At 41.4% G+C, this 246,372-nt stretch overlaps 2 protein-coding genes and 1 pseudogene across 5 annotated transcripts; 1 reads left to right on the top strand and 2 right to left on the bottom strand.

Annotated features, from left to right (window-relative positions):
• Window positions 1-20,993: 20,993 nt before the first annotated feature.
• On the top strand, window positions 20,994-161,600 carry Mast2 (microtubule associated serine/threonine kinase 2). 4 transcript variants are annotated; one of them, XM_032899649.1, is made up of 30 exons: window positions 20,994-21,424; window positions 45,280-45,427; window positions 53,847-53,989; window positions 76,361-76,392; window positions 116,657-116,748; window positions 130,627-130,702; window positions 134,217-134,237; window positions 137,121-137,199; window positions 140,068-140,222; window positions 141,718-141,793; window positions 144,568-144,777; window positions 146,946-147,047; window positions 150,132-150,264; window positions 150,988-151,049; window positions 151,489-151,574; window positions 152,006-152,214; window positions 153,025-153,163; window positions 154,168-154,300; window positions 155,274-155,439; window positions 155,892-155,993; window positions 156,230-156,352; window positions 156,485-156,594; window positions 156,901-157,055; window positions 157,312-157,583; window positions 157,680-157,874; window positions 158,434-158,660; window positions 158,784-158,906; window positions 159,335-159,471; window positions 159,556-159,749; window positions 160,040-161,600. In XM_032899649.1, the coding sequence occupies exons 1-30, from the start codon at window positions 21,245-21,247 to the stop codon at window positions 161,545-161,547; spliced, it is 5,388 nt and encodes a 1,795-aa protein (XP_032755540.1). In that variant the 5' UTR covers window positions 20,994-21,244; the 3' UTR covers window positions 161,548-161,600. The 4 variants fall into 4 exon arrangements, with proteins under 4 accessions (XP_032755540.1, XP_032755537.1, XP_032755548.1 ...); XM_032899646.1 differs by having other exon boundaries at window positions 20,995-21,424; window positions 160,037-161,600; XM_032899657.1 differs by lacking the exon at window positions 134,217-134,237 and having other exon boundaries at window positions 20,995-21,424.
• Window positions 121,641-124,948, bottom strand: LOC116885351 (annotated as a pseudogene).
• Window positions 161,601-168,244: 6,644 nt separating the features above from the next.
• Window positions 168,245-237,717, bottom strand: Pik3r3 (phosphoinositide-3-kinase regulatory subunit 3). Its single transcript, XM_032899661.1, has 10 exons — window positions 236,926-237,717; window positions 206,377-206,485; window positions 203,199-203,297; window positions 190,962-191,142; window positions 189,373-189,498; window positions 179,144-179,286; window positions 178,337-178,513; window positions 175,281-175,355; window positions 174,757-174,927; window positions 168,245-168,608 (listed from the first exon to the last, which is right to left on the bottom strand). The coding sequence occupies exons 1-10, from the start codon at window positions 237,029-237,031 to the stop codon at window positions 168,410-168,412; spliced, it is 1,386 nt and encodes a 461-aa protein (XP_032755552.1). The 5' UTR covers window positions 237,032-237,717; the 3' UTR covers window positions 168,245-168,409.
• Between the last annotated feature and the right edge of the window lie 8,655 nt (window positions 237,718-246,372).

Genomic DNA, 246,372 nt, shown 5'->3' with positions numbered 1-246,372 from the left:
AGACTGTGGCTCCATAGGCCAAGGCCTTCTCCATGGCTCCCCACGTTGGAGCCAGATGAGAAGAGGCGGTCCATGGTTTTAAGGCATTTATTGTCATGGCGGTAAGTGGATGGGTAAAACCACACCCCACTTCTCTAGGTGAGTCTGAGATTAAATACCTTTTGCCGGGAAGAGTGTCTGGGAAGGAGATACCTAAGCCTCTAGGCCTTTAGGCACCTCATTATAATGGAGATCTGTCTTAAGTCTACATGATAGTAGGTCTCACCTCTACCTGTGAAGGGGCTTGGGCGTTGCCCCTACATGACTAATGGTCACAAATCTGTGGATGGCTGCAGCCCAGAGACAGGGGCCTGGTGCCCGGGAGTCAGGAGACGCCTACAATCCCTTCAGGGTCACTGGGTTTCTAGCCTTAGCTCAACCAGGAACTAGGCTACCTTTCACAGTCCCAGGCATAAATTTTTCTTAACCTACTTTATTTAATGAGGGTTCAACCTTTCCTCCAGCCCACCACCCACCAGAGGTAGTGGAAAAGAAAGGTTATTAAGATATGAGGGAAGCAGACCTGTTTAGAAATAGTTCTTTGGGGCTATTCCAATCTTCACTGTTCTCAGTCCAGTTCTCTAGCAAACACCAAACATTAATCAGCAGCCACAGTTCAGTTCACTGGGCAGACACCACACAGGAATCATCAAGGGCAGTTCTTTTTTTTTTTTTTTTAAGATTTATTTATGTATTAGATATAAGTACACTGTAACTGTCTTCAGACACACCAGAAGAGGGCATCAGATCTCATTACAGATGGTTGTGAGCCACCCTGTGGTTGCTGGGATTTGAACTCAGGACCTCTGGAAGAGAAATCAGTGTTCTTAAGCACTGAGCTGTCTCTGCAGCCCAGGGCAGTTCAATCCAGATGAAACTGGGAAGCCTACCACCAGCTCCAGTCTACCTTGGAAGCAGCAAGAAGCTTCCCCAGAATTTCTTTGTCAAGTTTCTATCAAGTCACCACCAGCTAAGCTCAGCAAAGCAATATAGGGTGAACCAGTACATGCGTGGCATCAACAAAGAATAGTGAGGCAGAGCAAATCAATGCTCAAGCTCCCCTTATCTGTGGGTTCATAGTTACATCCCTTCTAAATATCATTCCTCCTTTCATGTGCCCGTTATCTCTTTTCTTTTTTTTTTTTTTTTTTTTTTCCCCCGGAGCTGAAGACCGAACCCAGGGCCTTGCGCTTGCTAGGCAAGTGCTCTACCACTGAGCTAAATCCCCAACCCCTAGAATACTTTTTGGTTGGTTTTCTCTGTGTAGTTTTGGCTGGCCTGGAACTTGCTTTGTAGACCAGGCTGGCTTCGAACTCACAAGAGATCCACCTGCCTCTGCCCCTTGAGTGCTGAGATTAAAGGCCTATGCCACCACCACCACCACCACCATCACCACGTGCCCGTTATCTCAAAACACCCTTTCACCTGTGTCTGCTTCAGCAAAACAGTCTTTCACCTGTGTGCCCAGCAAAACGTCATTTGCCATCTCTGACTTTCCAAAGAAACCAGAAGTTTCCACTTCAGGTTCCCAGCACACAACCACTTATAAGTCCAGCTCCTGAGGATACAACACCCTTTTCATGCTTTTCCACACACTGTACTGATATGAATAATCCCCTCACCATACATATACACATAATTAACAACACGTATAAAAAGATCATAGGAGGGCTGGAGAGATGGCTCAGCGGTTAAGAGCACCCGACTGCTCTTCCAGAGGTCCTGAGTTCAATTCCCAGCAACCACATGGTGACTCACAACCATCTGTAAAGAGATCTGATGCTGATGCCCTCTTCTGGTGTTATCTGAAGACAGCTACAGTGTACTGTATATAATAAATGAATACATCTTTTAAAAAAAGATCATAGGATTTCATGTCGCCACACCTCATTTTCTTGTGCTTCTGTTGTGCCTAAGTCGCTTTGTATTTGTGGAAACATGTGGGGCTCTGCTGGGTTTTCACTCTAATCACCCTTGTGGTGGTGGTGGCGGCAGTGTCGTTGGTGGTGGGGTGGTGGTTGGTGGTGGTGGTGGCAGTGTCGTTGGTGGTGGGGTGGTGGTTGGTGGTGGTGGTGGCTGTTTTCTCCTCTTCTTCTTCATCATCATCTCTTTTTCCTCTTCCTCCTTTTCGGCTTGTCCTCTCCTCCTCTCCGTGTGTGTGTGTGTGTGTGTGTGTGTGTGTGTGTGTGTGTGTGTGTGTGTGTGTGTGTTGTAACCTAGAATTTTGTGCCTATAGGAGGGCACTCTACAACTATGCTATATCCTAAGTCCTGGTCCCTGGTTGCTGCTAGTTCTCCTCCTCCTCTTTCCTCCTCTTCCTCTTCCTCCTCCTCCTCCTTGGTTTTTCAAGACAGAGTTTCTTTGTGTAATTCTTTTTTTTTTTTTTTGGTTCTTTTTTTTCGGAGCTGGGGACCGGCCCCAGGGCCTTGCGCTTCCTAGGCCAGCGCCCTACCCCTGAGCTAAATCCCCAGCCCCCCTTTGTGTAATTCTTGACTGTGCTAGAACTCACTTTGTAGACCAGGATAGCCTCAAACTCAGAAATTTGCCTGACTCTGCCCCATGAGTGCTGGCATGACCATGACCCAGTAAATTTAAATTTTTATTATCTTATGTGTATGGATGTTTGCTTACATGTATACCTGCATACCATGTACAGGTTCATGCCTTCGTGGTTACTGCATCCCCTAGGACTGGTTACAGACAGTTGAAAAATCACCATGCAGTTGCAAGGAATCGCACCTGTGTCCTCTGCAAGAGCAGCCAGTCCTCTTGGCCAATGAGCCCTCTCTCCAGCCCTACTCTGGCTTCTCTAGGTCACTTCTCTCAGGGCATTCATACTGTACCCAGAGATCTAGATCTTTCTATTGCTCTTATAACTTGCTAGGGTCATGTGAAACTCTGGGACTTTCTGTAATCATTTGACTTTTCCATGCTACTCCAGGGAACAGCAGAATCTTGTTACTTCCTCCCTGGCTATCCTGGGACTAGGGTGTGCAGAGGCCACAGACTTGTTTACCCAAGAACACCACCAAAACATCTATTGGGCTCGCTGCCTTTTGTATCCTCTATCTAAAAGGATGCCAAGGTTCACATTGTGATTGGACTCTCTCCAGAACCGAGAGCTCTGCCATAGCCACACCCCATCAATCAAGCCTGGACTCACTCCCTCCTCCTTGCTTCCCCTCTACCCTTTTTACTTCCTATACACCAAGCTAGTCTTAGGCACAGCAAGCTTGGTTTTTTTCTGTTATATTCACTTCCAGCCCAAAGTTCGATCTTTGAAAGGCCGGGATACATATTTTTGGATATAGCATGTCATTTGTATCCAGAGTTGGTATGTGAAGCCATGTGTTCATGGAACTATAGGGGGGAAAAGGGGGTGGGGGGAGGAGAGGCCGAAGTGCAAAGGAATAATTTAATTCACTTATTCTTCTCAAAATTCGGATTTTATGAGGAATCTAAGAATCTTCTGGAAGAAATTTGCTATTCTCATAACTAGGAAGTGAGAACAGGTAGGTCTCTCTCTGGGATGAGGGAATTAGTACTCCATTCTGATGGAGAGTCCTAGTGGCACTTCTGCCTTCTCTGTCTGAGCTGAGTGAACCAGGACAGACAGCATACATATAGCAAGATTCCTCACATAGCTGAAACTTTCTGCTTACAAATCTTTGCTTTCCCAGCAAAGATTCCTGGGCAAACTTCCAGGAAGAAAGAGAACTGTGTGTGTGAACTGAGGACCCTACTTAAGGACAACTAAATTCTTGGACTCAATTGAAAGAGAATCTTGTTTTTCTAGGGGACCCCATGTGTTTCCACAGAGGGAGCAATGAAAAGACCAACGCAGGGAAGGAAACAAAAGAAACAGACCTTTCCAGCTCTGGAGACACATATTTAAATTTCAGTTTCAGCTGCCACCAACTAGTTACATAAATACAGGAAAACATTTAACCTTTTATGCATCATTTTATCTATCTGTAGATAGAGCATTGTCCCCAAGGAGCCTACACAAGGTTCATAAGGGATAATAGGGCTGCCAGATGGTTCAGTGGGTAAAGGTACCTATCACCAAGCCCGATGACCTGAGTTCAATCCCTGAAACCCATACAATGGGAAGAGAGAACTTATTCCTGGAAACTGTCCTCTGATCTCCACATGCACACTGTGACACATATGTGACCCCCGTCATAAGTAAATACATGTAAAAAAAATTAGAAAGGAAAATGTGATAACGTAGTTAAAGGACCTCAAGCTGTTTGTCCCTGTGTAAATACATAGCATTGTTACTGGGAGTGTGATTGTTTCCTGTATGGCCAAATAGGCTAATGGATTTCCTGTATGTGGAGCGTGCATCTGCAGGCTCAGGCTAGTGGATTTCCTGTATGTGGAGAGTGCCTCTGCTCATAGAGTGAGAGGCTCTAGCTGCTGAGGGGGTCCCTGTCCAGCCACGCTCAGTTTCCTCCTTCATGAAAATGGTTTATTTTGTGATTTGGCATTGCTTCACCTTGAGCTGGCATTGGACAGATTCCATCCAGGAAGTGCTGCCTGCCTGATTGGAGTCTCCTGAGATAAGGCGTTGGAAAATATTATCTGGATCCTGTACATCACAGATAAGGGCTTCGGCGCTCTTGGCCTTTAGCTCCAGTTTTTCTGGTGCCTCATTCTGTCCTGTCCTCACCTATCACTGTTTTCTCTGCTAAACTTTATAAATGTGCTCTTTCGGTCTGGCCCGGGGCTTGGGATTCTTCTTATGCCAGCCATCACCAATTTAACTTAGACATTTCCCTCGTCTCTATTTAGCTGGCCACAAATGGAAGGCCTATTGGGTAATTTGCCTCCGCCGTAACTTCTCCCCAATCTAAAACCATAGGAAAGCTTCAAAGGAGATTGGTAGACTACGGAGGAAAATGAAGGTAATATCATACATACATATGAACTGATACTCATGCCCTCAGACATTCACAGTACTCACACATATCACACACGTGTATCAGAGATATATCCTGACATGTACACTGACATAATCACAAAAACTGATATACACTCCTGTAGTCACAGGTACACACACCTTTGGTCTGAAGGTCTCACCCAGGGAGAAGGCAAAGTGAGGACTGTCTCTGATTCATTTTTATTCTACGAAGTCTGAGATAGACCAGAGAGAATTTTATACAGGAACATTTCATAATTTAAGGGATACAACTCTGCCTTTGTTGCCCCCTTGAATGGTCTGAGATCACAAAAGTGATCACAATGTTGGAGTAGGTGTGGCCTTGTTGGAGTAGGTGTGGCCTTGTTGGAGTAGGTGTGGCCTTGTTGGAGTAGGTGTGGCTTCGTTGGTGGAAATGTATCACTGGGGGTGGGCTTTGGACTTTCAAAAGATGAATAACTCATACCGATGAATGCAAACTATCTAAAAAAAAAATTAAAGTTGGTCAATATGCCAGGTTCGATGGTTCATGCCTTTGTTTCCAGCACTCAGAAGACAGAGGCAAGTAAATCTCTGAGTTCAAGGCCATCCTGGTCTATATAGTTATTTTCTGGAAAAAAAAAGTTGCCCAATAATTTGAATTTCTAATTGTCAATGCTGAGAATATTCCTTTGCATGAATATGTAGTACAGGGTGATAGAAGTATGTTTAGTGTTATTTCAGAAAGTGTTGGAAATTCTGTCTTAATCCTAGGCCAAAATTCAAGTACGCCTTTTTTACATGTATTCATGTTTATGGACGACCATGCATGTCATGGTGTATTTGTGGACATCAGAGAACGGCCTGTGGTAGTTAGTTGGTGCTTCTCCTTCCACAGTGTGGGTCCAAGGGAGAGAACCCAAGTGATCAAACTTGGTGGTAAGCCATCTTGCTGGCCCTCAAACAGTCATTTGTAAAATCAAACATTCTAACACAAACCAATTCAAGGCTAAATACTAGTTTGATACTTATATGCTAAGGATTGATGGTATTGGATTATTGAATAATCTTTTCTATTCTTAAATTTTTTTTAATACACTTAGTTTTGTATGTGGTGGTCAGAGGGCAACTTGCTGGGGTTGCTTCTCTTCTACCGTGTGGGAGTCAGGGATTAGACTAAGGTTGTCAGTGCGGGTGGCTGGTGCCTTAACCCACTGAGCCATCTAAAAACCCACCTAAAAACCCAGGCTTTTTTTGTATATTTGCTTTTCTCCCTCCCTCCCTCCCTCTCTCTTGTCCCTTTCCTCTCCCCTTTGCCCTTCTCTCCTCCCCGCCCCTCACCGTGCTTGTGCATGTGCGTGCGTGCGTGCGTGATTTTTCTCTCTTCCCACTACCATCTGGAGTCTGCTGGGCTTGCTAAGCTAGTGTCCTAATACGGAGACAAATTCCTAACCCTTTGTTTTTGTCTACTCTTGTAAGGTTTAGATGTGTTGAAGGCTTTAGTTCTGAAGACTGGCTGGTCTTAACTAGTTCCATCTGTAAATTGTACTACAGAGAAATCCAGGCCATGCTTGCTAATTCACCCTGAGTTCTAGGAACGTCCAGAGAATGCTGAACCTCTGTTTCAAGTACCTCAGACCTCTTAACTCCCACCACACTTGTATTATTCATACAGCACCACAGTAGCTAGGGAGTAGATTACTCTAGCCAGGAGAAATCAATTTTACAACTTTGTCTGGAAACAGAACAGAGATAAAGAAGCCCAGGGGACCTATTTGGTTTTACTAAGTAGCCATACTTGTCAGAGGCACCCCTGAGCAACTGGCCTGGGGCCTAACTTGTTATTCCTGCTGTTGCTAAGTTATAGAGATAAACTGTCAGCTCTGCAGACAGCTGCTGGAGTCAGAACCATCTAGCGTCAGGCTAAAGTGGAGGCTAAATACATAGGTGCACATGTGTTAAATTCGATATAAAGAACACTTTTAGAAAAATCTTCTCTTCCAAGCCCCTGGTTGTTAGGTAGGTTTATGTATTTGTTTGACTGAGAAAAGTATTCTATATTTTTCATGTGACTGAATTTAAAAAGGATTACATCAGGGCAGTAGAATGTCATGTCACCTAGTATAAAAATCAGCAGTCTTGGGGCTGGAGAGATGGCTCAGTGGTTAGGAGCACTGACTGCTCTTCCCTAGGTCCTGAGTTCAAATCCCAGCAACCACATGGTGGCTCACAACCATCTGCAATGATATCCGATGCCCTCTTCTGGTGTGTCTGAAGAAGGCGACAGTGTACTCACATACATAAAATAAATAAATCTTAAAAAAAAAAAAATCAGCAGTCTCCAGAGAAACAGAGGATAAAACACTTACCAACCAAGCCTGATCACTTGAAGGCTACCCCTAGAATCCATTGTAGGAGAGAACTGACTTCTGAAAGTTATACTTTGACATCCACAAGTGCATTTATTTGCAAGATATATAGGACCACATAATATTATATATCATTTGTGTGTATACATACATATGTGTGTGTAATATTTATTTGTTTGTTTGTTTGTGTTGAGACAGGGTCTTACTATATGGCTCTGGCTGCTTGGAACACATTTAAACCATGTGTTTCTATGTGTTCCTCAAACTCAGAAATCCACTTGCCTCTGTTTGCTGAGTGCTGAGTGCTGAGTTTTAATTCATTGGCCACCCAATTGGCAATAAGTTTGTTTTTAAAAGTAAATGGGGAGCTAGAGTAATGACTCAGGAGTTAAGAGCACTTGCTGCTCCTGCAGAAGACCCAGCTTTAGTTCCCAGCCCCACCATGTCTCAAATATGCTGTGACATGTGGCCACCCTACCCAGCGTAGATTCTCTCTCATACACAGTAAATGTTTTTTTTTTTTTTAGTGAGTGGGGAAAATGGCAGAGGAGAAATCTGTGTGAAGGACCCCATAATCTTTTGTGTGTGTGAAGTGAAAAGGAAGTGGGTCACATAAATGGAGTGTGACTGTGTTGTCTCCAAATAGTCCCAGTCGCTTGAGACCGATGACTCTGCCTGGGCTTGACATTTCCTGTCTGTCCTAACATCAGTTTTGAAGATCTAGTAAGAGAAACAGATCCACCTAGATTTGCTGGCTGTCCTTTCTCCTGGTCTCTTCTATTTCTTTTTGTTTTGAGATGGGGGTGGTGGTGGTGTGTTTCTCTATGTTACATGAGCTAGCCTAAAAATTGGTCTTGAAGGATTTTCCTGCCTCAGTCTCAAGTGATTGAGATCACAAGGATATACCATCAAATCTAGAAACATTATTGTTGCTGTTATTAGCTTGCACATCTGTACATACCCATGCATGCTAGACAAATGCTTTCCCCTTAGCCTGAGAGTAGCAACTTCTTCTTCTTCTCCTTCTCCTTCTTCTTCTTCCTCTTCCTCTTCCTCTTCTTCTCCTCCTCCTCTTCCTCCTCCTCTCCATCCTCTTCCTCGCCCCCTCTCCCTCCTTCTCTCCCTCCTCCTCTCCCTCTTCTTCTCCCTCCTTCTTCTCTCCCTCACCCTCTCTTTCTCCTTCCCCTCTTTCTCCTCTCTCTCCCCTCCTCTTCCTCTTCTTTTCTTAACATTATTTTTCAGAAGAAGGCCAGTCCTGTGCTGTAAGTACATATGTGGAACTCAGAATCCTTGCAGGATTCAGTTCTGTTCTTCAACCATTATGGGCTCTGGAGATCAAACCCAGGTTGTCAGACTTGGTGCCTTTTTCTTTTGAGCCATTTCACTGGTAAGAAAAGTGTGTTTTTCCACTGTTGTTTCCAAGAGAATGTAAGACTGGGGATCTTAACTGTTCTCTTTCCCACGGGCAGAGGAAAACAAACGAAGAAACAAACAAAACAAACAAAAAGCTCGAGTGGAAGATTAAGGAACAACATAAATGCCCAGTACTTTTTTGGTGCCTAGAAAATGTTAGCTTTCCCTTAACTTGTTCCTCAGTTTTGTGGATGACAAATAGTCTTTCTCAGGATCCTCTGTCTACCAGGAGGGATCTGCCAGGTCATCTGAGGGGGCCTGAACGGTGCTGGCTATAAAAGCCTTGTACTGTTCTGCACTGAACACAGGAGATGAGCAGGACAGCCGCAGTCTCTGTCCTCAGGGAATTGACACTTAGCTGCAGTGGGGCGGGCTTTGAACATAAGCACAAGGGCAGCACAACATATCAAATGCAGTGATGAAATTCTACACTACAGCCTGTGGACTGGGTGGGTGGGATTTCAGGGAGAGAGTCACGGCAGGAGAACGAGAATGAATGTTTGGTCTGAGTTCACACTTAGAGATGAGTTCTCCAGGCAACTGGTGATTCTAGGAATCGAGATAAGAACAGCTTCTGGACAGTATTGAATCAGAAAAAAAAAAAAAAAAAAAAAAAAAAGAACAGCTTCTGGGGGTTGGGGATTTAGCTCAGTGGTAGAGCACTTGCCTAGCAAGCGCAAGGCCCTGGGTTCGGTCCTCGGTCCCCAGCTCCGAAAAAAAGAAAAGAAAAAAAAAAAAAACAGCTTCTGTACTGCAGGATAGAACTGCTACATTCTAGACTCCTCCTAATGGCAAATAGAGTAAGGAGATCAGGACATACACAGCCATGTCTCCTGGGAACATTAAAAAGGCTGGAAGTGAAGGTGGCAGGATGGGGTGTGGAACCCGGAGAGCAGATTGGGCACCCTGGGAGAAGTACTAACTAACTATGAACAGCAGCTCCTCTGACAGTGTCCAGTTGTTTGTCCTATCAGAAAGCCAAATTCCTCAGCTGTAATGTCTATTCTTGGTTGTTACCTTGACTATATCTGGAATGAACTACAATCCAGATCTTGAGGCTGGTGGGCACAAGTTTCTGATCTAGACCTCGGCATGGAGATCTTGAGGCATAGTGGTTATGAAAAGTTTAGGCCCAGGCAAGGTCGTTTTTTAATCCTAGGCGATTAAGGCAAGATCTCTGAGTTCAAGGTCTGCCTGCAACAAAGCAAGTCCCAGATCCAGGAATGGTGGTACACACCTTTAATCTGGGACACACCTTCTGCTGGAGGCCTACATAGGGACATTGGAAGAAAGAAGATTCACTCTTCTTCACCTGCTTGCATTTATTTTCCTGCATATCTGTTGGAAGCTACTTCTACAGAAGACCAGCTGAAACAACTAGCCTTGTGGCACTGAGCAATTACTAGACTCTTGGACTTTCCACAGCTGACCATTGCTGGGGGAGTTGGACTACAGACTGTAAGTCATCCCAATAAGTTCCCTCAGTAGAGAGAGACATTCCATAAGTTCTGTGACCCTAGAGAACCCTGAGAAATACATTGCCAGCAAAATTGGAAGAATAATTCCTCTCTGTTCATTGGAAGTGCCAGGACACAAACTTCTGTGAAAGCACCTGATATTACTACTGGTTTTAAAAGTGAAAATTAGGGGCTGGAGAGATGGCTCAGTGGTTAAGAGCACTTGTTGATTTTGCAAAGGACCCAGGTTCCATTATGAGTACCTACATGGTGACTCATATCCATCCATAACTATAGTTCCAGGGGATGCAACAGATACATGCAGGCCAAATATTTATACATCTAAAGTAACTCCCCCCCTTTTTGAGATAATATATCTCTATGTAACTCTTGCTATCCTGGAACTAGCTATGTAGACTAGGCTGGCCTCAAACTCATAGAAATCCTCTTGCCTCTTCCTCCCATGTGCTGGAAATCAAGACATGCACCAAAAGCCTGGCTAAGATAAATCTTTTTTAAAAGTGCCAAATTAAAGGGTTGGGGATTTAGCTCAGTGGTAGAGTGCTTGCCTAGCAAGCGCAAGGCCCTGGGTTCGGTCCCCAGCTCCCGAAAAAAAAAAAAAAAGTGCCAAATTAAAACAATGAGTAGAGCTTTTTTTTTTTCTTTTCAAATTATTGAAATGTCAGATCACCTATTCTCTCAGAGTTGGAAGATATCACGCAAACAGGTCAAGTAGTACAGATGTGAGAGAGTAGGTTGATAAATGATCAAGTCATGTGACTTGATGATTCTACTTACCTGTCCACTGTAAGGAAGGAAGTGGTTATGTGGAGTTCACAGTGGGGATCTAGGGGTGGGGTATCCTGCCAGCATGCAATGTTTCAGCCTACTCTGAAAGCAAGGGACCAACCTATTTTCTCCATCACCTATATTCTAGCCACAGGAGAACTGTGTGAAGTTTGCTGTAAGGGTGAGTGAGGCAGAGCTGTGGAGAGAGAGAAAACAGAGGCAAAAGCTCCCTTGGACATTCCACTGTGCTTTGTGATCTCCACATCTCTGTATCTACACTCTGTGAAAGAACATTCTAGCATCTTTATAACACTTTCTAGTTTTTCCAGCCCTTTTACTCTATAGCCCAGGGTGACTTTGGATCCATGGGATTCTCATGCCAGTTTCCTCTTTTCCTTCATCCACTCTTTGTTTTTTGTTTTTGACTTTATATGGAGTATAATGTAATTATAATCAAAGCTAACATAATCGAAGATATTTATGAACATTACATGTTGCTATCTAGTTCATTGGATAATTTTAATGGTTATGTAACTTGGCATAAGAAGGCATTATACTTTGTTAAGCCAGTACTATTAGCATGTATATGTTTTTATACATACCCTTGTTACTGTTTTTAAGAGTTTTTTTTTTTAAACTTTTATCTACTTTGTGTATGTGTGTGTGACACAGCGTGGGATCAGAAGACAATTTAGAGGAGTTAATTGGTCCTCTCCTTCCATTAGGTAAGGCCTAGGGGTCAAACTCCTGGGTATCCAGTCATCATGGTGACAAACACCTTTCTTTCTTGCTGGCTTTTCTTTTTTCTTTTTTTGTATTTTAGTATTTTAAGTAAGTCTGTAAAAAATATCTTTGCATAAAGCTTTCTTCCATATTTTAGATTATTTGCTTAGAATCCTCTATTTAGCAGTTGAGTCATTAGTGTGGAACATTTCTATGGTCCATAGATAGTTCTAGCCACAATACTTAAAGGCCGAACCTGCTTCCTCTGTCACCTATCTGAACGTCTAGCACATCACTGTCAGCAGCCGGTACATCCTCTCGTCTAACTAGCACATGTAGCCTTTTAACCTAGGCTTAAACAAAAACAAAAACAAAAAAACCAGTTAATTCCCTTGTTCCCATTCGTTTTTCTTTGGTCACTAGAAGGCTACTAGTAAATTAGAACATTTTAGCTCTTTATTAATTCATATAATTCATCCCTTGTGAATTACCCATTCTGGGGTTGGGGATTTAGCTCAGTGGGGTTAGGGATTTAGCTTAGTGGTAGAGCGCTTGCCTAGGAAGCGCAAGGCCCTGGGTTCGGTCCCCAGCTCCGAAAAAAAAGAAAAGAAAAAAAAAATTACCCATTCCCTGACCCATGCTCCTTCATTCATTGAAGCTATGTGGTTCTAGTATATTTTAAGAATATTTTTTAAAAAATTGACATTTATTCATTTATGTGTGAGTTGGAGGAATGTGGGCACTGTGTGCAAGCCAGAGAACAATCTGTGGGAGTTCTCGCCTTTTACCATGTACAGTGGTTCTCAACCAAATGCCCCTTTCACAGGGGTCACATATCCTATATAGCAGATATTTACATTATGATTCATAACAGTAGCAAAATTAGCAGGTTATGAAGAGGCAACAAAGATAATTTTCTGGTTGGGGAATATGGCAACATTAAGTTCTGGATTAAGGAGTTGGAGATTGAGACCAGGTTAAGAACTTCTGATTATGTGGGTTCCAGATAACGGAAGTCAGGGCACTTTCTTTCTTTCTTTCTTTCTTTCTTTTTTTTAATTTAAGACAGAGTTTCTTTGTGTAGCCCTGGCTGTCTTGGAGCTTGCTCTATAGACCAGAGTGGGCTCGAAATCACAAAATTGACTTCTGCCTTCCAAGTGCTGGGATTAAAGGGGTGTGCCACCACCACCTGATGACAAATTTTAAAGTATAATAAAATGATAAAAGTTGAGTATGTTCTTTAAAACGTAACACAAGCTACTGGTGAAAAGAATGAAATTCCTTTTTTTTGGTGGGGGTGGACATCTCATTTAATTGGGACATAATGTTAACGCTCTCTATCATCAAGCTGATTGTCATTGTCATCTGTAAAAGCGCGTTACAGACCAAATTTGATCCTAGGATGGTTTGCAAAAACAAGGTCCAATGCCTACTATATTCTGAAGTCTGTTATTCAGAGAGTTTCTCAGCTTACGAGTTACTTTTTCTTTATCCATATTCCTCATTCTTTCCTTTAGCTTTACCTAAACAAAACCACTTAACCGTTCACTTAACCACTTAACTGTTCACTTAACCACTTAACCACTTAACTGTTCACTTTAAGCAGGTTCTTGTTGTTTTTATGCCTCTAAACATTGAAATAGGTTGAGGCTAAGGGCATATCTGTGAGGTTATTGTGAACGCAAAGCTATAATTAATCTGTTCTTCCTTTGAGCTCTCACAAAACAGGTGATGCCTATTTCTGGTCACTTGCACATATTTGGTTTCTTACACTAGACTTTGGAATCCTTGAATGTAAGTGCTTGATCTCTTTCATTTTTCCACCTCTCCTGGAATACAACACGAACAACACTCAAGAACTGAAAGATAGAATTCATGATAGACATTTCTATTAGGGAAGGTAGCTTAGAGAGGCATTGTGGAAAAACTACTACCTAATTCCTGGAGGCTGGCTCTAGAAACTCTTCATCCTATCGTTCTTCTTTTACTAGGATGTGTGATGGAGTGACATTAACTTTTATAATCTATGTGTACTACTTAGTTTAATTATGCCTGTCAAGTTCTAGTCAGAAAGACAGAGGCCATGCCATTAAACATGATAATTTAAACAGCAGGAATTTTACACAAAAAAAAACCTCTCTACAATTAAAACAGCTATAGGGAAACAACCTTTTATCTTTCACGAGTTTGTCACAAGTTAGATTTATTTTATTATTAATTTTTGATACAAGTACAATGGAATTTTTTAAAAAGAAATGGTAAAAACATGTGATCAGGTTAATATATTAAATAAAGCCTGTTGACATACATTCTTTAAAAACCAAGTGCTGTTGAGTAGCACTTAACCTGTTGGGAACATTTTTTGAGCAAATCTTTATCCAGTTGTTACTTTATATGTAGATGGTTCTAGAATACTGACTACTCATCCCATTACTCCCATGTTCTTATTATGCAGGGCTAAAAAGCACAACTGGATGCCCTTGAGAAAGGGCTATTTTCAGAGTGCCTGGATGGACAGCAAAGAAATCAAACCAACCACTTAAATAAAAATTTATTGACAATAAATAATTTTATACATTAAAAAAGAACCCTTAACACACAAAAAAACCCCAAAAAACAAAAAAACAAAAACAAGTGCTGGGGCCTGGGGATATAATTCAGTGATATAGCACTTGCCTGCCATGCATGAGGGTCTGGTTTCAATTCTTAATGTAATAAGTAAGCAAGCAAACAAACCCTACCCCGTTTCTGAATCTCGACATCAGGCCTTGGTTTGGCGGACTGTGATGGTGCATGCCTCTAATCTCAGCACTTGAGAGCTGAGGCAGGGGGATTTAGAGTTCAAGGTTTATGTCTGGATTATGTATAAAGAGTCTGTCTCAAAACCAAAACAAAAGGTTAATGAGGATACTAATGGTAAGGGGACTAGAGGATTAGACTAGGAAGGTAGTAGTTTAGGCAAAGTTACGGTGAACTGAGATGTTTCTAGATAGAGTCAACAGGATTTGATAGTTGACTGAATGTAGGGAACAGGTAGTCTTTAGTATCAAGAATGTTAAATAGAGTTTTTACCAAGGCAGCTGGAAGGTGCAAGTGCCACTAAATGTCTGTGAGATAAATAGGGAAGTGTATCAGGAAGGCAGGAACAGGTTGGTTCCAGGTTTGATCCAGGAAACGAGTTAATCAATCGTTGGATATCCTTTATGACAGAATACCAGGAAAGTACTAAAGATGATTTAGGCTTGTCAAAAATGAAATGGCACAGGCGCCAATCTAAAGGTACTACCATTGGTCAAAAATAACAAATAAAAAGATAATGACTATAGTACTATAGTACAAAACAAGCCTTACTGGTCTCTCATGAAGATAGTAGAACATTCACTATTGTGAAAATTGTTAAACAAAGAAAGAAGTAGGCATATATATTATTGGCTTTTCCATACAAATAATAGGTTTAGATTCCATAATGAAATGATGTAGCTAGTCAATGACTGTCACTGTCTGCTGAAACCATTAGATGAATGGTTGATGTCTACAATAAATGGATGGAGCTAACAGCATAAGAACCTCTTATTTTTTAATCATCACTAACAGTGGAATCTCTTGTTGCCGTGTGCTTCTTACTGTAGTGCAACCAGAAGAACACAGCACCATGCATGTAAAGGAAAACACACGTAGTCTGGCCTAGCGATGCGTTTCTGCAGTCCCAGTATCCGGGACTGAATTAGATAATTGAGTCTTGTGATGACTGTTCTTGCTTTTCAACTTTCTGGTTTTACAAAAACCATTGCTCTTAGATATGCCTTGTTCACAGTTTTGTTGCAAATGATCATATTTCCCACAACTAAAGCACCAGGCATTTTGAAATCCGAGACCTTTAGCAGTGTGATGGCTATTCTTGGTTGTTAACTTGACTACATCTGGAATGAACTACAATCCAGAAATAGAGGGCACACCTGTGACCCAGATCTTGAGGCTGGAAGACATGTACCTTTAGTTCAGATCTCGAGGTACACTTTTGATCTGGGCCATACCTGCTGGAGACTACATAAGAACAATGGAAGAAGGAAGGGTTAGTTCTTCGTCGCCTGCTTGCATTCACTTTGTCAGCACATCTTTTGGAGTCTAACTCTTCAGGATTCCAGCTTATACAGAAGACTAGCTGAACCACCCAGCCTCATGGGACTGAGCAACTCCTAGGTTCTTGGACTTCTCATTTACAACTGGCCATTGTTGGCTTAGACTGCAGCCTGTAAGTCATTCCAATAAATTCCCTTTATATATGCAGATTCATTTTGTAAGTTCTGTCACTCTAGAGAACCATGACTAACACATTCGGCTTGGTTACAGTCTCTTTGTAATGATCGTATTTCCTGCAATTGGAGCACCAAACATTTTGATATCCGAGACCTATGGCTCTAGATTGACCTATATTATGTTAGTTGGTACATGTTAATACAAATATTGGTCATATCCCTTATCCACTTGTCCATAGGTGCTGCTTGTCCTTTTAATGGTCTAACTTTTTTCATTTGGTATTCACATTTTCAAACACCAAGGTTTCAATCAACACCTGCCTTTCTTGGCTTTGTTCACTTCTAAGACTAATCTATGTAAAACAAAACAAAATAAAACAAAACAAAAAACAGTGAAGGCTGTGGGATGTGGGATGTCACAGGTGAGGCAGGTACAGGATAGAACGAGGCCTGTCATTGGACGAGAAGGAAGGATGGGCGGGAGAAAAGTTTGAAGGAAGAGGAGGAGACAGGAACGGAAGAGGGGAAGAGACTGAGAGTAGCCACGAGAGAACATGGAAACTGACTTTAGGATTCCATGCTGTACCATTACAGGTTGTTATGAATGTTCTTAAAGGATGGATGTGTACCAGACTTTTTATGTTTAGGTGGGCAATTATATCTTATCAATCACATCGAAGGTTATTGTGTTGTGTGTTCTTTCATGTGGCGATTTAAGTTTAAGAGAGTGTGCGGCGGCTAGTCTGGGCTGCCATGGAGTTGGGATGTATGTTTCTGGCATGGAAACCTGCCTTGGGAACTAGATAGGTAGAGAGATTGCTGCCAGGCTCAGAGAGAGGCCTTCGGCAGTGTGATATGGGATGGAGCAGAGCGGGTGAGAGGCTTTGCTGACTGAGACTTAAGATATCTAGCAAATATCTTGGGGGCACTGTGGTGCCGGATCTAGTGGGGGATAAAATACAGCATTTATTTTTTATATTTTTACAACAGAAGGCTTCTCCAGAACCTTGTATAATCTTTGTAAATAAGGTAGGCTTTTTCAGGGGTCCTCAATTTTGTCCCAAGCTTTTAAAGCCACTAAGTGACTTTGTCCTATAGTGAGATAATCAAGTTGAATCTGTTCTCATACATCAGAGTGCTGTCCTTTGCCTAGCAACTGGTCTTTTACTATATTCCCTTCCCTTACTGTATGTTTTTCACTGTTCAGTATTTGAGGCTTCTCTCCACCATGTTAATCATTGCAGCTGTCACTAACCCCTCCCAGTCTTGGGGAATAATTCTGTAGCCCAGTTATTTAGAATTTGTTTCCCATATGGCGAATGCATCCCATATAAAATCATGACCTCTTTAAAAAGCCTTAGTTCTGTCATTTGTATAGGATGTCAGCATATACTGAATGACTACTGGGAAAGCTGATGGGAAACCCTTGTTACTCCAGGCTGCTCTTCCTCCAACTCTGGCAGCATGGTTGTTTCAAGTTTTACCCTCTCTCAAAATGGGCTATGATCAGATTGTCCTCCTGCTTTTTCAGCTTTTCTCTGACGTGATGGCCCTGTGGCTCAGTTTTGATTCCTCTTTCCTTCTGCAGGAAACTCCAGCTCTCTTACTCAGTCACCAGGACTGAGCCTTCTTGTTCTCCCTGGTGCTCCTCACTTCCCAAGAGCTTCCACCTCCACCCACAACCTCTCTCATTGAACAGTCAACTCAGCAGTCCTTCAGCAGCAAGAGAGAAGATTGGCTCTTTTCTGTCTCCCATTTCTGCAATTTTATTTCCCAGGGACCTCCCTTTCCACCTGTGATTTTTCCAACTGCTCAGCCATTCTTCTAACCTTTTTTTTGAAATAGAATATGTAAAGAAGAAAAAGAGAAAACAGAAAATCTCTGCTGGAACCAAAGTGGGGGCTATCTCAGCAATAGTAGCTGTAATAAAGGTTTTGCTGGTATCTTGAAAAGAAATATTCACTACTTTGTTCCTGACATTTTCTCTATGGCCTTGAAATCATATTTCATTTTTATCCTTAACTTTTGAACCCCACATTGGTGCCACTTGTAGCCAGAATTTGCTATTTTGTGGGTTCTTTTTTTCCATCCTTTATTCCCAGTTTCACTTCTCTCATTAGATAGGAGAAAAAAAGGAATGGGAGGGAGAGTGTGGGGGGGAGGGAGGGAAAAAGAGAGAGAGAGATCCTTGAATTTAATTTCTTTCCTCTTTCAACATGACTACTAAGAATTTGCAACTAATCCCCTTGAATGACCACCAGCCACCAACTCCTGCCTCTCAGGGACCTAACATTTATATACACTCTGAAAGTTTCCCAGAATTATAAATGTCACACAGTAGCAGAAATTCTGCAGCTGATAAACTACACCTCCTCTAGAGCTCAAGGCAAATCGCAGTCAGCTGCTGCAGACAGTCTGAAGCAGCCTCGTATCCCTATACCTGAGATTAAAGCGAAAACTTATTATATTTCTGTGTGTTTTTTTTTTTTTAAAGAAACCAAATTTCCAGAATTGCCACTATCGGTCTATTTCCAAACTAAATCTCAATATTGAGCATAATTAACCTTTTCCTGGATGCAAACTGTGCAAATGCTTCAAGGACTGTTTCAGTCTGTTTTATTGGCTATTGTGCTGGAGGCTGGCCTGGGTTCCTGCAGGTTGCCATGCTATTTCCTGACACATAGTACTCTCCATTGCCAATGTAAAAAGTGAGTTTTGTAGCTAAGCTCCATAGCACAAGCTTGTAAAGGAAGGATTTGGGAGGAAGAGAAAGGAGGATGGAGGTTCCAGGCCAGCTGAGTTACAAACCCTACGCTGCCATAAAGGTCATTTCCATTTTTAAGGAACATTGTGAGTTTGAGAGTGAGTCTAACACCAAGATACCATCTTATATGATGTAACATAATCATGACAGTGATTGTACTACGGTTAACTCATGGGGAAGGGGTGACTGAGAATTACCTTAGAGTCTGTGTACAACACCAGATTGTCCTAATAGTCGACAATGAGGAAGTAGGATGAGAGTGTTCTCCAACCCGAGTCAGTGGATTATCTTTGTGGAGATGAGTATGCCTAAGCCTGGAGAAATGTATTAGAAAGGACCACAGAATCAGATTGGTTGATGGAGATTGATGTTGGAGAAACAGCCTTATGAAACTTCAGCGGCAATCTTAGGATACTATTGTTTTCTCTTACCTATGCTGGGTTTCACTCCTTTGCCGGGATAGAATAGTAATTCATTTTTGTTTCATTTTGTTTTGAGCAGGTCTGGTATTTCTCTTGAGTTCTCCTGACACACTTTGTTTATGTAGTTTTGGGATCAAACTCAGGATTTTATGTATGCTGGGCAAACACTTTACCAACTAAGCTACATTCTAAGCCCCCAAACAAAACCTTTTTTTTTTTTTTTTTTTAATAAAGGGATTGAATTTGAGACTTTGTGCACGACAGCCAAGCACTTGATCTTGATATAGAAATATTGAACTATGTCTCTATCTCCTCTCTAGCCATTCTGGATTCAGCATGTGTTTCCGTTCTTCACAAGCAAGAATGTGCTGCTCCTATCATGTAGCAGGGATAACTATAAATAGTGGCACGGGCTAATAGAAAAAGGAGGCAGGCAGAGACTGGATTTTGGATGGTGGCCTTGCCTTCTTAGAAAGTGTACACTTCATCCAGAGCTTTAATTTACTATTCTAAGCAAGACAGTATTACAAAGATTCTTGAGAGTCTTTGGGAAGATGGTTCCTAAGAGAATAAGACTTGATGCAGTGAAACTAGTTGGGAGACTTTTCCAGTTAAACAGGTGAGGGAAGGTGAAACTGGATATGAGTTAGTACCAATGGGATGAAAAGAGAAGGCTGATCGGAGAGATATCGAGTTTACAGAGCAACAGGCCTTCTTCATTATTAGGTATGAGAGATGAGAAGAAGGAAGGAGCCTGGGATGGCATTCTGTTTCTACCAAGGCAACTGCACGGATGGGGAGGACCTGGGACAGGGGACACAGAACAAAGCCGCATGGGTTGTCCAACACACTGCTTATGTGTGTGGGTTTTGGTATCTCACAGATCTTCGTTTGAGTCCTCTTTGCACTATAACTCACCCTGTTCCCTCCACTGTACAATGAAAATCGTAATGACCTCTTCGTGTGTATGTGAATTGAATGCAGTGTCTGAAATGTAGTAGGCTCCATTGTATTAGCCATTATTACTACTCAGGATTCAGGGAGGAGGCAAAAGACAAATGAATCAAACAGGCAGGAAAGGTTTCTGGGAATGAACTCTGGTTAGGTCAAAGAGGAAAAACAGTGTTGTGGCAGACTAGCTGAAGCCAGAAGGAGGCCAGGCATGGCTGAGCTGTCTGCCACGTGTTGTTAAAGCAGATGAGTCACTGGAAGGGGCAGGTCAGGCTGCCCAGGCCGCAGCAGGCTTGACTGTGCCTATATGATGACTTCATTGTCAGTGGGAAGCCCAGACCTTCCGAAGCCGTTTTAGTTTCCGCACCCCGACAGAATACATCACTTCTTTTACAGGACTTTACACACTGTCACACTGTCTGGAAGTGTCAAAGGCAATGTAAAGAAGACAGACGAGAATGGGAATCCTCAACTAATGGGACTATTGCGATGCCACTGACTGGGCTCGTTTCCTTACACCTCAGTCTCATTTCTAACTTGAGGATGAGCTAACTTGTCTCTGAGGCGTAGGAGAGCACTAGGTGAATGTCTGTTGGTAAATAGTGTGTTGATGTCGTTCCTCCCGTTGGAAGACATTTCCGTCTGGACTTGTACCAAAGGGATGAATGGAAGAATCAAAGGGCGTCCCGCAGGCGACGCGGGCGCGCCGGGAGCCCCGCCCCCTTCCGCTTCAGAGCGCGCGGCGCGGCCGCGGGCCGGTCTTCGCGACCGTTCGCCAGCGCGTGCGCGCGGCTGTGGGCGGCAGGCGGGCTCGTCGTGCACGCGCGTGAGGGGCGGGCCGGGCGGCGGGCGGCAGGCGGCTGGCGGGCCGGCGGCTGGCGGCGGAGCCCGCGGCGGCGGCGGGTGGCCGGCCGAGCGTGTGCCGGGCGGCGGAGGGCGCGGTGGCTGCTATGCTGCCTCCGTGAGGCTCGCCGGGACGGTCTCGGCGCCTCAGCCCACAGGAAGTGCGGGGACACCGCGGGCCGGGTGCGGGTGGCTTCCAGTGCCCGCCGGGCCATGTTGGCCGCGGACCGGGCTTGCCGCGGCAGCGCTGCGGCCCGGGGCCGAGCCAGGCCGGCGCAGTCGCGGTGTTAACGCCCGCGGGGCCCAGACGCGGAGATGAAGCGGAGCCGCTGCCGCGAGCGGCCGCAGCCGCCACCCGCCCGCCGGGAGGATGCGGCTCCGCGGGCGGCCGAGTTGCCCCAGCCGCAGTCTTTGCCCCCGCGCCGGCGAGCGCCGCCCGGGAGGCAGCTACTGGAGGAGCGGAGCGGGCCTATGGGGCACGACAGCAGGGAGCAGGTAAGGTGGGTTGGGTCCGCCAGTGAGGGTGGTCGCAGTGGGGGAAGGGTTCTCGCCGGAGCATCGGGCTGCAGTGGTGAGGGTGGGGATTGAGTCGGTTAGGAGGAGTGGGAGGTCTGAAGAGGCTGAGGGCTGAGGGAAGGGGAGTGGAAAAATGAAGGTGGGGGGCCTGGGATTGCAGTGGACGTGGTGGGAGGAATGAATAAAATGGTCTTGGGGGGTAGCCTGGGGCTCTGGATGGAGAGAATGGATGCTGGAATGTGGCAGGGTGAATGAGCAGCAAAGAATAGGTTTACAAAATTGAGTTATCTAGAGGAGTGAATAGTTTAAGGGAGAAATGCCAGTTTGATAGTGTTGACTGTTCTTAGAGTTTATCCCCACTGTTATAAAAACGGGACATTTGCAAGCATTCTGATTTGGCGGTCATTATACTTTTATAGGCAGTATTCAGAATCGTTAACGTTTTCCTCAGTAGCTATCTACCCCTTTAAAACCATTATGAAAAATACCTGCATGTGTACAATCTCAAGGCCGGTGCTGTGGACAGAGAATCCGTAGATGAAGGCTCTGCCTTCTAGTTTACCCTTAATGGGAAAAGAGAGAAAATGTAAAAGTACGCGTGGGATTCCCGAATGCACAGAATGTGTGATTTATTAGACAATAGTAGGTGTATTTATGAGTAGGGAATAAAGGTCGGCAATATCAGGTAAACTTTCCACTCACAGCTGTAGGAAGTTCAGTGAAACGAGACTGACAAGGACATTGTAAGATCCTTGATCTTGTTGGATTTTTAGAAAGAATGTTCTGTAGTTATGAACCCCAGGGACAGCATTGCTTTTGTACAGCTCTGCTTCAGACCCCAGTTTAGACCCCACCTTTGAGTCTTTGACGTTCCAGGTCCCCTATCTCTTGCTCATTACATAAAATAAAGGTCCTTAGGCATCATTACTTTGAATTACACTGTTAGCCTATGGTTTTAAAAAAATTCCTCCCGGCCTTTGTTTTCCCACTTTGTATTCTCGGAGCCCTGGGTCTTCTGTAATCCCCTACTAGTTCCTGTTCAAAACTTGTGAAATATATTTCCTCTTCTGACTTAGTTTACCTGGTGCAGTGGACCTTATTGCCTGCTTCAGTAAAGTGCTCAAGGCTATTTGATTCCCCCTTATTTTCTTTTTAAATAAAATTTAATGATTTAGTTTTTATGTGCACTGGTGTTTTTCCTTCAAGTATCTCTGTGAGGGTGTCAGATTACCTGGTAATGAGAGACAGTTGGAGCCCTCAGGAGGGTGCTGGGAATTGAACCTGGGTCCTCTGGAAGAGCAACCAGAAGCTGAACCTTTTCTCCAGCCTCAATTCCCCTCTTTTAAAAAGGATCTTTTTATTTATTTATTTATTTGTTTGTTTGTTTATTTATTTATTTATTTATTTTTTGCACATACGAGTGTTTGCCTGCATGTATGTTAGTACATCACATAGTTTGGAAACCAGAAGAGGGAGTCAGATCTCTTGGAACTAGAGCTGCAGATAGTTGTGAGCTGATGGTGGCTGCTGGGAACTAAACCCAGATCCTTTGTAAAAGCAGCAAGTACTCTTAATTGTTGAGTCATTTCTCCAGCCAACCCTCTCTCTCTTTTTTTTTTTAAAGATAATTTCTATTCACACAAACTTAGCAGTTACAGAGAAAGAACCGTTTATCCTGTTCTTTGAGGCTACATCATTGTTACACACATCCTTTTTTTGGCTGTTAAAAATCTTACTTATATTGTTCTTTGTCTTGTAGCTTAAATAAAATGAAAAGTATAATTTTCTTGAAATGTGTAATTTCCTGTCTCCTAATATGCCTTATCTTGCCTAAACCAACAATCTTCTTGAATTTGTATCCTGTGTCAGTTTATATATATATATATATATATATATATATATATATATATATATATATATATATATATTTAGGGTTTGTCTTGTATACTTAATGCTTTCTCCAAACTGTCTTCAAGGTCACGAGTAACTTTTTTGGTTTGCTTTTTAAATTGAGATTTGGCTTAGTTTAGTGCATAAATCTAAGGTTCATTTAGCATGAATTTTTACAGACTCATATAACCATATGGCCATTATTCAGGTCAAGGTGGAGAACATTTCCAGTTCCAAAAATGTTGGCTTACTTTCTCCTACTTACTGCCCTTCACCAAAGTTAACCACTATCCATCCCCACCCCTAATACCACAGATTAATTTTTAGCTAGAACTCATATAAATAATATCATGAAGTTTGTACTATTTGTTACTGAATTATTTCATTGAAATAATTTCTGTGCATTCTTCTGTGTTCCTTATAGAAATACTTTGCTTTTTCATTGTTGTATAATTTTTCACAGTATAACCATATTAAACCATATTTTGCAACTTAAAATAAGGTGTGTCTACCTGTGAATACATTGTGAAAGAGTTACAAAAAGAATTCTGTGATGGTTCAGTGAACTTTTTTTTTGTCTTTTTTTTTTGGTTCTTTTTTTTTTTTCCGGAGCTGGGGACCGAACCCAGGGCCTTGTGCTTCCTAGGCAAGCGCTCTACCACTGAGCTAAATCCCAACCCTGAACTTTTTTTTATAATTAAATTGGATAGTTTTCCTTTATCTTCTCAAGCTATGTGAACTCTTTGCCATTGTTGACCATGTCTTCTCTTCTTCCCCCCTCCCCCGCCCCCAATATTCATCTCTCTGATGTTTCCTGGACTGTTGACCTGTGGTTTTTTCATCCCTGTTCTTAAAACATTCTTTGACGACAATGTAGATAATGTGCTTGGTCCTAATGTTGGCTCTTTATTGTACTCCATTCTTTAGCAAGATCATGCATGGCAGGTGCTGGATGTAGAGTAAAGGTTTTCATTCATACGTTGCATTGTAGAAACCTCCTGGTAGAGTCATTTGAGTCTTTAGCCTGATTTTCTTTTTAGATCTATGTTGCTAGCTTTGTGCTTAATGTTTCAAAACAAAACTCAGTGTTATAGAGGGGGGAGAAAGGGAAAAGTGTGTGTGTGTGTGTGTGTGTGTGTGTGTGTGTGTGTGTGTGTGTGTGTGTGTTTATGTAGAATCAGAGGACATATTTGGATATGATTCCTCAGACACCATCCACCTTTTTCATTCATATATGTGTGAATGCCTGGCTGTTCTGGACTAGTTCTGTAGGCCAGGCTGGCCTTGGACTCAAAGAAATCCACTTGTCTCTGCCTCTTGAGTGCTGGGATTAAAGGCATGCACCACCACTGCTCCAGCTTATTTTACTTTTAAAAATTATGTGTATGTGTGTGTTGTGTATGGGTATGAGTGTAGGATTTCAGGTGTCCTTCAAGGTCAGAGAAGGTGTTGGATACCTCAGAACTGAAGTTACAGGCAGTTGTGAACCACACAGTGAGTGCTATGAATTCAGCCGAGGCCATCAGATAGAGCAGCAAGCATTTTTAACAGCGGAATCAATTTCCAGCTTCCATTTGTGTTTTGAGACAGGGTTTCTCACTGCACTAGAGCTCTAGACAGTGCTGGTTAGTGTGCCCTGGAGAGCTGTCTGCTTTTGCTTTTTTAAAGACAAAATGGAAACAAAAAACAAAACAAGGCCTCACTGTATGGTCCTTGGCTGCCCTAGAACTGACTAGAAGATCAGATTGGATTCAAACATATAGAGATCTGCCAGCCTTTGCCTCCTTAGTGTTGGCATTAGAGGTATATGCCATTGTGCTGGGTTTTTTTTTAAAGCTTAAGAAAATACTATTTGTTTATTTATTGTATATGTGTATATGTGTGATGAAACATTTAAAATCTTCTAAGCTGGGTTGGGGATTTAGCTCAGTGGTAGAGCACTTGCCTAGCAAGCGCAAGGCCCTGGGTTCGGACCCCAGCTCCGAAAAAAAGAAAAGAAAAAAAAAATCTTCTAAGCCAGGTGTAATGGTACACAGCTGCAGTACTAGTAGGACTGGAAGCTGATACAGGAGGCTCATGAGTTCTAGGCCAGCCTGTGGCCTAGATCCTTTTTCAAATGACAAAACCCTCTTTTAGCTTTAGATGCCTGTTGTGTTTATTATCCCTGTTAGTCACCCCCTTATGCAGTATAACACCAGAACTTACAAATTTCTGTCTTCAGAGACATTATTAGCTTATTATCCACAGAATAAAGCCTGAAGATCGTGACATTCAATGTGTATTTGAATTATTCATGTAAAGAATAGATGCTCCTCTGGGTTTATTAGTGTCTGTGCTTTTGTACCCCTTTTGTGCTGAGATTAGCTTGTTTCTTAGTAGTAAATTCTTAGACGTTCACACTGCAGAATAAACTACTTGAAATGTAGTCATTTGTTTGAATGGGGGTTGGGGATTTGGCTCAGGGGTAGAGCGCTTGCCTAGCAAGTGCAAGGCCCTGGGTTCGGTCCTCAGCTCCAAAAAAACAAAAAAACAAAACAACAACAACAAAAACAACCCAACAAATGCTCAGTGGAGATCCTAACTGGCTGTCAGCGTCTTAGCAGTGACCAGACTTCTCAGACACTTTCTTCTTCACTGTCTTGTCTTTAAGCTTTTGAAGTTTTTTGTTTTGTTTTCGTTTGGTTTGGTGTTTTGAACTAGGTTTCTCTGAGTAGCCTTTCATGCCCTGCAATTCACTCTGTAGACTAGGCTGGCCTCAAACTTAGAGCTCTGCGGATCTCTGCCTCCTGAGTGCTGGGGTTAAAGGTGTGCCCACCACTCCCCAACTTGTAATGTAGTCTTATCCACTCCTAGGTGTATAGTAGATGCTTAATAAAGAAAAAACCCAAGTTCTACTCTTTTCTGTTAATTCGTGTTATTTAATTTCTCTTAATTTATCTCTCTTGAGATCAGCTTTTAATTTGTCTTAGTCACTGGCACAAAAGTCATGATAAAACATTTTGCCTTTGTAGTGTTAGATTTTATTTAAACCTACTGTATTTAGGGTTATTAAACATTTTAGCCTTCCTTCTAAGAGCCCACTGGCCAGAGGTAGGGGAGAAAGAAGGTTAATAGGAAAAGGGTGTTGTGGACCTGTTTAAAAGTAGTTCTTTTGGGGAGGTTTTTCTATTTGTTGTCAGAATATCAGCAGTCCAGTTTAGTAGCAGACACCAAACATGAATCAGTAGCTGTAGCACGAGTCAGCAAAAACAGCAAGGCTCTGCTGAATCTTTCTGAGTCATTGGAAGTGATCAGAGTCAGCCCAAATACCTGGAGAAGTTCTTTGGTGCATTTCTCTCTAAGTTGAAGACCAGCAAAGACCAGTGAAGAGACGAACTATTGCAAGACATAGTAATGCAAGAGCATCCTCTCACTATTTGTGGGGCTCTACTTATATTCTTTCTAACCATCTTGCACCCTCCCAAATGTCTGTTTTCAGCAAAACATCACATACCCTCTCTCACAAGACAGCTTCCAGAAAAACATCATGTGACACAAACTGAGTTGTTAAAGAAACCAGAAATTTCCATTTTATGACTTCTATTAGATCCTACACCACAGTCCTTTACACTACTACCACCTCTCAAACCAGAGCTGTTTATTGGAAAATGATGGCTTGTCTAATGATATAAAACAATAAAAATGTATTTACAAATGAATCAACTTCATTTTACATATACTTAGTACAATCTTTGCTTTCCTTTTGCTGATCTTACTCATCTAAGGCCAACCTTGGAGTTATGTTGGAGGCATTACAACACTTTATAAAGTATTCTAGAAAGTGGGCTAGATAGATGGTGATCTTGTAGAGGACCCTGTTTCAATTCCTAGCACCCACAGGATAGTTTACAACTATTCCAGTTCCAGGAAATGTGATGCCCTCTTCTGGCTTCCATAGCCATTTGCTCACACCTGGTGTACATACTTACATGCAAGCAGAGCGTTCACATATATAACCTAAAGATAAATCTAAAAGAATAATGAGGGAAAAAAGCTCTAGAGAGCCATGATGATCAAAATGTCACGATATTGCCATAGAAAGAGACATGCAAGCCAGTAAACTGAAATGGAGAACCTAGAGCTTGAATCCAGGCACCTACAGGTAACTTATTTTTGAAGAAGGTGCTAACTTTGTACATTGAAGAAAGGACAATCTCTTTAATAAGTGGTGCTGAAAAGTCTGGATATGCGCATGCAGAAGGAAACTAGCGCCATACACAAAAATCAACTCAGAATAAATTCAAGAGTTAAATACAAAACCTGGAACTACTAGAAAAATGTTTGAGGGAGATCCTTCAGGACATTGAACCAGGCAAGGATTTTTGTATAAGATCAGAAGTTCTGGAAACAAAAGCAAAATTTGAGAAATGGTTTACATCAAATTGAAAAGCTCTGCAAAGTTAGGGAAATAGTGAAGAGAACTTATGAAATGGGAAAAGACTTTTGCCAATTATCTGATTTACAGAATAATATCAAGAATATGTAAGGAACTATGTGTATAAAACAAAACAGAAAAAGAACTTCTATAAGCCCATCAATCCTATTGTTTGGGATTATATACCCAAAGGAAATTAAATCTATATGTTTTAGAGAAAGCAGCAACCCTAGGTTTATAATGGCTGTACTTAGAATAGCCAAGACAGGCAAATCAACTGTTAACAGTTAAAATGTGATATATGTTCACATATACACAATTAAGCTATGAAAAGATAGAAGCTTATAATTTGTAATGGATAAATCCAGAGGACATGTGGCACAGAAAGTACTGTGCGATCTCACATGTCAGTCTTATGGAAATGGAAACTAGTGACTATTAAAGTCTGATGAAGATAGGGAGAGATTGGTCTGTAGGTCCAAAGTTGCAGTTTTATATTACATAGATAAAAATACAAAGTTTATGTTTCACTATAATTGTTTGGGGTGATCGCTCTGTTAATTGCCTTAATTTGATTATTACACACAATAGACATGTATTGAAACAGTGTATTGTATCTCATAAATTTGCATAATTAAATAAAAATTTTACCAGGTATGATGACACAAATCAGTCTTCGTTACTTTGTGGGGTCTTTTCCCCACCCTTTCCTCCCCAACTCCCATTTCACTCCCTATCACTAGATAAAGAATGATAGAAGGGGGAGGGAGGGAGGGAGAGAAGAAGGGAGAGAGAGAGAGTGAGAGAGAGAGAGACAGAGACAGACAGAACAACTAAACCCCTGAATGAACAACCACCACCACTGCCTTGGAGCTCTAGAATTTATGTACCCTTTGAAAAGTTCCCAGAACTCCAAATGTCACACAATAATTTGCAGCTGGCAAAACCACACTTCTGCTAGAGCATAAGGTAAATGGTCAGCTGCTTTGGACAGTCTGAAGCAACCCCACATCCCTACACCTGGGATTAAAATGAAAGTATGTCCTTATAACATTTCTGTGATTTTTAAAGAAACCAAAATTCCAGAATTCTCATTACTCAGAGCTATGTAGTGAGACCTATCTTTTTTTTTTTTTTAAAGGTTAAATTTGTTCTTGCAATTGCTTCATATTTGGCACCACCCATTTTTATTTTTCACTAACTTAACAGACATGGTATTTCTTAAATGGTCTTGACTAATTTGTCACATTCTGTTACATCCTTTCCCCCTTTTAAATACTGTTGGACTATGAGAAAGTCAGATGATAGTCTGTCTTCATTAAATCTCCTCTCACTTCACTTTGTGATCAGCTGGACTTGACAAGTTGATCATTGTTTCCTGTTGACTTCTGTTATCAGGGTCTGGTGATTTGCATCCTGTCTCATCAGAAGTGCTTTTGGGTGCTCAGTATGATTCTTTTATTTGTACTGTGAGATGTCATCAGGTTCTACTGGTTTGACAATCTCCACATTTATTTCTCTGTTCTTGACCATTCTCTTGATCTAAGATTTGTTTCTAGTTTAGTCTGCATTTCCACTTGAATAGCCTATAGATCTTTTAAGCCTAACATGTCCCCAAACTAAACTGCTGTTTTAGAGAGTTTTTTCTTTTAGATTTATTTATTTTTAAAGCTTTTTATTTATGTGAGTACTGTTGCTGTCTTCAGACACATCAGAAGAGGGTATCAAATCCCATGCTAGACAGACAGTCATGAGCCACCATGTGGTTGCTGGGATTTGAACTCAGGACCTCTGGAAGAGCAGCCAGTGCTCTTTTTTTTTTTTTTTTTTTTTTGAGCGGGGGGCCGAACCCCGGGCCTTGCGGTTGCTAGGCAAGCGCTCTACCACTGAGCTAAATCCCCAACCCGCAGCCAGTGCTCTTAACCACTGAGCCTTCTCTCCAGCCCAGATCTATTTATTTTTAATGCGTATGGGTATTTTGCCTGCATATATGTCTGTGTGTCATATGCATGCCTGGTTCCCACAGAGGCCAGAAGAGGGTATTAGATCTCCTGGAACTGGAGGTGTAGACATTTGTGTGCTTCAATAATGGGTGCTGGGAATTGAGCCCTGATCCTCTGCAAGAGCAACCAGTGAGTGCTCTTTAATCACTGAGCCATGGTTTTAGTTTGCCCCAACTAAACTCTCTCTCTTTTTTTTTTTTTTTCCTTTTTTTCTTTTTTTCGGAGCTGGGGACCGAACCCAGGGCCTTGTGCTTGCTAGGCAAGCGCTCTACCACTGAGCCAAATCCCCAACCCTGGCAATTCTTAAAAAGGAAAATATTTAATGGGGCTGGCTTATAAGTGCAGAGGTTATTAGTCCATTATTGTTATGATGGGCAGCATGGAAGCATGCAAGCAGACATGGTGCTGTCAAGGAGCTGAGAGTTCTCCATGGGATGTGCAGGCAGCATGAAGGGTGAGGGATACTGGGCCTGGCTTGGGCACCTGAAACCCCAAAAAGCCTGCCACAGTGACATACTTCCTCTAACAAGGCCACACTTCTCAGTAGTGCTAGTCGCTGTGATCCTAAGGAGGCCATTTTTTTCATTCAAAGGTACACTCTGTGTACCTCTGCTCACAAGTGGAGGTCACAGGACAAGTTGAGGGAATTGATTCTCTCATGCTATGTGGATTCTAAAGATGGAACTCAATTATCATCAGGTTGTGTGACAAGTTCTTTACCCACCTTTACTGAGCCGCCCGCAAGCCCTATGATTCTGCTCTTAACCTTTCATTTTACTGTCAGTCCCTCGTGTCTGTTGGGTATACGTTCAGATTGAGGAAACTGCTCTACACGTTCCCACCATTTCTCTGTACTGTAAGACAGGGTGGTGGTGGGCCCTATGTCTTCAATCCCAGGACTTGAGAGGGAGAGGAAGGTAGATCTTTGTGAGTTTGAGGCCAGCCAAGAGAAATCCTGCCAGGGCTGGCGGGGCTGGAGTGGGGTGGGTGGGTAGGAGGACTACAGAGTCTTTATAGTCTTACCCTATTAAATCTTTCTTGTAAGTTCCTATGCATCTCCTAACTGATCTTCTTGTTCTATTCTTATGGTCTCTTCTGTGATATTTTGCATGTAGAAAATCATTCTGTAGAACCTTAAGTATGAGCTTGTCTCTTTACTAAAAACACCTTTACAGTTGTTTCCATCATAATTTAGATCAAAGTTCAAAGTTCTGATGACTTTGTCCTATAACACTTTATGTTATCTGGCTCTTGGCTTCATTTCCTCATCTTGTTTACTAGCTCTAGTCACTATGGCTGCCGTGGTGGTTCCCAAGTGCAGTAAGCATTTCTGTCTACTTGAGAACATTTTAAAAATTACTATTGCTTTAGGAATTTTTTCACTTATGGTTTCTGTACCTGGAATTCCCTTTTTTTAGATGGGTGTGTACAGATGGTTTTCTTACTTTGTTCATGTCTGTTGAGATAATACTTCTTTTTTTTTCTTTTCTTTTCTTTTTCTTTTTTTTTTTCCGGAGCTGGGGACCAAACCCAAGGCCTTGCACTTGCTAGGCAAGCGCTCTACCACTGAGCTAAATCCCCAACCCCTCCCATAATATTTCTTAAAGAAATCTTTCTTGACTATCCATTCCAAAAGAACTCTCCAGTTCACTCTCTTTTCTCTTTGTATTCTTATCTTCTATTGGTAGTTTGGTCACAGCTTCTGGTATTTAAAATAAGAGTCTTGCTGAGCTGTTGGGACTACTCAGTGGGTGTAGGTAGGCAGTTGTGTAAACCCGGTGACCAGAGTTAGATACCTAGAGCCAATGTAAAAAGTGTATCTGCAATTCTAGCATTTCGGGGAGCAAGATGGGTGGTGGAAATAGAATCAACCAGAAGCTCATGGACTATCTAGCTTGAAGGGTGAAGCACAGCGGAAACAGCAGAAGAGACCCTCCCTTAAAAATAAAAGATGGTGGTAGAGTGCTTGCACAAGGCCCTGGGTTCGGTTCAGCTGGGGGCGGGGGGGGAGAGGGAGGATGGAAGGAGAGAACCAATTCTTGAAAGTTTTCTCTGACTTTCACCGGTTTTCTTTATTAAGAACCTGTCTTAGAATGGGATGTATCTCCATTGATTTGAAAATGTAGTTGAGATCAAAGCTTTAGAGGCCCTTCCTTCCTTCTAAATTCTGAGGTATATAGTGTCTCTGCCTGTATCCCACCAAAGCAGAGCTACTTTTTAGTATCGTTAGTCTTTCTGTTAGGTATTTAGGAATGATTTATGAAGCAGAACATTTATCTATAGTTGGTAATAGTTTTTAAAGTTATTTCAAAGGGATGTTATTAATATGATTTTTGTTCAGGTAACCCTGGGATATTTAGTTTCTGCCTTTTTTTTTTTTTTGGTTCTTTTTTTTTTTTTTTTTTCGGAGCTGGGGGATCGAACCCAGGGCCTATGCGCTTCCTAGGCAAGCTGCTCTACCACTGAGCTAAATCCCCAACCCCTAGTTTCTGCCTTTGACTGGTAAAAGAAAGACATTGTTATTCTAGCTCAGACTTTGGTCTTTGTATTAGTTAGGGAAGCTGACTGGTTGCTGTAATAGATACATCTAGAATGACCTAGCCTGATAGACACTTTTTCATTCTCTAGGTTCTAGTAAGCTCATCTGAGGATGATGACAAAGTGGATGATGGGCCAGCATAATCACTCTTACTTTTAATTTACTTCCAGAATCAGTTCCAGGCCTACAGTTAACTGCTAGAAGGCTTAGGACATTATGTAGATGCTTAGGAAGGGGATCATGTTTTCTCAGCTTGTACCTCCAACCTCAGGGTCGTTGGTAGAATTTTTACTTTTCTTTTCTTTCTTTCAGAGCCCACAGAATTTTGAGTTGCCACCATTTTGGATTTAAGGAAATCTGAAAAAACTTGTTTCTCTTTGCTTACCCTATACCCATGAGGCATTGATTGTAATCTAGTGTTGGATTGTGATAGTAACTGTGCAGATAAATTAGCTTATGGGATGGGATGCAGCTTAGTGTACAGGGGGGCTTGCCTAGCATATCTTGAAGCCCTGGGCTTAATCACAGCACTGTAAAGCAGATGTGATGGTGTATTATACTCATGAGACAGACACAGCATCAGAAGTTCAGTCTTCCTTCACTGTATAGAGAGATTGAGGCCAGCCTAGGAAAACCTGAGACCTTGTCTCCAAAAAAACAAAAACAAAAACAAAAACAAAAAAACCCCTAAATGATCCAGTAAGCTACATAGTGCCCCTAAAATTGGAATTTCATGTAATTTGTAATATTTTTTCATATTGATAATATTTCATGAAGTATTTGCTTTCCTACTTTTAAAACATAAAAAAATAGGGCTACAGAGATTGAGTTAGCTGTTACGAGCACTGACTGCTCCTCCAGAGGTCCTAAGTTCAATTCCCACACATGGTGGCTCACAACCATCTGTAATGAGATTTGATGCCCTCTTCTCATGTATCTGAAGACAGCTACAGTGTACTCATAAAAATAAAATAGATAAATCTTAAAAAAACTTTTTTTTTCTTTTTTCTTTTTTTGGAGCTGGGGACGGAACCCAGGGCCTTGCGCTTGCTAGTCAAGCGCTCTACCACTGAGCTAAATCCCCAACCCCAAAAAAACTTTAAAAATACTTCTAGCTGCCTATCTGGGTAGGATTTGGTTTGCCAGTCTTGATCTATGTTATTATATTCAAATCAGTTTGTTTAATCTGTAGTAGTATTTTGATTTATTCATTCTACCTTTTTCCATTTTTTTCGAGACCGTCTATATACACCTGGTATAATCTAACCTAGAATTCTCTGTATAGATAAAGCCTGCCTTGTAACATACAGAGATCTGTCTGTCAAGTGCTGGGTATATTGTGAATAAATATCAATTTATTCCTTAGGTTATTTCCATCCTCTTTATTGTAGTGCTGCAATAAATAATCTTAAGCCTTTTTTATCTTTTTTGCACATGTTCAAGAGTTTCTCTTCTTGGATGTTATTTTCAAAGTGTTTTTGATGTGACTATACCAAATATGCATATGTTCATATTTATGTGTATTTATTTTGAGACAGTCCTGGCTGGCCAGGATGGAATATGTAGGCCAGGTTGGCCTTGAGCTCACAGAGATCCACCTTTCTCTCTGGTCCCTGAGTAATGTGCCAGAGGTGTGAAATACTATGCCTGGTTTCCAATTTGTATGTCAATAATGATTCTTTATGTCCTTGTCAACTCTTGTCAGGTTATTATTACTTTTTATTTATTTACTACTGGATTTAAACACCTTTGTGTTTTTTATTTTATTTTCTTTATAATGTATGTATGTCTGTGTAGGGGTGTGTGTGTGTGAGCACAAGCACCCATGAAGAGGCATTGGATCCCCCTGGAGCTGAAGTACAGGCTGTTATAGCCCATATAGCATGGGTGCTGGGAGTGGAACTTGTGTCCTTTGCAAGAGTAGTAGAGGTTCTTAACCTGCTTCATCCCAGTGTTTTAAAAACATTTTTTTCTGTTTTTTGTTTGTTTGTTTTTTTTCTAATTGCTTGCTTGCAATTCTTCATATCATTTAGATATATTATGGAGAAAAAGCAGGCTTTGAATTCTTGAATTCTTTGTAGTATAATAGGCTTGAATTTGAAATAAAAATGACTGTCTTGGGGCTGAAGAAATGGTTAAGAATTGGAGAGATGGCACTGTGGTTAAGAACACTAGCTCCTCTTTCCCAAGAACTGGGTTCAATTCCCAGTACCCACCTGGTGGATTATAACTACCTCTAACTTTTATTCCAGGGGATACAATGCTTTTCTTTGATATCTGGGGACACTAGGCATGCATGCATGTGGTACACATGGCAAAACACTCAAGCATATAAAATAACAACAAATCGTAAAAGAGTGAATTAGAAAATGATGGTCACCCTGAGCTGCTCCAAGGAGCCTGAGAGGCTCACAGAGGATTTGATGGGGAACTGCAGCAGTAGAGGACGAGGCTGCAGAGTGTGCAGTATCTCCAGAACAAGTGAAACAAGGTCTTATGGGGAGATGCTTTTAAAAGTGCCTCCCACCCCTCATATGTGGACAGAGGGATATATACTGCACGTGGTTGATCAGGTTCTGTACCTGAACTTGCTGCCCAATCACACAACTTCCTTGGCTCTAAGTAGCAAGGTATTTAAGACAAAGACTGAGTGGTTCATTTTCTGGATCAAGCCTCCTCAGAAGATCTCCAGCTGATGTCTTTGTCCCATGCTGCTGCCTGAGACCGTGCTGATGTCTATGACAGGGCTATCGCAGAGACTATGATGTCGATGTCTGTTTTGAGTGCTGCCACCCGAGGTCATGTAGAGGTCAATGATTCTGTGCTGCTGCCTAAGGTCACGTTGATGTCCGTGGTCCTTGCTGCTACCCGAAATCATGTGGGAAGCTCATGATCTGTGCTGCCGCAGGCTGTATGGCAAGGAGGCTTCTTTTGCAGTTTATGGACAGCTGCAGGCTCATAACTGAAAGAGAGACATTGAAGGCTGCTGTGACAACCCTCCTTGTCCCCTTAAGGAAACAGTCCAGACAGGAAGCTATCGAAGAGAGTCCATAAAAGTTGTGATAAAGATGCTGAAGTGTAGCTCTCCACAGTTGTGGCTTCTAGTGAGGCTGGGGGTGAGGGTGAGAAAGGATCCATTTATCTTTAAGGGGCTGGCCATTGGGAGTGTGACCATGCTCCAGTGAGAGTCAGGGCAACACAAATTGGACTTGGTCTTGTTTTTTTGTGTCAGGGAGGCCTCAAGGGTATGTGGGGGATTGGCCTTGGAGGATTGTAAAGCAAGTGTGATCAGGGTGCATTGTATGAAATTCCTAAATAGTTTATAAAAATATTATGTGGTGATAAAAAGAGTGAGTTCACCCACAAAACTTAAAATGTAAAAAAAAATTAAAAAGTTTTCCATTATATAGGAAAGAAAAATCTCATAAGGCTTTGTCTGTTTTATTAATTCTTTCATATTACTTAATTTCTTAGATTGTATTTTTCTCTGTAAGTTTTTCTTGAGCTTTCTTATCCTATAGTTCTGATTTGTGTTCTATATCATAAATATATTTAAATTTTTCATTTGGGGTATATTTGTTGTGTTGTGTTTGTATGGTTTATGTACTGGTTAGTGTATTAATATGTACTGGTAGGTGTATTGTGAGGTCAGAGATAGATGTTTGCTGCCTCTTCTCAGTGTTGGCCTTTATTTTTTGAGACACTCATTGAACCCTAAGCTTGATTTGACCAAGTAGTAGATGGCCAGTGAACCTCCTGCCTCTGTCCCTGTCCATTCCTACCTAACTAATGTTGGGGTGGCAGTCTTGGAGCCTGGCTTTTTATTTGTTTGGTTTTTCAAGACAGTGTTTGTTTCTCTGTGTTGTCTTGGCTGTCCTGGAGCTTGCTTCATAGACCAGGCTGGCCTCTAACTCAGAAATTGACCTGCTTCTGCCTCCTGAGTGCTGGGACTACAGGCGTTCTACATATACCTGCCTGAAGTCTGGCTTTTTATATAGGTTTTGGGAATTGGAACTCTTAACATTATGCTTGTGTAGCAGCACTTTGCCAATTAAGCCAGCTTTCCAGGCCATTTTAAAATAACGTTTAAAACCATAGATTGCAGAAGAAATGGCTGATGTATTTATCTATCTACAGAATCTTTTTTTTCTGATTTTGTTGCGTTTTTTTTCTTGGTTTCCCTTTCGTGCAGAGAAATTCCCTTAGTCATTCTACTAGACTAGGTATGCTATCAACAGATTCTGTTAGTTACCTTTTTAAAGGATATTTTTATATCCGTTGCTTCAGGGCTGACTTGTTTCTCTTCAACATTTTGTAAGTGTACTACTTTTTCTGGACTTCTTTTTTTTTTTTTTTTTTTTTTTCTTTTTTTTTGGAGCTGGGGACCGAACCCAGGACCTTGCGCTTGCTAGGCAAGCGCTCTACCACTGAGCTAAATCCCCCACCCCCTGGACTAGTTTTTAATGAGAAAATTTTCTTTCAGATAATTTCCCCCTACAGTGAGTTTCTCCCAACTGCTTCATACTTTTCTCTTTGTTTATGCTTTTTCAGAATTTGTATTTTTTATGTATTTCTTTGAGTCTATCTGGTTGAAGTTTCCTTACCTCCTTGGACTGTAGGTTTATAGGTCTTTGGTACATTTGGAAAAAGTAACTGCTTTCTCTAGTGCCATGTCCGCTCGTCTTGTTCTTTATGAAATGGGTACTGTGGACTTTACATCTTTTTGTTATAATAATTCTACAGGTTCTTGAATCTCTTTTATAGTTTTCAATCTTATTTCTCTTGATTGATTATATTGAATGTTTTCTATTCTGTGTTCTAATTCAGTTTCTTTCCTTTTTTTCAGTTCTAAAAATCTCTATCCCTCATCTTCCATGGTCTCATTATGTTGCTTTGTCTGTCTCGGAAGTCACTATGTCAGAGGTTCTCAACCTGTGGTTGAATGACCCATTCACAGATTGCCTAAGACCAACAGAAAACACAGATATTTATACTACATTCTGCAACAGCAAAAGTACACTTACAAAGTAGCAACTGAAATAATTTTATGGTTGATGGTGACCACAACATGAAGAGCTAGCTAGCTGTGTTAGGAAGGTTGAGAATCTCTGCATGTATGTAGACCAGGCTGGCCTCAAATTCATTGCCTCTGCCTCCTGCCTGCCAGGATTAAAGGCATGTGCTGCTATAGCTGGTTCCTTTTGGCTTTTAAAAGATATTTCTATTTTTCTTTGCTGAGGGCTTAACATTTTTGTTTTAAGAATATTTGTAATTGTACATAAAAGTATTTTATCAAGTGTATTTAAAAGTTGCTTGTTTGTTTTGAGACAGAATCTCACAATCTGGCAGGCTTGGAACACACTGTGTAGACTAACTAGCCTAGCCTGAAACTCTCAGGGACCTGTCTGCTTCTGCTTCCTGAGTACTGGGACTCAAGGTCCATCACATTATGCCCTACCTTAAGACATTTTTTTCCCTCTGACTTTTTCTTTTGTGGTCTGATGATTAAAAAATATAATTTTGAGGTTTTATTTGTTTTTATTTTATGTGTAGGGGTGATTTACCTGCTTGTATGCATTTGCACCATGTCCATACAATGCCTACAGAAGGGCATTGGATCTTTCTGGAGCAGTTGTGATTCGCCATGTGGATGATAGATTTGAACCCAGGTCCTCTGGAAGATCAGCTAGAACTCTTAACCACTGAGCCATCATTCTTTTGCCCCTCCTTGCTGTTTTTGGGACGGATAGACTGGACTTTGTAGCTGAAGATAATTTTGAACTTCTAATTCTCCTACTTTTACTTCCCTAATACTAAAAGTATGTGCTACCACTACTCCCTGTTTTTGAATTGTTGGGGATAGAATGCAGGGGTTTGTGCACGCTAGACAAGCATTTTATCAATTGAGCTAGATCCTTAGTACCCTGTTAGTTGATTGATCGATTGATTGAGAACTATTTGATTATTTTCTCATTTGCTTTTTATGTCATTTTTTTTTAGTTATTGTTTTTCTGGTCACTGTGGAGAATACACACACACACACACACACAACACACACACGACCTAAATTTATTTGTTTTTATTTTTTACTGTGCTAGGGATCAAACCATGATCTTAGATATGCTAGGTAAATAAATACTCTACCACTGACCTACATCCTCCAACCCTTAAATTTCTTACTAAGTTGAATTGTATCAATTTAACTTTAATTGGATGCAAAACGTTTCTTTCTTTCCTCCTCTTCCTCCTCCTTCCCTCTTCTTCCTCCTTTTCTTCTTTTTTTTCCCTCCACCCCCCCATGTAAGATTCCTCTGTGTAACAGCTCTGGCAGTCCAGGAAGCTTGCTGTGCACCAGGTTGGCCTCAAACTGAGAGACCCACCTTCCTCTGATTCCTGACTGCTAAGATTAAAGGTGGGCACCACCCCTGTGCAGCTACCTTTCCTTCCTTCCTTCCTTCCTTTCCTTCCTTTCCTTCCTTCCTTCCTTCCTTCCTTCCTTCCTTCCTTCCTTCCTTCCTTCCTTCTTTCTTGAGATGGGGTTTCTGTGTGTAATAGCTTTGGCTGTCTTGGTGCTCTGGCCTCCTGGTGTTTAAGGTACATCCCACCGCGCCTGGCTCCAAAGCTTTTATTTGTATATAACTCCTTTACCCATGTATGTCATTCTTTTTTTTTTTTTTTTCCAAATTACATTTTTATACATTGTTTATCCAGTAATATAAAATTTTAATCTTTGAGATGCTGTTGTCCTTTAAATCATGTAGGTTAAAAACAGTTGTCTGGGGCTGGAGAGATGGCTCAGTGGTTAAGAGCACCCGACTACTCTTCCAGAGGTCCTGAGTTCAATTCCCAGCAACCACATGGTGGCTCACGACCATCTGTAATGAGATCTGATGCCCTCTTCTGGTGTGTCTGAAGACAGCTACAGTGTACTTATATATAATAAATAAATAAACCTTAAAAAAAAAAACAAAAAAAACCCCAGTTGTCTGGTGCAGTAAGTTTCAGCTGGGGCTGAGGCAGGAAGATAGTAAGTTTGAGATTAGTGTGGGCAATATAAGAAACCTTGTCTCATAAAGTAAAACAAAGTGGAGGGAGGGAGGGGGAGGGGGAGGGAGAGAGAGAGAGGTGAGGGAGGGTAGGTAGATATAGGTGTGATTATAAACCAGAAATACAGATATGGGCTTTCATATTTGCCCATGCAAGTTGTCTTTACTGAGTTTTTTGTTTATTTGCTTTTAAAGGAGAGCTTAGTTTTTGTTTACTGTCTTTATTTTAACATGAGGATCTGGATGTGGTGGCAGCAGATGATTGTACATAGTATGAAGGCAGAGGCAGGGGGATCTCTGGGTTCAAGGCCAGCCTGGTCTACAGAACAAATTCCAGGATAGTTAAGGAGAAAAGAAATCTAATTTTAGCAGGAATAATTTTTATCTTGCATTTCTGACAGGGTGGGTGCAGTGGTGGCTCCTTCAGCTTTTGTTCACATGAGAGTGTCTTCGTTTCCCTTATTTTTAAGGATAGGGTTTTTATGTATATAAGTCTTCATGCACACCAGAAAAGGGAATCAGATCTCATTACAGATGGTTGCTGGGAATTGAACTTAGGACTTGGGGAAGAGCAGTCAGTGCTTTTAACTCCATCTCTCCAGCCCTTCAAGGATAGCTTTGATAGACTTATTTGATAGACTTACAAAATATTTTAAAGTTACATTTATTGATGTATTTGTGAGTATGTGTGCCATGGCATTGTGTGTGAGTGCCAGAAGGTCAGAAAACAGTGTGAGGGAATTGAATGAAATGCATTGGAAATACTTCGTCCACATCATGTCTTTTGTAAACCTGTAAGCATGCTGAGTAAGCAGTAATAAATTCATTTAAAAATGATCATTTTTAATGCTTTTTTTTTTTTTTTAAAGATTTATTCATTTATTATATATAAGTACACTGTTACTGTCTTCAGACATACCAGAAGAGGGCATCGGATCCCATTACAGATGGTTGTGAGCCACCATGTGGTTGCTGGGATTTGAACTCAGGACCTCTGGAAGAGCAGTCGGTGCTCTTAACCACTGAGCCATCTCTCCAGCCCAAAAATGACCATTTTAAAATCCCTTTTAGTACTGGAATTGGCTAAGATAAGGACTTTGAAAAATGTTTTTTCTTTTTGTTTGTTTGCTTTTTGAGATAGGGCTTCTCTGTATAGCACTGTCTGTTCTGGAACGCAGAGATCTGCCTGCTTCTGTCTCCCTCCCCGGTGCTGGGATTAATGGTGTGTGACACCACCGCTCAGTGCAAAGCTTTGTCTTTCTAGAGAGGCAGTAGCCGTTAAAATCCTAAAATGTGTGTATCCCCCCTCCCTCGGCTGTGTTTTATTTTATGAAACAAGGTTATACACACACACACACACACACACACACACACACACACACCTCTCTTAAATTAATAAGGCATATCTAGAATGAGAATTCTAATATACAACAAGATTTTTAAATTATGTTTAATTTTATATATGTGCATATGTGTATATACGTGTGAAAGCCAGCGGCATTGGATCTCTCTGGAGCTAGTTACAGGCAATTGCGAATTATCTGATGGTGGTGCTGTGAACAAAGTTTAGGTCCCCTGCAAAAACTGTATAACTAACTTCTGAGTCATCTCTTTAGCTTTGTCCTAGAACTTGTGCTGTAGACCAGGCTTGCCTTAAACTCAGATTCATCTGCCTGAGAGAGAGAGAGGGCAGTGCTGGGATCATTATGTCTTGCTTCAGCTCTGTTAAGTTTTAAAACAGTGTAAAAGTATAATGACCATAGACTGCCTTACTTAGTTATTTTCAGGAAATAGATAGTAGTAGATATAGTAGATAGTAGTAGAAATAGATGGTAGTAGATTAAATTTTGCCCTCATTGTTTTTAATCAATTAACTTTTATTTAAGGGTCAGTCATGGTCGGGGCAAACCTTTAATCTCAGCACTGGTAGGCAGAAACAGGCAGATCTCTGAATTCAAGGCTAGCCTGGACTACAGATGATGGAGTTCCAGGACAGCCAGTGCTATACAGAGAAACCCTGTCTTAATAAAATACAAAATAAATAAATGGGTATTTTGCCTGCCTGCATGTCTGTGCACCATGTGTGTGCCTGGTGCTCACAGAGGCCAGAAGAGGGCATCTGATGTCCCGGAACTGGAGTTACTGATGGTTGTAAATCACCATGTGAGTTCCTGGAATTTAACCCAGGTTCTCTGGAAGAACAGCCAGTGTTTTTACCTGCTGACTTATCTAGACAAGCAGTCTACTATTGACTTATCTTTCTAGCCTCTGCCCATGCTAATTTAGACTCACAAAGATACATTTAAAAAAAAAAGCCAAAACTTCAAATACATGAAAACAATGACATGAAATACGTGACAGGATTACATTAAATCAGTATTCAGTAAAAACAAAGAAAGTTTTATTTCCTTCTGAGATGTGAGGAAGGGCCAGTAAAAGTGAGAGACAAGCTGTACGTAGCATGTTATACTGGCTTCAGTCTGTCCCAGTTATAGAACTACTTAGAAAAAGATGCTTTTACACATGGACATTTTTTTATTGGTTATTTTTTATTGGTTATTTTATTTATTTACATTTCATAAGTAATCCCCCTTCCAGATTTCCTCTCTGGAAACTCTCTATCCCACACTTCTCATAGAAGCGGCTTCTATGAGGGTGCTCACCTATCCACCCCTCCTGCCTCACACCCCTCGCATTCCACTACACTGGGGCATCAAGCCTTCATAGGACCGAGTGCCTCCCTTCATATTGATGCCAGATAAGTCCCTTCAGCTCCTTCAGTCTTTTGCCTAACTCCTCCATTGGCGTCCCCATGCTCAGTTTGATGGTTGGGTACAAGCATCTCCATGTGTATCCAAGGCTCTGGAAGAGTTCTTCAGGAGACTTCCTATCAGGCTCCTGTCAGCCAGCACTTCTTAGTATCAGCAGTGGTGACTGTGTTTGGCATCTGCATGTGGGATGGATGCCCAGGTCAGGCAGTCTCTGAATGGTCTTTCCTTCAGTCTCTGCTCCATTTTTTGTCCTTGTATTTCATTTTAATAGAGAGGAGGGATTCTGAAATTTTTAAAAAAATTTTTATTAGATATATTTCTTTACTAATTGCGAAATTTTTTTTCTTTTCATTGGTCCACACATGGACATTTTTAATATTCCTTCTCTCCCTCTGGCCTTAACAGTCTTTGATACTCAGTTTTGTTCTGTATTAGATACTAAGATTTTATCTTTAGTTATGGCACAATCTTCACCTTCTTCCTCCTCCTCTTCTTCCTCCTCTTCCTCCTCCTTCTCTTTTTCCTCCTCCTTTTGTTTTGTCTGAAGACCAAGAAGGACTTGAGCTCAGAGACCTGCTTGCCTCTGCTCTCTGAATGTTGGGAATAAAGCTGTGTGCCACCATAGGTTTTTTTTTTTTTTTTAAATATCCTAACCTAGATTGATTGTAAATACACTTGGGGCTGGAGAGATGGAAAAGGGGCTGGAAAGATGACTCAATAGTTAAGGACACTGACCGCTCTTCCAGAGGACCTATGTTCAGTTCCCAGCAGCTCACAACTGTTTGTAACTCCAATTCCAGGGAATCCAGCACTCTTACACATGCATGCATGCATGCATGCATGCATACATACATACATACATACATACATCATACCTATATACATACAGGAAAACACCAATACGTAGAATATAAAAATAAAAAAAAAAAACAAACCAAACAAACCTCTTATATTATATATTTTTAAATTAATTTATTACACGGTATTATTTAGTACATGGTCGCTGTCTTCATGCATACCAAAAGAGGGCATTAGATTTCATTACAGATGGTTGTGAGCCACCATGTGGTTGCTGGGAATTGAATTCAGGACCTCTGGAAGAGCAGTTGGTGCTTTTAACCACTGAGCCATCTCTCCAATTACCAATTTCACAATTGTTTTAAAGATGCTTTAGATTAAAGCAGATTGCCTATGCATGATAGCAAGACAGCAGCAGGAATAAAAACCTCACAAAACCCAATTCAGGAAGGTTTCCCACTGAGGGAAATCTACAGCCAGATTATCTTTGGGTAGATTTATTTCTAATTTTACAAGTTTTTTTTTTATTATTTTTTTTTAATCTTTTTTTCCAGAGCTGAGGACCTAACCCAGGGCCTTGCGCTTGCTAGGCAAGAGCTCTACCACTGAGCTAAACCCCCAACCAATTTTACAAGTTATTAATTGAATTAATACAATTATGTGTAAAATTAGCTGGAGTACCAACTGCCAAATATTTTTAATAATTTCCTCTTCCTCTGTTTTATACTTAGAAAAATTGTTAGATTTTTTTTTAATACTGACTCAAGATCTCTGTGTTGGAAGTTATTTATGTACTGCGTTTTTGAATAGCTCTCATTTCTTGACCCTGGGGTTGCTTTCTACTACTGAATCTTGGGCTTGCCCTGCACACTTCTAGTAATATGAGGAGGCTCAAGACACCCTTTATGTGCATCTTTCTGGATGAGCCAAAGAGGTTCCTTCCATTCCTTGAACAGTGGGGTATGTTTTGTTGATTTTTGGGGTGAGGCAGTTATACCTTATGAAGGTGCTCCCCTACTTTCACACTGTTGTGATGAAGAGGGAAATGTCTCCTCAGCATCTTTATGATCAAGCACTCAAAATTTAAACTAAGGAACATTGTAGCAAGCAGAAGTCACAGGCAAAGCACAAAATTAGATGCTGGAGCAGAGCAGAAGACAAAGACAGCCAATGAACAAACCAACAGTTCTGAAAGAAAACAGAAATAAACCAAATGCTGGGAAAACAAGACAACTGGAGTGGTTTATTTTAAAGCCAGCTGCCATGCTTGGGCTGACTCAGAGACTAAAGGTATTTGTCGCCAAGCCTGATGGCCGGGTTTTGCTTCCTGGGGCTCACATGGTAGAAGACTGCCTCTTCCACGTTTTCCTGTGACTTCATGTTCATCGGTGTGAGTGGGAGGGCCTCCATGTGAGTACTGGGAACTGAATGGCAGTCCTCTGCAAGAGCACAGCTCTTCCTCAAACAAAATACCTCAAAACAGTCAGTTTACGTATGTTTTGTATTTTTTAACAGTTCTTGAGGCCGAGATATCTGAGCTCAGAGTGTTGGCAGATTTGGAGTCTTCTGAGGACACTTCTTGCTGTGTTCTCATGTGATAGAAGTGATGATGAGAGAAAGAGGGAAGGAGGGAGGGAGAGAGAGAGAGAAAGAGAGAGAGAGAGAGAATTGCACTCATTATGAGTAAGTGTATTATATTGAAATGTACTAAGTCGTGGGCCAATCCTTTCAGTTTTCCTTTGGCGTTTGTTTCATGGTGACAGTTCATGTCCTTCAGTAGTATACTAAGCAGTATTTAGGAAACATGTTTCTGATCCAGGTTTATCACTCTTGGGTGTTTACTCAAAAGACTTGAAGTTCAACTATCAGAAGTATTTGTACAGCAGTGTTTTCTTGCAGTGCTTTTTGGGTCAGTAAGATGGGTCTGCAAGTAAAGGACTTGCTGTCAATCCACGGAATGGGAAGAGAATGGATTCCTGAGTTGTGTTCTGACCCCTACACTTGTACTGTGCATTTGCTTACCCCCTCCAATGAATGAATGTTTTAAAAAGATTGGTACTTTAAACATTTATGTTTATTTTATGTTATGGGTATTTTGTTTGCATGTATGTCAAGTGCATGCAGTTCCTGTGGAAACCAGAAGAGGGCATTGGATCCTCTGGGACTGCAGCTGTTGTTATGAGCTGCCATTTGAATGCTGGGAATTGAACCCTGGTTTTCTGGAATTGCAGCTAATGTTCTTAACTGCTGAGTCATCTCTGTATCTAGCTCTAATGATACTTTTTAATTGCAATGACTATCGTATGGATGTTTAATATAAAGTTTGTTAGAAAAGTTACTAAAGATTCATGTTTCACCTCTTTTTCATTGAAGGATATGGTTTCTGGACTTAGTCCCCTGCTCTTCAGAAAGCTTAGTAATCCTGACATATTTTCACCTACTGGAAAAGCTAAACTCCAGCGACAACTTAGTCAGGATGACTGTAAGTTACGGAGAGGAAGCCTGGCCAGTTCTCTGTCAGGTAAATATCGGACTTGTTTTTTTTTTTTAAATGGAATGTGGGAAATGGACACAATGTGCTTAGCATGCATACAACCTGGGTTCAACCTCCAGAACCAAAGTGGGGGGATGGGGATAATTGTGGGGCTGTGTCGTTAATATATAGAGATATATCAATTAACTTGTCATCTTGATAGCCTCCTCTTTGATATGTTCCCACAGAATACTATAGGAAAACCTGTTTTCTTTCCACTACTTCATAGATTTCTCTGAATGCTTGCCGTCTGAGCAGCATAGATAGCTGCTAGCGGACTAGTACTCCTGGCTACTCCAGGACTAATTCTATCCTTTTACAGCTTTGTAGATTTCACATCCTTTTCTTATCACCCCACCTTCCCACTCCCCACCTCCACCCCTACCTCCCCACTCCCCACCTCCACCCCTACCTCCCCACTCCCCACCTCCACCCCTACTCTCACCCTCTTTTCATGACGAAAAAACCCAGGATCTTGTATATGCTAGCCATGTGCTCTGCTACTGTGCAGAATCCCATGACTCTTCCTGACTCCTGTGAAGAAGAGACAGTTGTAAAATCTAATATACAAAGTTAGAAAAGAAGTCTTAGTCCAGGTCGAAAACAGTTAAGCTAGAGTAATTTTAATCCATTAATAGACTGGAGTGTGGCCATAGAGAAGAGAGCAGAGAAAAGAACTCCTGCTGTGCTGCTTCCCCAGTAGTGCCCAGTTCTCATTTCTTTTCTTTCAGTTCCTTTTTGGTCATATTCTTCTTGGCTTTGTCTTTATCTGGTGTGCTGTCATTTTCATTTTGCTATTTCTGCTCTTATTATTTTTTTTTTTATAGAATTCTGTTCATCTTTTAGGAACAGGATCATCTGTTGATTATCCATGATAAATTGAACTTTACAAAAAGTCCTGATTTGTGTAAATGTATGGGTGTGGGTGTATACCATGGTGTGTGTGCATGTGGGGACCAGAGGACAACTTTTAGGAGTTGCTTCTCTCTATCATGCTGATCTGGGGGGATCATTGAAATTATCAGGCTTGGCTACAAGTACCTTTACCCATGAGCCATTGCAGTAGTCCTGTAAATAGAGTTTTGAATTAAGGATTAAAAGGAAAAAGCTAGCAGTGTGGTGGGGAGGCAGAGGCAAGCAGATCTTTGAGTTCGAGGCTAGTCTTGTCTGCAGAGCAAGTTCCAACACAGCCAGAGCCACACAGAGAAATTCTGTCTCAAAAAACCAAAAATATACAAAGAAAGAAACAAAGAAATATAAAACGAAAAACAAAAGGAAATAAATCTGGTGTTGGGTAGACAGTGTAGCAGTTAAGAGCACTTGTTCTTGCCTCTATTTGATTGCTAGCAAGCTGCCTCATGACCATCTGTATCTCCAGTTTGAGGGGAACCTGACTCTTCTGACTTTTGCAGGCACCAGGCATGCATACACACACACATTTAGGCTAAACATACATATAAATTTTAAAATATTAAAAAAAAAACTGTAGGTGCTGGAATGATAATTTAGTTGGTTAGGCCATGTGTGGTAGAATCGCTTAGAATCCCAGTGCTGTGGAAGTTTCTGGAATTTACTGAACTGTCAGGCACACAGCCCAGCCTACTTGGTGAATTCCAGGTCACTGAGAAACCTTGTCTTTGTCACTCACAGAAACAAGTGGATGGTACCTGAGAAAGGACATCCAGTGTTGTCCTCTGGTTTCCACATGTGTGTACCTTCATACACACATGCATTTGTGCACACATAGAGTTTTTAGATCAGGCTGGCCTCAAACTCACAGATCCTCCCCTTCTGGATGCTAAGTTTAAAGGTATGTGTGAGCTACCGTGCCTTGGCTTTTAATTTTATTTTTACAGTTAGGTGGTTAAATTTCCCACCCCAAGGGAATCAAATTCTGGTCCTTTGGAAGGGCAGCAAGTAGTCTTAGCCACTGAGCAATCTCTCCAGCCTCTTTTATTTTGCTTTTATTTTTTTGCGTCAGGGTCTCTATGCAGTCCTGGCCAGCCTGGAACCAGCTATGTAGACCAGGCAGCAGACTCACCTTCTTTGATCCTCAAGTGCTAGGATTAAAGGTGTTCACCACCACACTGAGCGTTTTTTCCTCTTTAGATTAAAATTTTTATTTTATATGTATGGATGTTTCCCTTGTTTGGATTGGGGGTTGGGTCCCCGAGAACTGAACTTAGTTGTGAGCAGGCACCCTGAACTGTTGAGCCATCTCTTTAACTTTTTCCGTTAGTTACCTACCAACATAAGCCCCTGTGCGATGCTTTGCGATGCTAAATCTGTCCTATTCTGTGTGGAAGTTTTAGTGTTCTAAATCGTGGAAATTAAATGTTTGACTATCTGTATTTCCACTTGACTTCAGCCTTTTATCTTTTTTAAAAACAAATTACTTAATTTTTTTTTTTTTTTTTTAATGTTTGAGTGTTTTGACTGTGTGTATGTCTGTCCACCAGAATTGAATCTGGATTTCAGACATTAGTGACCATGTGAGTTCTGGGACTCAAACCATGTTCTGAACCATTTCCCCATTGCCCCAGCTTTGTATCTTGCTTCATGCCTTAGGTGTTTTAATTTCTTTCTTTCTTTTTTTTTTTTTTTTTCTTTTTGTTCTTTTTTGAGAGTGGTTCTTACTGAGTATCCCTGGCTAGCTTGGAACTTGCTCTGTAGGCCAAGATTATCACTTCAGCGGTCATGGAGATAGATCTGTCTGCATCTGCCTTCCAAGTGTTGAATAAGATTCGTGTCCCCATGCCCAGCAGCTGTTTTCATTAGTCAGTACTGCACCTATCTTAGATTTTTTCTGGGAAAACTGATTTTTGCTTAACTTGATTTCAGGTAGATTTCTTTATTCTTGTATAGCTTGTACCTTTCTTTTCCTGGTTTTGTTAGTTATGTTCTACCTGTCTGCTTTCAATATTTTTCCCTCCCTATCTCTCTATCTCTCTCTCCCTCTCTATCTCTCTCTATCTCTTTCTCTCTCTCTCTCTCTCTCTCTCTCTCTCTCTCTCTCTCTATTCTGTTGTTTAGTTTTATATTTACTTTTTCTTTTTCAATATAATTTAAAACAAATTATGTGCATTGTTGTTTTGCCTGCATGTATGTCTGTGTGAGGGGGTCTGTACAGCCCTGGGACTGTAGTTATAGACAGCTGTGAGCTGCCATGTGGGTGCTGGAAATTGAACCTTGGTCAGTGCTCTTTTTTTTTTTTTTTGATCCAATTGGTAAGATATAATTGCCCACTTAAACATACAAAGCCTGGTACTATCCATCCCTTGAGAACATTAATAAATGTTCTCTGTAAATACACAGAGCAGACTCTTAACATCACCTGCCATCTTGTCCTGCCATGGCTTCTCCCCTCTCTCTCCCTCCTCTTCCTTTCTCCTCGCCTCCTCCTCTTCCTTCAAACTTCTTTCCTGCCCATCCTTCCTTCTCCTCCAATGACAGACCTCCTTCTATCTTGTACCTGCCCCTCACCTGTACTTTACAAATTCAATGGGGAGAAGTTTCTGGTGAAGTCACCTGATTCCTGAGTGTGTGACTAGGCAGCTGTCCTTGGGGCAGTGGAATTAGCATCAAAATACAGATAACTCCAGGGCAAACCACAACATTTCCCTCTTTTTGTCCAGTTAAAAAGCCTTTTCACTTATATATAAATTGAGTACAATTATTACCATTCTATAATTTACAAAGCATATGATATTCTCAATACTCAGTCCATCACTATATCAGTTAAACAGAACATTTAGTTATCCATTCCAGCTTAAGAAAGGCTTAAAATCTATATTATATCTTGGCTAGCTTGTATAACTATCTGATAACTATCCAATAAAATATGTATATTCAAAGTTAAAGAGCCAGATAAGCTATGAGACTATAATCAGTCTTCAACCCCGTCAGAAATCTGAGAATGACCAAATATCTATACACAAAGGAAGCCTAACACGGCTTCCAGAACTGAGAGGTTGTAGAGACAAATCTCCACTATCACAGTCCCCAGTTAACAATATGTGAGTGCAAATCTTCAGCCTTCTGGCCCAAAATCAACTGACAGACTCTTGAAATGCAGATTTTGAAAGGCTGATCACCCTGTCTTGGCAGAGTTTATCAGTCAACTATTCTGCATAGTTTGTCCTTTTCTAACAGTATTAGTCTGCAGATGAAACAGGCAGTTTTGTCCAGTGGCTGCCTAGCCACAAAGTATTGCCTCACCTGGAGGTAGAGATGTTCACATTCTTCATTAAACCCGCCAAAGGGTAACTGTTAGGAGCAGATATGTCTCAACAAAAGATAAATAACTTTAAATCTCAAATTTTGTGGATTTCTGACATTTTTGAAAACCGTCTACCTATAAAGACAATCTGTACTGTTGTCTTTATATCTTAATATCTTGAAAGCACTCACAAACTCAGAGCCATGACTTTGCTATTTGGCCCTTAACTCACATGTGTAATCAACTCAGAAGTTTGTAATGACATCAATAGAAGGACTGGCTCTAAACCTTGTACTTTTAATCCCTTTTAACAAATAAATTCTATATCAAAACAAAGATATGATTTTAGCTTAGTTAACAAATAAGATTACGACTGTATAACTCAATCTACCTAATTCCTCCCCGGTAAATTACAACCAATTTTAAATTCCTCATAAAAACAACTTTAGAATAACCACTTTCAGCCCCCCAAAGTCCAGGGAATTGGGGCGACTACTCCTCTATAACTTCTTCAAGCTGTACATGGGTGTTGAGATATCCTTAGGGGTAGGGGGTAGGAAGAATGAAGCAAATGCTGGAGCTGATGTGTCCTGACTGGACCCAGCTGAAAGTCTTTGAGACCAGGATTCCAAGTAGGCACACTCAGTAAAATACAACTCTCAAGACAAAAGTTTAGAATCGAGATATCTTTTTGTTTGATTCTCCTGAATAAAATTTTCAGGCAGTCTACTTCTATCAAATCTGATCAGTATGACTCTGTGAGGTTTCCAGAGCCTAATTACACTTTTTAAAAACACAAAGACAAAATCTTTCTCCCAAAATACTATGTTCCTTAGTCTAAAACCAGAAAAGCTTGTATCTTGCACTCTCTCCCAGAGTAATAATATAACCATAAAACTCATAGTCACACCCATCATAAAGACTAAACAATTTTTTAAAAGGAAGTAAGCTAAACAATGAGCCTGATAGGCTTTTGTACTCTATGATATCAGGAAATTAACCCAAAATTCCCATGGAGCCCACGTTAAGAGAATTCAAGCTTCCTGTTGTGGTAAATATCAAAAGTAACCACAAACCCTCGCTAGCTGGCATCAACGAGCCATATGGCCTTTAGCGGGGTAATTCATAAAACAAACCAAATACTTTCTATCAATTCCAATATCAATAAGCAACACATCAAACCAGGACTTTAGCCCAAAATATCTCAATCTGTCAAACTCTCTACCCGGAGCCACAGATTTTTATTTAATCTTAATAACTTCTATAATATATGTCTTCATTCACTCTCCCTGGTGTTACAGGCATTTATCACAACTCTCTACTTGGAGTTAGTGACCAATTTTTCCCTATCTAAGTTCCGAACCATAGATGAAAATCCCCAAATGATTCCACCAAGTGATTCGGGTAATCTCTGTACTCTCCTTAAAACAAACTTAAACACCTTCTATCAATTCTAAAACCAACAAACAACTTAAAACTCAGGACTTTAGCCCAAAATATATCCATCTGTTAAGCTCTCTACCCGGAGCCACAGATTTTTCTTTAACCTTAATAACTTCTACAATATATGCCTGTATTCACTCTCCCTGGTGTTACAGACATTCATCACAACTCTCTACTTGGAGTTAGTGACTAATTTTTCCCTATCTAAGTTCTGAACTGTGGATGAAAATCCCCACCTGATTCAGGTAATCTCTTTACTCTCTTCTTTCTTTCTTCCTTCCTTCCTTCCTTCCTTCCTTTCTTTCTTTCTTTCTTCCTTCCTTCCTTCCTTCCTTCCTTCCTTCCTTCCTTCCTTCCTTCCTTCCTTCCTTCCTTATTTATTTATTTATTTTTGGAGCTGGGGACTGAATGCAGGGCCTTGTGCTTGCTAGGCAAGCGCTCTACCACTGAGCTAAATCCCCAGCCCCTAAAAAGCAGCTTTTAATCTCTAACTCTCTGATCTGCCATTACTTCTCACACAGCAGGGGACCTACAGCCTGCCAGCCCAGTTGGCTTCCCCATTTCTTTGTTTGAATTCCTGCACTTAAGATATCACATGACTTAACATGGTGCTGGCCTCCTCTTACTTAGAAAATAAAAACTTTCTCTCAACTCTCAGGATTACTAGTGGATTCTTGCCCATCACCTTGGCTCGCCATCTGTTGTTGTAAAAATATAAAAATAAAAAGTATTGTTGGTCTTTTACCCTGCTGGGTCTATACCACAGTGCCCCAAGATATCTGCTAGATATCATGGCGGAAACACATCCCAGCCGCACACTTTCCTACACTCAAACCATCACATAAAAGAACACACAACACAATAATCTTGGATCCAATTGGTAAGATATAATTGCCCACATACAAAGCCCAGTACTATCCATCCCTTGAGAACATTAATAACAACCTGTAAATACACAGAGCAGAATCTTAACATCACCTGCCATCTTGTCCTGCCGCGGCTTCTCCCCCCTCTCTCTGGTCAGCGTTCTTAACTACTGAGCCATCTCTCAAGTCCTCAGAGTCATTCTTATTAAATTGTGTTGTTGTTTTGTTTGTGATGCTACAAGCAGCACAACTTGGTTGTAGGCCTTGGCGTGTAGCTTCTGCTGTCCTCAGAATCGGTGTGAAGCCTAAGCTCGGACAGCTCTGCCTTCTCATTCTGAGTGTTGGGATTACATGTTGCTATCATGCCAAGCAGATTGTAGCCATTCTCAATCTTTATTTTCTCCTCAATTTTAATTTTCTTTGTTTGGTTTTATGAGGTTGTTGTCCAAATGAATTGGATCTTATTTTGTTTGCAACAATAACAAGAAAACTCTAACTAACGAAGGTTTTGTCATGTACAGGAAGAGTTTTCAAGTGAACCAAGTCATCAAGATAACACCAATGGGAGTATAGGGCACAACAGTGAAGTTGAGTAAGGGAAGAATGTGAAAAGAGTAGGAGATGAAGGGGTTGGGGATTTAGCTCAGTGGTAGAGCGCTTGCCTAGCGAGCCCAAGGCCCTGGGTTCGGTCCCCAGCTCTGAAAAAAAAAAAAAAAAAAGAAAAAAAAAAAGAAAGAAAGAGTAGGAGATGAAGCTAGAAAGATACTCTGAATTTTGGTATATTTTTTAAAGAATTATTTGTTTTATTTGTATGACTACACTGTAGCTGTCTTCAGACACCAGAAGAGGGCATCAGATCCCATTACAGAATGGTACCTCTAGAGGAATGGTCAGTGCTCTTAACCACTGAGCCATCTCTTCGGCCCAGAATTCTCTTTAGAATGATAAAAGGTTTGACTTAATTCCTTATAAACATTAGGAACGCCCTTAGATGTCTCTCAAAGGAAATAGATGTCCCAGTCACATTCATTTTGGTTAGTAGTAGTATGAAGGATGTGAAAAAATGGGGGAAATGGGACTGGTACGTCCCTTGCAAAAACCACTGCAATTCTAGGCACTTAGTGTTCACAGGCCACTTTCATATATTTCCCCTTCCCACCCCGAGGGAGATAGGGTCTTACTGTATTATCCTGACTGCCTTGGTACATGCTGTGTGGCCCAAGCTGGCCTTGGGCTCTTGTTTGTACCCCTTTGTCTAGCTTGACTTTCACTTATATTTCTGTGCAATAAAAGTGAACCTGGACTGAACACATTGAATGTGGTGAACAGTACAGCTTCAGTGTTGGTCTGTGAAACCACAAGACTCACACTTGTTTCCAATAATATTTCTCCACTTAGGTAGGCCTTAGAAAACTTTTAAAAAATTTTATTTTATGTATCTGAGCACACTGTAGCTGTCTTCAGACACCAGGAGAGGGCATCAGACCCCATTACAGATGGCTGTGAGCCACCGTGTGGTTGCTGGGATTTGAACTTAGGACCTCTGGAAGAGCAGTCAGTGCTCTTAACTGCTGAGCCATCCCTCCAGCCCCTAGAAAACTCTTAAGACTGCAGTTTACGTGTTATGGTGAGAGATGAGCGCGGCTGTGAATGTTACTGAGACTGAATATCCTCAACTCTCCCTAGCGTCCCACATGCAAGTCTCATCATCACGACATTTAATTTGGCCCTGTCACACACATTCTTAGTGGGTGGATGTGACATGCTCTTGCTTTGTGTCAGAATTATTTTGCCACCTGAGAGCATTGCGTTTGTATTTTTCTTTTCATCCACTTGTCAACATATAAGCACATGAGTGTTTTCTGCCTTTTGTTTGAAGGTAAGCAGCTGCTCCCTTTGTCCAGCAGTGTACACAGCAGTGTGGGACAGGTAACTTGGCAATCTACAGGAGAAGCATCAAACTTGGTTCGAATGAGAAACCAATCTCTTGGACAGTCTGCACCTTCCCTTACTGCTGGCTTGGTAAGTGTAAAGAATTGGGGTTGCCATAGAAAACTTTGATCCTTATTTATCATTGATGTTTGTTCTATAATCATTTTTAAAATTTTAGTAATTCTTAATGTGAACAAGATTGAAATTTTAATTGCATAGGTTCTAATCTCTTTATAACATTTTATAACTTGTATAACTGATTAATGATTATCAAGAGAATAACTGATTATGGTTTTTTTTTTTTTTTTTTTTTTTTGTTTTTTGTTCTTTTTTTCGGAGCTGGGGACCGAACCCAGGGCCTTGCGCTTCCTAGGCAAGCGCTCTACCACTGAGCTAAATCCCCAACCCCTGTTTTTGTTTTTTGTTTTTGAAGACAGGGTTTCTGTGTGTATCCCTGGCTGTCTTAGAACTCACTTCGTAGACCAGGCTGACCTCTGCCTCCTAGAGCCAGTATAAAGTTGTATTGCTTCTGTGTACTGCTCTGGCAAATACTGGACATCTGAATATGTAGTAAAGGAAAGAATGGGCTCTGACCTTTCTAAATTATACTTATTTCTGTGTGTGGGACTGGGGTACCAGTGGAAGTCAGAGAGGGTGTCAGATGCCATGAATCTGGAGTTAGAGGTGGTGGTGAGCTGCTGCAGTGGGTGCCAAGAACTGAATTCAGGTTCCCTGGGAAACAGTAACTGATCTTAACCACTGAGTCCTTTCCCCATCCTGCCTGCTCTTTATCTAGTCTTTGTATGATATGCAGGCCTTGATAAAGGTTAAGAATTTTACACTCTGCCCTATTACCTCCCATGGCTTTGCCTGGACCAGAGATAAGCATTGATACCCCACTAATCTCATAGTATTCTGTCTGTCCTTTAGGACAACGCATAGTCGTAATTTTGAAGATAGAATAACAGAAAACTTGCTCCTTCTAAATGTAATTCTATTTATCTATATCTTGGGATTAAGCCTTTTGGGTTGAGAAGCATTGAGTAGAAAGCTCGCTACATTGCTCGCGCCTGGGAAGTGTGGGCAGATGACAGAAGAGTTCCTGTATCAGGTAGAAAGACAACCTCTGTACCAAAGGATTTCCTGGTACCACTTGAGTTTTTCCTGGTATCGCTATGAATTCAGAACTCATAGAATTGGAGTGATGGCTATGTTTCTGAATTATGGTTTTTAAAAGTAGAACACATTTATACATCATTTACACTATACTGCTCATCCATCTAAAGTATATTTCATGACACGCTTGGCTATCACTGTATCCAGGGTTAGGACATTGTTATTGCTTTAGAAAGAACCACCTGCAGCCTCCTTATGTCACCTCTGCACATGCTGATTCCCTAGTTCTGGGCAGCCACAGATGTATTTTCTACAAACACAGGTTTGCCTATTCTGTGATTCAGTTTATGGTTTTGATTCTTCTCATATAAATTTAATCACATCATATGTGGTCTTTAGGATTGGCTTCAAATGTTTTTTAAGGTTCATTCAAGTTGGATGTGTCAGTATTTAATTTTTGCTTCTAAGTAATATTCTTTTTTTTTTTTGGTTCTTTTTTTCGGAGCTGGGGACCGAACCCAGGGCCTTGCGCTTCCTAGGCAAGCGCTCTACCACTGAGCTAAATTCCCAACCCCAGTAATATTCTTTTATATAGACATATATTTTCATATTTATTATTTGCTAGGTACTTGTTCTGCTTCCACCTTTTGACAATTATGAGTAATGTTTCTATGAAATAGATATATAGAGTTCTATGAGAACATGTTTATTTGTCTTGCATATGTGTATGTGTGTGTTTACACATGTATAAATATGGAATTACCCTTAATATGGTAACTACCTTTAATTATTTGAAGAATTTTGGTTTCTTTATATGTTTTGTCATTTTTAGCTATCATTTTGACTTTAGTCATCCAGATAAGAGTAAAGTAGTATGTTGTTACTTTGCTCATCTCCGTAATAACTAACAATGTTGATCATCTTTTCATGTGCTTATTGGACAATTTATATCTTCTTTGAAGAAATGTCTGCACTTTTTGTTCATTTTAAAACTGAGTACTCTTTATTTATTTTATATTGACTTGATTCTTGTTATAGGTGGCTTTCAAAATTCATGAATTCTGTATCCTGCCAATTGAATTTAGGAGGAAAAATATTTTAGAATATTCCAGTATAACAGGATGAGTTTCTTGGCACAGAAACCTTTTATTAATTATGAAAGCTTGGCTTTATCATAGGCTTGTTCCCAACTAGCTCTTATACTTAAATTGACCGATTTATACTAATCTATGTCCAAATATCCATTCTCCTCAATACCTTCGTCTCTGCATGTCTAGCTGGTGAGTTCCTCAGCCTCTGACTGTTTCCCAGAGTTCCTATCTCTGCTGGAAGTCCTGCCTAGTCTCTCCTTTGCTACGGGCCACCAGCCTTTTATGAAACCAATCAGAAGGTGAGGGAAGTGTATTTTATAAAATAAGATGCAGGTGCTGAGCAATTAGAATAACAAAAACAAAACAAAACAAAACAAAAAAACCAAACCAAAGTCTGGCCAGTAATCAGGTACAAAAATGAGCATTTGAATAATATAGGGACCATCTTTACACAGGGCACCACACAGGATCACCCCAGACTTTCAGGGTTTTACGTTTTAAGTTGTTAAACTTGAATTTCCTGCATACTAAGCACTACCCTAAACTCTATAAAGTCACTTGGATAAAGTGATTATTAGTTCTGGGTACACCTTGTTCTTATCTATTTGTATTATTGGCTTTGATTTTGTCTCTGCTTAACAGTGTAGACCTTTTTTTTTTTGTTTTGCTTTCATTCTACAAACAATACAATAATAAACGGTTATATAGCATTGATATTATTGTAGATATAAGTGTTTGAGAGCTTATTTGAAGTATATGGTGGGATGTGGTTGGGTATATGTATATGGTATCTAAAAGTTTTTTTTTTCTTTTAGTTTTTTTGGGCCCAGGTTTCTCTATGTAGCCCTGGCTGTCCTGGAACTCACTTTGTAGATGAGGCTGGCCTCCAACTTAGACAACCACCTGTCTCTGCCTCCCAGTGCTGGGACCTAGGATTAAAGGTTGCACCACCATGCCAGGCTTTCTTTAGGTATTTTTATTTTATGTGTATAACGGTTTGCCTTTATCTATGTCTATGTCTATGTATATATATTCATATATATACACATACCAATATATGAATGATACCAGATGTGTGCCTGGTACTTGGAGAGGTCAGAATAGAATTTTTGATGTCTTGGAACTGGTGTTAGAGATGGTTCTGAACCACTATGTGAGTGCTGGGAATTGAACCCAGGTCCTCTGCAAACGCAACAAGTGCTGAGCCATCCCTTCAGCCCAGAATGTGGCATGTTACAGAAAGAAACTTAAGAAGCCTCTGATTGGTCCCTGGGAGATTTTGTAATCAGTCCAGGCAGATGCCTCAAGGGAAAAGTGAATTTTCTCTGGTTCTCTCCTTAGTTGTTTACTTCTCCAGTGCTTCAAGTTTTCCAGTTGGACATTTATGTTTGGTAGTACGTTTGCTGGTTTGTATTAGGCTTCTTTCTGCTTTCCTATTGCATATTGAAATTTATTTCAATATTCCTCCTGCTCTGGCTGTTATATCTGAAAAAAAATCTAAGTGGGAATTTGTTAGAGTCATTATATATAGAACCCAGCTTCTAGATACCATTTAGGTTATAACTCTATATAGAGTAAACATCCAATTTCAAAGTAATACAATGTAACATTTATAGAATTATATGTTGATTATGAATTTAAAAGTGACTAGAAGGTGGCTAGGGATCTAACTTGGTTAGTGGAGTCCTAGGGATCTAACTTGGTTAGTGGAGTCCTAGGGATCTAACTTGGTTAGTGGAGTCCTGGGGATCTAACTTGGTTAGTGGAGTCCTAGGGATCTAACTTGGTTAGTGGAGTCCTGGGGATCTAATTTGGTTAGTGGAGTCCTAGGGATTTAACTTGGTTAGTGGAGTCTTGGGATCTAACTTGGTTAGTGGAGTCCTGGGGATCTAACTTGGTTAGTGGAGTCCTGATCTTGTGGTAAATATTATTTGGGAGGTTTCTACTTCACCTTAGATCATTTAGTTTCCAAATAAAAGACACAAAACCTTTAGATTTCTAATAAGCTTTAGAAGCATCGGAGCTGGGCAGAACCGGCGCCCTCTCTGCTATTTCATTTACTTCCCTGTCAGTAACCCCGAGATATCACTTGTCTTGTTCTGCCTGGGCTGCTCCTATTCCAACAGCCTGGCTCTCATGGTCATGTGCTCAAGATTCACTTACCCAAGGGCTCCTTCCTTCCTTTGACTCCCCCTCCCCCCTTCCCTGCCTCTGCCCCTGCCTCTGCCTCAGACCACAAGCCCCGGACCCCCACCTATCTCTTTTCTTCCCAGCTACGGGCTGTAGGCATCTTTATTCAGCCAACAGTTCTAAATTAAGGAGCAAGGTTTGCATAACAAAAGCTTGCATCTGTGAAAATTCACTTTCTTGAGGCAAGTAGACCTTGGCGTATAGAATTTAGCATTACAATATATAGCAATAGACCAAACCTCAACATAATCTAGCGTGCACAAAGCCCTGTGTGGTCTCCTACATCACCATGATGTACTAGAACAGGTTTGTATTCCTGCACTCAGGAGATGAAGGCAGAACCAGAACTTCTGGGTCATCCTCAGCCTTATTGTTTGAGGCCAGGCTGGGATACATAAAACTTTGTTTCAAAACAAAATTACTAGACTTAAAAAGTACCTAAAAGCAATTAAGAGTTGTTCTGGCTGTAATTATCTGGACAGTAACTTGTCAAAGGTTAGACTTATTTAGAGTCTAGAAAACAAGTAAGCAGAAGCCTTTAATGAAACAATATTTTAACTTTTAGGCTATCTATAATACAGTGGTTCTCAAGCTTTGGGTCTTAACCCCTTTGTGCGGGTCACATATAAGATATTCTGCTTTTTAGATATAAATATTTACATTATATTTATAACAATAGCAGGATCACAGTTACATATGAAGTAACAATAATTTTATGGTTGGAGGTTACTATAACATACGGAACTGTATTAAAGGGTTGAAGCATTAGGAGAGTTTAGAACCACCGACACAATGCGTTTGTGAAAGCATGCTTGGACTTATCTCTCATCTACTATTTTAAGCATATACTGGAAGGGACTTGTTGAGGGTGTGTGTGCATCCGTGCATGTGTGTGAAATTTAGACCCTGTTTGGAAAAAACCAAACCAAACCAAAAAACATAGTGTTAGAATGTAGTATTAAAGATGCCCAGTAGGCAGGTCAGTTACTCTCTGGGAATCCAGTTCAGCCAGGGCTACAGAGTAGAATTATAATATGAAGACTTCTAGATGAGAAGTTAGAAGACAGAGGTCTGTCTGAAACTGCTTCTTTGAATTGGAGTGAAGACTAAACTTATTTGAGCCTTTAATTTCTTTTTTTTTTTTTTTTCTTTTTTTCGGAGCTGGGGACCGAACCCAGGGCCTTGCGGTTGCTAGGCAAGCGCTCTACCACTGAGCCAAATCCCCAACCCCGAGCCTTTAATTTCTTAACTGTAAAATAAGGCTAATTTTTTTTCTGTTTCTTCAAATACTGTATGAAAGCTAGTCCTCAGGACTGAGGTTACCGCTTTAGTTCCAGTCTGATTCCTCCAAGTTCTGCGGCCACAGTTAGTAGTGGTGTCTTCAGCAGTAGAATCTTACCTGCAAGTTCTGGGAAGCAGCCAAGGGCAAAGGCAGTAGCCTGTATTACTTTGTGGTCTCTTAGACTTTTATGACCAACAATTCTAAGGGAAGTTTTTCATGCCTGGCACTGGGTATTTTTTTAGTTTATGGCTTTGGGGTGAGGTGGGGAATATTATTATTACTCTGTCTGGTGTAAGCCCATTTAAACACATTCTCTCTCAATTCCACCCCTTTTTGTGTGAGGATACACACACACACAAACACACAGAAACACACACACACACACACACACACACACACACACACACACACACACACACACACACACACACACACACCCTTCATCTGAAGGCTGTTAGCAGATAGCTAGGATGAGGGTCTTATAGCTGACACCCACAGTGACACACCTACTCCAAAAGGGCCACCTCCTAATAGTGCCACTCCCTGGGCTAAGCATATGCAAACCATCACAGCTACCTCTGCCACAGGACTGTTCTTTGTTGAGTTGCTTTGTGTCTCTATTAAAAAATGGATTCTCAGCCTATTTTTATATAACATTATTCTGTTTCTATTGATGATAGTATGAAATTATATATTGGAGCACTTAAGTCTGGATATTATATAGTATACGAGATCTCACTTTGTTCTTTTGAAAGTTGGTTTGGTTGTTCTGTTTCCTTTGTTTTCATGTGATTTTTACTTTTTTTGTTTTTTTTCCCACTAGAGTCTCATTTAGCTCAGGCTAGTGCCAAATTTGCTATGTAGCTGAGGATGACCCTGAACTCAGTAATACTACCTCCTCCTAAATACTTGTATTACATACAGATGTGTACCAGCATGTCTATTTTCACATTAATTTTCTAGTTAATTTGCTAATTTCTACCAGAATGAACCAAGTGAAGTCTGTGAGTTACCCCTGTATTAGTGTGACAGTAAATACCATTCATGACAAAACACGAATGGAGGAGAAGTTTATTTTGGCTCATGGATTCAGAGGAATTTGAGTCTGTCTTGGTGATTCTGAAGGCATGGCTGTAAGTGGTTCTGTCCTTGGTGGCAGAAGCTTGAGTTTGCCCCTTGTTTACGAAGTAGTGGACAGGGAGGCCAACTCCTCAGGCGGAGCCAGTGGTTGATAGAACCTTAAAAAGCTGCCCCAGTCACCTACTTCTGCCATTCCATCCTGGTAAGTAAAATAAGCCTGTGAGGGGGCATTTTAGATCAAAACCCAAACAGGATCGCTGGGATTTGGTAGGGATTCCATTAAATCAACAAATCAATTAGGAGAAAAAGCACATTTTAGTATTGTTGAGTGTTATGATCCATGGTCTATAGCTGATATATGAATTATATATTTCTTACCAGATTCCTGTTTCATAAAAAACATAAGAATATGATTGATTTTTCCATCTGTGGTTGCTTGTAACTTTTGCTGATATTTTCAACAATTTACTCATTGTGTGTGACTACATATACATACATGGTGCACACTAGTGCGTGCGTGTGTGTGTGTGTGTGTGTATGTGTGTGTGTGTGTGTGTGTGTGTGTAGGTCGGAGGACTACTCTGTGGCATCGGTTCTCTCCTTTCATCTTTATATGGATTCTAGGGATAAAAGTCAGGTAGGTAGCCAGGCTTGCACAGTTAATACCTTAGCCTACTGAGCAATTCCGCTGGCTGAACAGTGTTTTAATGACAGACATTTTTTTTTTTATATCACACTTTTTAAAAAAAAGATTTACTTATTTATTTATATTTCATCACACTTTTATTTTTTAATTTTTTCATTTGACTTTTCTTAATTTTCAGCCTCACTAAAAATGAACTACTTCAGCCAAGGACCTGAGATTGTTCTTAGTAACAGAATTAATGGATTTCCTTTCAAGAGGCTCAAAACTCAATAGTCTTTTAATGTTTTGATATCTTGGGAATAAAGTGCATTTCTAGGAAGACAATAAAACAAAAATTTAGTAATTTAGATTTCTTTACTTATTATTTTATTTTAGGTTTATTTATTTAATGTATTTGAGTACATTGTACATTGTAGCTGTCTTCAGATGTACCAGAAGAGGGCATCAGGTCCCATTACAGATGGTTGTGAGCCACCATGTGGTTGCTGGGAATTGAACTCAGGACCTCTGGAAGAGCAGTCAGTGCTCTTAACCACTGAGCTATCTCTCCAGCCCAACTTTTTATTTTAAATAATTACAGTTTCACAGGAAGTTGCAAAAATAGAATATTGAGAGACTGGAGAGCTGGCTCAGTAGTTAGAGCACTGGCTGCAGCAAAGGACCTGAACTCAGAACTCAGTTTTTTAAAAAAACCTATATAGATTTATAGTTTACATCTAAACCTTTGATCCAATTTGAAATAATTTGCATACAGTTCAAGAGATAGTCATTAGTCTATTTTTAGCCTATAGATGTGTACTTGTGGCATAATTTATCGAGAAGTTGATATTGTAGTGAATACCATTTGTATGTTTGTAAAAAGTCGGTTTTTTGTGGTGACCTATTTCTGGATTCTCTCTGTTCTGTTGTCGTAATGGACTGTCCTGCCATTACCATACTTACTGCATTCATTACTGATGTCAAATAGTAAATATTAATACTAGGTTGAGTAGTTCTTTATTTCTTTTCTTCTATTTCAAAAGTTTTTAGTATTCTAGTTCCTTTCCCATAGAAGTTTTAGGATGAGTATTTTTATATATAGAAAAGTTTTTAATGTAAATATATTGAAATTTGTCGAGCAGATACAAAAATGCCTATAAACTGTCTTTTTCATATCACCACAACATAGAACAGCTTTGGTACTTGATTTCAGGATTTTTTTTTCTACATACCAAGACACTCTCTAGCAGAAACTAGCTGAGTGAACTATAGTTCAGCTTCACCTCAAATGAAATATCACCTGAAGTTAGTCTTTGATCCCACAGGCTAACTCTTTATCTAATACTTCCCATTTTTCAAAAGCAAGTTTCAAGCCCCAGGTAAGCCTAGCTTTAATGGCTGAGATGAGAGCTCCCAGGTTATTTTATGTGTGCGTCTGAGTCACTGGCTGTGGTTCTCCTGATCCCCTCTTTAGATTTGGTAATCTGCTAGCCTGACTCAGAGAACTCAGGGAAATATGTTAGCTCATCTATTATAAAAGAGTAGAGGTGGATAGAGATGCACAGACAAATACAGAGCGTGAGGGATGTGGGGATATGTCAGAAGTGCCTTTACAATTTGCAATTTAAAGGCAGAGGGCACAGTGGTTATCTTTGCTAACTTCAGTTTGCCCCATTAATCTGTTCTCTTTGAATTATTTCTCGTCTACAGCTTCCTGTAGGCAGTCATCTCATGCTTAGAATAGAAATGATTGTTTGTCAGGTAGTGGAGCAGAACACTGTAAAAGCAGATATGCCCCAGAACCATGGTCTTACTCAGATCACTATGCATATGCATACTTTCTGGTTCACTGCTGCTGTCCTTTCCTGTAAAATCCTAAAGCCACTATCCTAATGGGCAAGATGCTATAGATGGCTGCCTTTCAGTCTAGCCAAACCCAAAATAGAATCCTTTTCTGTCACGACTCTCAGAGCCAAGCCTCTTTAACAGAAACAACATAGAGTTCTCTCTCATGCCTTTTCGGGACACATCAACCTTCATTCACTGCCATATGTTTACCCCTAAAAGCTCTCTGAATCCTTAGTTCAAGGATTTATATGAAAACATTTGTAAATGCATGATTGATTAGCAATACAGTTGTAGCCTGGGAAGTGGGGTGCAACGTTCTCAGTTTCTGGTCTTTGCATAGTCTTCATGGCACTTAATTTTCATTCAGAGTCTCAGTAGGAGTCTCATTAGAACAAAAGCAATCTACCACTTAGGAAACGTCCAATGGAGTACAACCCCCCCCCTTTTTTTTAAATCAAGAATTGAGATTAAAAACTAAAGTAGATAGGGCCAGAGAAATGGCTCAACAATTAAGGCTGCTCTTTCTGGGAGCCAGGCTTTATTCCCATCACCCTTATAGAGGAGGCTCACAATTATCTGTAACTCCAGCCAGGGGACCTGACGCCCTTTTCCGGTCTCTTTGGCCAGCAGACATTATTTGCAGTAAAACATTCATAGACATTTCTTACTCTGATTCATAAAATGATAGAGAGTTCGGTGCAAATTGCATTTTACCTGCAAGGGCAGTGCACATTTTTATTTGTTTAGATCTTTGACTCTATGTAATCCTGACCTGGAACTCACTGTGTAGACCAGGCTGGCCTCCAATTCACAGAACTCTTCTTGTCTCTGCTTTCTAAGTGTCCTGAGATTAAAGGTGTGTGCCACCAAGCCCAGCAGATAACCAGTTTTTAAAGTGTCCATGTGCGTGCGTGTGCGCGTGTGTGTGTATTTTGTTTGCATGTATATCTGTGTATCACTTCTATGCCTGGTACTTACTGAAGACAAAGAGGGCATTCGATCCCCTGGAACAGAAGTTGTGAGCTGCCAAATGGATGTTGGAAATCAAACCCAGCTGAGCCATTCTCCATCTCTACAATGATCATTTTTTTCTTCTGAGACTGAGTGTCTTGAGAGAATTAGGACCTGGTACATAGAAAGGTTCTAATAAATACCGAATAGTTAAATGACTAAATGGTTCTTCTTGTAGGGAGTCTTGGGAAACATTTCCTGACGAGGGGCTGTAACCCATGATGAATACGTGAAACACTGTGCTTGCATGTGCAGTGCACAAACATTTTATTTATATTTTACTTACATTTTGTGGGGTTTGTGGTTTTGTTGTTCTTCTTTCTCTGGATTTATGCTTGATGGAAAAATTCTTGGCCCATGTGACTTAGTTTCTTTTGCTTCTGGATTTGTGAAATAACATCTCACTGTGTAGCCGAAAAATAGCCTTGACTTTCTGGCCTTTTTGTCTCCATTTCCTGAGCTTTGTAGGATTACAAATGTCTATCATCATGCCTAGTTTTCCTCATTTAATTGTCTAAAATATGGTACTTCCCAGGCTTGCCAGCACCTCTGTACATACTTTTACTTTCCCCCTGACCTTTGATCTTCACTTCCCTGAAAGTGTAAAGTTCATACTTGATTAACTCATTATACATTGTAATAAATCTTTACCCTCATATTTTGGTCATTATATCTTGTAAATTTTTCTGGCAACACTTTTACCTTTGTCTTACCAAGTTCTGTGAAAACCAGAGGAATAGATTGGTGGTCCTATCCTTTTTTTTTTTTTTTTTTTGAGATTAAAGTATAATTATGTCATTTAACCTTTCCCTTCTTTCCTCCAATCCTTCCCATGTTCTTACTCCGCTCTCTCAAGTTTATGACCTCTGTTTCTTTGTTAACCCTTCCCCCCTCTCTTTGTATCCCTAAATATATAAACACAACTCGCTCAGTCTGAGTAATGTTGCTCATGTGATTTAGGGCTGACACTTGGTGTTGGGTAGCCCATTGGGACCACTTCTTCACTTCCACTCTCAGTATTCCTTAGCTGCCTGTAATTCTTCATCTCTATGGGTGGGACCTAGTGAGATTCCTCCTTATACATTAGTGTGTCTATTGGTGTCATTCTTGTTTAGGCAGCATTCTAGATAATACTTCATGGGTTTAGCTCTTTTAACATATATCTAGGAGACAAAAATCTCACAGCAAACTTTTCTGTGACTCTTAGCATCTTTTTACCTGCTCTTTAGCAATGGTTCCTGATCCTTAAATGTAGGAGTTACACTGCAGCTCTATTAGTTGGGGCCAAAAAATAGCCTGGGCACCACATAGTCACTTGTACTCTGCCCTTTGATCAGATTTGATTTTCTCTTATGGGCTCCCTCTGCTCTAAGGAGATCCTGTTTTGATGAAGGGTGTGTTTTATAAACTCTTAGGTTTCAGTGGCTTTTTGTTGTTGTTTCCTTTTTCTTTTGTTTGTTTTCTTTGAAGTTACACCTGCTGGTAACTTCAAAGTTACCAGCTCTCATGCCCTCATGGATTGCCAGCCTGTTTGGTTCACAAGGGCAGAGAAGTTGAAGGGGTTTTGGAAGCCCTGTGATACATATGGTGGAGGACCACACCTGATCTGTTTGTCAGTAGGTAGATCAACTCAGGGTGATTGAAGGCTTATAAAATTTCGGGGGACTAAGGATAGGGACATCCAGGATGGGCAAAGGTCACTGGCTGGGGTCTTAAGGTACGTGGAATGCCTCATTAGCATGGGGAAGCATTTGAGGAATCTCAGGTGCTGCCTGAAGAGGTTTTGTCAGGAGAAAGGAAATTTATCCTATAAACTAATTGTGACTAAGTGACATTCTTTAGAGAAAGGTGTATGTGTGGGCTTAGAACTCCCTGACAAGATCGGAGAAGGAGAAACTGGTAATGAAGGATGTCTTCCATTATACACTGAGCCCCAGAAGGGCTTTGGTCAATGATAGACTTTGACCTTAATTAGCAGAGTTGTCCCCACACCTGTTCTTTTCCTATGTAGCCCAGGCTGGCCCTAAACTTTTCATCTTCCTTTCTCTATCTGGGTTTTAGATAGGTGCTACTACATCAAACCTGAGTCATCTTATTTATATTTTCACTTTACAGTTTTCTTAGTTCTCTAATATTCTTCCTGTCAAATAATTTTATTTCGTAGGAGAAATTATGATTTGGAATCTTAGGCTTCTTCTCCTGTGAGGTTAAACTTGTATTTAAGTATTTTTCTCTTGTCTCTGTTCATGCTTTGGATCTAATTTTTTCTACTGTACCCAGAATCGTTTGTCTGTGAAGGTAGGAAAGAGTTCAGTTTGAGAGGCTAGAGAGATGGCTTAGCACCTGTCTCTTTTTCTAGAGGGCCAGGGCTCTGTTACAGAATCGACGTGGTGGCTCATAGCTGTCTGTAGCTCCAGATTTAGCTCGTCAGACATTGACTTTCAGCCTTCGCTAGCAAATGTACATGAAGGCAAAGTACTCATGCATGTACAACAATAAACAAGGTGGTTCAATCTGCAGACCACTGATTCTGGACTTTGGCTCCTAACACCAACCTACCCTTAAACTACCATCGAAAAGACACTGGTGGCTTTGAAAACTAAAGTCAAGGGATCACCTTTGGCAACGGGATTCTATGCAGCTCGCTTTTACTGTCGCTTTTACGAGTGTGTTTCTCTTTCATAGCATTCAGTCTTGGGCTTTTTCCTACTTCTTTGATAACTCATCTTCCATTTCCTGTGATATAGTCAGTAATTACAAATGTTATTTCAATACTAATTATTTATTAGAAGGTTGCAAAGTTTAAAAAACCTTTAACAAAATGTTATATTGTAAACAATTCAGATTGTAAGAGGAAATTTTGGGCAGAGTGTACACGCTGTCCTGTCAGATACTCAAAATTTTAAGAAGTACCAGTGAGAAGGCTCAGTGAGTAGAGGTTCTTCCTGTTAAGCTTACAGTCGTCTGAGTTTAATGTCTACAACCGATGTGGTAGAAGGAGGTAACCTGTCCAGCAGCTCTGTGTGTATGGTATATGGTGTATGGTCTATGTGTATTCTATGTGGTAGAAGGAGGTAACCTGTCCAGGCAGCTCTGTGTGTACCCCTCCCTCATATAAAATAACCAAATATTAAAATATTAGGAGCTGGAGAGATGGCTCATTGGTTAAAAGTGCTTAACTGCTCTTAATGAAGATTTGGATCCTTGGATCCCATTACCTTTGCGACAGCTTACAAACGCCTTTGACTGTAATTATAGGGCATTTGGCAACTCTGGCCCCTGAGGACACCTGCATAAACATGGCACATATAAACTCATACAGGCACACACATAAATAAAAGATAAATCTCAAAAAAGTACTTTCCTTAAAAAAGCATTGATATTTATTATTTCAAGGGCCCTTTTAGAACAACTTTATAAAGTAAGTTATATTCCTGCTTAATTAGAAGGTATATGAGGGAGGATAGGTTTAGAAACAACATTCTTCCTGATTAGAAGACTGAACTACAGTAAGGGATGGAGATAAAGTCTACTCTTGTATTATGGGGGCTCTGAACCTAGGAAAAAAGATGACTTGGGGGGGTTTTAGGTAGTACTGAAACGAGGTTTCTTTTGTTTTTTAAAACAAAACTAAAACAGGTTCTTACTGTGTAGCCCTGATTTGCTTGTAACTCTGTAGACCCTGCTGTTCTCAAACTCAAAAGGTTCTACCTGCCTTCACCTTCTGAGAGCTGGGATTAAAGATGTATGCCACCACTTCAGTTAGAAGATTTTAAATTTTGCACACTCTTTTAGGTATAAAGTCCTGTTATAAACACTGGTATTTCTGTAACATTAATCATTCAGTAACCGGATGATACTTTCCTTGGAAGACTTTTTGTAGTTTTCTCAGTGTAATGAACTAACTCTTCTTCTTCTTTTTTTTTTTTTTTTTTTTTTGGTTCTTTTTTTTTCCGGAGCTGGAGACCGAACCCAGGGCCTTGTGCTTCCTAGGCAAGCGCTCTACCACTGAGCTAAATCTCCAACCCCGAAATAACTCTTCTTAATCCTGTAGCACTTTGTTTTATACCTGATGTATACAGAACTTGTGTTAGTTCATTAGTTCTCTTCGGCTTACACTATGGATTTGAGCATTTCTCAAAAGCTTGTTAGTAATTGGTTGTTACAGTCTTTTCCATCCCTGTCTCAGGATTTAGCATAATAAATGATTCCTTAATAAAATCAAGAGGAGGGTTGGGGATTTAGCTCAGTGGTAGAGCGCTTGCCTAGGAAGCGCAAGGCCCTGGGTTCGGTCCCCAGCTCCGAAAAAAAGAACAAAAACAAAAAAACAAAAAAAAAAAATCAAGAGGAGTTTTGAATCTTTGACCTGAACAACTTATTAAATTGTACTTTAAAATATTTCTATAAATTGGGTTTGAATGAATTAGATATTATTTCTCCTTGACTTCTGCTCATATATGTATGTTCTAGTTAGTAAAGTTAGCTTCATAAATTCTGTGCCTTTAAAGTCTGTGACTCTGAGACAGTAATATACCATGTAGCATACCTTGTGCAATCGGCTGTCCGTTCAGGTCTTACTTGCTTTCTCCATAGGACATACTCCATCTAGTTGTTTAAAAGCAGCAGATGGAAGAGTGGGATCAGATTTATTAGCTTTCACAATGAATGACTACAGTGGTTGTGTTAAAGCACTTAAAATTTTTGATGAATGAAAGAGAGCTGCATCTTGCTTTCTGTACTATTTTTAGCAGTGAGGCTAACTCTTGTTCCTCTTGTAGTCTGTTATAAGAGGATCAGAAAAAGATCTTTTAAATAGAACTTCCTTTAAGCCCCAGACTTGGTTGCAGCTGACAGAGCTATAGAAGGGCAGCTTTTCCTCCTCATGGGATGCATACTGAATCTGCCCTATAGCTATTGGTATGTTTACTCCTTAGGAGATATAAAAGGTGATTCGGGTGTTTTGTATATACCCTTTTCTGTCACAATAGGAAATTTGGGTTAATTTGTGGAAATCTTTGTGGGGTTAATAATTTTTGCAGTACGTCCTATAGTTTGAAGAACAATGGTTGTAAATTAGAAGATAATCTTAATAATGTAGTCCTACTTTCACTAATTTCCATGTGATTTATTAGAACAATTACCAACTTGTTTCAATTTTCTATTTTTTCCTGTGATTTTAACAATTTCTACAATGCTAGAAAATTTAAACACCTATGAATGACAGAATCCTGTCATAAGAGATAACCTTTCTAGTCTTGAAATCTAAAATATGTGTTTTGTTCCATGAATTAAGGAGTAGAAATCTTTAAACTTGGCTGAAGTCCTACTTCAAGTATGGCAGGCAGTGACCAAAGAAACAATCCTGAGCTTATTCTAGCTTGGGGAAGCTACGCTTTTGCTTGCAGAGTCCTTATAGACATCTGGTGGAATAGGGAGCGTTTCCTGTGGCAGCACTGTCAGCGATGAATAGATGAATGAATTCATCCATGCTCAGAACTCACAGCACGTGTACTTTTATCCTCCCAAGGACATAAAAGAGCCGAGAGACCAACCTTAGCAATGGTCTAGGCTTCTGGGTGGAGGGTGGCGGGAGAGGCTTTGGGACCGTCCGAGGAGGGACGATCTGCATATCTAGCGATACAGAAACAAAAGAGCCTGTGACAGTATCGAAAGAATCTGACATTTGCTTTGTCTGTACAAAGGATGAAAGGAATTTTGCCGACTTAGCCAAAACAATAACTGGTTTTGTATCAGTTTGAGCCTGAAAACAGGCAGCAGAATAATATGTTGGGTTTTTTGTTGTTGTTGTTTTTATATTTTTGAAGCATATTTACCTAAGAAATGGATGTGGAATGGTTTTCTTTTTGGAAAGGAAAACGTGACACCGATTTTATGAGCTTAGTAGCTGTAGGTGGAGACTCTTGTTTTGTTTGCCAAACCTTTTTAATAAGCAGTGAAGTCTGGATAGCAAAGACTGCAATCGCTTTTCCTAGGACCTTTGTTCTTTCCTTGGTACTTAAGATAATTCCAGACAAAGGAAGCTATATATGGAAAAGAAAAGCAAATTTCAAGTATTTTCTCTGTTTCTGTTTTGATTCTAGTGAGAGCTTTCTATATTTTAGTATTAGGCAATAATCGTGTCCTGGGTTAGCTGTCTGCTGGGGTCCGGGGCACAGCCTGCTGTTCTGAATGGACTGGTTACCTCTTTATTCAGCAGTAAGTAGGTGCTAGTAGTTGGTGTGTGGGGAGTGGCGTTTTTTGTCTGGTATTTGCTATGGATGATTCCAGTATTCTGAGGAGGAGAGGTTTACAGGTGAGTAAAACAAAGCCTCTTTGAATACTATCAGCACCTTTTGAAGATGTATCAGATTGTCACAATTTCATTCAATGCATGGGGGAGGGGGTGTCACTAAGTTCTTTATTCTTCATGTATACTTATGACTAGAGAATTTTATTAAGGTCTTGCTACTTTTTTCTTTTAATTCCTTTTGTTTTATCTTGAAATGGGGTCTTGGAATGTTTGTTACTCAGGTTGATCTTCAACTCCTGGGCTCAAGGGAGCTTCCTTTCTCAAGCCTCCTGAGTAGCTAGGAGGACAGGGAGTGTTACCACACCTTTCTTAGCTAGGATTCCACTTTTGATAGAAAGGTGCTGCTTGAATTTACTTACTTTGAATTAAATGAGCAGATCAATTAAATCAAACCTATGTAGGATAGAAACCTAATTTTGAACATTAAATATGCAAACATTCTCTTTCTGACCATTATGCTTGTCTTTTTTCCACAATAAAGTCGTGCGTGTGTGTGTGTGTGTGTGTGTGTGTGTGTGTGTGTGTGTGGTGTATGTGTTTGCGTGTGTGTGTGTGTGTGTGTGACATTTGATTCTGTATAAACTATTAAGTTTTCTAAACCTTTGCTTTGCAATATATGCCATCCATTTATGTCTGTCTATCTCTGTCCATCCATCCTCCATCTTTCTCAGTTCTTAAATTTTAGTACATAAAGGAGCAAATAAGGTATTTAAGAATGAGAGGAAATACAGAGAGTGACAGACAACTTGAACTGAATTTTAATGAATACCTTTGGCATTAAAATAATTCATCAAATTTCTTCTCAAATTTGGTGATGTTTATCATACGCCGTAAATCAGATCATCTTGCTCTATTTTATTCCTAAACAACAAACGGGGTAGCTCATCACTGAATGTTTCTGAGAACTGATACAATGAAAGTTCCAGTATAAATTCTAGCTAATCGACCAACTTATGAGGGTCTATCTATGCGAAATAGATGACTTGTTTGACTTTTGTAAACATATTCCCCACCCCCCAAAAAGTACTCTGGTTCTCCAATTCCCATGAATTAATTTTATTTTTACTTCTTTTGTGTTCAGAAAGAATATGTGTAAGGTAGGATTTGATAAACTTAAAGCAGGGTGAAACATGGTATTTGTAGCTTTGACTATATTTCTTTGTGTGTGTGTGTGTGTGTGTGTGTGTTTGTGTGTGTGTATGTGTGTTGTGTGTTTGTGTGTTTGTGTGTTTGTGTATGAGTGAATGGTGGGGCCTGACATCAGAGATCCCTTGGAACTAAGAGTTATAGGCATTTGTCATCCACCAGATGGTGCCAGGATCCAAACTCCAGTCCTCTAACTGGAGCAGTAACTGAGCCATGTTTCCAACCTCATGATTGTGCCTCTTATTACTATTTTCACATTGCAAACATTCAAATACTCACTGAGGAATTCTTACTGAGTTCTTCAGCATTTGTCTAGTGTGGCTTGGAGTTTAGAAGCTATCACAAGCCCCATTGGGTTATATTGTCTCCTTCTACTGCAGTCGGTTTAGTGATTTGTCAGTTGCTATTTCAGGGAAATTCTGAAATACAGTTAGAGTATTTGGGATGCTTCTTAAGTAGTGGTGTATGTAAAAGCATAGCTGCTAATTAAGGACTATAATTCCTCTGCTGACTGTTTCAGGATCTGCTACTTTGTTTATTGATGCCCTTTCTTTTGAATCTATTTTTGCTTAGTGAGAGTACCAAACTGTCAGATTACAGAGCTGGAGGGTGGTTTTGTTTTCTTTTGTTATAAATAGCTGTATGCTTTGGTTTTTTATTTTCTACCGTAAGGTTTATTTTCTAGAACACAGCACATACACATTCTGAAATAGAAGCCACCTGTGCAAAGCAGTAGTTTAGATTATTCACTTGTCAAAGCCAGTGCGGTGTTGGCACCTGCCTTTGATCCAAGCAGAAACAGTAGGCGGGTCTCTAAGTTAGTTTGAGGCTAGCCTGGCCTATAGAGCGAGTTCCAGGTCAGCCAAGGCTACCCAGGAAAACCCTGTCTTGAAAAAAAATAAATCAAACCACCCCCCTCCCAAAGAACTTTGAAAGCAATTTTTAGGTTTGTATGCACAAACATACAGAAGTTGATTGTGTACAGTAGACTACTAAATGCTTTCCAGAAAATCAACCGCCACACATGCTGCTTTCATCGTACCCACTTGCCTTACCAGGTTTCTTGGAGGAAGCAACATAGTAAATAGTTGCCCAAGATAGGGGACCTTGTCTAATTAGTTTGCCATTCAATGTACAATCACGAGAACTGGCCAAGTAAAAAGCTACATGCATGAATAAACAAACGAAGTAAATAATATCTGCTCTTACTATTATTACTAAGTTTTTTTTTCTTTTCTTTTTTTTGGAGCTGGGGACCGAACCCAGGGCCTTGCGCTTGCTAGACAAGCGCTCTACCGCTGAGCTAAATCCCCAACCCCAAGTTTTTTGTTTTTTTTTTTTTAAAAAGTGCTAGATGGCTGGGGGCTGGGAGTGGTGGTACAGGCCTTTAATCCCAGCACTTGGAAGACAGAGGCAGGCAGATTTGAGTAGCTTTGAGTCCAGCTTCTTTTTAGAGTGAGTTCCAGGACACCCAGGGCTCTACAGAGTTTTGGGGTCTGGGGGTGGGGATTCTAGACAATTTAATAAGTGAAAAAGCAATGCATAAATATTGAGTAAGAAGAAAAAATACTGATAGTTAGCATTGAGGTGTCCTTGCTGGAAATGTCAGAGGAGTTTAAATAAATTTTGGTCTTGGCTAACTATAGAGCTCAGTTGGCAGAGTTCCTTCCAGGCATGCATGTGGCTTAGGTCTGATTCCTGGTACGTATAAGCTGGGCATGATTTCTTGTAAACAGGAGGTGATGTCCAATGTCCAGGGTATCTAAGCTATACAGTGTGTTTGAGATCAGTCTGGGATGAGTGAGTTTTTTTCTCAGAAAGAAGATGGAGAACTTAGAATAGGCATGGTGGCACATGTCTATAATGCCTGCACTGGGGCGTTGGAGGCAGGAAGATCAAAAGTTTATGGACAGCCTCAGCTATAGAGTGAATTGGAGTCAGGCCTGAACTACAGGAGACTGTTTTCATAACAAACAGCTGAGGGAGATTACCAGACATAAGATGAACATATAATATTCTAATATACTAGCAGTAGCCAATTAGAAAATATTGGAAAAGTCACCATTATTAACACAGACTTCTCCAAATAGGGAAATAACCTTTACAAAAAAAATCTATGGGGTTGGGGATTTAGCTCAGCGGTAGAGCGCTTGCCTAACAAACGCAAGGCCCTGGTTCGGTCCCCAGCTCCGAAAAAAAAATCTATTATAAGGCAACTATGAAATGCTTTGAGATACATATAAGGAAAAAAGTATTGTATAGAATGGTTAAGAGCAGTACTGTAAAGATGCCAATGTGGAGTTGACGAGAATGGCCTGATGTCATGGAGTCACATACACCTTTGGTTCTTGCAGTAGGAATTTCTGTGAGTTTGAGGTCAGTCAGGGCTATATAATTGAGGTTTGTCTCAAAACAAACAAACAAATCAACTAAATAACTAAACGGTCCCAATGTCTGGCATACAATTATAATAACTTTAAAGAAGACTGTTTTAAAAAGCCAACAAAAGCCAAGCACAGCAGTGCATGCCTTTATTCCTAGCACTTTGGAGGTTGAGGCAGGCACATCTCTCTGAGTTGGACACCAGCCTCTACATAGAACTAGTGCCAAGATAGCCAGAGCTGTCCTGATACCCTATATCAACAAAACTAAACCAATCAACCAAACAAACAAACCCCCTGAAACTAAGTATAGAGTCTAGAGAGATGACTCCTCAATTGGCAGTATATGGCTCTCGTAGAGGACCCCAGCTCAGCTTTTAACACCCCTATGAGATGGTTCATAACTGCCTTTAACTCTAGCTTCAGAGCCTTTGGCCTTCTTGGACTTTGGCACTCATTGTCACACACTAAACACAGATACACATAATTAAAAATAATAAGAAGGGGCTGGAGTGATGGCTCAGTGGTTAAGAGCACTGACTGCTCTTTCAGAGGTCCTGAGTTCAATTCCCAGCAACCACATGGTGGCTCACAACCATCTGTAATGAGATCCGATGCCCTCTTCTGGTGTGTCTGAGGACAACTACAGTGTACTCCTTCCCTGCCCACCCCCCAAATTTTAAAAATGTTTTGAAAATTAAACAATAACAAATCAACCAACCAACCAAACAAACAAAAACCAACCAAGTCAAGTTTGAGTGAAGGTGGCCTTTACCAGATCAGCTGCTTTGAAAATAAAAGAACTAAACTACTATAATTTTGGTACACCATAGTGCTAATGAATACTAAAATAAGAGTACACTGGTTTATTTAATGGTTTATGTGAAAGAAGGCACAAGCTGGAAAAAGCTTATTATTGTGTGTTGGGCTCATTCTCAGTCTGGAATTTGTTCCTGGAAAAAGAAGGGATGAAACAGCCATCCCCTGCACACTCACGTCTCTTACCAGTGAAAAGGTGCCTGGAGATTGTATCTGAGCGTCTTTCCCAGAGAAGCCCCCATCATGATAAGAATTGACTGTTTTTTCATGGAAAGAAATTCAGATTTAGATCTTATGGTAAAACTTGACTTTCATCCTTTTTTTTTCCTTTTTTCTTTTTTTGACTTTTCACTGTGTAGCTCTGCCTGTCCTGGAAACTCACTCTGTAGCCTAGGCTGACCTCGAACTCACACAGACCTGTCTCTGCCTCCTGAGTGCTGGGATTGAAGGTGTCCACCACCACTGCCATGATGAGAATTTATTTTCAATAAAAGAGAAAAATATTAAAAAAAATAGAATGCTTGATATTTCTGTGCCTCTCGGTTTGGTTTTTAAGGACTGAAAACTGAACTGCCCTTCATATGATAACAATAACTTATTAAGGTCATAATATCTAAAGAAAAATCCCAAGTAAATATTAGCAGCAATAGTGCCTTCTAGTATTCCTTAAGTGTTAACTAAATACTTCTGAACAATGGTACTTTAAAGACTCTTGATTTCTGAGTAACATGGGCAGAAAATGGGGAGAGAGGTGACACAAGTTAGTTTTTACCTGAGAATGATATATCCTGATTATAATTTCCCTTCTGTTGACTTCTCTGTCCCTCCTCATTTCCCCTCCTCTTCAGGTTCACCCCCTTTCTGTCTCTCATAGAAAGGAACAGGCTTCTAAGAGATAACAACCAAACATGGCAAAATAAAATTATAATGTGAAGGAAAACCATCATATTGAAGTTGAACACACAAAAATCAAAGAAAATTAGTAATAGTAATTACGACAAAATTAAGAATTGTGATGTTTTTAATAATGTAATGCATATGAAATGATTAATTAAAATGAAGAAAGCTAGGGTATTTTATCTAATAAAATTAGATTTTAAAAGTTGAATGAGTGCTTTCAAAGCAACATATTTAAGTCAGCAATTCATTTGAAATAGAGAATCTTGGAAATCCTTAAGTTCCTGTTTCTGTTTTATGTTGTCATTTCATTGCTATATGCATCTTAGCAAAACAGTAAATTCTCTTCTGAATTGAAAACATGACTGGATATTGGTGTAATGGAAGAATATTTATGAAATACTATGAACAGGTAAATGGTGAGAACATTGTACATCTCTGGCTGAAGTAACTGTATAGATCAGGCCGGCTTGGTATTCAAAGGTGTGCATGTCTCTGTCTCTTCAGTACTGTGGTTGAAGGCTTGCACCACCATGCCTGCCTTTCATACAGTTTTAGAGGCAAAAGAAGAGACTACGACATAGAAACATTTACGTGTGTTAATTTCTTACAGGATTCAAATGGACCCTTATTTATTTAACTTATTTATGTGTTTTGTTTTTCAGAAGGAATTGAGCCTTCCGAGGAGAGGCAGCTTGTAAGTAGATCGTCCTTACCATTATGATTTTATCTGATGATCTCTTGATTGGGAACTGTCTTAATATTGTTAATACTCATTATAGAAATCTCATTCAAGGGTCTTCTGGGTGATGGAAAGATAGATTGGAAGCAGAGGACCTATGTTCAATTCTCAGCACCTACATGGTGACTCCCTGTTCCAAAGGATCTGATGCCCTCTTCTGACCTCCACGGGCAACAGGCACGCTTGTGATACATAGACATACACTGACATAACATTCATATTCATTAAAAAACTGTTTCCTGTTTATGTTTCTCATTAGGTCAGAGACTTCTTCAGTAAGCTCATTGCCCCAGGTCCCCTTCTCTCATTAAGCTAAGTATGTTGGGGTATTAAATCTAAAGTTCTTTGTATCTGTATCCCACAGCATGGCTATGATGAAGAGAATGATTCTTCTGACAAGTTGGAGCAGGGGCAGCCACGTTTAGGAAGTAGACTGAAGCAGGTCCCCATTCTCTCTATTTTATTCTGGATTGAGGGTTAGTGGAGATTAGAAAGTAATTTTTGTCCTTGGACTTTAATTTTAAGAAGTTAAGACAGCTTAAAAAATATCTTCTTTGGCTGTCTTTGTCCTAAGAATTCTTGGGGATTCATTGCTGATTTAACCAAGCAGACTCTGGAATGTATGTTTAAAAGCATATTGTTGTGTTAGAGAAGTAACTCAGTGGTAGCACAATATGTGCTTATCTTGGACATACAAAGTTCCATCTCTGTCAGTACAGAGGAAGAAAAGATAGAGTGTAAATTTACTGAATTAAAGTTTACATTCTAAGGCCCATCAATTTTTTTTTTTTTCTTTTTCTTTTTTTTCGGAGCTGAGGACCAAACCCAGGGCCTTGCGCTTGCTAGGCAAGCGCTCTACCACTGAGCTAAATCCCCAACCCCATCAATTGTTATTTGATTCACCTTTACCAAACTTACACTCATACCAACATCTTGGTTAACTAAGGGTCAAAATTTGGAAAACACAAGGCTGAGGATACCTCTGTGGACAGTGTGCTTGCTACACAAGCATGAAAACCTGAGTCAGATCCCTGTAAACCTACCTAGAGCTGAGCTCGGCCCCTTGTGTATGCAACCCGGCTTTCATGGGAGATGGGAGATGAAGGCAAGAGAATCCCTAGGACCAGGGACTGGTGAGCCGAGCATGTACAGTGGTGAACAGTGAAGAGGCTCTGTCCACATATGTGTTGTGACATAGGTCTTCACAGTTATACAAACATGCATGCCCATACAAACACACCTGTGAGAACACACACATGCACATATAAACAATTTTGGGAACTGTTATAGAAACAGAACTGTGATTAAACAATGTTTTTGAAACTTTTTTATGAAATCCTGAACTATTGTCTGTGAAGTAGAAACACTGTTGTTGTTTGTTCTTAAGTGTACTAAAGAGATTTACTTAGTGTACACTTGGATGGGTATACTTATGCCATGACGTGCAGATCAGAGGACAGCTGGCAGGAGCCCATTCTCTCCATCTTGTAGGTTTTGAGACTTGAACTCAGGTTCTCAGGGTTGATTGCAGGTGCCTTCACCTGTTGAACTATTTGCTAGTCCTTAAATGTCTATAAACATGAAGTATATCATATATATTTCTCACCCCCCCTCCGTCTCACCCCCGCCTTTCAAATGAATTGGTTTAATTCAAGGTGATACAGAAGTCAGAATACAACAAAGATGAATCGGTAGGGTCTGACAGGATTCTATATTGGACTTGCTTTGAAATCTCAACTGAGGTAGGAGTTGCTGAATGAGAACTATAGACAATAGCTACCTTTTGATTTTTTTTAAACAAGTGTTTATTAAAGTGTTCAACACACTCCTTACCAATACTTCATTCTACCTGAGTTGGTAAAAGGTCTTAAAATAGAGGACCCAGGTGTTTAAATAGGAATGGAAAAGGGTCACTGTCACTAGGAACAATTTTTTTTTTTTGCAAGATTTCTTTTTTTTTTTTTTTTTTTTTTTTTTTTTATTATTAACTTGAATATTTCTTATATACATTTCGAGTGTTATTCCCTTTCCCGGTTTCCGGGCAAACATCCCCCTCCCCCCTCCCCTTCCTTATGTGTGTTCCCCTCCCCACCCTCCCCCTATTGCCGCCCTCCCCCCAACTGTCTAGTTCACTGGGGGTTCAGTCTTAGCAGGACCCAGGGCTTCCTCTTCCACTGGTGCTCTTACTAGGATATTCATTGCTACCTATGAGGTCAGAGTCCAGGGTCAGTCCATGTATAGTCTTTAGGTAGTGGCTTAGTCCCTGGAAGCTCTGGTTGCTTGGCATTGTTGTACATATGGGGTCTCGAGCCCCTTCAAGCTCTTCCAGTTCTTTCTCTGATTCCTTCAACGGGGGTCCTATTCTCAGTTCAGTGGTTTGCTGCTGACATTCGCCACTGTATTTGCTGTATTCTGGCTGTGTCTCTCAGGAGCGATCTACACTTCTGCACTTCTTTGCTTCAGCCATCTTGTCTAATTGGGTGGCTGTATATATATGGGCCACATGTGGGGCAGGCTCTGAATGGGTGTCCCTTCAGTCTCTGTTTTAATCTTTGCCTCTCTCTTCCTGCCAAGGGTATTCTTGTTCCCCTTTAAAGAAGGAGTGAAGCATTCACATTTTGATCATCCGTCTTGAGTTTCATTTGTTCTAGGCATCTAGGGTAATTCAGGCATTTGGGCTAATAGCCACTTATCAGTGAGTGCATACCATGTATGTCTTTCTGTGATTGGGTTAGCTCACTCAGGATGATATTTTCCAGTTCCAACCATTTGCCTACGAATTTCGTAAAGTCGTTGTTTTTTATAGCTGAGTAATATTCCATTGTGTAGATGTACCACATTTTCTGTATCCATTCCTCTGTTGAAGGGCATCTGGGTTCTTTCCAGCTTCTGGCTATTATAAATAAGGCCATGCGATGAACATAGTGGAGCACGTGTCTTTTTATATGTTGGGGCATCTTTTGGGTATATGCCCAAGAGAGGTATAGCTGGATCCTCAGGCAGTTCAATGTCCAATTTTCTGAGGAACCTCCAGACTGATTTCCAGAATGGTTGTACCAGTCTGCAACCCCACCAACAATGGAGGAGTGTTCCTCTTTCTCCACATCCTCGCCAGCATTTGCTGTCACCTGAGTTTTTGATCTTAGCCATTCTCACTGGTGTGAGGTGAAATCTCAGGGTTGTTTTGATTTGCATTTCCCTGATGACTAAAGATGTTGAACATTTCTTTAGGTGTTTCTCAGCCATTCGGCATTCCTCAGCTGTGAATTCTTTGTTTAGCTCTGAACCCCATTTTTTAATAGGGTTATTTGTCTCCCAGCGGTCTAACTTTTTGAGTTCTTTGTATATTTTGGATATAAGGCCTCTATCTGTTGTAGGATTGGTAAAGATCTTTTCCCAATCTGTTGGTTGCCGTTTTGTCCTGACCACAGTGTCCTTTGCCTTACAGAAGCTTTGTAGTTTTTTGAGATCCCATTTGTCGATTCTTGATCTTAGAGCATAAGCCATTGGTGTTTTGTTCAGGAAATTTTTTCCAGTGCCCATGTGTTCCAGATACTTCCCTAGTTTTTCTTCTATTAGTTTGAGTGTGTCTGGTTTGATGTGGAGGTCCTTGATCCACTTGGACTTAAGCTTTGTACTGGGTGATAATCATGGCTTGATCTGCATTCTTCTACATGTTGACCTCCAGTTGAACCAGCACCATTTGCTGAAAAATGCTATCTTTTTTTCCATTGGATGGATTTGGCTCCTTTGTCAAAAATCAAGTGACCATAGGTGTGTGGGTTCATTTCTGGGTCTTCAATTCTGTTCCATTGGTCTATCTGTCTGTCTCTGTACCAATACCATGCAGTTTTTATCACTATTGCTCTGTAATACTTTTGCAAGATTTCTTAATTCTACTTGTGGCTTGGCGGTCTTCCCCATGACTTTAGCTTCTCAGATTCCCTCTGCTCCTTCTCTGTCTACCTGAAAGCCTTCTCTTCCTAGCCCGCCTTCCCGGGCTGTTCCATGGATGACGTGAACATGCTTGCATGTCCCCGATTACCCAACTGTCCCCATTCACTTGTCTCCTAGTCCCCAAAGTGGTTCATACATGTTTTTTAATGTATGAAACAGGTAAGTCTGTTACTATTGTTTGAACAGTTTGCTTTATATTAAGACTCCAGTGATTAAATTGTTCCCTGAATATTTTTATTTTTATTTTTTTTACTATTTTTATAAAGATCATTATAGTTTCATATAAAGGAACTCTGGCTGAGTCACAACTGGAATTCAGTCTTGACTCTATCACAGAATAGACTTTAACACTTAGACAAATCACTTCATTTTAAATTCAGTCTTAGTTCCCTAATCTTTGAAATAAAGATCATGACACCTGTTTTTCCTTTCTGTTAAAACTATTAGATGGCTCACTTAATAGTAAGTAATGTTGCTTCAGTAATTTTGGTTTGCTCTAAGATGTATTATATTTTTAAAAGACTATTTTGTGTTTGTGTTTTCCCTGCATGTTTGTACACATACCGCATTATGAGCAGCCCATGGAGGCCAGAAGAGGGTGTCAGATCCCCCTGAAAACTGAAAGTGGGTCCTCTGAAAGAACAGCCAGTGCTTTTAACCATTGATCATCTCTCTTGCCCCTCTGATTCAGTTTTACAGTAGGTTTCATTTCTAGTTTCAAAGTGTCCCAAATCATCTGAAAGCTGGTCAGGCAAGGGTCCCCAGTGGAGTGCTGTCCTCAGTGAGTGCATGTTAATGGGTTTGGCGGCTTTTTCAGCTTTGTACTTAGCATGCATTTGTAATTGGTCATTTTCTACTGTCTTCCACCCCATCCTACTCCCTTATTTTTTTTCTATTTGGAGACTGTCTGGGATTTTCTATTTAACATTAAAGGAAACTGAGCTTGCAAGATGGCTCAGTAGGTAAAGGCTCTTATCTCCAAGCTTGGTGACCCAAACATGATCCCTAGGACATATGTAGTGGAAGAATTACACTCCCTAATAGCTGTCTTATGACCTCCACAGGCATGAAAAGGCATGTATGCACCCATGTACACATAAAGAAAAATTTAAAAAGAAATGAAATAAAATTAAAACCCAAGGCAGAGGGGTTGGGGATTTGGCTCAGTGGTAGAGCGCTTGCCTAGCAAGCGCAAGGCCCTGGGTTCGGTCCCCAGCTCCGGAAAAAAACAAAACAAAACAAACAAACAAAAAAAAACCCCAAGGCAGGTAGCTTCTAATATATGCTTGCAGTGACTCAAGTTTTAGGGAAGGAAGGAACAGAGAGATATGATTTTAATTTGGTACCGGAAGAATATTTTGGTCATACAAATTCTGAAGTAACCATAGAACCAACCAAAGTTAGTTCTACCTGATCATGAAAATGCCTCTGTTCTAGCATTCAGGAAACTAAAGCAAGAGGATTATGGTTTTGAAGTTAATTTTGCTTATGGGGAGAAAATCTATCTTTATAACAAAAAATATTTTAAACATTAGTTAAGAAAGTTAAGCCTACTCCAGTCCTTAAAATTTTATGCTAATAATTATCACAAATAGTATTTTTGTCTCTTTTTCTTTCTCTTTCTGGTTTGTTTTGTTTGAGGCAGAGTTTCTCTGTGTAACCCTGGCTTTCCTGGAACTTGCTTTGCAGACCAGACTGGCTTTGAACTCAGAGATTCATCTGCCTCTGCCTCCCGAGTGCCAGATTAAAGGTGTGCACCATCATGCCTGGCTTTTTTTTTTTTTTTTTAATATAGTAACTGACATTGAAACAACTGATTATTCAGCAAATGTTCACTGATACTATGCTCTATGCTGGAAACAAACTGAAATTATCAGGTCAGAACTTTGAATTGGATACATTTTTTTGAAGGGCTTACAAGGTTTACTAAGTCAGACGTTCTTCATTTCCTCACTATAAACAATATATCATGTGTTTATCAACATGGACACATGTATGGGTGAGTATTTTTGTATATGTGCAGATTTGTATGAACAGTTTATGTGTGCAAGTTTTGTATGCATTTGGAGGCCAGCAGTCAACTTTGGGTGTCATACAGACTTTTAGGATTCTCTGAAGAACTAGGATTACCAATTAGACAAGACTGTTTGCCAATGAACCCCTTGAAATCTGCCCTTTCCCCTTGCTGTGTCAATATTTGCTGAATATCACACCTTGGAAACCACATTTCATAATTGGTATTGTAGGGGATAAACCATATTTAGGCTGTAGCAGACATAATAATCTAGGCTTTGGCAATTAACAAGTTCTCTGTTGCTTTAGATAGGAACTGTAATTTCTGCACTTTAATTGCCTTATACTGAAGTGAACGGCTAACTGATCTCTGTTCCCAGTCATCTCCTCAGACATTTGAAGCTTCATGGAACCTTTTTATGTAGAACTAGATAAAGCCTTTTAGGCAGTGTATTGTCAGAGCAAAAGTGCTGCTTAGCGTTTTCAGTAAAAAGACAGAAAAGTAAGAACCTTAAGACATATACTCTGATTCAGTTGAATTAGTACTCACGAATTTATGACAAGTTTATAGAGACACTGATGTTAATGAAATGAGTGATTTACAAATTGCTCATTGTTCTGTATCCTTATAGCCTCATAAGGACAGGTTTGAAAGGATTTTATTATCGTCCTCAAGATTTGTCAGAAGTGGTATACTTGTGTCCTTGACTCTTCCTTATGTGGGCACTGCTGTCCCACTGTGTGAGGGAGCTGTCAGGCACTGCTGTCCCACTGTATGAGGGAGCTGTCAGTCACTGCCGTCCCACTGTGTGAGGGAGCTGTCAGGCACTGCCGTCCCACTGTGTGAGGGAGCTGTCAGTCACTGCTGTCCCACTGTGTGAGGGAGCTGTCAGGCACTGCTGTCCCACTGTGTGAGGGAGCTGTCAGGCACTGCTGTCCCACTGTGTGAGGGAGCTGTCAGGCACTGCTGTCCCACTGTGTGAGGGAGCTGTCAGGCACTGCTGTCCCACTGTGTGAGGGAGCTGTCAGTCACTGCTGTCCCACTGTGTGAGGGAGCTGTCAGTCTGGATTCAGGCCCTCACCTTGCAGAGTAGTCACTTTACTTGCTGAGCCGTCTCTTCAGTCCCTCCTTCTCCCATGTATCCCTGGGTAGTTTTATATTTTTCCACATCTCAGCTTAAATATTTTATTGTATTATGAAAAGCTTTCTGACCGCATCACACTTAGACCATAGACAATTTAGACTAAGTTGGACTTCCTAGTATATATCTTTAATGGGTCCTTTTTTGTTCTTGTTTAAACAGGTTTTTCTGTGTAGCCCTGGAACTTGCTTTGTAGACCAAGCTGATCTCTGTCTCTGTCTCTCTCTCTCTCTGTCTCTGTCTCTGTCTCTGTCTCTGTCTCTCTCTCTCTCTCTCCCTCCCTCCCTCCCTCCCTCCCTCCCCTCCCCTCCTCCCTCCCTCCCTCCCTCCCTCCCTCCTTTATGGCAAGCTCTTCCTAGCTGGTCTGGAACTCACTATATAGACCAAGCTGACCTCATATTTCTTAAGCCACATGCCAGAAGAAAATTATACTGCATTAGTCTGTGTGGCTAATAGTAACAAAATCTTATAATCTAGATGGCTTAAGCAATAATGTTAGATCATATTTTTGGAGGCTAGCAGTATAAGATTAAAGTGCCATCAGGGAGGGCTTCTAGAGCTCTTTCTGACACCGTAGGCTCACTTAGCCTTTTTAAAGTATAGCTGCTTGGGAGGGGGAGTGGGAGATCTTTTTCCTTTGTGTGATTAGATTTTAAGTAAAGGAGCTGGAGAAATAATTCAGCAATTAAAAGCACTGACAGTTTCTAGCACTCTGAGGACAGCTCCTAACCACCTATAACTCCAGGTTCAAAGGACCCAACATTTTTGGGACTCTATTGGCTCTATCTATGGAACACCAAACATGCATACTACACACATACATACATGCAGACACCTTTTTCCATATTAGCAGGCCATTTTTATTTCCCATTTACCTTTATATGAATATGATTTTTAATAAAATTGGATATTGTATTTACATTTCAGATGTAATCCCCTTTCCTTGTTTCCTCTCTACAAACCTCCTATACTGTTCCCCCTTACCTTGCTTCTATAAGGGTGCTCCCCCACCTACCTACCCACTCCCTCCTTACTGCCCTAGCATTCCTCTACATTGGGGCATCAAGTCTACACAGGCCTCCCCTCCCATTAAAGCCAGATAAGGCCTCTTCAGCTCTTTCAGTCCTTCCCCTAACTCCTCTATTGGGGTCCCTGTGATCAGTCCATGGTTGGCTTTGAGTATCTGCATCTGTATTTGTCAGGATTTGGCAGAGCCTCTCAGAAGACAGCTGTATCAGGCTTCTGTCAGCAAGCATTTCTTGGCATCAGCAATAATGTCTGAGTTTGCTGACATGCAGACACTTTCATATAAAGATAAATAAATCTTTTTTTCCTTAAGTAAAAAAATTTGGGCTAGAGAGATGGCTCAGTGGCTAAGAGCACTGACTGCTCTTCCAGAGGTCCTGAGTTCAATTCCCAGCAACCACATGGTGGCTCACAACCATCTGTAATGGGTTCTGATGCCATCTTCTGGTGAAGACAGGCACAGTGTACTCATAAAATAAACAAATCTTTAAAAAAAAAATGTGTTTAAGACAAATATTGTGTAAGGGAGTTTCTTGCTTGCATGTGTTATCTGTGCCGCACATGTGTCCCCGAGGCCAGTGTTAGAACCTGGGATTGGAGTTATAGATAGCTGTATGCTGCCATGTGAATGTTGAAACTTGAACTGGGTCTTCTGATAGAGTAATTATTTGAGTATTTTTAATACATTGAAAACGGATTTTTTTCATACAATATATTTTGATCATGGCTTCTTCTTCCCCAACTCTTCCCAGATCATACCCACCCACCCATACCCATAACTTTTCTTTCTCTTACTAGAAAACAAAAAGTAAAATAAAAATAGCCCAAAACAGGACAAAACAAACAAACAAAAAGTCCCAAAGGAAAAACACAAGAAACAATCACACCACACAGAAATTTCATTAAAAACACAAAATCAGAAACCATAATTGTCTTACTTAGGGTTTCTATTACTGTGAAGACCAAGACCATGGCATCTCTTAAAAAGGAAAACATTTAATTGAGGCTGGATCTGTTTTACAGAGGGATTACAATTTAGAGATTACACAAGTTTCAGAAGAAACCTGATCTTTGGACTTTTCAACAGTGTTGGGACTGTTAGAGATGGTGCATTTCTGCATTATAATATGGCCAGGGAGTGGGCTGTGGTGGTTTGAATAGGGATTTCCCCATAAGCTAATAGATTTGAATGGTTGGTCATCAAGAAGTGGCACAATTAGGGGTTGTGACCTGTTGGAGGAAGTGAGTCACTGGGCTTTGAGTTTTCAGAAGCTCAAGCTAGACCCAGTGGCTCACTGTCTCCTCCTCCAACCTGTGCATACAGATAGAGAACTCATGGCTCCTTCTCCAACACCACATCTACTCCAACAGTATGTCTGCCTGAATGCCACCATCTCCCCACCATGATAATGATGGACTAAATCTCTGAAGCTGTAAAGCTTTCCCAATTAGATGTTCTCTTTTATAAGAGTAGCTGTGGTAATGATATCTCCTCACAGCAACCAAAACCCTAACCAGGACAGATTTGTCCCGCGGTCTGTTAGCTGCTCTCCTTGGTAGATACCCCACAGCTGTGGCTTCTCATACACCTTTAGGTTTCCAAGGCAATCCAGGCAGGCTTCACTTTTACAGCTTCACACAGTGGCCTCTATGTTTCTGCTGCCACACACCTCATCTCAGTGGCTTTCCTTAGTCACGGAGGGAGGTTTTATAACCCCCTTCTTATATCTTTGCCTCTAAATGCAGAGCCACACAAACTGCCAAGTTCCTTTGCTTCCTGGGCTGGAACATGGCCCCCTCATTTCAATACATTTTTACCATCTTTATGTTTTCGATGGTTTCCTTCACTGCCTGAGCATGTGATGGCAAAAGAAAAAGAAAAACAAAAAACAAAACAAAACAAAAACCCTCAAGCTATACTACAGAGCAATAGTGATAAAAACCACATGGTATTAGTACAGAGAAGACGGAATTGAAGACCCTGAAATAAGCCCACACATTTAATCTTCAACAGAGAAGCCACAAACATCCAATAGAAAAAAGAAAGCATCTTCAATAAATGGTGCTGGTCCAACTGCCCGTCTGTACGTAGAAAAATGAAAATAGTCCATTTAATCACCTTGCACAAAGCTCAAGTTCAAGTGGATTAAGGACCTCAACATAAAACCAGATACACTGAATCTAATAGAAGAGAGAGTGGGATAGAGTCTTGAACTCATTGGTACAAGGGAAATTTCCTAAGAGAACTCTAATAGCCCAGGCTCTAAGGTCAACAATCGATAAATGGGGCCTTATGAAACTGAAAAGCTTCTGTAAGGCAAACGTCACAGTCAAAAGGACAAAACAGCAATCTACAGAGTGGGGAAAAAACCTTCACTAACCCCACATCCAGTAGAGGGCTAATATACAAAATATATAGAGAACTCAAGGAGCTGGCCTTCAAAAGACCAAATAACCCAATTTAAAAATGAGGTACAGAGCTGAGCAAAGAGTCCTCAACTGAGGCCGAGAAGCACCTAAAGAAATGTTCAACATCCTTAGTCATCAGGAAAATGCAAATCAAAACGACCCTGAGAATTCTACTTACACTAATCAGAATTGCTAAGATAAAAAACTCAGGCGACAGTAGATACTGGCAAAGATGTGGAGAGAGAGGAGCACTCCTCCATTGCTGGTGGACTACAAGCTGGTGCAAGCACTCTGGAAATCAGTCTGGCATTTCCTCAGAAAACTGGAGATAGCTCTAGCTAAAGACCCAGCTATGCCACTCCTGGGCATAACCCACAAGAAGCCCCGCCAGATAACAAGGACACATGCTCCACTGTGTTCATAGCAGCCTTATTTATAATAACCAGAAGCTGGAAACAACCCCGTTGTCCCTCAACAGAGGAGTGGATACAGAAAATGTGGTACATTTACACAATGGAATTTACTCAGCTATTAAAAATGATAATTTCACAAATTTTGCCAGCACATGGATGGAACAAGTGAGGTAACCCAGGCCCAAAAGGACATACCTGGAAAAGTAGGGCCAAAAAAAAAAAAAAAAAAAAATAGAGCAGAGACTGAGGTAAAGGCCACCCAGAGACCACCCTACCTTGGGATCTATCTCATCCAAAGACTTCAAACCCTGACATTATTTCTAATGCCAAGAACTGCTTGCAGACAGGTGCAGTAGGTCTGATCTCTGAGAGGCTCGGCCAGCACCTACTACTACAGGTGTATATACTCACAGTCACCATTGCACTGAGCCCGGGGACCGCAGTGGAAGACATAGGGAAGTACCAAAGGAGCCGAAGAGGGTGGCAACCCACAGGACAAATAGTCTCAACTCTCCAGACGCCCCAGAGCTCCCAGGGACTAAACCACCCACTAAAGTGTATACATGGGTGGGTCAATGGCTCCAGCTACATATGTAGCAAAGGATTGCCTTATCTGGCCTCAGTAGGAAGGGAGGCACTTGGTCCTGTGGAGGCTTGTTGCCTGATCAAAGTGGGAGGATGCTAGAGGGGTGAGGTGGGAGTGGGTGGTTGGGTGGGTATGTGAGTACCCTCTTAGAGGCATGGGATGGGAGGGATGGGAGGGCAGGTTTGTGGAGGGGAGACTGGGAAGGGGGACAAAATTTGAAATGTAAAATAAAATAATCAAAAAAAGAAAAAACAGCAAAGTCCAAACAAACAATGAAAGACAAAATCTTTCAAAAATACCACTAAATACATTTTGTTTTGGCCATCAACTGCTAAGGATGAGGCCTGTTCTTAAGTGTGATTGGTAGATCTTAAGTATGTTTAGTCCCTGGGAGCTCTGGGGCGTCTGGAGAGTTGAGACTATTCTTCCTATGGGGTTGCCACCCTCTTCAGCTCCTTTGGTACTTCCCTTTGCCTTCCACTGGGGTCCCTGGGCTCAGTCCAGTTGTTGGCTGAGAGTGTTGGAGGAAACAAATTTCTTCGTGAGAGGTTATCAGTCAGCCTTGGCTTCATGGTTAGGGATAGGGACTAGGGTCCATTTACCCTATCAGGGACCCCATCTTAGCCAGTATCTCCAGCTCCCATATAAATCTCTAAAAACAAAGAAGTTTTAAATTAATCTAATGGACTCTAAAGTACGATGGTCTATGTCTATACCATGAGAAATATCTCAATTCTTTAAAGATCCAGCTATTTCCCCTTTCCCATAGGAAAATACAACTTTGTAAAAATCTTATAACACAGTAACAAACATAAATAAAATATATGTAGAAGTACTGTTTTAAAAAGACATGTTATTTATTTTAACCTGCTAGTAAGGGAGACAGATGTAACACTTGAAAGAACTTAAGTATGATTTATATTGATTAAAGAAAGGTTAAAATAAGTATACAAGTGTTTACAAAATTCGCTTTTTCTATAATTTATATAATTACAGAATTTATTTGAATGTACAAAGACAAAATGCTTTGTATTGCCACCAGTTATAAGTAGCTTATGAGTTATAAAAAATAGCGCAAATGCAACAAAAGACTAGAATCAAATAAGGGAATGTTTTCTCAACAATATATAGCCTTCCTTTGGTGGAAATACCTAGTAATCTAATTTGATCCATTTCCTTTCCTCCCCTCCCTTCTTATGCTGTTTATTTCCTCCTTTTACAAAATCTAAAGTTTTGATTCTTAAACACACACACACACACACACACCCACACACACACACACACACACACACACACACACACTCCACACCCCACTAACATGAGTCTTGGTAAATTGTTGTAGGTTAGCAAGGGCATTAATTTACTATAGACTTTATTTTAACTCAGAACAAATCTAAGATTGTTTAACTGAAGTGCTTAGTGATTAAGAGCAGTTGCTGCTCTGGCAGAAGACTTGAGTTTCCAGCACCCACATCAGGTGGCTCACTGCCACCTGCAGCTAAACTTCAGAGGGTGAGACACCCTTCTAGCCTCAAGGGCCATGTCCATGCACCTGGTGCATAGATAGACAGGCACACATAAAATAAATAAAATTTTTATTTAAAAAAATTCATGAATATCTGAAAGCGTCTGCGTTTTATAATTTGAGGCCAGGAAACCACATCTAAGAAATTCTCCATCAGATTGGTGAATTGATTTTTTTCAGGGTGTCAGATATCTTACAAGCTCTGGCCATTCCAGGAAGAGAGCTTTCTTAGTTTATGTAAGATTTGACCCTATATGTCAAGTACTAGGTCGGTTTTACTGGGAGGATTTTATTTGAACTGGCCATACAAAATTGTTTGTAGTTCCTTAAAAGTGTCTTGTTAAACTAGAATGAATGAATACGATTCTCAAATGTTACATTTGAGGCAAGTCCTTGGTTGCATAAGTGTTTTTTTTACAGTTATATTCTAGAGTTCACACACACACACACACACACACACACACACACACACACACACGGGGGGGGGAACTGACTGACTTTTATTACGTCTTTTCGGATAACTACATTGCTTTGAAAAGTGAGGAGACTTAGTAAGCCTTTCTCAATTCTGGTTGGAGGTGGGCCAAAGAGAATGAGAAGTGATTTGTCAGTGTTTCATTACACAAGAGTTGAGCCTACCAATTTAAGTGTTATAAATAGCCTAAGGAGGAAGATAATGGGCTTATTTTGCATATTAGAGATTAACTAGTAGAAGACTATCAAGTAACTATAGTCATTTCTTTTCAGTATTCAGTCCTGTATATTAATTTTCATTTTAGTAGTTCAGATGTTAGCAGTTTTCTTCTCTACTAAAAAGAGTTTTGGAAATTCTGACTCAGTCCACTGGAATGATCTGGAAGTTGTCCAATTGTCGTAGTGATACCACCGGAAGCCTGTGCCCGAGAGTGTATTCTTTGACCTGTTAATAGTTCTAAATACTTGCCGACGTCTTTGCCTTGTAGCTCTGAGACAAGCTTTCTTTGCTAAAAACATAGACTCTGGCTACTAATTGATTGCATAGCTTTCAAACAAGCGTCAGTGTGAAAGAGGTTCTTTATAGCTAACAGAGATGTGAAATCATTATGGTTATTTTACTGATAATTTTTAAAAGTGAAAGTTCTGATTAAAAGCCACTAAGAGGATACAATCATCAGGTGAATTAAGTTGTTTAATACCATATAAGGACAAAGCAGCTGGATGATGGTGGCACATGCACTAAATTCAGCACTAAGAAGGCAGAGGCAGGTGGACCTTTGAGTTCAAGGTCATCCTGACCTATAAAGTTCCAGGACAGACAGGATGGCACAAAGAAACATAAAGCCAACTCCAGACTTACAGAGTAGTTCTTTCAGAAGATGGTGAGTGATTATAAAACATAATGACTATAATTATAGAGGAAGCAAGCCTAATGTGTGACATGATATATGTACTAACCGGAAGTAGGAAGAATCATGAGAAAAGAGTCAGGGTGGAGTCTGGAGAGATGTCTCAGTGGTTCAGTGCACTGACTCCTTTCAGAGGACCGGGGTTTGACCCCTGTTCACTACATCAGTCAGTTATTCTCAACCTTAGTAATGCTGCAGCCCTTTAATAATAGAGTTCGTCACATTGCAGTGATCCCCAACCATAAAATTATTTTCGTTGCTACTTTATAACTGTAATTTTGCTATTGTTAAGAATTGTAAATATCTGATAAACAGGATATCCAAGATGTGATCTTAACGAGCTTGAGACCCACAGTTTGAGAACCTCAGCCCTTCTTGATGAATAACAACCATTTGAAACTCCTGTTTCAAGATACCTGATATTTCCGCTTGGTCTCCAGGAGCACTGTATGCATGAGGTGCACAGACACACATGCAGGCAAAATACCTATATGCATGAAATAAAAAATCTTTAAAGAAGTGTTTGGAGAGTCTTATATAAATATTAGACGTCGGTATTTCTATAAGACATTGATAACAAATTTTGATGCAGTGTCATTCATTACTGAGTATTGTAAACAACTGAGGTCATTATTGAAGATACTGTTCTGCTGTTTCCCAGTAAATAATGATTAAGCACTTTCAGGATATTGGATGCCACTCATAACTATATTAATAGATAGATAGATAGATAGATAGATAGATAGATAGATAGATAGATAGATAGATAGATAGATAGTTTTGTATGGCTGTTGACTTCATCATAGGCTGCCTGAACTGGTTTAATGAAGTAAGTTAAGTTTCTATGTTGGAAAAATTCTAGGTATGACAGTTAATGTAGACTGTAAAACTGACAGAATGTAGAATTTCCTAGGAGATAAGAAGCTTCTGGGCACTCCTGTGAGGGAATTTCTGGAATCCATTAGTCTAGGGAAACCCACTGTAAGTGTGGGTGACACCATTTCCTGGGCTGAGTTAAAATGGGAGGAAGTAGGCGGAGCATTAGGATTCCTCTTTCTCTGATTGTGGATGCAACATGACACATACTTCTCACTTCTGCTTTCCTAACTTCTCCGCCTTGCTGGACTGTACTCTTTCCTTCCTTAGTTTGCTCTTGTCTGGTGTTTGGTTATAACGATGAGCAACAGTAACTCATGCATAGACCAGGTAAAAAGGAGCTTAAGAGTGGCATCTTCTGGGCTATATAAAGAAATATATATATATATATATATATATATATATATATATATATATATATATATATATAGCCGGCAAATAGCTAGGATTGTCTTTTTTAAACCACAAAGAAATGAATTCAGTGACCTGAATTTAGAAGTGGATTTTTTTTCTGAATCAAGAGTGCTTGAGAAAAAAAAAAATAGCCAAGATAGCATGCTGAATTCAGGTTTTCGAAATACTACATGTAGAAAACCTAGTTAGGCTGCATTGGAATTTCTGATACAAAAACTGTGAGCTAATAAATATGTGCTGCTTTAAGTGGCCAAGTTAGTTGTTGTTTTTTTTTTATGCAGTAGAAAAAAGGCATTGATTTTTATTCTTCCTTTCTTTATTCATATCTGTTTTTTTTTTTAAGTCCATCTTTGAACTCTGTGTAATAGAGGGTGGCTTAAACTTCTGATCATTTTGCCATCACCTTCTGAGTAGTTTTTGGCTTATAGGTGTGTGCTGATAAACCTGGCCAGCTTCAGCTTTTCTACTCCAATTGTCATTATTCTCGGTTCTCTTTCTGGAGTTTCCAGTTTTATAGTATTAATGGCATTCTGACAGTTTCCCCTCTGTAGCCTTTAAGGAGAAAAGAAAGATATAGCCATCTTCCTGGTTTCTCAACCGTAAGTTCTTGGGTGGAATTTTAGCATTCCATTTTGCCAGTATAGATGGCCAGGTCTTGTAACTGAGTCAACTCTGTTTCTTTAAGGAGCTTAGTTTTTGTTTGTAATGTTTACTGATCTCTAATGTGAGTGATGTACTCCATAGGCTCTTTCTCCCTTGTTCTGAGTAATAACATAGTCCACGAATGTTTCTGTGGATGAATAGGAAGAGTTGGATGTTTCATTTTCCATACTACAATGTACTAAGCCCTGCTATTAATTCAGTAACGTGTTCGTCCTTCCCAGTGTTGGCAAAGGCACAGGGATATTGTATAGATTCCAGTGCTAGTAAACTTAGGGAAAGTACTCTGTCTGGAGATGTATAAACGCTGGAGGTAAAAGTACTATTCTTTTTTATGTTAGATAAAGGATATAAAATATTTTCTAAAGATCAAATATTTTCCATCTTCCGTATTATTGAAGAAATCCTCATGCTGTGTCAATTTTCCTGTGGTTGGTATTATAAAGCAATCTAGAGGAAAATCAGTTTGCCATTGTCAGACACTTTTACTGAAAAGTATAGCTCAGAAGTTTCTAACATCGAGTCTAGAGACAAAGTGCTTTGGTTCAGTATTTTGGCTGAGGACAGTGATACTTTGAATATGAATTTTAATAAAATTCATATATAGGGTAATTAATATGAGGAGAGGTTGATTTTTCAGCTTACCAATGTGGCTTATTGTTTTATTTTGTTTGGTTTTATATGGTTATTATTTGAAATAATGGGAATAATAATAGCCTATATTATATAGGGATCCTATGACTATAGGTATTGTGTGGGCAGTACTTAGGTTTTAACCTACTTAGTGCTTAATAAAATTCAATTTTTTTGTCCTTACTATACTTTATTAACCTTGGTTTCGATATTAAAGGACTGGAAAATATTGGGAAGAAACTTAAAGCCCTGTCATTTTAAGCTGGATCTAGGAGGGGTAGTCTGAGACTGCAGCTTTGGTGACACTGGGACCGACGTGGGCCAGGGCTTGCTGAGGTCTCTGAGAGCATTCAGTTCCCTTTAAGACCTGGAGAGAAAAGACTTGAAACAGGGAACAGTGAAGGCCAAGGAATTGAGAGTGATGTTGGTATTTGAAGGACTCTAGCTTTAGCTCACTTCCTGTTGCATAGTAAATCCTTCCGTATAGCAGGTAACAATCGCTTCAGTTTGAATTTCATCGACAGGTAGTTCCTTTCTGAAACATGCAGCAAGGGATGGGACGTCTTACTCCTGAGCTGCTGTGCAGCGTTGGTTGCTTGGCTTTCTACATGGCAGGCTGTTTCCTCAGATGATTGCCTGTTACTCAGATGCATCTCCTTTTTAAAATAGAAAGAGAGATAATAGTGGCCGCCATTTCCACAGTGCGTTTCCTGAACTGTGCACTTTTCTGTTTTGCGTATTAATCATCTATATTGAGTGCCTTTATTCTCTTCATTTTACAGATGGGAAACTAAAGCATACTTAATTAGCTTACATTAAAATCATGTATGTCTTACATGTGAGTGCCTTCTGTAATAGTTATTGCATCAAATTACATTAGTTTCTGGCTTGCAATCATTTATATTATGTTGAGAGGTTTTATGCATCTCAGGGTGGTCTCAATTTGCTAGGTAGGTAAAGATGACCTTGAGTCTGATCTTTTTGCCTCTACCTCCCAGGTCCAGATATTACTGTGCCTTGGTATTCTGGACTTATTTTCTTAGGTTTTCTCACCACAGGTTATTGGAGTGATAAGAGGTTAATAGAGAATGAATAAAATTGATGCCAAAAATTTAAGGAATATAGATTAAATTGGTCAGTTTTAGAACTTGAATAATGACTGTGTTTGGAGTCTTAAATAAAAATAATGTCCTGTTATCTTCTACCAGGCCTGGGTTTGAGAATGAATAATGTTGCAGAAATACCTACTTATTCTTAGCTCATTAATTTACCAATTTGGGATCTGTAAGAGGCTCTCATCCAATCCCCTGCCTGCTGAACAGCTGTTTATATCCTGGCCCACAGCTCCTGGGCTAATAGTATTTCTGACACAGTGTGAGTTTTCAAGTTGGTATGTATAGTTTCTGCCAGAGCCTTTGCTGCTGCCAAGTCTGAGGGCGGCAGGGTACAGCTGATTTGTGGGGGAGGGTGCTTGTGACTAGAGGGAGCAAGGTGCACTCTGGGTTTCTGATTGGCTGCAGGCTGAGTGTGAATGATGTCAGGCAGATCAGAGGACAGCTCATTCAGTTAGCATCTGGAACTTTTTGCTCTCTTGGGCTTTTAGCTTTTGTGAGGGAATTCTGACTGCTGTGATAGTCTCACTTTTTTTTTTTTTTTTTTTTTGAGAAAAACATCTTAATGTTACTCATGAGTTTTGGGAACCTTTCTAAGTTTTCACTGGCTGAAATGCCCCTTATGTGAAAGAAGTATCTGCTGAGATTCCACTGTGAGAGGACAGATCTTGAGTAGTCAGGAGAATGATGAAACGGAGGAGAGAGAGACTGGGAGCACCGAGCCTACGGATTCAGTAAGGAGGCTGGGGTCTCTGACTGGAAACTGGCAGGTGTCAGAAAAGAACTAATGCCAAGTAACTCCTTCATTTGCTCGGATGAAAACTCTGCTTTGGAAATGTCTGTTAGGAAGAGGACAAAGCTAACTTTATTGATTCAAGGTCAAAGAGTGGTCTGTGGTAGGGACCTGTGGTGTTTCCAATTCTGGAAACTGAGAAGTAATTTTAAGGGTTCTCTGGGGGCTTGTAGAAGCTTGGTTAACAATAAACATAGTTTTCCCCTTGCCTCGAAAGCAAGTTTTTAAAGTTATTGTCAGAGATGCAAACAAAAAAACCTCAAGAATATGAGGAAAAGAAAAATAAAAAGTGTTCCTCCTTTGACTCTTGTTGTGGAGGATACATTTCTGCCCTTGGCCTGTCAGCTCCTAACCTCAGGTCTCCCTTGCAGATCCAAGTGGGTTCCTTTGCCTTTAATTCTGCTTCTCCTTTGGCTAAAACAAACTATTAGGTGAAGATTTCAAAGCTGGGAAATGGGAAAGAGGGTTCTATTTTCAGGGTGGTTTCCCAGGATCTACACAGATTTATTTAGTAAAGAAGTGTTAAGTAAATCACGAACAGTGGGAGAATCCTAGTGTCCGTGTCTCCTTAGTGTGCCTTAAGCTGTGCCTTAAATATCAGATCTGAGGGAGGGAACACTCGTTCTCATGGTGGCTGTCTGTAGGTGGAGACCTTTAGCATGCTCATTGACTGCATATTATTCATCTGGAGTATAATTGACATATTGGGAAACTTAAAAAATGAAAAAAAAACTGAGACTAAAGTAAAAAGATTACAAAAGGAAACAGTCAACTGAAGTCGTATTTAAAGTAAATATGATCTAGCCGAGCATGAATTTTTAAATGGGAGTTGGTAGACATACAAAAATATAAATGGCCAACAAGTACTGTCCTTAAATATCGGTGTACTATATTGTGAGTCTTGTGTTTGTTTTAGAGATGAATTTGAAAAATAACCCTGATGGAGGAGCTAATAAATGGTTTATTAATTTTTTTAAGACAGAATTTTTTTGTGCGTAGCCTTGGCTATCCTGGAACTCATTCTGTAGGCCAGGCTGGCCTCGAACTTAGAGAGTTCATTTGTTGGGATTAAATTAGGCATGCCTGCCCTGCCACCTTCCTTTCTCTCTCTCTTTTTAAATCACACAGTCCCTTTTAGACCACAACTTACTGAATGAGTAAGTGTAGAGTAGTAATTAGGAGTAGCATGAAAATGAGATTAGTTGTCTTTTTCTTAAAGATTTTTATAGTCTTGATAACATAGTCATTCAAATGACCAAACCTCACATTTCGTGATAAGATTTAAGACTGCCAAGCATGCTGATGGTTGTTTATAATACTAGCTTTGTGGGAGGCTGAGGTAAGAACATAGTAAGTTAGATGGCTTGAGTAACTTAGTGAGATGCTGTCTCAGGAGGAAACATTTTAAAAATTAAGCATTATTTTACAGGATAACAAAAACAGAGTAGCTTACTATAGATTCCAATGAATTCTAACTTATATATGCAAGGAAAAATGTGTTGCATTTGAGAAAATTTAGGTATACCTATAATTTACTTTTCTCTTTTGAGATAGAGCTTTGCTATGTAGACCAAGCTGGCTTTTAACTCATGATTTTTCTGTACCAGCCTCAGAAGTAATGAGATTATAGACATGAACCATTTTGAGTCCCTCTTTGTCTTCCACTTTGTTATCCTACTGTATCTCCAAACTGTTTAGTTTATCCACCCAAGAAATCTATTGAATTCAGCTGGAGAGATAATGATAAGGAAAGTGAAGATTTCCTGTATGCGTGTACATACCTACGTACATATATTTATATATATATATATATGTTGCATAATATAATATATTTAGATAGACTGTCATTGTACCTAAACAATAATAGTACAGAAAAGTGACATCTTGAAATAGGTTAGCTGCTTATATAGTACTTTTTAAACTTTAGAGTTAAAATACTATTCTTAGATAATGATATGTGTAAAGCCATGCTAATTATATAGCAAATTATAATATGATTTTAATATTTAAAAAATAAAATATTTTACAAATATTTTAAGTTCTTTTCATCACCTTTTCTGTTTATGACACTGACAGCAAATTTGAAATCAGTATCACCTGTTTCAGACTTATTATCATAATAGCCCTCAAAGCACCTAAGATACAAAATAGCTAGATTACTTTTAGGGGAAAAGGGAATGAGAAACTAAAGTCATTGTAGATGCTACAATTTGCAAACTTTTGAGGGCAATTTACCTTTTATTTATATACATATTTCTTTAGGAAGAAATATGTTTTTGTCATTAAATATAAGATATTTCCTGTTCCTTGCTGATGAGTAAATATTAGCAGAGAATACAGTGGTTTGTCTAAACCCAGTTCTAAATACTTTAAATAGACAAAGCTGACATATATATATTGTCTATGCTGTTTGCCCACAGTAGTACTGATGTAGAATATTTGAAAATGAATTTTGAGCACTTTTCTTAAGCCTCTTACTTAAACTAATTCACTTTGACTATGAAGAAATTAACACTGACCCTGTTTTTTACCATGATGCCTTGTCAGAATCTCTACTCTTTGCCGAGGAGCCGACCTAAATCAGCATATGTTCTCGCCCTCATCGGCTCCAGCCCTCTCCCTGGCTAAAGTCCCATTTAGTGCTGACTGTGTGCTGTCTACTTCTCCTCTTGTCTTTTTCTTGAACCCTCAAGCCCACAGCAGTCCCTGCAGTCCTTGTTCCAGCCGCACACTACAGTGGAGGTAAGGAAGCCTGCAATAAATCGATTTGTTATTGGCAATTGCTTCTAGTCTCATAGATAATAGTCTGTACATTGCTCCTTAGTAATGGGAAAAATTGATAAGAGGCTGTGAAAGTGTCTCACAGATCTCTGTTATATTCAAATTTTCTGACAAAAGTAGGTAGTGTATTGGTACTAAGTTTTGTGGGCATCCTAACCCTGTAAGTGTGACAACCTCATAACACATCCATACTTTATGTAGCAGAAATATCTAAGTATTAGGTCTAGAGAGTTGGCTCAGCAGTTAAGAACACTTGTTCTTTTGGGTGATCTGGCTTTGATTCTCAGCACCCACATAGTGGTTCGCAACTATCTGTAACCTCACTTCCAGGGGATCAAGCAGGCATGTAGGCGAAAGATTCATATAGATAAGTAAATCAATCTCTCTCTCTGTCTCTCTGTCTGTCTCTGTCTCTGTCTCTGTCTCTGTCTCTCTCTCTCACACACACACACACACACACACACACACACACACACACACACACACACGTCTAAAAGCAGGCCTTTCAACTTGCCCCCAGAAGAAAACAAACAAAAACCCTCAACCACAACAAAAAACACCTCATCCTGGAAGCTGCAGTGATGTCACAGTGTGTCATACAGTTTACCCTTTTGCCCAAACAGCTTTACTTGTAAATGTTCGTTGCGATGTCATTGATCTGGCTTGAGATGTTGGCTTCTTCCACACCATCAATACTGGACTCTCACTGGGATTCCAGGAGATTCTGCATCTTTGGGTCTGTAGGACTGGCTTCTTCACATGCTTCAGCAGTTCATAGATGGGGTAAATGTTGGGGTGAGCCAGCTCAAAGTCCTGGATCTGGTCTCTAAGCCACTGGGGCTAGCTCTCCCAAGTGCTGAGTGGGGTGGTGTGCTGTCCTGGTTCATAACATCTGGGCCAACTCTCCCACATTGCCCAGGAGAGGGCCAGGGGGGCTACCTCAGCTCAGCCTTCAAACATTAACAAGGCCCCGTGTAGTATCTGAAACCACAGATACCCTCATGGCCTTTGGTGGTAACATGGGCCATGACATCTACACAGGCCTGTCATGCCTCTAGGCCTTGGAGGCATTTTGTGCCTGGACATTGCCATGGCCTCAGATAGCACTGTAAGCTTCTCCTATCAGGCTTTTCCTGATTGACGTCACATCTCCAGTTCTGCCTCTCTTTATAGTATACAAACTATTCTGCTTCTCTTTCTTCTACCTTCTACCACATCCTTCTTCCACATGCATATGATAAGTAGGGCAGGCAGGTCTCTTGCTTGGGTCTTGCAGGCAGGTCTATTGTTGTTGTTTGTATTTGTGTAGTATACCTATGTATTTTTAAGGATCAATACACATGTGTGCAAATATATATGAATGAATCTGCATTTGCATGTGAAGGCCAGAGGTAGGTATTGGGTGTTTCCTTCAGTCATTCTCTATGCCTTAAGACATAAGCTTAAGCTCAAGCTCACAGATGCAGCTAAATGGTTGACCAAGGGATATCCTGTAGTTACCCTGTATCATGGAGATCCTGCAGCTTTGGTTCTGCAGGACCGGCCCCTTCACATCCTGCAGTTCCAGGGATCTTCTGCCTCCACTTTTACAGCATTGGGATTACAGGTACATGTAGCCACGCCTGGCCTTTTTTGTATTGGTTGCTTGGAATCTGAACTCTGGTCCTCGTGCTCACATAGTAAGCACTTTACCCATTGAGCCCCAGCATGTTATTGGAAATATAGAATTGATGGGATTTGTTAAATGGAGTCAATATGGGGCTTGAGAAAAAGGTAAGTTAGGAATAGCTAAAGAATTCAAATTCACTAGCCAGAAAATTGGAGTTAAGTAACAGATTGGACTATTGCAGGATAACTAATTGCATATAGAGAGAAGCACAATCTGGGGTACAGGTAATATTAGAAATTGAGAGCATATTAGTGATTTATGAAATTGTGAGTTTCTGTTGCTAGAAAACAAAAAAATGTCAAAGAACTGATTTGGCAAGCTGACTCTTACAGGGTAGTGAGATAAGAAGAACTAGCAGAATAAAGACAGGGAGTCACTTCTCAGAAAGAAGAACCATGAAGGTATCTTGGAAGCCAAATGGGGTAAAAGCTTGTAAAGAGAAGATCAAAATGTCTGTGCCAAACTTTCTATTAGAAAAACAGAAAACGGAGAAGTCAAAAGGTTAAGTAATTTTTACCTACAGGGTATTCAGATTTAAATGACATAATTTAATTTTGGAGATCAGAATGTGCAGGTCACTTGGGATAGTGTTAGATACTAGACAGTGTCAAGGGCCTGACCCTACCATCAGGTCAGCACAGCAAAGGTTTGGACAGCACATGCAGCCAAGTGTGGGTGTAGTCTTGGCACATGGCTTGGACTAGAAGCGCTCCTTAATTCTGTAGTTTTAGAACACACAGCCTTGAGTAACATCTTACACTGAGGCATACAAATATAAAATTTGCTGTGTATTCTGATAAGCTTGCTTGCATGTTTGTTCACTATATGAGAAGATGGTTTTGTTTGTTTGCAGATCATTTTTTTCTTTATGCAGTCTTGAGATTCTAGGATATACTTATTAAACCATTGGATACTTTTGTGGATTACCTCTAATCTTTGGTGTGACCAGAACAGATTTTGGAACTCATTTCCCTTTTTTGGGGTAATATTTTTTTGACTATTTGGCCTTATTTCTGTGCATTATGGGTTTTGAAATCAAGCTGGTGGGAAGTAGAGTGTTTTGGCCCTGGTGAGGTGGAGTAGCCACCTGCTTCATTTCTTGGGCGGCTTTCTTAGTCTCAGCTAAAATCCCAGGAGCTACCTGACTGTGCTCTGCAGCTTTCCATAGTTCTTTCTGTAGTTCTCTTCCTTCTGGAACTCTGTCTTGAAATTTTTTAGCCAGCTTAGCCTCTCCAAATTCTGTCTCTTCAATACAGAGAAACTTTTGGGCTCAACAGATTCTTTTGTGTTTTATCAAGCAGAACATGATGATGCATGCCTATAATTTCTAATATGTGGACAGTTGGAGTTCAAGGCCAGCCTTAAGTAAATTCCAAGTTTAAAGTCAGTCCAGGCTATGCGATATATGAGTCCTTGTTACAAAAACAAATTTAAAAAGCAAGAAAAGGTTGAGAAATGATATTCCTAAAGAACATGAGTAGGCAGTATTTACTAAGATTTATTGTGTACTAAACCTTTTTTAGTGGTTTGTATGTATTGATTTAATTAATCCTTACTAGGGCAGATAACAGAAGTTGATATTAACAAAGCAGTAGTTATGTCTTTGCTTAGTCACCAGCCCAGCTAGTAATCTAAATAGAAGTTTGGTAATAGCAATTTTGTGGAACATAGTTTGTAGCTACTCTCTTTGGTTTGCAGCAAGAAATCTTCATGAGAGTGATGTTGGTATTTGAAGGACTCTAGCTTTAGCTCACTTCCTGTTGCATAGTAAATCCTTCCGTATAGAAGGTAACACAATCGCTTCAGTTTGAATTTCATGAACAGGTAGTTCCTTTCTTGGTGCCATTTCAGTCCACTGCTCTCTCCTGTGTCACAGGTGAAAGAGACTTCCTGTAGATTTCAATGGCAAAAGGATAGGTGCTCTTGTGGCCCTCTTCCAGTGAAACAATTTTTTTTTTTTTTTGGTTCTTTTTTTCGGAGCTGGGGATCGAACCCAGGGCCTTGCGCTTCCTAGGTAAGCGCTCTACCGCTGAGCTAAATCCCCAGCCCCCCAGTGAAACAATTTTTGAAGTCTTTGTTTTGATAATATCAAGATTATTTTCTGAAGTTATTCTTCAAAGAATTGGGGTATTACCTTGATACCCAAACTGAGTAAGAATACAAAGAAAAAGAGCACAGACAAATTTCTTTAATGAACATAGATGCGAAAAATTGCAATAAAAAATTTTGTTTATTTTTTGTTTTTGAGACAGATTTTCACTAGATAGCCTTGTCTGACCTGATACCAGGTCTCAACCTTATAGAGATTTGCCTGCCTCAACCTCCTAAATATTGGATTGAAGATGTGTACCACTATTTTCAGCTCACAATAATTTTTTTGCAAATTAAATGCAAGATGAGGCACCATGACCCAACTACTTTGATCTCGGGAATTCAAGCTTGACTCAACATAGAAATTAACAAATGGAACGCATATGTCAGATCAAGGACTGAGAACACATGGCCATCTCAATAGAGGCAGAAAAAGGCCTTTAACGAAGTTTGATATTCCTTCATGATAAAATCCCTTAAGAGACTTTAAATACACAGAACATAATGTCAACATTCTAAGGCCACATGACGTACCAGTTGTTAGCATTATATTAAATTAGGAAAAACTGAAAGTGTTAACCTCTAATGAGTACAGCACAAGCATGTCTACGTTCTCTGATGTTAATGTACCATTTGAAGTTTTAGCTAGAGACAAGAGAACGGGATGATGGGATATATATAAAGAAGCACAGTTATCCTGGGTTACAGACATGATCCTGTTTTTCTTCACCATTCATTTGGGGGTGCCTGTGTGTGTGTGTGTGTGTGTGTGTGTGTGTGTGTGTGTGTGTGTGTGTGTGATTTGTGCCGTTGCACATACATATTTAAAACAAAACAAAATAAGGAACATGTAATGCAGACTATGTGAATAAGAAAATAATATAAAAAATATACAAGAGGAACTAGAGAGATGGATCACAGTTAAGAGAACTGGCTTCTCTTTCAGAGGACCTGGGTTCAGTTCCCACCACCCATGTGACAGCTAACAACCATTTATAAAACTACTTTTAGGGGATCCAGTGCCCTTTCCTGGCCTCATTGGGAACCAGGTATGAATATGGTATACACTCATACATATAAATATAAGGTTTTAGTTAAAAAAAAAAAAACTTATACAAGGAGTTCAAACTATCCCATAACCATAAAGCAACCTTGATTGTTGTTGTTGTTGTTAAGTTGGTAAAGGAAGTCTGGGTATGTGGCCCAGTGATAAACTACTTGCTTAGCGTGTGGGAAGTCCTAGGATCACTCTCCAACATAAATGTATTGGTGAACCTAATTACATAAGCTGAACAACATACTTGAGTAGATTTTTTTTTAACAGACATGGTCAATAGCTGTATTAAAAATGTTTTTTAAATGTTTAGAATCTCTATTAGAGAAATTCAAATAAAAACCACAATGAGCTCTTCTCTCACACTTGTTACATAGACTATGATCAAAAGTATGGAATTGTGTACAGATATGAAGACTAAGTGGTATCCACATTGCTAGCCACCTGCACCAGTCAGCTTAGTACCTAGGAGGAGTTCAGGATCTAATGTCTGCACTTTTAGCTTTGTGAGAAGTCTTATTAAAGACACTGGCTAGAAATGTCACGAAGAGGCTTACTGCATGAACTTGTGTGTGCATCTTCTGGGAATCCCACTGTTCTTGAAGTGTGATATAGAGGCAATTTTCTTGAACTATGGCAGAATTGTAGTTACTGTGTTCATAAGGCCTTTGCCTTCTTTAATGAGATAAATACCTCGGCTGATGGCCCAGGAAATAATGATAGAATGATTGCTAGGCAGGGTTAAATGATTATGTTTACTGAGGAACCGAAACTGGGAAGTGCTGTCCAGGAGAGATACATGGTTCTCCATTTGACTTGACTCTGAATGGATTGTTAGGACGACAGGCTGTTCTGCTACCCAGCTCAGGTGTCTCCTTCCGTTTGCTCAGAGAGTGGTGCCCTCTAGACACCAGTGTACACCGAGAAACCATGTGAAGGGCCAAGATAGCTTAATTTTTAAGTAGGGATCTTCCAAGTCTACAGGGTTTAAAGTAGATGACCTGTAACCATTAGGAAGCTGACTCATAAAACTAAAAGAGGGGAAAAAACCCTGGAAAACACTTGAAAAGAACTTACAAAGTAGATAGAATGATAGCTCTGGGCTTAAGGACATTTGCTACTCTTGGAGAGGACCTGAATGGTGGCTCACAACTATCAGTAATTCCAGTCCCGGGTACTTGCTTTTTGACCTCCACAAGATCCAGGCACATAGATGGTACACATTTACATATAGGAAAATACTTGCGTGCACAAAGTCTAAATAAAATAAAGTGCTTTTCAAAAGAACAAACAAGCCACAGTGTGAAGAGGGGTAGAGGAGCAGGGCAGCAGCTTCCTGGAGCAAGGTGTTGTTGTGATGGAGTCTGAGGCACATGCAGGTGACTGCTGAGGAGGTGATGGTGACAGTGTTCGTCTATGATGGCCAGCTAGACATAACCAAGAACACATAGAAGAGGCATAGGGAATGGAGGGCAACTCTTAAGCACAGAGAGAGTTTGGAAATAGTGCCCCATTATTGTGGAGGCATTCCCTCCTCTCCCATAGTATCTTTAGCCCAGCTATCCATTCTCCTTTTCCCTTGTCCTTCTTGTTTCTTGAGTTCTATTGTGCTGAGCTTGTCTCCTTGTTTATTCTTTTAAAAACTTCCCGTAAGTAGTTAAGTCTTACTCTGTAGTTTTGCATTTATTTATTTATTTATTTACTTATTTATTTATTTATTTATTTTATTTATTTATATTTTTTTTGGTCCTTTTTTTCGGAGCTGGGGACCGAACCCAGGGCCTTGTGCTTCCTAGGCAAGCGCTCTACCACTGAGCTAAATCCCCAGCCCCTTTGCATTTATTTTTTGATGGCTTGTTATTACTTAACAATACAAAGATTTTTTACCTATTATAAAGCAATTTTATTTATTTAATTTACAATGCAGCCATTGTTCCCATCTCCAGTCCCCCCTTCCCACAGTTCCTCATCCTATCCTCTCTCACCCCTGTCCCTGAGAGGATGCTCCCCCACCACCAGACCTCCTCCCTCCCTGAGGCCTCCAGTTTCTCAAGGATTCAGCACACCTTCTCCTACTGAGGCCAGACCAGCTACTGTGTGCTGTCTGGTTGGTGGCTCAGTGTCTGGGTGCTCCCAGGGATCCCGGTTAGTTGAGACTGGTCTCAACTATGGGCTGGTCTTCCTATGAGGTTGCCCTCCTCTTCTGCTTCCTCTGTCCTTCCCCTAATTCAATCACAGAAGTCCCTGACTTCAGTCCAATGGTTGGGTGTAAGTATCTGCATCTGTCTCAGTCAGCTGCTGGTTGGGCCTCTCAGAGGACAGCCATGCTAGGCTCCTGTCTGTAAGCACATCAGTAAGTGTCAGACCTTGGTGTCTCTCCATGAGGTGGATCCCAGTTTGGGTGGGTCACTGGACCACCTTTCCTTCATTCTCTTCTCCATTTAAGATAGGAACACTTCTGGGTCAGAAATTTTGACTTTGGGTTGGTACATCTAAGGTCATTTAATTACCTACAAGATAATCTCTTGTCATGCAGAAAAAAGTTTTTTCCAATCATTTCAGTAGTTGCTTCCTTGGCTGCTAAGGCAGTCGCATTTAATTGTAGCTTAAAAGAGCAGCTCTGAGTTAGAGGCTTGTTAAATTCTATACTTTATGGGCCTGGTCAACACAACACAATTGTTGCAATGAATTTTTGTGAATAAGTTGATATTGCAATGCACCTTCTAGAAAGATAACTAATGTAATAGTATTAATCTTTGTTTTCTAAAATTGATATATTTTCATGAACCCACTTTCTTATTATTTTTTAACTCTTTATTAAATCAGGACTTTAAGGGAAAACCCAAAGAAAGATGAAAAGCAGTGTAGAGCAAAGAGAACTCTTCATATAAACCTGTTGGTGGGAATGTTTAGTTGGATCAGTTGTTTTGGAAAACATTAGTTTGGGGCTAGAGAGATGGCTGAGCGGTTAGAGCACTGACTATTTATTCTTCCAGAGGACCTGAGTTTGGTTCCAAGTAGTCACATGTTGGTTAATAACTGTCTGTTTTAAAGAAAATCAACAGCATTTTTTTTTAGAGGAAAATGTTTGGTCCCTTAAGAAACTAATTAAAACAAACAAAACAAACCTATGAAAACTAAACATAGAGGCAAAGCTGTCATTTGGTACTAGCTAGTTGTCTGAGTTACCTTTTTTCTGCTGTGACAGAGAGTCATGACCAATGCAACTTGTAAAAGAAAGCATTTGGGGAGGTGGCTTATAGTTCCAGGTTTCTCCGAGTCCATGACCATTAAGGTAGGGAGCATGGCAGCAGGTAGGACAGCACATCCCCAAGCAGGATACAGAGAGAGCGAGCTAACTGGGATGGCCTGAGCATTTTGAAACCTCAAAGCCCACCCTCAGTGATACACTTATTCCCAAAAGGCACATCACCTAGTCTTTCCCAAACAGTTCCACTTACAGGGACCAAGCATTCAGATGTAAGAACCTTGATAGGCCAGTCTCATTTAAAACATCTTGCTAGCCCTGGACTGGGCTGCATAAAACAGGTATGGGGCAGGTCTGAAACTTACACAAGATATAGGCAAGAAGATCAGAAAGGAGTTTAAGGTCATCCTCTATTAGATAGCCAGTTTGATGTCAGGGCTACATGAGACCTTACCCCTCCTCCAATAAACAGTGGCATTATGAGGCTGGAGGCTTAACCCAGTTTGGTGATAGAACAGCTGCCCAGCATGTATATAGGATTTATTTTATTACACTGTTTTATGCTTATATCAAAGTATCACATTGTACCCTAGACTGTGTGTACTGTGTTAAAAACCTGGTCCAGGGGGTTGGGGATTTGGCTCAGTGGTAGAGCGCTTGCCCTGGATTCGGTCCCCCGCTCCGGAAAAAAAAAAAAAAAAAAAAAAAAAAAAAACCTGGTCCAGGAGCATGTGTTAGAGTTTATCATCTCTGTATTCCCTTACCTGGAGCAGTTTTGCTTTCTTGGTGTTGATGTCCTTGACACTCTAGAAAACCAACACCAGGCCAGACGGTGGTGCATGCTTTTGATTCCAGCATTTGGCAGTAGAGGCATGCAGGTATTTGTTACTCAGACCAACCTGGTCTACAGAATGAGTTCCCCCTCAGCCAAGGCTACACACAGACACCCAGTATCAAAAAAATCGAAAAGGGGAAGGAGGAGAGAAAAGAAAAGAAAATCCCAAACAGTTATTTGAAAGAACAATCTGGTAGCTCACACTTCATTTTTATGGCATTACTATGAAGCTAGCCTTGATTTGAATAAGGTGAAGGCTGTTTGTTTTCAGTGTAGTTATGTTTAAAAAGACTTTACAACATTTTTTTTAAAATTGCAGTTTATTTGTGTTGACCACTCATGCCACAACATATATGTGGAGGTCAGAGGTCAACTTGGAGAGGTTGGTTCTCGATTTCTTCGCCTTGCTGGTTCTAGAGATAAAATTCAGATCATTAGTCTGGGCAGCAAACCCCTTTGTCCACAGAACTATCTTACCAGTGGTTTTAAATCTTTTCCTGGTTGACAAATATCTTGTGAGAATGTTTGTGCAAATCCCTATTCCTAATTAAATTTAAAAATTTTAAAATATCTTCATCAGGATTTGACACATTGTGTCACTCTGCAGACTGGCCTGCCGAGCATGTTTGAGGTTCTGGGTTTGAGACCCAGAATCAATGAAAGATAGATGATAGACAGACAGACAGTCAGTCAGACAGACAAACAGACAGTTAGATAGACATAGATAGTTATGTAGAATAAGAACTTTGCCCACTGATTTTTAGTATTCATTGATAATTGATGGCTTTAAATGTATTGATACACTACTTGGGTTGCTAAATATTTTTCCACTTTAGAAAAACTTTCCTTTTGTTAATTTTTTCACTTTCTGTATCACAGAAACATAATAGATTGCTACTTTACTTACTGTGGTATAATTTGTTCTTTTTTTTTTTTTTTTTTTTTTTTTTTTTTTTTTTCCGGAGCTGGGGACCGAACCCAGGGCCTTTCCCTTCCTAGGCAAGCCCCCTACCACTGAGCTAAATCCCCAACCCATAATTTGTTCTTTAAAATACTTTTACATTTTATTTTACATCTATGGATTTTTTTGTCTGTATACCACATGAGTGCTGTAACCAGAGGCCAGAAGAAAGTGTTAAATCCCCAGGAACTAGCTTTACAGACAGTTGTTAACCACCATGTAGGGGCTGGAAATATAACCTGAGTCCTGTTAGCTGCTAAACCATCTCTCAGCCCCATAACCTTTTATATCCTTATCTGTGCTGGTGCTGAGTTATACTATTTGGTCCAGACACTTTCTTCATGTTGGCTTTTATGTTTTGTTTTGTTTTGTTTTTTTTGATATATGATATATGTGTCCTTCTTGTGAAAACTTTCTTTTTGGTCTCATAAAGTAGTTTGCGTGGCTTATCTTTTGACTTCCTGTCACTAGCCCTTGCTTTAGGCATTCTGTAGAATGCTTAGTTCCTATGAGTGGGGAATGTTACTTGTAATATGTGCAATCTTAAAACTCTTGGCTTACTTGATACCACTGCTTTTAATTCTAGTTCATTCCAATTTTTTTTATTAGTGATTTCTGTTTTTGCGATTCCTTTTTTTTTTCTTTTGCTAATGAGAACTCTGCACCAATTGTCCTCAATATTGTTACTTAAATTTTTTTCAGTTTACAACTAATCTTTTGTACCCACCTGACCATGTGTGGCTACAAAAACTTTCCTTATCTTGTTGGTTGCCCAGCACCTCATGACACACCAACACTGTTTCCTCTAAGTAGATAACATCTCAACCTCTCTGTCAACTCATTCCAAGTACGACCTTCCCTCATCCACACAGAGATCACAGTGTCTAATAGTCCTAAGCTGCATTATTAAGGAAGGGAAGAGAGAGAATTCGGAAGTGCACTGAATGTATCACAAGTAAGTGAGAATGTGGCTTATTGGTAGAAAGCTTGGGAAAATAAGGCTTTTAAGATGTAATGCATGTTATAAAGCAGAGCAATTATAAGTAACCATTTAGAAAAATACACACAATCAAAATGTAAGACATTTTTTTTTCTTGGGAAGTTCACTTTTACCCATTTGTATTTAATCTTTTATTAGATCTAGCCCTGGGCAACAGCTGGCCTGATTTTATTTTATTTTGTTTTATTTTATTTTAAGACTGGATCACACTATGTAGTCTTGGCTGGCCTAGAGCTAGCTCACCCTGTAGACAAAGCTGGGCTTGAACCCATAGAGATCTTTCTGCCTCTGGAATGCTGGATTGGAAGATCTGTACCACCACACTCAACTTGAACATTTCACATACATGTAATTGTTATAGTGCTTTGATTCAGGCTTCTTTCATTTGATGTAATGATTCCACAGTTTTATCATATTGAACATTATTCCCTTTTTGGGTAGATAGTATTGTGTTCAGTCATTAGTTGGTAGACATTTGGATTTTCAATTAGGAATATTACACATGATTACATATGTTGTCTCTGTGACTATCTGTATATACCCTTTTCTGTCTTCTCTTTGTCTAGTCTTTATAGACTAGATCCTATCCTTCTATCCTGTCATCATGTGTATTAGGAAGGGGCACTCAAGAGTGTGAGGACGCCAGCTGGGCAGATCCCCTAGAGCTGAAGACACTGACATTGGTGCTGGAAACCAAACTGTTGTCCTCTTCAAGAGCAGCAAGTACTCCAATTGTTGAACCATTTTTTCCAGCCCCTTTCAGAAAGTGGATAAAGAGGCTGGTTTGTTAAGACAGGAATGCTTCCTAATAGGTAGCTCAATTCAAGGAGAGCTGCTACTAGCTTTGGAGAAAAGGAATTTGGGGCTTCCTTCTAGATTCTCTGATTGGTAGCCTGGAGAATGGAGAGGACTCTGGCTACCTGTTGCTATGGAAATACTTTCATTTGTTTTAAGATTAGAAAAATTGGCCATGCTGGAGGCACGATTTCTGAGTAACAGGGATATCTCTTGGGGGTTATTGTAGATGAAAAGAAATAGACATTATTCCTATCAAATTTGTTAGTATAATATGTCTGAAGAAGATAAGTGCTTCTGGGAAGTAAAGATAAAGGAGAACAGGTCCTGGTGTCATATACAGAAATGGGGAAGTAGCATTTGAATAGTTTTAAAGGAGTAAGGAGTTCTTACTATATAATGTTGAAAAAGGACATCCTAAATAAAGGGAAGATTTAGTACATTGTACCTACTAGCTACTTAGAATCAGTAGCCTTTGGAAGATTTTGAATGGCGGAAGGTATTTAACTTAAAGAGGTCACTAGCAGGCTGCATGTGTTAGGAATAGAGAGGAAATGAGAAAAGAGGATAAATACGAGAGGGAGGAAGAAAGAATATTGAAATGATCTGTGTAAGAGAAACAGATGCACTGGTAGTGATTATTACTATATATGTTTAATAATACCTCCATTTATTGGCAAGAAGTGTTTTTTTTTTTTTTTTTAACCCATGTTCCTATCTTGGTCTTAACAATTACATCATCTTATTACTGCACTGTCTGAAACTGCTCCAGGTTCTCTATCTTGTTTACACTGACTGGAACAAAAGAGGTCTTTTCCCGACCATAAAGCTAAGTGCTCAAATAGGAAGTAGGCCACTGGGATTGGAAGTTCAGAGGTGCTTAAAGATCCACAGTAGAGTGTGCTGTCCAAACTGTGTATTGCTTCATAATTTGGTGATGTTTCAGAGACTGTATGGGGTGCCTGAGACCCTGTTCCACTGTCCACTGAAGTAGTCATGGTGAGATGCATGTAAGCTGAAACGCTGGGCTTCACTCCTACTGACCAGATTTATGTAGTTAGCAGCAGAGCATCAGTTCAAAGAACTTTGAGGCTACTCGCCGTTATCTGGGTTAGTATACCCGCCTCTTGAGACACCACGTACTTTCTTCTCATTGAGATGAAAGGAAAAAGTCTTGATCCTCTCCTGATCATGGGGAAATGGCTAGAGCCTGTTGAAGGGGAAAAGCTAGCCTTGTTTTGGATCTCAGCTGATCATGGCATCTGTACCAGAGCATCTGACCTTTCTTCTCCCTCGGGTAGCTGTCACAGATTAGCCAAGTGAGATTATGTGTACCTTTGTTACGAGACATGTGGCCTAGAAATATGATCTTTAGTGTTCTATATTTTATTTTAAAGTTTAAAGAAACAAATATAGTTCAACTCAATTATTGATTCCTTAAGTTTCATAGGATTTTAACTTCAATAAAATAGTAAGTTTAGATATAATTTTATTTACATGTAACACAGGTAAACATTTATTGTCTTTATTTTAATCCTTATAGCAAATCATACAATATGCAGTGAGCAAAGCTAACATGAAGTCACTGTCCTTGACGCTCAGTCTAATGAGAAAACAGACAGCAAGATGGATACGTAAAACATTTACTATTTTCTGAATGCCCTTGCATATTTGTGCCACAGCACACATGTGGAGGTCAAAGGACAACTTGTAAGAGTCAGTTCTTCCCTTTCACTATGAAACTCAGGTCATCCTGTCAGTCATAGCGGCAGGCACTGTCACCCTCTGAGTCACCTTGACAGCTCCCCTCTTCCTCTTCTTCCTCTTCCTCTACCACCTTTTCTTTTTGTAATATTTTGCATTAATTTATAGTACATCAAAATCATACTTTGTCATAGTTTACTCTCTCATACATGTCATATTTAATGTCAGGGTTTTGAAACAGCATAAATATTTCTTCTCTCCAGCTTCAATGCTATAAATCCCATGATAATAATAATTCCTTTTAGAAATAATCTTTTTTTAATTGGATGTTTTAAATTTATATTTCAAATGTTATCCCCTTTCCTGGTTTCCCGTCCACAAAACTCCCTACCCTCTCCCTCTCCCCCTGCTTCTATGAGGCTGTTCCCCCACATACCCACCCATTCCCACCTCCCCTCCCTGACATTCCCCTACACTAGGGGGTCCAGCCTTGGCAGGACCAAGGGCTTCTCCCATTGATGCCATCCTCTGCTACATACACAGCTGGAACTATTGGTCTGTCCATGTATACACTTTGGATGGTGGTTTAGTCCCTGGGAGCTCTGGTTCTGGTTCGTTGGTATTGTTGTTCTTATGGGGTTTCCAACCCCTTCAGCTGCTTCAGTCCTTTCTCTAGCTCCTCCAATGGGGACTCAGTTCAATGCTTGGCAGCAAGCATCCGTCTCTTTATTTGTCATCCTCTGGCAGAGCCTCTTAGGAGATGGCTATATCAGGCTCCTGTCAGCATGCACTTCTTGGCATCAGCAATATTGGCTGGGTTTGGTGGTTGTATATGGGCTGGATCCCCAAGTGGGGCAGGCTCTGGATGGCCTTTCCTTCATTCTCTGCTCCAAACTTTGTCTCTGTATTTCCTCCTATGAATATTTTTGTTCCCCCTTCTAACAAGGACTGAAGCATCCCCACTTTGGTCTTTCTTCATCTTGAGCTTCATGTGGTCTGTGGACTGTATCTTGGATAATCTGAGCTTTTGGGCTAATATCCACTTATCAGTGAGTGCATACCATGTGTGGTGTAAGAGAGAGAGAGAGAGAGAGAGAGAGAGAGAGAGAGAGAGAGAGAGAGAGAGAGAGAGATTGAGATTGGGTTACCTCACTCAGGATGATTTTTTTTTTTTCTTTTTTTTCGGGAGCTGGGGCCCGAACCCCGGGCTTTGCGCTCGCTAGGCAAGCGCTCTTCCGCTGAGCTAAATCCCCAACCCCAGGATGATGTTTTCTAGTCCCATCTATTTACCTGTGAATTTCATGAAGTTTTTAATAGCCAAGTAGTACTCCATTGTGTAAATGTACCACATTTGGTACATGTATCCTTTTTTCTATTGAGGGACATCTGGGTTCTTTCCAGCTTCTGGCTATTATAAATAAGGCTGCTATGAACATAGTGGAGCATGTGTCTTTGTTATATATTGGTACTTTTGGATATATGCCCAGGAGTGATATGTTGCTCTATAATTATAAATAGTAATGTCTTTTATCTCGCACTAGATCTGGCACTGTAGAGCCCCACGATATCTGGTAGATATTTTCATCTCAGTTAGCAAAGCATCTCACCAGCTTTGCTCCAACCCATATCACACTGCCAATGGCTTCTCTCTGAGCCTGGCAACAATCTTTCTACCCATCTAATTCCCAAGGCAGGTTGCACCATGCCAGACATACACATCCCAATTCCTAGTGTCTCCAGCCACCACATACTCTCTTAAATTCAATTAAATCACCACATGAAAGAACACCCAACACAACAACCTCTGATCCAATTGATAAGATATAATTGCCCACCTAGACACACAAAGCCCTGTACACATCCATCCCTTAAGAATATTCATAACAACCTGTAAATGTGCAGAGAGGAATCTTAATATCCGCCTCCATGTTCACTCGGCTGCTTCTCTTCTTCGCTTCCTCCTCCTTTCTAAAACTTTTCTCCCACCCATCCTTCCTTCTCGTCCAATGACAAGCATTGTTCTATCTTGTACCTGCCTTCACCTGCATAATGCTATCATCCTGCAGTGGTATAGCTGGGTCCTCAGGTAGTACTATGTCCAATTTTGTGAGGAACCTCCAGACTGAAATCCAGAGTGGTTGTACCAGCTTGCAATCCCACCAACAATGGAGAAGTGTTTCTCTTTTTCCAAATCCTCACCAGCATCTGCTATCACCTGATTTTTTTATCTTAGCCATTCTGACTGGTGTGAGGTGGAATCTCAGGGTTGTTTTAATTTGTATTTCCCTGATGACTAAGGATGTTGAACATTTCTTTACTGGTACTTCATTTCATTCTGGTACTTCCCAGCCATTTGATTCTCCTCAGTTGAGAATTCTTTGTTTAGCTCTGTCCCCCATTTTTTAATAGGGTTATTTGATTCTCTGGAGTCTTCTTGATTTCTTTGTATATTTTGGATATTAGCCCTCTATTGGATGTATGATTGGTAAAAATCTTTTCCCAATCTGTTGGTTACCATTTTGTCCTAATGACAGTGTCCTTTGCCTTACAGAAGCTTTGCAATTTTATGAGGTTCCATTTGTCAATTCTTGATCTTAGAGCTTAAATGTTCTATTCAGGAAATTTTCTCCAGTGCCCATGTGTTCAAGGCTCTTTCCTACTTTTTCTTCTATTAGTTTGAGTTTATCTGGTTTTATGTGGAGATCCTTGATCCACTTGGACTTGAGCTTTGTACAGGGTGATAAGCATGGATCGATCTGCATTCTTCTACATGCTGACTGCCAGTTGAACCAGCACCATTTGTTGAAAATGCTATCTTTCTTCCACTGGATGGATTTAGCTCCTTTGTCAAAGATCAAGTGACCATAGGTTTGTAGATTCATTTCTGGGTCTTCAGTTCTATTCCATTGATCTACCTATCTCCATACCAATACCATACAGTTTTTATCACTATTGCTTTATAATACTGCTTGAGGTTAGGGTTGGTGATTCCCCTAGAAGTTCTTTTATTGTTGAGAATAGAATAATTCCTTTAAAAAATGTCCTTTTAAAATATTCTAATAGTAACATGAGATTTGTATTTATAATCATGTGCATTTCTAGTGGTGTCTTTGTGTAGTCATCCGGATTTTCATCTGTTTGGTCTAAGGGTCTTCATTTATATAATTCTGTATTTGGTTTATTTTTGAGAACGATTGCCCACACACAGATTTGCTTATGTGTCTGTAATACCACAAGTGCACAGGTTCCTTCTCAGGCCTGACGAAGGCATTGGATTCCACTTGAAGCTGGGGTTACAGGCAGTCATGAGTCACCTGATGTGGGTGCTGAGAACTGAACTCAGCACCTGCGGAAGGATAATGAAGTGCTTTTAACCACTTTCCCATCTCACCAGCCCAAGGAAGAGGCTTGTAATGCAGCTCAGGTTGCCTATAACTTGTGATCCTCCTACTTCTGCCTGGTAGAAATTTTAGGTATTAAAGCAAAAGATCAGTCCACAAAAGCAAAAACAAAAAATAGGAGTCCACAAACCGAAGAGCTTCTGCACTGCAAAGCCGGTATTCAGGCATGCTGAGCTTTTCCACTAAGTCCACCATTTGTCCAATGAAAGTTAGGATTGGCATTAAGTTGGTTTAAAGGCGATTGACTGTTTGAGCATAATATGTGAATTAGAGTTTGGTTTTTCTTTAAGAGACATCTAGCAGTATTGAAGCATAACACATATCTTCTTTTTCATACCTTTCCCATTCTCTGGGATCTTGTGTCTGTCATTGAGAACCCTGTTCTTCTCTCAGGACTCAAACCTTCCCTGGGTACAGCTGCTTCCACTCCCAACACAGACTCTTTCCTTTTTCTTTTTCTCCTCTTCACCACTTCTTCCCAATTTTTTGTGGTTTTTTTCTCTCTTTCTCCATAGCTCTGTTCATTCCAGTCATAGACGTTTTATTCCTTACTATGTTCCTGGCACCTGTTATAGGGCCTTAGCATGTCAGAGTTAGTCCATGCAGTGAACATAGATTACTTTCAACAGCACACTTTCCTAATGTCTTCTTTTATTAATTAGACAAACTCATTTGATCAGTAATGCCAACATCCTGCTCAGAAAAGTTGCAGGCTTCAAACCTCACGAAGTCCAGCCCTTCTCTTGCTTCTCTATACTCATCAGCTTCTTCAGTCTCTCACTTTCTAGTATCTGCTGAGGTCTCCATGTGCAGTCTCTAACCTTTACTGGCACTTTGGGATCATCACCCTGGACTCTTGTACAATCCCTACCTACTTGTAAATGACATAAATTTCACCATCTTCAGTTTTTATTTTATTTTTCAGTCTTTTTATCTTATTGTTTTGCTTCTTTTAATCTACTACTTTCTTGTTGACCAAGCTGGTCTTGATTGTGCTCTACCTTCTGTGGTGGCAGAATATGGTGAGCTGGCTTGCCAGCAGGCTCGGCAGACTTCTTAATACCTTTTTGCTTTGTTTTTCTTCAGAGTGTTTTAAATAAAAAATGAACTGGCTTTAAAATACTTTTGTAAATGTTTTTAAATAAGAAATATGCCCTAAAATGCCTTTTCATCATGATTTAGTTTTCCTGATCATAGGAAAAATAAGTCCATTGTTAACCTGTAAGGAAATTCAGTTTTATTGAAACAACTCCAAAATAAAGATGTTAGATAATTTATCAATTAGTTATTTGTAAAAATATCTTGACAAACTGTAAATTAGCTTCATTTTTTAAGACAAAACATTGAATTTGTGAGATAAATGTGGGATCATTTTATGCATTTGCTTGTTTATTCATGCTCATAGTCAAACTCAGGGCCTTGTATGTGCTTGATGAATGCCCCGTACCAGCCTAAATAAAACAATACTTTTACACATGCTAAGTTTCCACATTAAGTTTACAATTTAGAACAAGATTGTTGGTCTAGATAGGTTCTTCATTTTCTTCAGGAAGCACACTTAGCTCTGGAAAAATGCAAGTCAAGACAAAAGTCAAGGCACTGGCAAAAGTTACTCCAAGGTAAAATGAGCTGAGTTACGAAGTCTTCAGTGGTTCACACCGTAATTGGGGAACAGTGAGTTTAAAGTACTACATTGTTCAGCCAAGGAATCGTGCTACTCAGGTTCCTCTTCAGCCAACCTGGATGCCTGTAAGTGACATTTTGTCTTTATTGCAGCTGTCGGACGAGTAACCGCAAGAGCTTGATTGTAACCTCTAGCACATCACCCACACTACCAAGGCCACACTCGCCACTCCATGGCCACACGGGTAAGTGCTGCGGATTTTGAAAAGTTTAATAAAACATTTCCACAGACACCAGGTTCTCTCCTACTTCTTACATTTTGAGTTTAATGTTGTCTGACTAATGCCTGTTATTAAAATGGCGAACATTACCTTGGTTACCTTGGCCACATGGAACCAAGGAATGCCACAAAGTCACACCGTGCAACAGATCTATTGCAAGAGATTCATTGGGGAAGTGGGTGAAGGTGAAAGGCCATCTTGGATTGGGGACATGAGAGAGGGATAGAGACAGACAGACTGGGAAGAAAGAAGACAGAAAAGGGGGTAGAGGGAGAGAATGAGAGCTCATGCAGTGATGTCCAGAGGGGCCTTTAAACGAGCGCTTGTGCTGCTAGCAGCTGAGCTGAAAGGCAGGCTGGAGGAATTCCAAGTTTACAACACAAAGAATTCATAGGCTCTTCCTGCGCGAGTATGTGTACATCCTTACGTATGTTACTTCTAGTTTTGTACATATTGTGAAGCCACTTGTGTCTCCAGAGCGATGGCCCCTGTTCTAATGTTTTCTATCACATATGGCTTGAGTTATCTTGGGTCATATGATAACCATCCACTAAAATTTTGTCCTACTGTGGTCTGACGGGTCCTTGAGATACAACACACATGTCTATTCACTCCACACAGGGATCCTATGATAGACCAAAGTACACATACCACCAAAGTCCAACTTGGGGATGAGCCAATGAGTTGTATTGGAGTTGCTTATAGAAACAGAAATGGCTCAAAGACAGGTGCATCTCCAAAGCCCACCCCAGCTCAAGTGACAGCTCACAAAAGCTATAAACTCAGCACACATGGGACAGCCTGCAAGTAGCTCAACAGGTTGGAGAGTGTCCCTTCCAAGTAACCTAGTTAGTTTAAACCTCCTTTATACAGTGTCATTGGTTTTTTGTTACTTTTAGGCAGCTGGTCAGATCTCAGAGTTGTCTTTATAGCATGACTAGTTTGAGAGTCTTTTTTATAGCTTTGTTTGATGAGGGGCTTTCAGTTTTTAGTGTTTACTCTGGCAGGCAAGGCCCTAGTTAATCTGGTCAGTTTTAGGGACTTCCTGAAGGTATTTTGAATTGTCCTGCTTAAGGAGCTTCCTTTCAGAATGGAATGTTTTTATCTTGGAGGAAACTGTTACACAAACACCTGCCATAAGGTCTCACAGAGGATTTTCCTACATTGTAAGACTTCCATTAATTTTTCCACTTGAGAAAACAAAATATAAGGGATATTTGCTTCATATTGACATTGATTTTTACCTATTATTTCTGTAGTCGGTCTCAGCTCTATATAGAACTTTATAGGTAGTGTAAGAGCTGATTTATTTGCTTCTGATTAAGGGAGATACATATTTGTAATGGAGTTTGCACTAACTCAGGCCTACACTACTTATTAGGAGAGGGACAGAGACCTTATTTAACTTAGCCAGGTGTTTTGTTCTAGACTTGTATCATGAGAGTCAGACTCACCTTTGCTGCAGGAATTGTTGTAGTATCCTGTTTAGAGCAGAACCTCTTAACATAGGGTTAATGATAATGGGCAGGTTGGAACAATAGGAAATTGTTCAAAGATTGCTTCCTAGATGTCTTAATTGCTGGGTACTATTAGCCTAAGCCTGACTTTTGTCTGTCTTTAATTAGTAAAAGGGGACATTAATTATTGAAACAAGTGGATATCATAGGCTTAAGATTGGTCTAGTCTTGTAGGCTTCTCTTTTTCTGACGGTTTACCGAGTCTTTTAGTAAATATCAATACTCTAAGAGGGATGCTAATTAAATTTCATCTTTGGAAAAGGGGATCATCTGAAAAACTTACTTTCGAAGACACTACCAACTGTAAAAGGAATTAAAAATATATTTGGCCTTTAAATAAAGCAAAGCTCTCTCTTTTTTCCTTACATAATTCCCTGGGGCTTTTTTGGTATGTTTGCTTGTGTGCATGCATGCGTGTGTATTTAATGGGTTCTGGCTTCCCTTGAATTGCATTTCCACCCTAGAACTTTGTAAAGTTTCAGCATATGTCTGACCTAGATTTTCATTATATGGAAATAAATTTAACTCCTCTAGTTCCCATACAGAGCTGTAATGTAAGTACTTGGCTATAGTAATAACCAGTAAGTTATTTTCTGCTGGTGAAATGGGTCAATTCAAGCCAAATTACAGTCTATAAAGATAGGTTTATTGGGAAGCAAGTTCACTGGTCCCAAGGACCATGAGGCTGGGGGAAGTTGTTGCTGGGAGGAAGACAGAGGAGAGAGGCAAATGTCTGGATTATATAGGAAAGTGCATCTCAAGGATGGGAATCCCAGACCCTGGGCTCGAAAGTACAGGGCAGAGGACAGAATATGCCCTGTAATGGGTAGGGACTAAGATGCTGGGATAACCTGGAGGCCAGATCCACCTTGTATGTAAAATGTGCACCTCAGCAGTTTGTCCTGGGTCTGAATCTCAACAATTCCTACTGGCTACTCCTCTCTGAGACGATTATCCCTAGATTTCTGACAGTTTAGGAATAAGGCTTCCTTACTCGAGTGATTCTGATACATGATCTTTTCTGCATGCCTGGGTCTTTGAAATTTAACTCTATGAGTTAGTATTTATAACATGCCTAGTAATTCATAAATTTTTCATACTCATCTTTCAGCAAACCATGGCAGAAAATTCAGAGAGAATAGGCTTGAAGCATATGCTTTGGTCGATTGTAGACTGTACTTAACCAGCTGTTCAGAAGCAGCACTGGTTGTTCCATACAGACCACACTTGGTATCTATTAAGTTGTCAAATACTACACATCTGAAATTTCTAAGTCCTATTTGCTTTGCTAGTAAGACTTGAATCTCTTGAATAAAAAAGATCTGTTAATTTGAAAGTAACTAAATAAATTATGTACAGTTCAATTTAGTATTAAGTGTCTTTTTCATATTTAAGTTATTTATCTAAGTATGGGCATGGGCATGCAGGTGCACATGGGGGCCAGAGCTGTTGGGTTCCCGCTGTAGTTGGGTTTGCAGGTGCTCTCACCCTCTACCCCAGAGTCTTCTGAAGTGAACTTAGGTTGTGGAAGAACAATACATGCTCTTAACTGCTCAGCCATGTCTCCAGCCTGGGGTGTTATATATTTTATAAACAGGTACAGCTTAGTAAGACTAGTTCAGTAGGTACTTAGTTCTGTTTTATTTGGGGTTATTTATTTGATATCGTGGGGGCGGGGAAGGAGGAGAGCAGGTTAGGGATTTCATCCCAGGGGTCTCTGTAAACTAGTGTTTGGTTTTGTTTGTTTGTTTGGTTTTTTTTTTTTTAAGTAATCCTTATTTTTACATTAGTTTTAGGCTAATAGCAAAACTCTACAAGATATATACTCTGTCCCTGTACGTGTAAAGGTTCTCTATTGTCAGAATGGAACATTTGTTGCCCTTGGTAAACCTACACTGATAGGTCATTATTACCCAAACAGCAGTTTTTTATTTGAATTTACTATGGATGATACATACTAGACACGGCTATGACGACACCTGCTGCCATTGTGGTTCCATACAGAGCATTTCTATTGCGGCACCTGTTCTGTTGATTGTCTTCAAATGTTGAGCTGGCTACATTCCTGAGACAAGCCCCACTTGGCCATGGCATGTAGTTCTTTTTAAGTAAGCATTGCTAAATTCAACTTGCTAATAATGCATTGATAATCTTTGTATCTATTTATGGAAGGTAATAGTCTGTGGTTTTGTTTTTACGTTTGTCTGATTTGGGTAAGGTAAATGGTAGCTTGAGAATGAGCTGGGATTACTCCTTTCCCTTCTTTCCTTTGGAAGAACTTGTGTAGAATGAGGATCATTTTTTTTTTTTTTTTGAAATGTGCACTTGAAACTGGTGCTTTCTGCCTTGGAAGATTATTAATTATTGATTCAAGATCTGTGATAGATTGAGACCTGTCCATATTAACCTATTTTTAAATGAATAGTTTTATCAAATTATATCTTTTATAAAATTAATCCATTCTAATTGCATTATGAAATTTGTGGGTATAGAATTATTCATAGTATTTCTTTTTTTTTTTTTTTTCTTTTTTTCGGAGCTGGGGACCGAACCCAGGGCCTTGCGCTTGGTAGGCAAGCGCTCTACCCCTGAGCTAAATCCCCAACCCTCATAGTATTTCTTAACTAATGCTTTTAGTTCCTGAGACCCTTATGATACCCAGCACTTAATTTCTGATATTAGTAATCTGTGTGTTGTTGACCCCTACTTTGACAAGAGGGTGATTGTTTTGTCTTTTCAAATAACCAGCTTTAGATCATATTGATTTTTCTCAATTTTCTTATTTCTAATTTTATTATATATCTACATTTTGTTTTCTTTTGCCTGAATAGTTAATAATTTAATTTGCTTTTTTCCTAGTTTGGAATGAGTTTAGATTATCTGTCCTGGTGTATGCATTAATGCTCTCAGCTACTGACTGCTCTGCACTCACACATTTTGATAAATTGTGCTTTTGTCTTTATTTTGTTCAAAATATTTTCAAATGTTTTTGAGTATATAATATATTTGGAGATTTTTTCCATCTATCTTTCTTTTATTGATTTCTTTTTTTTTTTTTTTTTCCTTTTCTTTTTTTCGGAGCTGGGGACCGAACCCAGGGCCTTGTGCTTGCTAGGCAAGCGCTCTACCACTGAGCTAAATCCCCAACCCCTCTTTTATTGATTTCTAACTTCATTTTGCTCTAAGCAGATATGGAATGATTTTTGTTCTTTAACCTTGGTAAGATATATATTCTGGTCAAGACTGTAGTCTGTTTTGATGAATTTTTCATATGATATGGTATGGAGATGTAATAGTTGTATGTCTGTTATATTCATATGATTACTATGATAAGCTTAACTACTCCTCTTTTCTGTCTTCTGGATCTTCCATTCCTCTTTAAAGGACATTAAAAATTGTAACTAATATGTCATCTTCCCTCACCCCTGATGGTGTTCATTTTTGCCTTATACATTTTGATGCTTAGTGATTTGGCAAGTTCACTTTAAGACGGTGCACTGAAGCTGGAGAGGTGGCTGGGGTTAGAGCACTTGCTGTTCTAGCTGAGAATCCATACTTGGTTCCTAGCTATCTCTGGTTCTCGGAGATCTAGCATCCTCTTCTGGCTTCATTAAGTACCAGGCATTTATGTAGAACACATACATGCTTGCAGGCAAGCAGGTAAAAACACTCGTACACAAAATAATAAATTTTTATTAAATAATAATTGCCTGCAATGTGTTGTTTTTTTCAACAAGCAATGGGAATAGAACCACATGCTAAGCCAAATGCTTTTTTTAATGTAGAATTCGGTTTCTTACCTATATAAGTTTTCTTTATGAACTGCTTTTTAACTATTTCTTTGAAGATAGATTTGCTGGTATTAAATTGCTAATATTTTTGAAAAGGTATCTTTCTACTTTTGAGGACTATTTTCATAGGTATAGAATTCTAAGATTATGCTTTTTCTCTCTTACCTCCCTCCCCTTATACTATTTCACCCTACTGTCACTTTTGTCTGTGAGGGTGTAATCTTGTCTGTGTTCTTTTGTGGGGAAGGCATGACTTCCCGCCTTCTTCCAAGACTTCAAAAAAAAAAAAAAACTCTTTATGATTTTCTATAATGTGTACACAATATACCTAAATAGAGTTTGGAGGAGCGGGGGTTATCCTGCATGTGTTTTCTGACCTTTCTTGCTCTATAGCTTTTATAAGACATTGGGGTTTTTAAGCATCTTTTCTATTTATTATTTTATGTTTGTTAGTGGTTTGACAGCATCTGTGTTTGTGTGGTGGTATTCGGACCCCCTCACCCAGTTGTGAGCTGCCATGTGGGTGCTGAGCTTGAACTTGGGTCCTCTGCAAGAACAGTCAGTGCTTCTAACCCCTGAGCTATGTCTGCAGCCCGCAGGGTTTTCATTCCTTACTGTTCCAAATGTTCTTCTGTTCCTGCTCTGTTCCTTCTCTTACTGGACTGCAGGTCTGCTACAGCTTTTGCTGGTTGTCCCAGCTCCGGAGTGCTTTCCTCCTTTCGCCTCTCCTCCTCCCCATTTCTCCTTTGCTCTTCAGTTTTTGAAATGTGTTGACATCTCCTCAAGTTAGTGATGCTTCCCTGAGATGTTCTGTCTGTCAATATGGTATTCTTGACTTTCAGTGCAGTGTTTTTGGTCTTTAGCTTTCCCTTTGCTTCTTTAACACACATCTGCTATGTAATTGCCTGTATGCGCTTGAGTGAACATTTGGATATTTGTCTCCTCTTCCATCCAAGCACCGAGAGTATTTATCTTAGGGATATTTTCCCTTCCTCTTTTGCCTTTTAATATGCCTTATCGTTTGTTTTGTTTTGTTCTGAGACAAGGACTTAGCTATGCTACCCTGGAATGCCTGGAACTCCCTACATGGGCCAGCCTGGCCCGAGGTCTGCCTGCTTCTGCTGGAACTAAAGGTTGCACCACCACACCTAGTTCATATAATTATTTCTTTGTTGATAGATGGCTATAATGTACTACATAAATTAACCACAGTAAATTCGGGAGACGTATTCTCTGGTTGTATAATTGAGTCTACGTCTTTAGATGGTCTATGCTGCTGGGCTATAAATTAGTGTATCTTAGTTTAATTCTCCCGGCTTATGTGGGCAGGAGATTGTAAGAAGCAGGAGTTAAGTACTTCTTTTCCAATAGATGAAGTACATTGTAGTAGTTTCTTCAGAAGGTGGGCCTAGTTAAGAACAGAATGCCCTGACTTTTTCATAATGGTCCTTCTTCCTCTGCTTCTTCTGAAATCAAATGAAGTTTTTCACTGTGAGAATCTGGTCACTGTCCTGTGGATAAAATTTACCGGGCTGGAGATGGCTCAGCGGTTAAGAGCACCCGACTGCTCTTCCAGATGTCATGAGTTCAATTCCCAGCAACCACATGGTGGCTCACAACCACGTGTAAAGAGATCCAGTGCCCTCTTCTGGTGTATCTGAAGACAACTACAGTGTACTTATATATAATAAATGAATAAATCTTTAAAAAAACATGTACCGATACTTAGAGAGACGGTTAAAGAGATGATTCAGTGGTCCAGAGCGCTGGCTGCTCTGGCAGAGGACCTAGGTTTGGTTCTCAGCACCCACATAGCAGCTCACAGTAACCAGTTTCAGGAGATCCTATGTCCTCTTCTGACTTCCTCAGTCACCAGGAACACACATGGTACATAGACATTTATGCACCCAAAACATACATGCATATTGAATAAAAAAAATACATTATCCAGTAATTCTTAACTCTTAGCCTAGCCTATACTGACCCTTGGACAAGTCATCCATTGCAGTCAGGCCTTCTTACTCTTCCTACTTCTTCTACTGGTTCCCATGGAGGTTTTTGTTTATGAAAGTCCAGTCTGTAAATTCAGATTTTCTGCATCTACGTCTTTATCGTCACTTTGGGAAGTAGTGTTTGTCCTGTAACTTCAACTTATCTGGCAACCTGAGATTGTCTTATTTTGTAAAACCAGGCAGCACTTAACTTTCTGTATTCTCTTCAGTTCTACTCCTTTGTTACGGTTGTTTTGAAATACTCATAATTTTGAGCTGGAAAGTTTTGTGCCATTCAGATTTTTTTCTTCTTTCTTTTCATTCATTCATTTATTCATTCATTTATTTATTTATTTACTTATTTATTTATTTTTTGCAGTCCGGGTCCTTTATTTCCTTTTGTCCATTAGGCTGTGGAATGGGCTCCAGCAGCTCAGGCCCCTTCCCGTTAGTCCTCACAAAGTGGGCTTCTCTGGGTGGCGCAGGCTGGTGCTTCAGCTGAACCCAGGTGCCCTTCTCTTTGGCTTCCTTTTTCTTCTGATCGTTCTCCTTCACCCGCTTCAGGAAGCTGTCTCTGCTCTTTGAGTGCTTGATGTGCTCAATCTGCACATTGGTCCTCTTGGCCAGGATCTTGCCCTTAACTTGCTTGTTTACAATGATGCCCGTGGCATGCTGGGTGACGCTGCAGACTCTTCCGGTTTTGCTGTGGTGACACTTACGGGGCATTCCTTTTTGAACAGTGCCCATTCCCTTGATGTCTACAACATCATCCTTTTTGTAGATTCCCATGTGTGTGGCCATGTTTCCTAAAAGGTCTAGAGAACATATACCGAATACCTTTCCTCTTTTCTTTTGTGTTCGTCATTTTGGTGAGTTACTGGAAGATGGCTGCCTCAGCCGAAAGCCAGATTTTTTTTTTCCTACTTCTAACTTTGCAGTGAGTTACCCTTCTCTTGTCTCTAAGATTTGTTTTAACCTTTGTCTCCATAGTTTCCGTTTTCTCCTTTGTGCTTTGTAGACACTACCTCTAATCATGCTACTTCTGTCTTCCTTAAACTCCACCTCTGATCCCAGCATCTCCTCATAGTGAGATGTTGTCTGTGCATTTATGTGAGCAATCGAGTATGTTTGTCTTGATTGCATGGAATAAGTGTGGAAGACATAAACATTGCCGATAAGAAGATTAAAAACCTGCGTGTGTAGATGAGCTCTGGGAGTAATGAGCAGAAACTGAAAGGCTAAGGTACATGACTACTAAGCTGAGGAACATTCTAGTTCTTAGATTAGAGGAGGGAGAGCACAAAAGGTAGAAGAGGAAGAATTCTGAGAAACACGAGTGTCTTGGAGCCAACAGCAATAAGAACAAGTTCAAATGAAGCTATGAGTGACATCACTGCAATTTGGATGTAGCAGTGTGGTGTCAGTGTTGATGTTTGGTAGCTGTTTGTTATGGAATATTAGTAGCCACAGCCTGATTGGACAGTCAAAAAGAAAGAAAAAGAAAACAGTAATAAGTGTAGAAGTATTACTATAAAAAGTAAGAAGCAATACAACTCAGAGGTATAAATCCCTGGCCTGGGGTGAACAAGACCCTCGGTTAGTTCCCATGCACAAGAGGAGAAAAAGTTAGAAATGAAATGTATTATGTGCTAATGGAAGTCATTCCATGTAGTAAAAACAATTGGCCATTCGTGAAAAGGGTAATGTCTACCACAGTCTGCGTGTGGCTGAGATGAAATGAGATCCAGTGCCTAAGCAGAAGGTTGGCCTTAACCAGGAACTCGTACAGTTACGTGTAGGGAGGGTGGCAATATAGCACAGCTATGTGAAGGTACAGTATGGAGAGCTTATAAGGGTGTTTTCTGATTACTTCTGCTCGATCTGTAAAGTGAGGTAATTCTCTGAGAACCTGAGGACAGAGAGTAAACTATAAAATAGTGTTAAACCAGTGTGAGAGTAAACACAATGAAACTGTGGTCTGGTTTTTATGCAGAGTCAATGGGATCAGTGGATCACAGGGTACTACTCCGCCTCGTTGTGTGGCATTCTCTAGAAATTTCTCAAGGCTGAGATGTTGAAAGATTATGAAGACAGTGAGATCACTTTTGTCAAAAGTCATGATAAAGAGAATGTTGGGAATTCAGGAATAACAATTTTTACACTGAAGGGTATGGAAAGGTGGGTATAGTATGTTTTGATAACTTTAGAAAGGAGTAGGTTCTGATGACATGATTTCAGACCTGAGTATTTTTATATCAAAGGAGAGAGAATGCCTGAAAGAGAAGATGGAAAGCTAGCAAGGGGTGCAGATCCCCACCCCCCTTGTCAGAAGGAGTATATGGGGGGAGAATAGCAGAGGAAGCTGCCACAAGTGACAGCCATGGTCCAACTTGAAATCATAAGGACTGCATTAAACCCATGCTCATTTAATATGCTATCAGAAAGTAAGTTTATGCCTTCTACAATATTTGGATAATAAGCAAGGTGTTTTCAGAGATAAGTTCAAGCAGAGGCTACATGTCTATAAGTGTGGAATAGAATGTTACAGTTAGGAAATAAAAATGCAAGCCTTCACTGGTGTATGTTTCCAGATTACAAATTGAATTGCTAATTTGGTTAAGAGGGTAGACTAAGCTGTGGGACGGCTCTACGTTTTATAAAGAGTTAAGATATTAATATCTCGTGTCATTCTTTTACCTCAGATCTGTGGACTGTAGATGTTCTTATGAGGTTGTAAGTCTCCTAGGCTTGTATTGCCAGTTTTACACTCATACCTGTGTTCATTTTCCTGGAAGAAGGGTTTAAGAAATTTTCCAAAGTTGTTTCTTAATCTACAAAGTAGGTGTTCTTTAAGTGTTTTCAATCACAAAGTTGAAAGTTTACAAATATAGAAAAAAAAGGTTTAATAGGAATGCCAGCAAAAGTCTAGAAAATCTAGAACTACGTCATCTTAAAAGTGAGCACTTAGCACCTTAGCACAGAGATAACGGAAACACTGTCAGGGGCTTGGCGAGACGGTTCTACTAACTAAGAGCCACTGCGGTCCATCCACAGACAGCGCTGGAGCTCAGCTCCCACCACTCAGTCACAAAGGCGTTCTTCTCAGTTGCAAAGGATCTAGTGCCCCCTTGTGGCCTCTGTAGAGGTACACACATATGCACATAAACTATTTTGTAAAAAAAAGAAAAAAATTGTCACGTCTTTAAAGCTTTCTACCTTTCTGCCACAGCTGGCAGTTGGAAGGTCAATTAAAAGACCATTGCCGTTATCCAGGTATAAGAGGTTATTAAAAGTGGAGAAATACGTGAACACAAGAAAAACAGGAGTGGCTAAAGCAACCAGAGTGCAGTGCCTCATTTCCTGCTTGTGCAGTAAGTGGGTAAGGACGCCATTAATTGAGACAAGGACTACTAATAAGAACAATAGATTTCGGACTCCTCTTTCAGAGTCCACATGGACACTTAGAACAAAAGTCACTTGTAAAGCAATAAACACAAAGATCGTTTTCATTAAGCAGCATTGGGACAGTTGGATATCCGCATCAATAAACATTAAAACTCAGAACTGGGGAGATGGTTCAGTGATAAGCCACTTGCCAGGCAAGCTTCCAGGTCTCCAGAACCCACATGAGCCCAGCAGGCATTGCCGCCTCCCTGTAGTCCCTGCACGCCCAGCCTCCTGAGAACCTGGCTAGCATAGCTGAAATACTGAGTGCCAGGCTCAGCAAGAGATCCTACTTGAGTAAGTGAACAAACTGGAAAGCAATTAAGGAAGACATGCACATCCACGTTGAGCCTACGTATACGATCAAGAGCCCAGAGGAGGACCAAGAGAGTGTGTGGCCAAAATGGCTATATTATGTAGGAACCAGAAGCTCCGCCCCTGTGCTGAAGAAGTTTAGGGTAGGACCCAGGGTGAGAGGTACTGGAGGAAGTCACAGGCACTGAGTGAGACTTGTCCCACCTTTCTTTGGGACCTGAATATAAAAAAGATTAATAATTTGACTACTTGAAAATTAAGAGTTTTTAGTTATAAAAAGGTACTCCAAAGACAGTCAAAAGGCAATGAAATAGAAGGTAATTGTGACGAATGTGACAAAGGGCTCTAGATTCAGAACACTTAAGGAACACTTGTAAATAATAATATGATTGAAAAATAGCTAAAGGCATGTGTAAAAAGATACAGTTTCATTAGTAATTGCAAAATTAAAGTCACAAAAATATTCTTTTCTTTGACTACTAATGATGACTTGCTGAGTGGTCCTGTGGGAGGAGAGGACAGTGGCCCTGATGGTGAGAGTATAAATTGGTAGAACCGTTTTGCAAAAGGATTGGCATTTGTTTTGCATAAAGCTGCAAAATGGACTAACTAAAATACAAAAGGCTGTTCCTGCAATTCCACTTTTATGACCTGTTAGGATAGGCATTCTGTAGGGACAGAAAGCCTAAGGTTGCCAGAGGAGAAGAGGGGATTAAAGAATGTCTACCATAAGCAGGCAGATTGTACTTTTTTTTTTAAAAGATTTTTCTATTTATTTTCTATGAGCACACTGTAGCTGTCACAGAAGAGGGCATCAGATCTCATTACAGATGGTTGTGAGCCACCATGTGGTTGCTGGGATTTGAACTCAGGACCTCTGGAAGAGCAGTCAATTCTCTTCACCACTGAGCCATCTCTCCAGCCCAGCTGGTAAAAGAGTGACGTTTATAATAAGATGATTAGAATGCACTTTTTTTTTTTTTTTTTGAGGCAGGGTTGCTCTTTTGTTCTCCTGACTTGCTGGAACTTACTCTGTAGATGAATGTTTAGTAAAGCTAATGTGAGGAATTATTTAAAATCAGGATAATGTTGACTTTTAGTGAGGAGAGAAAGGGAATTTATTGGGAATGAATACGTAGATGGCTGTTGTTACTCTTGCTACTTCCTACATGGGTGCTTGCTACATAATTGTGTTCTTTTATAACTGAACTGTAAGGGAAGGAGCTGATTCAAGTTCAACTGAGTGCTTCTGTTTCGTATATGATAGTCATTTGACTATAACTTCTTACAGTGAATTGTCTTTGAACCCCCCCCTCTCTTTTTTTTTTTTTCGAGCTGGGGACCGAACCCAGGGCCTTGCGCTTACTAGGCAAGCACTCTACCACTGAGCTAATCCCCAGCCCCTGAACCCTCTTTCCATCCACTAAATTGCTTGGTAAAGTCCAAAAAGCCTGTTCTGTGTGGTGCTACATTTTCTTTTTTTCTTTAAAACATTAGTGTTTTGACATGTTAATCTTCCCCAAATAAGTTTAGATTATTGATGTATTTATTCTGTTGTAAACTTCAAAATATTGACCACCTTTGCATTGACCATTGAAAGGAACTGCCCTCATTTGATTCCTGTTCTGTGACAGACCCCATCAGTGCTGTTTTGTTTCTGTTTACACTTTTGGTTATTTGCAACTTCCTTGCCTTCTAACACTATGAAATGCTCCCTGCTCATCTGTATTTCTAATATCAGTCTTAGAGTCAGTCGTTTCTTCAAGAAGCTTTTAGGGTGTATTTGAGGGGAGGGTAGTGTTAGGAACCAAGGCCTGAGTAACAGCTTCGCTGTTGGAGGGCCGTCTTTCTTTGTTCCTCAGTCTTACGGCTGCCATTTCTAAAGCTTCTAATGTCAGCAGTCCCTCCCCCACTCCTTCAGTGGCATGGCTTCATGTGTGTGTGATGTGCTTGCATTCTCTTGTCAGGCCGCATTATTTCTCAGGATCCTCTGACATGGGCACATTATCTGTTTGAAATTTGCATATCTCACCTGACTAGGTAACAACCCATAGTCCCAGCTACTTGGAAGGCTATGACAGGAGGAGCTCCAGGGTTGTAGGCCACCTCAGACATGTTCGTAAGACACACACTTCATTTCAAAAATCAAAGCATTAGGTTATGAGTGAATCCCGGTGTGAGGCAAGAGTAAGATTTCAAAAACAGCCTGGGCTTCTGTCTTAAAATACCAGTGACTAGCATACATGAAAACTAATTGAGAAAATGGTAGTTGAGGAGGTTGACCCTGCTTTATAGACCTCAGAGTTTGTTAGATAAGCATCTTATGGTGTGCTTCTATCCTGAATCTCTCTGCCGAAGAACATTACCCTTAAAGTATGAACATTTCTGTTTAGCCCCTTGGATGCAGTGTGTGAAGACACTTGTACAAGTAACTTTTAGACTAGGCATTCTATTGTCTTTGGGAAAAATCTTTAAGTCTTTGAAATACTGTAATTCGTTATGTTCTTGAGGGGGCAGGAAGCATGTGAATCACTGCTATATCTAGAATGGGTGTCCACGAGGTATAGGTTGTCTCGGGTACCTTGAGAGCAAAAGAGAAAATTTTTGGGTTTGTCGAGCTTTTATAAAGACTCATAAACTGAGGGCTGGCCTGAGAAAATAATCAGATATACTAGATTAATGAGGAGAAAGGTTTCTTACCAGAAAGCCACAAGTTAACCCCACCCTCACCCCTCATTCCCAAAGCAAACCTCAAAGAGGGTTCTTTTCCTTTTTCCATCACAGGTAACAGTCCCTTGGACAGCCCCCGGAATTTCTCTCCAAATGCTCCTGCTCACTTTTCCTTTGTTCCTGCCCGTAGGTAAGTTGCTCGAGAACCTCTTTTGTGCTGTTTTGTCTTGTCTTGATTTGTTTCTCTGTGTAGCCCTGGATGTCCTGGAACTCACTCTGTAGACAGGGCTGGTATTGAACTCAGTGGACAGAGTGCTGAGGTTAAAGGCGTGCAGCACTGCAGCCTAGCTGATCTGTGTGCTTGGTAGATGTCTGAGTTCTCCTTTCAAGTCATGTGGATTGGGTTGCCTTGGACTACCAGTTGTTAAAATGCATTCCTTTCTGTCCTCTCCAGATTATACCTCTTGTTCAAGTTTTCCTTTGTAAGTGACTGTGCATATACAGGTGAACAGAAAGATAGAAGTAGATTCATTCTTTTAAAAATCTAATCCTAAACACAAGACATTGGTGCCCTAAGAATATATTCCACAGCACTGTGCGGTAACTGAGAATTATCCTCGGGTCATAGAAGGGACAGTGTTCCAGGAAGGATCCAGAGTAACACTCTTACCTTGTATCCCAAGTACTTCCAAGAAGCTGAAAGGGTCTGACATAACTTTCTTCTCAGCTTTTGTTGGAGTTTTTTTATGCTTGTTGTTTTTTCTTTTGTTTGTTTTTAAACAGGGTCTCATGTAGCCCTGGCTATGTAGGCTATACAGGCTGCCCTACGTTAGTGTCTTTTTAATGTGTTTCTTGCAGTTTTCTGCTTCACCCAGTTAGCTCCCAAATTGAGACTGGACTGTACTATTTACAAGCTTTAAAGACACAACAACTGAGCAGTATTGCTCTACATTAATCCTCTAATCTGGCAGCCGCCCAGTCAGAATCCCAAAGATACTTCATTTTTTCTCTGGGCTCCAGGCCTTTTCTCATGGTATCTCCAAGGACTCTCTTCCTGCTGCAATTGCTACTTCTCTCTTCTTCCTTCCCTCCCCTGGTGGAGAGGAAGTCCAGCCTTATTCTCTCTGTTGCTTAGTCATTGACTGATCATCTCTTTATTGACCAATCAGGGAATTAAGTAGCAATGTTCACACAACATTGAGACAGCCCTATTCAGAGATTCCTCCTTGGCTCCACCTCCCAAATGCTAGGAATACAAATTTCAGCTTTCAGCTGGGCATCCCAGGTATGGGTACAGAAAGACTATAGGATCTTCGCTTATAGTTAACTGAGCTTGGAAGGATTTGTTAAGTCCCATTTCTCTTGAGTCTGAACGTGATAATGTTGTTTTTGTTCTCTCCTAGCAGACCTGACAATTCCACCCATGCCAGAGCATATTAGGCCTCTGAAAAGTCCATTCTGACAGTGTCTTCAAACCTTTTGCTAAGGCTCCCTACACATAGTGGCTTCTTTTTACAACTCCAGAACTCTCTCTTAGCCAAACTCCAGAACTCTCTCTTAGCCAAACTCCAAACTCTATCTTAGCCAAAGTTAAAGCTTGTGGAGCTTTTGTTTTAATTTAGGGGGTTATTTGCTTGTTGTTTAGTTTTGAGGTAGAATTGTCTTTAGTTCTAAATGGGAAAGTCCATTTAAAATAAATAGTAATAAGGTTCCAGCTTTGTAACTGTCAATGGCTAGAGGATATAATATATCTTGGAGTAAGAACAGTTCTGATATTAAGACTACTTTCTTTGCTAAGTGATGGTGGTGTGCATGCCTTTAATCAATCCCAGCACTCAGGAGGCAGAGGCAGGTGGATCTCTTCAGTTTGAGGCCAGCCTGGTCTACAGAGCCAGCTCCAAGACCACCAGAGCTACACAGAGAAGGCCTGTCTAGGGGGTGAAAAGTGAAGGTGTTGGTTGGGAGGACTACTTTTTCACAAGTAGCAGAGGGCTAGATCTGTAGCTCCGTCGGTAGAGGACTTGTCTAACATGCACAAAATACCAGCTAAATGAGGTGTAATGACTCACACCTGTGATCCCAGTACTCGGGGGGGGGGAGCAAGAGGAGAAGAAGTTGAAGATCATCCTCTGCTACTTACTGAATTTGAAGGCAACCTGTGCTAGCTACATGGGATTCTGTCTTAAAACAATTAAGATAAAATAATAATAAAAAAACAAAGCAGAAATGAAAGAGATTGTTGAAACAAGTGCTTACTATTTCCATTTCAATTGAGAAAAGACGCATCCCATTCTTCCCTAGAGTTCTGTATGACTGAGAAGGAAAGGTGAGGAAGGGTTGATGGCTGACATTGGTGCTTCTCCTCACTTAGTAGTTGCCTTACTCTGAAGAAATCTCATATGGGTTTGTTCTGTGAACTCACATAAACTCATATAGCTTCCATCTGGTTAATCAAGTGTTTTGGTAGGATCATATTGTAAGTTTGTGTTGACTTGATAATTGTGGCCTGTGTGTGAACTTAATATAAAGTAAGATTGAGCTGGAACAATAAGATCTATTATCAGCTCCACAGAGGTGGCGTTGGGTCATTTCTTCATTTAATAAATATTTACTGAGAAATTTTGAGTCAGGCTCTTTGAGTGCTAAGTTATTCCATGGTAACACAGTGGAAATACACTGAACGTTCAGTCTTACTAAAGTCTTCTGCCCTTGTCCTGGAATAAGGAAATTGTCCTCCAGACTTTAACTCTGTGGACACATCCTATCTCATATTAAATGTTAAGACCTTTTCTAACCACACAGTCTGAACATTCTTCATCAAGTCATCCCATTCCATCTGCCGTTACTTTCCAGGGTGTGATGGTTTGCTTTCGTGTTTTCTGTCTTGCCTGAACTAGAATCAAATCATGCTTTAATTAGAGATAGCTTAAATGTGTTGAGAGCAGCAGCCTGGTAAATAATAAGCCCCCAGTGCTTATTAGTCCAATGAGTGGTTCGAGTAAGACAGTAAACGAAGACCAAAGGAATCCATTGTTATAAACTGGAGGCTGGAAGTTTAGCTCAGTGAAGGACCTGGTTGCATCCTCAACTCCGAAAAAGAGGGCCAGGAAGACAAAGTTATAAACTATTAAATATGTTAAAGGGAAGGAGCATGATATTGTATGGAAGAAAAGAATAGAAACAGGCTTCCCACTGGGTAGATGCCTTTGAAGACTGAGGCGTAGCTATTGCATTGAACCCGTGGGTGAAAACATAGATATTTTAAGCAGAGAATGACAGGCATTATTCTAATGGAATGGCAGGCATTGCTGATGCCCTTGTAATTGCTTCATTTATACTTGTAATAGGGATAGCCAAAGGGCTTTGAAGCTTGGTATTGACCAATGTGACCCAAACATGTCTGAACTATGGACTGACATTGAGTTGTAGTTGTGGAATGTGAGCCCTAGGCCATCCTTCTGCAGAACATACAGGGAAAATGGCCGGGTGTGGAGTAAGGAGCCCTTCAGGATGAGATTTGTGTCGTATCACAGAAAAGACATAACTGAATGGTGAGGTAGACCACCTGTCATATAATTCTGCCTCAAACTGCCACATATTCTTGAACTAAAGGTTTGTCTCTGCCAAGCTACGCACAATACTGGGGGTGGAATTGCTCACATTGGTTCACTTTGGTTCTCATGATATGTATCTTTTCACTACAGCCATGGCCACAGAGCAGACAGGTAATAACGGGTGTGATGGGGAGATGGGCTGGGCTACTGCTTTGCATGGTTCGTCAGTTTAGCATGTGATCTTTGTGTTTGGTGGAAGAACTGGTTGTTTTGACTTCTTTTCTGGATGTGGTTTTGAGAATTGAGCCTTTCTGATAAAGAGGGCACATGGGATCTCAATACGCCCCGTTAGAGCATATGGGATCTCAATACGCCCTGTTAGAACGGAGACTCAGGGCTCATATGTTGGAGGCAGTATTTGCTGAGTAATTTCCAAGCTTTCAAGCCTAGGGACTTTAGTCTCTGCTTTTCAGTATATACCAAGAAGTAGCTATCATACGAGTGGTTTCTTTTTTCATCTATATCAGTGGTTCTCAACTCTAATGCTGTGACCCTTTAATATACTTCCTCAGATTGTGGTAACCTCAAGCTATAAAATTATTATCATTGCTTCTTTATAACTGTAATTTTGCTGCTTTTATGAATACTGAAGTAAATATCACTGGTTTCCAGTGGGCTTAAATGAGCCTCCTGTGAAAACGTCATTCAACCCAGAAAAGGGTCATAGCCCCACAGGTTGAGGATCACTGATCTAAAGATTGAAAATTACCCGTGAAAATACAGATTTGACAAGGTCATAGGAAATCCATCCCTGAGTTATACTTGACTAATCTTTGCCCAGCTTTTTTCCTGGACTTGAGTGGCTTTCTTGTAGATCACCCAGGACCAATCAAAGAGGTAAGGAAGAACATTATATTTTAGCACCCTTCTGGACACTGTTTTGCCTCAGAGACTGAGTTTCAGCAAAGCTCAACTGTCCATGAGCTGGCTGGCTGAGTAGCATGAAGTTGCATGTGGCATGGAACCTCCTGCTCTTTCCTTTACGAATCATGGTAGGAAAATGAAATAATATTGGTGAGAATGGGGAAGATGACTTGAAAATGAAGAGTCCCGCCAAGATTTCTTGTTGTTTTCTCTTTTTTATAATCTATCCCCTGCTATTAGTAAGACCTTGAATGAATAGGCAAATCTATGCAAGTATAATTGGAACTTAACTTATAAAAATCCTCCACCATTCATATTTTGAGATTCTCAAGTCAGGACTAAAGATCTGGCCTAGTGATCAGTAGCACTGGCTGCCCTTCTGGAAAAACAGATTCAATTCCCAGTACCTATATGGCTTCTCTCCGTATCAGTGACTCCAGTCCCAGGAAAGCTGAGGTCCTCTTCTGACCTTCATGGGCACTGCCCTCATAGGGCACACAGACATGTGCAGGCAAAACACCCATACACATAAAAGTAAATTAAAAATCTAAAAAGTATTTCCATGAATAGTAGCAAATATGTTTTGATTCAAATTCCAATCAAAAAGGATATGCCACCAAGCTCCAAAGAAAGAATTCTTTAGGGCCAGCAGAATGGCTCGGAAAGTTATGGCACTTGCTGCCAAACCTGACAGCATGAGTTCAGTCTCCAGAACCCATGTGGCAGGAGGAGAGAACCAACTCCCATAAGACATTTTTTGATTTCCATATGTACATCCTTATAAAGGCTCTTCCCCAGGCCAGTGGACTGACAAAGGAGACACTGAGTCTGAAGTGAACATCAGTCGATAATCAATAGTAACAGGCTCCTTGGGATTTATTAGGACACATAAGTTGGCTTCAAGAATATTTGCCAGTGAACAGCAGTAACCTTGTGAAAGACTAGTGAACTAACTTGCCTGTTTATGACTTTGGAGAAGGCTTTCTGCTGTTTGCAAATATATTCTCCTAAAGCACAACAGAGAACCACAGTTCTTTGCTTTTCTGACCTAGAGAAAGTTTAAGCAGGTTTTTGAGCTGAAGCTTTTAGAACACGGACTTGTAATTATTTGTCTGGATGATGGGATGTGGCATAAAGTATTCTTTTTTATGTTGTTTACATTTATCTATCGGTGTATGTGTGTGTACACACACACATGTTACAACATAAATGGAGGTCAGAGAACAGTCCAGAAGCCCATTCTCACAAAGCAGTCCCCACACAGTTAGCTGTCTCCTATCATATGAGTCCCTGGAATCAAACTCAGGTCATCAAGCTTGGTGACAATTACCTTTACCTGATGAGTCCTCTCATGAACCATGGAACATATGTTCCTTTAAAAAATTTTGTTGTTGAAACAGGGCTTACTTTATAGGCCAGGTTGGCATGGAATTTGCTTTGTAGATGAGGCTGTCTTCTGACTCACAGAAATCTTCCTAGCTCTGCCTCCAAAGTGCTAGCATTAAAGGTGTGTACCACCATGCCCAGTTTTTGAAATAAAAAAGAATTTTTATGGGCTGTCAAGATGGTTCAGCATAGGTGCTTATTGCACACCCACCTGATGCCCTAAGTTTGATCTGAGTCCTACAGGATAGGGAAGAAAAAACCTATTCGTGCACATTCTCGTGTGTGTGTGTGTCTGTGTGTGTGTGTGTGTGTGTGTGTGTGTGTGTGTGTGTGTGTGTGTGTGTGTGTGTGTGTGTGCGTTGCAGCTGTGATGGTCAGAGGGCAACTTTAATAGGATCTTCTTCCAGTGTTTGGGTACTTGGTTCAAACTTGGATTTTAGACTTTGTGGCAAGTACTTCTACCCACTGAGTCATCTGACTTATCCATAACCATTACTCTTATTCAAGAGCATAGACTCTGCGGTGTTGGTAGCTATGTCTGAAATAAAAATCACACAGGAGGCCCCACACAGTAGATAGGTGTGAGAACTCATGCTAGATAGACAATGTCTTGTGTTGTGAGACAGTGAATCAACTGTCTACAAATAATAGTGGACATAAGCAGGCAGGCCCTGAAGCTCAGAGTGTGACCCTATAGGAATTTCATAATATTCTCTCTCTCTCTCTCTCTCTTTTTTAATGTAGGACTGATGGACGGCGCTGGTCTTTGGCCTCATTGCCTTCTTCAGGCTATGGAACCAACACTCCTAGCTCTACAGTCTCTGTAAGTAGCCAGAGTTGTAACCATAAGTGGTGCTTTGAATAGGGAGTGGCACTAGTAGGAGGTGTGGCCTTGTTGAAGTACCTGTGACCTTGCTGGAAGAAGTGTCACTAGGGGGTAGGCTTTGTGGTCTCAGTAGCTCAAGCTGGGTCTAGTGGCTCAGTCTTCCTTCTGTTGCCTGAGGATCAAGTTCTTACCATGTGTAACTGCCATGCTTCCTGCCAGGATGACAATGGACTTAACCTTTGAACTGTAAGCCAGAGCCAGTTAAATGTTTTCCTTTATCAGAGTTGTCCTGGTCATGGTGTCTCCTCACAGCGCTAGAAACCCCAACTAAGACACCATATTTTCCTCACTTCGGAAGTATTTTCTTACAGATAATTGTTCTCTATCCTGTCCTGCATTTTCTTCCAAACTCAATGAGTTTTCTTGAGGTTAAGAGAGGTGTTTTTGTTTTTTTGGTTTTTGTTTGTTTGTTTGTTTGTTTGTTTGGGTGGGGAGGGGAAGAGGCTTGGTAACTTTAAATTTTTTTTTTCTTTCTTTCTTTTTTTTTTTTTTTTTTTTTGGGCTAAGGACCGAACCAGGGGCCTTTTGCTGGCTTGGTAATTTTAAAACCCAAAATTTAAAGGCCTTCAGAAGGATTAGCTGGTTCTCCCCTTAGTTCCTCCCTGTGAATTGGAAAAGGGCTTTCTCTGCCAGTGAGATCCGGTGGGAGCTCCTAGCATGGCTCCTGCCTCCTCCAACTTTATTTCTAGGACTGCAATAAAGACTTTATCACTGTTCCCATGTTCCGAAGGCTGGGTAGCCTTCCTCACTGTTAAAAATCTGCCAAAAAGGAAGAGTAGTTATTTGCTGCTTGTTATGTCAACAAAAGGGTGGGCCTTTCTCTAAAATTGTGTGTTAGGGAGAGTTTCAGTTTTTGGACAGTAGATCCATCTGATAAGCTTATTGTGAGTTTGTATAATTAATTCTGAAAGGCATCATCCAATGGGAGCAGCTATTCATCAAAGCTGGGATGATAAAGCTGACAGACATTTTTGGCAAAGGACGGAGTAACATGTTTGTAAAGCATAAACTTGATGAGCCATCCCTGTTTCTTCTGTCACTCTTCAGGTCTTCTCTTCTCTATAGTCATGAATCACAAGCAAGAAAAAGTACTCTAGTTCCTCCATTGGCCTATAAGTCACTATTAGTCTAGAGGTCTTATTGGTCTTTGGAGTTAAGCTTAAGGTGTTTCCCTAATAAACATACCCTTTCCCATAATCCTTTACTCACACAAGTGTTAATCTCTAATGGAGAGTCATATTTATGTGTCTTTCTGTGTCTATGTATATAACATATAAGTATTACTGTACAGTTAATCTTAATAGACTCATCCTACATACTCTCCCCACCCACACTTTGAGACAGCTCACCATGTATTATTCTAGGCTGGCCTGAAAAGTTTTTAGCCTCCTAAGTACTACAATTACCAACATACCACTACACCCAGCTACTAAAATACTGTAAAATATCAGTTTTGCATGGTGTAACTTACATTGCCCACTAGTTTCATATTAGCTTCAGTTGAGTGAATATTCTATTTGCAACTTAGATACAAATAAATAAGAAGCCTATGAAAACCACACCAGCTGTTTTCAACTCCATTCATTAGGGGCTGGAGAAATGGCCAGGCATTAAGAGCACTCACTACTCTTGCAGAGGATCTGAATTCAGTTTTCAGAGCCCACATGGCAGTGCACAACTGCCTGGAATTCCAATTTCCAGGGGATCCAACACCCTCTTCTGACCTCTATTAACTCATGAACACATGTGGTGCGTGTACACACACACACACACACACACACACACACACACACACACACACACACACACTAATTTTTTTAAGCTCCGTGCATTATAACATTCTATAAGACAAGCTTGTACTATTGGGCTAGACAGGGCTTCATTTCTCCCTGGAGGATCCTCCAACAGTGGTTTCCTCTGTTGGTACTTAGCTCTAGTGCTAAATAGATTTTAGTGAAAGTTGGGCCAGTGGTGTCAGACTTTCCTGCTCTCTGGGGCAATCTTGCCAACTAAAGAACTTTGGAGTCCTGGGATTTTGTGGTTTGCCACAGAGTGACTACATCTGTGAGATTTTCACTATAGTACCAGCTTGCTCTCTCATATTGTCTGCTGTAAGTGGTAGTTCCTTGTCAGAAATTCTTGAGCCCTGTTGAGAAGTTCAGATTGCTTTTTGAATCAGGCCTGACCTTTACATCCAGATCTCAAATCAGTTGCCTTTCCTCCTGGACCTTCTTGTGTTATCCATGGCATCCCACCATAGTCTTCCTGACCACAGCAAGACAGTCTCTTCTCTGCAAAACAAACTGAAAGAAAACATTGCTGTGCTATCTCCAGTGTAGTGCTCTCAGGGTTATAAAACTAAAAACAAGGGGATGCACCTGATCATACCTGGAATATTTATGAAACCAGAAAACATGGCTGATTGCTATTCTAAGTAGCTAGAAACTTTATCAAGAGAAAGCAAAGAGTTTGTGTAGAAGAATCTGCTTTTTACTCATCCAGCTTGTTATATGGTTGCTGAGATTTGAACTCTGAACATTATGATGCTGTCACATCTGGTTTTTATGTGACACTAGCTGTCTTGAGACACACCAGAAGAAGGCATCAGATCCCATTACAGATGGCTGTGAACCACCATGTGGTTGCTGGGAATTGAACTCAGGACCTCTGGAAGAGCAGTCAGTGCTCTTAACCGCTGAGCCATCTCTCCAGTCCCTGTAACAAGCACTCCTAACCACCAAACTGTTTCTCCATGTGTTTCTTTGCATGTATCTTTATTGCTGGTGGGTTTTGTTTATTTTCTAGTCATCGTGTTCCTCACAAGAAAAGCTTCATCAGTTACCTTTCCAGCCGACAGCTGATGAACTACACTTTCTGACGAAGCATTTTAGCACAGAGAATGTACCAGATGAGGAGGGACGTCAGTCCCCAGCCATGCGGCCCCGTTCCCGCAGCCTCAGGTAAGGAATACTCCTACCTACTGTCCTAGAACCTGTGGGCCCTAGCTTATTTGCATGGCTCAGGGCTCAGTACATACATACGTCCTGCAAAGAGCCAAGGTGCCAAATGCTTTAGGTTGTACAGTCAACTCATTTCTGTCACAACTGTGTCACTTTACTGTTTCAGTACAGTTGACTTCCTTGGGAAACCTCCTTACAATCTTTCTTCTCACAAACAATCCACAAACCATAATTTGCTGACTCCTGGTCAAAAGAGAAAAAAAAAAAAAAACCCAAAGCTTGAGCACAATAACACTCAACTGTTTTGGCTTCAAGTGCAAAGTAGCTGGCTCTTTTTTCCCTCCAGACCCCACTCAGTAAAAGAGAATCATGGTATTCTCAGTTCTGAAAACGTGTGGCTTTAATGACTAAGCCAGCTTTCCTGCCAGGAAGAACCCCTCCTGGTAATGTTGGCACTGGAGTATCATTGCCCAGGTCTCAAAGACAGGATTCAGACTCACAGATGGCTGGAACTGTAACTGGGGTTTCAAAGTGAAGGATCAAGAATGCAGTGGGAGGGGTTGGGGATTTAGCTCAGTGGTAGAGCGCTTGCCCTAGGTTCGGTCCTCAGCTCGGGCGGGGGAGGGGGGGTGTGCAGTGGGAGTACGGATCCCAGGCAGTTTCTTGATTTCATAAAGGAACACTTAACCGTGGTGGTCTCACAGTTCTTGTGGACCATGGGTACCTTTTAAGCCAGTTGGAATTGTGAGGATTGTAGTGACATTGAGGGAAGTCCCTAAACAAAGACCAAAGTGCAGTGCTAAGCCTAACCTCGGTGACAGATGAGGTCTTGTGTCAGGTACTAAACTGGGCATTTAGCTGTTTGACTCAAGATTTCAAATGTTTAAGGAGATATGATCACGGTGTTCTAGATGAAAAGATACAGTTTACTATGAAAAATAATAAAAAAGACTGAAAAATAACTATTCAGTCTTCAGTTAAAACCTAGATTTAGAACTCATTATGGCTTTTGTATCCTCTAGGTGACAGTCAAGGTAGCCAATTGACTGACTTGTTGTAGAAATGAAAATAGGTATACACAGTCTTTCTTTGGTTCCTTGTTTGATTTGATTCCTAGGACACGTTGGGGTAGACTGTCTTTCACTAACCAGAGCTATCAGGGCAAGGAATCATTTCCTGGGAGAAGTTATCCTAGGGAAGCCAGCAGTACGTTGACTGGCAAGTAGAATCCCCTCTTCTCAGCCAGGGCAGAAAGCTGTGGGAGGCTACACTTTTTGCAGGAAGGTAGCTTAGTTTAACATTGCACCATTGTAAAACTGTAAACAAATATGCTTGGACCTCTAAGATTAAAGAAAGCCTGGAACCTGACTCCCATGAACATAGGAATGTGTGAGATACTGAAGACAGTTGGGCTCAGGAGCTCTTAAGGATGGCCATATTTCTCCTTGAATTTTCCATGGCACTAAAATAACATGATTATTTCTTTCTTATTCAGTCCTGGACGGTCCCCAGTTTCCTTTGACAGTGAAATAATAATGATGAATCATGTGTACAAAGAAAGATTCCCCAAGGTAAGGATTTGTTTTAAAGGAGAAAATAATATCCCATAGCCAGGCCAGTCTGAAGACTCCAGAGTGAGGGGGTCAAGTGCAGAGGTAACCAGAAAGATCACCAGTTTTAAAAGCATCTAGGGATCTAGGGGGGGCAGGATGACAGCAGCACAGGTCTGTGCGTGCAGAGCTTCTGTTCTCCACCCAAGATCAAGAGGTGCGTGGAAGACAATATATCACATCCTGAAGAAGAAGACAGGAGCTGGAGGGCTGGATTCTTACTGTACACATTGCTTTCGCATTCGAGGTTGTCTCCAGCCTTTCACTCTTCCCTTTGACTGGATTTGTGCTCTGGTCACACCTTCTTCAGTACAGGTTTCTTAAGAAGCTCCCAGAGCATGCACAGCCTGAGGGACGCTCAGCTGGTAGAAGCCACCAAGAGAACAAGTCCAGAGGCAGGAGTCCTAGAGCCACTTGCTAACATTTGTGTTTTCCTTTGCAAACTGAGAAGGGAGATCGGTGCTATCCCAAGATAGCTGGGAAATAGCATTCACACTTCTGCTATGAACCTCTTTGTCTCTGACGTCAGCACATCATTTTGCCTGTCTCCCCCTGCCCTTGACCTCTCCTCCTTTATTTTTTGAAATTTGCTCGTTTGTGTTTCTTGTTGTTGAGGTTTTTGTTTGTCTGTTTTGTCTTTTGAGTCAGTCTCGATCCTGTCCCAGTCTTGTGAATGCTGAGATTATACACCCACAGCCAGAGGCGTGAATTTGCAGTTCTTACCAAGAGCAGTCCGCTGTGCCCTCATGCTTGCTCTTCTGAGGATAGGTTGTTCCTACAGAAAGCAGTCAGTCTCTAGAGTAACAGAACTGACAGGATGAGTTCTCTCTGTAGCAATGGTATTTGTTAGAATGACTTACAAGGCTGTGGTCCTGTTAATCCAATAATGGCTGCCTAGGATCAGCACGTCCAGAATGCGAGTAGTTGTTCAGTCTGTGAAGCTGGATGTTTCACCTAGTCTTCAGTATACACCCGAATCCCAAAGGAAGAGGATCTAGTGCCAGTGAAGGAATAGATTTGCTATCAAGGACAAGAACAAAGGAGATGGCTTTTATTTAGTATTCCAGCAGAAGGTATGGCCCAGATTAGAGGTAGGTCTTCACACCTCAAAAGATCTGGATTAAAGATGTCTTCCTACCTCAGAGGTCTAGTTTAGAAGTAGGTCTTCCCACTGCAAATGATTTAATTAAGCAAAAATTCCTCACAGGTGTGCCCAGCCATTTTGGGGATTTTAATTCATTGTAGATGTTGTCAAGATGACAACCGAAATAACCATGACAAGTCCTGAGAGACAACTGTACACTCTTCTTGCAGACACATGACAGCTAAGGAAAATGACAAATGCTTGTGCTTTTCTTTCTTGGCATATACCAGTGACATATGCCTTGTAACAAGGACCTAGAATGCCTGCATCCATCTCTGCCCCCCTTCTCAGCTGTACGATTCTGGACAAAGTATTTGACTTCCTGGAGCTTCATTTGCCTCATAGACAACTCATAATAAGAGTCCTATTAGAGTCTGTCTCATCCGAGGATCAGTGAACACTGGTTTTTTAAAAGTGCTCTGGACATGAGAAGCACAAGTAACTATTAGCTATTAATTTGTTTAATCTTTTTCTCTGTTGCACATTGTAGCCTTGAAGTAGACACAAGAATAAGAGCAAAGAAAGGGCAGGAAAACAGCTAGGAAGTCATGTTTTACTTTATAATGAAGTTCCATGGTGTGCAGTGTTGAGAAATATATCTTGCTTGGCTCATTCTCTATGTGCAGAGATGTGTATTAACATCTAGCACTGTGTTGGTATTTATAGATATTTCTGTGTCCTTCATCCTTAGATAGCTTTAGAGAATGTGTTAAGATGTTTTTTCACCTGCTGCTGTCCTTTTTTTTTAAATCCCTCTGTACACATTTAAACATACTTTTATGTCAACATATTAGGATACAGAAGTTGCCACCTAGTGACAGAAGAAGTCAAAGTCTGAGAGAGGCAGTTGTTAACTTGTTCACTCGTGTATGTTTGTCCATTTTCACATGGTTGTGCAATTAGAGGCCAAGAGAACCCTGAACCAGATCTCCATTCTGCTCTTCTGGGAATCTGGGCGGGGTCATGTTGCAATCCAAAGCCCTCCATTCCAACTTAGCTTCCAAAACCAGGCAAGTTCACACCTTTGATAAATGTTCTCTGAGTACCTCTTATATTCAGTGTGAACTTACATTAAATATGAGAACCCTGTGGTAATGAAACCTTCTGACTTGCCAGAATTTCTTGCACATAGAATGGTTCAGAAACCAATGTCATCTATGCACTGGCTTGTCCAGTCAGGAGACCAAGTTAGACCCCAGAGGAAAGAGAACCTTTGTTTCCAGGAAGCAAGAGACTTGCCTGGGCATTCATGACACTTAGGTGAGAGGAAGAGCAACAGGAGCTTGTAAGGAAGGCCACCCCTAGAGAATGTGTAACAAAAACATGGAATATCCAGTCAGAGACCAGCCAGCCTTGTATGCCTCCAGAACCAAAATCTTACTGCATGGGATATGGCAGCAAAAAGGTGACAGAAGGCCTTGAATCTGGTCCTGGGGCTGTCTGACCTTCCTGATGAGATCCCTTCTGCCTTCAGTCATTAGATTTCCCAGTGCAAGATGAGGAAGTTAGGCACACAGAGAGCTCATCCTTTGGAATTTGCTGCAGCTAAGCTGGGACTGAAAGGGAGTTAATAACTTTTCTTTACTCCCAGGCCACTGCACAAATGGAAGAGCGACTAGCTGAATTCATTTCCTGTAACACTCCAGATAGTGTGCTGCCCTTGGCAGATGGAGCACTAAGTTTTATTCATCATCAAGTGATTGAGATGGCCCGAGACTGCCTGGATAAATCTCGGAGTGGCCTCATTACATCGCACTATTTCTATGAACTTCAAGAGAATTTGGAAAAGCTTCTACAAGATGTAAGTGTTTTTGATGAGGAGACTAATGAAACTTCCACAAGGTAATCTCAGGAATTAGCAGTGAACTCACTCTTCCCAGCTGCTGGCCACGACCAGATCTCCTTGCCTGTGTAGGAGTTTCCGTATTTGATACTGATGAGCTGATATCCTTCCCATGGCCTCTCCATCACTGAGAAGCATGCTTGGTTTCAGAACAACTCAGTTTTGTGAATGGTTTTCTAAAGCCAAAGCTGAATTACTCTGTCTGAAACTCCAGCAGGGGTAGTGTTTAAGTCCAGCATTGGTACTATGAATGAATATTTGACTTTTTACCAAAAGCCAAAAGTCGGGCAGAGGTTCACCTGACATGATGACCCATACCTTGAATCCTAGTTCCTGGGCAGGTGAGACAGATCCCAGTGAACTAAACTAGTCTGTTCTATATAGCGAGCACCAAGCCATTTGTAGTGAGACCCTATTTCAAGACAATATAATAATAATAATAATAATAATAATAATAATAATAATAATAATAATAATAATAATAATACAAAATACAGTAGTGGGCATATGAACTATCTTTACTGAAAGTCATTTATTTAAACACAGCTTCCTAACTGTCCCCTACCCAGATGAAGCAGGGCTAGACTTACCCTATGAGTATGTCCGTTAACTGATATCTCATTAACACAGTGATACACTTGAAAATGTGATTCTCTTCAGTATGAAAAGTCTGGGAGGAAATGATGGCTCAGCTGCTTTTCCAGAGGACCCAGGTTCAACCCCTAGCACCCACATGGTGGCTAAATAATGATGTATACTGATCTCTGAGAAGGCTGGAGAGATTATTTGCTGATTAAGAGCATGTACTGCTTTTGCAGAGGACTTGTTTGGTTCCCAGTAACCACAACTGCCTATGACTCCATCTCCAGCTTGTCTGACACCCTCTTCTGAACTCTGCAGGCACCTACGTTCATGTCCACACACACACAGGCCAGTACACAGAAATAAAGAGAAAGAAAAAAACCAAGTCTCTGAGAAATAAAAGACAGAGTAATCTAGAGATAGCAAATACCCAAGCATTCACTGAATTCTGAAGCACCGCCTTCCTCAGCCTCGCTTTCACTTTGCTGTCTGTCAGGTCAGGTGAGCAGATGCTTCTCATTCAGCTGACACCATTGGCACATCTGAGAAAAGAGCACCTGCTGCTGCTTAGCATAAAGTGGTCAAGCACCCCGTCTTCTCCAGACCCTCTCAGGAGTAGCAGTAATGGGACCGAGGGTTCAGAGCTAATGTTCAAACAAGGGCTTTGGTGTGAGTCTAGAATTTCGAGATAGATGATTCAAACTGACCATGATTATTGCTTTCAAATAATAAAAGAGTGGCAGCTCAGTCTCTGTACCCGTGAAGATACAACTCAGTAAGCAGCAGCTACAGTGAGAAAGGTTTTTACAGATACATGGTAATTCTATCTGTACAAATTCTTCCTGTGATTTCAAAATGGATACTTAATCATAAATGCTCTATAAGGGCAACTACAGAATGTCAAACTCATGAAAAGCAGCTCTTCATGACGTTCTGGAGTTGGCAAGATGAACCCATCAGGTAAAGGTACTTGCAACCAAGCCTGATGACGTATGTTTGATCCCCTCACCTACAATAAAGAGAGAACCTTCACATGCATACCATTAATATTAGGGGGTAGTGGAGATTTCTAACCAAGAAATAAAACATGACTGGATATGGTGTCACATACCTAATAGTCCCAGAACTCAGGAGACTGAGGCCTGCTAAGCTACAGAGTAAAACTCTTAAAAGAAGAGAAAATATCAAGGGGCTAAGGAGATGAGCCAGTCAATAAAGTGACTGCCACATATGCATGAGGACCTGAGTTTGGATCCCCAGTTCCTATGTAATAAACCAGATGTGGCAACATGTTTCTATAACCCTTTAGGGTAAGGAGGGGACCCCTGGAGGTCACTGGCTAGTCTCTCTAGCCAATCTGTGAATGACAGATGTAGTGAGTGAAGCTGTCATTCTCCGGAATGGGCACCGGAGAGCTGTTCCTGGGCTCTTGACTCTTTAACATAGACTTCCAAGTTCCTTTCTATAGTCAGCTCTCTACAGTATGGTCCTGTTTAACCAACCGCTTAGGATAGTTCTTTAAGCAACTTTTCTCTTCTGTGTAGGCTCATGAACGCTCAGAAAGCTCAGATGTAGCCTTTGTGATTCAGCTGGTGAAAAAGCTGATGATCATCATTGCCCGCCCAGCTCGTCTCCTGGAATGCCTGGTGAGTCAACATGGACGGTTGGGTGTGCAGGTGGGAGTTAGGGGGTGTAGAGGAAGTAGTTTGCCATAAACTGGCAGTACAATTAACATTTCTATTGATAAGTTGTTTATTTGAGTATGATTTGCAAGCCCTTGGGGTACTAGTCGTAATAAATATTAGTCTAGCCTAGCCCAATGCTAAATCAGCCCCCGTCAGGAGAACCCTGAAGGTTAAAGAACGTAAGAGAAGCCTGGGCCAATTGAGTTTGTATGAGTTCTTCCTCTAGTCTTTCAGTTATACATCATGTCCTATCTCATGTTGGACACTCAGGACCCTAATCTTAAAGCTTGCTGTGCCATAACCAAATACAGGGCATTCAGATGTGTGAATGGGGATTATATTATGATAAGGGTCACACAGCTGTTTAGTACAGGGTGTAGTGGGAACCTGGTGAAGGGAACTTTTCCATTCTTGCAATGAACATAAGTGAAAGGTCCTTGGGAAACATGGAGTTTATTCAGTGACTTGGAGGTTAAGTGCAAATTGGCCAGTGGAGGGCCATGAACACAGTAGTGTATTGGAAAAAGTAATGAGTAAAGCTGCACGGAGAACATTAGGCCATTTGGAGCTGCCAAGAAAAGGCTAGAACATTAGCACTGTCAGATGTATTTTGTTATTTGAAACAAGATCTTAGGTAACACCAGTGGACATCAGACTCCATATGTAGCTGAGACTGGCTTTGAACTCCTGATCTGCCTTTCTCTAGCTTCCAAGTACTAGGATTATAAGCATGTTTCCACGTACGGCTTCTTGTTTTTTCTTTTTTTTTTTTTTTCAGAGCTGGGGACTGAACCCAGGGCCTTGCGCTTGCTAGGCAAGTGCTCTACCACTGAGCTAAATTCCCAACCCCCCACGTACGGCTTCTTAATTAATTGACATAAATTCACCGTCCATTGAGTTTTAATAAATATTAAAATCCAGCTGTATAATCACTGCCATGGTTAATGTTTCTCTCAGAAAGGTCTTTGTGTCCCTTTGGTACAGTCCTCTCCTCTTCTTTCCCAGACATCACTTCCCTGCTTTTGCTATTGCTGCGTTTCCCTTTCTACTGATGCAGTATTCTGCCTTCTTTCAGTTTTGGGTTTAGATTTATACATCAGTGCATTTATTTCTTAGTAAATACACCATCAGACTTATGCTTGCCTAGCAAGTACGAGGCCCTAAAGTAATTTAATTCCTACCACTGCAAAAAGAAAGGAGGGAAGGGGAAGAGAAGGAAGAAAGGAAGCAGGAAGAGAAGGAGGAAGAGAAGACAGCGAGGAGAAGGAAGAGGAAAAGGAAGGAAGGAAGAAAGGAAGGAAGGAAGGAAGGAAGGAAGGAAGGAAGGAAACTCCTTTGGTTCTTTGGGTGTTGAACTGACAAGAGTGCAGGATGAACCAGGGGAATCAGTCAGCACAGGGATATTAAAGCATTTCTAAGAAGGGCAGGCAGTGCCAGGCTGTAGTAGGAACAAAGACAGGTTAGAGAAGTGTTTATGAGGTGAGTGTTCTAGTAGCTGGAGACTGAGGAGGAAGAGGAAGTGTGATGGACTCTGGGTCTTAAGTTTATCCTGGTTGTTAATAGTGCAGTCCTCAGATACAGAGACCAGAGAGAATGGAGATGGATATAAAGCAAAGGCTGCAGATCTAATCCTCCTTTGTCAAGAGTATGACGTCTGATCAGGCAAGGTGGTACGTACCTTTAATCTCAGCACTCAGGTGTAACCATGGGTTTTTCTGTACCTGCCACAGTCCCCAAGTAATGATGGGAGACCGCTTGTTATAGGCTTTGGTCTTAGAGCGAGGCATTATTTCCCACCAGCTCAGAACTCAGTTATCAGCCATATGCCTTGTTAGTTACCTTCCTTCCTTCCCTGCCTGTTTCTTCCTCCTTGTCCAACTGCACCTTTCTTTCCCAGAGTTCCTCTTTCAGTCTGAAGTCCCACCTTACAATTCTGCCTTTTGCTATAGGCCACAGGCTTTTTACTTTAACCAATCAGAAGCTGCCTTAGGCAGGCAAGTAAGGATAGAGACACATCTTCATACAGTATAGAAAAACATCACTCCAACACTCAGGAGGCAGAGGCAAGGGCAAGAGAATACCTTAGAGTTCAAGACAGGCCTGGGCTGGAGAGACGGCTCAGTGGTTAAGAGCACTAATGCTCTTCCAGAGGTTCTGAGTTCAATTCCCAGCAACCACATGGTGGCTCACAACCATCTGTAATGGGATCTGATACCCTCTTCTGGTCTGAAGACAGCAACAGTGTACTTATATATAATAAATAAATAAATCTTAAAAAAAAAAAAAAAAAGACAGGCCTGGACTACATAGTGGATTCCAGGACATCCAGGGCTATGTAGAAAGACCCTATCTTTAAAGAAGAGAAAAGAAAAGAAAAGAAAAAGAATATGAAGTCTATAATAAGGTACAGAATTGTAGCCAGGAGGTTTGCATGCTGGAGTTCTTCTTCTTCCTACCTTGTGGTCCTGAGGCTCAGCATATCCCTGCACACTGTCATTTCCTCTCTGCAGTCAGAGAATCGATAGTGTAGCCCAGAGTGTGAGAAAGGGCAGGCACCCAGCAGTGAGTACCTGTTGTCATGGGTAAACCACGCTTTATCAACACTGGCACTCTAGGCCTTGCACATACAAAGTGTTCAGTAATATCTGAAGGCGTGCGCTCTGCTGAGGCGGGCCAAAGCGCTTGTGAACTGTGATTGCGTATGCACCAGCAGTGCTCAAGACTGATCACCTGAGCGTGCCTGCCGGTGCCACCTGCTAAAAGAGTCTGCAGTGGAAACAGGTGAATAGGCTAAAGCGCCTGAAGTCAAAAACTCTTCTGCTTATTACCAGGAGGTCTGTGCTATGTGTAGGAAGTCGTCTGGAGGCGAGCTACAGACCAGCTCTGTTCCGTGCTCTGTACATCCTGTTCTAGGTGTTTAGGGACCAGGGTATGTCATCACAACGAAGTTTGGTTTCTTTCCCTCTGGTATGTGCTTGAATGTCAAGAAAGGCAACAGCACTTGCTTATATCTCTCCCCACTGACCACTCTTTTCTCTGGCACAGGAGTTTGACCCTGAAGAATTTTACCACCTCTTAGAAGCAGCTGAGGGTCATGCCAAAGAGGGACATGGAATTAAATGTGACATTCCCCGCTACATCGTTAGCCAGCTGGGCCTCACACGGGATCCCCTAGAGGGTGAGTGAACATGCTGTCTAGTGGCTTTAAGGAAGGACATGACCTAACCTCAGAGGTCTCAAGACCACAGCCAGCACCCTGTGGTCTCCACTGTTCCATAGCCTCTCCTTTTGAATCAGTGTTCTTCACATTCATCTGCTCCTTACTAGCCAGGCTGCCTGGTCCCAGGTAGATTGGACTTAGAGCCTCAGATCAAACCAGGTCAGTAAGGAAAATGATCCCTCTTCTACACACTTCCCTCTCCTATTAGCCCCCTTACAAGTCTTCCTGTTTGGGGCTTGTCCAGTTCTACTGTAGGGTTTAGCTTTATACTTCTGGAGTTCATGTTAGCCCCCACATGAATGGTGGGCTTACTTGTCTTGCTCTGTAGTTGTTCTCCTCCTGTCTGTTTGCTTCCCTGACCCAGTAAGTAGCATAGTCTTGGTCTGAAGGATGAGTACTGGAAGCCCCCAGAGCCCTGTTATCCAGGAAATACTGCAAGTCTGAGAGAAGCTTTTCTAGACTATGCTAGGCCTTCAACTTGTACTGAACTTGCAGACATATTAAAGTCCAAGCACGTGGTTCGTTTCCGTGTGTGAGACCTGTGCCTTGCTAAGGACAGAGCCACAGGACTGGGTTTACTTGCAGGCTGACACGGGAAGTACCTGCTATATGATATGAGAATATGGCCAAAATGCCAACCACTGCTGTGAGGTTTTCTTTGATATCCTTGCATGTTTCTAGAAATGGTCCAGTTGAGCAGCTATGACAGCCCTGATACTCCGGAGACAGACGATTCAGTTGAGGTAAAGATCCTGAGTTCCTGCCTCAGTCTTGGAGATTGAGCTCTGGGAAGCCTTTAAGTTTGCTTTGAAAGAACATTTGGGGGCTAGAGAGAGAGCTTGGTGGTCAAGAGTATTGCTGTTCTTCCAGAGGACCTGGGTTCCATTTCTAGCACCCACACCAGTGACTCAAAACTACCTGTAGCTCTAGTTCCAAGACATCCAGCGCCCTCCTCTCAGCTCCATGGGCACCAGTCACACATGCATACATGTGGTCACACATACATACATGTGGGCAAATACTCATACACATTAAATAGCAGTAAATGTCTTGGAAGGGGAGATCTAAAGGCAGTAAGAAGTGTGGCTCCTGGGAAAGCATGGGCAGACCTGGTGCTGTGGCCGCACAACTTCCCCAAGCTCTGAAAACCTACCTACTTCCTTCCTTCCCTTTGTCTTCCAGGGGCGTGGGGCATCTCAGCCATCTAAAAAGACCCCCTCTGAAGAGGACTTTGAGACCATTAAGCTCATCAGCAATGGCGCCTATGGGTAAAGGCATGGGGTCAGATTGGGGCCAGGAATAGAGCTGACTCAGCCCTTGGTCTCTTCCTTCTGAGAGTGTATGATTCCCAGTCCCCTGGGCAAAAGATACCCTAAGGTGGACCTGCTCCCTTCTTGAATTTCTCCTGGAGTGTCAAGAGGTCAGTTTCCTCTGGCATCTAAACATTGATTCTTTGCCCAGGCAAGATTCCCACCTGTCTTGGTAGCGCTCCCTGAGTTCTGGAAATACTGAGCTGGGTCCTCACAACCTGGTCTGCCAGGAAATTAAAAGAGTTAATTGGCACAGTAGCAGGCACATCCCAAGATCTTCACTGTTCTGTGTACATACATGGGATGAAGAGGCAGCTTGGGGTTATGGAATGTACAATTGAGGTGCTGAGAGCCCTTGGGGGCTGGGCTGGGCTGGCTGTCTTTCCCAGGGCCGTCTTTCTGGTGCGGCACAAGTCCACTCGGCAGCGCTTTGCTATGAAGAAGATTAATAAGCAAAACCTAATCCTACGGAACCAGATCCAGCAGGCATTTGTGGAACGCGACATTCTGACCTTTGCTGAAAACCCCTTTGTGGTCAGCATGTTCTGCTCCTTTGAGACCAAGCGTCACTTATGCATGGTGATGGAATATGTTGAAGGTACTGGGGCAAAGGTTGCTGAGGGGAAGGAAGTCACAGTGCAGTCTGAGATGTAAGCCTGAAAAGGGACCAGTGTCTTTGTACTGAAGTTTCAGGCTGCAGCTTCCAAGACCATTTGGAGACTGATACGGCAACCCAGCATCTATAATATTCCCAGGGTCTGAGGTTCCCTCAGACGGGAGCAAAGCTTTTAGTTTAGTAACCACAAAGGGCCAGTGTGGGGCTCTGAGAAGATTGCATCTGGCTGATGACTTGTGAAGGGGCCACCCCTAAACCAGACAAATACTCTAGGACTAGACTAGAAGAGCAGCAAGGGAAGAGCTCTGCAGGGTGTAGCCACTGTGCAGTGCCCCCCCACCCCCCACACACACTCTATGTACAGCTCCAAACATATTTTCCCTAAGACTTAAAGTTGAGCCTCAATGAAGCTGTGCTTTCCCTTTATTGGGCATTCATTACTGGAAAAAAGGAAGTGGAATAAACAAGTATTTTAGCATATGGAATCTTTGAATACAGTATTCCCATCCCAAAAACTTAGTCTTATCCTAGCAAGTCATGATGAATGTATAAAGGCCTGCATTCCTTCCTTCAGTCTCCTAAATGAGAGTCTTGAAAGCCACTGGCTAATTGATTTCCTGCTTCCTATTATCTGTCTCCCACCCATGGCTAGTTCGGAAGGGCTGCAATCCCGGGCTCAGTACCAAGCTGTTCTGTGAGGCTATTACCTTGGGTTCTATAAAGCCTAAGAACTGGCTAGAGCAGGGCTGGATCATGATAACTTTTTCTCATGGTAGCCTGGGCTCTTTATAGGGGGAGACTGTGCCACTCTGCTCAAGAACATCGGGGCCCTACCTGTGGACATGGTTCGTCTGTACTTCGCGGAAACGGTGCTGGCCTTGGAATACTTACACAACTACGGCATCGTGCACCGTGACCTCAAGCCTGACAAGTATGCCCACGGTCTCTCCCTGTTGTTAGGACTTCCTCCTTAAGTCTTTTGATAAGTGGGAGAAATACTTGTTTAGATCAGTGGATCGTCTTAGAATGGCTACTAGGAAACAAAAGAAACCAAGCAGAACGAAAAAAATCAGCACATCTAATAGTGACTACAGAAAATTAGCTTTGAAATGCAAACCTATGTTCAGATGGCCATTTACGCTTGTTAATTCTGAGTCAGTCTTTTAATTAAAGTTTTGAGCCTCAAATTCCTCCCTTCTGAAATGAAAACAGTGCATTTGCTCTGCTGAGCATTCTAGAAATAACCCCTCCCTTCCTTCCTGGGTGCTGTTAATCAAGAGCAAGGGCTTGTGCATGCTAGGAAGTGCTCTACCTCTGAACTGCATCCTCAGTCCCAGAAGGGTTTGGAGATAATCACAGGACTTAGTAGATCACAGCACTTGTTTCTTGCTCAGATGATGAACCAGGTAGGAAACCTGACTTTGGGATAGTTTGAGTTCATGGCCAGGGCAGCTGGACAGACAGAGCCCATTAAGGAAATCAGGACCAGAGATAGAAATTTGGGAATCACTAGAATAGAGGCCAGGCAGGTGAAGCCCTTAGCATCGAATAGAATGGCCCAGGCAGATAAAGAATCTCTGATTTCTAGTTTCTCCCTCCAAAGATATCCAAGGGCATGGAAAAGGATGTTACCAATTTCCCTTCTCTTTGAGATGGATATTTTTAAGTCCCTCCCTCAGCTTAGAGGAGGGATTGTTAGTGACCATGGCAGCTGCTCTAGGATGATTGATCTCTACCCTGGAGCAGTCTCCTGCTCTTCAGGTATGGACTGAAGGTGGACATCAAAGAGATGGAGTTGCAAGGGGGGCTGAAGTGTACTCACCGAGCCAGGGCTGCTACTGTAGAGCTGCACTCCCCATGCAGAAACTAATACTAAACAGTACTAAAGGACAACTGAGGGAGTACTCCATGATTTCATTTCTGTGGTCTCAACAGCCTTCTGATTACATCCATGGGGCACATCAAACTCACTGACTTTGGACTTTCTAAAATTGGCCTCATGAGTTTGACAACCAACTTGTATGAGGGCCATATTGAAAAGGATGCCCGGGAGTTCCTAGACAAGCAGGTAAGTAAGCCTGGGGAAAACCTTGGGGGTTGATTGCAGGCCTCAGAATAAGGCCTTGAAGTTACTTGCTTAATCTGCGCCTGAGTATTAGCATGGCAACTCCATGCTTTGTTTTTAGCTCCAGGGAAGCACTGAAACAGGTAGCACGTGTGGAGAGCAGATGATCCCTGAGACAGAGGGGATAAAAGGTTCCCTGGGGCTGGATGAAGTAGTCATTGGACTGCTGATCCCTGGGGTTGGATGAAGGAGGCATTGGACTGCTGATCCCTGGGGCTGGATGAAGTAGGCATTGGACTGCTGATCCCTGGGGCTGGATGAAGTAGGCATTGGACTGCTGATCCCTGGGGTTGGATGAAGGAGGCATTGGACTGCTGATCCCTGGGGCTGGATGAAGTAGGCATTGGACTGCTGATCCCTGGGGCTGGATGAAGTAGGCATTGGACTGCTGATCCCTGGGGTTGGATGAAGGAGGCATTGGACTGCTGATCCCTGGGGCTAGATGAAGGAGGCATTGGACTGCTGATAGTTTCATGTGAAAGCAGCCTGAGGTACAGCTCTCCTGTGCCCTTCCCTATTGGAGCACAGCTCCACATTTACATTGGATGCTTTGCCATTTTCTGGAGAGCAGCCCCCTGATGCTCTCTGACTTGATATTTCAGGTTGGGATGTCCATAGGTGACTAGTAAGTTCACCTCTGGGAGGAGGAGCCAGTTCTAAAACCAGATCCAGAAGAGAGTGAGAGCAGTGGGTTTGGCCTAGAATTCGACATTTTAGTTAGTTAGGAAATACAGAGACCCTCCTCACCAAGAGCTTTAACTCTAGTTCCCTGGGGTTGATGTTGTTGTTACTCATTAGTAAGGTAAGCTGCCTCTTCATTCAGAGACTTCTCTACTCCAGCAGTAGGAACATCCCCTACTGCCGTGCCAGCAAGTCGCCTCAGGATTCTGAGGCAGCCTGGCTTCTCTGTACTCAGGTATGCGGGACCCCGGAATACATAGCACCTGAGGTGATCCTGCGTCAGGGATATGGGAAGCCAGTGGACTGGTGGGCCATGGGCATAATCCTGTATGAGTTCCTGGTGGGTTGCGTCCCTTTCTTTGGAGACACTCCGGAGGAGCTCTTTGGGCAAGTGATCAGCGGTAGGTACTTCCCTCTACATCACTGTGGAGTCGGGCTGTCCGCTAGAGCTCTCTTTTCTAATGAGTGGATGTTTCTGGTAGGCTTGCTTCTTTGGATGCATGTGTGTGTTTCTGCACACATACATGTGCACATGTCATGTCCTAGAGCTTTCTGTGTCGCTCTTGTGTCGATGTGAGACATAAGTGAATGAGTTCTGTGTTTAGAGTAAAGTGGCAGGTGAGAGCTTCAGGAGCAGGAAGTCCCTGTTCCCAGTGCCCACACTGGATCAAGAAGCAGGCAGTAGAGGGACTATGACTCTCCCCTGGGAGTGGGGGAACCTATGGGACTTCAGGAACTGGGGTCCCAGACAAAGACTCTGAGGAGCTCCCAGCCAGGCTCTCCCTACCTATACTAACATCTTTTGCATCTCCACGTTCTACAAGTTTTTTCTTTCTCACCCATGATACTTCAGATGAGATTGTGTGGCCTGAGGGTGATGATGCGCTTCCCCCAGATGCCCAAGACCTCACTTCCAAACTGCTTCACCAGAACCCACTAGAAAGACTGGGCACAAGTAAGTTGGGCCTTTCTCCTGTCCTCACCTCAGGGGGGTAGAGAAGCTACATCTGTGAACCCTAAAGCACAATGGCAACCACTCTTGATCCAGAAACTCCCCTGTCCCTTTAGGCAAAGAAGGAAGAGTACTTGAACTGAGACTTCCCCAGCCTGCCTTCTTGTAACCAGCTTCTCACATGACTGATGTCCCACAGTCCATGCAGCTAATCTTGTCCCCCGTCCACTGTTCTGCAGGTAGTGCCTATGAAGTGAAGCAGCACCCGTTCTTCATGGGTCTGGACTGGACAGGACTTCTTCGCCAGAAGGCTGAATTCATACCTCAGCTGGAGTCAGAGGATGACACCAGCTACTTTGATAGTAAGACCACTGGTGGGATACAGGGGAGTGTGAACTGTGAATGTCCAGAACTGCTATGGGGTCCTGCTGCTGCCACCAGAATGGCACCAACAATGGCACTGAAGCGAACTGAACTAACTGTATTTGGTCCAGCCCGTTCAGAGCGATACCACCATGTGGACTCCGAGGATGAGGAGGAAGTGAGTGAGGATGGCTGCCTTGAGATCCGCCAGTTTTCTTCCTGCTCTCCAAGGTTCAGCAAGGTGTGACTGAGGAGGCCCAGGCTGATGGGAGTTGAGAGAAGAGACCCTGAAGGGACATGCCTAGGACAGGCTCAAGAAGTTTTGATAGGACCTCTTCCAGACAGGAGATCAAAGGGCTAGGGTTACATATAGCAGGAGCTTCTAGAATCACCCATCCCTGCCAGGGATGGCTCAGCAGAGCAGCTTCTGGAGCTATGAGCTTGAATGGAGTGGGGCCAGAGGAGGGGTTCCCTCAAAGCCTTGACGTCAGAACCCAAGAAGACCCTTTGCTCTCGGGGCCATGTCATGTGACTCCTGTGTCCATAGGTTTACAGTAGCATGGAGAGGCTTTCCCTGCTTGAGGGACGTCGGACACCACCCCCAACCAAGCGCAGCCTGAGTGAGGAGAAGGAAGATCACTCAGATGGCTTGGCAGGACTGAAGGGCCGAGACCGCAGCTGGGTGATTGGGTCCCCTGAGATGTAAGCACCCGGGGCTCACCAGGCTCAGTTGTCACATCATGGGGTGAATCCAGATGCTGGAGGAGGAGGGTGTTGCTAGTTAAATAACATTTGCCAGGGAAGTCTGGTAAAATGTCTGAAAAGGTCTGTGACTAAGTGTGCCTCTAAGGTAACCTCAGCAGAGGCAGCAAAGGGAGACCACCTGGGCCACCTCACCCCACCTGGGCCACCTCACCCCACCTGGGCCACCTCACCCCCCCTGGGCCCTCTGTTTCAGATTGCGGAAGCGGTTATCTGTGTCTGAGTCATCCCACACAGAGAGTGATTCCAGCCCTCCAATGACAGTGCGGCACCGCTCAGGCCTCCCAGATGTGCCTCGTTGTCCTGAGGAGACCAGTAGCACCCCTCGGAAGCAACAACAGGAAGGTATTTGGGTCCTCACGCCCCCATCTGGAGAGGGGTCATCTAGGCCTGTTCCTGAACGAGCACTGGAGAGGCAGCTGAAGCTGGACGAGGAGCCTCCTGGCCAAAGCAGTCGGTCTTGTCCAGGTGTGGCCCCGAGGACAGTGGGAGGCCTGGGCTGGAGTACACTACAGGGAGAGGATGAGCTGAATCACAGGTCTCTTTGTTGACTTGGACCCACAGCCATGGAGACACGAGGCCGTGGGACCCCACAATTAGCTGAGGAAGCTACAGCCAAAGCCATCAGTGACCTAGCTGTGCGTAGGGCCCGGCACCGGCTGCTCTCTGGGGACTCCATAGAGAAGCGCACCACTCGCCCTGTCAACAAAGTGATCAAGTCAGCCTCAGCCACAGCCCTGTCCCTCCTCATTCCTTCAGGTAAGGCCAACAGGGAACTAAGATAAAATCCGTAGGAAGGACATGGTCTGCCGGTGCATGTGTGTAAAGCAGGTAAGTATTTGAGAGACACCTCCTTCCCATGCAGATAGAGGTCCCTGAAGATGGGTGTTGCTATCTACAGTGTACATGTAAGGGGATCAGAGGGCAGGGCTGTAGATGCAGAAGTGCAGGCTTTGGAGCAAAGAGCTAGTAATGTTCAAGTCAACAATGCTGAAAGGTTCTTCACCGTGACCACATTGTCCTGAGACTGTACATGGATGTGTTCATGTACAATCATGTAGAAGAATCGTAACTGGCTGTATATATATAATAAGTGCACAGGACGACTGATGCATGAATGCTCATGGCGTTCAGAGTCTGTTACACATGTGAGTGCTGTTCCACCCAGCTCTTCCCATCCCCTGCATTCCAACCTAGAGCCCCTCAGCCCTAGCTCCGTCCATGACGGGGAGCTGGTTGGGATCAACAGCTTGGGCCAGCCGGGACCATGGCCGTGTCAAGACCTCTGATCACTGAATCTTGGTTTCTGCTTCTCCAGAGCACCATGCCTGTTCACCATTGGCCAGCCCCATGTCCCCACACTCTCAGTCATCCAACCCATCATCCAGGGACTCTTCTCCAAGCAGGGACTTCTTGCCTGCCCTCGGCAGCCTGAGGCCTCCCATCATCATCCACCGAGCTGGCAAGAAGTATGGCTTCACCCTGCGGGCCATTCGTGTCTACATGGGTGACTCAGATGTCTACACTGTACACCATATGGTGTGGGTATGTCTGGCCAGGAAGGGCTGTTGTCCTCTAGCTTTATATACATACATACATACATACATACATACATATATATATATATATATATATATATTTTTTTTTTTTTTTCTCTTCCTGAGGCAGCATGTGGAGGACGGTGGTCCAGCCAGTGAAGCAGGGCTTCGTCAGGGTGACCTCATCACCCACGTCAATGGTGAGCCCGTGCACGGGCTGGTCCATACGGAAGTGGTGGAGCTGGTTCTGAAGGTTAGTGTGGGAATAGTGTCTGTGGTGTCTGACTGGGCTCGCCATGAGGGGAGTGGGAGGTTGGGCACACGTACATGTTGCATTAAGGGTAGATATAAGGACATGCAGAATTTGAATGTGCAAACAGGAGATTTTTCTCCATGTGCTAATTAACCTTTGCTGGCCAAACCTCAAACCCTTCTAAACTGCAAGTAAGACTGATGTCAGGACAGGAGAGGTACTGCTGTCTTCCCATTCCTGACTACTCTGGAGTGCCCCTTGGAACCATTTTCTGTCCTGTGAGGGAAATAGCGCTTGTTTACATGTTGGTGTGGAAGAACAAAGACTGACCTGTGGTTCAGGAAGAATAAGGTTAAATGGAGAAAAGGAGAAAACAGCCACCGGCCCAGCCAAAGTTGCCTACCTTTTTTTTCTGCTTGGCGCCCTAGAGTGGAAACAAGGTATCAATTTCAACAACTCCCTTGGAGAACACATCCATCAAAGTGGGGCCAGCCAGGAAGGGCAGCTCTAAAGCCAAGATGGCCCGAAGGAGCAAAAGGAGCCGGGGCAAGGAGGGGCAAGAAAGGTGAGACAGACTTGGTCCAGAGGTCTACCCCAGGATGCCCACGTTTGATCCGGCCTAGAGTATGATGTCCCCTTATCTCTACAGCCGAAAAAGAAGCTCCCTATTCCGGAAAATCACAAAGCAGGCCTCCTTGCTACACACCAGCCGCAGCCTTTCTTCCCTTAACCGCTCTTTGTCATCGGGGGAGAGTGGGCCCTGCTCTCCCACACACAGTCACAGCCTCTCTCCCCGATCTCCTCCTCAGGGCTACCGGGTAGCCCCAGATACTGTGCACTCAGGTACAGGGGTTCCCCTGCAGATCAGAAACCATCCCTTGGGCAATTGGGGTGAACGTTAGCCATCTGCTTCCCATGCGCCCAACTCTAAATCCAGGTGTCTTGGGAGGAGTTGGTGGGTGAGGCGGTGAGGGGTTGAGTAAATGGACTGTAGTCCACCAGTTAGTGTAATGTGAACAACAGTCCTGGGCATTCTAAAGCGAAGTTCTGCCTTGCCACCCGTCACTTCTAACAGCTAACACTGATGTGTTGTTTTCTGTTTGTCCGTCCACCCATGCAACTGTCCAAAGTAGGAGGGAATTCATCACAGAGCAGCTCTCCCAGCTCCAGTGTGCCCAGCTCTCCTGCTGGCTCCGGACATACACGGCCCAGCTCCCTTCATGGATTGGCACCCAAGCTCCAACGCCAGTACCGCTCGCCAAGGCGCAAGTCAGCAGGCAGCATCCCACTGTCACCATTGGCCCATACCCCTTCTCCACCAGCAGCAGCAGCTTCCCCTCAGCGTTCCCCATCACCCTTGTCTGGCCATGGGTCTCAGTCCTTTCCTACCAAGCTTCACTTGTCTCCTCCACTAGGTAGGCAGCTCTCACGGCCCAAGAGTGCAGAGCCACCCCGCTCTCCGCTACTTAAGAGGGTGCAGTCTGCTGAGAAGCTTGCGGCTGCACTAGCAGCTGCTGAGAAGAAGTTAGCGCCTTCCCGAAAGCATAGTCTTGACCTGCCCCACGGAGAGCTGAAGAAGGAACTGACACCCAGGGAAGCCAACCCTCTGGAGGTAGTTGGAACCAGAAGTGTGCTATCTGGGAAAGGACCACTTCCAGGAAAGGGGGTGCTGCAGCCTGCTCCTTCACGGGCCCTTGGGACCCTACGGCAGGACCGAGCTGAACGCCGAGAGTCATTGCAAAAACAAGAAGCTATCAGGGAAGTAGACTCCTCAGAAGATGACACTGATGAGGAGCCCGAGAACAGCCAGGCCACCCAGGAGCCAAGATTGTCCCCCCACCCAGAAGCAAGCCAGAATCTACTCCCTAAAGGTTCAGGAGAGGGTAGGGAAGAGGACACTTTCTTGCATAGGGATCTAAAGAACCGGGGTCCTGTACTCTCGAGCCTGTTGACAGGGAATAGAATAGAAGTTCCTGGGCTCTCCCAGAGGAAGCTTTGGAGGCCACAAGCCTTTGAGGAAGCTACCAACTCCTTACAGGCCCCTAGCCTGAGCAGGTCTGGACCCACAAGCCCCATCCACTCTGAAGGCTGCTGGGAGGCACGGCAGCTCCACACACAGGCACTAGCTGCACTTCATCCCAGCTCTTCAGAACTCACCCCTACCAGTTGTTCTGCTGCCACCTCCACCCCTGGAAAGCCAGGGACATGGTCCTGGAAATTCCTTATTGAGGGTCCAGACCGAGCATCCACAAACAAGAAGATAACAAGGACAGGTGAACCAGCTAACTCCCAAGATTTGGAAACCACAGTTCCAACTCAGGTTCCTAAGAACCTGTCTCCTGAGGAAGAGAAGCCACAGACACCAAGTGTCCCTGGGCTGACCCATCCGCTTCTTGAGGTCCCCAGCCAGAACTGGTTATGGGAGTCTGAATGTGAGCAAATGGAGAAAGAGGACCCATCCCTGAGCATCACCGAAGTGCCCGGTTCCTCAGGCAACAGGAGGCAGGACATTCCATGCAGAGCCCACCACCTGAGCCCAGAAACCCGGCCCAGTCTGCTCTGGAGAAGCCAAGAACTTGGGAGCCAGCAAGAGCATCAGGACTTAGCACTGACATCAGATGAGCTTTTAAAGCAAACATAGCAGTTGTTTGCTCTCCTTGCACTCACCTGTGTAATACACCCTCCTGGAAACCACTTGGCCTTTGTTTGCTTCTTTCCATTGGTCATATAGACAAGTCTCTCGGTCTGGGGCCTTCTGCTACAGGATTGTAATGACTGTGTTTCCACTCTTGGGAAAGGAGCCTAACCCAGCTGGATTTACTCAGATAGTGAAGTCTCTGAACTCAGGCATAAATGGGTGCTGGACAGTAAGCTTTCTGGGTATAAGCGTAGGGAGTAGCTCAGGAAAGAATGGCCATAAACCTTCTATGTTCAGAGGAGCTAGGTCTGGCAGTTTGAGGGCAGAGTGTGGCTTACCATCCTTCTGCATAGCTCTAAGAGTACAAAAAGGAGCAAGCAGGGGCCAGCCCAGAGACTATATGTAATGGAGCACGAAGTGAGGGCTTGTGGCCATTAATATTCCTGCTTGGTAGATTAAGGACATGAGCTTTCCTGCCCAAGCCAATGCAGTTTGGACAGAGCTGGGATTAGAACTTGGACCTCTGACTCTAGAAATTTTAGTTACCTAACTTTGTGTCTTAGCCAGTAAAACATACAAGGAAGTGACGAGTTCAACTTCAGGTGTATTTAGGAGATATATATGGGGTATCCAGAAGGTAATAAAATATATGGAAATGAGAGCTATGTTTTATCAACAATGACACCCCTGAGCACAACATTAAAGGCAAGGGGTTGGGAGGTATAGCACAGTGGTAGAATTATCTAGCATGCAAAAAGGTCCACACAGTAATACCCACTCTAGAGCACAAGATCCAAGAGAGGAATGTTAGAGTGCTAAGAGGGCCAGATGAAAGGAAAATGGAATTGCCTACTTATTTAGTGACAGACTGTTCCTGGGATGTTATAGGTTGAGATTTCTTCTGCTGAATATTACAATGAGCGACCCTGAGTGATTAGAACTATATGTGTTGGTAGTGTTTGAGAGGAAAACTTACAGGGGACCCACGGGTAGGTAAGAGGAGGTAACATCATGGCAGGAACCTGGAAGATTCTGTGTAGTAAAGTAAGGCCAGACTTGTAAATTCCTGAACTGATAGTTATGCTACCTGCCCCATAATCTAATGCCTGCCTCTGAGAAAGATACAGGGAGACCTAGAAACAAAAGCCACTACTTCTGGGCTTCTGCAGCTTTGTCATTCTGTGTGGGGAAGGCAGTAACCTGCAAAAATTAGATTGACAGTAACAAGTTCCTGTGCAACATGAACTGGAGCTTTGCTGCATAAAAGCTATGGCTAACAGCTAGGGCTGTGTATGGTGTACTTCCGTTTTGGAACATTGGGTGCTATGATCAGAGTTAGCATCACAGGACAGGGAACCAGGCATTTCAAAGCTAGACTTGCTGGATCCAAGAGCTCTGCTCCATCTGGAACACCTGCCTTATTCATTTCTGATAGTTCTGTAACTTCTTGTTTTGTATTTGCTGCACTAGGTCCTGAAAACAGACCATAGGTTATTGCCCGGAATATCACAGGATGACTAAGGGGGCAATGATTTTCTCACGTCGGGATCTGGTCAGAAGCACCATAGCCTAGGTGAAGGGGGCAGATGGGAGGAAGGAAGCACTTGCAGTTCACTGGAAACAGTTCTAGGAGGTTGGAAGTGGGTACAACCTCTAAACATCTCATGATGGAACTACAGAAATACTTAGGCATCAACCCAAGTTCAGTAGTGCCCAACACTGATGGGTCTGAGCAGATTCTCAAAGGCGGCTTTGAGCAAGTGGTACCAGGTTTTGCTTTAGATTGTCTCTTCTTTGTAGTACAGACAGGCTTTAGTAGTAGTTCACATAAGCCTGTGAATAGTGCACCAACCTGTCAACAATGAGAGACTATCAGAAGATAGACGGAAATTAAACCTGCATAAGATAAAGACCACACAGGGACCATACAGAATGAAGTGAGAAAGGAAAAAAGGAAAAATGAAGTAGGGAGTGAGATCCTCGATCAGAAAGAAGCTAGACCTGCCAGGGGTGGCCCACACTTGATCCTGGCACTTGGGTAGAGGAAGGAGAACTGCCAACCTGTTTACATAGTGAGCTCTGGGGCTGCCAGAGCTGCCAGGGCTGCACCAACTCTGTCTTAAAAGAAAACATTTGACCAGGGCAACTTCAAGTGTTTAATTGGGTTTATGGTTTCAGAAGGTTAAAGTCCATGGTGGTGGAGCAGTAAGAGTTAAGAGCTCACATGTTGGTCCTCAAGCAGGAGTCGGAAGGAATATCAGATATGGCAGGGCCATGGAGCCTCAAAGCCCACCTCTATTGACAACACATCTCCAACAAGGCCACACACACACACACACACACACACACACACACACCACTGTACTTACCAAACAGTCCCAACAACTGGGGCCATTCTCATTCAGAGCACCACACTCTGCCTCCTGAATATGAGAGATCTTACAATAGAGATCTGCGCAAAAGAAATGGATTGCCCTACTCACAGGTGAATTTGGTGATAGAGGCAAAATTTAGGTAAAGAGGCCCAAGGTGAGAAGACTAGAAAAGTCAGAAATGAAACCTGTCAGAAGAAAACTAGGTGGTGTGTGGAGAAGAGTGGTTGGTTTAATGAGGGAACAGAAGCAATGACTGCTTAGCATTTCAGAGGGTACAGTTTCAAGCAATAGCGGGAAATTTCAGGTGAGGAAATTGACATCGATGTGGCCCCTGCTGTGGAAAAAAGGGATAAGGGGTGGATACAGATGGAGTTTAAGAGTGAAATGAGGATGCCTGAATTTGCAAGAAGTACGTATATGGGTGTTCTGCTTGCGTGTATATCTGCATCACATGCATGCAGTGCCACAGACAAAGGCCAGAGAGTGGGTCAGAGCCTCTGGAATTGGGATTATAGATGTGACCTGCCATGAGGGTGTGAACTGAACTTGGGTTCTCTAGAAAAGCAGCTATCTCTGTTAGAACTGTACAATAAAATGTGGATGATCAAACTGAGTGGAAAAAAGATTCCAGAGAGGAAATAGAATCCAAAATATATAAGGGATGTGGTATGTGTGTTGGTTGGGGTACCTATTGTGATTTAACAGAAAAGAGGTGGGTTATATGGCTCTAGGCAGGTTTGAGGGTCTGGCGATAGGACGCTCAGGGAGCCAGTTGATAGTCCACTTTTTCTCTAGCCCAAAATGCCTGTGAGATGCTGTCCGAGTAGAGATTTCCAAAGAGATGAATTTGTCTGTCTTGGGATTAAACCTCACCCACAATTCACGTTTTGTACTTATGACACAGCAGGGAATAAAGGTGTAACACAAGGTAAATACACAGGTATTCCTTGACCGTGCATGTGGGTAAAGTGCCCTGAAGAGGGACAAGAGGATAAACTATAAAACTAAGTCCATTTCTCCTAGTCCCAGAGGAGAAAGAGAAAATGATTATTTCTGAGCATGAGAACCAATAAAATGCATTTACGCAAATAGGAGTTAAAGGGAGGAAATGGCTTTTATTTAATTGGGGGCGGGGTAGATAGGTTTGTTGATATCCTCTGACAGGAGGGAGAATCTCTCCAGTATGGCCCCCAAGACTGCAGAACATCTTACCTTCCTCCCGAACCTGCCTTAAGCCCACTGCCCTCTGCCAAGAAAACAAAGAGCTTCACTGCATTGTCTTTATTGCATCTGGAGCAAGTTGGCCAGACCATTCCACATTTGGAGAAGGTTTAAAAAAAAAGCCCAACAATGTTCTCATCTTACCTTCCCTCCCACCCCTTCCCCACAACTGCACAGCAATGTCTGAACACATTTGGTGACAAGAACAATTTGCAAAAGTGGTCTAGAAATTACATTATGAATTGTTCCAACACAAGACACAGTTGGCTTCCTTCTGAGTCAGTTATTTTTACATAAACTACATGGATTTTTTTTTTTATTACATCAAAGACAACAGAATAGATTCTTCACAAGAAACAACAAGAGTACCAAGGTTACATGCGAGGATTTGTAAGGAAACAAGGTGGTTGTCACAAATGGCTAGAGCTAAGTCAAGAGTGAGCAGTTGGCAGCAAAGGACCAAGAATGGACCCCCGGTCTATGATGCCATGGAAACCTCACAAAGATCTACCTGGCAGTAGAGATCATCCTAGAAATCAGAGCCTGCTCAGATACATTTCTGTTTAAGTTGAAGAGAATGGGTGGAGCTGGTACCTTGCAGAGAAGGCACACAAGGGAGACACCACAGTGGCTTAAGGAGTCTCAAGTAAATTGGAGATTGTATGTCTTAGGAGTGGAGCTATAGGATGTCTTCTATTCCTGGAGCAGTAATGAGAACGTAAATACCTACCTATGCTTGAACTGTGTTGGGTGCAAACAGCCTTGTTTTGTTTTTATTTTTTTTTAAAAAAAAAAAATGTATCTCACCAACCCCAAGCTGCTTCCCTGCTGGGAGCTGGCTGGTGTGCCCTACGGTTTACTCTGTCTCTACCCTCTGCTTTAGTCAGTGAGACTACAGCTAGGATGCCAAAGGAGACAGTCCCAGGGCCTGGATCATGGGACAAAACTTTGAGCTAGCTTTGGGAAGAAGACCAAGATGTGCTTCCGAGCCATGATGGCTCCCTCAGACACCAAGGCCACTGTTAGGAAACTGGTCTTTATGCCACTTCCACAGCTCAGGGTCAGATAAATCATGAAGCAACTTGTCAGAAAAGGATAGTTTCCAATTAATTAAATGATCCCTAGTCTCAGATCTCAAAAAGCGTTCAAAGGAAAGGAATGTAGGACTGAAAAACAGCCGTTCTCCACAGTCCAGTCTGGGTATGGAGCTAAGATGCTTTCTCCTGAACGTCTTCCATGTCTGCCTGCAAAGTGAGGACATTGTTCAACACTAAAGCTGTATATTCTTCCATTTTGACTTACTTGGAAGAGATTAAAAAAAAAAAAAAAAACAGCATCAGGACATACTAAAATTTTAGTGCTGGACCAGAGGGATTCCTCCCACCTAATTTTGAGCATATAACCGCTTCAGCAAGTCCAACGTCAGTACAGCGCCACATAGGTATACCAATCAACAAGTAGCCTGGCATTACTTGGTAAACTGAGCAAGGTTTCAAGCTGGCTATTTTGAAAAAGACTGGGCCTTAAACAGCAGCTGAGGGTGGTCAATTTCCTCTCATTTCATACTGAAGCATGAACAAGAAAAGCAATAGCATACCCTACCCTCACCTGTGACAACCATTACCCAAAGCTTTTGACCTATCTCTATACTGTTGTTCATTCTAGACACTGTCACCAAAGGAAGTGCTCAGGGAAAGTCATATTCGTCTTTATTTTGGCCCCCAAACTCCAACTTCCCTGATTGTAAGCCTTATGAGCCAAGACCCAGTACAGGCTGCATATCTAGAGTGCCTGACTGCACATCTCTGGGCTCAAGCAACTGAGTCATACTAAGCCTGTTACGGCTCCAGGATTGACTCTGGAGCAGCTGGACTCTTAAATGACTGTGAAGCCAGAAACAGATGCCTGCCCTCTCCTCTAACTTCACTTAGCTGGAAGGCTTAAACCACATGGAGCAGACTCATGGCCTAAAATCCCAGCCATGGAAGCGTGAGGGCAGGCTGGGCAGGCTATACATATTGCCTTAACCGCAGGCTCACAAAAAGGGCAAATAGGAAAGCTTGTGGATTATTTTCCCAGAGAGTCTGAACTCCATGCTAAGCGATCCCTTCTTCTGGCAAAAGCTTCACCCACAGTATGGAATAACATGTAATGTGACGGGCCCATGTGATTTACTGAGGTCTCTGACCACAAACGTGAGTCCTCCTTTAGCTAACTATGGCTCCCTAAACCCTATCCAGAGAAGGAAGGGAGATGAAGGCAAATTAACCCTTGAATAGTTTGGCAAGGCTTTAAACTTGAGGACGCACACAACAATGCTGTTCTCGATCATTATTTGGTATATCAAGCCATCTAAAAGTACTGGATTGCACCTTTTCTTGACTCATAAAACAACTTACGAGGGTTTCAAACATCTTTAGTCTAAAGAAACACCACACGAGCACCAACTTTTCATGACTCAAGCTTACTATCTCCACGAAATATTCTATTCCTCATCTGAGAGAGGAGGCCAGGGCAGAGGGAAACACACTGACCAATTGTAGTGTTTGTTCAAACTCACATTTCTAGTTTCTTTCAAGTTTTGGTACAGTGTCCATTCAGCTACTACTGTCCTCCCATAGCCTTGGTCTGCAGTGCTGCCTTGTTGGCTTATAAACACAGTGCTTTAGAGGGAGGAGCTGGTTAAGATGCTGAAGCCTAAATTACGTTGGTGAAATTGAAGTAACATCAACTGAAGGGGTCTTTTGCCTCCTTGGTTTAGATTCTGTAAATGTAATCCCACACCTCCCTATTTTCCTTTGGTTGTTTTCCCCCCCAAACCAAATCCCATTTTACCACAGAGCCAAATCGGCTCCTTATTCGGGGGAAGGGGAGAGACTGTGGAAGCAAAACAACTGCCAGCAGAGCTACAATCTGCTGCGTTCTCCAAGTTGAGGACAAGGAGACACGGACTCTTCAGAGGCTTCCACATAAACCCCACGCCGACCCACAAGTCTAACTTCTTTCAAAGGTGCCTGACAACAAAACTGAACCCCATGAAACCAATATCTGCTTCCAGCTTAGTCCATCAGTGCAGCAGCACAGCTGAGTCCAGAGACCCTGGGCCCCCTCATTTCTCTCCAAATCCAAGCTACTGCTTGGCCTCTCCACTTCACATTCACAGAATCACTTGTGCAAAACAAGCAGTCTACGTCGAAAGAGTGCCCTCATCGTAGTCTAATAAAAACCATAGGAAAAAACTGCTGGAGAGCATGTCTCTTCCACTCTGCTTATCTGCAGAGAGAGGGCATCTGTGCGTGGACAGGGTAGGCGAGCGTGACGTTGAGGGAGTCGTTGTGCTGAACCAGGGATGTCTGCTGGTAGTGGAGCACCAGCTCCTTCAGCGAGCCGTACAGGTTGTAGGGTTCTGCAAAGCCATATCCTCGAGCAGTGCTGTAGATGACACAGTGCTTCACCTCCCCGTCTGCACTGAAAGACAGCACAGGGAAATGCTTATGGCTGGAAGTAAACAGGAAGTCCAGAACAAATGTTACACAAAGGACCCCATGAAGAAACATCCATTAATCAAACACAACTGTGCCTCTCAAAGGCTTGACCTCAAATACTTACAACCACAACCACCACTCCACATGCAAGTCTGCTGTCAACTGCTCCTTCTGTTGGTTGCTGTAGCTTATACAGGTGGTAGCACTGTAATTTACTTTCTTCAGATTGTTTGCGTTATTTTGGGTCCCTTGCATTTCATAGGAATTTTAGAAAATTTTTTTTCTTTCTGCAAATATTCAGCAAGGGCTGTTGATTTCGTTAGGATTGTGATAACTATGTAGATCAACTTTATGAAAATATTCGGTAGAAAGAAAATCAAGTTCATTACATTTCAAGGAGCTGAGGAGGTGTGACAGTGACAGGAAAACTGCCTCTACATGAGCAGTTCTCAACCTGTGGGCCACAACCCCTTTGGGAGTCAAATGACCCTTTTACAGGGGTGTCACTTAAGACCACTGGAAAATACATACATATATATATATATATATATATATATAATTTATATATATATATAAAATTACTGTTATAAAGTAGCAATGAAAATAATTTTATGTTTGGAGGTCACTACAACGCGAACTGTAGTAAAGGTCAAAGCACTCGGAGAGAGCACAACCACTGCTCCAGATATAAAATGTGGCTATCTTCACTGACTAAACTCTTAGCTACTTTTATTCGCATTTCTCAGATAATCACTGTAGAACTCCTGTTTGTTTAGTTCCTAGGCAATTCCTAGTTGTAAATGGCCATGTCAGCTCCCTTTTGGGTTACTCATCGCTAGACACAGGAACACTGCTGTGTAAATGGGGCACGGCAGCCCCCAACAGTAGGGAAGAAGAAGCCTGAGTGTCAGCAACACAGCACATCTGAGGCCTACCTGGGTACATGAACCCTGTCCAAAAATACATACATAATGAGTAATTATATCTATGGAGATGTGTGTATCTATGTGTGTATATATATACACATTCATATTTACATGTGCACATATGTATAATACACACACACGCACACATGCACACAAACATACAGAGAAAGAGAGTGACGTAATCTGCAACCTCTGTAAACCCATTTTAACTCTTCCTTTCCAATCACGATGTCTTTTTATTTTTAAAACAAAGTGTCAACAGTAGGCAGGCCTGATACTCCCTACATAGACCAGGCTGGCCTGAACCTCAGAGATCCACTGCCTCTACTGCTGAGCGCTAGGAGGGATTAGAGGCGAGCACCCCACTCCTAGCCTAATCACGATGCCTTTCAGAGTGGACGTACTGCTCTTAGAGGAAGACATTCAAATTTCTATAAGTATGAAACCTTTTATCCAGTAATAGAAATTCTTCCATATTCCTAGTTTATCTTATTCTTTAAGAAATGAAAGCGCTGGATTTGCAAATACTTTCTGTGACTATATTGAGAATATCACGCATTCTTTGGCTCCTCTCCTAGTGTTATCACATTAATTGACTCTTCTCTGTTAAAGCGCCCTTGCTTTTCTGAAATGACGCCTATTTAGTCATGATGCATAATGCTTTTTCTGAGGTCACCTTCTTGGCGTTTTGTTGAATTTTTGTTTTCCTTTTATTGAAAATAGAATTTTCTCACATAATATATGCTACTTACAGTTTCCCCTCCCTCTACTCCTTCCAGTTCCTTCCCATCTCCCCTCCATGTGGGTCCAATCCCTTTCTGTCTCTCATAATAAATGGGATTCTAAGGGATAATAATAAAACAAAACTAACACATTGGAATTGGAAAAAACAAACAGAAGGAAAAGAGCCCAAGAGATGGCACAAGAAAAAGAGATCTAGTTGTTCACACGCTCAGAAGTCCCCTGCTGCCTCAGTTCCTCTGAGCTTTGATCAGGTTGACGCAGTGGGCTCTGTTTTCTAGAGTCCTCGTCCCCTCAGGCTCTTACACTCTCTGCCTCCTCTCTCCCGCATCCTGGGGGAGATCTGAGGGAGGCCTCAGTGTTCCAGGGCCTCTCATTCTCTGAATCTGAATGGCGTCTGGATGTGGGTCTTTGTATTTGTTCCCATCTACTACAGAAGAAAGGTGTTTGTTGTTATTTTGTTTGGTTTTGGTTGGTTAGTTTTGGTTTTGGTTTGGTTTAGTTTAGTTTAGTTTTTCCAGTCAAGGTTTTTCTTTGTAGCCTTGGATGTCCTGGAACTCACTTTATAGACCAGGCTAGCCTTAAACTCTGCTCGTCTCTGCTTCCGAATGCTGGGATTAAAGGCATGCACAGTATTAAAAACTAAAGCCAGGAAGATTCTTTATAATGGCTAAGCAAGGCACTTATGTGTAGGGCAGATTGTCTTTTTATTGCGCTCTCTCTCTCTCTCTCTCTCTCTCTCTCTCTCTCTCTCTCTCTCTCTCTCTCTGAACAGTAGTAGTTGGTTTTTACCCTAGATCCTCTGGTTCTTGGTTACCCAAGCAGTGCAGTATTGGGTACGGATTCCATCTCATGGAGTGGCCTTCAGCCAAGTCACACACTGGTTGATCAGTTCTGTACACTTTGTGCCACCACTGTCAATCCCACGCTGTGACTGGGTTGGCGTTTACATTTCATTTAGGAGCACACAGAGGAAATGACTTGTGTGGGCGTTGTCTTCAGCCATAGCGCCTTGCTGTCAGTTGCTGGATTGCGCCTACAGTCTTGGCAACAGCCTGAGGTGTTTGGAGGTCCCCAGGGAGTCCCTTTGGTCAATAACTCAATTAGCATGAGCCAATATTGTGACTGGAAGCTCCATTTGGTAACAAGAGATGGCCAGTTGGGCTCTGTCTCCCCAATTATTTGGCAATTTCCATTACATCTCCTCTTACATATGTATGCACTTTAGGACACTTCTACTGTGTTAGGGTTCCATATGACCCCTCAAATGACCATTAATTTAAGTTGTCTCTCTCCGTATTTCCTCCCTTGTCCCCTTCTCTCCTCGTGGTCCTCCTGTTCCCTCCTGTTCCAGCCCCACCATCCATCCATAACTATTGTATTCCCTTTCCTAATGAGATCTCTCTGTGCCACTGCGCCCCCCCCCCATCCCTTACTCTACCCTACCCTCTGTGCTCCTATGGAATGCAGCTTGGCTATCACTGACCTAACAGCCAATGTCCACACACAAGTGAAAACATGCCATATTGTTCTTTCCAAGTCTGAGTTAGCTCATTCTGTATGATTTTTTAAAATTCCATTTACCTGCAACTTTTATTGTTTCATTTCCTTATCGGCTAAGAAATATTCCATCGTGTAAATGTACCACATTTTCTTTTTCCATTTTCCTATCCATCTAAGCTGTTCCCAATTTCTGGCTATTATAAAAAAAAAAAAAACAAGGGGGCTGGAGAGATGGCTCAGCGGTTAAGAGTGCTGACTGCTCCTCCAGAGGTCCTGAGTTCAAGTCCCAGCAACCACATGGTGGCTCACAACCATCTGTAATGGGATACGATGTCTTCTGATGGTCTGAAGACAGTGACAGTGTACTAATATACATAAAATAAATAAATCTTTAAAAAACAAACAAACAAACAAACAGCAAAGAACATGGTTGAGCAAGTGTCTCTGTGTTGGATGAATCTGTGGACCTTTGGATCTATGCCCAAGAGTGGCTTACAGCTAGATCTTGAGAAAGGTCAATTCCCATCTTACTGATTTCATAGTGGTTGTACAAATCTGCACCAACACGAGCACTGGACCAGTGTCCCCTTACTGCACCTCCTCACCAGTGCGAGCTGTCACTTGTGCTACTGACCTTAGCATTCGCACAGGTGTAAGACAACACCTTAACGTGGTTTGGATTTATATGTCCCTGATGACTACACTCAGGCTGTTGACCATCTGTTTGTTTCTTAGCCACTTGAGTTTTCTCTTCTGAGAGTTCTTATTTAGATCTACATCCCATTTTTAAATTGGGTTATTTGCTTTCTGGATATCTAGTTTTTTGAGTTCTTTATATGCTTTGGCTATTAGCCTTCTACAGGATGTGGAGTTGATAAAATCTTTTTCCCATTCTCTAGGCTGTTGGTTTGTCCAAATGATGGTGTCCTTTGCCATGTAGAAACGTCTCGGTTTCATAAGGTCCCATTCATTAATTGCTAATCTTGGTGCCTGTGCTAGCAGTGTTCTGGTCAGAAGTCCTTTCCCGTGCTGATGACCTTCAATCCCATTGGCTTCAGTGTGTTATTGCTTTTACGTTGAGGCCTTTGATCCATTTGGAGGTGAATTTTGGGCAGGGCACGAAGTTGAATTTATTTGTATTCCTCTACATGCAACCATGCAGTTTGACCAGCATATTTGCTAAAGACAATTTTTTGTATTGTCTTTCTGGATTTTTTATTTTAAACTTCAGGGGTTTACATATCGGTCTTCAATTCAATTCCAATGATGGACATGTCTGCTTTTATGCCAATGTCGTGCGATTTTTATTACTACAGCCTTTTATATGGCACAGCTTTAAACCAGGCAGGTGGTACTGCAGGAAAAGGCTTACTGCTCTGCCTCGTTTCAGCTTCCCTGGGCTTCTCATGTTTCCACATGAAACTAAAACTGTCCTTTCAGGCTTTGTGAAGAACTGTGTGGAATCTTGACGGGAATCGCTCTGGGTTGCTTTTGGTAGAATGACTATTTATGGATCTTACTGATTCATAGTATGGGAGATCTTCTGATATCTTCTTCAATCTCTTTTTTAAATGACTTGAATGAAACTTTTATTATACAAGTCTCTCACTTGCTTGGCTAGGGTTACCCAAGTATTTTATATTGTTTGAGGCTCTTGTGAAAGTTGTCTCCCTGATTTCTCAGTCCACTTGTCGTTTGTGGAGAGCTACTGATTTTTTGTGAGTTCATATTGTATCCAGCCACTTTGCTGAAAGTGTTTATCAGCTCTAGGAGACATGCTCCTGCCTCCTTTGCTTGGTCTTCTAAGATGTGAAACCTAGGGCGCACTGTCCCATCTGTCATTTCACTCTCACAATTTACGCAGAGTAAATCAAACAAAAGTGGGATGCTGTGTGTCACCCTCCTGTAGATGGCCGCAATACAGCAAAACATTGTACTTTTCAGCTCTGCCTTCATTTCCTTCCATCGATGGCATTCAGGCCTTAGTATCCAGTTCTAAGACCTCTTCCATAAACCTCTAACTCTTTTTCTATGAGCATTGCCACACTGGAAAAGCCTACCACTGAGAGCTACTTTACAGTGGTTCTAATTATCTTACATACTCTAGGAATGAAGCCCAGGAGCTAAGGGTGAGAACTTCTGCCTCTGAGTGTAATCTCATGGCTCTCTCTCTCTGTGTCCCTTTCCACGTGGCCCTCCTTTTTTTTTTTTTTTTTTTTTAAGGTACAATACAAAATAATAGGTTTTCATGTGACACTTTAAAGGTTCTTAAATTACATTTAATTCTTCATGTTGAGGCACACATATTATGTGTGCATGGTGTGCATGTGAAAACAACTTGAAGGGGTTGGTTTTCTCCTCTGCCATGTGAGTCTTCCGGTCATCAAGCTGGGTAGCAAGTACCTTTACCTACTGAGCTACCTTGGGGCCCCAGGGTGACTTCTGAGGCATATCTGTCATTGTACCTCAATCATATTATATTCCCCTGGCTACCATCTGTTCCTCTTGCTTCTCCCCAGTAGTGACAGGGTTTCACTATATAGCCTTGGCTGTCCATCTTCTTGCTTTTATGTTGTTTCTATTTACACTTATATTCTGTGTGAGAGAGAGAACAGCCATAATTGTCTGAGGCAACTGTGTGACAGCATCATTGGTCATCTTTCTTTGCTTCCTACCCTGTCTTACAGTGGAGTCATTATCATAATAACTTTAGTAGGTACACTTTCCTCAGAGCAAGTATTAGACAAGGGACAGGTAAGTAATGTACCTATGTTACACAGCAAGTAAGCAGCAAGGCCATACATATCACACCCATTCCATCCTAAAGCCATCTGATAAATTATATAACTTAATGATGACCCATACTTTATCACCATACTCCAACCCCATCTCGATTTTATGACAATGACTTTCATTAATTAATGCAGATTTGAAAAGGTCGTGTCCCCAGAGAAGACTTACACCACAGAACAAGCGTAACATCCTTTCTTGCTACTCTCACGAATTAAGAATGCACCGTCTGGCTTCCCATAAAGCAGGTCCTCTGCTTGTACTCGGTTGACATCCTCCACAAACCAGGTCTTCTCATCATAATGCGGCAGGCTCTCATCGTCCTCATTGATAAAATAGCCTCTAAAAGTTAAATATTTGAAAGGTTATTCTAGCAATCAGTTTTCTTATATCTAAAAGCTAATAAAATGTTGTTTTCGATCTTTATAAAATTAGGTGAATGTTCAGTTTTAAACAACTTTCCTATTTACTATGGTACGAAACCTATAGACTCGTTCAGTAAGCTAGGACATTTGAATGGCACTGTATGCATCCGGGTTTCACGTGGGTCATTTCTACACTCAAGTGTGTACACTGCATTCTTCAGGCTACTAGTTCAAAAGAGGTGCAAAGGCCTCGATTCTGGTAGAGAGCCTGAGAGAGAGCCCACTTCCCTCCCACATGCACAATGGGAGGATCCTCCCTGAGGGACTTACTCGTCCGTGTCCTCATTCTTGATCCCCAGCCAGGCGTTCAGGCGCCTCTGCCTCACTCCTCTGTGATTGAGCCATCTGTGGAGAGGGAAGACCCATCAAAACTGAAATGCCTGGGCAAAGTCCGTACATTGAAACCAGCTAAGCTTTAAAAGACCAGGAACCTCTGATTTCTAGTCTCTAGAAGAGCGGCCAGAGTTTCCCCTAAATTAGTCTCTCGATTACTTTTCCCTCAACTAATACCACAATTTCCCTGCAAAAAAGAAGAAACAGAAGAGTTCTTGAAATTGGGCGTGTAATCTTATTTTCTTTCTTTTCTTTTCTAGAGGCACACGCATGCTTGCTTCCGCACACAGTGGAAACCCGTGGTCTGAAACAGGGATATGAGAGTGGAGTATAAAACACTTCCTGGGGCTGGAGACAGCTCAGTGCTGAGCATACACTGCTCTCTTAGTTCAGTTCCCAGCACCTGAATGGTGGCTCACAGACACTTACAGCCCATCTCCAGGGGGATCCACTCTGGCCTCCACATCCACCTGAAGTCACCTGCATTCATATATATGATTTAAAAATAATAAAAATAAATCTTTTTAAAAACACACTTGCTTACCAGCAGCCCAGGCTTCTCTCTTTGACACTCACTAGTATTAGAAACATCACCTCAAACATCGCTGCCCAAACTGTTTCAATAAAGCCTGCTCTTTCCCATTTCACCATCTTCAGAACTCCTGGAGAAGTTCACTATTTTATACTTTTACTGTTTGTGCTTGCCCCACACCCACTAAACTATATTGAAGAGATTTCTCTTTTGCTTATGGCCATATTGCCAATGTCTTAAACAGTGCCAGCATATAGAAAATCATTGCACAGTAAACACTTGCTGTTAGGAAAATCTTTACAACCCTGGGTTCATCCTAATGTCTGTCACTAACCCCGAGGACATTACATGGCCTGGCATCACTGCTGGCTGTTTAAAGAGACCAATCTGTGAGGACTCTCCCTTCAGTTAACATGGGTTTTGTTTCTGACAATTAGTGAAGCTGGAAAAGAGATAGAATGTGACTTAGTCATGATCCTCCCAACTGTAGAATTTGTTTTTAGTCTCTAGTGGACTGTATTTACTGTGTGTGTATGAATGCAACTGAGAAGCTGGTTCTTTCTTTCCACCATATGGGTCCTGGGGGTCAGACTCCGGTGACCATGCTCAGAAGTGGGTGCCTTTGTCCATTAAGCATCTCTTTTAAACTCCCCCCCCCCTTTTAAGATAAGGTCTCAGCTTGTCCATGCTAGTGACTGGAGCAGGGCTTAGACTGCTGGATGTTCCTATCTCTACCTCTAAAGTGTTGGGATCACAAATATATGTCACCATGTCAGCAATGATCTAAATTCTACTCAAGGGCTGGAGAGATGGCTCAGCAGTTAAGAGCACTGACTGCTCTTCCAAAGGTCCTGAGTTCAATTCCCAGCAACCACATGGTGGCTCACAACCATCTATAATGAGATCTGGGGTCATCTTCTGGCCTGCAGGCACACATGCAGACAGAAAGCTGTATGATGTATACATAATAAATAAATAAATATTTTAAAAAAGAAACTTAAATTCTACTCAAACTATAAACAGAATTCTCAAGGTTCGATGTCTGGGCCATGCTACATCATAAATGGTCCGTATCCTCCTAAAGTCTGCATGTTGAAATCTTAACCCCAATATATCACTATTAAAAAAGAGGCAGGATAGAGCCCTCGTTACCAGGACTACTGTCCAAGAGCACCACAATCCTCTTGGTGTACAATACAAATGCAAGCAAAACTCATGTACAGAATGAATAAATCTTTTAAAAAGGGAGAAAAAGAATGGGTTAGGGAACTGCAGAGAGAGCAGCTCAGAGCACAGGCTGCCCAGGTTCCATTCCAGCACCCATACCATGAAGACAAAATACATACACATGAAAACAAGGAAAAATGTTAAACCATTGTTTTTCACCACTCAAAGGATCTCGAGTACCTACTAAACACACACTTTTTTATTTAAACCCAAAATTTCATTTTTTGTAGGCATACATTTTTTACATTTGGGAGAAGAGGCATGGCCCTAAATAAATGTCAGAGTAGTGGGTTGGTCTGATATTGCTTGTATTATAATGCTAAACACTGGCTCTCTAGATCCGGTTACACCAGTGAACAGATCCTTCATGTACACCAAGTGATGCTATGGAAACCTTGCTTCCCAGTTTAACTGTCGCTAGACAGCGAGAGCCTGTGATTGGGCAGGAGAAAGAGAAAGGTGGCGTTTGAGGATCGAGTGGAAGGTTGCAGGTAGAAAGAAGGGAAAAAGAAGAAATAACACCGAGAACGGAGGAAGCCACCATGAGAGGAGATGGACCATAAGCACATGGCCAGGACAAACAGCAAGTAACAAGGGACAATGGCTGGGAGATAAATTACAGTAGCTCTAAACTGCCCAATCCAGGATTATGGCTTATAAATAAAATACCCGCATTGTGTGTCCTTTACGAAGGCTAAATAGAATGATTAATTCCACTTAAAGTCAAAGAACAATTTATAGAGGTTGGTTTTTTCTACCATGTAGGTTGCCTGAAGTCAGGTTGTCAAGCTTGGTGGTCTTTACTCACTGAACCATCTTGCCAGCACCCCCTCTCTCTCTTTCTTTCTTTCTCTCTCTCTCTCTCTCTCTCTCTCTCTCTCTCTCTCTCTCTCTCTCTCTCTCTGTCCCTCTCTCTCTCTCCCTCTCTTTAAAACAGTGTTTTGTGTAGTCCAGGCTGGCCTCAAACTTGCTATGTAGTTGAAGCTGGCCTTGAACTCCTCCTGGGCACTGGGACCACAGACATGTATCATTTCTTAAGCATGAAACTCCGTTAAGGAACTGCCTGTTCTATTTATGCCATTCTGGGTTCTCTAACTACTAAAGGGCCCATTCCTAAATCCTTACATATTACCTTCTAGTTTCCAAGTTCTCCTCCCATTGATGATATTTCTAGTCCCAGTAATGAACTAAGACTGGTGTGTCCTCCCTCAGCATTCAGCCCCAGACTACTCACACGAGGTGCTGGTCTCGGATCTTACGCAGCTGGATCAGGTCAGGCTTGATGCTATTCATTTTTTTATCTATTTCCCGGTTGTCCAAAGCTTGTTTCTTTAAGTCCTGCTCAAGACGCACTTTGCTATCGTGAATCTCACCCAGACGGGATTTCAATTTATCGTAATTCATCATAATCCTGTGAAAATACATGACACATTAAGTCTAAAACATCGACAGAGGCAGGAAGATCATAAAGCACACACCGGTCCTAACACCTTGTGGGGCTTGTTTGTTTGTGACTGCTTTACACAGGCCTCACTGTGCTATACAGGCTGGTCTTGAATTCTGCGGCTCAAGCAATCCTCTTGCCTCAGCCTCTAGAACAGCTGAGACTATACAGATGCATGCATGCCATTATTCCCAGCCAGGACTGCAGGAGCATGACTACGGTAGCCCAAGTCCTGGGGCTGTATCAGGGGAAAATAAGCCATGTGTCTCTGAGTGAGTTTGCAATTCAATGGGCATGTTATATTGGGATCAGGACCAAACACTGTGCCAACACTGACAAACACTGCTAAGCAGTATGAGGTATTGAGGAAGACTTCCCATAAAAGGTTATGTCTAACCTAAGGCCTACAGATGGGTGAGAATTAAGACTTTACAGAAATAAAACACATAGACGAGATGGCATTTGGTACCATTAGTATGAATAGCCAGCAGTTCCATATAACATTTGCAACTAGATGGAGTAAAAACAAACAAGACAGAAATGTGTTAATAAAGAACAGTCTATTTCAGTCTTATGTGAGGTATTAAGTACACTCACCGCTCAATCTCCTTCTCATTCCCCTCTCGACGAAACCGCTCAATATAGTCTTTACTGTGTTGTTCTTGGGTATGACACTGCTCCTCAAATATTTTAATCGTTTCATTAAAGGCTTCAATGGCAGTTCTCTTCATTTGTATTTCCTACAGGAGAAAGAAGAAACAATATACAAACTTAAGGGCCTAACTCTGGTTCAGTGTACTTCTCAGAAAAGTAATGATTGTGTAAAAACTTCCAGAGGGAATAGTGCCAATTCCCATGGGCCAAGCCTAATCAAACCACCACAGATGGCGATCCTGAGTACTTACAGTTCTAGGAATTTTCACTGGTAGGATAGTTTTTCTATGCCTCATATTTACTAATTTCAATGAATGGTTATTAAGAACACATTACACTGGGAGTACTACCTGATAGATGATAAGAGAATTTATGAAACTGAGGCCTCTCACCCAGAACACGGATGACTCTGAATACCTGATCCCCCTGCCTCTGTCTTCCAAATACTGAGATACAGGCATTTATCACTGTGCCTGGCCAATACATTCAACTTTTTAAACAAAGATGCCAACCAGGCCTTACTGAGATGATGGCATCTGTCTGGGCAGAGTAGAAGGAAGTAAGAGGCTTAGTCAGGTTCTTAAAAAGTTTTTGAGGCAAACAGAAAGCCAACGACATAAACACTGCAAGGTGGAAAGCAGGTGTAGTAAATTCAAGAACCGTAAAGCTAGGGGAGACGCAGTACAGAGAACTGTTCTAAGAAGTAACGTCAGACTGAGGAGACGGCTCAGTGAGAAGGAGCATCTGACACCAAGCTTGATGGCCTGAGTTTGGTCCCAGGACTCACATGATAAAAGAAGAGAACCAAGTCCTGAATGCTGTCCTCTGACTCCACAAACACTGTGGTACACACACACGCACTCACACACACACAAAAGAAGAAATAAAAATGTAATAAAAAAACATTAAGCTGGGTGGTGGTGGCGCACACCTAGATCCCAGTGCTAGGGAGGCAGAGGCAGGTGGATCTCTGAGTTTGAGGCCAGCCTGGCCTACAGAGTAAATTCCAGGACAGCCAGAGATATACAGAGAGACCCGGTCTTGGGAAAAAAAGTTATTAATGGAATAAGGTTAGAGCCAGGCATAGTAACACATTGATAATACAATGGATGAGATGGAGGCAGGAGGATGAGGAATTCAGGCTTGCCTCAAGTTCATAATGAGTTCAAGTATATAATGAGCCTAGGTTACAGTGGACTGTCTTTTAAAAAGAAGGGGCATATATGTAACCAAACTCCTTTTTTTTTTCCATTTAGAGAATCCTTACTAATAATAGAGTTTGGGGAATGGTTTTTCTGTTTTGTTTTATTTGTTTTTTGGTTTTTTTTTTTTTCTTTTTTCTTTTTTTCGGAGCTGGGGACCGAACCCAGGGCCTTCCGCTTGCTAGGCAAGCGCTCTACCACTGAGCTAAATCCCCAACCCCTTGTTTTATTTGTTTTTTAATGCTACTTTTAAACAAAGGAGTAAGTCTGTGGCAATAGCTCGGTCAGTAAAGTACTCGACACACAGGCTGAAGACCTGAATTTGATTCCCAGAATCCACAAATAAAAGACAGGCGTAGGGTGGTGGAGGGATGCTTAGAAGTTAAGAGCACTGGCTGCTCTTCCAGAGGTCCTGAGTTCAATTCTCAGCAACCACATGGTGGCTCACAACCATCTGTAAGAATCTGGTGCCCTCTTCTGGCCTTCAGACATATATGCAGGCAGAATGCTGTATACATAATAATATATCCATCTTAAAAAAAGAGACAGGCAGTGATGTGCTTGTGATCCTACTGCTGGAGAAGTAGAGACAAATGAACCCCTAAGGCTCACATGCCAGCCAGCCTCATCGACTGGACCAACCTCACTGAAATATAGACACAAAAAAACCTGTGTTTTACAACCCTGGCTGATAAGTTGAAAGCTGGTTTAGGAGAGGAGAATGTGGAGGATACGGGTAAGAATATCAGTTAGGAGGCTTCCGCAGTGTTTAAGGCTTTATGGACAACTTCCTAGAAGGCACTGCTAGGAGGAGGTGAAATCTTTAGGAAGGAAGTTAGGTCACTGGAAGCATGCTGTTGAAGGAGTTATGGAAACCCTGGCCCTCTCCCGCTCTGATACTACCCTGAAACACCTAAGACTGTGAGTCAGAGGAGATGTCTCCTCCTCAAGGCTGATCCTCTCAAGCATTTTGTGCTGTCTGTGTGATATGTCTCACTGTGGAGCCCGAGATGGCCCTGGACTGGCAGGCCTGAAATTCAGACGTGCTGTCCCAGCCTCCCTAGCGATGGGACTAAAGGTGTGCACACCACACCCAGCCGTCAAGTATTTTGTCACAGCAACAGAAAAATCAAAAACACCAGACAAGAAAGTAGGCTAGCTTTAGACCAAGGTGTTAGTAGTAAAAGTAAATGAAATATGTAGATTCTGCACATACACTGAGATAAAATGAACAGGATTTATTTAACTGGTCGCGAGCTGTAAGAGTCTACTATAACACTAAGGGTTTATCTGAGTAAGGAGAAAGATGTGACTTTTCTGAACTAATATAGGAAAGCCTACAGGTGAAACCTAACTTAAAATAATACCTGGGGCTGGAGAGATGGCTCAGCGGTTAAGAGCACCGACTGCTCTTCCAGAGGTCCTGAGTTCAATTCCCAGCAACCACATGTTGGCTCACAACCATCTGTAAAGAGATCCAATGCCCTCTTCTGGTGTATCTGAAGATCTGGCTACAGTGTACTTATATATAATAAATGAATAAATCTTTAAAAAAAAATAATACCTGATTTCTGACTGAAAAAATATAGGACTCTAATGGCCAAAATGCTGTGCTGGTCCATTTTTTTATGTGAAAAGTCTGATTCCATTTTATCTCTTTTAATTATTAAGAATGATTTTGATTTTTTTTTTTTTTTTTTTTTTGCTACTTGATTGTTGTGTCAGGAGGTGATTGTTAACCCCAAAAGACCACCAAGGAGCTGATTCTGATGTAATCCCATTAGGGCTTCCTTATTCGAGCTTGACCTTGGGTCCTCACACCGTCTCTGATGGAGGAATGGGAAGGGCCAGCCTGAGCCTGTTTCAGGCAGGCTCTTATAGAGGCAAGAAGGGTTGTCTATCTTGGCACACATCTGACTGGGACCGTTATGGCCTTTAACATAATTGGCTGGTGCTGGGGGTCAAACCATAAACTTCTGTTTTCCTCCTGATGGTGGTTGTTAGGATGTGGAGTGCCACGGGGAGGCTTGTAACCTGGAGGTGCAGATTTGTTGGGGAGTAACCTGGAAACTGGTGTTAGGTGCCAGTTTCTTAGTTAACTCAAGTTCAACCTTAAGTCAAGTTCTCTAAAATGAAGTCTGAACCCAAAAGATCTGGTCTCTCAGGTATTTGTGCTGCTCTGTCTTGTATGCCTTTATGCATATGTGTATTTAATATTAGTGGGTTTCTCATACATTACATCCTATTCTCTGTTGGGATGAGACAAATGAGATTTACCCTAAGTACTGCTTTTAAGACTCCATTTTGATCATAAAGTGAAATTAAGTTCAAGTTCCCAGGCTCTCAGGGAGTGGGGAACTTTCCAGGTTAGTCAACTTCCTTCTCATTCTTCTTCTGTCCCCCAAAACATAATGATTGTTCTTAACCAGGACAAGAACAAACGATTCTGGTTGATGAAAAGTTGTAACTGTACCTTGGCATAGATACTGTCTTAGATCAGGTTTCAAATATGTGTAGAGACACCGTGACCAAGGCAACTCTTATAAAGGCAAACATTTAATTGGGGCTGGTTTAGTTTCAAAGGTTTAGTCCATTAGCACCATGTCAGAAAACATGGCACTGTGCAGGCAGACTTGGTGCTGGAGGAGCCAAGAGTTCCACACCTGACCCCAAGGAAAGCAGGAGGAGATTGTCTTCTGGACCGGACAGAACCCTGAGCATTCATAGGAAGCCTTAGAGCCCATCACAGGGACACATTTCCTCCAACAAGATCACACCTTCCAATAGTGCCACTCCCTATGACCTAGCATTCAAACACATCAATTTGTGGTGGCCGGACATATTCCAACTACCACAGATGCCTATGGACTTCATTATTTTTCTGCTTTACTAAGGTGAATGTTCAAAGACATAGTCAGTTCTCAAGTCTGTGCTGTTGTCCCTGGCTGGTCACTTTTGCTGCCTAATTCAAATAAAGATCTTGCTTTCCTAGACTCTTGTGACTGGTTGGATTGTTTTGGATTTTTGGACCCCAATCCCTCCACTCTTCTAAGTTCCTTCCTCATATCTCCCCTCTCTCCAAGATCTTCTCCTCAGTTTCCCTTCAAAAAAGAGCAGGCCTCCTAGGGATATCAACTGGACATGGCATAACTTACAACAGGACAAGGCCTAAATGAAGCATAGTTTTTATACACTGTGTAAAGTTTACACTTGTGTTGTTCAAATGCTGAGTTCTCTGCCCTCGTATAGCTAGGCTCAACTCTGACTAGACTCATAACTTAAGATAACCCATTTATTTTAATCTATATTCTGCCATGTGGCTGGTTACCTGGTTACCTGTACTCAGGTGCCATGAGTCCATCTCCTCATATCTCCCCTGGGCTCTCTCCCAGAATCCTTCCTCTCTCCCAATTATCTCACCTCTATGTTCAGCCTAAGACATAAGCCATAGGCTTTTTAATTGGCAGGTGATACATCCATACAATATAGAAGATATTCTCCCTATACCAAAACCCTCATATTAAGGCTGGACAAGACAACACAGTAGGAGGAAAAGGATCCCAAAAGCAGGCAAATGAGTCTACTCCCAACCTTTAGGAGTCCCACCGAATGCCAAGCTGTATAACCATAATGTATATGCAAAGGCCTAGTTCAGAGCCATACATGATCCGTGTTACTGTTACTTCAGTCTCTATAACCCCTATGAGGCCTGCGTAGTTGATCTGTGATCTGTGTTCTCATGGTGTCTTCAACCCCTCTGACTCCTATGAGAGTGATCCTAGCAAAGACTCCTTCTAGTCGTGGGGGTACAGAGACTGAACTTGCCGTCTTTAATTACCAAGCAAGGCTTCTAGCAGTGGGACTGGGACATCAACCCCGCTACAAAACTTTCAACCTGCAATTTGTCCAGCCTATAAGATGTACTGGGGTAATGGTGACACAGGACTTGTGGGAATGCCCAACCAATCACTGGTCCAACTTGAGGCACACACCATGCGAGGGAGCCCATGCCTGATACTGCCCAGACAGCCAGGAACTAGAGGCTGGACAGCCTAGATACCCAGGATAGAACCAATCACACACTGGAAAAAAGTGTCAATGAAATGATTCCTAATAATATTCTGCTATCCTCGCAGATTGGTGCCTAGCCCAACGGTCATCAGAGAGGCTTCATCCAGCAACTGAAAGGAGCAGATGCAAAGACCCACAGCCAAACACTAGGTGGAGCAAGGGGAACCCCACACAGGAGGGGGAGGAAGGACTAAAGGAGCATTAAGGACGTGTTTCTTTTTATGTGTGTGCTTAGTGTCTAGACCTTTACTTCAAGTTTCAGTGTCTTCTGAAACCAGGGTCACTTTCAGATGAAATGGCTATGATGAAGTACTGAGAGATTTACAGACCAACTCCATTAAAGTGGTCAATATCACATGGACAGTGAAGTGGCCATTCACAATATAAGGCTTTATAATTAGTAAATTAGGGGATTTTTCTTCCAGGGCTTGAGATCAAAACCAGGAAGCGACAAATGCTGAACAGGGCTTCTATCAGCGAGCTAGACCTGCTCTTTTATTTTCTATGATGTGAAAGGAAAATGAAGAGAAGAAGCATTATAGGCATTAAACCTAAGTAACTGTAATCTTGGACAATATATAACGAAACATAGGGTTAGGGCATGTTGGCATACACTTTTAGTATTATTAGCCCTTGCACTTAAGAGGTAGAGACATATAGATCTCCATGAGTTCAAGGTTAGTCTGGTCTACACAGTGAGTTCTAGATATTCAGGGCTATATGATAGCCTGTCTCAAAAAGGAAGGGGGCAGGTTGGGACAGAGATGCATAGTAGTAGTGTTTATGTAATATTACAAATATTACAAAGATGTTAGCTGTAAATTAACCCAATTATATACCTAATAGACATAATAAGGAAAGGAACACTCCACACAGCAAGAATAGAATAAAGGTAATTCTTTTTTTTTTTTTTTCTTTTCTTTTTTTTGGAGCTGGGGACCGAACCCAGGGCCTTGCGCTTGCTAGGTAAGCGCTCTACCACTGAGCCAAATCCCCAACCCCATAAAGGTAATTCTTAAATAAAACTATAATATTCCAAATACTATATCCAAAATATATCACATTAAGCCACAAAACAAGTTTTTTTAAAGTTTTAACTTAATGGAGTACTCTCAGCTATCAAAAACAATGACTTCATGAAATTTATAGGCAAATGGATGGAACTAGAAAATATCATCCTGAGCGAGGTAACCCAATCACAGAAAAACACACATGGTATGCACTCACTGATAAGTGGATATTAGTCCAAAACCTACAATTACCCAAGATACAATCCACAGAACACAGGAAGCTCAAGGAGAAGGATGAACAAAATGCGGATGCTTCCCTCCTTCTTAAAAGGGGGAACAAAAATATCCATAGCAGGGGATAGGGAGGCAAAGTGTGGAGCAGAGACTTCAGGAACGGCCACTCAGAGCCTGCCCCACATGTGGCCCGTACACACACAGCCACCAAACTAGATAGATGGATGAAGCTAAGAAGTGCAGGCTGAGAGGAACTGGATATAGCTGTCTCCTGAGAGACACAGTCAGAGCACGTCAATACAGAGGCGAATGCTAGCAGCAAAACACTGAACTGAGAACGGGGTCCCCGCTGGAGGAATTAGAGAAAGGTCTGAAAGAGCTGAAGGGACTTGCAACTCCAGAAGAACAACAATGCCAACAACCAGAGCTCCCAGGGACTAAACCACTACCCAAAGACTATACATGGACTGACCCATGGATCCAGCTGCATATGTAGCAGAGGATGGCCTTGCTGGGCACCAATGGAAGAAGAAGCCCTTGGTCCTGCCAAGGCTGGACCCCCCAATGTAGGGGAATGTCGTGGGGAGGGGTGGAAGAGGGGGTGGATGGGGAAGAAAATACCCTTATAGAAGAAGGGGAGGGGGGCTGGAGAGATGGCTCAGCGGTTAAGAGCACTGACTGCTCTTCCAGAGGTCCTGAGTTCAACTCCCAGCAACCACATGGTGGCTCACAACCATCTGTAAAGAGATCCGATGCCCTCTTCTGGTGTGTCTGAAGACAGCTACAGTGTACCCACATATAAATAAAAATAAACAAAATCTTTAAAAAAAAAAAAAAAAAAAAAAAAAAAGAAGGGAATGGGATAGGGGGCTTATGTCCAGGAAACCAGGAAAAGGAATAACATTTGAAATGTAAATTTAAAAAAAAAAACCAGTAAAAAAAAGAAAGAAAAAAAAGATAAAAGTTTTAACTTTATTTTTATTTTTTCAGATTTACTTAATTTTATGTATATGAGTGTTTGGCACACATGTACACACATGCACACACATGCACCACATTTGTGCCCAGTGCCAAACGCTCTAGCTCAGGAGAGGACATCAGACTCCCTGGCAGTATAGTGAAAAATGTTGTGAACCACCACTGAGCATTGGGAACCAAACCCAAATCTTTTGCAAGAACCAGTGTCCTTACCTGGCTGCAGTGGTGTATGCCTTTAATCCCAGCACTCTGGAGGCAGAGGCAGGCTAGCCTGATCTACAGAGCAACCTCCAGGACAGTCAGGGCTACACAGAGAAAAATGGTCTCAAAACAAAACAGAACAACAAAAACAAGTGCTCTTAAAAAATGCTGGGCCACCTCTCTTGCCTCAGGTTTTAATAAAACGTAAGACTACAATCATACAGAGGACCTTCTCTGACCCACAAGGAGAAGAAAGTAGAAATCACAGAAGAAAAGTCAGAGGCACACAGTAATTAAATAGCACGCTCTGAAATAACTAACGGTTCAAAAAGTGTTGAAGGCCAGGCATGGTGGTGTATGTATCCCTTATCTCAGAAGCCTTGTGAATTAGCGGTACACAGATCTCTGTGAGCTCCAGGCTACCCTCATCACAGTGAGGTTCTGGGCTAGGGCTACCTAGTGACGTTCACCTCATAGAATAAGAATAATGTAAAATAAATAAAGAAATGACAGGCAAAATTAGAAAACGCGTTGAGAGACATGAGACCTAAGCACTGCATGAGAACACTCACTACAGGACATGACAAAAGCAAATGTTTACAGAGTGAGGTCCAGGACAAACGATGCTACACAGAGAAACCCTATCTCTAAAAATCAAAATCAAAAACAAAACAGAAGGTTGGTAGGGAGGGACAGTAGTGCAAAGGTTCACTGGGTGTGCTGGTGGGTTCTGTTATCGAGACACGGGTTAGGCGTTCTCAGAGGAGAAAACCTCGTTGAGAACAGCCTGCATCAGGCTGGCCTGTAGGAAGGTCTATGGGACATTTTTAGATTAATAGCTGATATGGGAGGGCCCAGCCCACTGTGAGAAGTACCACCTCAGAGCATGTGTTCCTGGCTAAGAAAGCAGGCTGAGCAAGCCACGGGGAACACGCCAGCAAGCTGCATCCTCCATGGTGTCTGCTTCACTTCCTGCTCTGACTTCCCCTCCTGATGGAATACATCTCTAAGATAAAAATGACCCAAAGAAGGGTCTTTCCCATGTTGCTTTTGGTCATGTTCTTTTTCACACCAACAAGAAGTAACTGACAGTAGTATGGTAAAAAGGCCCTGGGCCTCAGACCTCAAGACTCCACAAAGCTGTCCTCTGACCTGCAGAAGTGTCCTCATACATACTAATAATCTGTGCTCTCGAGTCAACTATATAATTAGATAACATAAGGAACTAAGAAAAAAGTAAAAAACAAACAAAATGCAAAGCTAGCAGGAGGAAGGAAGCAATAACGATGAGAGGAGAAAATCAACAGACAAAGGGGAGACCGCACACCTGTAGTAACAGCACCCAAGGTACAAGTAGAAGTCACAAAGAAACAACAACAAAAACACAAAGAAACAACAACAAAAGAAAGGAAAGAAGGAAGGAGGGACGAAAGGAAGGAAGGAGGGAAGAAGGAAAGGGAAGAAGAGTAAGAAAACGAGATAGAAGGGAGGGGAAATCAAGGAAAGTTTAGTTTAAAGTAAGTATTATTAAAAGACCCAGAGGGGACTTTACCACCAACTTTATAAAACTAAATGGAAGCCGCTTTAAAGCAGAAGCCTCAGGCTACAAAGATGGCTCCGTGGGTAGAGCATTTATTGTTCTTGCAGATGACCTACACGATGGCTCACAAGCATCCGAACTCCAGTTCTGATGGCCTCTTCCAGCCTCATGAGCACCAGGCTGTATACCGACATGCACTCAAACACTCAAACACATTCAATAAATAAATAAATGCTTTTTATCTTAAAAATCACAGAACCAGCTGGGTGAGGTAGCACATGCCTTTAATCCCAGCACTTGGGAGGTAGAGGCAGGCAGATTGCTGAGTTTAAGGCTAGCCTGGTCTACAGAGCAAGTTCCAGGATAGCCAGGGCTACACAGAGAAAGCCTGGGGGTAGGAGGGCTTCCTTTTCCCTTCCTATTCTTCCTTTCTTACTAGAAATATGGTGGTGATGGCTCATGTTCGATGAGGAGAGCACGGGACAGGAAAACCTGAGAATCATGCTGACAGTGGAGCTGCGGAAACAGCCCTGTACTGCCCCTATGGACAAAAATTAATTTCTATCTCAAGAATTTGTCATTTTACTAATTTTATCATTTATAATATTACCTAATTTTAAAAAAAGTTTTTTGGAGACAGATTCCCATGTATCCCAGATGAGCTCCCAACTAGCTACATAGCTGAGGATGACCCTGAATTTCAGATCCTCCTGCTTCCCAGTGGCAGGAATTAAAGACTTGCACCACCACACCCAGTTTTACCCGATGCAATGATAAACCTAGGGCTCTGTGAATGGCAGGAAACAACCCGCACTCCACCAGTCAAGCCATAGTCCTGACCCCATGGGCTAATGCTGACAGACAGCAGAAGATCCAGCCACTACTCAGAATCTACCAACACAATACTGCACCAAGACCACTGAACAACAGCCCCACCTGTGACGTCCTGGTGTACTCTTCATACAGCCTGTCGTACTCTTTACTCTTCTCCTGGTACTGAGAGTGGAACTCTTGCAGGTTTTTACCTACCGCATCAATGTTATCTTCTTTTACCAACTGATCCTGCAAAGGCAGAAGAAAATAAAGTGAAGCAATGCTACAGACTATGATATGTTTCCCAGGTCTGTTTGCACTTAAATTATATTAAACTTTAGAAGTCCTGTTTGATAGAAAGCACCAAAAAATGCTTGAGTTTATAAAGATTTTGTTTTGTTTTGTTTCTTGAGCCAGGGTCTTAGTAGGTACACGAGGCTGCCCTGGAACTCATAGTGATCCTCTGCCTCTCTAGTGCTGGGACTGAAGGCACGCGCCATCCACCCGGCAAGAAAAACACTTTTTAGTTAACGCTAAGACCAGATTTTTAAGTCAGACAAAAATAATATTATAAAAATTAAGAAATATGGGGCTAGAAGAGATGGCTCAGTGCTTAAGGGCACTGGCTGCTCTTCCAGAGGCCCTAGGCTTGATTTCCAGCACCCATGGGATAGTTAACAACCATCTGTAAATCCAATGCCCTCTTCTAGCCTCAATGGGCACCAGGCACATATACACATGCACAGACAGACACACCAGGCAGGCAAGACATTCATACACATTAAGTAAAATATAAAAAAAACTTTAAAAAAAGAGAAAGAAATAGGGCTGGAGAGAGATGGCCCGGTGGTTGGGAGTCCTTGCTGCTCTATAAAAGGACTCGCGCTCATTCCCAGCACCCACAGGCAGCAGCTCACAGCGCCACCAAATGCCATGTCATGATTTCTGACCTTTCAGACACTGCGCATGCACATGCTGGAACACATACATACAACTTTAAATTTAAAAAGAAAAGAAGAGAGAGAAACAGGGCTGGAGAGAGAGCTCAGTCGTAAGCTCTTGTTACATAAACGTGAAGATCTGAATCTGATCCTCAGCACCTGAGTATGAAGTGAGGTTTGGTGGCACATGCTTGAATCCCACGGCTAGGCAGGCAGAAATGGGTGACCCCCTGGGTCATCTAGCCTAGGCTAATCAGTAAGCCCAGGTTCCAATGAGAGACTGATTCAAAACACAAAAGTGAATTGTTCCGGAGGACTAAACACCTGAGGATGACCTCTGGGCTCACATATACCCTGACCCCCAACACTGCCCCCAAAAGGAGAGGTGTGATAGCAAAAACCTAGAATCCCAAAACTCAAGAGACTGGAGCAGGAAGATCATAATTTCAAGGCCACTGTCAGCTATACCGTGATTTCAATGCCAGCCCACCTACATGAAACCCTGTTTCAAAAAACAAAAACAACAAACCTAAAGTAATACAGTTAAAATGTTATTTAAGAAATGTATCGTATTCTTTTCTCTTCCTTTCCCTTTGAGACAGGGTCTCACATAGCCCTGGCTAGCCTGAAACTCAGAGACCTACCTGCGTCTGTTGGGATTAAAGGCATGCCCCACCACACTCAGGATTAACTAGGAAAATAAATATAAACCACTAAGCCTAGTAGGATAAAATTATATGAATAACCCTATGAGCAGTGCTATGGTCATACCTGTTGGTATCTGGACACTGGGTACATCAGCTTCACATCAAGTTTGGGATTGTACTGAGCGAGAGATTCATGGTGATAGTGGTTAATGAGCTCCACCACAGAATTAAACGTCAGGGGCTCAGAAAAGCCGTATTTACCATCCCGATGATAGATCTTTATTAATTTATTATTTCCTCCCTTCCTGTGAACAACAAAACAATAATTGCAGCATTTCCTCCAAAATTCTATTAAAACACTAATTTCATATGGAGATATAAAAACTTAGTTTACATCAAATAAATGTGTTATTTTGCTAACAGGCCAGAGGTGGTAAAACAGCACATATGATTATGTGTTTAAAACTATATATTATTTTCTTACCTTTCTTCCCTTTATTTTGTTTTTTGTTTTGTTTTGTTTGTGTTTTTACAACAAGGTCTCTGCACAGCCGTGACTGCCCTAGAACTTGCTCTGTGGATCAGACTGGTCTTAAACAGCGGAGGGCCTGCCTCTGCCTCCAAGCATAAGGCCATCACACCTGCCCTCCTTCTTTCTTTTGTTTTTTCTTCTCCTAATTATTTTGTCCATAAAATGCCTTAGTTATTAAAAATCAGCACCCCTGAGATGGGTCTGACATGGGTGTGGTGGTGCACATCTTCATTCTCAGGCAGAGGCCTCTGTGTGCTCGAGGCTACCCTGGTCTCCACAGAGAGTTCCAGAAAAGTCAGGGCTACATAGAGAGAGACCTTGTCTCAAAACAAAACAAAATACCCAAATCGATATAACATTCAATATCGAGAAGCTTAGCTCAAAATATTATTTAAAAATAACTAAAACATAAGTAACTTAATTATTTTTTATTATTTTGTGATTTTTTTTTAATTTGTCATGGAGAATAGAGGCAATTTCTGTCTTTGGGCAGAAGCACAAGCCATCTCTATATAAAAGGAATTATAAACATTTGTTTCAGTATCACCAATACACTCAAGGTTTACATAACGGACATAATTTGATGCTTCAGTACCTCAGACCACCTTTATTTACTGAGTCAAGTCCAGATAATCCCTTAAAGATCACTTATAGGACAAGTATGGTAGTGCGTGCCTGTAAACCTGGTTCTCTGAAAGAGAATCAAGTCTGTGAGACCAGTGCATCTGGACTACAAGGCCCTTCCCCAGAAAAAAAAATCAAAGAGAAGAAAAGAGGGGGAAATAAGGAAGAAGAAACAAGGAATTTATAACTAAAATCAAAATGGCAATATAAAGCATAATCTAAACCCACACCAGGTTGACTTATCATATAACAGCAAAATACAGTGCTATTCCAATTCAGTTTTTCTAATGGCACCCTGCTATGTGGGAAGGTTATATGCTTTATGCTATGCACTTATAATACATAACAAATGATCCATTGGGACTTGTGAAAGACTACATAAGATTGGTCTGATTTATAGACTGGTTAAAATTCAAATTATACAAGGCTTGGGCCGGTATCTACATGGATGATGAACTATTCCTATAAAATGCACATTATAAGGATCAACTAATGGTATGTGTTTAGTATAGGTGTATACACACACATATATATAAAGAGAGAGAAAGAAAACAAATCCAAGATGGTCTCACTTAAAACTCATTCAAATTACTGTGCTGAACATCTATAGAGGGCATGAAGTCCTTGTGCTCATAGATAAGCACTAGGAAAGTCAGGAAAGGAGAGGGGGTGTATATACCTGTTTTACACCCAGAAGGCTGGGAATGACCACAGTTAATAACCTGATGGTGGTTTGAACAAGAATGGTCCCCATAGAAAGGCTCATAAATTTGAATGCTTGGTCACCAGGGAGTGGCGCTATTTGAAAGGATTCAGAGATATGGCCTTGATGGAGGAAGTGTTTCACTGTGGGCTGACTTTTGAGGTTTCAGACACCCATGCCAAGCCCAGCCTCTCTTCATGCTGCCTTCAGATCTAGATGTACTTCAACACCGTTTCTGCGTGCATGTTGCCATGCTCCCTGCCATGATGACAGTGGACTAACCTGTACACAAGCTCCAATTAAATGTTTCCTTTATAAGAGTTGCCTTGATCATGGTGTCTCTTTACAGCAGTACAACACTGATGATCTCTGCTATCTGTAGGGCCAGTCTTTTTTTTAAAAGATTTATTTACTTATGTATACGAGTGCTCTGTCTGCATGCTCTTCTGTACACCGTAAGAGAATCAAATTCCATCACAGAGGGTTGTGAGTCATTGTGTGGTTCCAGGACCTCTGGAAGAGCAGTCAGTGCTCTTAACCACTGAGCCATCTCTCCAGCCCCCTGTAGGTCAGGGCATCTCTGTTTATCCCAGACTCTCCCTCCCTAGATCTTGAGCACTGCTTCTCAGTCAATAAACCCATCCTTATGGGAGACATCAGGTGTAGTGTACAAAAGCCTGACTAACGTCCATGTTACCTTGGGGTCAGGCCAACCGTGTCTCCTACAGGCTATTATATTTACCTCAGTCATTCTCCCAGACCCTTACTTTGAGAATTGTTTCTGAGTCAACAGAACCCATCTTTATGGAAGAGGTCACACTTTATAAAGAGTGTCAATGTAAATATGTCTTAAACTTTGTTGTACACATAGAATTAATTTTCATCAAGAAACTTTTTCCCAAAATTGTGCTGTACTTAAATGTGACTAAAATAAACTACCCAAGGTCAGATTCCACAAGTTTGAACCAACATTAGCTAAGTCCTGCCTCACTCAGGGTGTTACTCCTATGAACACAATGACAGACAGAAGAGCCAGATACAGCCCATGCTCTCACAGAACTTAAGACAGCAAATGTGCATGCCACAGGTCTGAGTGTGGGGAGGGTGGAAGAGGTCTGCATTCTGATTTTTGGGTTGGGTTTTGACTTTTTGAGACAAGGTTTACACTATAGCCAAAGTTGGCCTGAAACTTGCTGTGTAGATCAAACTGGCCTCAAACTTGTCACAATCTTCTTAAAAAAAGAAGAAGAAGAAGAAGAAGGAGAAGGAGAAGGAGAAGGAGAAGGAGAAGGAGAAGGAGAAGGAGAAGGAGAAGGAGGAGGAGAAGGAGAAGGAGAAGGAGATGTATTTATTTATTATATATAAGCACACTATAGCTGCCTTCATGCACACCAGAAGAGGGTATCAGATCCCATTACAGATAGTTGGGAGCCACCATGTCTTTGCTAGGATTTGAACTTAGGACCTCTGGCAGAGCAGTCAGTGCTCTTAACTACTGAGCCATTTCTCCAGCCCTGTGGCAATCTTCTTGCCTCAGGCTAAAAATGGAAAATTAAAGAAGGGCCATAGAGATGGCTCCTCAGGTAAGGGCCCTTGCCACCAATCCTGACAATGTTTGCTCAATCCACAGAATACTCTCAGTGCCTGAAAAGGAAAAAAACAGTGCCTGTAAGTTGCTCTCTGACCTCCACAAACACACATGCAGACAAAGTAAATAAAGTAAAAATAAAACCAATAAAGGATAATGAGTGGTGGTGTACACCTTTAATCCCAGCATTCAGGAGGTAAAAACAGGCAGATTTTTGTGAGTTCAAGGCCAGCCTCTTCTACATAGAGAGTTCTAGGCCAGCCAGGGTTACAGAGTAACACCATCTTTTAAAAATTAAATTAAACCCAGCAAGGAGGTCAGTGATTTAAGGGCTGAATGACCAAAAGAGAGAACAGTCAGTGCTGTAAGAGGAAATATAAGATCACGAACACCTTGTAGACTATAGTAAGGTTTTCATTTTTTAAAAGACTTGTTTTTAATTAAATATGTGTGTGCACTCACACTTACAGGTGTCTGATGAGGCCTCTGGAGCTCAACTTTTAGGAGATGCTGGGAACCAAACTCACTCCCATCTCGAGGAGCACGCCTGTAACTCTAGCTCCAGGAGATCAAGTTGCCTAACTCTGCATCCACAGGCACTTGCATGCACACCCCTTACCCACACAAAAACACATAATTAAAAATAAATCTTTTTTTGAAAATAGCCTTTCAAAATAAAGTTTTCAAAATAGGACTACCAACAGATCTAATAAGCACTAGGTTTGGCAGAAGTAAGACCTTGAATGATGGTTTCAGCTAATGATAAGTACACAAATCCAACTGAAATGAACTAAAGGTAAGGTGGCCAAGTTTGGTGGCACATACCTTTGATCAGAGCAGAGATGGAATCTCTGTGAGTTTGAGGTCAGCCTGGTCTACATAGAGAGTTTGAGGCCAGCCAGGTGACATAGTGAGACTCAGTTTTAAAAAAGAGAAAAAAGAAAAGAGAAAAGGAAAAGGAGAAAGAGGAGGGGAGTAAAAAGGGAGACAGGATAATTATTTGGGGAAGGGACTGAGCCTAAGGCTTCACTGCTGTAAAGCAAGTGCTCTACCACTGGGCTGGAGCCTTAAAACTTAGAAAAGGTCATCTGTGGAGTAATGAGCATCAGGGGTGAGAGTGGTGAGTAAGAGCCATTCCACACATAGAAATGTTGCCCCAGACCAAAGCAACCCTTCACAAGACTAGGAGAAAGGCAAGATAGTTATTTACTGTCCCGGGCAGACACTGATAGCTGTGGCAGTAAGAGTACGATGAAGTTCTCTTATGTGTATACATTCTAGTGCAACAAGAAGGAAGTTCTTTAGCCAAAGAGAAGTGAAGGTTTGAGCTGGAGACAGGAAGATGTAGGGCTGTCATCAGGAAAAGGAGGGTAAGGGGATTATGGAATGAAGAAGTGAAGCTGGATGCTATTAAAGGGCCAATGGAGGCCAGAGACAAGAGCTTGACATGAATTAGTTACAGTGGCTTTCGGGTTTTTTTCTCCACATTCCTGCTTAAGTACAGAGAGTTAAATTTAAGAAAAATTGAGGGTATTTTTACAGAGGTAATTGTAATAATGGACCATGGACTCAAGGCACTAGAAATAAAGATACATTATCATAAATTTTTATTTATGTCTCTCTCCCTTTGTTAATCTTCTTACCCAAAAAGTAAGTGTAACATTTCTCTTTGTATGCTAGCATCTGATCAGTGTTGGGCAAGCGTCCGACGTTTAAGCATTTTTATGTACCAGACAGTCAGTAAGAAAACTATTTACTCTTTATACAGTTGTTCTTTTGTTTTGTTCTGTTGTTTTGTTGAGACAGGTGTTCCTCCTTAGATGGTAGAGTGCCCTGAATAGCCCAGGCTGTCCTGGAGTTAGCTCTGAAGACCAGGCTGGCCTTGAACTCAGAGAGCTGCCAGCCTCTGCCTCCCAAGTGCTGGGATTAAAAGCATGTACCACTTTTTGTTTTTTAATATATCATTACTTATTACTGGAGGAATGATACATGCTACTGGTTTCTCCTTCCACTTTTACATGGATTCTGGAATGTGAACTCAAGGCTTGCATAGCAAATGGCTTTAACTACTGAATCATCTCACTCAGTTAAAATGCTGGCTACTACATGGGAAAGCATCTTCACCCCATTCTCTGCACTCTAGTTTTACGTTCATCTCTCCCATCCAAGGAGCACCAGTAGTTTTATCAAAGCCAGGCTCTGTTCCTTTGGCCCAGTCCTTCCTTTTCTTCCTGCTCTTTCTTTTTTTGTGTGTGTGTGTGGGTTGTGGTGGCTGTGGTTTTGAGGAGGGTCTCAAGTAGCCAGGCTGCCAGTAAACTCTATTAGCCAAGGATAACCTGTCTTATATCGTTAACTGGTTCGTGTGGTTCTGGGGGGTGGGGGCAATTAGAAATTCCTGTGTACAGGCAAGCACTTTACCATCTAGGCAGGAACACCAGCTTCTTTCTTCTTTAAAAAGAAAATGTATGGGGGTTGGGGATTTAGCTCAGTGGTAGAGTGCTTGCCTAGCAAGCACAAGGCCCTGGGTTCGGTCCCCAGCTCCCAAGAAAAAGAGAGAGAGAGAGAGAGAGAGAGAGAGAGAGAGAGAGAGAGAGAGAGTTGTTGTAAAAAAAAAAGTGTATGGAGCTAGAGAGATGAATCAGTGGTTAAGAGCACTGAGATTCTGAGTTCAATTCCCAGCAACCACATGGTGGCTCACAACCAACTGTGATGGGATCTGATGCCCTCTTCTGTATGTCTGAGGACAGCTACATTAAATACATAAATACATAAAATACTTAAATACATAAAATAATAAATAAATCTTTAGAAAGAAAAAAGAAAATGCAAAGATGCTCATGTATTACATTGTTTATGGAGGTCAGGGACAACTTTCGGTTTATATCTTTCCTTCCATGATGGAGCCCAGGGCTGAACTCAGGTCATTAGGCTTGGCAGCAAACACCATCACCCCAGTGACCCATCTCCCCAGCCAGCTGCCCCCAGTACTCGTGATGCTGCTTTTCATTCTTTTTTTCAAGACACTGTCTCTCTGTGTAGCCCTAACTACCCTAAACTCACTATGTAGACCAGGCTGGTGTCAAACTCAGAAATGTGCCTGCCTCCCTCTGCCATCCAAGTGCTAGGACTGAAGGAGCGTGGACCACCGCCTCCTGCTTCTGAACACACCGCTCCCCGCACCTCCGATGTTCCCCGTGCCTCCGATGGTGTTGCTCTTTGCTTTATTCCTCTCTTGTCTGTTTCCTGGCTATATAGTTACTCTCTTTAAAAAACTGTCTCAGCTTGTACCCTTGTCACTTTACACATTCTTTCATTGAAATTTTGTTGGCCACACCTAGTTCTATTTTTCAGGTGCTATATGGTCTCATAAGCATTAAACCACCATTTCTAGATATATTTTAAGATACATTTTTCCTAAAAGTTCTGGAGAGCTAAAAATCAATACTTATCTCAAAATAGGTTGCAGTAGATGGACTGAAGAAATGTCTCAGAGACTACTGTCAGGTGGTGGTTACAAATGCCTTCAATCACAGCACTTGGGAGGCAGAGGCAGGCAGATCTCTGAGTTTAAGGCTATCCTGGTCTACAGAGCATGTTCCAGGACACTCAGGACTGTTACAGAGAAACCTTGTCTAAGGGAGAAAAAAAAAGCCTACTTGCTATCTGTTCTTTCAGAGAACCTGAGTTCAGTTCCCAGAACCCACACTGGGAAGCTGCAGAGGATCTGATGGTCTGCTCTGATCTTCTCAGGCATGCACACACACACACACACACACACACACACACACACACACATCTGGGTGCTAAAGAGGTGGCTCAGTGGTTAAGAACACTGGCTGTTTTTCCAGAGGACCCAATTACCACCACCCACATGGAGGCTCACAACTGTCTGTAACTCCAGTTCCAGAGGAGCCAACATCCTCACACAGACATACATACAGGCAAAATACCAAGGCACATAAAATAAAAATTGTAATTAAAAATGACCTGACTTCCCTATTCCTGCAAATGAAACACACCATCTTCAGCTCAGCAAGTTCAAACCATGATCACTTTCAACTTCTTCCAGGCCTGGTACCAAGCTCTTTTTGGTGTTAATTCTTCATAACCTTTTATGTCACGTCTCTTCCCACGATAGCTGGAGTTTCTTAGCAGTGTGCAATCATGACTGGACCATGTCATCCCTGCAAATAGTCATCTACCAATCTTTTTGCTCTTAGACATAAAATTCAAATTCCTTCTCAGGGCTCATTAAGTTTCTGCAAAGCTTGTTTCTATTCTGTTTCATTTTATTTATCTTTTTAAAGATCTATTTATTTTATACATTTGCTTTCATTTTAATTTCAACTTTTTCATATAATCTACTTGATAATTAAATCTTCCCCCGGAGTGCTTTTGTATTTTTTGTTCTGTCCCCTGGGTCTACCTTTCTGGCTGGAGATTTCTAATCAAACTTCCAGAGGCCACTGCTTCAGAAGCCCTTCCTTTCTACACTCCTGAGGGCACTGTGCTCCCTTGTGCAGCACTTCATGGGCTGTGATGTTGTCCCAGCACCTCCCTGTCTTCATTCTCTCCCTCTCCCTACACAGGAGGTCTGTGCTCTGTCGTCCTTTTCTTTACTCAGAAGAGCATACACGCTCTTAGTATTCAGCAAATATTAAATGAATAACTCTTAAATTCAATCATGACTACCTCTCACTCTGTAAAAGATTCCTAAGTATCTGTCTTTATTTCTTTAATTGTTTTGTTGTTTCAAGTCAGGGTCTCCTATGGCCCAGGTTGGCCTCATACTCATTATATTGCCAGGTATGACCTTGAATTTAGGATCCTCCTGGGATCCTGCTGAGATTGCAGGCATGCCTCAGCACACCTGATCCAAGAATCAACTCAGGGTCTCTCAAATGCTAGGGAAGCACTCATCAACTGAACTGCATCTCCCACCCTGTTTTTCCTTTCTTTTAAGATATAGTCTGATCATAACCTCTCTACATGCACCTACAATATTAAATATAAACTCCACACTTCATGACTCAAACGTCTCACAGCCAGAATCCAAGCCAAATGGAACTGCATCACACAAGATGGCTCTGCCTTCTCGCTTCCACCTTCCTTGCCCCAGTGTTATCTCCCTTGGTAACGCAACCCCATCTCTACACATAAAATGTCATTTCTTCCATGAGGGTCAGCTTTCATTATACCCTTAAATATGTATCTCCTTAATTTCTACCATCCTCCAAAGCATATTTTTTTGAAACTCTATTATTTTAACCCTTGTTCAATATACCTTTCCTACTTCTTTTGATTTTATCTGCCTAAGTGGTCCTTTAGGCACATTTTTTTTTCTTTTGTTGTATTGGCAGCACTGGAGATGGAACCAGGGTCCTCGCTCATGTTACACAAGCACTCGCCCACTAACCTGTGTGCCCTTCCTATTTTAACAGTTTCTAATGTGCATGGGTGTCTGCCTGTATGCACCACGTGCTTCCCTGATACTCAAGGAGGTCAGAAGAGGACACTAGACACTCTGGAACTGCAGTTATAGATGGCTGTGAGTTGCCGTGTGGACAATGAGAACTGAACCTGGGCTCTCTAGAAAAACAGCCAGTGCTCTTAACTACTGAGACATCGCTCCAGACACTCCACCCTTCACTTCTATTTTGAGATAATCTTAGTAAGTTACCCAGGTAAGCTTGAATTTACCAATCCTATTGCCTCTGTCTCCTAAGTAGAGGTTATAGCAGACAAAGGTTTTAACTTGTTAAATGCCCTGTGTAATTAAATATTCCTGAGATTAACTGTTTATTAAACTGAATTAAGCCCATCGTTTATCTGCCTAGCAGAATCCAGGAAGGGACAGCTCACGTATCACTACCTCTGAGAAAGCTCTCTGTCCTTAATCTATGCTCCACTCAAATATTTACTGAAAATCAACTATTTGCAAATTTCATTTCTAGAAGGATGACAACCTTAAAGAATAATTACAGACAATTCACACTCTAGAATCTAGGTTCACACAGAATGGTAAGTGGTAAGTGTATCAACAAAAGTAATACAATTTTTCCTTGCCAAAATCAATCGATGAATGGGAAACTAAAATATATTATATACGTGCAACAGAATATTATCCAGTCTCAAAGGAAATATAATTTGAGCCCAGGCTGTAATATATACTGAAGCTTAAAGATATTAAACTTAAGAATGATAAGCAAGGGGCTGGAGAGATGGCTCAGTGGTTACCAGCACGGGCTGCTCTTCCAGAGGTCCTGAGTTCAACCCCAGGGCAGCTCACAACCATCTGTAACGGGATCAGATACCCTCTTCTGGTGTCTGAAGACAGCTACACTGTACTCACATATATAAAATAAATAAATAAATAAAGATAAGGAAGACACAGAAGGATAAGTACTTGCATGATTCTATTTATATGAGGGTCCCAGAACAATAAAATTCAAAGACAGAAAGCAGAACAGTGACAACAGTTAAAGAGCAGGAGCTGATCGAGGTGGTACACAGCTTTAGTTCCAGTACCTGAGAGGCAGAGCATTAGATCGCTGAGTTTGAAGCCAGCCTGGTTTACATAGCAAGTTCTAGGACAGCCTGGGTAAGAAGGAGCAATTGAAAGAACTCTAATGAAACAATTAAGGTATTGGGTGGATTTGTTTCTCCTACTCCACTATCCACACTTGGATTATAAACTCCTCAGGGTAAAGCCATGTCTTAAGTATCTCAATATTCCCAATCCTAGGAATAATGCCTGATGTAGAGATAATCTTCTAAATCTATTGCTATTCAACAATAAGATGGATTACCTCTGAAGGGGAAGGTCATGGGGTCCTTTATGGAGTAGTGTTATTCAAGGCATCGACCCATGTAAACCAGTAAATATTGAAAATGTTTCTAAAAGCTATTTTATATGTGTACAAGTATTTTGTTTGCATATATGCATGTATTCCCTAAATATGACCTCTACCCACCAAGGTCAGAAGAGGGTGTCGGATCCCCAAGGACTGGGGTTGTAGATGGTTGGCTGTGAGCTGCCCATTCGGGTACTGAAAACTGAACCCAGTCCTCAGCAGACAGTGCCCTTAACCCTTGAGCCAACTCCCCACCCTAATTCCTTTCACCATCAACCCTAGGTGGTCCTAGACAAGCACTGCTTGTCCTGGTTCCTGAAGAATATCACAACTTCAGCTAAGTTACATAACCTTAAAAACCGTTGCATTTATTTACTTATTTACTGTGCGAGCGTGTGTGCGCGTGTGCACACATACATGCTGAGTCTTGTGGAGGTGAGGGAACAATTTGTAGCATAGCAATCAGTTCCCTCCTTCTACCATGTGTGTCCTGGAGATCAAACTCAAAATAGGAGGCATGGCAGCAACTGCCTACCTGCCGACCCATCAGCCTGCCCAGTTATATAACATTTACAGGCTTTTTTCTTGCACATAACATAAATAACTAATTTTTAGGAAGGTATACCTAAGAATTTGGGGATAAAATACCATCTCAGTGAGATTAAAAACACTTTCTAAGGGGTTGAGATTTGGCTCAGTGGTAGAGTGCTTGCCTAGTAAGTGCAAGGCCCTGGGTTTGGTCCCCAGCTCCGAGAAAAAAAAAAAAAAAAAAAAACACTTTCTAGAGCCTGGCATGGTGGCACATGCCATTAAGTAAAGCATTCAGAAAGCAGAGACAGGTGGATCTGAGTTGGAGGCCAGTCTGATCTATAGTGAGTTCAAGAATAGCCAGGACTACAGGGAGAAACTCTATCGTGGAAAAAAAACTAGGGGTCCAGTGAGATGGCTTGGTGGATAAAGACATTTATTGCACGAGCCTGGTCACATGGTTTGCTTCACAGTACCCAATTAAAGGCAGAAAGAGAACTGAACCCACAAAGTTGTCCGATAATCTCCACATGTGTTCCATGGCTTATGTGCTCCCCCACACACACACACATCTCATAGACATCCTTTCATTCCAGTACAAGGAGGCAGAAACGGGGGCAGGTGGGTGTATATCTCTTGAGGTCAAGGCCAGCCTGGTCTACATAAGATTCTAGGTTAGCAAGAGTGAAACAGTAAGAACCTGTGTCAATAAATAACAGCTGGAGATGTGTTAGGAGAGTTCTTGCCCAGTACAATGAAGCTTTTAATGAATAAGTAAGTGAATGAACCAGTAATATTATAGAACCAAATCACAAAACTTTACTACAATTAGGTGATTTTAATGATTTTATTTTATATTATGCATATATGATTATGGAGGTCAGAAGAGGGCATCAGATCTTCTGGAGCTGCAGATACAGGCCACCTGATGTTGCTTCAAAGAGCCACCAAAATCAGGTCCTCAAAGGCTCTACATATGCTCTTAAATACTGGGCCGTCTCTCCAGCCTGCCATTATGCGATTCTAATGATTAAAATTAAATGTTCAAATAGCTAACAAAATTGCTCTTGGTCTTTTTTAAATATATGTCCCATCCTTGTAAGTATCAATGTCACAGCTCTACCATTTATAAAATACCAATATGTCCTAATCTGTCAAAATAACGCTGAGCTCCACTTCCTAAAGCCTACATTAGGAAAAATAGAGCTTTTGGAGAATTAAGCTACACACAGAACTTACTTCATTAATGAAGGTAAGAGAATAAAATAATATATTCCTTATTCCCTAACATTTAGAAATTTTAGCCTTTTTATCTTATTGCTACATATATTTAAAATATAAAAATAAAATAGGCACCATTTTATGTTTAAATATTTTATGTACAACAAACAGATTTTAAAGTTAAAATGTTAACAAAACTAAAAATTATATGCCTATATTAAATAAAAATGGAGAATACATAAAGATTTAAATAAAACACAGGACTCTATATTCATGCTAGGAGGACACCAGGCAAGCAGAACAGCACTCACCTCAAAGTCAGTGTATAGTCTCCCTGCATTTTTGTTGAGGCATCGCGAACTAAGAAAGTACCATCTGGCATGTCCCGCAATTTGTCATTTACCTCTTCCCTGAGAAGCAAAATTATAGGAAACATTTGAAAAAGAGAAAAATCTTAAACACTGGTTGTCTTCACATATTACTATCCAGACCAGCTCAAGCCTCCAGCAGTCATGCAGGTCCTCCCCTTGGAAACAAAATTTGATTTTATTTCTGGTATTATGTAATCTAGGGAAAGACTACTTGATGTCTAACTCCTCCAGATTTCAATTGTCTGTGCAGATCATGTTTCTAATAAGCCATTAAGGGCTCCCTTACGCAGGTCTGAACATGAAGAGCTTCAAGAAAACCCACAGCTGTTTAGGAAGAAGGTCACTGCTTTAAGTGGCAATGGTATTGTTCCTGAGAAGAGGGGAAAATTCACTGAAGTTCACAGACTATCAACACAGTGCTCTCTAATTTGAATTAATGTTAACAACAAATTCCTTCTGCAGCTTAGGAATTCCACAACATTATTCAGTGGAATCTAAAACATAAAAGATCCTTGAATTCCAATAAAACATGATTTTAAAGTATCATTTAAATGGCTCTTAGATATTAAAAACACTCATTATATAATTGGCCTACTAAATTTAATATAAAATGTATCAAGTCATTTCCAAAAGTTAAACACAGAATTAACAAATCATCTAGCAATCCCACTTTTGGGGTAAATATCCAAAATCATCAAAAGCAAGAAGTCTAGCAGATATTTATTTATAAATAATATTTATAACAGCTTCATTCATATCGGCACAAAAGCTAAAAAGAAAAAATAACCCAAATGTCCACCAAATCCTCATTTTAGTTGAATAAACAAAATGTGATATTTACAAATATTAGGATATATTTAGCCTTAAAAAGAAATGAAATTCTGACACATGAAAGAACTATGAAGATGTCTGAAATACTTGAAAGGTCAGTCACAAATGTATAACATTATATAATCCCACTATGTACAGTAGTTGAATTTATAAAGACAGAATATAGAAGCCTGGTCAGGAAGGAGACCTGTTTTAACAGGTAGAGTTTCAGTTAGAAAGATGAGCATGGGGGCTGGGGATTTAGCTCAGTGGTAGAGCACCTAGGAAGCGCAAGGCCTGGGTTGGGTCCCCAGCTCCGAAAAAAAAAAAAAAAAAAAAAAAAAAAAAGATGAGCATGTTCTGAAGCCAGATGGTAATTATGTATGTAACAGTATGAATGTACCCAAGACCAGTGAAAAGATAGAATCGTGTGGGTAAAAGAAATGGGGTGGGCACCATTTGCAGGAGGGAAAGCTAAGGTTAAGAGAAGTACTGGTGGTGATACACTAAGGCACTACAGCATCAGCTGGAGCCGGCTTCCACAGAAACAGTTGGGGTTTCAAAAAAGAAAGAAAGCACAGTGGAGAGCCACCCCAGTGGTGCAAGCCTGTAAACTGGCCAGTCAGGAGGCTAAGGCAGGGGGTCGAAGTCAAGGTCAATAGGGTCTACAGAACATGCTTCTAGCCAGACTGATATACTGAAACTCTGTCTCAAAAAAGAAAACAACAAAACCATTAAAAACCCACTAAACTTTAATGAAAAAAAATATAAATAAAAGATACAATATTTAAATTAGCAAACAATGTATGAGTAAACATATATTTCCTCTTGGTGTACAAAATTATCCAAATCTACATTTTACCCAAAAAACAGATCTCTCCTTGATGTCTATTTCTGATAATAAGCTATATAAAGAAATTACAAAAAAGAAGGCATGAATTTAAAAGAGAGCATGGAGGGAGGAAAGGGAAGGAGGAAATGATGTAGTCTTAAAAACTAAAGAAATGGGGTTGGGGATTTAGCTCAGGGGTAGAGCGCTTGCCTAGCAAGCGCAAGGCCCTGGGTTTGGTCCCCAGCTCCGAAAAAAAAAAAAAGGAAAAAAAAAAAACTAAAGAAATTATGATATTAAACCAGGTGTAGTGTCACACACCTCTAATCCCAGCACCTGGGAGGCAGAGGCAGGCAATCTCTGAGTTTGAGGCCAGCCTGGTCTACAGAGGTACTTCTAGGACAGCCAGGGCTACACAGAGAAGCCCTGTCTCAGAGAATGAAAGCAGACCAACAGACCAGCAACAAAGTCACCTAGTGATGGACATGGTGAGCTTGTTTACAATCCTAGCACCAAAAAGGCTGAGGCACGAGATGTACAGTTTGAGATGGTGCAAGGTCAGCACTGAATACAAAGCAGAACCCTGCCTCAAAGGTTCTTGGGCTCCACCTCAGCTAACTCTTCTGCTTGCAAAGACCTTAGATCCACTGCCTTAGGGAGAAAAAGGCAAGGGAGCCAAGCCAGGGTACAGGTCTGTAATCCCAGATACTTGGAAGGGTAAGAGAAGGATCCCAAACTCAAGACCTGACTGGGTTACAAAGAAAAGTAAAGGAAGGCCAGCAGGCATGGTGACAGATAAGAGGCAGGAGATTTCTGTTACATACTGAGTTTCAGGCTACCCAAAACTGCAGCATGAGAGCCTATTTAAAAAACAAAACAAAACAAAAAGGGTAAAGGGAAACTCAGTTCCTTTATTCTAATCACAGATAAATATCTTAAATGTGTAAGGATTATATATTCAAAAGTTCATCCTTGACACAATATGGACAAGTACAATCACACTCATAACCCAAAGATCTTCCTGTGGTTTTGTCTTAAGAATGAAAGAATGATGCTTTTGTTTTAAACAAGGTTGTTGCCGCTGTTGTTGTACACAGGTGTTTTGCCTATATGTATGTCTATTCACCAAATGCATGCAGAGCTTGCAGAGGCCAGAAAACGTTGGAATCTCTGGAACTGGAGCTGTACATAAAACCTCTGAGTGTGAGTGAGTGAGTGTGTGTGTGTGTGTGTGTGTGTGTGTGTGTGTGTGTGTGTGTGTGTGACATGCCACAATGCATGTGAGGTGGGTCATGGGACAACTGGGGATTGAACTCAGGTGATCAGACTTGGCACTTTAAACACTTTCGAAGGGTTCCCACACATACTTTTTAAAACGTAATCTTTAAAGAAAGCCAATAGAGCATTAAACTATTTAACTACTACTTCAAAATAGTTAAAAACACTGCATTCAATCAATTATGGTAGCATTTTGGTTACCTGGAAATGTCTCCCCAGTACCACTCTGCATCTTGAAGAGAAACGAAAGAGTCCTTCATTCCGTTTGTAACTGCTGACGTCACTGGCTTAGGTGGCTTTGGTGGAAGAGCTAGAAGAGAAATATGTTATTTTGTGTATGAAAATTATTCATTTTCTAATTTCTTCACCCAGAAATAACTCCTGTGTGAAGTAACCGATGTGAAATGGGAGTCAATCAAATCAGCTGTCAGGTTAGTGTTAGCCATGGGGACCCTTTTGAAATGTTACCAATAGGTGCCTGAAATATAAAGGATTTTCTCCTCAAAAAATACTTTCACTTCAGTAAAACTTCACATCTTTGAAATATAAGTAAAGTCTTAAACTAAGTGATTCATTCAAAAAACTATTAAGTGACTAATGCACAACAGGAAGACTCTAGTTGATAACTAATACTATATTGGATGTTGGAATGCACCACCATATTGGATTGAGATGGGCTCGCACTGTGTAATCCTGTTATGAAATGCACTATGTAGACCAGGTAGCCTGGTGTGTGACGAGCTAGCCTGGTGACCTAAATTCAAGTTGCTCCGGCCCACAAAAAGATGGAGGGAACCATCTTTTGACTACCATATACACATTGTAGCTCACACACACACACACAATTTTTTTTTAAAAAAGGATATATAAATGGCCAAAACAAACAGGTATGGTGTCTTGCATCTTTAATCCCAGCACTTGGGAGGCAGAGGCAGATCTCTGTGAGTTGAACGCCAATCTGGTCAACAAATCAATCCAGGCCAGCCAGGACTATTACATGGAGAAATCTTGTCTTGAAAAACAACAACAAACAAACAAACAAACAAAACACAGGCCAAATGGCTAAATCAAGCACATTAAAAGGTGCTCAACATCATAAGTCATCAAGGAAATGCAAAATCAAAATCAGGGTATGACTGTGCATGTCTGTAATCCCAGCACACAGGAGGATGAAGAGAAGTTTGAGGTCAGCCTGGGATACATAGATATTACCAGGCTAGTTTGAAGTATACAGTTCTTAATAAACAAACTCCAAAAACGAAAATTGCCTAATGAGCCAATTGGTGGTGGTGCACACCTTTAAACTCTGGGGAGGCAGAGGCAGGCAGATCTCTAAGTTTGAAGCCAGCCTGGTGCACAGAGGAAGTTCCAGGACAACTAGAGCTATATAGAGAAACTCTATCTTGAAAAACAAAAAACTTCCCCAATGAGACACTATTTTATACCCATTAAAGTAATTATAATTCCAAGGCAGAATAGCAAATGAGTAAAGAGGAAAGAAGACACTCCCTACACTAATGCTAGCAATTAAAAATTATGAGCTTCTTAAAGAACAGCCTGGTATCCTCAAAGGCTAACAGTCACCTGATAGCTCAACAATTTTACATATTCAAGAAAAATGAAATGCCCACAAAAAAAAACCTGCATATGATATTCATAGCTTAAAAACATGTAGTACCCCAAAGTGGGGTTTTTATAGGGAATACATAGCAGGAGATCAGACAAGTTGTGATTCATCTCTATGTAACACAATGTTATTCAACATTGAAAGTAATGAAGTACTGATACAGAGTAGAACATAAATGGGCTGAAAACATTATGATGAATCCCAAATGGCAATGAAAGACATTTGAAGGTTTAAACAGGGCGAAGAGATTCAGAGGAGACAACAGAGAATAGCAACAAAATAATAAAGGGGAAAAAAGATAAAACTGAATTGATAGAGCCCTAAAATTAAACACAAGCCTAAGAAAGGAAATTCAGTCAAAAGCAAATAATTCATGTTATTGTAGCCTGCAGGAATTAAGAGGTACAATGTGGCTTTAAAGGAAAAATTCAAGAATGGGCCCCAAGAGCTAGAGAGTTAAGAGCACTGACTGCTCTTAAAGCTCGTGAGTACAATTCCCAGGCTCACAACCATCTACAATGGAGTCAGATGCCCTCTTCTGACACGTAGGCATACATGTTGTGATGGATTGTATATGCTCAGCCCAACGAATGGCACTATTAGAAGATGTGACCCTGTTGGAGTATGTGTGTCACTGTGGGTGTGGGCTAAAAGACCCTCATCCTAGCTGCCTGGAGGCCAGTATTCTGCTAGCAGCCTTCAGGTGAAGATGTGGAACTCTCAGCTCTGCCTGCACCATGCCTGCCTGGATGCTGCCCTGCTCCCACCTTGATGATAACAGACTGAACCTGTGAACTTGTAAGTCAGCCCCAACTAAATGTTGTCCTTATAAGAGTTGCCTTGGTCATGGTGTCTGTTCACAGCAGTAAAACCCTAACACATGTAGACAAACATAAACATAAAATGCATAAATAAATCTAAAACAGAATGTGCCCACAAACTCAAAAATGTTAGACCTTCAGTTCTTTTCCCAGTTCTACCAAGTACCCAGGCAGTTACTTTCCTCTCTCCATATCCTACACAAGGTCTGTGTGATGGTTAGTGAGCTTTTGTTTAAGATTTATTTTATTGATGAAGCAGTGGAAGGAGGATCTCTGTGAGTTTGAGACCAACCTGGGAACTCTCTACATAGAGAGTTCCAAAACAGCCAGGGCTACCTTTTGAGAAACCATGTCTCGAATTTTTTTTTATTTTGTTTGTTTGTATATGTGTATTTGTATGTATGCAACACATGCGCAGGGACCTCTGGAGGCCAGAATAATGGACGTAGGGAGACCCAGCTCAATGTGACTCCACTCCCTAGGCGGGGGTCCTGCACTGCACATGAACGGAGAAACCAAGCTGAGCGAAAGCAAGCAGCAGTGTGTGCACCCAGTCGGTTCTTACTCTCACTTGTGGATGACCATACTAACTGTCAAGCTCCTGTCTTGACTTCCAACAGTAATGAACTAGACCATGAAACTACCAAACTCTACCATAGTAAGCCTCTCTCTCCCAGGTGCTTTTTATCATCACAGCAATAGAAATGAAATAAGAGCAGACTGTCAATTCCCACTTCCAGGGAAAATAACTAAGAAGACTGTGGGCTCAGGGATGCCAAACACAGCTGAGAAAAGAAGTGAATCCTCTCCTGAAAACAGGCAGATGCCGTGCTAAAGTTAAACCCATGAACTGGGTTCCACGTGGGCAATCACAAGGCATACTTTGTTGAGACTATGGGTTAATATGTAAATGACCACATAAGAAGCATTGCAAAAAGCATATCACATTAGGCTTTGATTCATCAATGTTACAGTAAGTTAAACTTACACTGTACTGTGCTGTGCCAAAAATACACTTCTGTATTTTAAAAAAACACATCATTACTAAAAATGTTAATGATATCTAAGGCTTCTGCAAATCATAATCTCAGAAAAGAAGCTTGATGTTGATAGCCAATGACTGGTCAAAGCGTTAGTATTGAGAGCTGGTTACAATTTCTTAAAATAGCAAAAGAGAAACATGAAAGTTTGCCATGCTGACTGACTCTCCCCTTCAGGGAAGATTCTCTGTAGCATGTGATGATGTTGAACTTTTTTAGAATAGAACTTTTACAAATGGAGCAAAAACTTGGCATGGTATTCCACGTCTGTAATCAAGGAAGTTAAAGCAGGACGAAGAGCTATGCAGTGAGTGTGAGACAAGGCTGATTATGTAATATCCTAAATCCTTTGTATCACTTCATCAACATCACAGCATCTCTACGAACAAATTCCACCCCAGTAAACCAATTCTAATTCAGATTCTCTTGTCATTTCTACCACAGTTGCAGTTCTGAACCCCTCAATGCCATGTATGATTGAACCAAATCCCTCCCAGCTCTTGGTAATGTTGTTATTCTCATTACCTTCCCTGACTAGCATTTCTGTTTCCTTTTTTAAGACAGGGTCTCATTAAGTAGCCCTGGCTGCCCTCAAATTTGCAATCTTCCTGCTTCAACTTCCTGTATGCTGGTATTATAGGGATGTTCCACTATGCCCAGCCACAATGTTTTGTTTTCTTTTTCTTCAGAGTATCTATAACAATAGATCCTTTCTGGAAGATTAATCATTTCCCTCACTCATTCATATCCATCAAAGGAATCACTATTTGTGGTTACTATAGCCATTAAAAATGAAATCACTGGGTAAAGAGCTTACTGTACAAGTCTCGTGACCTGAGTGTAATCCACAGAACCTATGTAAAGGTGAAAGGAACAAAGAGACTCCACAAAAATAAATAAATAGATAGATAAACAAATAAGTAAATGTAGTTACTTTTTGATCCATGAGCTATGAATGGATGTTACATTAGCAGGCAGGGATAAAAACAATACTTATCTTGCTAGAAAATACCATCCTGAGTGAGATAATCCAATCATAAATGTTATGCACTCACTGATAAGTGGATATTAGCCCAAAAGCTTGAATTACCCAAGATACAATCCATAGACCACATGAAGCTCAAGAAGAAGGGTGACCAAAGTCGGTGCTTCACTCCTTCTTAAAAAGAACAAAAACAGGGCTGGGGATTTAGCTCAGTGGTAGAGCGCTTACCTAGGAAGCGCAAGGCCCTGGGTTCGGGTCCCCAGCTCCGAAAAAAAAAAAAAAAAAAGAACCAAAAAAAAAAAAAAAAAAAGAACAAAAACATTCATAGGAGGAGATATGGACACAAAGTGTGGAGCAGAGATGAAGGAATGGCCATTCAGAGCCTGCCCACCTGGAGATCCAGCCCATTTACATACAGCCACCAAACCCAGACAACATTGCTGATGCCAAGAAGTGCATGCTGACAGGCACCTGATACAGCTGTCTCCTGAGAGGCTCTGCCAGAGCATGTCAAACACAGAGGTGAATGCTAGCAGCCAACCATTGAACTGAGAACAGGGTCCCCATTGGAGGAGTTAGAGAAAGGACTGAAGGAACTGAGGGGCTCAAAACCCCATAAGAACAACAATGCCAACCACCCAGAGCTCCCAGGGACTAAACCACTACCCAAAGAGTACACATGGACTGACCCTGGGCTCCAACTGCATATGTAGCAGAGGATGGCCTTGTTAGGCACCTTGGTCCTGCCAAGGCTAGACCACCCAGTGTAGGGGAATGTCAGAGTGGGGAGGCGGACACCCTCACAGAAGAAGGGGGAGGGAGTAGGATAGGGGATTTATGGACAGGAAACTGGGAAAGGGGATTAACATTTGAAATGGAAATTTGAAAAATCCAATAAAAAAAAGAAAATGTTAAAATTAAAAGAAAAGAAAATTTTCATTCAGTTCTCAACTGTATAGTACTGCAGTACTAAGGGTATTTAAATATAAACTAAAAGATTATCCAGTCTAAATTTTATCAAAAGCAAATAAATTATCAATAAAAGATCCACAACAAACCTGAAATACTTTATCAAATGATAAATCCTAGTAGAAAGTTTTAGTCACAGTATTATAACTGACCATGTTAATAGATCCATATCCTGAATTTCTGGAAAAATGATATAAATTTTACTAATCACTGTCCAGAAACAAACAAACAACAACAACAAAAAGTCCAGTGCATATATTTGTAAAGAACTAGATATTATAAAAGGTTCAAAATATAAAACAAAATAAGTCTTTAAAATGCAGTCCCTAGACCAAAACTATTTTATTTTAAAGGCATAAGACAATGACTTACTGGGCTGGAGAGATGGCGCGGTGGTTAAGAGCACTGACTGCTCTTCCAGAGGTCAACAACAAATCAGAACTGCTCAGAGCATTCTAACTGTTTATGGTCAAATACACTTAGAAAAATAACTGCTTAATCAAGCTACTTGGGGACATATTGAAGGAAAATGTGTTATTTTAATTAAATTTTCAACTTTTTGAAAGCCTTTTGTAGAAACAAAAGGAAGAAACAGAAACAGTCGTCTTTCTAAAATAAGGGGGAAAGGCTTTAATCAGCTTTTTACAAAAGCAGTGATTAGACGCTATCTTCCTCAGCATCGTTGAGCTGCCACACTCAGTCCAGACCTCACTGGATACTTGGCATGCAGCACTGAAGAACCGAACAATTTTGCTCATGCGTGGACAAACGAAGTCCTGCCCCCCACCTCCACAATGATGTTTGCTCCTTGGTAATATTAACCTTTTCCTACACCCCAACCACCAGTTGGTATGTCAAGTAAGTCCCAATCCCACATCAGATGTTGCTGGCAACACTCATCTCTGAATGAAAACATTAAAACAGCCAATTACCGCACAAAATCTGTATATTAATTAGTGTCTTCAAGGAAGAAATCTGTAGTTTCCAGCAGGTAGTTTGGTCAAGCTTCTCGCTCAACAAAACTAAAGTACTATTTTATCGTTGAAGACATATTTTTCTTTAAATTGTATTTTTTTTTCTTTCCTTTCTCTTTAGACGCGGTCTCTTGTGTATCCCAGACTGCCCTTGAGCATAGGTAACCAAGGATGATCTTTGTTTATGTTTCTCTTGTATACAGGGTCTCACTTTGTAATCCCAGCTAGCCTGGAATTTACTCTGTAGACGAGGATGGGTTTATACTCAGAGATCCAACTGCCTCTGCCTCCTGAGTGCTGAGACTAGGCAACAGGTGTCACCAAACACCCATATTTTTTTCTTTCGAAATATGTCTTTTTAAAAGACTATTTTATGAGGCTGGAGAGGTGGTTCAGTAGTTTGGTACTTAAAAGTGCTTGATCCTGGCTGGCATGGTGGTGCATGCCTTTAATCCCAGCAGAGGCAGGAGCAGGGGCAGGTGGATCTCTGTAACCCTCAAAACAAAAAAAAACAAAAACCAGAGTACTCGATTCTTTCTCGTAAAACCCAGATTCAGTTCCCAGCACCCAAATGGTGGCTCATAACAGCCTGCAACAAGTCCAGATTCAGGGAGATTCTATACCCTCTCTGGCCTCCACAGGTTTGTATACACGTGATGCACATAAATTCATGAAGGCACACACATACACATAAATAAATAAAATATTTAAATGTTTTAAAGACCACTTCACACTTAAAATGAGTGATTATTTAAACAGTTAGGAAGAAAATTTCAATTAGTTGAAAGTTTTAAAACAGGCTGGGAAATGTAGATCAAGAGAGGATCAGGCATGCTGAGGCCCTGGGGTGGGGAGAGTGCTTAGGCATGGAATTCTAATATTTAGGTTGAAGACAAACCCCACTCATGGTGTTTTGATCTGCATCTCCACGACTACTAGAAGTCTGAATACCTTTTCATATCTGCAGACACTTGGTGCTTCCTCTGTTATGACTGTCTAGTCCCTTCCTGTTATTATTATTAGCAGTCTATAAAATACTCCTCATATATGCTTATTAATAATCCCTTCCAATTCTGTGCTCTACAGATATTTTTGTATTTTGTCCCAAATGGTTCGGCATCTCTTCTGTTCCGTTGTCTTGCAATAACTGTGCATTTATTTATTTATTTATTTATTTATTTATTTATTTATTTATTTATTTATGCACTCATTCATTCATAGACAGGGTCTCACTCTGTAGCCCAGGCTGGCCTCAAATTTGCATCAATTCTCTGGCCACCGCTTCCTCAGTGCTAGGATTATAGGTATGGGTGTTTTGCCTGCAGAGACCAGAAAAGGATTCGATCACAGGAACCGATGTTATGAATGGTTAGGAGATACCATTAGGGTACTGGTAATTGAACCCAAATCCTCTGGAAGAATAGCTAATGCTCTTAACTACTAACTCATCTCTCCAGCCTATCATATATATTTATAATTTTTAAAATTTAATGACTTAGGCCAAGTGTAGTGACCCACACCTCTAATCCCAGTACTCTAAAGGCAGAGATAGCTAGCTCTCTTAGTTCAAGACCAACCTGGTCTACATAATGAGTTCTAGATTAGACAAGGATACTTAGCAAGACCCTGTCAAAAAAATTTTTTTAATTAAAAAAATAAAACAATGACTCGGAAAGATGATCCAGCCAGTAAAGCATTTGCCGTTAAGCCTGGTGACCTAGGTTTGGTCAGCAAAACACACATAAAGTTAGAAGAAGAAAGCCAACTCCTGCAAGCTGCCTTCTAACCTATATGCACATGCCACACTCACATACACATGGAAACAAATATAACTTTAAAAAGTAATTAGGGTGATTGAGAAGGTTCGGCATTTGCTGCTTGAGTTTAGTCACCAGAATCCATATGAAGTAACAAAAGAACCAACTCCTGCGAGTTTCCCTCTGACAAACACACACACACACACACACACACACACACACACACACACACACACACTAATAAATAATATTGATAAATTAGTTAATTCATTGTTTTATTAAATAATCAATTCATTATATTTAAATTTTTAATAGTTTTGGTTGTGAGCATAACCTTTAACAGCTAAGCCATCTCTCCAGCCCTAAATTTTTTTATTATTGTATTTATTTACATTTCGAATGTTCCACCCCTGCTTGGTCACTCCTCCCCTTCAACTCTAAGAGGGTGCTCCCCACCCACCTACCCTCTCCCACCTTATCCCTTCTATCATTCCCTTCCTCTAGGGCATCAAATCTCCACAGGCCCAAGTGTATCCCTTCCTACTGAGAAGAGACAAGGCAGTTCTCTGCTACATGTGTAGCGGGCCCATAGACTGGCTGCCCATGTATTCTCTTTGGTTGGTGGCTTAGTATCTGGAATCTCCTTGGGTTTGGTTAGTTGATTCTGTTGGTTCTTCCTATGCAGTCAATCCCCTTCCGCTCATTAAATCCTCCCATTAACTCTTCCATGGGGTCCTTGACCTTAGTCCAATGGTTGGCTGTAAGTATCTGCATCTGTCTCAGTTAAGTGCTGGCAGAGTCTCTCAGAGGACAGCCATGCCAGGTTTCTGTGTGCAAGCACATCTTGGCATCAGCAATAATGTCAGGGTTTGGTGTCTGTGCATGGGATGGATCCCCAGGTGGGGCAGTCTCTGGATGGCCCTTCCTTCAGTCTCTGCTCCATTTTTTGTCCCTGCATTTCCTCGCTCAGAACCCACATGAAATAACAAATGAACCAACTCCTACAAGTTTTCCACTGACTTGCACACATATAGGTAATAATAATATTAATAAATTAATAAACCAAAAGTTAAAGACCACACTGGATGGACAGCATTGCATAAAACCTATAGTCATGGGCACCTGAAGGTATAGAATTGCTGATCCAGCATAATGCTTTGATGAACATCACTGGCTATTATCAGAAAATCTCACCACTCCACCATATGACCAAGACATAACCAAGGTGTTACTGTCCTATGCTGCCTTGAGGAATGCTGTCAACAATCTGGTGTGTAGCCTGCTGATCATACAGACAATGAGAATATAAGGTAACTATTGGAGACAGTCTTGCTAAGTTAGCTAGTTTGACCTTAAATTCACCCAGTTTTAATTTCTTTATAAAGTTTTTAGTTTGGCAAGTGGTCAAAGGTGGAGATTTCTCAATTCATGACACTTTCACCATACCCTACACAAAACCATAGCATCAAATATATAGCATGAGTGTGAAGAGCTTCCTCTTGAAAGTGAAATGGCGGGGTTGGGAATTTGGTTCAGTGGTAGAGCGCTTGCCTAGGGCGCAAGGTCCTGGGTTCAATCCCCAGCCCCGGAAAAAAAAAAAAAAAAAAAAAAGAAAAGGAAATGGCCAAGGCATAGAAGAAGGAAGGGTACCTGGGCATGATGCAGCTTGTCCTGTCTGTCCTGCATGTTCTCATTATAAATGGACAAAAGCTATAGTTTTAAAATGGTTTTAAAAGAAGAGGATTTTTTGATGAATCTTCTCAGAAACTGAGATGTTTGTGGCACTAAGGTTTGCAGAAACTGGTGCTAAGAGAACCACCAGTTTTGCTGTCAAAAGCCAAACAGGGGAGCTTGACAACCACTGGGTAGGTCTGCCACAGCTCAGAACGCCAGGAAGCCGTGAAGCCAGTCGTTTCAGATCCACTACTAAAAAATGGGAGATTCTGATGATCATTTGAAAACACGCTTTTCATAAAGCCTCCCCTGACATACTACTATTTTTTTACATGTCAACAAGCATATTATGTGAACAAAATACTATCTCCTGATTCTGGCTTTATGGGGTGAATAGTTCTGGAAGTCTATAGCTCTTGCCTATGCTTCATTCAAATTATTCTAAATCTGGTGGTGGGGGTAACATCTGGATTAAGCCATATACAATCTGTGGGTTTTGACCAGGTGGTAGTGGTGCACACATCAATCCCAGCACTTGGGGAGGCAGAGGCTGGCAGATCGTTGTGAGTTTGAGGCCAGCCTGGTCTACAGAACAAACACAAGGACTACACACAGAAAATCTGTCTAAGAAACAAACAACAACAACAACAAAAAAAAAATCTCGGGATTTTGGTTGTAATAGTTTTTTATTATTTTTATTTATTCTGACTCTCGGTTACTTTATGTTGCACCCTGGGCGTCATGCCTGATCATGTTTGTGTCTCTTCCTTGCTGTGAACTCCTATACCTAAAAATGCCTTTGAGGGTTCTTGTCCATGTTCCATTCTCTTGCCTTGACCTCTCACTGTTTTTAACTTTTCCCTCTCAGCATTACTATTTCTGAATACTCTAAATGCTGAATTTTATGCAGTTGGTTTATGTAAGGCTTTTAACACTAGTTTTACTTCCTTCTATAGAAAGCTTGTAATTTTCATTTTTCCCTAATGGATCTAAACTTCACTCTTATTTACCATAAATCATCAAAATTATCTGTGCTTATAAAAAATTATATGGATCTGATTTACAAAACTCCATCAACTAACTACTACCAAAAAGAAGAGAAAAAGGAAACCAACAAGTATATGAAAAAATATTCATTATCAATAATCATATGAAAATGCAAATCAAACCACAATGCAGTAACACTTAGAACAAGAAGAACGGCTCAGTGGTTACGAACACGCACTGCTATTCTAGATGGCCTGAGTTTGGTTCCTAGCAGCCACATGGCAACCTCACATCTGTATGAATCTCTAGTTCCTTAGGATCTGACACCCTCTTCTGATTTCCTCAGGAATCAAACATATACATGAGGCACTTAGACACTCACTCATACTCATAAAATAGATATAATTTTTTTTTTAAGATTAAGACCAGGAATGGTAGCTTACAGCTCTCTTTAGTCTCAGCACTTGAGAGGCAAAAATAGACAGATCTCTGAGACAACCAGGCCAGCCTGGTCTACATATCAAGCTCCAGGCCAGTCAAGGCTGCATGCTATTATAAAAAGACAAAACATAGGGATGAGATAGAGCCCAAAGCTACAACACTTGCCTAGTGTTTATTAAGCCTCAGGTCAATCGCCCACACCAAAGGTGGGCAAGCATGACAAAGGGTAACAAGTGTTCCATGTGGCAACTAACAACTGTGTTACTCATTCCAGAGACTCCAACACCTCTTCTGGCCTCCATGAAAGCATGTGCAAAGCAAAGACAAATGTGTAAGCAAAGTACACACATAAAAGAAAAATCAATAAAGATAACAAATGTTTGCAAAGTTATGGTAGTTAAAAGAAAGGAAGACCTTATGATCCAGCAGTCAAAAACCAAAGGTATAGAATGATATGATCTAACAACTGAACTCTATTTTCATGAAATCAAGTGTTAAGAAGAATACTGTATGCTTGTGTTTCTCATAACACTTATTCATAAGAAATACAAACAATCTAAATATAAATCAGTCACAAATAGATAAGGCATGGTATGTATGCACAATAAAATACTGTTTGGCCATTAAAAGGGGGTGGACACCAGGCATGGTAGTACATGCCTTTAATCCCAGCTTTAAGGAGACAGAGGTAGTCAGATCCCTCTAAGTTTGTTGCTAGACTGGCCTACAGAGTGAGTTGCAGGATGGTAAGATAGTGAGGGAGACACAGTGAGACCCTGTTTCAAATAAAAGTTGTGGGGGGAGATGGGGGTATAGGCCTGCAGTTGAGAGTGCATGGTGCTCTTACAGAGGACTTGATTCTCAACAACCACATCAGGTACCTCCAAGGTTATTTGGACATATACACACAACCATACACACACACACATACACACACACAAACACACAATTTAAAACAAAATGAATATCTTGTTTTTAAGAGCTGGAGAGATGTTTCTAGCAGTTAAGAATACTTGCAACTCTTTTAGAGGACTCGGCACCCAGTTCAATTCCCAGCACCCACATGGTGGCTCGTAACCATCTGTAACTCCAGCTGCAAAGAATGTAGTGCTCTCTCTAGCTACTCAGAGCACAAGGCAAAATACCATACACAGAAAACAGAAAAAAATAAATCTAAACAAGTTTTTAATCTTTAAAATTGTGTAGAGGGTGCTGGCAGTGGTGGTATGCACCTTTAATCCCAGCACTCAGGAGGGAGAGGCAGGCAATCCCTGTGAGTTCAAAGCCAACCTGGTCTACAGAGCAAGTTTCAAGACAGCCAAAGCTACACAGAGAAACATTGTCTGTTATTTGTGGCATGAAAATAGAAAAATGTGAAATAAGCAAGATGCAAAAAGACAAATGCAGCACGATTTTACACACATGTAAAATATTAAGATGCCGAGCTACAGTCTTTCCACTTGAGAGGCAAAGAAGCAGGATCTCAAATGCGAGGTCAGCCTGAGCTATGTAGACATTCTTTCTACAAAAAAATAAGTAAATAAAAAGCAGGGGATGGGGGATGGAGATGAAGCTCAATGGTAGAATACTTGCCTACCATGCTCAAGGTCATGGGCTGGAAAGGGTATTAGCACTTCCATATCAATAACCAACTATTTACAACAGCTGAATGGAAGCAAACCAAGTGGTCTATACTTTGGCTGGACACGGTAGTGCACATCTTTAACCCAGAACTCTGGAGGCAGAGGCAACCTGATATATGAGTCTGAGGTCAGCTGGTTTACATAGTCAGTTTCCATGCCAGCTAGTACTACATAGTCAGACAGTGCCTGTGTGTTCAAATGTGGGTACGTGTGAGTATACATACATATGTGTGTACATATGTGGATGAAGGCTAACAGAGTTTGCTCCAATACTTTCCTGTTTATTTATTTTGTTTTTGAGGCAGGGTTTCTCTGTGTAGCCCTGGCCATACTGGAACTAGATCTGTACACCAGGCTGGCCTGGAACTCGCTAGCAAGCTCCTTGTTCTTTGGTCATTCCACTGCAGGAAAATCCCAAAACCCTGTTTCTATACCACCACTTCTGAATTCTCCTGAAGGAAATTACAACAGCTTGGAAATTCATGCAACTTCCAATTTACAGTTTCGAATGGTAACTGAGATTATCATTGTAATTTATCCATATGCCTCTACACCTTTCCATCCCATAGAGTGACCAATGGTCACTCTAATCTGACCCATGAAGGACATACTCCAAGATCTCAAATGGATACCTAAAACCATAGATATACCTGACTCTAATAGATGCTGTCTTCTCCTGCACATATATACCTATGACAAACTTAAAAGCTAAATGCAAGAGATTAAGAAAATATAAAAATTACATATACCATTAATAGAAGGGGTTTTATGAATGTGGTTTCCCTTGAACTATCTTCCTCCAATGCTCTGAGATGGCAGCGCAATGCCTACATGTTGGGATACAGTGAGGTAACCGAGGAAGGCATTGCGTTGCAGTGTTAAGCTATGATACAAGGGTTAACCGAACACAAGCCCTGAAATACTCCAACAGTAAATCTAACAATGAAAATGGCTACTAAGTGACTGACAGGGCCTGTGTGTGACAGAGAAGATTCGTGTCCTATGCATGATGTAATGGGTCAGCAGGAGATTTCATCACACTACTCAAGACAATGTGCAGTCTAACCTTTATCAACTGTTTCTAGAATTTTTCATTTAATATTACCAGACTGCAGTTGACCACAAGCACCTAAAACCCTGAAAAGCAAAACCACAAGTGAGAACTGTTTCCCATGTCTCCCTTTTTGTGGCCTTTACCAGAAAAAGTCTGCTGCCACCCAACTGCATCATCCAACCTGCATTCTTCTTGAAACTCAGGTTCAGACTTCTGCGTGCTGGACAAAGGTGTCTCTCTTCCTTTGCTCAGCTAATAATCCCTTCCTATCTTCAAATCATCACCTTCCTGTCCATCTAATCACACAGACCCATTATTTTGAATTTTACCTATATAAAGCCTGAAAATATGAAACAAGTTCAACTCTAGTATTCTTGTTGTTGTTTTGGTTTTTTTTTTTCTTTTCTTCTCTTTTCTTTTTTTCGGAGCTGGGGACCGAACCTAGGGCCTTGTGCTTGCTAGGCAAGCGCTCTACCACTGAGCTAAATCCCCAACCCCCAACTCTAGTATTCTTAAATCTGTTTCTTGGGACAGGAATGTGGCTCAGATAGTAGAGTGCTTGCCTAGAATGTATGCATCCCTGGGTGTGAACGCCAGCCTCACAAACACCAGGCATGGTGGCACATGCTTATAATCCCAACAGGCAGGAGTTGGAGGCAGGAGAATCCTAAATTCAAGGTCATCATGACTACATAACAAGACCAAGGCTAGCCTGAGCTACCTAAATTGTTCTTCCTTCTCTTTAATTTTCATGTCTGCTTCATAAGTTTTCTAAAGGTGATATATATTTCCTGTTCTTTTCCTCACCTCATATTTACTCTTAAATCTATTACTTTGATGTCTATTCCACTTCCTAAGTATGTCTTATTAAGCCCTCCCTACAGAAAAGTACAGTAGAATCTATCTTTATCTCACATAATCATCTTGGATTTAATCCTGGTAGGAATTTATTTCCTTTTTGAAAATATATCCCTGGTTCTTTTCTTACCTTCATTGCTTCTTCTGAGTCTCAAAACTAACCACCCTAGTTTATCAAATTGTGTCAAGAGTTAGCTACTACACACAGGTTAACATCTGAACTCAACACAGCATAGACGGCCTCCACAGCCTTTGTCTCTGACCACCTCCCAGGCTCACTGTCCCAGTGCTTTCCCACAGGCACTCTTCATCCTAAATACAAGATGCCCATAGCTCTTCCAACACACAGTTCACTCACAGAACCGTCCTTACCTTCCCTCTTTTCAACTCAGTCTCACTCCCTTTTCAAAATACAGGTTTGCTTGTTTTGTCTCAAGACAAGGCTTCTCTGTGTAGCCTGGGCAGTCACTCTGTAGACCAGGCTGGCCTCAAACTCAAGAGATCTGCCTGCCTCTGCCTCTGAAATACTGGGATTAAACACATGTATTACCAAGTCCAGTTTTGACTGGCAATATTTTATCTTCTTCAAATTTAGAGTTACTGACAGAATAACTACTCTCATAAAAAATGTCCATATGCCATCCTCTGAATATGTTACATCACTTGAGTAAGAGAGATCTGCAGAGGTGATTAAAATTACTAAGTTGAAGACTAGATATATTAACACAGCACATAATTTCAGTACTCAGGAAGCTGAGAAGGAAGATCACAAGTTTGAGAGCAGTCTTGACTTCATAGTAAGAAACCATCTCAAAAACCGAAGTAAAATTATTTAAAATGAGAAAATTATTTTCGATCCATGTAGACTAAGGTTATGACAAGAAGTCTTATAAAAAAGGAAAATGGGGCTGGGGATTTAGCTCAGTGATAGAGCGCTTGCTAGTGCGTATGGCCCTGTTGGTCCCCAGCTCGAAAAAAAAGAAAAAAAAAAAAGGAAAATAAAAGAATGGCAGTGGTGGTGCATGCCTTTAATCCCAGAAGGCAGAGGCAGAGGCAGATGGATCTCTGAGTTAGAGGCTAACCTGATCTACATAGGGAGTTCCAGGTTAGCCAAGGATACAGAGTGAGCACTTGTCTAAGAAAAAAGTAAAAATGAACTAATACACAACAAATACCTTATATAACAAAAAAGAAACCACCATTACATGAAAACAGTATAGATAATACTGGATGAAAAGAATAAGAAAATACATTCTTCAAAATTCCATGTATAACAAACTCAAAAACAGACAGAAATAGAATGCATCATTTAGGGACATAACTATAAAGAAAAAAAGCAACTGCTATAAAAGTCAACTTAATAATTAAATGCCTGTTGAGATAAACGGTATAATTGGAACAGGAGTGCCTGGGGCTTCTGAGAAGCTGGCCATCTTCGTCTTTATGCACGTGGTTATAGGGTGGTTCACTTTACATCAACTCGTAAATTACACATTTATATTTTAGACATGTCTGTGTATATTTTACAGTAAGGTTAAGTCACTATGTCAGTGAGGCCTTCTCTGACTACTCAAAGTAAAAGAGCAGTTCCTTCTCTGCCCCCCACCCGACTGGTAACTTCAGTTTCCACACTACTTATCCCTGTCTAACCAACCATGTTTTACTTCTTATTTGCATACTATTTTATCTCCACCCATACACCAACACAGAGATTGCTTTGTCTACCTGCTACATCCCACCAAATGAGTACATGAAAAACACTTTCATACCTTTCTTTATATTTGTATGACCCTAAACAAAAAATACAGTTTGTATTTTATTTTAAAATGGGATCTTTCTGGTTCACCTTCTGTGGTAGAACCAACACCAAGATGCAGATTTCTGTAAAAACTCTCAAGGTTAGAACTGTCAGAATACGCTACAGACACAGACATACACACAAATAAATAAAATATAATTTAAAGGGTAATAAAATACTCAAAATGAAAGTGTGCATTCGATGACTACCAGATGAAAATGAAGGGTTATACAGAGAAGTACTGCACATATTTAACAATGTGGGGGGGTCTCCTTAATCACAGTCTCAGCTCTGTGGAGACAAGGCTTATGTCATTTTCAGATATCAGTGAGGAGGGTAAATAGAATGTTCCCTGACTGCACTACAAAGATCGCCGCCTTATTCACTAGTGGGATAATCACTCGGCAACAGCCCTTATTGATCAGCAGTGAACCATAAGCCCACCTGTAGACCATGAATCAAGAAGCTAAATAAATGGGGAAAAAGTGAATATCTAAAAAAAACAGCATCTTCTTTCTTCTTTTGACTGGACACAGTTATCATTTCCCTAAATTACCTCGCTCCTTTCCAACACTGGTAAAAAATTTAGATGGGACCTATTCCTCAGATCCAGGAATAGGCCTTGATTTGTCATAGCAGTGACTCTAAAAGTGTGGTTTGTGATTGGCAAAGCCAGTCTCACCCTTGTTACAAATTCCTAGAACTCATACTCATGGGGACCTACTCAATCAGAAACCAAGAAGGTTAGGCCAAGCGATACGTGTTTTGGCAAACCCTTGAAGTAGTTCTAATAGCTACTGTCTAGATGAAATGCTACCCAGATGTTGAAGCAGTGATCCTCTGGAACATAGGGTGCTTTAATACATTCAAGATCAAGCTCCTTGTGTTGTGCTTATGTAACATAATCTTTATTGTCTATAAACAAGAGTACTTGTAATTCCCGGAGCCAAAGGCAGTAGCCACCTTTTTCACCAGGAAAGTCAACTTGAGAAAAAAGCCAACAAGGATTTGTAATTCCAAAAGAACTGGAGAAAGATAATATCAAAGCTTAACAGCACTGGTCACACCAAGCTGATCCCTTACTCTTTGTTCTTTTCAGTTACATAAGTTATAGATCCTTTATTTTAGTGAATTCTGTTGAATTTTCTATTCAGATATCTACTGCATCAACTTACACATCCCTGTACAGAAAATGTACTAAAAGATGTTGTCCAGTTAACGGCCCTTCCCTAAATTAGGATTGCCAGATTTAATAAATACAAATATAAAACACCCAGCTAAATTCAAATTTTAAACAATACTTTTTAGTATAATATGTCCCAAATATTGTGTGAGACACAAAGCATGCATTTTCTGACAACCCTAAAGTTCCATTACTAAACCACAGAAACCAAAGAGCAGCTCAGATCTGTCCCAGTCCAATATATGACAGCTACTCTTATAGTTAGTGATTATTTGGAGAAGAACTAACCCCCAAGTTCTCAATTAATATCCCACAAGTCTAAATCACCTAGTGATGCTTTTTAATTTAAGCAGATAGCTTTCTAAAGGAAAACATGGCTGCTAAGTGGAACAAAAAGGAAAGTGTTGCTGTACTCACAGATGCATACATGTGGATCTGTGGATTGAGCTCAGGTCATTAGGCTGTGGAGCAAGTACCTTTACCTGTGAGCCACTTTTCTGGACCATTTTTAAAAATTATTTATGTTTATTAGTGGTAGTTTAGCTTCTTTAATCCTTATTAGGCTATTAATTCCATTACAATAGGAACTGAATCAATAATTTCTCAGTCTCCAAAAACTAGCTCTGTTAGTAACTAGTGGTTGACTAAATGTTTGAATCATAAAAATATTTAAGCAGAGGAGGAATGTATTACTGGTGCGATCATAGAGAATTAACAGCTTAGCATATGTGTGGATTAATCTACCTTAAGTTTTGTTGAAACCTTGGTAAGGTGGGAATTGTGTTCGATGTGTCTGATAGGCAAATAAGGTCCAAACCATGAAAGGCCTGAATTCACTTGGGGTTCAACTGCTGATCTGACCAGCAGCTGTGTAGCACCAGTTAACTGGTTGCCAAAATGAAAAATAGGGGGATTAAAGAAAAATTGGGGGGGCGGTGGAGAGATGGCTCAGTGGTTAAGAGCACTGATTGCTCTTCAGAGGTCCTGAGTTCAATTCTCAGCAACCACACGGTGGCTCACAACCATCTGTAATTGGATCTGATGCCTTCTTCTGGTGTGTCTGAAGATAGCAATAGTATATTAATATAACGAAAATAAATAAATCTTTAAAAGAGAGAGGGGGAGGGGGAGAGGGAGGGAAAAACTGGGCTTTCTCGTCCCAACCCAGGCACTGCGGGAGCTACAGCTTACCGTGCAGAGGGAGTCGCTGGTTATCGGGCAGTCATGGCCAAGTCCAAGAGCCACACCACACACAACCAGTCCCACAAATGGCACAGAAATGGCATCGAGAAACCCTGGTCACAAAGATATGAATCTCTTAAGGAGACTGACTGGTGTTGACCCCAAGTTTCTGAGGAACATGCACTTTACCAACAAGAAAGATCTGAAGATGATACAGGCCAACAAATGCAAAGGCAGTGAGTGCACTCAGAGGCCATCAAGGCCCTTGTGAAGTCTCAGGCCATCAAACCCTAGATGCCAAAGGGCCCCAGCAACAAACTCAGCCATCTGGCTTTCATCGCTCACCCCAAGCTTGGAAACCGGATTCAAAGAAAGCTACATGGCCAAGGTTTAAACCAAGGCAGAGGTCAAAGCTCCAGCTAAGGCCCAGGCTCCAGTTCCAGCTCAGGCTTCTAAAAGTGCCCAGGCTCCTGTGAAGGCCCCATAGGCAAGGATTCTATCTGCAAATGTGAAGACAGATGGACTGCTGACACACCTACCTACACACTATTTGCAAATGACCAGTGTCCTATGCTATTTTTACAAATAAACTTGAGGCAAGAAGAGAGAGAGAGAAAGAAACTGGGCCTGGCAGAATAGTGAGCTCTTTTAATGCTAGCACTTGGGAGGCGATAAAGGTAGAGCCCATGAGCTTGAGGCTAGCCTGTGATACTTAGCTAGTCCCTGGCCATCCAGGATATAAAGCGAGGCTACCTCAAAAACAAAAGTCAGTAAGGAAGTTTTCTTAGTATAGATGAATAGGTTATGGAAGCTTAAAGGTTAACAGCAGTCAGAACAGACAGCAACTTTGTACAAAAAGAATTGAGAGGAAAAAGAAGGAAGGTTTGAGTCATGTGGCCTGCTGAAGAAAATGACACTGAAATGCCCTTGTTTTCTTATTTTGAAAAGGGTTTTCGCTTCCCATCCTCTCTCCTTTCTTTCTTCCTTTATTCCCTGTCTTCCATTTGTTTGAAACTGGGCCTCACAGTGTTACCTAGGCTGGTCTCAAACTTGCCTAGCCTCTGAGGACACACACACACACACACACACACACACACACACACACACACACACACACCACTCAATTAACTTTCACGATAACCCTACCAAAGGATCAGAACCACTCCCATTTTTTTCTGTGTGTATGTGCATGTGTGTACAAGTACAGGAAAGCAGGTTGAGATTATAAGCATGTACCACCATGCCGAGTTTATTGGATGATTCTAGGAGACAGAACTCAGGTCTTTATGTCTGTCAATGCACTTCACTAATGGAATTATCACCCTAGACTCACCTCCATTGTTTTAAATAAGGAAAATATAACGTGTGCAAATTACCTAGAGATACATGCTAACAAGTAGCAGAGACACAATATCAAGTCAGGCAATTTATTCCAAAGCTACCTCTCTTAAATATCCTATGATATAGACTCTAGTTTCCAATATAGTGGGAATGGAGAACACAACCAACTTTTAGGTATATCATATAAGTTAATTAAAAGATATAATCTACAGATTACTTTATAGTGGTGTCCTAATTTTTAAGGCTAGTACTCAAATCATAACCCATTCCAAGTTTATTTCATTTACTTTAGACTTTAAAGTTTATGGGCCTGTGAGTTGGTTAATGGGTAAAGGAACTTACTGACCCTATGGGAGTAGAGAGAACCAACTCCTACAACTCCTACAAGTTGTCCTCTAGCCTCCATATGTACATATGTGCATATACACACATACACACTGAGATATACACACACTAAATTAAAATGTAAAAAGTTGATAGTTATTCAATATTCTCTATTTTTAGTTGCTATGCAAATAAACTTTATTCCAGACCTAATATTCCTCAGACAAAAACCAAGAAAAGTATCAACCAGAGAGGTTACCTTCTTCTTGCAATAAGGAACTGACAAAACAGGAAAAAGGTCAATTTACAGTTTGCTTTCTTTTTCTCCTTCTTCAAGACACAGGTCTTACAATAAAGTTTAGGCTGGCTTCAAACTCCTGCCTCAGCCTCCAAAGTACAGTGCTGGAGTTAAAGGCATGTATGTTCTTTTAACTCAATGATGCAGTGTGTTTATTGGGTTAACTGTCTATGCTGTGTAAGTAAAAGCAATCAAACCACAGCACTTGTATAGAGACCAGAGGACAACTTAATGAAGTCAGTTCTTTCCGTGGGTCCTGAGGGCCAAACTCAGTTCAGCAGGCCCCGCAGAGCAATTTTATGCACTGAGCGATCTCACAGCACCCTTCCTTTCTGTTCATCAATCCATTTATTTGTGTGTTCTCAAGCAACAGCACAAGTGTGGAAGTTGGAGCCAACTCTCTCTACCATGTGCATCCCAGAAATCAAACTCAGGTCATCAAGATTGGTAGCAAATGCCCTTATTCGCTGATCCATCTCACTGTCCTTTTTTTTTTTTTTTTTTTTTTAAGATTTATTTATTTATTATATACACTGTCACTGTCTTCAGACACACCAGAAGAGGGCATCAGATCTCCTTACAGATGGTTGTGAGCTACCATGTGGTTGCTGGGATTTGAACTCAGGACCTCTGAAGAGCAGTCAGTGCTCTTAACCACTGAGCCATCTCTCCAGCCCCCTCACTGTCCTTTTATATAACTTTTAATATATACTATCTGGCCTTGTGAACTCCAAGTTAAAAAGTGAAAATGGGTTTCCCATCACTAAATTTCAGTTCTAAAAGGGGAGAACAAATAACTTCCTAATACTTTTTATGTACAAACACAGAATAATCTTGAGAAGGACCATAAGGAGGAGGGCTGCAACTGAAATAGATAAAGTGAGTAAATAAATTAATGAAAAAGTAAAAGATAATCTTGAAGAAAGCTAGGGTTTTCCAAGTCATAGCCACTGTCGACTGCTCACCTAGCATCCATTTCCTCCCTTTCTCCCTACAGCGTCTGTCTGTCTGTCTCTCCAGTTACCATATGCCTTAGGGGAAAACAACACCATTCCACTTTCAGAGACACAATTAGTGTAAGGGTAATCGACAGTGATTGGTTCAAAACTAGCATATGACCTGACTCTGGGCAAAAAGACGTGAAAGAAGTCTGGAAAAGGTTTCTGGAGTCTCCTCCCTGAAAACTGAGGCACAGAAGCAGATGTCTCTGGCCTTCAGAAGCTGCGTTAAGTTTGTCTGGAATCACTGCAACCGTTTTACTACTAGACTGATGACTAAGCCTGTCTCAAGCATGGGACAGTTTAGCAGTACATGGTTGACAAAAACAGGAGTTCAACAAACCCTGAAGCCTGCTACACAGATAAAATGTTGATTCTTAAGCCATTTTGAATCAGCTCTGCAACTTGTCCCTAAAAACAGTAACTATTTTATGAAACATATACCAATAGTAGAAAAAGTGCTTATTAATAAATTATACCATACTGAGTGCCCTTACTACAAAACTGAAATTCAAAAAAATCTAATAATACAAACTGGCCATGGTGGTTGCATGCCTTTATGCTAGCTCTCAGGAGGCAGAGGCAGGCAAATCTTAAGTGAGTTTGAGGCCAGCCTAGCCTTCGCAACAAGTTCTAGGACAACTAGGACTGCATAGTAGAACCCCGTCTTAAAAAAAAAAAAATCAAATACATATTAAGAACAAACTCTATGAGCAATTGAAACCCTAACTAGGACATCACGTCTCAAAAGACAAAGAACAGAGTTGAGACAGGGTTTCTCCATGTAGCCCCAGCAGTCCTGGAACACAGAGCTCGACTTGCCTCTGCCTCCTGAATGCTGGGATTAGAGGCATGAGCCCCTAAAACCACCTGTCCTCTTCATTAGCATTCTCTCATATCTGTAGAACTTTCCATAGGCTATTGTATATGGTATTTCAATGAACCAAGGGCAAGAGCAATTATTCAAATACCTGGCTATAAAGCTACATATTAAAAGCATGCAAAAACATAGAACAAATATCATTTTCTCACTAATTTTTACTTTGTTTCTTAGAAAAGTTTTTTTTTCATTTTAAAATGCTAATATGTCATGCTCTATTATTTTAAAGAGAATGTTTTCTTTTTCTGTTTTTGAGATAGGGTCTCATGTAGCCCAGGATGCCCTCAACTTCCCTTTGTAGCTGAGAATACACTTAAATTCCTGATCTTCCTGCTTCCACCACTGAAGTATTGAGATTACAGACATGTGCCACCACACTTGACTTGAATTAAATATTTTCTGCATTTCTTAGTTTTATTCCAAAACAGTAAATAGAATTCATTTAAAGCAGTGGTTCTCAACCTTCCTAATACTGTATCCCTTTAATATAGTCTTCATGCTGTGGTAACTCCCCCAACCACAATAAGATCATAATAAGATTATCTTATTGCTACTTCATAACTAATTTTGCTACTGTTATAAATCATATTACAATCTGACATGCAGAATATCTCATATGTGTACCCCAAAAGGGTCACAACCCACAGGTTGAGAACTGCTGATTTAAAGAAATGATGGTACATTCCTTCAATCCCAGCGCGGAGGAGACTAAGATTGCCATGAGTTTAAAGACAGCCCGGGGTACGTACTTTAGTCTATGATACACTCTTTTTGGTTCTTTTTTTCGGAGCTGGGGACGGAACCCAGGGCAAGCGCTCTACCACTGAGCTAAATCCCCAACCCCCTTATGACACACCCTTAAACAACAAAAAGTGACCCACTTAGATAGAAATTCTTTGGGGTCCTCAATAATTTTTAAGAATCAGAATACCGAGACAGAATACTGAGACAAAGGACGAGGAGAACTTTGGGAGGCAGGAACTGGGGAATCGAGTGCAAAGCTTCACACATGCTAGGTAAGTGTTCTGCCTCTGAGCCACAGCTCCAGCAAGCAGGAACCACCTTTCTAAACATTACCATATCTGTATCTTGCCAAACAATTAAAAATATTACTTTTCAGGTCAGTGAAATGGCTTGGTGATTAAGGCACACGCCATTGTGTCTGACCACCTGGGTTTAACCTTTGAGACCCAAACGGGTAAAAGGGGTGAAACAACTCCTAGAATTGATTCCTCTGCTCCTGACATGAGCACATTTGTGTGTGTGTGTGTGTGTGTGTGTGTGTGTGTGTGTGTGTGTGTGTGTGTGTGTGTGTGTGTGATCTACTGAGGAAATGTTGCTGCCTAAATTTTATCTTGGTGAGACCCAAAATGTTCTAGAATCTTAGGAGTTCTGTCATTTAACTTTTTTCTTTTTTTTTTTTTTCAGAGCTGGGGACCGAACCCAGGGCCTTCAGCTTGCTAGGCAAGTGCTCTACCACTGAGCTAAATCCCCAACCCCTATTTAACTTTTAAAAAGGATCATTTATTACATTTTTCTACCATCAGAACAACTACGTGTGGAGCGGGAGAGATGCCTCAGCAGTTAGGAGCGATGACTGCTCCTTCAGAAGACCTGGGTTCAATTTCTAGCACCCCCCAGAAGGGCTTGGAACCATCTGACTCCTGAGCTTCAGAAGATCTAATGCACTTTTCTGGCCTCTTTAGGCATTTGGCATGCATGTGGTGCAGACATACATGTAGGACAAAATCATACACATAAAACATAAACTTTTTAAAATGTAATGTCAAAGGGGAGCATCCTCATAGAAGCAGAGGGACAGGAGAAGGGGACAACATTTGAAATATACATAAAATATCCAATAAAAGAAAACACTTAATGTAAAATTCAAGTGTTGACTTAGTGGACCATTATCACATAGACTGTTATTCTTTTTCTTCCTAAGAGGGCTAGATGAGTAACCCAAGATGAATTCTGGATCCTCCTGACAATGTATGAGCCACCAATCTCTGACTTTATCTGAGTTCTTTAAATGTGAATGATTCTAGGATCAACCCTGTACAGTTAAACTGTACAGTAGTTCTTATATCAAAGACAAGGTTCTCTGAGAGCCTCGTCAGCAACTGCTTGTCTAGTAACTCCGATACCCAAACCAACCTCAGAAGTAAGAGTTATTGGCAATCTCAATGCAATATTTTGTCTGTTTATTCTGTGTGTGCTACAATCTTAATCCTTTCTCTCTTTTGTTTGTTTGTTTCTGTTTTTGAGACAGGGTCTTACTTTGTAGCCCAGACTGTCCTGGAATTCCTTATGCTGACCTTGAAACACAGAGATTCCCCCTCCTGTCTCCCAAATGCTGGGAGTAACTGCATGCATCACCACACCCAGCTTAACTCTTTTTTACACATTTATTTACTTGTTTATTTACTTATTTATCATTTAATGCGTGTGTCCGGACATTATGTGCACAGAGTGCACAGGCAGAAGTTTTCTTATGGAAATTTTCTCCTCCAGCCATGTGGATTCTGGGAAATCACCCTCAGGTTATGAGGCAGGTACTGTTAGCAAAAACCTTTACCTATTGAGCCATCTTGCCAGCCCAGCATACAACCCTAACTCTTATTAGTAGCTTCTCTCTGGTTTTTTGTTTTTTTTTTTGTTTTTTTTTTTTTTTTGAGACAGATCTCATATCCCAGGCTAATCTCAACTCACTACGTAGCTTGTGATCTTGATTCTTCTGCCTCTCATAGAATTACAAGCCTGTATCACCACACCCAATTTACCTCATGTTGGGGATCAAACCCAGGGTATCCTATATATTAGGCAAGCATTCTAACAACTGAATTACATTTCTACCCCAATCTTAACATTTCAAAGGTAGTTTTACATTTCATATAAACAGTATCTCTACAGTTGCCAGAAAACACAGGAACATTAAAATATGAAACCCAGGCCACAAAGACGGCTTGGTGAGTAAAGGTGCTTGCTGCCAACCCTGACAATCCGAGTTTGATCTCCAGGATTCACATAGTGAGAAAAAGAACCAACTCCTGTCATTTGTCATCTGATCACCACAGGCACACCATGGCACTCCTGCTCCCACATACAAATAGAAGATAGAAAGATAGAACGATATATATATACAGACAGACAGACAGACAGACAGACAGACAGAATTTTCCAAAAAGATATTAGTGCCTATTTGGGTTCAATTGAATTCAATTCTTTTTCTTTTTTTTCTTCCTTCCTTCCCTTCTTTCTTTCTTTCTTCCTTCCTTCCTTTCTTTCTTTTTCTTTCTTTCTTTTTTTTAAGGACAGGGACTCTCTATTATGTAGTAGCTCTTGACTAGTGAGCCATCTCTCCAGCTCCCACAGACATAATTTTTAAGACTAAAAAATCTAGGGGTTGGGGATTTAGCTCAGTGGTAGAGCGCTTGCCTAGGAAGCGCAAGGCCCTGGGTTCGGTCCCCAGCTCCAAAAATAAAAGAGCCAAAAAAAAAAAAAAATCTAGCCAGGCAGTGTTGGTACATGTCTTTCATCCCAGGGGTTCTCTGAGTTAAGAGACCAGCCTGGTCTACCGAGTGAGTTCCAGGACAGCCAGGGCTACACAGAGAAACCATGTCTTGAAAAACTAAACCAAAAACAGAAAAAAAGAAATTGATGAAATGAATAATAGTTATTGAAAAGATAAGACAGGTTAGGGGGAAACATTGGAAGATGGTTGTTAAGGCAGTAACAGGTTTAAAAACTTACTATATTTATAGTTCAGACTAAATTTATCATATAAATAATACACAAAAATATTAATAATATTCCAATTAAGGGCCCAAGTAAATAAACTAACTCCAAAGGTAAGATACTGCAATAGCCACGGAGTAAGGTGACCAAGGACCTTAAGCAAAAAACACCCAAACCTAGAAAGAAACAGGAACACTTAGTTACCTATAACATATATTGATTAAATTGCCTACCTCTTCCAAAACCCTAAACAGGCTAAGAAACTTCCGACCAAGCAGGAACACAATTCCACTGAACAAAATATGCATAAATAAACGCAATGGCCACTGTAAACACAAGAAGGGAATTCTATCTAAGAACTATTCTAAAGAAAGAAAAAGAAAAGGGAAAAACATCTTCTAACAAAGGGTATGAGAGAATATATATTCTGGGGGGAAAATGCATCTGATGTGAGTTCAAAACATATATAACATTTTGACAAGTGACCATTAGAAGTGATTTAAAAAAAAACAAAAACAAAAACAAAAGCATACATTAAAGTAACAAGAAGGGAAAAAAAAAGCTTCCATAGAAGTTACAATAAACCCCAGGAGAAAAATGGTTGAGAAAATTAGGAAGAAAAAAAAAAAGATGGATTTCTATGCAAGGGTAACAAATGTGGGTCCCTTTGAAATAGGCAAAAGAAGCCAATGGAATTTTTTTTCTTCTGAGGCAGGGTTTTTCTGTGTAGGTTTATCTATCTTATAACTCACTCTATAGATCAGGCTGGCCTAAAACTCAGATATCTGCATGCCTCTGCCTCCAGAGCACTGGGATTAAAGGCATGACCACTACCACCCAGCACGGTTGGAAGAGTTTTTTTAAAAATTAGAAGATTGTATCATTGTGTCATTGTAAGGTAAATCACCATAAAATATTGTAACAATAAAACTGTAGACTGGGGACTAGAGAGATGATGGCTCAGCAGTTGAGAGCCCTTTCTTTTCCAGAGGACCAGGGAGCTCAATTCCCAGCACCCACATCATGGCTCATAACTGTAACTCCAGTTGGAGGAGATCCAATGCCTTCTTCTGGCCTCTGAGGGTCCCAGGCACGACATGTAGTGCACAGATAAACACCAGGCAAAACACCCACAAATAAGAACTTATAGACCGGACCACATGAAAAAGAAACGGGAAAACAGGGCTGGAGAGATGGCTCAGCGGTTAAGAGCACTGACTGCTCTCCCAGAGGTCCTGAGTTCAATTCCCAGCAACCACATGGTGGCTCACAACCATCTATAACAGATTCTGGTGTATCTGAAGACAGCTACAATGTACTCATATATACTAAATAAATAAAGTATTTAAAAAAAGAAAAGAAAAGAAAAGAAACGGGAAAACAATAAGCTCTCCCCAAGTCCAGGAAGGAAGAACTTTTTGTTAGGGTGGAAGGCTAGGAAAAAGATGGACAAAACACGCTGCCAATCAAAAGGGGGTTGGAACTCGGAAGAGTTGGTAAGGGGGTCTGAATATGGTCAAAAAATGTTGTATAAAACCGTCAAAGAAAAAATGTTAGTATCGTGGTATCTTGGTTTTGCCAAAAAAAAATAGTCTTATTGAGTTGCTTTTGTTTTTTCATTAGTAATCGAAGAACTGCTCTGAAATAATTATCATGGTTTCTGATAACTTAAATATAATATAATTTGGCATTCAACAATTAAAATAACAACAAAATATAATACACGTATAAAAATGTGTACACACACATACACACACATATTCACTTTAGGCCAGGTGTGGTGGCTCACTCCTTTAATCTTAGCACTTGGGAAGCAGAGGCAAGTGGATCTCTCTGAGTTCAAGGCCAAACTAGTCTACATATAGTGAGTTCTACACTAGACAGGGCCAATCTAGTGCCTCAAAAACAAACAAAAACAAAAAACAAAAAACAAAAAAAAAGGGAGGAAAGAAAATAAATTCAATTTATAGTCAGTGTTTCAGCATCTTTAAAAGCAGCTTCTTTTTGAAATACTATTAGGAACAACCATATTCTATAGTAAGGACATAAAGCATAATATAGTATAAATGTATTTTCAGTGTTCTGAATATTTAGTATACAGAATTTCATCTGTATAAACATCTTAAATTCAAAAGTTTATTTCAGTGAAAAAGAAAGTTTAGATCAGAATTTTCTAAACATGCATGTTAAAACCCACATTTTACATAATTATAATAGCTTTCTGAAAAATTATTTTTAGGTCAAACATAGTGGTGCATGCCTGTAATCTTAGCACTTCAGAGGATGAGACAGGAGGAATGCAAGTTTGAGAGGCCAGCCTAGACCATAAAGAGCTACAGGCTAGCCTGAGCTATACTGTTTGATTTCGCCTCAAAAATAATCAAATAATATACATATTCAGTTCAACTTGGCCAATATTTTTCTACAAAATTAAAATATTTCAACCGTTAGTACCTTCTTTATTTTCTACCCTCCCCCCTAGTCAACTCCCCGCCCAATAAATTCCCTTTGTATGTCTGGAAGGCAAGGTAGTCTATGATCCAGCATGATTCTAAGGCAATGTGCATATATAATTCTGACAAATACAGATATAGAGCATTATTTACTCTTTGCCGGAGAGTGGCCAGTGATGTCCTGAATTTCTGAACACATGGATGACAAATGTATGTCACAGCGGCTATGCTTTACCATTGGGGGAAACAAAGGGGAAACACACAAGAGACAGTGGCAAATCTCACAAACTTTATAGACACCAGAAAGCTTCCTCTGGATCACAACCACAATTACAAAAGTAAACCGAAGCAGTACTAAGACAAAGGGAAAGAGAAAAACTCTTAGTGGTCATTAAGAGTTTTCAGAAAAGGGTTATTCGATACTGTTATTACTTTTTAAGGCTTTGCTTAACACTATCACTAATTTTTAAAGAAGATAATTCACCACTCACAAGGATGCAAAAATAATTGCTACACAGCTTCTACAAGACATTTATACTCCATTATACTTGCATGGACTCCATCCCTCTCAAATGTTTCCTAAAATATATAGTCTTATAATAAGCAAGGTTCTCAATGAGAAACACTCTATTCTGTAGGTTTAACTATAACAGGGTTTAAAAAGGCAACGAATTTATCCTCAATTAAAAACAAAGAATCACAAAGGCCCTCTGCTTACTCAAAATCATTACATAAAGCACTGTCTATAAATGCAAAGAGGGTTTGACTATCTGACAGCTATAATAACCATAAAATGAGGCACACTTTAAAAGACCAAAAAAAAAAAAAAAAAAACTTTGTTTTTCTTTCTTTTTCCTTCACTGTGAGAAACACAAAATATCTCTAGTGGCCTCAAAGTCCTCAAATAAAAATATATTAATACATACACTTCACATGTACATATATAGAAACCTATCACATGTATGTATCTATCCCATTCACAGGAAAGAGAAAGATTCTTTATTTTTAAGGGTCGAAATTATATCAATCCTATCTTCCAAATTAAGATAAATCACTATAAATTAATTAACGAGTAATAAAATACTGCATGCAGACCTAAGTAAGAAACTATATGCATAGAAGGAAAAAGGCTTCAGACTAAGGCCATGAATGAATAAGACCGCCCAATCCCTGAAAATCACTAACCGGCATTTGGTTTCTATGAGAGAAGCACGGAGTCTCAAAATGAATAATCACAAAGGCAACTCAGTTTCTAAAGTTAACCAAGGTAAAAGAACAACGAACCAAATCAGACAACTGCATTAAAGTATAAGCTTTAAGGAATCGCCACAAAGGGAAAGTCTGTCTTCAAGCATGGATTATAAAACATCCCTTGCCAATAGAATCTTGAATTATTTAAAAAAAAAAAAAAAAAGAGGGCCGTCAAAAAAAAAAAAAAAAAAAACCTGAATGACATGCAAAGGCCAAGCCAAAACGGGTCTTTCCCCCCACCCCCACTCCAGTCCCCCCCACCCCCACCTTCTCAGGACAATGGGATCAGGGTCCTAACTGCAAACTTTAAAGGTGTAAGCCAGAGCAGTTTTACTGCAGCTATAACTGCAATCTTCCCCTCATCCCGAACCTGGCGCACCCAAGAATACTTCTGGCCTGAAAACGTCACCAGGGTTTTGTTAAGCACAAACCCATCCAAAAACTAAGAAAAATAAAAAGTTTGCTCTCAAATACCTGGAGGATCCATTTCAATATAAAATATCAGTTCTGTCGAATAGGGCATCATCACCTCCCTCCAGTCTGCGTCATCGCGGTCCATACTCCACACCGTATTGTACATCGCGCTGTCAGGGGCAGGTCGTCAGGAAATATATAGAAAGCATATATATCTTTTATCTGATATTTAAAAATCTAAATATATATTTGCAAAAGTTCCACACGGAAATGAACTTGGGGGTTTCCAACGGCCAGTACAAGTCCAGCCAAACTACTGGGATGAGGACGAGGTCCTCCCCTTCTCTCCTCCTAAAGCACCCAACAAAAATCCCCGAACTTTCAAGGTACGGGGTTTTTACCTCAGAGGGTTACAGGGAAGCTCGGAAAGCAAAGAGCAGTGGTGTTAAAAAGCAGCTTCCCGAAAATCCTTCCTACACAATCGCTCTCCAAAGGGAAAAGCTCCCACCGCCTCCTAATCTTTCAGCGGAAGCCACTTTTGTGTCCTTCGGAGAAGAGAGAATGGAGAGGAAGGGGGGGAAAAAAAGAACGCGTTGGGAGAAAGCTGGGGAAGTGACAAAGGCTTGAAAAAGGGGGTTGCGTTCAAGTTTCGGGGTCCCACTGGTCTGCAGAGAGCGATTCCCTCAGGGACTGGGACTCGGGCTCTGTTCGCGTCAGGCTGGGAACCCAAGCTTCCGCAGCTTCGGGATGGCGACCCCTTGAAGAGTCCAGTCAGCTCGACTGTGCCCGAGTAGTAAAGGCAACCACGACAGCGCCGGCTCCCCTCACGCTCTGCCCTGGCTCCAACCACTAGAGTTTCATTTTAACTGCGCTGAGGGGACCTCCTCCCCCGCTCCCCCCTTGCCACCCCCGCTGAGGCGCCACCCAACCGTGCGGGACAGGAGGAACAGCACGTAGCTCGACTGTCCTTTCCACTCCTTTTTCACCTTAACGTGTAAAGATGGTCAAGTGCCTGAGAATGAGAGGCTGTTACTATCCTCCGCTTCGACTTTTAACTCTCCCTGTCAGCCTGTGAGACTCGACACTTTAATCAGACTTTGCCATTACCCCCTAGCCTCGCTCACAATGGTACAGTCCGGGCGCTGGCCGCTCGCCAGGAGTCGGAGCCGGGCGCACGCGAGCTCCGCCAAGAGTGGGGGGCGGATGGTGATTGGCTGATCCCGGTTGCCGGAGCCGAGCCTGCGTCTTTTGTCTGCCCTGCTCCAGCTGAGGAGCGGAGACGGCTGCGCGCCCCAAGCGAGCCAATCAGAAGATAGCCGGCGCCGGCCGGTAAGGCGGCGATTGGTCGGACCTCAGTTACTAAGCGGGACAAAGGCAAAAGGGGAAAAGAAAAGAGGAGGAAGAGGAGGGGGTGTGGAGAAAGAAAGAAGGCGCAAACGGCGGTTACTGACAGGCTAGGCGAGCGCTCGGGGGCTCAAGCTGCCCGGAGACTGGGGGGGCTTCCCGCTGTGGCTCGGTCCTCCCGGACTAGTGACGAGGGGGAGGACGGGCTGGCGCGAGACTCTTCTGCCTGGAGACTAGCCGCGGGGGGAGGGGAGCGGCGGCAGCGGGGCGTGCTGTCACTTGGCGGGGCGCACACTCTTCTGCTCCATTGGAAGTCTCTGGGCAGAGTTCCTCCTCACAAACCTCTTCACCTTGCTGCGTTCGCCCTCCCCTACCCGGTGTTAAATCATCAGATACAGCAAAGGTCGCCAAACCCACTTGCAGGACTCTTTCTGTCCAGACAAGGTGACCATCGCCCCCCACAACTCCCTGAGGGTGACTGAACCTTGAGTATTTCTTGGGGAGTCATTTTGCCGCGCTACTCTGCTTCGCACTGAAGGACTTTTGAACCCATAGTAACGCTCAAGTAAATAGAGAGGCATCTCATCAAGCCCTCCAGTTCTAGGACTCAAACCAGAAAAATTAAAATAAAATAGAATTTTATTTTTTGGAATTACAGTGTCTGCGTGATTTCTGAGATAAATCACAGGTGTTGGATTCTCTTGCCAAAAGGGTGCTATTCTGTTTCCCTGACAGACCCACTTCCTCACACACAGTTCCCAGTTCCCTCCCTCCAAGCTTAAAGCTCTGAGACTTGCCTCAGTATAGAAATGCTGAACATTTCCATGCATTTCAGAAACAGCTAATTAACTTGCCCGGGAACCCTGAATAGCTAACCTGTGCCTAGAATTGCCATCCTGCTCTACAATACCGTCTGAGGAGGCCAAAACTGCTGTTTCCTCTTTACACTGGAGTAACAAAGCCCATTGTGTTTGAGTTGACAACCTGATTTAAGCCCTAGCAAAACCTATCCGGCGCTGCTCTGCTTTTCTTAAAAGTGTCCTGAGTTAAGCCAGTCTCAGTGACTCATTCCTTTAGTCCCAGCACTCTAGAAACAGAGGCAAGAAGATCTCAGGAACAGAGTTCCAGGCCTAAGTTCGAGGCCAGCCTAGCCTACAGCGCTAGTTCCAAGATAGTGAGGTCTACACAGAGAAACCCTATCTGGAAAAAACCAAAAGGGGCGGGGAGTGAGGGTGTAGTGAGCTGAGACAGGCCCAGGAAACAGTCAAAATCAAAATGTCTACAAACTGGATACAAAGTAAAGCGACAGAAATCCAGGAAATACAGACAGGGTTAAGCATTAAGAAAGCAAATTCGAAAAGCACATCAGAGTTCTTTTAGAATCCTGGGGATGCTTTCTTTTGTCTCTTCCGTTGAAATGTATTTCAAAAGCTAAGCAGCTCTGGGGCAGGGCTCATTAATTTTAATCTCCTGAACTGCTCCTTCAGGTAGAAGATGTTGGAAGAACAACTCTAATTTGTGGCTGGCTTCCCAGCAGTCTCTACTTCACCATATCTGAGTGCCAAAAGTATTCACATTAGATAACTCAAAAGGCTGAACAGTCAGTCAAGGGCAAGTTGGTATACACAGGTGTCTCTCCCTGTGCATTCCCAAAGAAAACGAAACCAAAGAGACAAAAGTGTGGAGAAGATAATGGCCTTCATATTTCCACAGCAGCTTTTGCCTAGACTGAGTTTGATCAGTTAGTGATGGGTTTCTGTTTCTCATATACAGAGTAGTCACCCAGGCCTTACCCAGATCTAAGGTTTAGCAGGATGGAGTGAAAAAGTAATACAGTATAAGTCTAATGATCAAGGTTGATACAAGGCATTAAAGCAATTATGCTTGATAGTTTTATGTCAACTTGAAACAGCATCATCTAAGAGAGGAAAACTTCAACTAAGGAAATGTCTTTAAACCAGGCCACTGGTGGTCATACCTTTAAACCCAGCCCCCAGGAGGCAAAGACAGGCAGATCTCTGAGTTTGAGGCCAGCCTGGTGTACAAAGTGAGTTCCAGGATAGCCAGGACCACATAGAGAAACTCTATCTCAGAAAAACAAAACAAAACAACAAAAGTTTTCATAAGATAGGCCTGATGGCATGCCTACAGGGGTTTTACTCATTTGTGATTGATGTAAAAGGGCCCAGCCCATTGTTGGTGATGCCATCGCTGGATTGGTGATTTTGGTTCTATAAGGAAGCAGGCTAAGCACCCCAGGGACAGCAAGGCAGTAATCATCACCCCTCCATGGCCCCTGTTTCAGCCTTGCCTGCAGGCTCCTGTCCTGCTTGAGTTCTTCTCCTCTCTGCTTTTGATGATGAGCTGTTCTGTGGAACTGGGAGGGAAATAAACCCTTTCCACCCCAAGTTGCTTTTCATAATGGTGTTACATCACAGCCATAGTAACCCTAAGACAGCAATAATTCAAACTTGCCACCAAAAAGTGTATGATTCAAATCTCCAATCTAAATAGACCTTTGAATAGGAGATTTCCAAGGGATGAGAGGCACAAGAGGCTGTGATGATGTCCAGACAGAGAACATCCCCTTTAAGATGGACTTAAATCAGCATCCTATTATGGTGGGAAGTGCCTATCACACAATGTTGGGTGTTCTTTCAGTTAAGAAACAGAATCAAGGTTCTGATTGCGTGGCATTTAACTGCCTCTGGCTCTTTGGCAAAGGTAAAAAAATGTTAGCTCTGGTGTTCTGGACCACTTCCATGCTGGAGGATTATATTTGGCCTGAGTGTGGATTAAATTCAGCTTTAAGAGCTCAAACTTCTGGGTCACAACCTGCTACTCTGGGAGGTGCTTTCCTCCTCCTTCTCCTCCTTCTCCTCCTCCTCCTTCTCCTCTTCCTCCTCCTCCTCTTCCTCCTCTTCCTCCTCCTTCTCTTCTTCCTCTTCTTCCTTTCTCCTTTCTTTACTTTAAACTAGTCTTAGGTAAGTCACAAAATCTATCTGCCTTTATATATTTGAAATTGGAGATTGCCTTTGGATTTATGAAAGCTACTTTATTTTGAAGCTCTAAGAATTTTTTTTTAAATGCCACTTAATAGTTAGAATAGCACCTTTCTGAATTCCAAATAGATAGGATGCACTTCCTTTTATAATCCTGGTATTATTTTACTATAAAATTGTTCAAATATGCTCCATTCCCCCTCCCCTCTCTCTATTTCAGAAATGGATGAAAATTTTCTTCTGTGCTCTGAATATAGTGTATGATCTCAGGGTTCTCTGTGCCAGCAGACTCTGTCTGGAACTCAGCCAAAAGTTCTTCATGATTAAAGGTACCATCTGAACACAAAATATTTTTTTTTTAAGCTTGGCTAAGTGAAAATGTACCTTTTCCTCTGGGGTCATCAGCTTGGACATCAGGACTAACTCCAGCCTTTCAGGAAGAATTCCACTGGCCTCAATCCCCCCCACGTCCCCATCACCTTCCCTGACCACTTATCTCCTCGCCCATGCAGCTAAAGAAATTCACTTAATAAATGGAAACCAAAGAAAGCACGAAAAATTATCAGTTGCCGCTTCTAGGGCCTCCCCAAGCAACATGCTTTTGGATGGAAAAGTTTCCCTTACCTTGTGAAAAGAGCAGTGTTAGTGGATCTTCTAGAACATCACGTCACCTGGGGATTGATAGACATCTCCTGAGATAGCTGTGCCTAGCATTCTGAACAGCATTGCTCTTACGTGGCATTTGCCGTTTTTCATCTTTTTTTTTTTTAACACTTGAATAATCATGATAGAGTTAATCATATCAGCCTAAGGCCCTGAGCATTATGACAGTAGATGAATGAGAGGCTTTAGAGAAGTGGCATTTGTCCAAATGTTGATGAAGTCCTGGGCTTAGGGGGCTTAGGCCTATCAGCACATGATGGCGGTCTGCTCTGCCACACTCTGCCACCTTGGATTCTCCTTCAGTTTTAAGGGATATAAAAGCCCATTTCTCGGTAGCCTGACGTGTTACTCTCTTTTAATATCTGCCCTTCTAGCAACACAAAGGCCACCTGGATGATATGCATGCCATTTCGACAAATGTCCCCTCCAACTCGGCAACAGATATCAGCTTGGCTCTCCCCGGGAGACAGAGCAAAGGAGATCCAAATGACAGGAACAATAGTCCAGGCTGTTTTGCTAGGGCAGGGCACAAACAGGGCAAGCAGCTGGTGAGCTCCGTTACCTCATGTAATCTCCATAACCCTGGGGAAGAGGGTTGTATTTTTAGTCTCATTTTACAGATGAGGAATTGAGCCCCAAAGCAGTGAAGGAACTTGTTAAAGTCATACAATCACTTAGGAACACAGCTGGCACTAGAGGCCAGGTCTCCGGCACAGGTCCATTTCCTTGTCTGTGACATCATAGTTTCACTTTTTTTTTTTTTAAATATATAAGCGCTCTATCTGCATGTACATCTGCATACCACGAGAGGGCATCAGATCCCATTGCAGATGGTTGTGAGCCACCACGTGGTTGCTGGGAATTAAACTCTGGACCTCTGGTAGAGCAGTGCTCTTAACCGCTGACTGTCTCTCCAGCCCCTTGCCACTTCATGTACCTAACAAATGTTTTTAACCTGGAAATACAAAATGAGTAAGGAAGAATCTCTAACAGTGACTTCTCTAGACTCATAGAGGAGGGTCAACAAAGGAACAAACGGTGGCAGGCATGAAAAGTGAAACTGACAGAAAGCCATGGGAGCCCCCAAAGAAGTGATGTTCTAGACGCATGCGTGGGTAGGAGACGGGTCACAGGAGTTGGAATTCCTCGAACTTTTTACATACCTGTGGTCTCTTTATTTCTATTTCTCCATTAACTTCAAGCCTGAAAAAGTTTCACCGAGGGACTAGAAAGATGGCTCAGCAGTAAGGAGCACTGGCTACTCTTTCAGAGATTCCCAACACCCTTATGGTGGCTCGCTATTGTCTGTCTCTCCAGTTCTAGGGGATCCGATGCCCTTTTCTGGCTTCAATAGACACCAGGTATGCATACAGCATAGACATACATATAGGCAAAATATTCATGCACATAAAATGAAATAATTAAAAAATATATCTTAAGCCGGAGCGGTGGTGCATGCCTTTAGGCACAGTACTCAGGAGGCAAGCAAAAGCAGGCAAATTTCTGAGTTTAAGCCTCGTCTGGTCTGCAGAGCAAGATACACACACACACACACACACACACACACACACGCACACACGTTTATTTTATATATATACACATATGTTTATTGTATATATTATATGTACATGTTTTTAAAATGTTTCATTGAAAAAGCTAACCCAAATTGCAGCTTGCCGGATCCCTTTCTTGTTTGTTTTGTCAATTTTATTTACACAGGATAGGTTCTCGTGTAGCCCAGTTGGCTTCCAATTCACTATATAACCAAGCACGAGCTTGAATTTCGGCTCTCCCAGCCTCCAGTCCTCAGTCCTAGTATGACAGGCATGTGCTACTATACCTGGTTGTATGCAGTGCTGGGGACTAAACCCAGGGCTTCATATATATGAGGCAAACGCCCTACCAGTAGAGCTCTGTCCTCAGTCCCCAGAATCCCTCAATTTCTTGAATCACATTTGAACAAATTCTTCCTAATCTCTGTGCCTTCTTTAGTTCAAACACTACACAATAGTAACAGTAACAATAACAATAAAGAAAACCTGACAGGCCAGGCTCTGGGATCAGTCTAGAGCACTGGGAAGGAACAAAAACAAATCTATGTCATTCCTTTACTTTAAACTCAGGTGGTTTCTCTCGCCCTCTGGAAAAGGGTTTGTCCTCTTAGCCTGGCATTCAGGCCTTTGATGCTCTGGTTCCTGCTCAACCCTCTAGTCCCTTCTCACGTAGTTCTCCCCATCTCCTAAGAACTGTCAACAACAGGCCTCCTGTAAAAATGAATTCCTCCAGGGTGGAGTACAAGGACATTCTCAGCTACAAAGTGAGTTCAAGGTCAGGCTGGACTATGTGAGACCATGTCCTCCAAATAAAATAAGAATTGGCTGTAGTGACGTATTTACAGAACAGTAAAAATTGACCCTCCATGTGGCACACTACAGTATAAATCGGCAAAGTCCTTTCTCTGCAGTTGTTCTTGAAGACTGCTCCGCTCAGCCCCTCTGAACAGCATGGGCTAGATGCTAAAGCCTGTGCTGTTAGATAAAGCTCTCCAACAGTCCTTAAAAAGTTCCTGGGAGGGCTGGGGATTTAGCTCAGTAGTAGAGCCGCTTGCTAGCAAGCGCAAGGCCCCTGTTGGGTCCCCAGCTCCGGAAAAAAAAAAAAAAAAAGTTCCTGGGGCTAGAGAGATGGCCCAGCATTTGAGAGCATTGGTCACTCTTTCAGAGGCCCCAGATTTGATTCTTCGCACCCACATAAGAGGCTCACAACTGACTGTAACTCTAATTTCAAGGGATCCCTTGCCCTCTTCTGGCCTTTGTGAACGAACACCAGGCATGTGGTATATGGACATACATGCAGGAAAAACACCCATACACATAAAATAATATTTTAAGTTTTCTTAAAAAACAAAATTAAAAAACAAAACAAAAGGTGGCGCACACCTTTGATCCCAGCACTCAGGAGGCAGAGGCAGAGGCAGACAGATCTTGTTCGAGGACAGCCAAGGCTACACAGAGAAACTCTATCTTGGGGACAACAAAAAGAATTTCTTGTGGGTGGAGAGCAGGTCCTTGAGTCATCCATGCCCAGCCTAGGGTGTGGTATGCGTTGAGCGGTCAGTAAATGTTACAAGTGGATTTTCCAAAGAAGTTCTACAGCATTCTAAATTCAGATTACCCTAGTAATTCTTTCTGAGGCTCTTCAACTGATTCCTGATTCCTGGTTTATTTAAAAGGACAAAAAGAAAACCAAAAGAAAGCAGTTCTTCAGTTACAGGAACCCTGAGAGACAGACATTGACCTTCTCCCGCTGGCTCCCTCCAGGGTCCTCACCACAGACATTCAGTTCCAACACCCTTCTATTTTATCAGCTGTGAATTGTTTGAAAAATTCCAAGCAGTTTGTAGGAAATTCAGGGAAGCTCAGCAGCTAGGAAAGGAATGGGTTTTGTTTTTCAGCCCAGCTCATTTCTGAAATGTCACTCCATATAGGGCTTTAAAAACGTGCTCACTTCCTGAGGTCATTCCTTCGGTGGTTCCGGGCAGTTTGTTGTTTAATGCTACCTTTCTGGAGTATGTCTAATTGTAATGCAATGCCACAGGTCTCAAATGCAAAATACATTTCCTATGTGTCATTGTTTGAGGATAAAACCAGCCCAGTTTTCTTACTAGGCAATCCCAGTTTAAGAGTGGAGATAGCAGTTTCCTCTGTAAGCAGCAGGAAACGCTCCAGTGGTTTATGTAATACGTGTGTGCAAACAACAAGCCTTCTGCAACCTCGTATCACTTTCTACAGGAGTGTCATCCTGGAGACCTGGCAAAATGAGGAAGCTTCCGGGGCTGAAAGGTCATCATTTGAGGAGGTGGGGAGATGGATCAATGGTTTCTAGCACTTGTTACTCTTGAAGATTCCTAGCACCCGTGATGGCTCACAACCATCCTTGGCTCCAGTTCCAGGGTATCTAGCACCTTCTTCTGACCAAGGATGTACAGAGTGAACATACATACATGCAGTCAAAACATTCAAACACGTAGAACAAAATAAATAAATTTAAATAAATAAGTAAATTCTTTAAAAAAAAAAAAAGAAGAAGAAGAAGAATCTCTGAGTAAAGAAAGTACAAGCGTGAAATACAAAAGACCTGGTCAGCTCACCTTTAACCCAACACTGGAGAACAGAGCGGGAGGATCTCTGAGTTTGAGGCCAGCTTGGTCTACACAGAGGAAACCTGTCTCCAAAAACAAAAAACAAAAACAACAAAAGGTTTGATCATTTGATTTAAAAAAAAATCAGACACTCAAAAAGATTTCTTTAAAAAGAATCTGGGCATCATAGCACAGGTAATCCCAGCACAAGAGACAGAGACAGAAAGAGTGCTTCAAGTTGAAAGCTAGCCTGGGCTAACTTCTGGTTCTCCTACCTCCATCTCCTGAGATATAGGATTACTAATGTGCACCACCATGTCAGATTTTTCTTATCTCAAGGAGAAGAGGAGGGGGGAAGGA

Source organism: Rattus rattus, chromosome 1 (assembly GCF_011064425.1).
Source record: "Rattus rattus isolate New Zealand chromosome 1, Rrattus_CSIRO_v1, whole genome shotgun sequence".
In the NCBI taxonomy this organism is placed as follows: Eukaryota; Metazoa; Chordata; class Mammalia; order Rodentia; family Muridae; genus Rattus; species Rattus rattus.
This window is presented reverse-complemented; position numbering and strand designations above follow the sequence as displayed.

What these genes read in the sequence shown, in the direction of transcription:
- Mast2 (XM_032899646.1), top strand. Translation starts at nt 21,245, where the DNA reads ATGAAGCGGAGCCGCTGCCGCGAGCGGCCGCAGCCGCCACCCGCCCGC. An exon ending in ACTAGAAAGACTGGGCACAA is followed by an intron (nt 155,994 to 156,229) that starts GTAAGTTGGGCC and finishes ACTGTTCTGCAG; the next exon opens with GTAGTGCCTATGAAGTGAAG. An exon ending in GTGATTGGGTCCCCTGAGAT is followed by an intron (nt 157,056 to 157,311) that starts GTAAGCACCCGG and finishes CCTCTGTTTCAG; the next exon opens with ATTGCGGAAGCGGTTATCTG.
- Pik3r3 (XM_032899661.1), bottom strand. Translation starts at nt 237,031, where the DNA reads ATGTACAATACGGTGTGGAGTATGGACCGCGATGACGCAGACTGGAGG. An exon ending in GACTATACACTGACTTTGAG is followed by an intron (nt 191,143 to 203,198) that starts GTGAGTGCTGTT and finishes TGTTGTTCACAG; the next exon opens with GAAGGGAGGAAATAATAAAT. An exon ending in ATCCGAGACCAGCACCTCGT is followed by an intron (nt 175,356 to 178,336) that starts GTGAGTAGTCTG and finishes CCCTCTCCACAG; the next exon opens with ATGGCTCAATCACAGAGGAG.